The sequence below is a fragment of the Bos indicus x Bos taurus genome, chromosome 3 (genome assembly GCF_003369695.1).
Source record: "Bos indicus x Bos taurus breed Angus x Brahman F1 hybrid chromosome 3, Bos_hybrid_MaternalHap_v2.0, whole genome shotgun sequence".
Taxonomy (NCBI): Eukaryota; Metazoa; Chordata; class Mammalia; order Artiodactyla; family Bovidae; genus Bos; species Bos indicus x Bos taurus.
In genome coordinates, this window is record NC_040078.1 from 65,802,061 (window position 1) to 66,090,418 (window position 288,358).

Sequence of the window (288,358 nt, forward strand, 5' to 3'; positions counted from 1 at the left end):
GGAAGCCTAGTGTGCTGCAGTCCATGGGGTCACAAAGAATTGGACATGACTGAACAATTGAACTGAACTGAACTGAACTGAGGTTCTGAGTCAATAGTGATTCCAAGGACTATGTTTCAAGTATCAGAATGGCATTGTCCTTAACTTAAATTTGGAAGTAAACACAGCTTTTAGATATTTTGAGGGAGGAGGCAAAGAAGAGGGGAAGTTTAATTTTTGAAAACTGCTTTAGGCATTCAAGTAAATAGTTTTAGGTGCTGCTAGGGGTGTGGTTTAAATGTGGCAAGTGTAAACAACCAAGACATGAGTCTGGTCAGACTTCATCATATTCATTATTACTTCTCCAAGGCCATGTATAATGCATTGCACTTAAGTGCAATATTAACAAATATTCAAGACATGCAGGGACAAGTGTTTTAGTATAAACATCTCAAATTTTGCCATCAATTTTCCTTTATGGGAGTTATGCTGCAGGAGTTCTTGAGAACAGGGTCAGCAGTTGCCTCAGAATGAAGAGCCAGATCTATTTGTTTCTGACCTCTATCATTCAAGCAACTTGCTTCCTATAACATGTTTGATTTTGAACAGTGTTATCCACATAAGTTGACTAGGACATTAGTCAGAAAATAGACTTCCAGATAAGTGAACGAGTTAAAGTGAACACAACTTAGTTTTATCTATTAGAATACCAAGTCATTTTGTGTAAAACAATAACTGTGAATTTTCCATAATCGATAGTCAAATGTTTTTCTGATAATAATTGGCCAAAGTATTTGGCTACTTCCTGTAGCCACTTCTGGAAAGAGGAAGTTTGTTTTCCTGTTGCTCTGACAGGAAAAGGTGGGTCTACTTCATCAAGCTGCAGAACCAAATTGTTAGGAAACAAGCAAAAAAGAAGGAGTGCATTAGTATTAATATATGTTATTCTTTGAAGTTACATATCTATTTAAAGTTATGAGTGTGTTTATATGTGTGTGTCCACATGCTGAGTTTGCAATGGTATAAACAAACCTCTTATTATGAATTACAGGTAAACCAATTTTAAAACACTGATGTGACAGGTGAAACCATGAACCATGAGATGGGATCCTGATACTAATACTCACCAGTCGATTTAATGTTTAGTTATTTTGGTCGTGTCTGAATCTTTGCGACCCCATGGACTGTAGCTCATCAGGCTCCTCTCTCAATGGGATTTTCCAGGCAAGAATATTGCTGTGGGTTGCCATTTCCTCCTTCAGGGGATGTTCCCAACCCAGGGATCAAATCTGCAACTCCTGTGTCCCCTGCACAGCAAGCAGATTCTTTACTCTCTGAGTCACTGGGGATGACATTGGACACATTTTATTCTTCCTAAGCCTGAGATCTTAATTTGTAAAACAGTATTTAGTTCATGGAGTTATCTCAAATATACATGAACTTTTATCTACCAATGCTTTAAAGTGACTGGAGCATAACAAACAGATACTAGACAGTAGGTATTAGTTTTTACTGTTAATATTACTGTGTATGCTATTTTGTAGATTACATAAAAATTTTAGAAATTTTCTTTCTGTTCTTTACTTAGACTTATGTTGATCTTCCATTTCACTGAATAGTCTTTATAAGTAACATTTGAAATAGCATTTGTCATACTTATTGTATTCAGTTTTCCCAGTATTCAGCATTGTCTTTAAGAATCAGTACACTGGTATCTTTTGTTAGCATTATGTCATTAGGTTTGGCATTTAAAAAATCTAAGATCTGTATCATTACTTTATATAAATGAAGATCACAATTATACAATTAATGAGAAAAGACAAATCAGTTCAGTTCAGTTGAGTTCAGTCGCTCAGTCGTGTCCGACTCTTTGTGACCCCATGAATCGCAGCACGCCAGGCCTCCCTGTCCATCACCAACTCCTGGAGTTCACTCAGACTCACGTCCATCGAGTAGGTGATGCCATCCAGCCATCTCATCCTCTGTCATTCCCTTTTCCTCCTGCCCCCAATCCCTCCCAGCATCAGAGTTTTTTCCAATGAGTCAACTCTTTGCATGAGGTGGCCAAAGTGCTGGAGTTTCAGCTTTAGCATCATTCCTTCCAAAGAAATCCCAGGGCTGATATCCTTCAGTATGGACTGGTTGGATCTCCTTGTAGTCCAAGGGACTCTCAAGAGTCTTCTCCAACACCACAGTTCAAAAGCATCAGTTCTTCGGCGTTCAGCCTTCTTCACAGTCCAACTCTCACATCCATACATGACCTCTGGAAGAACTATAGCCTTGACTAGACGGACCTTTGCTGGCAAAGTAATGTCTCTGCTTTTCAATATGTTATCTAGGTTGGTCATAACTTTCCTTCCAAGGAGTAAGCGTCTTTTAATTTCATGGCTGCAATCACCATCTGCAGTGATTTTGGAGCCCCCAAAAATCTTGCCAGTTCTGTGACAGTGAATCTAAGTAGGCAAATGCATTATAACATTGCAAATCTTTTTCAGTAACAATCCTTACTCTACTTCAAAGAGATTCCAAATAAATTAAATATGAACATAACAGTATTGCAAGTATAGTTATTTGGTAAGTCTACACCAACACTTTCATTTATCCACGATAAAATAAAAGAAAAGGACAAACCAGGAAACTATTCTTTGTAACAAAACCAAAATATATAGTTTACAATCGATATAAAAAGATGAAACAAATGAACTTATTTAAAAACAGAAAGAGACTCAAAGACATGGAAAACAAAATTGCTGTTACCAAAGGGGAAAGGTCGGGGGAGGGGATAAATTAGGAGTTTGGGATTAACATATACACACTACTATATATAAAATAGGTAATCAACATGGACGAACTGTAGAGTACAAGCAACTCTTTTATAATAACCTATTTGAAAAAAAGAACCTGAAAAAGAATGAATATATATATATGAAAGTGAAAGTCACTCAGTCACGTCCGACACTTTGTGACCCATGGAATATACAGTCCGTGGATTTCTCCAGGCCAGAATACTGGAGTAGGTACCTGTTCTCTTTTCCAGGGGATCTTCCCAACCCAGTGATCAAACTCAGGTCTCCCACATTGCAGACAGATTCTTTACCAGCTGAGCCACCAGAGAAGTATATGTACAACTGGATCACTTTGCTATATACCTGAAACTAATACAACACTGTAAGTCAACTATATCCCAATATAAAATAAAAAATAAATAAAAAGTTTACAAGTGAAAGTGAAGTTACTCAGTCATGTCCAACTCTTTGAGACTCCATGGACTGTAGCCCACCAGGCTTCTCCATCCATGGGGTTTTCCAGGCAAGAATACTGAAGTGGGTTGCCATTTCCTTCTCCAGGGGATCTTTTCCACATAGGTCTCCTGCATTGCAGGCAGTGATTTTGGAGCCCCCAAAAATAAAGTCTGACACTGTTTCCACTGTTTCCCCATCTATTTCCCATGAAGTGATGGGACCAGATGCCATGATCTTCGTTTTCTGAATGTTGAGCTTTAAGCCAACTTTTTCACTCTCCATTTTCACTTTCATCAAGAGGCTTTTTAGTTCCTCTTCACTTTCTGCCATAAATGTGGTATCATCTGATCATGCAAAATAAATGTTGATATTTAGAAAAGTATTTAGGATACTTGATAAAAACTGTAAAATGACTACTTATCAGGGATCTAAATTTTATCCTTTTTGACACTAGGATGAAAATTCTCCAATATCTGCAAATGAATATTATCTAATAATTGCACTTGAGAGGAAAACCATAGCCAACAACTGTATTAACAAAGTTATTAATTCTAAACATGGCACTTAAGATGTCAACGACTTAGAAACCAAGAAACTTTCTCAATAAACCACAATACTTCACTCCCAAAGCCCTGGATTGTGTTACAGAAACACCATGTGATATAAATTAATTAAAATTCCCATTATCAATACAGCACACTGGGATGCTTTTTTCATGTTACTCTGATAAATATGATCTTATTTTTTAATGACTGTCTTCATAATCTATTAAAGGCATTTTGTCAACTCTCTAGAAATGTTTCAGTAACCCTTTGGTTGAACAAAATCCTTATGGATTTCTTTGAAATCCTGAAGGTCTGTCATTATTTTTAATGGAATAAGCAAAATGCTCAGATGTTGGAGACATGAGCAGTTAAATTACTTGGATTTGAGTTTGCCACACACACTGAGGTGCTTTCATGTCACATTCATATTTTAATCAGGGATGATCTCTTTAATTTAATTTACAACTTAAGGATCTTTTATTATAAGCTGTTTATGCTCAAAGAATAGGGATAAAGAGAGATTTAACATTAACTATATTATCTCACAATAAATATTGAAAAAACATTTATTTCATCCTAATTTTGTTTTAATCCCTGGACTCAATAAATAAGTTTAAAAAAAAAGGAATATGAAAATAAAGATTCTAATTTTGGATATTTTTGTTGTACTGATATATAAAAAGCAGTCATCTTTTAAGTAGTTACTATATTTGTATCTATGTGGAAATTTATATACAGATGAATATACACTAAATACATATATATTTATACACATGACATATTTATGACTCTCAAGAGTCAGTTTTCTTTTTGGTCCAACTCTCACATCCATATGTATAAATACACATATGCATATATTCTTAGGTGTATGTATGTGTATATATAATTCCCTAAACTGAAGTTCAGGTCCATGTGGTAGCCATGACTTATCTTAATGTTCTTTAGTTCAGTACAGTCACTCAGTCGTGTCTGACTCTTTGTGACCCCATGGACTGCAGCATGCCAGGCTTCCCTGTCCATCACCAACTCCCAGAGTCTGCTCAAACTCATGTCCATCGAGTTGGTGATGCCATCCATCCATCTCATCCTGTGTTGTCCCTTTCTCCTGCCTTCAGTCTTTCCCAACATCAGGGTCTTTTCCAATGAGTCAGTTCTTCACATCACATGGCCAAAGTATTGAAGTTTCAGCATCAGTCCTTCCAATGAATATTCAGGATTGATTTCCTTTAGGATTGACTGGTTTGATCTCCTTGCAGTCCAAGGGACTCTCAAGAGTCAGTTTTCTTTATGGTCCAACTCTCACATCCATACATGACTACTGGAAAAATCATAGCTTTGACTAGACAGACCTTTTTTGGCAAGGTAATGTCTCTACTTTTTAATATGCTATCTAGGTTGGTCACAGTTTTCTACCAGGGACCAAGTGTCTTTGGTTTCATGGTTGCAGTCACCATCTGCAGTGATTTTGGAGCCCAGAAAATAAAGTCTGTCACTGTTTCCATTGTTTCCCCATCTAATTGCCATGAAGTGATGGGACTGGACACCATGATCTTAGTTTTTAGAACTTTGAGTTTTAAGCCAGCTTTTTAACTCTCTTTCACTTTTATCAGAAGCTCTTTAGTTTCTCTTTGCTTTCTGCCACAAGGGTGGTGTCATCTGCCTATTTGAGGTTATTGACATTTCTCCTGGCAATCTTGATTCCAGCTTGTGCTATATTCAGCCTGGCATTTCACATGATGTATGCTGCATATAAGGTAAATTAGCAGGGTGACAATATACAGCCTTGACGTACTCCTTTCCCAGTTTGGAACCAGTCCATTATTCCATGTCCAATTATAACTGTTGCTTCTTGATCTGCATACAGGTTTCTCAGGAGGCAGGTAAAGTGGTCTGTTATTCCCATCTCGAAGAATTTTCCACAGTTTGTTGTGAGCCACATAGTTTGTTGTGTTCCACTTTGGTATAATCAATAAAACAGAAGTAGATGTTTTTTCTGGAACTCTGTTGCTTTTACTATGATCCAACAGATGTTGGCAATTTGATCTCAGTCCTCTGCCTTTTCTCAATCCAGCTTACTTCCTGCCTAAGCCTCAGTTTCCTTCACTGACAGTCTCTCATCATTACCTTATGGGAGTCAAGAGCAAATTAGGTGGAGGCCTGGCATTATGTTGGTACAAAGTATAGTTGCAGACTGCCATGGTAGCCATGCCTTTGTCCTGGTATGTCAATCACACCTTTGTCCTCATATCCAGCTGTCTCAAATCTAAATCATTGCTAGTTCAGAAAACATCAGCTGGGATTAGGTTTACCTAGGCTTGAGAGTAAATTCCAATATAACAATGGATCAAGCAAGATAGCAGGTTATTATCCTTACATTAAAGAAGACAAGGGCAGCTAATGCTGCCAGTTCTAAGAGGCAGCACTGTATCCACTGTCCTTAAGGATGGAACTACTTTATCACTGCACCAGGAGAGGCTGCAGCTCTTTCTCCCAGTCTAAGATAATGGCTAGAGTTGTGATTTTTACAACTGTGTCAAAAGCATCAGAAAGGAAGAAGCAGTGAGAAAAATTAGTCTATTTAGAGAAGGTTTCTAGAAGTGAAATCCAAAGCTTGTGCTTATACCTCAGTGGCCAGTACTCAGTTTCAGCACTCCTAGCTGCAAAGTAGACTAGAAAAGAATAGGCCAAATTCATAGCTTCAAACACTGGGAGCATTATCAGGAAAGACAGAAAAAGATAATTGTTGAGAAAACCACCAGCAATCCCTTCCACACCCTTATGATAGACTATGTTCTTATACCTTTATTGACTATTATTTCTTAGTATGAATTTATTTTTTGATTTATCCTTGCTTAACTTCACCTTTAATGAAGTCAGGAACGTGTTATATGATATATAAGGTTATATGGTATAGGAATAGGACTATCCAAGGATTCATCCTGGGTTGCCTATCAAGATAGCTTTGATTAGGATTTATCTTTTTTCCATTAGGAGGCAGTTTTCTCTCCATGTCTAGTTCTAACTGTTGCTTCTTGATCTGCATACAGGTTTCTCAGGAGGCAGGTCCCAGCCACTCATAGGAGGAGGTATATCTCCCAAAGGTTATATAGTCCTTGATGTTAGGCAGCTGGTCCATAAAGTCAGATTTCTTGGTTCCCAGGAATCTGCTACCCTCTGAAAAAGCCATTTTCTTATAAAAAGGTAGAACAGAAGGCCAAGTCCCCTTCACTGGACTTCAAACATAACAAGTTGTGCAACAAAGAAGCTATCCAGGGAAATTTACAAGCCTAAGGTCAGATATAGAAAAGAAAGTTCAAGTCCTGCAGTCTTCCCACCATCCCCATGGGACAGTTAACTGGTCAAAGCTTTTCTGTTGTACATTAAGTACTGATGTACTTTCTATTGGAGAGGGCTTTGCTTTTCCTTTGGATGGGATCAATAGGAGATCAATTTGTCAGTTGCATAGAAAAGATCTGTTGGTCAATTCGGGTGCCTAGAAGTCTGACTTTCGATATGAGATGTTGATAAGAGAGATGTCTGGGAAACTGCCTGGGCACCTTGGGATCCCATGGGAAGCCAAGTTTGGCACAGACTAGTAAATAAAGAAGAAGGGCATCTCCAGACCCAGGTCAGGAAACCCAGAATGAGCCCCGAAGGTCATCTTGGGGTATTTCTGATTTTTACACTATAATCTTGACTCTCCAGAATATCACACAGAATTTGCAATTCAGTAGACACTCAGTCATGTTGGCTGGAAAAGGAATGAATTTATAGAGGATATCTGATGCTAAACTTGAAAGCAACACTGAGAAATACACTAATACTTGAATTATTTGTTCTTTCTTTAAATGAAAAAAATAATAAAATCATCTTTATTTTCTAACCAATTCTCATGAAAGATCAAACCTTTCTACGAATCTATCAAGGGAAATACAGAGTGAGCCTGACTGGAGTAATGCTGCTGCTGCTGCTGCTGCTGCTGCTGCTGCTGAGTCGCTTCAGTCGTGTCCGACTCTGTGCGACCCCATAGAGGGCAGCCCAGCAGGCTCCCCCGTCCCTGGGATTCTCCAGGCAAGAACACTGGAGTGGGTTGCCATTGCCTTCTCCAATGCTTGAAAGTGAAAAGTGAAAGTGAAGTTGCTCAGCCATGTCTGACTCTTAGCGACCCCATGGACTGAAGCCCACCGGGCTCCTCCATCCATGGGATTTTCCAGGCAAGAGTACTGGAGTAGGGTGCCATTGCCTTCTCCAGGAGTAATGCTAAGAGGCTTTATCTTGGATATTGTTCATCAGAATGTTCTTTTGATTCCAGTCACCTAATTGAATGGTTCCTTCAATCATAAAAGAAAAAAGTACTCATTAAAAAACAATTTCTCACTGAGAACTGGAGGGATAAATAGACCACTTCCACTGATTTGAAGGCACATGAAGGAACAGGAAGGCATGGCCAGGACTGAGTTTTCTGTTCAAATAGTTATCAGGCCATGTTGGATGGCATCACTGGCTCAATGGACATGAGTTTGAGCAAACTCTGGGAGTTGGTGATGGACAGGGAAGCCTGGCGTACTGCAGGCCATGGGGTCACAAAGAGCTGGGCATGACTGAGCAACTGAACTGAACTGAACTGATCAGGACAGGTAGCTAAAGGAACACCTTTGGCTTTGGAAGATAAAGAAGTTTGATAACTCTTGGGTATATGTTGTCATTGGAAGCCAATGAGAGCGTGGTCTTAGCAGGGACAAATATGATCAGGGGCACAATTCTCCAGATAAAGCAGGGCAGTTCACAGATAGTGTATATTCTATTGTTTCTAGTGGCTTAGTTAATTACCAGACACACTAGATTGACTATTTCTTCTATTGGGTAATGATATTTGGAGATGACTCAGTGTTAGAGACTTTTGGTATCTAAGTACAGATTATTAGGTTCGGTCTTATACAATATACATTAAAAGTTGCATCTGGAAAAGTTATTTTACCATATACATATATCTTCAGTGCTCCGTAGCATCTAACATGAACCAGGATATTTACATTTAAAGTATCTGATAAGAATAGAATACGTTGAAATATTATCTTTCAGTAAACTTTTGCACAGTGAAAGTATGAGATACAATTCAAGGATAACTCTGTTATTATCGAACAATTTATGGTGACAGAAGCACAAAATTAATCCGTTTTTGTTGACAGCCTTATAAGTTCTTTAAAAGAAAAAAATAAAAGATGAGAAAAATGAGATTTAGCCATTCTATTGACAAGGATAGTAGAGAAATGGAACAAAATTAGTATATTTACAGGACAACCTATAAGACCATAATTATGTGGTTCCTCTCAAATGCTATAGTAATGGACCACAGGACATTGTAAATATGACACATCACTTAAAAAAGTGTATACATAAACCTTAATCTTAGCACTGAAAGTATAAACAATACATAATGTTAATTTCAGGCTTCAAAAAGAAGACAGTAATAGGCACTGTTTAAAAGTTTTTAAAAGTACTTTCTTGCAAGTATAAATAAAATCTTCAGTTCTCACAAATATGAGGGCAATGATGAACATTTAGGAAGTGACTACATTAAATTACCTGCTTACATAGAAAGCTTATTTTTATTTTCTGATTTAAAGAGGCAAAGTGAAAAAACACCTTGAAGTAGGATATCAACCTTATGATTAAAGGGTCAATTATGTACATAATAATTTAACTGAAACTTCTTTTGCAGTGAGACAACTTCACACCTAAAAATTTTATTACAATTTTAGTTTAGAATTCTTTTAATTTTAAACCTGTGTTTATATTAGATTTATATTGGATTCCCTGGTGGCTCAGATGGTAAAGCATCTGCCTGCAATGCAGGAGACCCGGGTTCAATCCCTGGGTCAGGAAGATCCCCTGGAGAAGGAAATGGCAACCCACTCCAGTACTCTTGCCTGGAAAATTCCATGGATGGAGGAGCCTGTTGGGCTACAGTCCATGGGGTCGCAAAGAGTCGGACACGACTGAGTGACTTCACTTTCACTTATATGAGAAAAGTTACCTATAAATACTTGGATACCCATTAATGAAAAACAAAAATAAAACCTCTTGATCACTCAGTGTTCTAGACTCAGCAATCATATTTATCACAAAAATAAAATAATGTGAGAATTTTTTTCACGTCATTACTCTTCACATGATAAATAATCTTGTTTACACTTCACAAGCAAGTTTCAACTTCCAAAAGACATCATTTTGAGTATGTTTTCCCTTTGTGGAAGTCCATTCATAGAGAGAAATGTTTCTGAAATTATCACTAACTGATCATCATTTTAGGTTTCCATCACTTTCTTGTAAGTCACTGAATAAAAATAAATGATGTTTATATAATTTCATATGACAAAAGAGTCTGTTTTACTCAAACATTTAAAGTTTTTCATTGAAAAAATATTAATACTTAGTATAATTAAAATTTGAAAAACATCAATAACATTTCAGAATATGGGAAGAGAAATTGTGAATAATTTTTAAGACATAAATGAGAAATAAACTCTGTTATCTTAGCCCTTGTTTAACAATATTAATATACAAGTTATGTGTCAATGATGCCTTTATGCTACTATAATTTTGAGTAAATGTTCCGTTTAAACCTGTCTAATTATTTCTGTGTAAGCACAATTATTTTCACAGTTGGTTGACTAGAGATAGTACATTTATATTTGTGATTGCAGATAGAGATAAGAGGAAAATACATGGTATGATGCCTATCTTTAACAATTTTTTTTTAAATGAGATCAATCACAAATGATTATAAGCTAATGTATCTTATTTAGACTTCCAGGTAGGTTTTTAATTTTTAAGCCAATCCCTTCTCACAGAAGGATATTAATAAAATAGATTACAATAAGAAAATTAAATATTGTCTGAGATTAAAGATTTGTGACAAAGTAGGAAGTAAAGAGCAAGAATAAAAAGAATTCTTAAAGTGGTAGGACTTTAATAATGATGTCCCCTGGAGATTTGAATCAGTAGCTTGTATCCTCAATATACATGTTAAAAATAATAGATGACAGTGAATAACAAGAAGTTGAAATATGCTGATAGTATGTAATTACAATACTTATTTTGGTAAAACATTGAGGGAAATGGAGAATTGTAAGAAAGTATAATAAACTGGTGATTAAAGAACACAAAGGTAAATGAAATATAATAAAAAGCACAAAGTATTACATACCTTAAGAAATAATTTAAATTACTTGCATATCCTGATGGACTATGCAACCTTTCAGGATATTATTTTGGACAATTCAATGAAAAAGAGCAATCAACTACAAATAAATCAATGCTACAACATGTTAAAAGCATAGCTAAAAAGTATAACAACATTAAATAGATGATGATTGTAGCATGGTTTCTATTTTAGAAGTATTGCCATTTTTAAAAGGTGAGGTCAGTTTCATATTCTTGTAACATGGAAAAGGTTCAAACAAAGGAAAATACATTAATAAGATAATGTAGAAGTCAGTTACAATACAACCAGCATAATGCACATCTATTTTTCTGGCTAATGCCTGGCTTAAAAATATCAGTTCCTAAAGTGTGGGTGCTAATCTATAAATCTTTATAAACCATAGAACAGAAAAACACATATAAAGCAGAGACATTTGCAAATGTTAAACAGAATAATGGAACGACTTAGTGAGTTTTCTGAAGGCCACAAAACAATCGAACAACCAGACTGGGAAGGAACTCGGATCTCCTCCCTTCCAGCCAAGGTTGAAAATTACCAGCTGTTTTTTGCACCCTCTTTGCAGCACAAAAGCTAGTGAAGTGTTTCTGTTTCTAGTTTTTGAAACTCAATTAAAAAAAATTTTTTTAAACTAACTTGAGTATTATAATTAGAAAATTAAGTTGTTAAAAGTGCTTTGTGGAAATGTGTACTAAAACATTAAAATTTATATTTGATTCAAAATAGACATTTGATTGGAGAAAGCAATGGCAACCCAGTCCAGTACTCTTGCCTGGAAAATCCCATGGATGGAGGAGCCTGGTGGGCTGCAGTCCATGGGGTCTCGAAGAGTCAGACATGACTGAGCGACTTCCCTTTCACTTTTCACTTTCACGCGTTGGAGAAGGAAATGGCAACCCACTCCAGTGTTCTTGCCTGGAGAGTCCCAGGGACGGGGGAGCCTGGTGCGCTGCAGTCTCTGGGGTCGCACAGAGTCGGACACGACTGACTGAAGCGACTTAGCAGTAGCAGCAGACATTTGATAGACTCAATATAGATTAAATAGTCACAAATATCCAGGTAACTAGTTTCAGAAGTTGTAGCATCTCTACTCTGACTATTTAAGATCATTAGTTTAACAGAAGAATTGATGCTTTTGAACTGTGGTGTTGGAGAAGACTCTTGAGAGTCCCTTGGACTGCAAGGAGATCCAACTAATCCATTCTAAAGGCGATCAGCCCTGGGTATTCATTGGAAGGACTGATGTTAAAGCTGAAACTCCAATACTTTGGCCACCTCATGCAAAGAGTTGACTCATTGGAAAAGACTCTGATGCTGGGAGGGATTGAGGGCAGGAGGAAAAGGGGACAACAGAGGATGAGATGGCTGGATGGCATCATTGACTCAATGGACATGAGTCTGAGTGAACTCCGGGAGTTGGTGACGTACAGGGAGGCCTGGCGTGCTGCGATTCATGGTGTCACAAAGAGTTGGACACGACTGAGCGACAGAACTGAACTGAGACCAAAAAATATTCCTCACAGTTTGGGAAATATAGATTACAATTAACTAAGGGTTTTCCTGACTTTTTCTTTAAATTTAAATGCAAGTGATAGAGATTGGCTATATCCCCATGAAATTGGGCTTTCCTGGTGGCTCATAAGTTAAAGAATCTGCCTACAATGCAAGAAAGAGATCCAGGTTCAGTCCCCTGGCTGGGGAGACCCCGTGGAAAAGGGAATGGCTATTCACTCCAGTATTCTTGCCTGGAGAATCCCATGGACAGAGGAGCCTGGCTACAGTCGATGGGGTTGCAAAGACTTAGATATGACTGAGCAACTAACACAACAACAACAACAATGGTAACATGAAATGCAACTGGAAACCTAAAAGACATTTAAGACAAACAAACTACAAAGTAAAAGATTTTTGTTTCTAATAGACTTGACTACACACCATTCTAGGTATTTATTGATTTATTTATTCATCCAATCATCACTTTTACAATTATGTATCTTTTTCCTCAAGCTATTGTGTAAGGTGTCATAGAGGAAAAATTAATTAGATTTCTTACTGTCAGTTCTAAGAAAGCAGGTTAAGAATCATTAATAGACAGGTTCACATTGTGGAAATTCAATCCTTATCCACTTGTGGATGTTTTCTTACAATGAGGAATTAATGTTCCACTTTGGTAAAGTTTTCTTGGTTTAAGCATTGAGTATATTGCCATCTGATTACTCTTTCTGACCTTACACATAACTCAATTTTCCTTTTTTCTTTTAAACTTTTTACAGTATTTTTCCAATTGCACATTGCTAATTCTAGATTTGAAAAAAAAATTGACTTGTGGTAGAAAAACATATCTGGTAAATTGTAATCCTACTGAGGGTCCTATGGGAATACAGATAATAAGAAATGAGGAAACACTTAAATTAACAATTGTTGACAAAGTTTCCATAGTTGAGAAAATTCAATGATGTAAGTAATGGTGATATTCTAAGGAATAGTCACAGAGCTGGCCAAACACTTAGAATTCAGTCACACTATCAACACCCAGGTGAGGAATCAGTATCCCAGGGGTCTCATGAAGGGGGACCAGAAGCTGGATGTATTTCTTGTATTAGTCTCTGTGGGTACCATAAATACATTTATGGGAAAGGACTTCATTTCAGTTGTGTAATATTTTCCTATATTTGATGCTTTAAATATTAAAGGTATCAAATACCCAATAGTTCTGAAATGTATTTTAATGATTTTAGCAACCCACTATGATCTATTAAAGCAAGCATTGTTATTTACATGTAACAGTGGGTAAACTAGTCCCCAAATAGGTTAAACAATCTACTCATGATAAAAGTTAGAGCTAAACCCAGGTCTTTCACACTAAATACTATCCACAGCAAGCTTCAACCTGACCAAGAACCTTTCAAGGAAATCCTGTTTAATTTGGCACCTTACAGACAGACCAAGATAGAACTAATCATGGATTTGATAAGATCTCACATTGTAGGATGAATGTTTGTACTAGTGTATTAAAACCACAATCAGGTAGGCAGCTTAAAATGCTTTTACTTCCATGTGTTATATTTAGGCCAAAATCAAGCTCTAAGGGATTGTTAAATTTTCAAAAAACTAGACATGTCTCAGTGGTACCCAAATAAAGAGTGCTGATAAAAGTTTAAGCTTGAGGTCCTATATTTCTTTGAGAATACTTCTTTAAATATGATTTTCTCTCACAATTAAAATATTTGGATTGAAAATTCTAAATATTTTTCATTAAAATAAAGACAACAGATCCAAAATTATTCAGTTATCATATTTATTTCTTATGGATATAGACTTTTTCAAGTATTAAATTTTAATTTGATTAAAAAGAATAATCTTAAAACTCTGAGCATCATTAAATACTTCATGCTTACGTTTTGTTCTCCTGTATTTTCTTGATAAAAAGTAAATAAATAAGCTTTTTTTAAAAATAAAAACACATGTAAAGGAAAAGTTTGGAGAATATTTTAATTGCATTTTAGCTATTTTTTGTTAATTGTTAAGCAAAACATAGAGAAAAATAATATTTTTTTAAATCAATGCCTTTTATTATCTTTAGTATAAAAATTAAGAGTAAGCATGTGCAGATGATCTATGGAGCAAACTAATTTATGATAGCAATTTTAAAAGCAAGTACTGTGTTTCAGTATGTAACTTGTCTCTGGAAATAATATATTTATACATTTACATCTTTGAAATGATGAGTACACTCAATGACTGCAAATGATAAGTATGACGCAACGACTTTGGAAAAACTAGCTTTCCACCAATGGATTGGGTCATTGGAATAGCTCAAATTTTATCTTATAAAACCAGGTTTGTTACTTTTTCCCCTTCAAAGCCACTCTTCATCCCATCTTTCTTCTTTTTGTGAATTTCAGCTGTGCTTTCTGTTTCTGTTCAGACATCTAGAAGACATTCATACTCTCTGTCTTAAACCTATCCCTCAGCCTTAGCAAGTCCACCAGATGTCAAATTCCTGTAATTCTTTCTCCAATCTGTCCCTATCTCCCCAACCTGAATATTCCTACCCTGGTTAAGGCAGTTGTAGTTTTTTTCCTGGACTACTCTGGCTTCTCAGCCTTTGATGTCTCCATAACATCCCTCATTCAGACTGCTGCCAGAGTTTTATTCACTGAATCACTGTCTAGCTTTAAAAAGGAAAACAAAACAAAAAAAAAAAGGAATCTTCAAAGAAAATGAATCAACAGCAGAATAAAGTCCAAAAGTCATTTTTCATGGTATTTAGGGCATTTAGAACACCTTTCCAGTCTCCCTGAGTAACAGTAACTGATGACTACTCATTTTTGCAGTAGCCACTATATAAAGAATATGGCAGGGTGACTGAGAGCAGTGGTTCAGAAACAAAAGAGCCTGGGATTGACTCTAACCAGTCACTTAAGACGCTGTGTGTGATTTGAAACAAATCATGCAACACTTCTGTTCCTCATTCATTCTGGGACCATAATCAAGAAAGTTTTGCAGGAATAGAATTAAGCTAGAAAAGGGTTCAGGAAAAGAATTGAAAGTCAAGGAAATATGTCTATATATAGTATAGTAGTATATAGTTCCGTCGCTCTGTTGTGTCCGACTCTTTGCTACTCCATGGACTGCAGCACAACAGGCCTCCCAATCCATCACCAACTCCAGGAGTTTACTCAAACTCTTGTCCATTGGGTCGGTGATGCCATCCAACCATCTTATCCTCTGTTGTCCCCTTCTCCTCCAGCATCAGGGTCTTTTCAAATGAGTCAGCTCTTTGCATCAGGTGGCCAAGTATTAGAGTTTCAGCTTCAACATCAGTGCTTCTAATGAACATTCAGGATTGATATTTAGGATGGACTGGTTGGATCTCCCTGCAGTCCAAGGGACTCTCAAGAGTCTTCACCAACACCACAGTTCAAAGCATCAATTCTTCAGCGATCAGCTTTCTTTATAGTCCAACTCCCACATCCATACATGACTACTGGAAAAACTGTAGCCTTGACTACACAACCTTTGTTGGCAAAATAATGTTGCTGCTTTTTAATATGCTGTCTAGGTTGGTCATAGAATTTCTTCCAAGAAGTAAGAGTCTTTTAATTTCATGGCTGCGGTGACCATCTGCAGTGATTTTGGAGCCCAAAAAAATAAAGTCTGCCACTGTTCCCACTGTTTCTCCATCTATTTGCCATGAAGTGATGGGACCAGATGCCATGATCTTCGTTTTCTGAATGTTGAGCTTTAAGCCAACTTTTTTCACGTTCCTCTTTCACTTTCATCAAGGGGCTCTTTAGTTCTTCTTCACTTCTGTCATAAGGGTGGTGTCATCTGCATATTTGTGATTATTGATACACTCCCAGCAATCTTGATTCCAGCTTGTGCTTCCTCCAGCCCAGCGTTTCCCATGATGTACTCTGCAAATTAGTTAAATAAAGAGAATGACAATATACAGCCTTGACGTACTCCTTTTCCTATTTGGAACCAGTCTGTTGTTCCATGTCCAGTTGACCCGCATACAGATTTCTCAGGAGGCAGGTCAGGTGGTCTGGTATTCCCATCTCTTTCAGAATTTTCCACATTTTATTGTGATACATACAGAAGGTAATGGCACCCCACTCCAGTACTCTTACCTGGAAAATCCCATGGACGGAGGAGCCTGTTAGGCTGCAATCCATGGGGTCACTAAGAGTCGGACACGACTGAGCGACTTTACTTTCACTTTTCACTTTCATGCATTGGAGCAGGAAATGGCAACAACTCCAGTGTTCTTGCCTGGAGAATCCCAGGGACGGGGGAGCCTGGTGGGCTGCCGTCTATGGGGTCGCACAGAGTTGGACACGACTGAAATGACTTAGCATAGCATAGCATAACATAGCATACAGTCAAAGGCTTTGGCATAGTCAATAAAACAGAAATAGATGATTTTCTGGAACTCTCTTGCTTTTTCAATGATCCAGCGGACGTTGGCAATTTGATCTCTGGTTCCTCTGCCTTTTCTAAAACCAGCTTGAATGTCTGGAAGTTCACAGTTCACGTATTGTTGAATTCTGGCTTGGAGAATTTTGAGCTTTACTTTTCTAGCATGTGAGATGAGTGCAATTATGTGGTAGTTTGAGCATTCTTTGGCATTGCCTTTCTTTGGGATTGGAATGAAAACTGATCTTTTCCAGTCCTATGGCCACTGCTGAGTTTTCCAAATTTGCTGGCATTTTGAGTGCAAATTTGGCCTTGGAGTACAGAATGAAGCAGGGCCAAGGCTAATAGACTTCTGCCAAGAGAATGCACTGGTCATAGCAAACACCCTCTTCCAACAACGCAAGAGAAGACTCTACACATGGACATCACCCGACAGTCAACACCAAAATCAGATTGATTATATTCTTTGCAGCCAGAGATGGAGAAGCTCTCTACAGTCAGAAAAAACAAAACTGGGAGCTGACTGTGGCTCAGATCATGATCTACTTATTGCCAAATACAGACTTAAATTGAAGAAAGCAGGAAAAACCACTAGACCATTCAGGTATGACCTAAATCAAAACCCTTACGATTATACAGTGGAAGTGAGAAATAGACTTAAGGGACTGATAGAGTACCTGGTGAACTATGGACCGAGGTTCGTGACATTGTACAGGAAATAGGGAGCAAGGCCATCCCCAAGAAAAATAAATGCAAAAAAGCAACATGGCTGCCTGAGGAGGCCTTACAAATAGCTGTGAAAAGAAGGGAAGCAAAAAGCAAAGGAGAAAAGAAAAGATATACCCAATTGACTGCAGAGTTTCAAAGAATAGCAAGGAGAAATAGGAAGCCTTCCTCAATGATCAGTGCAAAGAAATAGAGGAAAACAATAGAATGGGAAAGACTAGGTATCTCTCCATGAAAATTAGAAATACCAAGGGAACATTTCATGCAAAGATGGACACACTAAAGGACAGAAATGGTATGGACCTAACAGAAGCAGAATATATTAAGAAGAGGTGGCAAGAATACACAGAAGAACTGTACAAAAAAGATCTTTACAACCCAGATAATCATGATGGTGTGATCACTCACCTAGAGCCAGACATCCTAGAATGTGAAGGCAAGTGGGCCTTAGGAAGTAGCACTACGAACAAAACTAGTGGAGGTGATGGAATTCCAGTTGAGCTATTTCAAATCCTAAAAGATGATGTTGTGAAAGTGCTGCCCTCAATATGTCTATATATAAGTACATAAATTATTGTGATTTGTGTCATTGTGATTAGTTTTGGGTGTTGCTCCACTAGTTTATTGGGCTTCCATAGTGGCTCAGACGGTAATGAATCTGCCTGCTATGCAGGTGCCTTGGGTTTGATTCCTGGGTCAGGAAGATCACCTGGAGAAGGGAATGGCAACCCATTCCAATATTCGTGCCTGGAGATTTCCTAGGACAGAGGAGCTTGGCGGGCTACAGTCCATGGGATCACAAAGAATCGGACAGGACTGAGTGACTAACACTCCACTAGTTTATTTTGATCTTTTTGGAGTCCAAGGGCCACAGCTTGTTCATCTTTGTGAATACAAAGTAGATTCTTAACATGTTTGTTCAATTAAACAGAACGCATATGAAATATGACAAAGGTGTGGCCAACTGTTAAAAGGTGAAATGACTGGTGTCTGAGACACAAAGATCGGTCAGTTCTTTATATTACTTTAGCGAGGTGTAATTTACATGTGATAAAATGCACAAATTTTAAGAGATGACTTCTGACAAACCCATGCATTTAGGTAACCACCATACCAATCAAAATGCAGAATATTCCCATTATCTCACATTTCCCTCTGTGCCTCCCTGCAGTCAATCCCACACTCCACTCCAACCTCGAGGAACTACTTATCTGCTTTCTGTTTTACAGATCAGCCTCATCTGATAGTTATGTTTAACTTTTACACGAAAACTGTTTCCTTGTTTCAACCTAAATGATCTGAATCTATGTAATCAACTCATATATAATAACATGAAAGGAAAGCTATATATGATGCACCAGGGGTTCAGGAGAGGTGACTGGTGAGCAGAGGGGTAAATTTTAGCTGAAAGTTGAAAAGATGATTTTGTACTTCGTAGACATTTAATTCTTGACACTTGTGTTTTGGGTTTGCTTGGTTTTTACTCATTTTAGACACAAGCCTAACCTGTAGGCAAGATAGAGTACTTTTTATTCTTCACTATGGAACCCTGAGTTCCCCCAAGGTGCAGACTGAAAGCTGGAAATCCAGGCCCTGTCGTTTGGAGCCAAGTTTCCAGTCCACTTCTAGACCCACAGTTCTTTAGGGAAAAGTTTTAGTGAAGGGAGGGGAAAAAAAAAAGGCGTGTCCTGGGAATTGAGGTTGTAGGAAGGCGCCCCTGAGATCTAGGCAGTTCTGGAAGTTCTTTTGGGGGTACGCTCCGCAGATATCTGGGGCGCATTGACTTTGAGGTCTACACCCTGGACTCTGCGCCCGGGGACGGGGCAAAATCCCTCCGCAGACTCCGCGGAGCGCACGGGGTTGGCAGCCCCGCGGCCGGCAGGAGGTCAGGGTAGCGTAGAGGCCAGGTCCGGACATGGCCTGCAGACTCAGCGCTGGACACACGCACTTACACAAAAGAGGCCGGAAAGTGGCGGGAGGAAACGTCCGCGTCACGCGGGCCGTAGCCAGGAGTTTGGCGCGCCCGCCCCGCCGCGTCCCAGGTACTCGGCCCGCCGGTCTCATCGCTCCGCCCGCGCCTCCGACACCGCCACCGCCACCACCGCGGCGCTGCCAATGAGACTCCTCCCGCTTCTAGGTAAGTGCCGGTGCCCAGCGGCCAGGGCTGCCCGGACCAGCACCTGTAGGGAGTATGGTATTTCTAAGATGGTACTCACGGGCCAAGTGCATTTCTCCAAGACTCCTGGGAGAACTGAGAAAGCCCTTCCCAGGATGTTTTTCTCCTTGGCCTTTCAACGCTGGGGTTCGATATTCAGTACCCAGGGCCTAAGTCATCTCTTTGTTCCTGCTGACCAAGTCCCCAAAGTCCCAGACTTTGACCTTTCTTCGGATTGTCCCTCAAAAAATCTGAGAACTTCAAACCATTAACACTTGTGAGAGGTTTCCTGGCCTTGTTTCAAGGGGGACTGCTGGCCCAGACTTTGAGTTTCTTTAAAATCAACATTTTGATGTTACTGTGCAGAAAAATAATAAATCACATCTTTGAAGCCAAATTAATTCTGGTTTAGACACTATATACAGCCCTATGTGAAGCTGGGATTTATAATTGAATGTTTAAGAATCTCTTGTTACCAGATAAGGCCAATTTATCTCGGATGACAGTTTTCAGAATAATGACTTGCATGATTCATAACTGCTCATCTCAAGCAGGCTTGTCTTGAGAAGGACTAGGACAACAATAAAAAAGGAACGTCCTACGCTTTTCCTTATCTTTTCCTAACAGCCCACAAAATACCATTGCCAACTTTGTTTACAAGAACTCTGAAATAAAGGCTTGTACTCTCTTTATGCTGCATGTTGGTGGTGGTGTTTGAATGGCGTCCCGTTTCTGGAAGCTCAGTCTTTGACAAGTACATTGAGTTGGGTTTTTTCCCCCACTAATGGGAGAAAATATAAAATAAACTTTATTATGAAAAAGGCAGAATTTTGAAAGATCTTTAGAACACAGGAAAAAGAAAAAAAAAAAACATTAATTGCATTTGTCCTCCTGGATGATATGATACATTGCTTTTCATTTTAAAATAACACAGATCTGACTTTGAAAAGACCCAGATACTCAGTTCACCTTGATTTCTTTCTGCACAGTCATTCCCAGGGTACGGATATTGTTTTACAGTCATGCAACTACCTTTAAAAGTATCTCACCTCTGGGTGAAAGGTCCAATGATGTTAGAATACTGTTTTCTTTATAAAGCCAGGTTGATTATTATGTTTCAACTTGGTTGAGGTTTACTTGATAAACGTTGAGAATGAAGAAAAGTGTTAATTCCTGCTTGTGTCCTGTTATCTACCTAAATTCTCCTTTAGGAAATTCTCATAAAGTATTTATCTAGATGGGAAAAAAACGAAGCATATTAATGTATATATTGTCAAATTCAACAATGGAAGAAGGTTTTTCTTTTTGAAAAGGTGTATTCTCTACTTTCCTTAGTGGGTTTTTCCACTTTGCTGAATTGTTGCTGCACTCAAAACTGTACCAAGACGCCTTGTCATCCAAATGCAAAATGTGAAATTCGGAATGGACGTGAAGGCTGCTATTGCAACACTGGATATTCAGGAAATGGTGTCACAATTTGTGAAGGTAAACAATGTTTATTACCTCTTCTGTTGTGTATTTTAATATTAAGTTCTGATACGACTGCTTTTTTTCTAATCTAGAAATTAAGTTGTCTTTATACTGCTTGATTTCATGCTATTGGTAAAAAAAAAAAAAAAGAAAAAAAAGCTTAATTAACTAAACAATAAATTTGAACTTCACAGATCAAAATTTATACTTGATTATGGATTTTTGGTGTTTCCATGCATATCTTATTGGATTGGTTAGAAAGTAGTTCCATAAAATGGCATAGAAAAATCTGAATGAACTCTTGGCCAATCCAATAGTTTGGGTAGATTGCCCTTGAACTTAAGCTGGAAAACTAGATTGCAGAGAGTAAAGTCAATACTTTTAGGGAAAAAAGCACAGAGAATTCATGAAGACCAGGCTATATCCATATGTGATACATTTAGAAACCTTCTTAGTACTTGAGTATCTAAATTTGAGAATACCATAAAGAGATTCAAATTTTTTCTCCTGTGTCCTCTAGACATATACCCTGGAGAGAGAGAAAGAGAAAATTTTGAAATATATTCTGTTCTGAAATAGTAGATCTCATTTATGGAACTTTAGGCTAGAGCCCGGAGAAAGAACTCCAGGAAAGTTCCTTTGAGGTTATAATTTAGCCTGTTGGCTTAATGAACAGAACACCACCTGATAATCAAATTTAAGTGATTTCTTATCTGTGGTCTCCATCATTATCATGCCTCTTCTTTCCTCAGTCTTTACTCAATCTTTATTCTCTCTTTCATTTTTAGTAGAATCTAGTTTAACTAGGTCAATAGGGCAAAATTCTCTGTAGAAGAAAGCAAGAAAAAAAAAAGTTCCAACTTAGATAAATTAGTTTTAAAATATAATTAAATAGCAAGTTCAGATTAGAACTTTGTGGTATTATACTCCTTAATGTATTTAAGATAAAATGAACGTCTTCTAATTAAGCCAGCATATTGTACATTGTTAATATTGTGTGTGTTTGCATATAGCATAAACTAGTTGCATCTTATGATTCAATTTGATAGGCTTTTAAAAAGATTAAATGTGCAGTATATAGTAAGGCCAGACCTCATCATAATTAGTTTAATGTTTAAAAAATGTGCAGCAAAGCTACAGTTGCTTAATGGTACATTAGATCAGGCATTTCTACTTGTATATACAGCCAGGATTTGTAATTTACTATTATATAAGCACTACAAAACTCTTTCTGTAAATAATCTTGAATTTTTACTGTGTATTTAATTGAATGGCATTATGGCAAGTTGATAGTTGAGTGACCTTCAAAATATGGCATCAGACATATTAGTGTGTTTTTCCACTAATCATTGCGAATTGTACCAGAGTACTTTATAAGCAGTGTTGCCTTTTTGTTGTTTAGATACTTTTCAACTATCATGATTACCATCATTAACATCAGTAATTTTTCACAATTTGGACCCTCATCAGTCAACCAGTTCATAATCATGTTTTTAATGATTTCTTTTGAAAACACGTCTTCCATTATCCAATGCAGTTGTTTTTTCCTCCTGCAGTTAAGTCAATAGCCAGCTGAAGGGGAGAAAATATTTTCCATTGAAAAATAAAAATATATCAAGACCTTTGGCACTGCACTTCATTTTTAAACAGAACACAGTTTTTAATGGGGATTTTTTCCTTTTAAAATTCTTAAATTCCCTTTTTATTTAAAGAATGGTACATATTCACTTGTGTTGATATTCACTATTTGAGGTTTATAATATCCTCTTAAATTGTTCAATCAGTGATTTTAATCTTTTTCACCTTTTATTAATTCATTGACAGATTTCACACTTTTTTTCAGTAAATACATTTACTCTGATTTTTGGAATTAAAACATTTTTAACTTCTGAATCGTCTAGGTTATATTTTGGGCATGAATAATCTTGTTGCCTTTTTCTCATCTCTAAAGAGTTTCTCATTTTTCCTTATTTTTCTCTAAGATTGTTAGTAGACCACTATGAAATCACTGGACAGAATTTTTGTTACAGAGGATGCCTACATTTTGAGCAATTAAAATTGTTGTTTCTTGGCATTATAAATATCATCTTCATTCCCTGATAGCTCAGTTGGTAAAGACTACGCCTGCAAAGCAGGAGACCCCAGTTTGATTCCTGGGTTGGGAAGATCCACTGGAGAAGGGATAGTCTACCCACTCCAGTATTCTTGGGCTTCCCTTGTGGCTCAGCTGGTAAAGAATCCGCCTGCAATGCTGGAGACCTGGGTTGGGTCCCTGGGTTGGAAAGATCCCCTGGAGAAGGGAAAGGCTACCCACTCCAGTTTTCTGGCCTGGAGAATTCCATGGATTGTATACTCCATGAGATCACAAAGAATCGGACACAACTGATTTTCACTTTCATTATCTTTATAAAATTTGTCTCCCTCAAAGACCTCCCAAATAAATATCATGATAATAACCCAACCTTACTCAATGTATTCTGTTCCAAGAGCTAGTTTTGAGTAAGTTATTTAGACTTTGGATTACACAGTCCCATAGAAACTAGTCTTAATAGTAGTGATTTTGCCTCATTAATTATCTTTTTATTAAATAAGTACTTATTATATTCATCATTATCATTATCACCATCATCATTAGGATAGTTAATATCTACTGTGCACTTAGTACACGATATTAATTAGCATAACACCTTCATCCATTATTATTCCCATTTTATCTACAAGGAAATAGAGTCTTAAGAAATTTAAGTGAAAATCTCAAGTGACACAACAAGTAAGTAGAAGAGCCAAGATTTGAACCCAAGGCTGTCTCATCCCAGTGCCTGTAATATTATTCACTGTGTTTGACCATAAGGCCTCTGCTTATCAGATACTGCTCTGCCCTTGGGTTAAAATTATAAATAGGAAATTGATCTTGATTTCTAGTATATCTGAGGTCAGTCACAGAAGTATATTAATAATTTGACACAATGTTATAAAAGGTATTAGAAGAGGTAAATTTGAAATGTATAATCAACTACAAGGAACTCTGCGAGTGGAGGTGACATTTACACTCAGAATTGAGAATAAATTTGTTTTATTAAGATCAACTTAATAAAGACAGACTTATTAAGGTGAGCTTCCCTGGTGGCTCAGTGATAAAGAATCTGCCTGCAATGTAGGAGACCCAGGTTCGATCCCTGGGTCGGGATGATCTCCCGGAGAAGGATATGGCAACCCATTCCAGTATTCTTGCCTGGAGAATTCCATGGACAGAGGAGCCTGATCGGCTACAGTCCATAGGGTCACAAGGAGTAGAACATGACTGAGCAACTAACACACACATTAAGATCAACAAAGTGACAAAGAGAAGTCAGGCAAAAGGAATCAGCGGTACCAAAGGCCTAGAAGTTGAACATGTGTTTTGTTTGCTTGTTTGTTTGTTTTAAGGACCTCCAGTTATTTCATGCTGACTATATATCACAATATATATTAGTTGAGGGATCAGTGGAAATTAAGTCAAGATGTCAAAGGTATGGACTTTGTTCTGTTAACCAAAAAAGAACCACTGGTAGATATTAAGTAGCTGAATTACAATAATAAGACTGTTGATATTAGAAAGATGACTCCCTTAGGTAAAGTAAGAATGGATTAGTGAGGGTCAACCCACAAAAGGCCATTTACCCAACCTGTAAAACCAATAATACTTTATTTGTACAGTTCATTGTAGTTTATACTGCTTCTACCCAGTTTATCTTTAATTCTTATATCAAGCTTTTGAAATATAAACTACAGATGCTGTCTTTACTGACAAACACCAATATAACTGGTTATAGCTATTAATAGCTTCTGTTGAGCTCCATGCTACAGCCTTTACATATGCGAGAAGTAGGACTCTGAAAGCTTAAGTGAGTTTTCCAGGATCCCAAGGCTAATGTGGTAAACCTAGAACTCAAACCCTGAAATCTCAGCCTTCTCTAGATTACCAGAAATGTCAGTGTATTACCAGTCACCTGACATAATCCAGGCAGTACAGATTTTTAAATCAAATTGTTAGAACAGTATAATTTTAACCAGAGTTTATTTATTACCACTTTATTGAAGTATTAATGATAATTTATTTACACACGTATCTTTATGCTGACATGTAAGTACATTTTAAGATAGGAGGTGAAAAAGATTGTGTAGAAATTTTGGGGTATGTTTAAAGGCTATTGAAATTTTTGATATTTAACTCTAAAATGTAGGTGATTTTAATTCTCTAAATATATATTATTATTACTCTTCCTTATGGTTCTCAGTACATTTTTGGTTACCTTCTAGTGCACAGTAGTTTACAAATATAGGAAGTTAAAGATCCCTCCTATCCCAGGTAGTGATGCTATAAAAGGGAAGAAGGTAGGGAATGGCTGAAATAATCTTTGGGTACACCTAAAACACTATTGCTTGAGTTGGAATAAACTGAGTTGTGAGAAGGAAGAAGCAGGAGCAAGGTGGAGGATGCAGTTCAGTGCATGTTTGGGTGAGAGGATGGGGTTGGGGTAAGAAAATAGTCTCTACTCTCGTATCAGCTTACTAAGTGGGGCAATATTTTTGGAAGTTTCGTGTAGTCAGAATGGGTAGGAGGAAAACACTTGCCCCAGCTAGGAAGAGGAAGGGTCAGGAAGGATGTAATTGACTGCTTGTATGCATGTATAAAACTTTTTCACAGCTCGAGACATGCTATTATGAACCACATCACAGGCACTTTACAGAAAATAATGAAGTCTTGGTGCCCCACTCAAGGAGACACACTGTATGATTAAAAAGTAGTTTTTCATTATTATCTAATAACCATATGTATGCTTGTAAAATTCAACTGGAAGAATATCATAATAAACTAGAGAGCAGTATCAGGCTGGTAAAGGTAGAGAGAGCAGTGTGACAATAGCTATCTAAGAGCAGAATGTGGGAGAAATATTAATTAAAATAGTCCACTAACATGAATCTGCCCAGGATAAAATAGAAGTGCTGAGAACATATAATTGCTTCCATAACAATTTTTTTTTTCAGTAATAAAGAGGAAACTCATCAAAATAGGCAAAGCAACAGTCATCAAAACAGATACAAAGCATGCAAAATGTATGTCGTGCACATGCACATCGGTTAACACAATTAGGTATACTCTAAACTATGTCCTACAAATAATAACAGTAGTTATAAATATTTAATGAAGTAATAATGTGTGTAATAGAAATGTGACTAGAAAAATAACTCTTCTTTGCTCACATCTCAATGATATTTCATATTTAATAATGATACATGCACATAGTCGTGGCTCTATGATGTGTATATATATATACATATATATCTTTTGTCTTTTATGAGGTATAATTATATTCTGCATGTAAGCAATTTTTAAGAACAAATATGCTGAACAAGCTAATGGGTGTCATTCATTTCTCACCCAAGTAAATATCATTGTAAGATGGTTCATTTATGAAAATGATGCTATCGGTGCTCAAAACTGTTCTCGGACTTCTATTTATAATTTATATGTATGACGTCAATTGAATTTAAATTATTCAATTATATATTTATTTTTTTCCTATCCTCAATGGCAGTGAGATTTTGAGAGGGAATGAGATTTTTGAGAGGGATTTTGAGGCAGTGAGATTTTGTTTAATTTCCAGAAACAGCTAAGAGAAACTTTAGCCAAATCTGATGGGTAAAGTAAAAGATTAGTTGCCAAAATGGTGTTAAGAAAATGGTGTGTGGTTATAAATTAATATGAGGTGAAATATTTTTCATGAGTAGCATGGAATGAAGACTTTCTTAATTTTGAAATATTTTGATATTGCATGTAATAATTGCAAGATCACTGTGAATAAATATACTGACATTCAAGTTTTAATTTTCATTAGGATGCTTATGTTCTGTTATTTGTTTAAATATAGATATATAATATTCATGCATTCAATTCATAAACATTATCTGTTCTTCACGAATATAATTCCAAAGGGCATTGTTAATATCTCTAGTTCTAAATGTAACAAAGATAAGCCTAATACATTGATGAACCAGATTCTGTATCAACTTATTTAAAAATGTTTTCACTGATACAAATACTTTATAAAATAAACATTACAATGTAGGACAAAATGTTATAAAATGTGTCAGTGCATTTTTGGGGAAACAGAGCAAGCATTTTCATATATGATAAAGCATCATTATTACCTTTAAAATGACTGAGAAAAAGAAAAATGATTTACTCATTCCAGCAGTTAGAATATTCATTTTGTCCCTGTCATTTTTGAAACTTGTTATGGTTTTGAATGTTTAAAAATCACTACCCTTAATAATTTAATATACCAACATTCTATTTCTCTTACCAAAAAAGATGGTCTGTCAGTTTAGTTTTGCCATGATGAGGCAAATTAAAAAGTCTGGCTACCTAAGTGAGTATTTATTAAGTCAGTTTGGAACAAAAACAAAGAAAATTAATCTTTAAAATATACCCATATTTGCCTTCTGTGGAGATACAAACCCAGAAGGTACAGTGGATCAAAACTGCCTGGATTAGTTTCCACGAGAGAAGTGATTTTTCACAGCAGATTCTGAATCTTGTCTTTTTTGTCTTAAGGCTGCAAATGGGTATCTTTTGAATATTTGATTTTCATTTCTCATCTGGCATAATCAGCACTTCTGGTAGTTCATCTGCAACTTTTCTTATCCTTTTATTTTTATTACTTGGTAGCTCAGTCGGTAAAGAATCTGGCCTGCAGTGCAGGTGACCCGTGTTCAATTCCTGGGTCAGGAAGATCCCCTGGAGATGGAAATGGCAGGCTACATACAGTCCATGGGGTCACCAGGGTCAGACACTACTTAGTGACAAAACCACCACCACCATCACCTTTTGTGATATTAGAGCTTCAGTTCAGTTCAGTTCAGTCGCTCAGTCGTGTCCGACTCTTTGCGACCCCATGAATCGCAGCACACCAGGCCTCCCTGTCCATCACCAACTCCCGGAGTTCACTCAGACTCACGTCCATTGAGTCAGTGATGCCATCCAGCCATCTCATCCTCTGTTGTCCCCTTCTCCTCCTGCGCCCAATCCCTCCCAGCATCAGAGTCTTTTCCAATGAGTCAACTCTGCATAAGGTGGCCAAAGTACTGGAGTTTCAGCCTTAGCATCATTCCTTCCAAAGAAATCCCAGGGCTGATCTCCTTCAGAATGGACTGGTTGTATCTCCTTGCAGTCCAAGGGACTCTCAAGAGTCTTCTCCAACACCACAGTTCAAAAGCATCAATTCTTTGGCACTCAGCTTTCTTCACAGTCCAACTCTCACATCCATACATGACCACAGGAAAAACCATAGCCTTGACTAGACGGACCTTTGTTGGCAAAGTAATGTCTCTGCTTTTGAATATGCTATCTAGGTTGGTCATAACTTTTCTTCCAAGGAGTAAGTGTCTTTTAATTTCATGGCTGCAGTCACCATCTACAGTGATTTTGGAGCCCAAAATAATAAAGTCTGACACTGTTTCCACTGTTTCCCCATCTATTTCCCATGAAGTGATGGGACCAGATGCCATGATCTTCGTTTTCTGAATGTTGAGTTTTAAGCCAACTTTTCACTCTCCTCTTTCACCTTCATCAAGAGGCTTTTTAGTTTAGGAGTAGAGAATTTAGTAGCAGCCAGTGCCAGCATTTTCTTTCATTTTTTCCTTTATCTTTCTCTGTTTTTCCCCTCTTTGTCCCCCTTCTCTACTTTCCTTCTTTCCTTTTCTCCAGTCTTTGGAAGGAGGTGCCTTATGATTTTTGTCATTGTTCAGTCACCCAGTCATGTCCAACTCTTTGTGATCCCTTGGACTGCAGTACGCCAGGCCTCCCTGTCCCTCACCATTTCCCAAAGTTTGCACAAGGTCATGTCCATTGCTTTGGTGAGGCCATGTCATCCTTCGGCGCCCTCTTCTCCTTCTACCCTCAATCTTTCCAAGCATCAGGCACTTTTCCAGTGAGTCAGCTGTTCATATCAGATGACCAAAATACTGGAGTTTCAGCTTCAGCATCAGTCATTCCACTGAGTATTCAGAGTTGATCTCCCTTAAGATTGACTGGTTTAATCTCCTTGCTGTACAAGGGACTCTCAGGAGTCTTCTCCAGCACCACAGTTCGAAGGTATCAATTCTTTGGTGCTCCATCTTCTTTATGGTCCAGTTCACACACCTGTACGTGACCATTAGGAAGACCATAACCTTGACTATACAAACCTTTGTCAGCAGAAGAACGTCTCTGCTTTTCAACACACTGTCTAGGTTTGTCATTGCTTTCTAGAGAAGAAGCAAACGTCTTCTTATTTCATGGCTGCAGTCACCATCTGCAGTGATTTTAGAGACCAAAGAAGAGGAAATCTGTTACTGCTTCCACCTTTGCTCCTTCTATTTGCCATGCAGTAATGGGGCCGGGTGCCATGATCTTCAGTTTTTTAATATTCACTTTTAAGCCAGTTTTTTGACTGTCCTCCTTCACACTCATCAAAAGGCTCTTTAGTTTCTCTGCTTCCTACCATTAGAGTGGTATCATCTGCATATCTGAGGTTGTTGATGTTTCTCCCGCCTATCTTGATTCCAGCCTGTAACTCATCTAGTCTGGCATTTCTCATGATGCACTCAGTGTATAGATTAAACAAACAGGGTGACAGCAGACAGCCCTGAAGTACTCCTTTCTTGATCTTGAACTAGTCATTTGTTCCATACACAGTTCCAACTGTTGCTTCTTGACCTGCATACAGGTTTCTCAGAAGAAAGGTAAGATGGTCTGGTATTCCCATCTCTTTAAGAGCTTTCCACAGTTTATTATGATCCACACAGTCAAAGGCTTCGGCATAATCGATGAAACAGGTAGATGTTTTTTTGGAATTCCCTAGCTCAATATGATCCACTAAATGCTGGCAGTTTGATCTCTGGTATGGCTTTTAAGTAATATTTAAAGAATATTTGAAGATTTAGAAATCTATGTCTCAATAATGTTACATCCACATTTTCTTTCATATGTAAAATACTACTAAAAATTTTTGAGGAAGTAAATTTTTTGTAAAACAAATGTATTTTTATACACTCCAAAGGAATTTCTTAGGAAATGAATAATAATGCAAAATTGAAAATGTATGAACTCTAATGTGCTTCTAGATAGCTGTGTAACAAGTTTTTTTTTAAATGTGCCTATTTCCTTGTGACTTCTTGTACTAAATGGAAAATGTAGCCTATTAAAAAATGATGGTCTAAATTAACCCAAGGCTTAAATTTCAGGATGCATGCTTTCTGTGAACTTCATCCAAATAAACAAAACACCTTTGCCAATTTCAGAAATTCTTTTCCTTGTAACTAGAAGTATGACCTCTTTCATCTGTTGTCAAGTAAGGTTACACAATACAGAAAACAACTCGAGCACAATAATTAGGTAGAATGTCCTCAAAACATCCAGTCTATAAGATTACAAATTCTTTTACCATGTAAAAAGAGAAAAATAAAGGAATAAACCACTATAAAAACTTTAAGCTAATATTTTATTTTTAAAAAGAGAAGGAAAAAAGGACTTGTGTCATTTGAGTTTTGCTGATCAACTCCACAGTTTTAAATCTGAAAAGTTCTCTAGTCTAATTTGACAGTGTCATTTTTCAGGAATCATTTTTCTAAGTCATCCTGTTTTCATGTTTATCTCATAGGACAATTATAAGAATGAATGAGATACAAACTAAGAAGTAATCTGAGACCTTGAAGAAGAGTTTAACATAGATATCTGATTTTGGATTTTCCCAACCAATTTATAATGAAATATGAAAATGTTTCTTCATATAGAAGACTCATTTGTTTTTAATTACTTTTTAATCAGTATTAGCTAGATGGATTCATTGCATATTTAGAATCAGAAAAGTAATATCAGATAACTAATGGCAAGAGAATTAAACAGAAATAGTAAAAATCAACATAGAACTTCTGAGTTTGAATATTAGTAATCAAAAAGACTTATTCAAATTTCTATGTTGAATCAATCCTAGATAATACTTACTGAGTTAACATTATAAAAGTATTGACTTTTTTTCCCAAGTGAAGACTATCATTTTCTTTTTTCTTACTGCAGGTCAAAATGTTGATTCTTCATATATATATATATATATATATATATATATATATATATATACATATATATATACACACACACACACACACACACACACACACACACACACTGACTTACTGACTTCCTAGGTGGCTCAGCCATAATATGTCCACGTTCCAATTCAGGAGACACAGGAGACTGAGTTCAGTCCCTGGGTTGAGAAGATCCTCTGGAGGAGTAAATGGCAACGCACTCCAGTATTCTTGCCTGGAGAATCCCATGGACAGAGGAGCATGGCAGGCTACATTTCATAGGGTCATAAAGAGTCAGATACTCGGTGAGCAACTGAGCATGTGCACACATGCACACACACATACACACACATGCTCTTATAATATGTGCTACTGATGATAAAGCATCAACAGCAATAAAATTAGATCAGTTGTCATTTTTTGCATGCTAAGTGAACAAGGCAGTTCTACCATCTTATAGTTTCTGTTCAGTTATATCTTTAGGAAATGCTAGGAAATTTAAGGTGGCTCAGACAATGAAGAATCCACATGCAACGAAGGAGACCTGGGTTTGATACCTGGGTTAAGAAGATATCTTTGAGAAGGGCACAGTAACCCACTCCAGTATTCTTGCCTCCATGGACAGAGGAGCCTGATGGGCCATAGTCCATGGGGTCACAAAGAGTCAGACACAACTGAGTGACTGAGCACCGCAGAAGAAATTTAAAGGGCTTTGCAGGTGGTGCTAGTGGTAAAGAAACTGTCTGCCAGTGCAGGAGACATAAGAGATAGGAGTTTGATACCTGGTTTGGGAAGATCCCCTGGAGGGGGAAACAGCAACCCACTCCGGAATTCTTGCCTGGAGAATCCCATGGACATAGGAGCCTGGCAGACTACTGTCCATAGGGTCACAAAGAGTTGGACATGACTGGAGCAACTTAGTACACATACACACAGGAAATTTAAATTAAGTGAAAATTGTACTCTAGATGTGGGATTTTCATATATTGCAAACCTTTTTTGCTTTTCAAGAAAATATTAGTATAAAAAACAAAGAAATTTGGAGTTAGCACCTTTAACATCACAAAGTGACTCACTGAGTCTCAATTTTTTTGTTTTGTTTGTTATAGTTCCCTATTTGTCAGTATTTTTAAATTGCCAATTTCATTTTGCAAAATTGATAATATTTCTTTTGTTCTTGGAATGCCAATTTTCTACAGTCCCAGTTTTAATAAGGCACCAGCATACATTATAGCCAAATCCCAGTCATTTGGAAGCAAATTAACCAGATTATCCATTTTCCCATTATTTCTCTTCTTCCTTATTTGGTCTCTTTAGTGCTTAAATAAGTAACTTCAGATTTACAGCTTATTCACAAAAAGCGTAATAATACTGATGTTAATTTGAGTGCTTTCTCTGAGCTACCTTCTATTCTAAGCACTTTACATGAATTTATAAATTTAATCTTCATAACAACTCTGAAATAAAAGCTCATATTATCCTCAATTTATAGATTAAGTAATTTTCCCAGAGGAAACACATTCAAACAGTCGCCTCTTATGGTCCTCAAACTACTATGTGAGGTAAATCTGCAAATAATGAAATTGAATCTCATTAATAAAAAATGAATTATTGTGGTTCTTCCCCTCCCACCTTGATTCTGCTTTTTTTTTTTCCACTACATTATCAAAACAACTGATAATTAAAAAAAAAAATGTGTGGGGTATATATTTATGACACTTTAGGAATAAGTGCAGAGAAGTTAAAACTATTTACAGGCTTTAATGCTGCTGCTGCCGCTCCTGCCAAGTCGCTTCAGTCATGTCCGATTCCGTGTGACTCCATAGACAGTAGCCCACCAGACTCCCCCGTCCCTGCGATTCTCCAGGCAAGAACACTGGAGTGGGTTGCCATTTCCTTCTCCAATGCATGCAAGTGAAAAGTGAAAGTGAAGTCGCTCAGTCGTGTCCAACCCCTCAGGACCCCATGGACTGCAGCCCACCAGGCTCCTCCGTCCATGGGATTTTCCAAGCAAGAGTACTAATATTTTGATGAAATTCATAGACCAGGAACAGTTATTTTACTCCGGTTTATCTATGTCTAAGCCCAGTGAATTGACAATAAAATCAGTGAAATCAGAGAGGATTCATGAGAAGTCTACAAATTAAGAGCAAACTTTCTCAAAGCAGAATCTTGTGCTACAAGTGGGACAGTTCACTGTACACAGAGCAGGCTTCAGTGAAGATGGTGTCTTTTCCCTGTGGTGGTCATATTCTTTCTCTTGCTCAGAAAGGGAGTAGAAACTTGTTGACATTGTTTTCCTTAAGGCTATGCAGATTGATCTCTTTCCCACTCGTGTTTGCTCCCAAATGAAGCCAAGAAAATACTCTCAAAGAAAACTTTGTCATCTGCCTGCCATCACTGAGGCTGAAAATTAATGCAATCTTTCTGCCCATTCCCCACCTGTGCTAACTGGAATAATGCTGGAAACGTCCTATGGCACACCCACATATACAGGAAACTCAGAACTCTTGTGCTAAAGAATTTGTAATTGTCTGGCAGACAAAATGTAGGCCAAAATACCTGTGATAATCAACATTGTTCTTTAGTTATAAACATGACGGTCATTTAAGGATAACCAATCATTGGAGAAAAGCCAAAAATACAAACACAAAGATGAATAAACAGAACATCTGGCCTAAGAAAGATACTTTCTAAGAGAGGAATGAGGTTGAAGAAAAAATTCCAGTTGATACCCTCAAAGAGATTCTTAGAAAGTTTACATCCAAACAAACCAAATAAGATATGCTTCTGTGTATGAAAAAGCTATCATACCACACAATATATTTTCTTCCTTAGTGTATTCTGTAACCTTTGTGCTACTCAGTTCCTTGTGCTTTGTTTTTTCCTTTTATTCATCTCCTTTTGTAGCAATCCCTCAAGACAATAAGCTGGTAAAATTGTCAGTAATGCAAGCAATTCTGAAAAACAGAAGATTGAGACTAAAGTCTCTATTCTTGGGTTTTCTTTCCTATAGAAATGATCACACATAGAACAGGGAAGCTACAAATTTCAAATTTGCTTACACATCAGTGGAGGATACCTGTGGACTGCGTAAGTCAAAATATTCTTAAATTCATCAGCTCAATATAATCTGCCTTTTTATAATAACCCACTTTCATCCCCTTGCTACATCTCTCCCGAATCCCTTCCCTGCTTTATCTTAAAGGTGAAACAGGGTAGTCAGTACGTTCTCTGACCCAAATTCCATGACCTACTGGTGAATTCTAACATTGTGATATCACTAGTATTGGGATAGAGCCCATACTTGGTACCTAAGAAAAGTGCTGCTGCTGCTGCCAAGTCACTTCAGTGATGTCCGACTCTGTGAGACCCCATAGACGGCAGCCCACCGGGCTCCTCCGTCCCTGGCAAGAATACTGGAGTGGGTTGCCATTTCCTCCTCCAAGCATTGTTGTTGAAAAGCCCCTGCTCCGTTTAATTAAACTCAAGATTTATTTTTGATTCACTTATAACTTCTGTGGTTATAATACTGCAATTATATGCAGTTGCCAACCCATGTTGTTTGTTTTCCTGGAGTGATTTCCTGAATTCACTGGCTAATATACTTGATCAGTTCAGTTCAGTTGCTCAGTCATGTCCGATTCTTTGCGACCCCATGAATCGCAGCACCCCAGGCCTCCCTGTCCATCACCAACTCCCAGAGTTCACCAGACTCACGTCCATCAAGTCAGGGATGCCATCTAGCCATCTCATCCTCTGTCGTCCCCTTCTCCTCCTGCCCCAATCCCTTCCAGCATCAGAGTCTTTTCCAATGAGTCAACTCTTCACATGAGGTGGCCAAAGTACTGGAGTTTCAGCTTCAGCATCATTCCCTCCAAAGAAATCTCAGGGCTAAACTCCTTCAGAATGGACTGGTTGGATCTCCTTGCAGTTCAAGGGACTCTCAAGAGTCTTCTCCAACACCACAGTTCAAAAGCATCAATTCTTCGGCGCTCAGCCTTCTTCACAGTCCAACTCTCGCATCCATACGTGACCACAGGAAAAACCATAGCCTTGACTAGACGGACCTTTGTTGGCAAAGTAATGTCTCTGCTTTTCAATATGCTGTCTAGGTTGGTCATGACTTTCCTTCCAAGGAGTAAGCGTCTTTTAATTTCATGGCTGCAGTCACCATCTGCAGTGATTTTGGAGCCCCCCAAAATAAAGTCTGACACTGTTTCCACTGTTTCCCCATCTATTTGCCATGAAGTGATGGGACTGGATGCCATGATCTTAGTTTTCTAAATGTTGAGCTTTAAGCCAACTTTTTCACTCTCCTCTTTCACTTTCATCATAGTTACTACCAAAAAAATCTATTTTTCTGCTCCAATGAAATATATTTATCTTCTGATCTATATTATTCCCAGATTAAGGCAATAATATACAATAGAGAGGAGCAGAAAAATAATACTCAGAGACTGAAAAACTAAAAGGCAAAGATGGAAATTATGAGAACAAAACTGAGAAACCAAACAGAGAACCTAGTACCCCTCCAATCAAAGTCTTATTGAAGAGGGGTCAGGCAAGATTTAGCAAAAGAAATCACAAAAGATACAAGACAATTTCCCAAAGCTTAAGAAACACAGGAGTCTTCATTTAAAGAATCTTCCAATATTCACCTGTCTTTTACATAATATGTTTGTGCCTTACATTTCAGCTTTTGTTTAAGGAATACCTCTACGGATATCTTGCTATAAAAGAGGAATATAGTTTACTTTATGATGTGTCATTTTTTTTTATTTTATTTTTAAACTTTACATAATACGTTCAAGATGTTCATTACCTTTATGCACCTAAATAATAGAATATGTAGGCTCCTTCATTCATATAGCATAGTTGAAAACCTGCTCAAATTATAGTGACAAAACGTGCTTTTCAAAAAAACATTTGAGTGACTCTTACATTCGGGAGAGTGAGTAGAGGCCAAGCCGCCAAGATTCATCCATGACCATTACAAGAAGATTCTCTGTCAGTCCTTTAGGCCGCCATTTCTATATTCATCTACTTTCACTTAACTTCTACTTCATTTAAGCCCTTTTCAGATACTAATTATAGCTTAAGAGAGGAAGGGTATGTTTTAGAAATCCTGCAGTATTACCCTGTCATCTTAAAAATAAAATAATTGCTACTCCGAAGTTTTCTCTTCCAGATTTCCATTATTCAGTTCAGTTCAGTTCAGTCACTCAGTCGTGTCTGACTCTTTGTGACCCCATGGACTGCAGCACGCCAGGCCTCCCTGTCCATCACCAACTCCTGGAGTTTACTCAAACTCATGTCCATCGAGTCGGTGACGCCATCTAACCATCTCATCCTCTGCTGTCCCTTTCTCCTCCCGCCTTCAATCTTTCCCAGCATCAGAGTCTTTTCAAATGAGTCAGTTCTTCACATCAGGTGGCCAAAGTATTCCATTAGATCCTTTTTTATATCCTTATTACTAACTAAGACCCAGCCTCATAACTTGACCCCTCCTAGTATGTCATGCCCTAGTAACTAGATTCTTTGATAATATATTCTCATATAACTATGCCAAGATATCTAAGGTCTCTCTTATTATTTAAATGGACTAGTATATAGAATCTGCCTGCAGTGTAAGAGACCTGGGTTCTATCCCTGGGTTGGGAATGTCCTCTGGAGAAGGGGAATGGCCACCCACTCCAGTATTCTTGCCTGGAGAATTCTATGGACAGAGGAGCCTTACAGGCCCCAGTCCATGGAGTCGGAAAGAGTCAGAGATGACGAAGCAACTTTCACTTCACACATGAGCGCGCACGCATGTGCATGCACGCATGTGCGTGCATACACACACACACACACACACATAGACACACACACACACACACGTCCTGTTCAACTGAGACTCTTATGATAATGGTTGTTAATGTCTCAGCTTTAAAATTCTGATTCTGTTATGAGACTTTTATTTGAACTTCAGTCAATTTAAATTTCATCTTTTTTAGTAACTAATGGATTTTCAGCTCAATTTAGAACATGAAAGCAAAACAGATACGGGTTTTTGTCTCTTGTCTCTAAACTCAGTGCTCTTTCCACTGTACCACACTGCTTTTCACCCTGATCTCTGGAGCTGGCATGACCAGTGCAGGCGAGGCTTTTGTCTACTGCTTGTGCTCACTTCTCCCTACTCATGACCATAACACCATGATGATATATATATTTTTTCCCTACCGAACCAAGATGTGACCTCAGAGTTCTTCAGACATATATTACACATCTATAGAGGTCACCAAATAAACAAAACATATTTTCCATTCTGTTTTCTCAGTGACTTTCTCCTGTGAAAAAAATTCTGGGCCAATCTTCAGTGAACCCCTTGTATTACAGTGCTAAAAAGTAAGGTATTAAATATTATATAGTATGATCAGCAAGAGAAATGCTGTATCAGAGTCACTTGAATCATTCAGAAGAAACAAGAAGGCTGTAAATGTTGATTTTTATATTTGCTCCCTTCCGGGAAAGGTTTAGTCACTGTTGTATGTGGTTGAGATAAACTTTTGAATAAAGTAGTGCATGTATTCATTTTGTGGAGAGGAGGGTCATGATTCATGTGAATTTATAAGTACCATTTAATGAACAGTCTGGAACAAAATGCTACAAAATGGAACTTGTCCTTGTGTTGCAACTTCAAAGGAACATTGATGATTGTTTATTTATAAGTGTAATGAGCCAGGGAGTTGAGAGTGGACTTGATCAGTGGGGCAGTCTTCTCAGCTGGAAACCTGTATCTAAATTTCTCCATTCTGAGGATTTCATGTATTTCCAGGCATCAAAATACTTTGTGTCAGACAATAAATGGGATGGGATAAACAATTGTGTGGGTGCTCAGGAGAGAAATAAGGCACTCTAAATGTTGGGAATATTATAAGCTTTGACTTAATATCTAAGACCCAATTCATATGTCAGTTTGCAAGGCCTTTCTTATTCCTGTATGTTCAGAATGATTGTTTGCTTTTTCATCTTCTCATAATTCCTTTTTATTTTTGCATTAATTCATTAATTTTGGAATAAGTGTTGATGGAGTCTGCCTGCTTTTTAATGGTACCTGGGGAATCCCAACAGTGACTGCTGTTTGAAAATGGTGACTAATTCTTATTTTTTACTACATCCTTGGAAACTATCAAAATTCCTTGGATACAGTCTGTCAAATACATGGATTGGTTTTTGAGTGGTTATTCTGATTGGTTGGTGCCCCATTCTTAGTATTCCATGTCTGTGCTGAATTTACTAAGATATTATATATGATATTCCTGCTTGCATGGATCCACACTCAGATTTGCTTGAATACTCTGCATTGTAACAAGACCCATACAGCAAGATTACCGTATGCATAATCCCATCCCAAGTATTTTGCTATAAATAAAGACTATCCATTATAACCAGATGGAAAATGTGTACGAATGATCAGTTCGCTTAATAAACTTTACATTGGTTTTCTCCAAATTGGCTCTCCCTGTTTCATTTTGAGTGATCAACTATGCAAGACTGAATTTCCATTAACTTATCTGTTGCTCTTTTGAACATTTTCACGAGTTAAGAAGCAGTATGTCCTAAGGCAGGGTTGTTTCCCATATTGGCACTAATGCTTGTGATGACCTCCTGTTTTTGAAGCACTCTGGCCCTAATCTTCAGAGTCCCACTTGTCACATTAACTGTGGTATTTTTTTTCTGCATCTTATGTGTAAAATATGCTGTTTTCATAGAAATCCTAGGAATTGTGAAATTATTGGCCCTTAGAAAAATTATATTTTCACTTCTAATCATAATAATTGTTCTTTAATTTCAGAAAATAATTTTTCTGTCATTGAAAATATCCGTCTCACATTTATCACTTTTTACAATGAACTAATCTTTTTAAATACAGCATTACACAAAGCTGTATTTATTCTTCAGTTACCTACTTAGGGTGAACTTTTGTCCTTTTTGCATTAATATGTACAAAGTAAGACTGTTATTAAAACAAATTTTACTTTGTTTTTTTTATCAAGCTCTAAATTTGATTAAAATTGAATAGATTATAACATGAATGAAGTGGGAAGAAATACTCTCTGTATATTACTTTATTGTATTAGTTTTGCCAAATATCTAAATGAATTCGCCACAGGTATACATGTATTCCCCATCCTGAACCCTCCTCCCTCCTCCCTAAAATTTTAATACTTGTAATATATAAAGATTATGAAGAAAATATTGTCTTCATCCACAAAAATGTTGTGTTTAATTTTTGTAAATGTGTTTTAACCCTCCCTCAGAGTTATTCACCTTCTTGCTTTAGAAAACATTCTTTTCATTCTGTCTAGCAGTGCTGAAATCAGCTAAAAGAGTATATGTTTAGGAGTGTGTGCAAAAAATGCTTTGAAAAGCTTTAATGTATTATCTCAGATAATTTTTTCTTCCGTCTTCTTGAGATATGATTTTATATCCCATATTTTATCAACTACCAAACTGGTCTCAAGAATCTGAATTTACAGTAAATAAACTTTTATAATTTGTTACTGGCTGTGTGAGATGATACCACTAGGTAGTGTTCATTACGCAGCGTTTGTATAAAGGTATCATGATCATGCATTTTGAATGTTAAAGAACAGAACACATAATTTTTGTCTACCATGAAAATTGTGATTTTATGACTATTAAAACGTTAAGGCAATATTATTGATATATTTCAGCTTCTTTAACTGTTTGGTCCATTGGCATTGAGAGAAAAGGTACAAGGACTTACATTATTGTCGTCACATGTGGAGTTGTGAGTAGGATGAGAATCAGTTATTAGGAGAAAAAACATTTTATTTAAAGAAATTAGAATATAGATAAAGACCTTCAATATAATACATGATGGTATTTTACATTCAAGTCAATGAATTTTCATTAAAAATGTGATTATCTTGAGTGTCATTGGTCTGAAAAGTTCAATTCCTGCTAAGTCCTTTTACACGAAATTTACTGCATGGTTATGCTATTTTCCATGTTAACTTGATTTTTCCCGCAATTTTATGTTCATATAGTTTATATTACCAAGAAATCCAGATTAGTATACAGTTTCAGAGATTCTCTTTATAATTGTTTAAAAGTTCCCAAACAAATTGCTAGAAGATAGAATCCCAGATGTGTTCAAACCTCGTACTTAGTTTAAGGAGGAAATTAACACTTTGGTCCTTTATTTGCCATGGAAAAAGATAATGACATTCTCTAGGAAGATTAGAATCTAACCAAACATTGTAGGCTATATATAGCATACAAAGCCTTGTGCCATTTGTGAAAACGTTATCAGGGAGAAAACCCAATGACTGATTTTTTGAACTGTATTTTTTAGGGACACAGATTTAATTTAGAGATTATGGTTTGAAAATAAAATTTACTGTATGAGTGTTTTTAGCTGATAAGAAATTGATTTTGTGACCTTGCTACACATTAATTGAAACATCTGCCAATACATCTTGAAGTAGTTTAAGGAACTGTAGACACTTGGAATCGTATCATTTCTTCATGTTAAACTTACTAGTTAATCACTTTGTTACCATTAAAAGAAAGAAACTAATTTTCATGTGAGATCTGAATAATCTCTCTCTCTGGCATAATAAGTGGGGTTTATGTAATTGACATTATATTTAGTTGTTTTATGATATTGAAGGTGGAGTCCTTTAATAGTGTTATTCTTACTGAGCAGTATGGTATTTTGTATTCTCTATTATCTTAAAGGTTATATTTATAAAACAAAAAATATTAAAGTGTGCATACATTAGCACACTTAGACATAAAGATTATTATTTAAATTATTCAGTAAATTTTAAAATGTAGTTTTTAAAAAGTTACAGTAGAATGAAGGTAGTTATCAGTGTTCTGCTTGTCTAAAATCTTAGCTTATTTAGCAGATATTAGGATGTGTTTACAGAGGAAAACCTGAATTGGAGAGGAGAGTTAAAACAAATTGTGAAATTTGTAGTCTTCCCAAAGAACACCAAAATGTTTTGAGATTATTTGGGTTGACTAATCAAATCAGTTATATATGCAATAATTATCCAGAAAAGTGAGCATCTCCACTTTATTTCTCTTTTGTGGATAAAACCTCAGAACTAAAATTTAGGTCATGGTTCTTTAGTGACATCATGCTGAGATGGCCCTCTGCTGATGAAAAACACATTCTGAGTATTAATTTATTATTAAAAATGTGATTAGAGTTATAGTTAACATTTAGAACTCAAGAAAGGAACCTGCTATTTATTTGTGTATTTTTGATAATTAAAGTTGACACGTGCAGACGACTAAATCAATTTGAACAAGGGTGAACAGAAGTTGAGGTGGTTCTAACACTTACTTGGTAGCTTTGTGTTTCTAGAAAAATATTGATATTTTGAAATGAGACAATTCTATATCCTTTGTGTAGGAAAGGTTCTTATGCTGGGTTTCCTGGTGCCATATGGAGGATATGTTCTAAAGATCATTTCTGGACCTTTATAAACACAGTAACCTATTGAGAATACTAAAAAAGTGCAGCAAATCTCTGTTGTATATACAATGCAGGAAAGCAAGCAGATGCTTGATTATAGTGCTATGTTTGTTCAACAAATGTAATATTCACTGCAGCAGTTTCATAATGGAACACCATGTGGAGAGGAATGTTTTTAAATGTGTTTTTGACTTTGATTTCAGTTTATTAGTAAATAAATATATCAGAAAACTTTCAATAGAGGCATTAATTGGTTTGTAGTCAATAATCTCATTCTACTTATCCTTTTAAACAATCTGATGGCCAATTTAATAAAGAAGTGTGAAGTTAATCTGAATTTAAGCAAAATTTTAGATTATAACTCATAATACCCTTCCTTAGTCTGTTCAGAAAACTTAAGTTTTCTCAATTATTGGAGCTACAATTTTTAAAAAAGAATCCATCAATTCATAAATTGTGATCAAAGGACTTTCTACTAAATGATACCTTAATATTTGGAGATCAGTTCCTTTATAATTGAAAAGAAATTGCCCTTATGACAGTATTAAAACTGAATGACCCAAGTAGAAATATGGAATGCTTAGAGAATAGAATTTAAATTAAAATTTGACATGTGGTAAGTATTCAAATCTAGAATACTGAATACAAATAATAAATACAGAAGGGAAAAATGGGTATTGTTTGTTTCAAAGTAGATTTCAGCACAGGAAGCGTTTTAATCGAGACTCACTTTGAAAATCTGTACCTCAGAGTTTTAGATTCAGATAGAATTAACAGTTTTGACCAAGATTGATCAAATGTGAATTACAGCTTATTTGGGGAAGCAGGGCTATAGAAGAAGCAGAGACGCTGAGGAAGCCTCACTTGGGAGCAAATCCTGGTTCTGTCATTTATTAGCTGTCATATTTGGACCAGTTTCTATGTCTTTAGTTGATAAATAGTCTTATCAACTTCAAAATATCTTATGCAGATACAAGAAGATAATAAAAGTATAGCTCTTAATTATGATACTGGCCATATTGAAAGGCCTCGCTAACTATTACTATTACTATTGAACTAATACTAATGTAAATCTGTCAGTCACTTTCTGCCAAATTTTCTTTTGGTAGGTTCATTCTTTGTCTACTTTCCCAACCATCCAGAAAATCAGATTAAGATCATGTAGGCAGCTAGATTAGAACAACGAAGTGCTCTTCAGCTTTTACCAAATTCCATTAACAGCAACACATATGAGCACTTAGTCATATACCTAGAATAAAGGTATATTACTCCTCACTTGTTAATAGTTTATTAATCCTTAACTGACATTTTAGGCTTCCTGTGTCTGAAGGAAAAAAAAATTAATTACTCACTTACTACTAATCTTTCTTTGAAGACTGATTTTCATTTAATTACCTTTGTACCAATCACCTGATTAGCTTGGTGGAAGCTGAATTTAAAGAAGCATATTTAAAAAGAATATTTAGGAACTAACTGCTTCCAGATTTTATACACACACATATATATATGCCAGTGAGTTATTATTTTGTTTTTAATCTTTAGCATCAAAGATGTGGTACCTAGTGGAGGATGTAGAGTACAATAGGAAACATTTAAAGAATGTAAATTCTCAGAAAACAGTTTATTCCACTTACTATGAATGTTTATTATAATTGATTAACAAATATATTAATATTGCTTGAAAACACAGGATTTACAAGAAGTCTTGGAAAAAATCTACCTATTGTGAAATTCTAATAATGTTCTTTGGCATAGCAAATGTCCTATTAAAATTAGCTATTTAAAAGTATGCAAAGATTATACATCAACTATATCTCAATAAAAATTAACAAAACAAAATGAAGATTGATAGATACACAAAAAAGCATATATATTTCTGTATGTTTTTTAAATTATTATTATACAATTTTTTAAAAAAAGACTTGCAACATACTTTGGCATAAACTTAGAACAGAGAAACATATATATACACACATATATATGTGTTTGTGTGTATATAAATAATAAGATCATCATATATAATAAGATCACCATATAAATGCTTCTGTGTGTGTGTGCTGTCACTCAGTCATGTCTGACTCTTTGCAGCCCTGTGGATTGTAGCCACCTGGCTCCTCTGTCCATCGAATTTTTCAGACAAGAATGCTGGAGTGGGTTGCCATTTTCTTCTCCAATGGATCTTTCCCACCCAGGGATTGAACCTGCGTATCTTGTGTCTCTAAGCAGGTGGATTCTTTACCACTGTAGCTCCTGGGAAACCCATATATGCTTATATATGATGATGCAATTCATTTGCCATTGAATGAGACCATTCTGAGAAACATATAAATACAGTAATTTTGCATAGTGACAAGAGTATTTGGTACAACTTTGTTTCAAGGACGAGAATTTCAATATAATCTCTAGAAAGTGAAAGTGAAGTCGCTCAGTCGTGTCCGACTCTTTGTGACCCCACGGATAGTAGCCTACCAGGCTCCACCGTCCATGGGATTTTCCAGGCAAGAATACTGGAGTGGGCTGCCATTTCCTTCTCCAGGGTACCTTCCCAACCCAGGAATCAAACCCGGGTCTTCTGCATTGCAGACAGATGCTTTACCATCCTAGCCACCGATCACAGGTCCATAGAATAACCTCCTGGAAAGCACCTATCAGGATTTTCAGTGCCTTGGAGAAATAATATATGTTCATTGACAAGAACTGGTTGAGAGTAATGATTGGAATTACTCTGTCATGATTCTGCTCTTCTGAGGCTGTTCAAGCATTCATCAATGTAATAGTACATTCTTAATAAGGATAGATTTGAGTGGAAATATATCAAGACACCTTTGCTCAGTTCAGCAACATTTCTGAGTTATGGTTTAAGTTACGTCACTCCAAGACGATCAAATATTTATTCACTGTATTTGAACAATCTGTACTCCTTGGAAACCTTTCTGGTAAATAAAAAGAAAGATAAACATAAATTCATTTGATGAAGAATAAAAAATCATTGTTTTGAAACTAAATCTCAACTAAACATTTTTTAAAGTCAAAACAAACTTCTCAGCACCACGCCAGTAGTGAAAATCCATATCAGACTCTAAATTTACTCCTCTCTATTCTTTTTAACTTTTCATTTCAAAATTCAGTTCATTTCAGTTCAGTCGCTCAGTCATGTCCGACTCTTTGCGACCCCATGAATCGCAGCACGCCAGGCCTCCCTGTCCATCACCAACTCCTGGAGTTCACTCAGACTCACGTCCATCGAGTCGGTGATGCCATCCAGCCATCTCATCCTCTGTCATTCCCTTCTCCTCCTGCCCCCAATCCCTCCCAGCATCAGGGTCTTTTCCAATGAGTCAACTCTTCGTATGAGGTGGCCAAAGTATTGGAGTTTCAGCTTTAGCATCATTCCTTCCAAAGAAATCCCAGGGCTGATCTCCTTCAGAATGGACTGGTTGGATCTCCTTGCAGTCCAAGGGACTCTCAAGAGTCTTCTCCAACACCACAGTTCAAAAGCATCAATTCTTCGGCACTCAGCCTTCTTCACAGTCCAACTCTCACATTCATACATGACCACAGGAAAAACCATAGCCTTGACTAGACAGACCTTTGTTGGCAAAGTAATGTCTCTGCTTTTGAATATGCTATCTAGGTTGGTCATAACTTTCCTTCCAAGGAGTAAGCGTCTTTTAATTTCATGGCTGCAGTCACCATCTGCAATGATTTTGGAGCCCCAAAAAATAAAGTCTGACACTGTTTCCACTGTTTCCCCATCTATTTCCCATGAAGTGATGGGACTGGATGCCATGATCTTCGTTTTCTGAATGTTGAGCTTTAAGCCCACTTTTTGACTCTCCTCTTTCACATTCGTCAAGAGGCTTTTTATTCCTCTTCACTTTCTACCGTAAGGGTGGTGTCATCTGCATATCTGAGGTTGTTGATATTTCTACTGGAAATCTTGATTCCAGCTTGTATTTCTTCCAGCCCAGTGTTTCTCATGATGTACTCTGCATATAAGTTACATAAGCAGGGTGACAATATACAGCCTTGACGTGCTTCTTTTCCTATTTGGAACCAGTCTGTTGTTCCATGTCCAGTTGTAACTGTTGCTTCCTGACTTGCATACAGATTTCTCAAGAGGCAGATCAGGTGGTCTGGTATTCCCATCTCTTTCAGAATTTTCCACAGTTTATTGTGATCCACACAGTCAAAGGCTTTGGCATAGTCAATAAAGCAGAAATAGATGTTTTTCTGGAACTCTCTTGCTTTTTCCATGATCCAGCAGATGTTGGCAATTTGATCTCTGGTTCCTCTGCCTTTTCTAAAACCAGCTTGAACATCAGGAAGTTCATGGTTCACATATTGCTGAAGCCTGGATTGGAGAATTTTAAGCATCACTTTACTAGCATGTGATGAGTGCAATTGTGTGGTAGTTTGAGCATTCTTTGGCATTGCCAAGGAAATGATAATCCATTTAACTATTTAAAAAGTGTAATAAAGTATTTAAACCCTTAGTATAATAGCATTTGCTTTTTGATCACCTTTATTTTATAACTGGGCAAGAAAATACTAGGTTATGTCTTATATTTCTTCAGTTTTAGAATTTTATTTATTATTTTTAATTGGAGTATAATTACTTTAAAATGTTTTGTTAATTTCTGATATATGGCAACATGAATTAGCTATATGTAAAGTTTTAAATTTTAAATTCTAACATATTTTACAACTTTCATTCTTATTTTTCAATATTCCTAAATTCGGAGAAGGCAATGGCACCCCACACAGAGACACAAAAATAAGCTGCTATTGAAAATATTTTAAATAATACAAGAAGTAATATCTTATAATACACTTAAAAATCCATTCTGTGATTAGTATAGATTATTTTTTAACAATAGAGCAATAATGTTGAATCAAATCAGGGGCTCTTCTGCATAATTTATCATTTATTTTAATTCATGTATCCATTCACTCAAAAACTTGTTGAGCACCTATGTTGTGATAAGGTTCTACTTTGTAGAGTTAAATATAAAGTAGTGGATAAGTATATGTGGCTGTTGTGGATTCTAGAAGGATAAAGAAACATTTAAATCACAATTACACAAATGAGTAATCATTTGAGCGGCCCAGGTAATCATGGAAACTTCATAAGGAGACAGTGTTTAAAGTGATGGTTGAGCTGGAAATTTGCTTAATGAAGCATATGCTTGAGTATAGATATGGCAGGTAGGAATGATCATCATATGTACTTATGAAAGCACTAATGAATGAGAAAGAAATACAAATTCTAACAACCAAAATAAGTTGCTGAAGTGAAATGCTGCAATTGTAGAACATGTGTCTAAAACATAGGTCAGTAGCCATATTATGTAAAGTCCTGATGTTATCCATAGGAAAAAAAAATTCTGCTTTCAAAAATTCACTTTTTCTTCTATATAAAGTAAATAAATTGAAGGCCAACAAAGTATGGATACAGGTTCATCAAGTGGATGCTGTCTCATGAGTCATGGGAGTGAATATTGACTTAGTCAAGATTAGTGACCAAAAAGATGGAAGAAATTAGAAGGGAATGACATATAATACGTAGAGATCTATAAGTCTTAATCATGATTGGATGATGTTACAAGTAAGAGACAGGAAGATGTGAAGGATATCTCTTAGATCTGTAGTGTGAACAAATAGGTGGATACTGGTGCAATTGATGGAAAAAAGGAAATATAGATGGAGAAATCATTAGCTCTGTTTTGGGTATGGTATCATTGTCATGCCATTCATATATATAAGTGGAGATAACACTACATGTTGGTCTGGAACTTAGAGAAGTCTTGAATAGAAAGAAAAATTTTTGAGTCATCAGCAGAATATTGGTGTTAATGGAAACCATGGAAGCAGACTTGTTTACCTATAGCGACTACATAAAAGAGATCATAGGATAAAAATGAAGAACTAAGCTCAAATCTTCAGAGAAAGGAAAATTGACATAAAGGATTTAGAAATGTGGCCTTAAAGGAAGGGAAAACTTGTGTGTTATCATTAAAGCTAAGGGAATGCGTTTTTCAAGAAGAGTTCACAGTTTCAAATGCTACTGAAAGGCCCAGTGAAAATCAAAAAACAATCAATAGTTGTTTTAATATAGAGATCAGTGGTGGTATTGGCAAGAACTACTTTGGTGAAATTTTGGTGACTAAATCCAATCTAGAATGGGTTGAGTAGAGCCTGAAAAGTAAAGAAATTGTTTTAAGTAGTAGAGCTATGAAAGTAAACAAAAGGTCAGTATGGAAATTGACCAAATATAAAGGTTATAGAAGGAATCGAGTAGAAAATGAGAGAAAAGTTTAGAAGAAAGTATTACTCAGCCATTAAAAAGAATTCATTTGAGTCAGTTGTAATGAGGTGGATGAAACTGGAGCCTATTATACAGAGTGAAGTAAGCCAGAAGGAAAAACACCAATACAGTATACTAACGCATATATATGGAATTTAGAAAGATGATAACAATAACCCTGTGTACGAGACAGCAAAAGAGACACTGATGTATGGAACAGTCTTATGGACTCTGTGGGAGAGGGAGAGGGTGGGAAGATTTGGGAGAATGGCATTGAAACATGTAAAATATCATGTATGAAACGAGATGCCTGTCCAGGTTCGATGCACGATACTGGATGCTTGGGGCTGGTGCACTGGGACAACCCAGAAGGATGGTATGGGGAGGGAGGAGGAGGGTTCAGGATGGGGAGCACATGTATACCTGTGATGGATTCATTTTGATATTTGGCAAAACTAATACAATTATGTAAAGTTTAAAAATAAAATTTAAAAAAGAAAAGAAAAAAGTGAAATAGGGGTACAGGTGTAGATGAAGCCAAGTTTGGATATTCTTTCACATTGATCCCCCCCAAAAAAAGAAAGTATAGATTCAATGAAGGCAAAAATGGATAGGATTCTAAACACAGGAAAAGTGAGGCTAAGTAAAGGTTTAGAACAGGGAATTCTAGTTTACCTGTTCACACAGGCACAGGTTTATTATCTAGAGCATCTCCATACGCCATTTCAAATCCTTGAGTGGTGGGGGACACAACAGGGAATAAATGTGGCTTGTCTAGGAAAATGACAGGAGTCTTGAAATATTGGAAAAGATAGAAACAAATAAATCATCCAGATAAAATAAATAAGCAGTATTGTTTGCCAGACCTGGAACAAGATGCCAGATTACTGTTCCAACAATGTCATGTTTTCTGTCTTCTCCCATATATAAGCATCATGATTTCTGTCTTAATCAATTCTGGTGCTGTAACAAATACCATAGACTGAGTGACTTAAACATCAAACATTTATGTCACACAGTTCTGGAGGCTGGAAAATTCAACATCAGTACTCAGCAGAATAGATGGCTGAAGAGAACACTCTTCCTGGTTTACTGGTGGCCATTTTCTCTTGGTACACTTACAGGATAGACAGAGAACACTCTTGTCCCTTCATCCACTTAAAAAGGCACTAATCCCATTCATGAGAGCTCCACCCTCATGAACCTAATTATCTCCCCAAAAATTGGGATTGGAGCTTCAATATATAGATTTTGGGGGAGATATAAATATTCAAACCACAGCAGTATCCCTTACCAACATTGATTGAATTCGCCTTGGAATTTTCTCAGAATAGTGTACTGATAACTACTAGATAATTAGAATTGACATAGAAATTGATCCTATTCTAACTAATGATGGAAATTGCTGTTTTTTGGGTTCTGTTTTCATGCTATAAATTAGAGTTTTTCAGACTGCACATCCAATATATGTACATTTATTTATACATTTTATTTATAGCCTTCTACATTACAATCAATAACTACTGAAATGCAGAAAGGAAAAAATATAAATAAAGAATGAAATGTTAACACTTTTCCTGTATATCAGTGGATTATTTTGCACATGCTTTGGGATACATTTCCCCCACTGTAATTTGGAAACAGCTGGTACTGATGAGGTCCTCTTTGACAAATACACCATGATCACCTATTTTATATATGCTGTTTAACTCTGTGAAGTCAGCCATGGAAATTGTTAATTATTGTGATTTCTGTTAGATATTGATTTAGATATTGAGATTTGAAGCTACTTTTAACTAATGTTTTAGGTAATAAAAAATTCATCTGAGATTGAAAATTTTCTATTAAAAGTAGCACTGACACCTCCTTCCAAAATATCTCTTTTAAATGATACCATCATGCCATGATTTATCTAATTTTGCTCTGTGACCCATGCATTGAGATTAAATTGTCCTCAAAGCATCTTATTGCTACAGAACACCTCCTTTATGGTCAAATACATTTTTAGACTTTCTATCCAATCTATTTTGCAAAATACATTTTTTTTTTCTGTTTTGATAATCTTTTCAGGCACTAACTTAAATTGTTTATAATCATTTTGAAAAGGACTCCAGCTACTTTTAGTTACGATGAGTCAACAACTTGGAAAATACTTGAATTTGAGTAGAAATCTAGTTTGCATTTGGATTTCAAATGTATTTTATTAGCTGCAAATATTGTGTCATATAACATCTTTTCAAAGTTTGAATAATAGAAGAAAAAAAGATGACTATCGCTTTTAAAAATTGATAGCTTTGTTGCAGACCTCATTGCCAAAAAAGTCACTTTTATTTTTTTTTAATTTAATTTTATTTTTAAACTTTACATAATTGTATTAGTTTTGCCAAATATCAAAATGAATCCATCACAAATATACATGTGCTCCCCATCCTGAACCCTCATCGCAGCACTGTTTATAATAGCCAGGACATGGAAACAACCTAGATATCCATCAGCAGATGAATGGATAAAAAGTCACTTTTAGTCATATTTCTGTCATATAAAAACTTAAATATCTATCATATTTTTTACATAATGCTTAAGCTTTGCCACTCGTGTTTTCTGCTATCTAAGAGGATTTTATTATATGCAATTTTTGTTTTTCATCTTTGTTTACATGGGAAATGAAACATTATGTATGATAGCTGTCAACCTTCTGAAATTACCATGGGAGGAAGCATATTATGTTAGTTGTGCAAAACAATTGAACGCAGAGGGATGGTATGGGGAGGGAGGAGGGTTCAGAATGGGGAACATGTGTATACCTGTGGCAGATTCATGTTGATACATGGCAAAACCAATACAATATTGTAAAGTTAAAAAATAAAATAAAAAATATATATATAAAAAAAGAAAAATAAAAAACAAGATACTGTTGTTAAATTTATCAAATCAGAAAAAAGCTCTAATATTTTGTTTGTGAATATTATTTTGTTTTATAAAAGTGATATATATATATACTCATTATAAAAATTTCAAGCCATTTAAAAAGTACAGAGGAGAAAGCAAAACATCAGTAAAGTTCCCAGCCCCCCAAGCCATCTTTTAGATATTTAATGAACACTATTCTGGAGATCTTTCTATAGATACCTATAAAAGGACATGATAGATAAGGGAAATAATTGACAAGTGATAGATAGACAAATAATGATAGCAGGTGTGTTATTATTTTACTGAAAGATGCTCAGTCTCATTTTACTAGATTTAACAGAAGAAAAATAATATACTCTTATAACTGAAAGTATATAATATACTAATATGGAAAGATACTGACTTTCATTACTAGAATTTACAGGAGAAAATGAAAGTGAAAGAATTGCTAATTGCAGATTTCTTTGTTTAACACAAGAGAAATTTCAAATTAACTGTAAAGATAAGAACAAATATAAATAGATTCAGAATGCTGAGATAAATTTTTTAACCACTCATTTTAATTTCAAACAATGCTGGTTTGCCTGTTGCTATAAAAGACTAATTGACTATCATAGTAACACTTCTCCCTTCCTTTCCTTTTTTACCTGGCTTTTGTTGCTTATTCTATTTTCTAATTTATCAAGGCTTATTCTATTGATAATTCTGTTCTACTGTGATTCCCATAGAAGTTTAGTTTTAGTTCTATGTTTAAAAGCATTTAGTGCTTTCCTTGAGTAATTCTCACTACTGATGCTCCATTTCTGGAAATTAAAAAATGTCTTATCTGATTAGCTGAATTTCATTATTGAATGTTTTTTTTTTTTCAAGGAGTGTTTCTGACCACTGTGTCTGATATGTTCCACTATCCTTAAAAATGTCTAATAGATTCTTTCATAGTTAAAAATCTTGTCTGGACATATTGTCTTTAGGCCAGATTGTCTTTTCTTTAGAACTTTGTATACTGCTTTTTATATCTTCTGGCATTGACTGCTCTCATGCCAAACATTCAAGCTAGCATAACGTTTAGCCTCTCATAGATGACATGCTTTATCTGTTTAGATGCATATATTCAGAATTTGTCCAAATTCTGTGCTGAAAGACATGTTCCGTTTCTCTGTATTTTCGTTTAGTAGTATCCTTAATCTTTAGCTTGCATGATTAACAAAACCAGCCAAATATAATCATTCAGTTCAGTTCAGTTCAGTCGCTCAGTCATGTCCAACTCTTTGCGACCCCATGAACCACAGCACGCCAGGCCTCCCTGTCCATCACCAACTCCTGGAGTCCACCCAAACCCAGGTCCATTGAGTCGGTGATGACATCCAACCATCTCATCCTCCATTGTCCCCTTCTCCTCCTGCCCTCAATCTTTCCCAACATCAGGGTCTTTTCAAATGAGTCAGCTCTTCGCACCAGGTAGCCAAAATATTGGAGTTTCAGCTTCAGCATCAGTCCTTCCAATGAACACCCAGGACTGATCTCCTTTAGGATGGACTGGTTGGATCTAATTGCAGTCCAAGGGACTCTCAAAAGTCTTCTCCAACACCACATTTCAAAAGCATCAATTCTTCTGTGCTCAGCTTTCTTTATAGTCCAACTCTCACATCCATACATGACCACTGGTAAAACCATAGCCTTGACTAGACAGACCTTTGTTGGCAAAGTAATTTCTCTGCTTTTTAATATGCTGTCTAGGTTGGTCATAACTTTGCTTCTAAGGAGTAAGTATCTTTTAATTTCATGGCTGCAATCACCATCTGCAGTGATTTTGGAGGCCAGAAAAATAAAGTCTGACACTGTTTCCACTGTTTCCCCATCTATTTCCCATGAAGTGATGGGACCAGATGCCATGATCTTTGTTTTCTGAATGTTGAGCTTTAAGCCAACTTTTTCACTCTCCACTTTCACTTTCATCAAGAGGCTCCTTAGTTGTTCTTCACTTTCTGCCATAGGGTGGTGTCATCTGCATATCTGAGGTTGTTGATATTTCTCCCAGCAATCTTGATTTCAGCTTGTGCTTCCTCCAGCCCAGAGTATCTCATGTTATACTCTGTATATAAGTTAAATAAGCAGGGTGACAATATATGCCTTGTCGTACTCCTTTTCCTATTTGGAAGCAGTCTGTTGTTCCATGTCTAGTTCTGTTGCTTCCTGACCTGCATACAGATTTCTCAGGAGGCAGGTCAGGTGGTCTGGTATTCTCATCTCTTTCAGAATTTTCCACAATTTATTGCGATCCACACAGTCAAAGGCTTTGGCATAGTCAATAAAGCAGAAATAGATGTTTTTCTGGAACTCTCTTGCTTTTTCCGTGATCCAGCAGATATTGGCAATTTGATCTCTGGTTCCTCTGCCTTTCCTAAAACCAGCTTGAACATCTGGAAGTTCACGGTTCACATATTGCTGAAGCCTGGCTTGGAGAATTTGAAGCATTACTTTACTAGCATGTGAGATGAGTGCAATTGTGCAGTAGTTTGAGCATTCTTTGGCATTGCCTTTCTTTGGGATTGGAATGAAAAGTGACCTTTTCTAGTCCTGTGGCCACTGCTGAGTTTTCCAAACTTGCTGGCATATTGAGTGCAGCACTTTCATAACATCATGTTTCAGGATTTGAAATAGCTCAACTGAATTCCATCACCTTCACTAGCTTTATTCATAGTGATACTTCCTAAGGCCCACTTGACTTCATATTCCAGGATGTCTGGCTCTAGGTGAGTGATAACACCATCATGATTATCTGGGTTGTGAAGATCTTTTTTGTACAGTTCTGTGTATTCTTGCCACCTCTTCTTAATATCTTCTGCTTCTGTTAGGTCCCCACCATTAATGTCCACATATATTTCAAATTACGTCTTTAATATTTAATAGTTCTCACTCATTTTTATCTGAATTATTATTATAGTCCTGTGTTTTAGTTTGGCTTTTTGATCTCTTAAATTACGCAGTATTATTTTAAAATAATAGAGGTCATAATAATAGAAATAAAAAGAGCTATAAATTGCTTACTTTGTTCCTGGAAGTCTTCTAGAATATTAGCTTATATTAACTCATATGATCCTCATAATACCTCTTTCAGATGTGGAAGCTAATAATGTTCCCAAGGATCACCCAGTTCTTAATGACTGAATGAAGTTCAGAACACAGGTAGGGCAGCTTCAGAAATGTCCTGAACCACTGCTCTACTGTCTGTTTGAGTGTATTAATTATACAGTAAAGTAGTTTTAGTTTTACCTGGTTATTTATCCATTTCTTTCTCACCATTTTGTCATGTTTACCATTTCTTCTTTCTGAGTTCAATATTATCTGCCCTAAAGTTCACCACTGAGAGCAAATTTTACAGTATTTTGTTTATTTGAAAATGTCTGTATTTTTCTTGTACTTTAATGTAACATTCTGAGTTAATAGGTCATTTTCTCTAAGAACTTTGAAGGTATATGATATAGTATCTGCTTCTTGTCACTGTTTAAAATGCTGTCATTTATCTTTATAGGTCATCTGTCTTTTCTCTCTACTTGTATATATGAGTCAACTCAGGCTGCCACAACAAATACATACACTAGGTAGTTTGAACAACAGAAATTTGTTTCCTCACATTTCTGGAGGCTGCAGAGATCAGGGTGCCAGCATGGTAAGGTTCTGATGAAAGCTCTGTTCCTGTCTTGCCAATGATCACCTTCTTGCTCTGTCCTCACATCCACATTATTGAAAGAGAGAGCGAGAGAGACTGATGCCTCTTCACGTAGAAGTCTAATGCCAGTGGACCAGGGTCCCATTGTCATGACCTCATCCAACCCTAATTAGCTTCCAAAGACCTATCTCCAGTTATCATCACATTAGGGGTCAGGACCTCAATATATGAATTTTGGGGGATACAAACATTCAATTTATAATATTGTTAATAAGAACACCTGCATATAAGATTATCTCTTGTCTTTCACAATGATATGTCTGGGTTTAGATTTCTTTCCTTTATCAGGCTTAGAATTTTATTTCCAGTGTTTAAATATTTATATTAAATTCTGTAGCATTTGTTGTTGTTGTTCAGTTGCTAAGTCATATCTGATTCTTTTCAACCCCATGGACTGTAGTCTACCAGGCTCCTCTGTCCTTGGAATTCTCTAGGCAAGACTACTGGAGTGAGTTGCTGTTCCTTTCTCCAGAGGATCTTCCCGACTCAAGCATCAAACGTGGGTCTCCTGCATTGAAGGTGATTTATTTACCATCTAAGCCACCTGGGAAGCCCACTATCTCCCAGAAAGTGAAAATGAAAGTCTCTCAGTCCTGTCCAACTCTTTGCGACCCCATGGACTGTAGCCGGCCAGGCTCCTCTGTCCCTGGGGATTTTCCAGGCAAAAATACCGGAGTGGGTAGCTGTTCCCTTCTCCAGGGGATCTTCCCAGGAATCAAACTCGGGTCTCCTGTGAATCCACTCAGGTGGATTCTTTACCAAATGAGGTACCAGGGAAGCCCACCGTTTCCCAGTTGGCTCAAATTCATGTCCATTGAGTTGGTAATGCTATTTAACCATCTTTTCCTCTGCTGCCCCCTTCTCCTTTTGCTTTCAATCTTTTCCAGCTTAAGATTCTTTTCCCTTTCAGACAAAGTATTGGAATTTCAGCAACAATACTTCCAATGAATATTTGGGATTGATTTCCAGATCAACTGGTTTGATCTCCTTGCAGTCCAAAGAACTCTCAAGAGTCTTCTCCAACACCACTCACTATGAAAATAATGATGCTTCTTCATTTAACCTCACTGAGATTCCAGTCAAATGTTCTCTTTATAAGCTTTTTTTTTTATTACTCATCTCTTTGTTTATATATGCTTCTAAGCTGTGTGTGCTTATTTGCTCGGTTGTGTTTGACTCTTTGTGACCCCATGGACTGTAACCCACCAGGCTCCTCTGTCCATGGGGATTCTCCAGGCAAGAATACTGTAGCGGGTTGTCATGCCCTCCTCTAGGGAGTTTTCCCAATGCAGGGATCAAACCCAAGTCTCTGACATTGCAGGTGGATTCTTTAGTATCTGAGCCACCAGGGAACCCAGAGCCATATATGTTAGGTAATTTCATCAGAGCTAGCTGTTTGTCAACAATTTTTACAGCTATCGTTAGTCTCTTTTGTAACAGTCTGCTAAATTATTAACTGCAACTATTAGTTTTTAATTATAGAACTTCTACTTGATTCTTTAAAATTCTTGAGTCCATAACAGAAACATTTTATTTGCTTTCACATACTATAAATGTCACAACTTAAATATTTGAAACATAGTTATTGTATATAGGTATTCAATAATTTCATTTGTAAAAGATCCTAAATTTCTTACTTGTTGTTTCTGCTGATCCTCAAAAATGGTGTGTGTGTGTGTGTTCAGTTTTAGTTGTAGAATTTATTTTAGCCAGTCACTATATGGGCGATCATGTGATGCCTGTATCAAAGATCTTTCTAAGGAGGAAGAATATTCATTTGCTTCTTGCAGCTACCATGCCTGTTTAACTACCTCAAAGTCACTTTCCACTAATTTGTCAGGTTACCATTACAGCAGCCACAGGTGTGTAGCTACAGATTCTGAAATGCCTTTTGACCCCGGTATATTACCTAGGCCAAGAGAGATAATCTTTGTGGCACCTCTTTTCCCTGGTGGAGACCTTTGTACGTCCATCCGATCACCGTGTGTGCAGTCCTTTGATGGTCCTGACTTTAAGCAGTGGTTTTAGTCCTGGCTTACCTTGCGCATGTTCAGTCCTTTCCTCCTAGAGAAGCCATTGAAAATTATCACACCTAAAAAGTCTTTTGAGGCTTATTTTCATACCCTAATTTTATCTTTATTTTTGTCTTCGAAGATATCTTGTACTTTTTAGTTTGCTCAGTTTTACCTTTAAGAGTACATTTATTTTGTCTTATTTTATCTAGTATTTCTGTTGTTGGAGAAAGATATTAAGATTATCTAGTCTTTATGTATTTAGAATAAAAATTCAGAATTCTCTATAAGTCATCTTATGACTGTGAAGGAAGCTAGCCTGAGGGGGAAAAGCATTAATACTGTGGATGACAGAGCAGACAGAGGAAATAACCTTGATGGCATGGCTGTGCTGGTAAATTAATCAACCCTGTAGTCACTCTACTGCTGCACTTTCCCTTTTGTGAGATAATTAATTACCTTATGGTTTAAGTCACTTTGAAATGGGTTTTCAGTTACTTATAGTCAGAAGCACCTTACGTGATCTATGATCGGTTTGTTTGCTTTGATTTCTCAACCCTCCTCACCTGTGCCTTGATTGTAAAGCCGTACTGGTGTGAGCTATTGCCTTACCTTTCGCTGAAGAATGTTAAAGCAAAGGGTTTTCTGGCTCTAACAGAAATGGCACACATATTTTGAAAGACACACATATTTTGATATGTTGCTTGCAAATATGGGAAATATAAGTGAGATTTTCACAGTAAACCACTCTCAAGCTTATATGTAGGATTGCAAAACAAATCATAAAAATATTCAAAACATAAAATTTAATTGAAATATGTGAATGCAAACTTTATATAAAGCTTAAAGAAGAAAATTATACCATAGTTTTCTTAGAAGATCCAGAACTCAAGAGAAAGCAAAATAGACAGGTGAGGCAGATTGCAAAGAAGACTGAAAACAGGTAAAATCTGAGAGTCCAAAATGAATTATAATATATATGGAATACAAAGTGAAAATAGTGAAATTTTCTGTAATTACATTAAGGACATTCAGTTCAGTTCAATCGCTCAGTCATGTCCGACTCTTTGCGACCCCCTGAATCGCTGCACACCAGGCCTCCCTGTCCATCACCAACTCCTGGAGTTCACCCAAACTCATGTGCATCAAGTCGGTGATGCCATCCAGCCATCTCATCCTCTGTCGTCCCCTTCTTCTCCTGCCCCCAATCCCTCCCAGCATCAGGGTCTTTTCCAATGAGTCAGCTCTTCACATGAGGTGGCCTAAGTATTAAGGACAATAAGGGACATAAAAGGTTTATGCAATGGTTTAAATAATTAAATTTCATTAACTTTTGTTTTACATTCATTATTATATAGACATAATTCATAACACAAGAGAGAGATTTTAATAATTCTCGTAGCCACATTTATAAAACCAAGGAAACCCAGACTTTTATTTATTTCTCTAAGACAATATCCCTAGATATTTTTAAAGATATGTTTAGAGAGTAAAAGATAATAGTACTGTGAATATTATTAATAATAACTACTAACAGTTACTGAGCACTTAATACAATAACTTTCATTTCACTTATATCATCAATATCAGTAGGCTTTCTTATTGTAACAATTTTATGGGTGAAAAAATATTTATTATTTAACTTTTATACTTGAATCAGTAGTGGAATTAATTGACACAAAATAATTTGAGACATCATGAAGTGAATGGGCATGATATCATCATGTCTTCATTGTAAATGATCTTTGTCTGTATTAGTTGCTTCATATTCACCTATTTTGCTTTCAATAAACATTTTTTTTCTGTCTTCTTAGAAGTTTGCATGATAATGTGATGACCCTTGGATGAAGGGCTTGTTGAGGGGCAGGAGTGAAAATTACAAGGCTGTCATAGAGACAGGACAACACCTTCCACAAGAATTCTGAGAGGTGTCACAAAGACCAATAGTTTTGGAATATGACTGTTCAGCCAGAGACAAGAGAAGTCACTGGGGCTCCAGTAGTAGGCTACAGTGTACAAGCTGTTTACATGGAGGAGACTGATTGCTATTCTCAGCTTAAATAGTGATGGTGCAAGAGGAAAGGGATTTAAACTCTAGCAATAGAAATTTAGGTTACATTTAGGGAGAGATTGTTAAAGTGAGAGGTGTTATGTACTAGAATGAGTACAAAGAGAGGTTGTCATATCTACTTTTCTGGAGGTATTTACAAATAGTATAGCTCCTCATTTCTCTGAGATGATTTAAACATGAGAGATGAACTAAGCAACCCTTCTGGTTCATTCCAGCCTTGTAAATTCTGTGAAGAAATGAAATGTTTCTTTGGAACCAGTCATAAATTCTGTTAGGCTGACGTTAGTACTCTCGGTGGTAAACTAGTTACTAAAGATTTTGTCTAAACTTTCTGACTTTACTATGTAAAGAAAACTTTAACTCCTCTGTGGCTATAAAATTTTCTGTTTCAAGAAACTCTTTTAATTGTAGAAGTAAGAACTCTATTTCAGTGGAACACTCAAATGGGCTTGATTTATATGTCTCTGCTGGAGACCGTGTTATATTTGGGAGAAGCAGTGTTTTTTAAACTAAATATTTATTGTGTCTGTTCTCATCTGATAAAGTTGAAAAGAAACAAAGACGTCTCTACTCTTACAGAAGAAAGGCTAAGTGAAAAAGTCTACAGTAAATATAAAAGATTGAAGTACACTATTAATGAGGAGAGACATAGTAGAAGGGAATGCCTTCCAACTGGGAAGTGTATAGATGAGAAATTAGCAAGGCTGCAGGAGAAAAATGAAATCTGATCTGTGTATAAAACTTTAGTATTTTATGTTAAAGTGAGGTTAATAATGGGTAATACATCAGAAGTAATATGGCTCTGAAAATGAGAGACATAAATTGTTTGAAAACCTTCAAGCATTTTCTAGATCGGAAATGTTAGCTGCAAGGGTGGGATGAAGAGAGATATAGCTATTGCTGAATTGTGAAGGAACATCAGTAACAAACTTTGGGGACTGGACTTAAATATCAAGCTATGGACTGTGAAGTTAATTTTGAAAGTGAAAGTTTTTTAAGTAGTGAAAGGCCATGATGACACTTATGTTTGGGTATATAGCTCTCACAACCATGTGAACGATGTTTATTTTTGAGGGTTAGGTTAACCATTTATAAATTATCGTAAAAGTTTTGTTTCTCCTTTATTAAGAAGGTCAGCCAGATTTGGGAGATAATTAGAAGAGCTATGGATAAGAATATGGTGTTTCCATGGTTTAAGTTAGGTACATTTGGACATGCCTGTTCGTTAAATTTTACCCATAACTGATTCTAAAAACAGCTGCTTCTGCTGTTAGTAGTAAATAATAAGTATTAACAGTCCAAAAATTATATTTAAGTATTCAAATATTACATATTTTAAAATAAATATTAATTTATTGGTTTAATGATATGAATATTAAAATGTAGAGCATCAGCATTAGACTACCGATCTAAATATAGAGGAGAATGGAATGGAATAGAAAATGTTAGGATAGAGATGGAAAAAAGAATGAAATCTTTGACTTTAGACCAATTTCTGTTTTAGTTTTAACTCCCAAGTTTTCAGGTTTGTAAACTTTGAAAAGTCAACTTCTTTGATTCAAGTTTTCCAGCAGGTAAAATAGAGCTAATAAAATCTAATGCACAGGAATTTTTGTGAAGATCAATTGAAACAACGCATGTAAAGCACTTGGAGATTCAGCACCTGGAAAGTACTTGATAAATGTTAGTCTTCTCTTGTGCATATTTGTAAAATTATACAGCTTCTTAAGGAATCCTTCTCAAAGGGAAGTATATATATATTATATATGTTGAAGAGTAAAGTTATGAGAAAAAGATGATAATAAAAACAGAAATATCTGGCAAGAGTGGCTTGAAGAACTGCATGCGAAAGGAATTGAACCATTGATCATTGCAGGCAGTTTTTACCTTGGAAATTGTAGCTGTTTGTCTTCCGTGTTCTTGTGACAAAGATAGTGCCTTTCACTTTCACAGTGTCAACTGTAGTTAAGGCAATACATTTTTAAAACAAAAATAGTTGTGTAGGTAACAGAACCAATGATGTCAGAAGATGATCTGCACTGACCTTTGTAGAGGGCAAGAAAATTCCCCAGAGTAAAATACTAAAGTTTTGTACACAGATCAGATTTCTGGCTCCAGTAATCTAGAACCTAATAATAGGCACAGAGATTAGAGTGACAAATATAGATCCCATTGACTACTTTTATTCTTGAAGAGAACTGGAATGCCGATGATTTGATATATGATTTTAGGATCCAAGAGCCCAGTGAAAGTCTTACTATTCTGGATGCCAAAGAAGCTGGTCTCAAACCTTTTTCACACGGCCATTGTAATAGAGAGTGTAGAGTAGAGTGGGGATTTATTATGGAAATTTATAATGTTGCAAAATTTGGTGAGGTTAATACTATTTCTTATTTGTTAGTTTAGGAATGCTCAAACTATCACACAATTGCACTCATCTCACACACTAGTAAAGTAATGCTCAAAATTCTCCAAGCCAGACTTCAGCAATATGTGAACTGTGAACTTCCTGATGTTCAAGCTGGTTTTAGAAAAGGCAGAGGAACCAGAGATCAAATTGCCAACATCCGCTGGATCATGGAAAAAGCCAGAGAGTTCCAGAAAAATATCTATTTCTGCTTTATTGACTATGCCAAAGCCTTTGACTGTGTGGATCACAATAAACTGTGGAAAATTCTGAAAGAGATGGGAAACCAGACCACCTGATCTGCCTCTTGAGAAATCTGTATGCAGGTCAGGAAGCAACAGTTAGAACTGGACATGGAACAACAGACTGGTTCCAAATAGGAAAAGGAGTTCGTCAAGGCTGTATATTGTCACCCTGTTTATTTAACATATATGCGGAGTACATCATGAGAAACGCTGGACTGGAAGAAACACAAGCTGGAATCAAGATTGCCGGGAGAAATATCAATAACCTCAGATATGCAGATGAAACCACCCTTATGGCAGAAAATGCAGAGGAACTAAAGAGCCTCTTGATGAAAGTGAAAGTGGAGAGTGAAAAAGTTGGCTTAAAGCTCAACATTCAGAAAACGAAGATCATGGCATCCGGTCTCATCACTTCATGGGAAATAGATGGGAAAACAGTGGAAACAGTGTCAGACTTTATTTTTCTGGGTTCCAAAATCACTACAGATGGTGACTGCAGCCATGATATTAAAAGACACTCCTTGGAAGAAAAGTTATGACCAACCTAGATAGCATATTGAAAAGCAGAGACATTACTTTGCCAACAAAGGTCCATCTAGTCAAGGCTATGGTTTTTCCTGTGGTCATATATGGATGTGAGAGTTGGACTGTGAAGAAGGCTGAGTGCCGAAGAATTGATGCTTTTGCACTGTGGTGTTGGAGAAGACTCGAGAGTCCCTTGGACTGCAAGGAAGTCCAACCAGTCCATTCTGAAGGAGATCAGCCCTGGGATTTCTTTGGAAGGACTGATGCTAAAGCTGAAACTCCAGTACTTTGGCCACCTCATGTGAAGAGTTGACTCATTGGAAAAGACTCTGATGCTGGGAGGGATTGGGGGCAGGAGGAGAAGGGGACGACAGAGGATGAGATGGCTGGATGGCATCACTGACTCGATGGACGTGAGTCTGAGTGAACTCCGGGAGTTGGTGATGGACAGGGAGGCCTGGCGTGCTGCGATTCATGGAGTCACAAAGAGTCGGACAGGACTGAGCAACTGATCTGATCTGATTTATTAAATGTTTCTCTTCTGGTCCAGTGGGTTGTATTTCTTTGCTAATATTTTCTACCACAAATCATGAAAAGAGTGACTGTCCACTATTTTTATTTTGTTACACTTTGCTAATTAATTCCAAGTAAAGATTATACCTGTGTTGTAAAATGTAATCTATAGTGTAAATAGTGTATAACTATGTTCTACTAAGACCACCTGAAAAATGGGACTTCTATATAGGCTGGTTTTTTGTGACTTGAATTGTAAAAGCTCAAAACAATAATAAGTGGAAAAAAATAATATTGCAACTAACAGACACTTCAGCAAAGATGGGCATTGCCAAGAAGCATATAAAAAGATGCTCAACATCATTAGTAACCTGGAGGAATGCAAATTAAAACCACAATGAGCTATCATTACCCACCTAATAGAAAAGTTACATTAAAATGATGGACCAATAGCAAATGTTGATGAAGATGTGAAACAACTGGATCTCTCACACATTAGCTACAGGAAAGTAAAATGGTCCAATTATTTTGGAAAACATCTTGTCAGTTTCTTATAAACATATACTTACCAAGTGTCTGTTAGTTGTAATATTATTGTGTTTTTTTTTTAGTTATTATTGTATTTTGAGTTTTTAAATATATTATGGGTTAATATTGTCTTTTCTAAGATACATTCTTTGGAAATATTTTCTCCTATTCTGTGACTTTATCTTAACAGTGTATTTCAAAGAGCAGATGTTTAAATTTTTGATGAACTTTATCAATTTGATCATTTATTGATTTTGCTCTTTGTGCTGTATCTAAAAATTTTTTTTATAATTCAAGCCACAAAGATTCAGCCTATATTTTACATTGTGGTCTGTTTTGAGATACTTTTTATATGTGGTGTGAGGTAAGGATTAAAGTTCTTTTTTTTTTTTTTAACATATCAATATCCAACTATTCTGTCGCATTTGCTAAAAAGACTATCCTCTTCAAAAAGTTGTTCTGTTCAGTTGCCCTCTCATGTGACTCTGTAACCACAGGGACTGCAGCATGCTAGGCTTTCCTGTCCCTCACCATCTCCCAAAGATTGCCCAAGTTCATGTCCACCGCATCTGTATCCATTGCATCCAGCCATTAATTCATGTCCATTACATCTGGCCATCTCATCCTACACTCCTTCTTCTCCTTCTGCCCTCAGTCTTTCCCAGAATCAGGGACTTGTCCAGTGAGTCAACTGTTCGTATCAGTTGACCAAAATACTGGAGCTTCAGCTTCCAATGAATATTCAGGGTTGATTTTCCTAAGATTGACTTGTTTGATCTCCTTCCTGTGCAAGGGACTTTCAGGAGCCTTTTCCAGCACCACAGTTTGAAGGCATCAGTTCTTTGGCATTCTGTCTTCTTTACAGTCCAATTCTCAGCCATATGTGACCACTGGGAAGACTGTTGCCTTGACTACATGGACCTTTGTCAGCAGAGTAATGTCTCTGCTTTTCAACAGGCTGTCTAGATTTGTCATCACTTTCCTGCCAAGAAACAATTGTATTCTGATTTCATGGCTGCAGTCACCATCTGCAGTGATTTTAGAGCCCAAGAAGAGGAAATATGTCACTACTTCCACCTTCTCTCCTTCTCTTTGCCATGAAGTAATGGGGAGCTAGTAGAATTCACCTACAATGCAGGAGACCCTGGTTCGATTCCTGGGTTAGCACAATACCCTAGAGAAAGAATAGGCTACCCACTGCAGTATTCTTGGGCTACCCTGGTGGCTCAGACAGTAAACAGTCTGCCTGCAATGTGGGAGATGTAGGTTATATCCCTGGGTTGGGAAGATCCCCTGCAGGGGGGCATGACAACCCACTCCAGTATTCTTGCCTGGAAAATCCCCATGGACAGAACAGCCAGGCTGGTTATGGTGCATGGGGTTGTAAAGAGTCATACATGACTGAGCGACTAAGCACAATGTAGCCAGTTACCATGATCTTAGTTTTTTTAATGTTTAGTTTTAAGCTGGAACTTTCACTCTTCTGCTTCACCATCATTGAGTGGGTCTTTAGTTCCTCTTTGTTTTCTGCCATTAGAGTGGTATCAGTCTGCATGTCTTAGCTTGTTGATGTTTCTCCAGCTTATCTTGATTCCAGTTTGTAACTCATCCAGCCCAGCATTTCTCATGATGTGCTCAGCGTATAGGTTAAACAGGATGACAGCAGACAGCCCTGTCATACTCCTTTCTCATCTTGAACCAATTAGTTGTTCCATACAGGGTTCTAACTGTTGCTTCTTGACCCGCATACAGGTTTCTCAGGAGACAGGTAAATTGGTCCGGTATTCTCATTGCTTTAAGAGCTATCCACAGTCTTTTATGATCCATATAGTCAAAGGCTTTGGTGTCATCAATAAAAAGGTGGATATTCTGGAATTCCCTTGCTTTCTCTATGATCCAGTGAATGTTGGGAATTTGATCTCTGGTTCCTCTTCCTCTTCTAAATGCAGCTTGGACATTTGGAAGTTCATGGTTTGCATAATGCTGAAGCTTAAGATGCAAGATTTTAAGCATGGCCTTACTAGCATGGGTTGTTGGTCAGTCACTCAGTTGTGTCTGACTCTTTGTGACCCCATGGGCTGCAGCACCCAGGGTTCCTTGTCCTTCACCATCTCCTGGAGTTTGCTCAAACTCATGTCCATTGAGTCGATGATGCCATCCAACCATCTCATCCTCTGTTGTCCCCTTTTCAGCATGTCTTCAATCTTTCCCAATATTAGAGTCTTTTCCAATGAGTCAGCTCTTTGCATCAGGTGGCTTAAGTATTTGGAACTTCAGCTTCAGCATCAGTCCTTCCAGTGAATATTCAGGGTTGATTTTCTTTAGGATTGACTGGTTTGAACTCCTTATAGTCCAATGGACTCTCAAGAGTCTTCTTTAACACCACAGTTCGAAGACATCAATTCTTTAGCACTCAGCCTTTTTTATTGTCTAGCTCTCCCATCCATACATGACTACTGGAAAAACCAGTTTTGACTTTACAGACCTTTGTTGGCTTTGTCTTTGCTTTTTAATATGCATCAGGGTTTGTCATTGCTTTTCTTCCAAGGAGCAAGCATTTTTCAATTTCAAGGCTGCAGTCACCGTCCACAGTGATTTTGGAGCCCATGAAAATGAAGTCTGTCATTGTTTCCATTGTTTCCCCATGTATTTGCCATGAAGTGATGGGACCAGATGCCGTGATCTTCATTTTTTGAATGTTGAGTTTTCAGCCAGCTCTTTCACTCTCCTTCATCAAGAGGCTCTTTAGTTCCTCTTCACTTTCTGCCATAAGGGTGATGTCATCTGCATATCTGAGGTTATTGATATTTCTCCAAGAAATCTTGATTCCACCTTGTGCTTCATCCAGCTCGGCATTTTGCATGATGTACTCTGCATATAAGTTAAATAGCAGGATGACAATATACAGCCTTGATATACTCCTTTCCCAATTTTGAACCAGTCCATTGTTCCATATCTGGTTCTAACTGTTGCTTCTTGACCTGCATACAGGTTTTGCATGGGAGATGAGTACAATTGTCTGATAGTTAGCACATTCTTTAGTACTACCATTCTTGGGAACTGGGATGAGGATTGACCTTTTTCAGTCCTGTGGCTACTGCCGGGTCTTCCATATTTGCTGACATATTGAATGCAACACCTTGATGGCATCATCCTTTAGGGTTTTGAAATAGCTCTACTGGAATTCCATCACATCCACTATCTTTATTAACAGAGTGTTTCCTAAGGCCTACTTGACTTTGCATTCCAGAATGTCTGGCTCTGGGTGAATGACCACACCATTGTAGTAATCTGGTTCATTAAGATCTTTTGTGTACAGTTCTTCCACGCGTTCTTTCCATCTCTTCTTTATCTCTTCAGTGTCTACTAAATCTCTGTGGCTTCTGTTGTTTATTGTGCCTATCTTTGAGTGAAAAGAGTCCCTTGATATTTCCAATTTCCAATTTCAAAAAGACTACCCTGCAATTAAAAAGTATGACTCCTTCCCTTATTTTACTTCCTTTCACTTCTTTTTATTCCCAACCTAAGTGCCCATTTTTTTTTAATCTTTTCTGCCTTATTGTACTGGCTAAAAGCTGTAATTTAATATTGAATAAAAGTCATGACAGCAGATATCCTTATTTTCCTATTCACCTTAAAGAAAAGCATTCAGTTTTTCACCATTAACTATAATTTTAAATCTTTTGGTAAACTTCTTTATGAGACTGAGGAAGCTTTCTTCAATTTCCAGTTTGCCAAAGGCTAGCTTATCAGGAATAGGTTTTGAATTTTGTCAAATGCTTTATCTGCATTCATAGAGATAATCAGATTCTTTTTTTTCTTTTTTAGTTGGTTAATATAGTGAATTATATTGTTTTTCAAAAATTAGGCAATGTTTTCATTGCTGGGATAAATTCCACTGTCATGATGTATTGTGCTTTGTATGTATTAGAATTAAATTTTCTATAATGGTGTTTAGAATTTTTACATCTGTTTTTATGAGGTATGTTGGTATGTAGTTTTCTTGTAATGCCTTTATATGATTTTTGTATCTAGGTAGTGGTGACCTAGGATAAATTGGAAAAGATTCCCTTTACTTGGATTTTCTATAGTATTTTCTATAGATTTTGTATAGTATTGATATTTATTTCTTACATTTTTGGAAAAATTTACCACTGAAGCCATTTAGGCCTGGAGTTGGCTTTCTGAGAAAACTTCTAATTATAAACTCGAATTCAACAGTAGATATAAAACTAGTCAGATTATCTTCTTAGTGAGTTTTCCATTTTACCTAGGTCAAGATTTGATAAACCTTTTTATAACGACCAGAAAGTAAATATTTTAAATTACACAGGATAAAATGAAGGCTTTTATGTATGAATAGTACTTATATAATTATTTAACATGTGCCCACTTTAGATTATAAAACTGTCTTTGACTCATGGGCAGTACAAAGAAAACTAAACTAAATTAAAATGAAAACAAACATGAAGTGTATTTTTCACTTCAGATATTGAAGATTTTGAGAATTTTCAAGATATTGTATATCTATACCTAATTTTTGAACATATGGGAGGAACTTTTGAAGCCCAACACTTTTGAGCATTCTAGCTAATTAATGTGCTATTTTCCATCTGGCTTCCAACATTTGCATCAGAACTGTTGCATGGGAGCAAGGAGTACTGTTCCCTCATTCTTTGAGATGATTCTTTCTTCACATGCAGCCGTTTTTCAGTACTTTGCTAAATCCTCAACAGGAACTTTGCCGTTCTTTAGGATTCTTTCTCTGCAGCTTTCTTCTTTTTTTTTTTCTGTTCAGCAAACTCGAGCCACCTTGATCTTCTGGCCCTATTAGCCTATCTGCTCAATTCAGAAAATTCATCAGCCTGCCTTTGGGTCATGGCCAAGAAATTTTCAAGGCAATAATTTACTTTGTTTTGTTTTGCTCACCTCACAGGGATTAATATCTTTTGATATCCGTTGTCCAGTGTCTTGAAAACCATTTTTTCATATATATTTTCTCTTTTGTTGTCGTGTTGTTAATGTTGAATATTTCTGGTAGGGGAATAATACAATCTCTGATATTCATCTCCAGCCCTTTGTGTTTTTCTGTATTGTATTTTCTGTATTGCTGTGTTTTTCTGTTTTTCTGTGTTGAAAAAAACACCATAACTAGTTCTACAAAAACTGATTTAGATGGGTCAGAATTTTGTTTCAGGATTTAGTGATTCTAAATATTCCTAGAAATGAGTATTTTGGTAATGTTGGGGTAACCAATCCATTGATATGGTATATGCCAGCCATATAATAATTTATCCATAGTGATTAATATTTGTAGTAGATTTGCAACTTTTTTAGATTTATTTCTAGGCATCTGTTCAGTTCAGTCACTCAGTCACGTCCGACTCTTTGCGACCTCGTGGACATCTGTTACTTGTATGTATTTTAAATGATATTTTGACCTTACTATGAATATTCATTGGAAGGACTGATGCTGAAGCTAAAGCTCCAATACTTTGGCCCCTTGATTCAAAGATCTGACTCACTGGAAAAGATCCTGATGCTGGGAAAGACTGAAGGCAAAAGGAGAAGAGGATGGTGGAGGATGAGAGTATCACCGACTCAATCGACATGAATGTGAGCAAATTCCAGGAGAGAGTGAAGGACAAAGGTACCTGGTGTGCTGCAGTCCATGGGGTTGCAAAGAGCATACATGACTTAACAACTGAATGACAACAGCAACAACATAAATATTAAAAGGGAAACATAAAATAGTAGATGATTTTATAAGTTATCAGAAATATAGATAAATACAGCAAGTTCAGTATAAAATATCAAGATAAAAAATCTTTGTATTTCTTTTCTATACAAATACATGCTATGCTAAGTTACTTCAGTCGTGTCCAACTCTGTGCGACCCCATAGATGGCAGCCCACTCCAGTGTTCTTGCCTTGAGAACCCAGGGACGGGGGAGCCTGATGGGCTGCCGTCTGTGGGGTCGAACAGAGTCGGACACGACTGAAGTGACTTAGCAGCAGCAATGTCAAATGTTAGTGAAATATTTGGACAGTGGAAACCTTCATCACTGCTGGTATGAAATTAAATGGATATAACCACCTTGAAAAACAGTTTGGCATTATCTAGTACACTTGAAGAAGGAAATGGCAACCCACTCCAGTGTTCTTACCTGGAGAACCCCAGGGACGGGGGAGCCTGGTGGGCTGCCGTCTATGGGGTCGCACAGAGTTGGACACAACTGAAGCGACTTAGCAGCAGCAGCAGTACACTTGAAAATAAGCATACCCTGTAACCCAGCAATTCTACTACTTATGCACCAAAAGGCATAAAAATATTCATAGCAGCAATATTTCTAATATTTAAAACTGCAGACAATCCAATTTACCAATATCAATAGAGTGTATAACTCAGTTGAGGAATATTCATATAATAAAATGTTTCACTATCATCATTTCTATAATTTTCATATCATTAATTTATCAGGAGATATGTATTCTAAGCATCATTTGTGTTTCCTTCATCATAGTTACAAGTCAGAAACCATTTTGGTCCTATTCATAAGAGATTTCCAGACATATAATAGTTAAGAATTAGGATTGCTTTATAATCTCATAAAAGAACTCTCAATTTCAGTTTTGTGCTAGAGAGAAAAGTTGATCTATTTATTCATTTTTTTTTCTCTCCATGATTGTATTTTTATAATGGGACCTGAAAAACAAATGTAGCCCTCTGCAGTCTATTTGCTAGTCTTGTTGGTATTTCTTCAACGTATTGAATAGGTGACTGTGGTTAGAATGATGGTCTGCTAAGGTATCTATGCCCTTATCCTTGAAACCTGTTCAGTTCAGTCGCTCAGGTGTGTCCGACTCTTTGTGGCCCCATGAACTGCAGCATGCCAGGCTTCCCTATACATCACCAACTCCTGGAGCTTGCTCAAATTCACGTCCATCAAGTCGGTGATACCCTCCAACCATCTCATCCTTTGTTGTCCTCTGAAACCTGTAAATATGTTATATTACACGGGAAGAAGAAAGTAAGGTTGGAATGTGAAATTAAGGTTGCTAATCCTGTGATCTTAAAGTAGGATAATTATCCTATATTATCTAAGTGGGCCCAGTATAAGCTCACAAGTGCTCCAAAATGTGTAAGAGAAAGGCAGAAGGGTCAGTGTCATAATGGTAAGATGAGAGACAGACTCAACTAGCCATTTCTGGCTTTGACAGTGGATGTGGGCCATGAGCTAAGGAGTGCTGGTGGCCTCCAGAAGTCAGAAAAGGCAAGAAGGTAGATTCTCGGCTAGAGCTTTCTAAGGAGGACTCAGCCCCAGCAACATATTTTAGCCCAGGAGAGATCCATTTTAGACTCCCACTGAAACTGTAAGATAATAAATTCATGTTGTTTACAGCCACCAAGCATGAGGTAACTTGTTCTAGCAGCAATAGGAAATTAATACAGTAACTGAGTATGTTTCCTTGAGTATAATATTGTATACAAGTGACAAGCATGAATACATTTTTTTTCTTTTTTTTAACCTCACAGGATTTTGGAGTCATATTTTTAAAAGAGACGCTATCAAAGAATTTTTAAAACCAAATGGCACAATTGGGTTGCCAAGAAATACCTGGAAAAGTAGAAAATAGATCACCCCACCAAAATACTAAAATTCTCCTGTATCCACAGGGGGACATAACACAGGGTGGTGATTTTTAGCCCCTATCTTGTAGGTAATTATTAAATACTAATTTAAATCAGAGTACTTACCTCAAAAGTATGTGTGAGTATGTTTTCCATGTACTGATCAAAGAAAAGAGGGTGTATTTTTCTCTAAAAATTGTTGTCAATATATTTTGATGATTAAATAAAAAATCAAAGGTAAAGCTCATGGATAACTACTTAAAAGATTTTTTCAGTTGTCCTAATCAATAACCTCAGATATGCAGATGACACCACCCTTATGGCAGAAAGTGAAGAGGAACTCAAAAGCCTCTTGATGAAAGTGAAAGTGGAGAGTGAAAAAGTTGGCTTACAGCTCAGATCATGGCATCAGGTCCCACCACTTCATGGGAAATAGATGGGGAAACAGTGGAAACAGTGTCAGACTTTATTTTTCTGGGCTCCAAAATCACTACAGATGGTGACTGCAGCCATGAAATTAAAAGACGCTTACTCCTTGGAAGGAAAGTTATGACCAACCTAGATAGCATATTGAAAAGCAGAGACATTACTTTGCCAACAAAGGTTCGTCTAGTCAAGGCTATTGTTTTTCCTGTGGTCATGTATGAATGTGAGAGTTGGACCGCGAAGAAGGCTGAGCGCCAAAGAATTGATGCTTTTGAACTGTGGTGTTGGAGAAGACTCTTGAGAGTCCCTTGGACTGCAAGGAGATCCAACCAGTCCATTCTGAAGGAGATCAGCCCTGGGATTTCTTTGGAAGCAATGATGCTAAAGCTGAAAGTCCAGTACTTTGGCCACCTCATGCGAAGAGTTGACTCATTGGAAAAGATTCTGATGCTGGGAGGGATTGGGGGCAGGAGGAGAAGGGGACGACAGAGGATGAGATGGCTGGATGGCATCACTGACTCTATGGACGTGAGTTTGAGTGAACTCCGGGAGTTGGTGATGGACAGGGAGGCCTGGCGTGCTGTGATTCATGGGGTCGCAAAGAGTCGGACATGACTGAGTGACTGATCTGATCTGATCTAAACCTTAATTTTTATGCAAATTAGTTGGAAGTCTTCTTGCAGTTGTTGAAAAGGAGAACTGTAAAATATGAATGTACATGAGGAAAACAACATAAAACAAAAAGCCTTTAGAAATAATGGATATTTTTGCACATTTTACAAGTGGAAAAGAATAGCAAACAGGTCAATTTATCATAAAGATTTTAGATGGCAAAATTTGTTGAAAAATGTGTTAACATTATATAAATAGACTTCCTTCTTTAACTATTTCTATTTGACATTTAACTGTTTTTTATCTCACATCACTTAGGAGAAATTGATATATGTTACATTTTATTCAAATTGTATTTTCAGTATGTTATACTTGCTTATAAAATATCCCTTATTTGAAACTTCAAATGTAGTCATAAGAATACCTTTTAAAGCTGTGTATGTTTGCATGATAGGTTTTAAAATATTTTTAATTACAAGCAGAACAGTGACTCCGAGTCTTTCATTTCTTTAGAAATGTAGGCTGTCTCTCTCTGTATATAGCTGATATATAATACCTACACATATATTAAAGGAGTTACTAGACATTTGCTCTGTTACATGGAGCAGAAATACACTCATTTTTAAAAAGGTGTGTAAATTAGGTGGTAAAAAGAGTTCTTGGTTTAACTCTAAGATCTGAACCAAAATTAAAGAAGCTGTTTTTTAAAATGCTTTGAAACCAGCTCATAAGGAGGGAAAAGAAGAGTAAATCTGGAAGTCAAAGGAATAAAGTGGAACAAACTGGATATCTGAAGATGCAAATGCTAACAGGCTAAGGATGCATGCGACCTGTCTGGATTCCTTTAAAACCACAGAAATATGTGCTTTGCAGATGAATTCAGTCTGACATTCAAAGCTGAGAGGCCCGCACCTGGTGGGAGCAGAGTCCACTGGTAATCTTACTCCTCAGCCAGACTTCCCACACTTTTGGTGTAGCAGGAGTGAAGCAGCAACAACAGATGGAGTGTCGCTGTGGAACAAAAAACATTTGGGGGAAAACATGTGCAGATGTATGCTGGCCATGAAACTATGTGAAAGGTCTTGCAATTTGAGAAATGAATCAGAAAACAGAACCGTTTCAGAGAATTTGAGAAAGATTTGGCAATAAGACTACATTTGTGAAACCAAATAGCCAACACCATCCTCCTCGTCTTCAAGTAATAAATTTTATTTCCCAACGTGTTCCCTTTCTAATTCAGCAAACTCCTGTCAGTGTGCTGGTTGTGAATATATTTAGTCCTTACATGTTAAAGTTTGCTATAGGAATGAAACTATTTTTTATGCAGGTTCCTTATGTTTTGGATTTTATTCTTTTTAACATATTTGCAATCTCCATTTGTTCTAAATATGCTGCATTAGAAAGCTTATGAGTCAATAAAGTTTACAAAGAAACTTACTGATTCTCATCTTAGAATTGCACGGTAATGTGTTTCTGTTTACTCTCTTAATGACGATTTGACCATAGCATTCGACCTTAGCATTCATATTGATATATAAAATCCAGTCAGATTTCTCATCCTGTTGATACAGTATATACAGTATGGTAATAAAAACAAGCTTTACAGAAGGAGAGATAGGATTCTATAACCTAAGTGGTGGGCTAAAAGTAATTATTTACTTTCCTACATGTTTACTCAGAAGTTAGTATGCTTTGTTATGCATAGTATTTGTACAGCACCTTCAAAGTACCAAGTACTCCCTGAGGGCATTGGCTGTTTTATTTTAAAAGTCTTCATATTTAAAGCAGTTTTAGATTCATAGCAAATTAAGAGAAAGATACAGAGATGTTCTCTATACCCCCTAAGCCAGCACTACCATAGCTGTCTTCATTACTGACACCCCCACCAACATGGGACGTTTGTTATAATTGGTGAATCTGCATTGACACATCACCATCATCCAGAGTCCATGACTTTATGCTAGGGTTTACTCTTGGTGTTGTGCATTCTATGAGTTTGAAAACATAAATGATGAAATGTCTCTACCACTACATTATCATACAGACTCTTTTCACTGCCCTAAAAATCCTCTGTGCTTGGCCTATCCATCCCTCCTTCCAACTGCAATGAATGTTCAATGTTTACAGTAACCCTTTCAGTGGACATTAGCAATTCCATTTTGCTGATGGAGAAATTACAATACAGGCATGTCACATAGAAATCAAACTTAGGTCTACCTAAGTCTTCAGTCTGTGTTTTTTCTCAGTCTTATGATGGCTCTTTTCAGCCAAGATTCCAGATACAGTAACAGCTTCATTTTAGCTCTGGGCTTTTATCACTTCTGGGGCTTCCTCGGGGGCTCAGTGGTCAAGAATCCGCTTGCCAATGCAGGAGATGCAGGAGACAGAGGATTGAATTGTTGCATCAGGAAGATCACTGGAGGAGAAAATGGCATCTCACACCAGTATTCTTGCCTGGAAAATCCCATGGACAGAGGAGCCTGATAGGCTACAGTCCATGGGGTTGCAGAGTCATACTTGAGTTATAAATGAGCATGCATACATCATCACTTTTAAACTGAAATAAAATTTACTTTCTAATTGGAGAATAATTCTTTTGGTTTCATGTTGATAATATAAACCTTGCTAATATTTTAGAATGTCAGCTCAACTATCAGATTTAAAACCCAGCTCTGACACTACAGTGTGGTCTCCTTCAGCCTGCTTCTTACCCTCTCTGTGCTTTCAGAATTTGCATCTATAAAATGGGGATAGTACTTTTCAAAGGGGTGTTTTAATATTTAAATGGCACAGTTACTGTAATTGCTTAGCACATAGTAAGTGCTTCAGTTGAGTTCAGTTCAGTCGCTCAGTCGTGTCCGACTCTTTGAAATCCCATGGACTTGAGCACACCAGACCTCCCTGTCCATCACCAACTCCCAGAATTTACCCAAACTTATCTCCATTGAGTTGGTGATGTCAGCCAACCATCTCATCCTCTGTTGTCTGCTTCTCCTCCTGCCTTCAATCTTTCCCAGCACCAGGGTCTTTTCAGATCAATCAGCTCTTCTCATCAGGTGGCCAAAGTATTGGAGTTACAGCTTCAACATCAGTCCTTCCAATGAATACTCAGGACTGATCTCCTTTAGGATGGACTGGTTGAATCTCCTTGCCGTTCAAGGGACTCTCAAGAGTCTTCTCCAACACCACACTTCAAAAGCATCAATTTTTTGATGCTCAGCTTTCTTTATAGTCCAACTCTCACATCCATACATGACTACTGGAAAAACTATAGCTTTGACTAGATGGACCTTTGTTGGCAAAGTAATGTCTAAGCTTTTTAATATGCTGTCTAGGTTTGTCATAACTTTCCTTCCAAGGAGTAAGCGTCTTTTAATTTTATGGCTGCAATCACCATCCACGGTGATTTTGGAGCCCAAAAAAATAAAGTCAGCCACTGTTTCCACAGTCTCCCCATCTATTTTCCATGACGTGGTGAGACTGGATGCCATGATCTTAGTTTTCTGAATGTTGAGCTTTAAGCCAACTTTTTCAGTCTCCTCTTTCACTTTCATCAAGAGGCTCTTTAGTTCTTCTTCACTTTCTGCCGTAAGGGTGGTGTCATCTGCATATCTGAGGTTATTGATATTTCTCCTGGCAATCTTGATTCCAGCTTGTGCTTCATCCAGCCCAGATTATCTCATGTTATACTCTGCATATAAGTTAAATAAGCAGGGTGACAACGTACAGCCTTGACATACTCCTTTTCCTATTTGGAACCAGTCTGTTGTTCCATGTCCAGTTCTAACTGTTGCTTCCTGACCTGCATATAGGTTTCACAAGAGGCAGGTCAGGTGGTCTGGTATTCCCATCTCTTTCAGAATTTTTCACAGTGTATTGCAATCCACAGAGTCAAAGGCTTTGGCATAGTCAATAAAGCAGAAATAGATGTTTTTCTGGAACTCGCTTGTTTTTTCGATGATCCAGCATATGTTGGCAATTTGATCTCTGGTTCCTCTGCCTTTTCTAAAACCAGCTTGAACATCTGAAAGTTCACGGTTCACGTATTGCTGAAGCCTGGCTTGGAGAATTTTGAGCATTACTTTACTAGCATGTGAGATGAGTGCAGTTGTGCAGTAGTTTAAGCATTCTTTGGCATTGCCTTTCTTAGGGATTAGAATGAAAATTGACCTTTTCCAGTAAGTGCTTAATCATTATTATAATGTCATTATTAGAATATAACCACCATATATATCATTGTGTAGTCCTTCTTTGATTCAGTGGTAAGGAATCTACTTGCCAATTTAGGAGACTCAGGAGACATGGGTTCAATCCCTGGGTGGGAAAGATCCCCTTTACGAGGAAATGGTAACCCACTCCAGTATTCTTGCTTGGACATTCCCACAGACAGAGAAGCCTGAAGGGCTGCAATCCATGGGGTCTCAAAGAGTTCTAGCAGTTTAGCACACACACACACTGTCGTTATTAGAAGAGAGTGGTGGAAATGGGTACAGTAAGTTTAATGCTTACAAACTTTTGTTCTTTCCAGCTATTGGTTTTTAAAGAGGGTTATTTTAAAAGAAATTCTGGTTATAATTTTTATTGGGAATCATTTTTTTGTTTTCTGCAAAAATGTTGGGTTTTTGAGATAAGGGAGTGGTCCATTTTTTCCTTAAATGAACAATTTATTTTTGGGTTTCTCGAAGAATACTATAAAAACTGAAATGTTAGCATGTTTTTCTATATTATTTATTTTTATGTTAGCCAGCAAGTTTTGCCAGCTATGAACAAGAAAGTACAAGGAGTTAGTCTCCAAATATCTCCTTTACTAGCATAGTTAAAATTAAATCATCAGTTAATATTTCAGTTACATTTTATTCTTATATCAAAGCATTATTCAGATTATAGGGTTTGTAAGTCATATTTAAGAGTGATTATTTTAGAAATTTAAAAATTTTGCTCTTACATTAAAAAGGAATGTCTAAAAATATATATTTAAATTGAATTGAAACTCTGGACTATACTGTTATAAGCATCAGTTAGGTTTCTGTATTATGACTTAAGTGAATTTCTGTTTTCAAAGATTAAAATGCTTGGAGTCAAATAGCTTCACAGTTTAACTTATTCAAGTCCCATTACAGTAACTCTCCCGTTTATTGCTGAAAATATTCTACAGAAATTTTAAAAGGATCAATATTAATATCACTAGCTTGCATGCGAGAAAACGGATACACAAAACAGAACTAAATGACCTGACTGAAATAAACAACTGGTTGTAAATAAGGTCTATCTTCCTGAAAAGTCTTCATACTTTTTAACATCAACAAACAGTTTTGCATTCTGATGACATGTCTTTTGTCTTCCAAAATATCTAGCAGGAGTCATTTAGCCAGAACTGAGAAGTCCACATTTTCAACGTCTATACAACGAAGGCATTAGGCATAACTAACTGCTATCACAGCTATCTTTAAGTGGGCTTTGAAAGAGACAATTTTGATACTGTTACATAAAATATCACAGATGCAGAAAGCAGTATTTTATTTGATGAGCTTAACAATATCTCAACTAATAAATTGGCTGTCATCCTTTCCCCAGGTTGAGATAAGGGGGATGAGAACATGTAGATCCTTTTTTCGCATGCCAATTTGCAACTACCCCATGATAGAGCACAGTTGTACTATGATTGATGAAATATTTTAGAAAGAAAAGAAAGGACTTAAATGGAAGATTTATTAGCTTTTGAAATGGCATTGCTAACCGTAGTGGAGGAGAAAAATAAACATGAAAACAAACATTTTAAGTAGATAGTAAGGACACAACCTAATCCCAACAGCCTAGAACGTCCTTGCCGTTTTCACTTACTCTTGCATCATATAAGGGGATGTAAACAACTTAATTCTAAGGTTATTGTTGCAACCTTTTCTGCTTTATAATTTAATCAGAAATAGTGTCTAAAATAAAAACAAGATACCTCTAAGACTTCAGTGGCTTGTCATAAAAAGATGTTATTAAACATAAAAAAATTCAGTAACTGCATACTCTGAGCTAGAAAGGCACTAGAGTGATAAAGTAATGTACATTATATAATAATATCAGGATCGCTCTGATCTTGAACATTTATTTCCAAGTTGAACAAAGTTTTTGAATCAGTCTCCTTTGCTCTCAAGTATTCGTATCTCAAGTTATAGAATCAGTTTTACCATCCCATGTTGGGTCAGATCACTGGTTTGGAAAATAAGGCATCACATCTTTTCCTAGGGTCTGCGCTATTAGCTAAATCATCTGCACACAGCTCAGTGTACCTAAACAGTGGTATTCAGGCTGCAAAACTGATGGTGGGAAGCAATTTCTAACTGACCCTTAAGGCATTTATGTTAAGGCTGGAAGTGTGATGTTTGATTACACCCAGTATCATTTCAACTCAAATAGCTATAAATTACTCTCACCTTTTTTTGAATAGCAACAATTTCTTAAATCAATGAACTCTTTTAAGAATTGAAGAAAGGTCCATATGTTTATCATATGCACCATAAAACAGTGTTTCTTTAGATGCTCTAATTATTTCTTTGGGCCTTGATTTTATCATGTGTAAATTTATTTTTATCTTTTTTACTAAGAAATCCTGTAAAACAATCATGTGACTGATGATTTGAGACCAGCCAGAAAAGATAACCATTTTGTAGCATGCTTCAGGATAAAGGCAGATTTGTCTTAAAATACAAACAAATGTCATATTTAATCCTGCTAAAATGAAGACTTAGGAGTGCAAGGTTCATTTTCCACAATCCCAAAGTAGACCTCAAATACCCAAATTCAGTTAGAGGTTTCCATTTCACTAAAGAGACTTCAAAAGGCAGAGGAAGATAATCTTGGCAGCAGCACCCTGGGAGTGAGAATACTCCTAACTAGGCAGGGTCCTTAGCTTTCTTCTGACTCTTAGGATTTGGAGATCAGATAGGAAAGGCAGACAGAGGTATACAAAGGAGCAGAGAGGGGTTGGAGCAAAACTCATGCATCAAGAGTTGCCTAGCAAGCAACACCTCTCTGTTTCAGTGTGAACACTGGTATGATTCATACCTCTTACAAACCACATACTAAGTTTTCAACAGTTTGCCAATAAAAGGTGCATGACATACTCTGATTTGGGAGCAAGCAAGAAGACTCAATATTGTGATCTCCTTATTGAGCAAACATTTAACGTGTGTCTACTATATGCCGGATATGTACACTTGACTAAAAATATAAGTATCAAAAACATGGTCTCTTTCCTTGAGAATCTTACAGTTTAAAGCAGGCAACATATTTGTAGGTGGTTCATCAATGTACAATAATAAAATACAGAAACCATATTTTAATAATAATGAAATATGAAAACAAGCTTTTATGTAAGCCATGTTCTGCATATCAAGTTTTGTTTAGAAAAGGTAAGCTTACATGGGCATTTTTCCCATGAAAAATATATTGGCATCATATTTTGTATTATTTAAAATTTGTTATTTGATTTGTTCTATTGGCCATAGATTTATAATGTCCTCACCATTATTGTACTTTATTTGGTATGTAGTGAGTTATCTGTCAGATTTGAAAGGATATGTTACCAGAAAGATGAAAATATTATTAAAATTAAATTTCTGTATTCTTTCTTTCAGAAAATAAAAACTATGTATGTATACATACATATATATATGTTTTAAATATATATATAAATGACATATTTTTGAAGAATATTCAATATGATTTATGGAAATATTTAAATAAAAAATGTCATCTTGACATTATCATGACAAAAAAGTTGATGTTTGGATGGAGAATATAGGGGATAGAAAAGAATCAAAATTGTCTTCAACATAGGTCTGCAGGAGCACTCCTGAAAGGGTAGTGCGTATTACAAGAACTTGAGGGAGGTAGAATGGTTGTCATTTTGAAAAAGGAGATAATAAATGAAAATATTCCATATTTACTGTAGGGAAATGCTGAGGAGATGTGGGACTATTTAGTAGCTATTGAATTAAAATTCAGAGAATGATCAAAGATGTAGGAGAAAAAAAAATGTAAGCATGTTACAGGGAGTGAATGTGATTTCAAGGGAGAAAGACAAAGGCTGCTTGCTGACTGAGGCACTTTAGGGATGCTGATTGCAATGTTGTCTAAAGTCCTGCCCATGTTCTGCTATCCAGGCCGTGTTCAAGATGCAGGGCTGCCTTCATACAGAAAGTGGATGCTTTTTACACGTTGCTGCAAAAGGTTCGGATACTCACCTACTCCCACGCCTACAAAGATGTGTCTGTCTGGGGAGGGCACATCTTTCTAATACGTACAATGGCACCATATCAAGGGCGTATATACAGTGGTGCCATATAAAGGCTATATCTGCAGCCCCAGCCTGGCTCCAGGGTTGTTGTGACTGCCAGTAAAAAACATTGCTTGGCCTTTGGCATACAGTCATCAGTACATGGTGTCATGAAATGTGGAACTTACACTAAACAGAATCAAGTGACTTGAGCCATCTGTGCTTATCAGACTGTAGTTTATGTAGTTAAAGGGCCACAAAATCAATAGAGTGGATCATGACCAGCTTTGTAAAACATACTGAAATAATACAGAATTGAAAATATCAAATCACAGTAAATGAGAAGGGTAAATTGTTTTTTAATTAAAAGTTGTTTTGCTATGTTTATAAATGTATCTAGTCATGGATAGGTGACTGTAAAAAAAGAAAAAAAGTTGCAAAACTTAAGAAGAATATAATAAGTAGAAGAGTTATGACAATCTCAAAATTTAACTCTGCACCCCATTCATAGTTGGCTTTTCAATCTGTATGGTCTGGGATAGAGGCAAATATGTTAGATCACTCAATAAGGATGTCAGGGCAATAATTGATGTTTCAGTAGCAAGGTATCATTGTCAGATTTATGGTCTGTTCCAAAGGTTTATGGTTTCCAGGAACCTGATTTAAATATTTATTATGGCATTTGTGTGATAATTTTAAACTCTAGATATTATTTACAACATATAATATGTAAAATCATAAAGTGCTCATGGGCACAGGTATAGTTTTAAAAAAATCTGAATAACTTGTAAAGTTTTGGAAAAAATCATGGTACAAGCAGATACTTTAAAAAAAAAAGCCACATCTTTATTTCAGTGAAATAATTCATATAAGGATATGCCTCCAGGTAAGCATCTTTCTTAAAAAATATCAGAGATATTTCAACTTATTAGTAAGCAAAGTTAGGATTCATCATTGTGTTTTTCAGGATGGTTCACTTACTAAACTATGAATGTTATCTAAAGGTAGCCAGTATTCTTCAAACACTATTTTGAATGGTTGTAAATTATCAGATAATTCAAAAGATTTGTGATGGGTATTTTGTTGTTGTTGTTGTTGCTGTTTAGTTGCTAAGTTGTAGCTGGCTCTTTTATGACCCCATGGACTATAGCCTGCGAGGCTTCTCTGTCCGTGGGATTTCCCAGGCAAGAATACTGAAATGGGGTGCCATTTCCTTCTCCAGGGAATTTTCCCGACCCAGGGATTGAACTCATGTCTCCTGCATTGACATTTAGGTGCTTGCTTATTCTTACCATTATATGTCTTCAGTGAACATTCTTGAACTAACTTTAGCCGTATCTTTGAACCTTTGAATAAACACCTACAAAAAAAAAAATACTTGGGGCAAAAATTTGGCCATTCTTCAGGCTCTTGATTTATCACTGAATATATTTCCATTAGCAGAATATGTGAGTGCTCCTGTAACACCAGCTCTGGTTCAGCATTCTCGTAAATTCCTCTATTTTCTCATTTACAGTTATGGGAAATTTAAAAGTTGAAGTATTCAAGTAATGCAAAATGACTTCAGACCAATAAGATCAAAGGAAGTACAAGTTGAATTCCATTACTTCAGTAAATTGTGATTTAAAAAAAAGTCGTGATACCAGATTGCCAACCAATCCAAAGACTGTTCTGACATTTTCCCCAAGATAAAAATGTATCCTAAAGTGCGAGTGGAGGCAGGATTGGAGTACGATGTCATGGAAGATGTTCATGTGTCTTTGCTTTTTCCGCCCTATGCCCCAGTCCTGGTTACAAAACTTTATTAGTAACAGATAAGGAATATAGTTTGGGATAATGTCATAACCAATGACTAAGGACTGTTTATTGATCACAAAATAACAAATCTTTAAGTTTAATAAAAAAGGTAACAATTTTTTTAGATATCTTGCACATTTTATAGATGATAATTGACCTTGCATTTGCTATTTTGAGTTTCTTTATATATTGGTATGGATAAATATTTATTTGCAATCATATATTTCAAGTTTCTTTTGTGAATTATGTACTAATTTCCACTATGAAAAAGCTACAAAATTTTTCTTAAACTTTCTGATTTCTTCTGTCTTATGGATTATTTATGTTTTTGGTTTTTATTTGTTTTGTTTTCTAAAACTTTGGATAATTTTAATTAAAAAATTTTGTTAGCATTTAATGCTGTTGATAACTAATTTAATTCACTGTTGTCAGCAATACTATTTTATATTATATATTATGAAAAATAATAATAAGGAAACCTAATTTCGCATGAAAGAATTGAAAAATAAGGAAAAAGTATATTAGATTGAGAATTTTGAAAAATGAGCCTTCGCCCAAATTAAAAGGTAAGATAGACTTGAAATTTAGACAAATACTATTTTTCATTGTTAATTTGACATCAAGATGAACTAGTTGATAGGGAAATAAATTTCAAGTCTGTTGCCATTTCTTGCTCAGATAGTAACAGTCATATCTTTAGCAATCAATAGTAAAATAAACAAGGCTTGGGAAAGCTAATATAACCAACACGGGGATCAGGAACAAATATTTCTCAGGCATTTGGTCTCATGTCAGAGACCAAAGCTGAGTGCTGAGAAGTTATGTAATTTTCAGTGCTATTCAATGCACTGAAACAAGAAACAAAAAAAAAACCTACTTTAGCTAAAAAGAAAAAGCAGACAGACCTCTTGACAGCTTTTGTATCTTAATAACTTCTGCCACATGTTAATGCAGTAAATACAGAGATCAAGTTTATGATCACAAGCTAAGGAAAGCATCACATTATCATAACATATGTACTGTTGGATTCCAAAGGTAACTACAAATTATATTAGAATATAATGTTAAAAAGGATTAGAGCCAATTTTATGACAGAGGTCTGTGTATCTGTGTGATAAATGAACTCTGAACTTTCAGTAAGTGTATATCAGATATAATTTTTCCCCAAAATATTTTATTACATCAATGAAGTGTTATAAAATGTATGATGTCTTAAAATTAAGGAAACAAGTTTCATTAAGAATTAAATTAGACTGTTAGTAATGTGGGTATTTTGCGTATTAAAAGTACCATCCCTGTTTTCCTCCGATTTAAGTTTGCTTTAAACTGTGTGTTTGTTATTAGCAGAGTAGACCTGGATTTCATCTGGAAACTAACAAGCTGTATCTTTTAATGGGGAAATATTAGTCTTTTCCACTTAGCATAACAGTTGATGTTTTTGATTGATATTTTTATGTCATCAAAATTATTTCTATTAGCTATTTTTACTTATAGTTTCATTCATTCTTTTAATTTTTATTTAATCAGTTTACTTTTTCTTTTTTGAAAATTCAGTTGTAAGTTTTCAGTCCATTTCCTGTTCTTACTCACAATCAAACTCACATTTTTGCACTTTACCAAAATCAGGTAACAAAACTTCCTTTTTACAGGGTGTTTTACTTGCTATTGTACTGTCCTCAATCTGACAAAAGTAATATGTACTCTATGAACCCACTATATCCAGGCTATTTATTAGGTTTTCTTTCAGTAAATTTTTATAAGAATCCTTATTATCTTTTATATTACACATTCATAATCATAATAATCATTCATTTGAATTTATATATTGCAGAATTTATTGTCTACAACATTGTTACACCTCCATCTCATTTTCCCTTGTTGACATCTGTCTTCTAAATTCATTATTATTTGATTCAGGAGGTATCTTGAATGCTTTCTTCACAGAATGTGTGGGTGACCTACTCTTTGAATCCATGTTTTTACAAATGTTTTCAGATTTATTTGTCTGGTTAGAGAATTACAGAACTGGTCTCACAGTCATTTTATCTCAGTGACTTACACATAGTACTTTACAGTCTCTCAATTATGTTAGCAAGATTCTGATACTATTCTAATTGTTTTTCTTTGTAAACTGGTAAATTCTTTAGCAACCAAGAGCTTGTTACTGAACCAAACTTAGATCTGCTTACCTAAAGTGCAGCAAAGCCAATCTACTGACTTACGGTGAAAGAAAGTACAGCATTTATTGAAGGGCACCAACCAAGGAGAGCAGGGATGCGTGCTCAGCTCATGAACCTTCTTCTGGTTGGTTGGTGGTGAGGCAGCAGGGTGATGTTTCAGAAATCTTAATCACCAGCCGTTTGGTCAGAACCAGTCTGGGTCTGTGTTCTGTGGTCAGCAGGAAATCACCATCTTCTGATGGGTAGAAGGTCTTAGTTTCTGCAGAACCACTCAAAGATAGGATTCAGGTTATTATCTATGTCCGTTCTGGAGGAACTAAGTCCTATGACTTATTGTTGCATCAGTAAGTACTTGAATCTGCTCCTTAGAACTTGGGGAAGAACTAGGAGACTAAAACCTTTTCTCTACAAAAAGAAACAGGGATACTGAGGGCTACTGTACCTAAAAAGGCCCCTGCACAGTCCTTCTTGGTTCACATTCCCTCTTTTCTTTTATACTTGTCAATCCTAAGGAGAACAGGAGCAGAACAAGACAGTGTTATAGAGAAGGGGGATAGAGAGATTTATTACAAACTCTGCAGGGAAACTCAGTTTTCAGGGGACTCAGTTTCAAGTTTGCATGATTTTTCTGTCATGGATTTGATTTTCCCCTTGAATATATATTATTTAATGATTAGAAACAAAAATCAATAAAGCTGTTTTCTTTAAAAGTGTTTCATAACCATCACAACAGCACCAGAAGGACTATATGTGAGTATCATTCATTTTTACTATTAGAATTGATAGAGTGAAATGAAAAAACTTCAGAATAATTGATTTATAATTTAAAATACATGTATGAGGATTTTCATCCCACCATTTGTATCAAATGAACAAGAGAAGTGGTTTCCAGTGTCTAGAGAAATAAAATGGTTTGTTTTTCTCCTATTTGCATATTTTTATTATACTCGGTTTTGCTTGTTTGTTCTAAAATGTGTGTTTTAACAATTCTGAGAAAGAGGGGACAGAAAAGATGACAGTAGTATAAAATTAGAATATTTTCTTAAGTTCTTTCCCTCAGAAAATAAGTAAATGCAAAAAAGAGCGACAGAGACCCTCCTACATATCTTTCTTTTCTGGTTTATATAGCATTTGCAAAATCTGATCCATAGTCAAAGGCACACTTTTCCTTTCAGAAAATTTTCAAACGATACTTCTTGCTTCAAACAATTTAACAAACACATTTCTACTAAAAATTTGTTTTTAATATTAAATACCCATCATGAACCCTTTATTTTTGTGTAATTCTTCTGTCTTTACCATGATAAATTCTCATATTTTGCATTTGATGTATCTCACTTTTATTTTACTAAATCAGACTAACTAACTCTATGGCTATGGGAAATGTACATTTTATACTGTGTGTTTTATAGTCAACAGTGGTAATGTAGGAAGTAATGTACTGAAGTATATCTTCAGTATTGAATTTATTTTTTTTCTCTGTCTTCTTAATTATTCTGCAAATGTCAGTATGTTTATGTGGAGGGGTGGTTTATGTGTATATCATATGTGTAGTCTGGGCTGCACTTAAAGATTCAGGCACAGAAGAAATTCCCAGAGGGGAAAAAAGGTATAATTCCACATCTCTCCTTTGATACCTTTCCTTGTCTTGTAGAACGGTTGGTAATGACAGTTCCAGTGTGAAAACAATAGCTCCGTTACTTTTCTTGACTGACTGAACTCATTCTAGTTTCATTGCAGCTCTGCTTTTTTTTCTTTCTCTTCTGCTGACCTTTTCCTCCCCCTTACCTCATAACTATATGTTTACCTTCATATTCCCCAGAAAAAGATAAACTGTAGGAAGTCTGTAATTGAGGGGACTCGTAAGGAAGATTTTTCTAAGTTCATTAGAGAGTGCTAGATATGAGAAGAGAATTACCAGTGTTACTGAAAACAAATGAGCCCAGTAGGCTGCCTTGGGGAGAAATAGGGCGGGGCGGGGGGGGGGGCGGGGGAAGCTTCTGCATTGCTCCACCTTTGACTTAGAGGGCCTGTTTCACAAGAAATCACATAATGGTTATAGTCAATTTAGTGTTCAAATTTACGGAGCAATCCTGGCAATCGTGTCCAGAGGGAAAATGTGTGTAAGAGGGATGCTGCTGTTAAAAGTTCTCTGGCTTTCAAGTTGTTATAATCAATTTGAGCCCAGCCAATAATATTTCAAGTGCTAGAAAAAGAAAGGGGAATATTTTCTCTTTCTAAATTACCGCACCTATGGTCAGTTGATTGAAAAATGGAATATAAACTAAAATCTTGTTCACATTCTGGAATGCCAGTGACTTACAAAACCAGTAAAATTCTACTTTATTATACAGAAGTAATATAATTATATGGTTGTTGCCCAAAATGTGTCATTCCTAAATGTATCACTCTTGAATTTAGAGAATTAGATACCCACTACTATGACTTGTTTAGAAGAACACTTTACAAAATACACCTCACCCTACAATACAAAGATATAGCTTGGTTTTTAGAGTCAGGCAATCTTAAATATTAATATAAAAACCATGTACAGCAGATTCTCTAAACTACCATGATTTAACCCATCTCAGCTTTAATTTTCTAGTAAGTAAAATGAGGATCATATCAATCGTGTTATTATAATGATTAAATAAACTTAAATGAGCCATCTAGCAGAATACTTGAAAAATATTTTCTCTCTTCTTTCAGATTATGAGGTACAAATCATGCTGACCTAGTTTTTAATATAAGTCCACAATAAACAAGTAACTAGCCATCAACCATAGGTTAGTTGAGTGCTAAGTAAGCTTCCCAAAAACATATTGAGAGGAGATATTTCTGGCATATGTTTTTGGGAAGCTTAGTTAGCACTCAACTAACCTGTGGTTGATGGTTATGCATTATGTTAAAGCCCTGGTAGTTTTCTGATAGGCTGGACTGAATCATGTGGAACCCCAGGGAATTTTCTGGTCAACCTTGAGACCAAACACAGTTTAAGGGACTCCTTTGGTCCTTTTTACCTACTCTCACATCCTAAGGAAGCAAACACAAGTAAGTAGAATCATACAAAAACACAGCAACAACAACAACAACAAAAAACAACGGAAGAAAGAAAAAAGGAAAACAAGGGAGTGTGATAATGCCAAGGCAGAATTCGTTCAAACTGCTGAGATCAAAGCAGGAGTCAGGAGAAAGGATCCATCTAGAGATGAGAGCAAAGGAGACAGCAAGCTTGCTCCCTGCACTGCTGCTGCTGCTGCTGCTGCTAAGTCGCTTCAGTCGTGTCAGACTCTGTGCGACCCCACAGACGGCAGCCCACCAGGCTCCCCCGTCCCTGGGTTTCTCAGGGAAGAACACTGGAGTGGGTTGCCATTTCCCTCTCCAATACATGAAACTGAAAAGTGAAAGTGAAGTTGCTCAGTCGTGTCCAACTCTTAGCGACCCCATGGACTGCAGCCTACCAGGCTCCTCTATCTGTGGGATTTACCAGACAAGAGTACTGGAGCCTAATAATTGCCAGGCTCCTGGTTCTGACCCATCCTTTGGAAGAGAAGTAGGGAGTCTTGAGCTCCAGCTTGTGATTAAACAAGTCTCCCCGTCCAAAAATGAACTCGCTCTTAGCCACAAAGCTTCTCCTCCTATGCTTCTCTCTGTCCTCGTGAATCAATATACCCAGCAAATCCCTCCAAATCAGAACCCGTGGATCATCCTTGCTTCCTCTGTCCAACTAACTCATATCCAGTTAGTCTCCAAGCCACACTAATAATTTAAAATTATTTTACTGTGAAAAATTTTGAAGTCACATAAGTAAAAAAAAGAATATGAAGATCAGATGGTAGTCATCCAGATGACAGTTTCCAGTTTATGCCTAATCTAGTTGAATCCTACCCACTTTCCTTTCCATCCCCAGATGACTGACTTTTAACACTTAAACATATCTGATCTAACCACTTTACTAATTTCTTCTTGACTATGTTTAGTTTTTCATGTCTTACAGTGTTTTAGCAGATTTACCTGGGTCTTACCTCATTTTCCTTATGTTTCAAAAATTGTTTTGAGATCAAATCAGATTTTTCTACATAAAATCTGCTGATGCTCATCCTTTACCCACTGAATTTAGTCCAAAATGTTTAGCAAGCATTTTCCCACTTTAGACCATACATATCTGCATAGAATCTTGCCCTACAGTCTCTACCATCCTACCCAGTGTTCCACAATATGTTGTTTATTCGCTATTCAACCCTTTTGCAACCCCATGGATTGTAGCCTGCCAGGCTCCTCTGTCCATGGGATTTCCTAGGCAAAAATACAGGAGTGGGTTGCCATTTCCTTCTCCAGGGAATCTTCCCAAACCAGGGATTGAACCCACGTTTCTTGATTCTCTTGAATTGGTAAATAGATTTTTAAACACTGAGCCACCTGGGCAGCCTAATAGTTGTTCTCTTCCTGCAGGCTTCAGGCATTTGGGTGAGTTCTTCCCTTGTGCTGAATGGATTGTTGGAGCCCATTTCATTTGTGTTAATTCTTATACTTCAATGCTTGGCTTAATCATCTCTTCCTTTTCTAAACCTCCTCTGAGAATAACCTTCCCCCTTTTATCCTAAAAACTTGCTAAGGAAACCATTGCTTCTCTGAGTTACCAGTATATGGCTAAATACCTTGTTTATTTGTTATATACAACACATGCTAATAATTTGAGGTTTTGTCTGTCTTCTCCAGCAGCCATGGATCCTGTTGTTATATGTTAGGTGTGTGTCTTTGTTCTTGTAGTGCTCAGCTTGCTGTGTTAAACGGGAGCCAGTAAGAATTTCTGCTGAAAGAATGCCAAATATTTCTCCTTATTAACATTTTTTAATCATTTTTAAATAATGTGTCTTCTCTTTAATGGTATTAAAATGAATTTTTCAAGTGAAATCCTAAATATTTATTCTATAATCCTACAAGGAATTAAATATAACATCACAGAGAGTGACTAAACTGATATATTGATATAAACAATGGAGATAAGAGCACAAAAGAAACAGTCATATATTTTCTTATACTCATTCAAATAAATTTTCTCCTTGAAACTTAATTTTTGTTATGTTAGACACTGGAAGTTTAAAGCTATTTAAATAATTCAAATTTATATAGTACTTCACAAAGATAATTTTTTGCCCATCTCCACTCTCTTGGGGGAAGAGAAGAGGTTACTTTCAGATAAGTGGTATTTCAAGGAACAAGATTGGAATCAGACCATTTAGGGAATTCGCCTATATCATATATCCAGCCCAGAAGATTGGGAGATAGATTAGAAAATGTTTTTATTTCCAAATTCTTGATAAGAAAGCTAAGAGGTCAAGTGCTCAAGACTACATAGTAGGGAGAAACACAAAAGTCAGTGTGAATCTTTGTTTTTTATTTTGTTTGGTTTTTTTCTTCTGGTTAATGTGTTACCCAAAACTTGAAAATAAATTGAAATCAAATGATATATTGGTACACTAATTTGTTTTCAGAAACAATCAGGTGGTATAAAATGGCTGGTTTTCTTGGACTCTGACCAATAACTCAGATCTAGTGAATTCTTTTCCTCTGTATTTTTGCATATCATTTTTGCAGCTATAGACCACAAGGGATGCAATCTTCATCATTTTCTATATTACCAATAACTGATCCGAGAGCACAATTCCTTTTAAAGTTAATATAAACTTCTCCCAGTATGCTGTGAAAGGAGTCAAATTTTGAGATAAAAATTGAAACTTTTAATAAGAACTCAATTACATGCTTCTGTGTTAACTTGCTTTAGAATGTGAACTCTGACAGCAGGGCACAGATCCTGACTTTTTGATTAATTTTTACTTATTTCCCAATGTGGACATATTCACATTTGGGAACTGGGAAGTTCCATAAATATTTGAGTAACTGAATGATTGAGTCAAATCCAATGTGTATGAAGTAGTTTTCTTCATCTTGATTTAGATACTTCTGTGTCAATTTGTGACATGCTCTCAGGTAATTTTAATAAACTAGTCTAATTTATTTTGAATGAATATATAGACATAAATGTTTGCTTTCTGAGTATATGTGTGCATATAGTCATCTAAAGTTATACAGTACATCTGTATACAGAATAGACAAATTAATAATTAATACATGTTAATAAAGTATGAACTCTTCAACATTTTATATGATGGCCTTTCTATTTCTCTTACTTTATTATCATATTTTCAGCAAATTTACTTAACTCCCTCAACGTTTATATGCTTTAATTTAGGGGTGACAAATGCCTAGCCAAATGCTAAATCTGAAAAAAATTTTAAATATGATTTTCAAATTTTTGAAATTTTAAATCCTTTAGATTTGTGTGCTTCCCTGTATCATAAGCCACACTTCCTTCTATTGTCTGGCTCCTGGTGGAGTCAGACTTAAGTCACCCACCTGCCTGGCCTAACAAAGCTTCTGAGAACTCAATCTTTGTATTTACACGTCTCCAAGTTGTTGGCCTGTAAAGAAAGAAAGAAAGAGAAGTCAGTCAGTCGTGTCCAACTCTCTGTGACCCCTGTAGCCTACCAGCTTCCTTCGTCCATGGGATTTTCCAGGCAAGAGTACTGAAGTGGGTTGCCATTTCTTTCTCCAAAGGATCTTCCCAAACCAGGGATCAAACCCAGGTCTCCTGCATTGGAGGCAGATGCTTTATCGTCTGAGACACCAGGGAAGCTTCTAAGGGGAGCTCAAAAGTCTTCTCTTGGTACTCGAGCTTTTTACTCACTTTAGAGTAAATCAGACCACATACTGAAAATTAGAACTTTTGAGGAAACAATGGAATTGAACCCAAAATGTCAGAGAGGTGCCTATGGAGAAATGAAAAGAGGCCTGAAGTCTTAACGTGAAGAAGATACCAGGTGTGAGGCCTGGCCTAGCTTTGCTCTAGGCTTTGGAGAGAATGATCTTGCTTCTCATAGACTGATGAGTTTTTCTTACTAACTGGTTATACACAAATGAAATGGTCCTGTGAGGAAAGTAGATTCAGGCCTATGTTTGGAGCAAAGAGCCTTCCACTTTTGTTGTAGGGACAGGCCTGCCTCAGGCCTAGGAAATGAATTTGACACAGGGTCCTACAGTTCACTGTGAGATAGGCCTGAATTGAAGGTTATTCTGGGAGCAATAAAGGTGTTTCACTTGTTGAGCTTGGAACCTCATGGGTAACAGTCAAGGTCAGGTCTCAAATATTTGAAAGTCTATTTCAGAGATATATTATAAGTAAATTGTATTTTTTTCCTATGTCAAAATGAAATGATACCATTTGATTGATGTTTTGAATGACTTTTAAGAACATGGAATATTTTTTAGCAAAATAAAGTTAATATTAAAACTTTAAAATAAAGTACTATATAAAGCCATATACAAAAGAAGTGGAGAGTCTACATAATCTGAATTACCTTTAAAATGGAATGAGTGGTTATCTTCATGTAATAAAATTACAAATAGGTTTTATTTTTTTTTCCCAGTGGCTTTTCAATAAATTATCATGAACTGTATTATTGGAATTTGTAAAAATGTCATAAGGAAACAAATTTTGATGTTTATTCTTTGTATTTAGTGTGGATATATTCTATCCATATACTAATGGAATTTGTACTTTTTGAGATCTTTGTTATAGATATTTTAAGAATACATTTGTTATTATACATATCTAAGGATAAGCAACTTAAACTTATTTCCAGACTTTGGAAGCTCACTTCTTCATGAGAAGGGATAAGTCTCGGTCACTTATGAAGGACTTATTTTACATATTAAAGGCCAAGTAGCTGTTAAGAATTTTAAGTGGAGTGTAACTGGATCATATTTCTAGTAACTTAAATAATAATAACAGTATACAGAAAATAATATACCTGTATATTGCATACTAATGCTAAGCACCACTGTAAGCATTGTCTGCTCATGAACCCCTTGTAATCTCTTAACAACCTTTTGAGGTGGTCACAGTGTATTTCCATTTTATGGTAATCTTCCTATCACAGTGTCTAGCATACAACAAACACTCAATAAATAATAGCTATTATGAACTCTTTTTATAGCATAGTACTTAAGAAGAGTGAGATCTCTTTGACAGTCAGAATACCTAAGGCTGTAGTCAAAATTTGCCACTTATCTGTGTGCCATTGATCACATTAATCTAGCTTTTTATACTTTAGGTTTTTTTATTTGAAAATAGCAATAATGCCTGCCTCATAGGCATGTTGTATATGTATATGAGCCCTCCTCCAGGGGATCTTCCTGACCCAGGGATGGAACCCACATCTCCTGTGGCTCCTGCACTGCAGACGGATTCTTCACCGCTGAGCCTCTAGGGAGGCACCGGGCTACAGTCCATAGGGTCGCAGGGACACGACTGAAGCAACCAAGCACATACTTGTGAAAGAATAAGTATGGCAGAGAACTTTAGCTGTTCAAAATGTCTTCTTTCTTATTCCTGGCACACAGCTGGCCTACACCCATCAGCTTCCCTGTGGTTAGATGTGGACATTTGAATGAATTCTGGTAAATAGAATGTGGATAAAAGTGATGGGTGCCATTTATAGTTGTGGCTTATTACTCTCTTATGCTCTATTTGAACCCAGCTCCCCACCAGGATAAATACAGACAATGTGGAGGCCCGATGGGGGTGGTGGAGCCATTAGATGAAGCAAGTCTGGGTCCTTGAACCATTATGCAAGAAGCTACACCATCAACCTGAATACTAACTTTGGCTTCTGACTAGAGCAGCAAAGAATCTTTTATTGTGTTGAATCATTACATGTTTGAATATATTTGTAGCAGTTGGCCTATTAATATACTAAGTCAAAGTGATAAAACATATAGATAATAAAATAAAATTGTGTAATAGAGCCTCATAGGTTGAATATCTTAAAAAAAAATAGGATTTCCAAATCTTACCTGCCGTGACCATAGTAGTAATTTTTGAAAACGAAAAAAAAGAGGACTTCACATTTAGTTGTCTGTCATATGGTAACTTCTGTACTTATATCTGTAATGTTTGAAAATGACTAAATGGAAATAAAATTTAAGTGAGAGACAGACTACAAATAAAGTTTCTATTTTTCTTCTGAAATCTCTACCTCAGTATCTTTTCCTCTCTCAAAACAGACCCATAATCCATCAGATACATTCTTACCTTATATATTTGCTTTGTAAAATTATCCTTGCAGAGGTGGCAGGATGCAACAGCAAAGAGAACAGGCATTGGACCAAACTACTAGGCTCTAACTAAATAGCTATGTGACCTTGACAAGTTACATTTCTTCTCTATGGCTTATTTTCCTCATCAGTTAAAGAGAGTAATAATGGCACCTGCTTCTTAGAATGTATGTAAACAACAAGTGAAGTAATATTTATGAAATATTTAGGAAAACCTCCAACTCTTAGTTATCAATATATGTGTTCAATAACCTGTGTATAAATTAAATGTTATATAAATAAATCTTTAAAAATAACCTTGTGCTGTGCTTAGTCAAATCTGACTCTTTGCAACCCCATGGACTGTAACTGCCAGGCTCCTCTGTCCACGGGGATTCTCCAGGCAAGAATACTGGAGTGGGCTGCCATGTCCTCCTCCAGGGGATCTTCCCACCCTAGGGATCGAACTCAGGTCTCCTGCATTGTGAGCAGATTCTTTACCGTCTGAGCCACCAGGGAAGCCCAAAAATATTGGTGTGGGTAGCCTATCCCTTCTCCAGGGGATCTTCCCGACCCAGGAATTGAACTGGGGTCTCCTGCATTGCAGGTGGATTCTTTACCAGCTGAGTTACCCGGAATCCCCCAGATTAACCTTGGTTTGATTAAAATGGAGAATAAAAATTCAAGACATTCTCCAAACTCAATTCAAACAACTGTTCCCCTATGACTTCTCCCTGGGCCCGCTGATTAGGCTTCCCTCAGCCTTCAGAAACATCTCAGTCACCCTTATGTTTGAATATTTGCCCCAGATTTTACCTTCCTTTTAATTACTTTGCTTCTCTCTGTCTAATCAGTATTTATCTGTCTTGGAGATTAGCCAGTTTGGGTCTATTAGTACCCTAGGGTTGCAGTAAGAAATTAGCACAAACTCCGTGACTTGAAACAACACAGGTTTGTTCTCTCGCAGTTCTAGAAGGAAGTCTGAAATCCTGGAGTTGGAAGGTCCACACTCTCTGTAGGGCCTAGAGAAGAATCTTTGCTTATGTCTTTCTAGCTTCTAGTTAGCTGTCCTTGGGACTCCTTGGCTTGCATCAACATTACTTTCAGTCTCTGCCACTGTTTTCACATAGCCTTGTCTTCCGTGGCTCCATTTCTGAATTTTCTAAGGACACCATTATATTATGTAATAATGTATTATAAGGACACCACTCTTGGGCCCCTCCTAATTTAGTATGCCCTCATCTTAACTTTCTCATGATGTACTCTGTATATAAGTTAAATAAGTGAGTCTGAGTGAACTCTGGGAGTTGGTGATGGACAGGGAGGCCTGGTGTGCTGCAGTTCATGGGGTCGCAAAGACACGACTGAGCGACTCAACTGAACTGAACATCTTAATTATATCTGCAAAAGCCCTATTTCCCAGTAAGGTCACACTCACAGACACTAGAGATTAGGACTTGAGTATATCTTTTTGGGACGCACATTTCAGCACACGAAGGGATCTAATGTCTCCTCCAACCAATCGTAATTACTTCTGAGAACCATTTATTTTTTATTTCATTCATTAGACAGGTAATATGAATCTGCTTTCTAATTTTTAAAAAAGATTTATGAACCTATGTATCTTCTTTGATAAATTACATTATAAGAGTATAAGGATAAGGATTGTGGATCATGATATTTTTTTCTGTTTGTATACTCTTTCATATATCACACAATGCATATGATAACAAATAGATATATTAACAAATGAAGGGATACAAACCTGATAACACAAAATTCTTCTGGAGAGTAAGTGACAAAAATAAATGATAAATGATTAAAAAATCAATTTCTAATCTCTGATTTTTCATTTTTATCTTACGGTATGCTTTTGACTGATTATTGTGAGTATTATTGTGACTGATTATTGACTGAGTATTGTAAGTTCACCAATAAGATATTTATTAACATTGTGATATTTAAATTATATGTAAACATTTGAAAAATAATCCAATAAAATTCAATAGCTCTGTTTAGTGCTTTTGCAGTAAGAGTTTCTACCTTGCTTTGTAACTGCAAAGGTTTTACATTTAAACAAGAATAATCAAGTATGTAACATGAATTCTTACCAGTTTTTCTTAGAAATAATATCACATACCTTATACTATTTAACAGGGAAAATTCCCCAAAACTGATGGAAAATATTAGGAATCCATCTCAATTCTACAAGAATAATGTTTTAAATTGATATGTCCACAGATGATAATGAGTGTGGAAATTTAACGCAGTCCTGTGGTGAAAATGCTAACTGTACGAACACACAGGGAAGTTATTACTGTATGTGTGCACCTGGTTTCAGATCCAGCAACAACCAGGACAAGTTTATTACTAATGATGGAACCATCTGCGTAGGTAAGTTCAGCTACCTATCTTAAAATTTATACCTATCTTTTATTGCTTATACCTCCACAGATTAGATAATATCCAAATCAAATTCTGTCAGTCGATTGTACCCCCGTTGTTAATACTTTCAGAATCTTCATTAATTCTTTTAATTCTCCAATATGATATCAGTTACTATGGCATATTTATCCAAGAATATAAGACGAAGAATATCAGTTTACAAAAAAAAAAAAAATTGTGATGTTATGAGATCTAGCAAGGTGGCAAATAACGGAATAAATACTTACACTTTAAAGTGATATATTCACTCCAGAAAATTATATTAGTATCACCAGATAGTAATAGTTTTATAAATATGCACTCTGAGAGGGGCCCCATGTTTTCCTGGAAAGCGTTCAGATAGTCATTGCTTGTGAACACTAGTGATGTTCACTCTAGACAGCACTGCTGCTGCCCACCGAAAGTTTGTCACATTTAAGATCTGCATTCAGTTTTTTTGAACCCCGACCTATTTAGAAGTAACTACAGTGTCTTCTGGAGGGATAAAAGTAATTGAAGTAATTGCAGTCCAGGTTCGATGCACGATACTGGATGCTTGGGGCTGGTGCACTGGGACGACCCAGAGGGATGGTATGGGGAGGGAGGAGGGAGGAGGGTTCAGGATGGGGAACACATGTATACCTGTGGTGGATTCATTTTGATGTTTGGCAAAACTAATACAATTATGTAAAGTTTAAAAATAAAATAAAATTAAAACCAAAAAAAAAAAAAGTAATTGCAGTTCAATTCCTAAGTAAAATATTGTGAGAGAGTATCTAGATTTTTTAATGTCATTCTATTGTATTTTGGTCACACATTTGATTTATCAGATACTATAGTCTGAGAAAAAAATTGTAGAAAACTGTAGAAAAGATGAACAGTTTTCAGAGACAGATTCTCTGGAACCAAAGACTTTAACTTTGAAAACAAATTATGAATCATCTTAATCATGGTTTCTAAAAATTGCCTAGTTTACCAGTAGCTAGTATGATTATAATTGACAATTATGTATAAAATTAGTGGATGAACTGAGGCCCTGAGAGTTTGATCACATAGCCAGGACTAGATATGAGATAAGCTCAGGACTGAACATGCACCATGGGCAGGGGTAAGGTACTGCTTCTACCTTTCATAGTTAAATGAGAGACATCCAATCACACTAAAGCTTTAAATCAGCCCCAGTAAAGTTCTCATCAGTGAGCTAAGGAGAAGTCTGGCAATGTTATTATTATGCTATGCTATTCTATGCTAAGTCGCTTCAGTCGTGTCCGACTCTGTGCGACCCCATAGACAGCAGCCCACCAGGCTCCGCTGTCCCTGGGATTCTCCAGGCAAGAACACTGGAGTGGGTTGCCATTTTCTTTTCCAATGCATGAAAGTGAAAAGTGAAAGTCAAGTCGCCCAGTCGTGTCCGACTCTTAGCGACCCCATGGACTGCAGCTTACCAGGCTCCTCCGTCCATGGGATTTTCCAGACAAACACACATGATAAGTCAGGAGATAATGTTCAAAGAGAATTTCTCATTGAAATGTCTGTATCAAAGAAATTATCCTGTCTTGTGTACTTTGAGTTCACAGCGTTTTCTCTTTCACCTAAATAAGGAAGATTATATTCTCCTATTATAGCCAAGGGAAGTGAAGAGTCACACATTTAGGATAAAGGGAAGGTTAAAACCACAGTCTTCTACCTAGAATGCCACTGATATTTCCACAGGAATCTCAAATGGGTGACCATTTAAATCTCACACATGAATCTGGATCATGCAAATATAGTGAATCAAACTTTCCAAGGCCATACATGATGTAAAATATGAGGAAATAAATCTCTTTCTGTTGAATTATGATTTTATCTGGATTGTTTGCAGCAAAAATTTTTATTGGATTACATCATTACAGTATATTTGAGAAATTAAAGCCTTCCCAGAAAATGTATAGTACCATGCTCTTTGTTCTTCTCAAACCTAAACTCATGTTTCTAGTCTTAGAATGTTAAATAATGTCTACATATCTTTACCTTTAGTAAAGTTCTAACTTTGTAGCTATATAACTAGAAAATTTTCAGTTAATGAAAAAATCTAACTTGAAACACCTTAATTACTGAAATTTAATGCAATTTTAACTATACTTTCCATTCCCTCTTGTCTCTACAAGGCATTTGTCTTTTCATCTGATTATGTTTATTTTTGATACACCTCAGTCCACAGAGGGATATATAGTTCTCTGTCTGTATATCTTAAATGTAAAGAATTCTTATTTAGAGAAAAATTAATCATAAGCACAGAGAAAACACATACAAAGATGACCAAAAGCCAACATTTTATGGAAGGGTAATACATTTGTGATCTACACAGTCAAAGGCTTTGGTGTAGTCAGTAAAGCAAAAGTAGATGTTTTTCTGAAACTCTCTTGCTTTTTTGATGATCCAGTGGATGTTGGCGATTTGATCTCTGGTTCCTCTGCCTTTTCTAAAACCAGCTTGAACATCTGGAAGTTCATGGTTCATGTACTGTTGAAGCCTGGCTTGGTGAATTTTGAGCATTACTTTGCTAGCCTGTGAGATGAGTCCAACTGTGCAGTACTTTGAACATTCTTTGGCGTTGCCTTTCTTTGGGATTGGAATGAAAACTGACCTTTTCCAGTCCTGTGGCTGCTGCTCAGTTTACCAAATTTGCTGGCATATTGAGTGCAGCAAATTCATGGCATCTTCTTTTAGGATTTGAAATAGCTGAACTGGAATTCCATCACCTCCATGAGCTTTGTTTGTAGTGATGCTTCCTAAGACCCTGAGAAATCTGTGTGCAGGTCAAGAACTGCAACAGTTAGAACTGAACATGGAACAACAGACTGGTTCCAAATCAGGAAATAGTACGTCAAGTCTGCATATTTTCACCCTGCTTATTTAACTTATATGCAAAGTACATCATGCGAACTGCCAGGCTGGATGAAGCACAAGCTGGAATCAAGATCGCTGGGAGAAATACCAATAAACCCAGATACACAGATGAAATCACCCTTATGGTAGAAAGTGAAGAAGAACTAAAGAGGCTCTTGATGAAAGTGAAAGAGGAGAGTGAAAAAGTTAAAATTCAGCATTCAGAAAGCTAAGATCATGGCATTCGGTCCCATCACTTCATTGGCAAATAGATGGAGAAACAATGGAAACAGTGAGAGACTTTATTTTGGGGGGCTCCAAAATCACTGCAGCTGGTGACTACAGCCATGAAGTTAAAGGACACTTGCTCCTTGGAAGAAAAGTTATGACCAACCTAGACAGCATTTTAAAAAGCAGAGACATTACTTTACCAACAAAGGTCCATATAGTCAAAGCTATGATTTTTCCAGCAGTCATGTATGGATGTGAGAGTTGGACTGTGAAGAAAGCTGAGCACCAAAGAATTGATGCTTTTGAACTGTGTTGTTGGAGAAGACTCTTGAGAGTCTCTTGGACTGCAAGGAGATCCAACCAGTCCATCCTAAAGGAAATCAGTCCTGAATATTCATTGGAAGGACTGATATTGAAGCTGAAACTCTAATGCTTTGGCCACCTGATGAAAAGAATTGACTCATTGGAAAAGACCCTGATGCTGGGAAAGTTTGAAGGCAGGAGAAGGGGATAACAGAGGATGAGAGGTTGGATGACATCACCGACTCAATGGACATGAGTTGGGGTAAACTCCGGGAGTTGGTAATGGACAGGGAAGCCTGCATGTGGCAGTCCACGGGGTTCCAAAAGAGTTGGACACGACTGAGCGACTAAACTGAATACATTTGTAATTTAAGACTTTCTCCCAATATTCAGTTATTATTGAGATACTGTGGAAGAGCCCTACATTTTTGCTAATTCCCCTTTTAGCTCTTTTAAGAGCTCAGTAAACACAATAACTTAGATTAAAACCCAATATCCAATATCCTGTGAGCTACAGTTCATGGGGTCGCAGAGTCGGACACAATTAAAGCAACTTACCATGCATACCATCCAATATTGAGTTCTGCAGTTTCCACCTGTTTTGTTTGATGGATCATTCAATGAAAAAATCTTTCTCTGGAAAATTGTTATTCTCATGAGTTTTGTTGTCCTCAAAGATTAAGCTTTTCTCAGAAGCAGAGTAACTGTTTCTTTTCTGTTTTTTTTTTTTTTTCTTTCCAGTCCTGTAGTAATTTTCATTGTTAACTATGATAATCTTCAGGAAATTTGAACAGAGAAGCATAATTCTATTTTATTTTTACCTTAGTGTTTTACCTTGTAGTGTATTGCTTATGATTTGAAAGTTTAGCTAATCCTTGAATTTGACATATCTGGTAATTATAGTGATTGCATGTGTGCTAAGTCACTTCAGTTGTGTCCAGCTCTTAGCCCACCAGGCTCCTCTGTCCATGTGGATTCTCCAGTCAAGAATACTGGAGTGGGTTGCTATGCCAACTCCAGGGGACCTTCCCGACCCAGGGATTGCATCTCCTGCATTGGTAGGTGAGTTCTTTACCACTAGTGCCACCTGGGAAGCCCAATTATAGGCATTAAGAACATCTATAAATATATAAGGAAAACTCCAGCACATGACAAGAAATTACCCAAGCAAAATTCTTTATCTTTAGTCTTTTGAAATACTTTTTTAAACAGATGAAATAATCCTTTGGAGAAGTCTTTGAGTGAGATTGAGCATCATTCCTATTTTTCTTCTCCTTTGAATCACAGTAAAATAGAACTTCTGGTGCCCAGGTCCCAAGAGATATTGTTCACAAGTGGGGAAACTGAAGCATTCAGTCATATGACTTTCCAAAACCAAATGAGTAGAACCCAAGGATTTCACATTTTCTGTGTTCATAAGAGCAGTGTTTACTACTTGTCATTTTTTTGTCTTGTTGTCTTAGATACTCTGATAGTTTTTTTCTGGCTTTGAATAATGTTAAAATTCAATTTTGTCTTTGCAGATTACTTCCAGTAATTGAACATTTTATCTTTTTATTTTTTTTTGCAGTCTGTGAGTTACACAACATTAGAAAATTCAGGTATTGATGAAAATTATGAAAATTAAAGCAATCATATAATCATGCTTTGAAAGAAGATTATGATAAAATGCTGCTGGTTTGGCTCATTGTAGACATGAAAAACAAGCATAATTGTGTTAATGAAAAAGCAAATGAATTTATTTGCAGAACAAGGAGGTGCATATTAGGACATACTTACATTTAGTGAAATCAAGTTATTGGTATTAAGCTGAGTGTTAGTTTGGTAATGGAAAAAGTGGATCACTTATTAAATACAGCTTATCAGTTCTAGCCTAGTTGAGATAATTATATGGCAGCAATTTATCTTTCATTAAAATGGGGGAAAGGGTGCTTTTTCTCTTTTACAGCTCTAGGGAGTACCAAAACATGGCAATTTAACAAGACACTCATTATCATTGTGTTTTCTCTAAACCTACATACTCACAGGGCTTATGCTATTAAGAGAACACACAATCTGAATAGAATCATTGAACCTGATTCTCAGTTACAATATCAGGCACTTACTGTATCTTAGGCACCCCTCCAAACACCTTTACATACATTTCCTCATTTGTTATGAAAAAGAACCCTTTTTTTAAATTTTATTTTATTTTTAAACTTTACAATATTGTATTAGTTTTGCCAAATATCGAAATGAATCCGCCACAGGTATACCTGTGTTCCCCATCCTGAACCTTCCTCCCTCCCCATACCATCCCTCTGGGTCATCCCAGTGCACCAGCCCCAAGCATCCAGTATTGTGCATCAAACCTGGACTGGCAACTCGTTTCATACATGATATTATACATGTTTCAATGCCATTCTCCCAAATCTTCCCACCCTCTCCCTCTCCCACAGAGTCCATAAGACTGTTCTATACATCAGTGTCTCTTTTGCTGTCTCATATGCAGGGTTATTGTTACCATCTTTCTAAATTCCATATATATGCATTAGTATACTGTATTGGTGTTTTTCTTTCTGGCTTACTTCACTCTGTGTAATAGGCTCCAGTTTCATCCACCTCATTAGAACTGATTCAAATGAATTCTTTTTAATGGCTGAGTAATACTCCATTGTGTATATGTACCACTGCTTTCTTATCCATTCATCTGCTGATGAACATCTAGGTTGCTTCCATGTCCTGGCTATTATAAACAGTGCTGCGATGAACACTGGGGTACACGTGTCTCTTTCCCTTCTGGTTTCCTCAGTGTGTATGCCCAGCAGCGGGATTGCTGGATCATAAGGCAGTTCTATTTCCAGTTTTTTAAGGAATCTCCACACTGTTCTCCATAGTGGCTGTACTAGTTTGCATTCCCACCAACAGTGTAAGAGGGTTCCCTTTTCTCCACACCCTCTCCAGCATTTATTGCTTGTGGACTTTTGGATCGCAGCCATTCTGACTGGTGTGAAATGGTACTTCATAGTGGTTTTGATTTGCATTTCTCTGATAATGAGTAATGTTGAGCATCTTTTCATGTGAGCCATAAGGGTATTTTATGGTATTGCCCGGGGTCATAGAGCTAATGAAAATTAGAATCAGGATTTGAAGTAAGGTCTTCCACAGGACTTTTACCTGTAGGAAGGAGGATAGATACTGGTTTTGTCAGGTCCTAGGTCCTGCAAGAAATTGCAAGAGATATTATTGTGGACAGTGATGTAAAATGGCAGTCACACTTATTTTGGCTAAGCCAGTTTTATCCTATTTGAGCATGAGATACTTTTTCAGTACTTTATGAATCTTTTCATACTACTAGGTAGCAAGGAGGTATAGAGTAATATTCTAAGGATAGTGGAAGCTCCTTGACTATCCTGGCACACAGCCAGTTGTGGTGGTCACACACTCCATCACTACGTTAAACTCAGTAGGTTCTACTACTGAGGCCCAGAGTGAGAAGGATAGCAAACTTAATATCTACATTTTAGTAAAAAGCTAGGGGAACAATAATGTAAACAAGGAAAGTATATAATTCAGAAAACATGTCTTTGATGGGGTAACAAAAGTTTAAAAAACATATCTTTGGTAAGGTGATTAATATTCTTCTAGAATATTTGGAGTCAGAATATAAAATCTGCATAATCCTAATTTCAAACATTCATCTCCAAGGGTATGACCCTTAAAAATCATTATTTTTAAGATTAACATTCTGTCACTTGGTGAATTCAGAAGTTGAAATGCCTTAGTTGGTTCAAGGCTGACATGCTGGGATAGCAAACAGCTGAGTGGGTGCTGGTAGAGCTGAAACCATAGCAGAGAACCCAAAATAAGGACCACAGGGTGTATAGAATACACAGGGGAAAGCTGAAACTGTCAAGAGCAATGATACTGTCTGAGCCACCAGGGAACCCCAAGACTGTGTAAACTTACGTCCAAAGGCATGAGGGAGGATTAAAATGGCATTTGCAAAGTTAAAATCAGTATGTTTTTCAGAGATTGGATTTGGATAAAGTTCCCAAGAAAAGTTGCACCTTTCTAAATGATTTTGAAATTGAGAGAAATCAACACTTCGTTTCCAATTAACCGTAGAAGGCATCTGAAAATGTGAAATAAGGGTATTTGGAGAACATAGCTTTCTTCCCCATGAAATGAATTTTTCTGTTTATGATACTTCATGGATCTCTTCACACCTTCATTGGGATACTATCCTCATTTGGGTGCTACACAAATAATTTATTCAACACTGCTCCAAAAAAGACTAGTCTTTTGCTTTCTTTTATTTTTTCTCACTTCTGGATTTCATGAAAAATATTAATTCTAGTCTGCTGTCCACTAGCAGCTTTACTTCAGCCCAAACTGGAAAGTTTTCCCTAATGATTCTCAAGAGCCAACAGCTGTCACCCCCTCCTTTATTTCTGTCGTGTGTGTGTGTGTGTGTGTGTGTGTGTGTGTGAAGTGACAGTTTATGATTACATGTGTATAGAAATTCAGGAAGAGATAGAAGGTGCTAGGGCAGCATTTATTCCTTTAAAAGTAGAGGACTGGATATCTGGGTAATACAGATCATGACTGGGGGCTTTTCAGATGGCACAGTGGTAAAGAATCTGCCTGCCAAAGCAGGAGATGCAGGAGATGTGGGTTCAATCCCTGGGTCTGGACGATCCCCTGGAGGAGGGAATGGCAACCCACTCCAGTATTCTTGTCTGGAATATTCCATGGACAGAAAAGCTTGGTGGGATACAGTCCATGTGGCTGCCAAAAGTAAGACATGACTGACTGAATGAGCACACACAGACAGATCATGACCAAATAGCCTTGGCAGAAGAATGAGGCGTTTTCTACTGCTTTTCCAGGCCCGCTAATCATCTTCTTAAATCCAGTACCATCACCTATTTAGCAAATGGAAATTTCTTTAAGAACAGATGAGACTTACTACCTGGTGGTATGAGGTTTAATGGGGGTTGAGGAGGGTGTTTATACCATTTTTGCATTTTTAAAATGAGAAATTTGGATCAGCTACATTTTGTATATCTAATGAGATGACATTTTAATTGTATCTTGATTACTCTCCCTTTATAAAAAGGCAAACAGTATCGTGCTACTCTATTCGTTTTTAAAAAATCAAATTATATATTCAGAATTACAGACTTATTCTCTAACATGGAGAGCTAGACTTAGGAGCACAGAAATTTCTGCATTAATTTAAGGTAATTATCTGGACTATTCAGTCCCTTGGAGTCATTCCATATTGGATCTTTGCCTACTGGCAGAGTATTTATACTGTCTTTGTAATTTTAAGATATATTTCACTTTTCATTATAGTATGTAAAATTTTAAATTAAGAATATAAATTATGTGAGTTTATAACCTATCACTTTTATTGTAGCTTTGATATATACTGAAAATCTAAGACTTAATTCTGTACAATTTGTTACTTTATCTATGATGACTATGTATCAAGAATGATGGCAAAATATACCCTGAACAAAAGTTGTAAGTTTTAATAAGATTTTAAGGACACTGAATCACACATTCTGCTACATCTTAATTTTTTCAGTTAACTTATACAGAAAAATGAGGGGCGTCCCAGATGATGCTAGTGGTAAAGAAGCCTCCTTGCCAATGCAGGAGGCATAAGAGATATGGGTTCAGCCCCTAAGTTGGGAAGATCTCCTGGAGTATGAAATGGCAACCCACTCCAGCATTCTTGCCTGAAGAATCCCATGGACCAAGGAGCCTGGAGGGCTACAGTCCATAGAGTTGGAAAGAGTTGGACACATATCCCTTATGACTATACAGTGGAAGTGAAAATAGATTTAAGGGACTAGATCTGATAGACAGAGTGCATGATGAACTATGGATGGAAGTCCATGACACTACAGGAGACAGGAATCAAGACCATCCCCAAGAAAAAGAAATGCAAAAAATCAAAATGGCTGTCTGAGGAGGCCTTACAAATATCTGTGAAAAGAAGCGAAAAACAAAGGAGAAAAGGAAAGATATACCCATTTGAATACAGAGTTTCAAAGAATAGCAAGGAGAGATAAGAAAGCCTTCCTCAGTGATCAATGCAAAGAAATAGAGGAAAATAATAGAATAAGAAAGACTAGGGATCTCTTCAAGAAAATTAGAGATACCAAGGCAACATTTCATGCAAAGATGGGCTCAATAAAGGACAGAAATGGTAGGGACTTAACAGAAGCAGAAGATATTAAGAAGAGGTGGCAAGAATACACAGAAGAACTGTACAAAAAAGAGCTTCACGACCCAGATAATCACGATGGTGTGATCACTCACCTAGAGCCAGACATCCTGTAATGTGAAGTCAAGGGGGCCTTAGGAAGCATCACTATGAACAAAGCTAGTGGAGGTGATGGAATTCCAGTTGAGCTATTTCAAATCCTGAAAGATGATGCTGTGAAAGTGCTGCACTCAATATGCCAGCAAATTTGGAAAGCTAAACAGTGGCCACAGGACTGGAAAAGGTCAGTTTAATTCCAATCCCAAAGAAAGGCAATGCCAAAGAATGCTCAAACTACCTCACAATTGCACTCATCTCACATGCTAGTAAAGTAATGCTTAAAATTCTCCAAGCCAGGCTTCAGCAATATGTGAACTGTGAACTTCCAGATGTTCAAGCTGGTTTTAGAAAAGGCAGAGGAACCGAGATCAAATTGCCAACATCCACTGGATCATTGAAAAAGCAAGAGAGTTCAAGAAAACCATCTATATCTGCTTTACTGACTATGCCAAAGCCTTTGACTGTGTGGATCACAATAAACTGTGGAAAATTCTGAAGAGATGGGAATACCAGACCACCTGACTTGCCTCTTGAGAAACCTGTATGCAAGTCAGGAAGCACCAGTTAGAACTGGACATGGAACAACAGACTGGTTCCAAATAGGAAAAGGAGTATGTCAAGGCTGTATATTATCACCCTGCTTATTTAACTTATATGCAGTATACATCATGAGAAACGCTGGGCTGGATGAAGCACAAGCTGGAATCAAGATTGCTGGGAGAAATATCAATAATCTCATATGTGCATGATGACACCACCCTTATGGTAGAAAGTGAAGAGGAACTAAAGAGCCCCTTGATGAAAGTGAAAGAGGAGAGTAAAAAAGTTGGCTTAAAGTTCAACATTCAGAAAACTAAGATCATGGCATCTGGTCCCATCACTTCATGGCAAACAGATGGGGAAACAGTGGGAAACAGTGGTTGACTTTATTTTTCTGGGCTCCAAAATCACTGCAGATGGTGACTGCAGCCATGAAATTAAAAGACGCTTACTCCTTGGAAGGAAAGTTATGACCAACGTAGACAGCATATTAAAAAACCACATTACTTTGCCAACAAAGGTCCATCTAGTCAAGGCTATGTTTTTTCCAGTGGTCATGCATGGATGTGAGAGTTGGACTATAAAGAAAGCTGAGCACTGAAGACTTGATGCTTTTGAACTGTGGTGTTGGAGAAGACTCTTTGAGAGTCCCTTGGACTGCAAGGAGATCCAGCCAGTCCATCCTAAAGGAGATCAATCCTGGGTGTTCATTGGAAGGACTGATGTTGAAGCTGAAACTCCAATACTTTGGCCACCTGATGCAAAGAGCTGACTCACTGGAAAAGACCCTGATACTGCGAAAGATTGAGGGCAGGAGGAGAAGGGGACGACAGAGTATGAGATGGTTGAACGGCATCACCAACTCGATGGACAGGGTTTAGGTGGACTCCGGGATTTGATGACGGACAGGGAGGCCTCGCATGCTACGGTTCATGGGGTCGCAAAGAGTTGGACACAACTGAGCAACTGAACTGAACTGAAACAACTTAGCATGCACATATGGAAAAATGAAGCTTTGGAAAGAAAATGGGCTACTCTTTTTTTTTTTTTTTGCCCTCCAGGTTATTCTAAACTGAGTTGTTCAATCAGTTTAATACTAGAAAACAGAGAATGTTTGTTTCTAAATGTGTTTTTGAAATTAGATTATTATTTAATTAGGAATAAACATTGCATCATCAATGATGGAAATTATGACTTAATAATTTTGCTGATGAATCCTGCTGTTCAGAAAGCAATTCAAGTGTTGGTCTATGAATAACATTTTCAATATACTGTCCAAATGGATTGACCAAAAGAAAGTTGAAAATATATGCAGCTAAGTTTGCCCTGTCCTTTTCCAGATGATGGCACTTGTCTTGCTTTCTTATGTAATTTGATATGAAATTACTAACAGTATGTAATACTATTATCAACAAAGTAGCAACTATATGAGCACTAGATTAAAATCTTTATTTTTCAAATATTTCCAGATATTGATGAGGACAGTGAATCATTTGCCTGTGGTGAAAATGAACTGTGTAAAAAAATTAATGGTGGCTATAACTGTTCCTGCAGGGAAGGTTATCAGACATCCACAGGAAATCACTGTTTATACCTATTGATAGCATTTATTGCCAAAATAAATATACTATTTAATTTTATATGTTATCAAAGCACTATGGGGACTTCTCTGGTGGTCCAGTGGTTAAGACTTCACCTTCCAATACAGGGGGGTGCAAGTTCAATCCCTGGTTGAGAAACTAAGATCCCACATGCCTCACAGCCAAAAAAGTGAAAGTCACTCAGTCATGTCCGACTCTTTGCAACCCCATGGACTATATAGTCTATGGAATTCTCCAGGCCAGAATACTGAAGTGGGTAGCCTTTCACTTCTCCAGGCGATCTTCCCAACTCAGGGATCAAACCCAGGTCTCCCGCATTGTAGGTGGATTCTTTACCAGCTGAGCCACTAGTAACAAATTCAATAAAGACTTTAAAAATGGTCCACATCAAAAAACAAAATCTTAAAGCACTATATAAAATATGACTGCATAGTTTTGAAGTATCAAAGAGCTACATCTTCCAAGAAACGTGCCAGTAGTCCTTTATCTACAAAATGAAATAATGGAAGATGTTTTATTTAATGGCAAATGTAGATCACATGTTTTATGTAATTGTTGTTTAGTCACTAAGTCATGTCCAACTCTTGTGACTCCATGCACTGTAGACTGCCAGGCTCCTTCTGTCCATGGGGTTTCCCAGGCAAAAACACTGGAGTGAGTTGTCATTTCTTTCTCCAGGGGCTCTTCCCAACCCAGGGATCAGACCCCATCTCCTGCACTGGTAGGCGGGTTCTTTACCACTGACCCCATATACCCTATTTCCTTTCAGTAACTATAATTTTCTATTTTCCATAAAATAGTTTGCATTTTAACAAATAAAAATAAGTGAATTTTTATGAGGAGTAAAACTTAAATAATAATAAAAAATGTTTTAAATAAATGAACTTTCATGAATAAATAAAAATAAAACTCAAATGTTAAGAATGTGTCTTAATATCTAAATAAGTGAGCAAAATCATTGGAATCAATATAATTATCTTAGGGAAAATATTTTTTGAAACTTAATACATAACTATTTTTTTCTACAGAAATTGTGAATCCAGACTGCCATTTAGATAATGCCTGTGTTGCTGAAAATATTAATAAAACTTTAACAAAAGTGAGTAAAAGAGTTGAATTAAATTTTATTCTGTTTTGACATTTTAGTTTCAGTTATAATCTTTCCAAAGGCACATTTTTTTTAAGAGTAACAAACTGTTGATCTTCATGTAGAGTTGAAAATATTTACATATAAAGATCCAAGTATTTTGTTTGGGTGTCAGATAAAATTAATTTGAAAATCCCCAAAATACTGAAGAAGACATATATTTAATATAAGTTACTTTTTCACTATTCTGTACACTGGCAAGTTATTACAACGTGTTAAGAAATTTGGTGGGTAAAATAGTAAAAACACATTTTGATCACAGGCCATATCCACATTCTAAGGAGACATAGTTGTATGCAATTAGATTTTGTGCACCAAAGCAATATTATTCCAAAGAGTAAGACGTCCATGAAATTATTGTCCTATGATTAGAAGTGAGTTTCAACATGACTCATTAGCAATCAGGTAAAGCAAATTGCCATTTTATCATGTAAAAAAATTTCTGGTTTACTAAAACCTAATTCAAATTAAGTCATAATTTATTATACATTTTAAAAGCTAGTTTAAAATGATAAATTCAAATGTACATTGCCTTTCTGAAGTAACTTCTGTGCTTTTTAAGCTATTTGCTAATCCTTTATAAATACTTTCAGGTTTCATTGCTTCATGTTGGGATTTAGTTGTAGTCTGATAGCTTATGTGTAGGAGTGAAAAAAACATATTTAACATGTAACCTGTATTCTTGTAAAGACCCAATAGTGCTTTAAGCTGGTTTTCTTTTTCTGAACTCATATTTGTTCAGATTAGACACATAGAAGAACCTGTGGCTTTGCTACGAGAAGTCTATAGAAATTCTTTGAAAGATCTTTCACCGATGGATATAATTGCATATACAGAAGTATTAGCTGAATCATCCCCATTATTGGGTTATATGAACAGCTCGAATTCAGCCAAGGACACCTCTTCTAATTCAACTCTTACTGTAAGTATGTTGAGCTTTAACTCAATATAAGTTTAAAAGTTTCCTTACATCTGTGATTAATGTAAGATTCCAACATTTTTAAAAGGTACACTTTTTTTCAACAGGAATTTGTAAAAACTCTGAATAATTTTGTTCAAAAGGATACATTTACAGTTTGGGACAAGTTATCTACAAATCAGAGAATAACTCATCTCACAAAACTGATACATACTGCTGAGCAGGCTACCTTAAGGATATCTCAGAACTTTCAAAAGACCACTCAGTTTGATACTAATTCAAGTGATATAGGTAAGAAGTCAAGGTCAATTTCAAGGCAATAGTGTTTTCCAAAGAAGCCATTCTCAAAAGAGATGAAAAGTATCTACACTGCCGTTAATTAAATTGGCAGTACAGACATAAATGATGAAGCATATCACAAGAGTGGGTATGAATGAAGTTTGAATAAAAAGGATGAATGCATGAGATTTGTCTCCTACTTGCAACTTTCACCTTTTCCTATTTCTGAACTGTTTATCATTTAAATGCTCAGAGAACCTTACTTCCTTGTTATCTTGACTTGTATTCATGACTTGGCAGGATCTGTCTTGACCGGTGATAGTATAAATAGATTTTCTGGATGTAATATATTTAAAGTCAAACTTTTATTGAATTATAACCCATATAAAGACAAATGTACTTATCAAATGAATATAAGTTGATGAATTTTCACAAAATGAACACATCTGTATAATAACACCTCAGAAGACCCCTCATCCCCCTTGCCAACCACTCCTGACCCCTAAAGGTAATGCCATCCTGACTTCTAACACCAGTTCACAAGCATAATTTTTATTGTTTCTGCAATAATCTGATTCTTATTTTTAACATTGAAATCCTTTGGACATATATCTTTGTCATGAATGTAGTATATTTTAATTTCTCATTAGGAATCATTTGCCTTTCAGTAATATAAAGCAATTAACATAACAAATTAGAATATTTCCTGCTTTATGAAATCTCATGCTTGACACTTTTAAGAATCTGGATCAAACTGAGCTTGCCTGTAAAGTTGCTCTGAGGCAACAAGGTACACTTTCTGAAATAATCATCGCATACACCTCTATTATATTTTCTGGATACTATCCTGCTGTACAGTAGTAGATATACAAAAATCTTTATGTCATCAGGACTCACCAGTTACTCAAAATTAAGATAACAAGCATTGTGACTCACAAATTTCTGTATCCGTTCATGAAAAAGGTGACTATGCACAGGTAAGGAAATTATCACTCAAGAATTTAATTCAGTCACTCTGTATATAATAAATTATGTTGTAGATATAATCCTCTAATACATTATAATTTCTTGTCTGCTTTAGTAATTATGATTTATAGCTTCTTTGTGTACATATTTTCTTTTATTAATAGAGATAGAATTAAATGATGAATGCTGTAGTGTAATAAAAAAACTATGAACTTGAATTAAATTTTTAAATACACATTATAATGTCTAGACATCATGTTCAGAATACATTCATTCTACCTGATGTAATTAAGAGTTGAAATATGATAATGATGGATCAAGTTCTTTCTAACTAAATATATTAATTAAACTAACGTCAGAGAATTTATTATTTTCATATTTTTGTTTCAGCTCTCAAAGCTTTCTTTTTTGATTCACATCACATAAAATATATTCATCCCCATATGAATATGGATGGAGATAATATAAAGATATTTCCAAAGAGAAAAACTGCATATGATTCAAATGGTAGGACTTTGACAAACTTATAAACAATATTTCAATGTTTTGCAATAAATACCATAGATTTGCTTGTATCATATGTGCTTATAACATGTGTGGTTTTCTATAGAAAAATATGTTTATACGTAGAAATTCTATATTTGTATTTGATATTTTTATTATGATAAAAATACCTGGGGAGAATTTTAGCTCATATCTAGATTCTTCTTGTCCTTGACCCTCCAAATCTGTAATTGTCTAACACTGTTAGGATCCCAGTGGAAATATACAAAGGAACTGTCGTTTTATTCCTCATTTTGCAGCAGTCAGTGGATGCCATAATTTTAATAAAGTCCTTTTAATAGTTCTTCTTCAGAAATCCTTCATATTCCCCATTGTGAGCCTGAATTTGGGATTGTGTGAGGAAGACAAATAGAAATAGTTTTCAAAAAAGGTAGAAAGTTATTGTTTAAGCTTGAATTTCTCTTCTGTTCATTTCTTAGTCTTTGTACAGTAACTCTTCAACTACACTAAAGGCAGGGTTTCTTAAGAAATGTGACCCAAGAGTGCTAGTACTAGCAGATGACTTTATAATTATCTAACTAACATCCTCATTTTATGGACAATAAAACTAAAGCACGAGAAGTTAATGGATTTATCTCTATATATGTAACAGATAATACAGAACTAAAACTTGAAGGGAAGGAGTTAACATAGAAATCAGCCCTGAACAGGTTTTCCTTGTCACCTAACCACAGACAAGCTAGCAGCTGCTATTCTAGTTTAACCATTTATCTGTCCTCAGTGCAATGCACTTAGGAAAAAAAAAAAAGTAACAACCCTGCTGATAATAGAAATATTGTTGTTTTCATATAGGTCAAAATATATTACCTAAAGAAAGCATGATTATAATATTTTCTCAAAGCAAGTATAGGTGATCATACATAAAATGGAAAATATATGTAATAATACACATATGTCACTTTATAGACATCATTTTATTTAAAAAAATACATTGTCTTTATTGTTAAAAAGCAGTTTGTGCTTTCATTCTCAGAAAAAATATCTTTTTAAAAAAATTTTTACAGCACTAATGGGAAATGTGTTTCTAATCCATTGATATTATCCTCTCAATTTTTTTCTTGTCATTTTTTATTCAAAAGTAGGGAACAGATGGCCATAAAAAAGCAAAAATAACTAAGCCATACTGCCATTGGACCCATGGTTCTTACCCCATTATATCATATTCTAATTAACCAAGCACACACATAATATTTAGGAGCAAATCCAAAGAATGTGTTAAACTGTTGTATTTTCAAAGACAATTTGAGTAGGATTTAGAAACTGAGAATAAAGACATTGAGAATACTTATCATAGTGACAGATGATAAAATTGTCATGGAATTAATATCTCAAAGAGATCCTGTCTGAGTGTACAGTAGGTTTGTTATATTTCATAATCATGCATGCAAACTCTGACATTTGAAAGGAACAGTAATACTGGCTCTCAAGAATGCAGAAGAAGAAAATTTGTTTTCCTCAAGGTTGAATCTTTAAAAGAAGGACAAGTGTAACAAACTGATCAAACCCATTCAATGATGTCTACATGCAATTATTCGTTTATTGACAAAATCTGTTAATGAAAACACGTATTAGTTAAAAGCTGCATAATGTCATCAGTAGGAAAATACAGGAGGCACAGATGGATTTTTAATATTTTTTATGTACTGAATTTTGGTGTCATTAATGAATGAACTAGTTTACAAAAATAGATACTGAACTGATACGAAAATTAAAAGCCAGATCAGGCCTAGAATTAGTGAGAAATTTAAAATAGGTTCCAAATGATAAAAATGAACAAATATTGAAACTATATTCAGAAAAAAATTAAAAAGGTATTTTGAACCATTCCATGTGGTATGCATCTTCTTTTACTCAAAATTGATGTTAAAAAATAGTTTCCTTTAAAAAAGATAGGAGTGATTCATAGTTTTAAATCCATGTTATCTTTATGCTGCTTCATTTGATTTTGAACCATCCCCTCCTACGACCTCTGAGAAGTTGCTTTTGTATGAATTTGTTCATCAACTGGACTAAGTCAGGTTCACCTAAGAGGTTTCCAGGTTCTGCTTCTGACCCAGGTCTGTCCATAGCAAATGCTGGGTTAGCTGCCAATCTCCTAGAGCCATCATAATTTCACTAGATCAAACATGGTATACTAATATTTCTCTGAGCTGACAGTTTAGGAAAATATGTAACGTATCTGAATATCAGCAAGACTCTTAGCGGTGTCTTTGGTACCTTTCTAGACTGAGATAGAAAGCATATTGATATATTTTTGCAACTTCTAGCTCACATAATGATATCCAAAGAATACTATTTACTAATAAATGTATTAAATTGTGATGTGGAGAGTTCCAGCTTTGTATCACAATCCTTTGTTTTTGATGACATTGTCACATTTGTATTAATGATTGTGATTATTTTGTGCTTTTCAGATTATTTACTGGTGTCACAAATTTGAGGAAACAAATGAATATGGTAGAGTTATTCCTAAGTTGTTCAAGCATCGAAGCAAGCATATAATGTTTCCAGTTATTAAGTATAGCAATAATCATCTTAATATAGCATCTTAAATTTTACAGACAGCTCTCTCATATAGTGACAGTACATGGTCTCCACCTTATCCAAGTAGATAGCCAGGGGGAGTATCACTATTCACTCATGATGTTTTACATGAGAATGTTCATGTTTACCCAGGGACAGACAAGTGTAAGCAATGACTAAAACCAGAACTTCTAATTCTAAATAAATAAATTCTGAATATAAATTCCTCAATTTACTATTATTCTATACAGCAGAGAAGTTACATGACGTAAGTGAAGATGGGAATTTTAAAAGACAATAGATGCTGATGTTGAGTTGTTCACACAATTAATATCAGTGATAATGAACTTCTACAAAAACAGAGGCAATTTGAGATCCACTAAAGTAGGTGCAGAGTCCAGGCTAAGGAAAAAATAGTCATGAGATAGTATGGACTGATCTGGTAACATTCCTAGTATTGGGTTATGTGCTACATCTGGGGAGTCTGAGGGTGCAGATAAATGGCTGCCTTGAAAGCCAATAAATTCCCTACCCTGAGACTGCGTATGTCATCAATTTAAATAGGAAACATTTCAGTGGGCATGAGGCTGAACTCAGTGGCATCTCACAACTCTTCAGTTATAAACTTTCGTAACACTATAAAGAAATATGTATTTTTGTTATACAATAATTTTTTACCAGTATCTTTCTAATTCATACACTTGTCCAGCAATGTAGTAAGTCAAGATTTTATTTTTCAAGTAAGTATACCTAACACCTTGCTTCTTACTCAGCACTTAGATGTAAATTTATCTAGGACAGAATTTCTCCTAACTATAGTTTGTGCCAAGGAGATGCTACAATCCATGATCAGAGTCATAGAGGTCAGAGAACCTGTTTTAATATTGTTTGATGATGTGAGCATAGATATAATAAGACCCACATTTCAGTATCTGGGAATGTGTATAACTGCCTCTTCTATGTTTATTTTAAGAATTTTTCTGAATGCCTTTATTTGATTGACAGGCAGTGTTGCAGTTGCATTTTTATATTATAAGAGCATTGGTCCTCTGTTTTCATCATCTGACAACTTATTGGAACCTCAAAGTTATGATAAAGCTGAAGAAGAGGGAAGAGTCATCTCTTCAGTAATTTCACTCTCAATTAGCTCAAACCCACCCACATTATACGAACTTGAAAAAGTAACATTTACATTAAGTCACATAAAGGTAAGTTGAAATTCCAGTGACTATTGATTATTATTGTGAAACATTCAAAGAAATGAGTTTTTTTGTTGTGTCACTTTAATTATATGTGAATTCTTGAGTTTAAACCTACAAATTCAAAATCAAAGAGTAAAAGGCGAAAGATTTATACGATCTGAAGAGAAACCAGATTCATTTTGATATTTGGCAAAACTAATACAATTATGTAAAGTTTAAAAATAAAATAAAATTAAAAAAAAAAAACAAAGTCAAAGAGTAAAGTGATTTCAGCTAATTTTTCTATAAAATATTTTGGGGGCTTCCCCAGTGGCTCGGAATTTGCCTGCCAATACAGGAGACAAGGGTTCAATCCCTGGTCTGGGAAGACCCTGCATGCCACAGAGCACCTAAGCACATGCACCTCAACTATTGAGGCTGTGCTCTAGAGCCCAGGAACCGCAACTGTTGAGCCCACATGCTCCGAACTACTGAAGCCCACATCCTAGAGCGCATGCTCTGCAACTAGAGAAGCCACTGCAAAGAGAAGCCCACACAAGGCAGCTAAAGCATAGCCCCTGCTTGCTGAAAGTAGAGAAAGCCCACACAGCACTGAAGATCCATCACAGCCAAAAATATTAAAACAAATAAAATGAGCTAAATCAAAAAAATGTGTAGCTAAAAATAAATAGCTTGGTACTTTCAGTGCTTTTTATACTTTCTAATGAATACCAAAGAATTTTAGGTATTTGATCTCTGAAATTAAACTACATTTTAGTTTTAAAAGTACATTTTTCATTTTGGAAATCTCTGTACCTTTAAGGAATAAGTTATAAAAACATATCAAAGAGACAAATATTACTTTTGTAATGAGGGAAATGTTTGGTTAATAATTGTCATATAAAACAATATTTCGAGGGATTTGGGTGCTGATTACAGTGAAATCATAGAGAAGTTTATAATGTTTTTTCCTAAAGAAAGTATCTGAGACCACTTTACTCTTTTTTTTTTCACTTTACTATTTTATTGTTATTCTAAATCTTTTTTCAAATCCATATATAATTAAAACCATATAATGAAAAAAATATGATTAGAAATAACCAAGCATTTAGGTTTTCTATAGACCTAAAAGTGAACGGGAAAACAGGAAATCATATGGTTTGCTGCATACCGTTGATGGTTTCTTGGGCTTTCAATTGAATTTCAGTCCCAGTACATGATTAAAGTGCCTCAGAAGCTCCATTTAGAGAACCTTGAAGCTGGGCAAGGTTGTCATGCAAATTGAAAATTGTATTTGCATGTTTATGAGAAACAGGGGACTCAAAGAACATATAGTCAACCTTCCATATCCACAGGTTCCACATCCATGAATTCAACCAAACACAGATGGAAAATATTTGAGGGGAAAAAATTCCAGAAAGTTCCAAAAAGCAAAACTTGAATTTATTGCAGGCCATCAATTATTTACATAGCATTTACATTTTATTGTATATTATAAGTAATCTAGAGATGATTTAAAATATCTGAGAAGATGTGCATAAATTAGATGCAAACCCTATTTTCTGGAAGTCACTCAAGCATCTGTGGTTTTCAGGATGCACAGGAGTCCTGGAATCAATCACCTGTGACTATCAAGGGATCACTATATATGCTTACATACAATCCAGATTTGTCACTGTAAAGAAAGATGCCTGATGTAGAGAGAAACTAAAGTGTATGGAAAATCCAAATAACTAGTAGCTCAGACCTAAACATTGATAGGCATTCTGCTGAGGGAAAAAGAAGGAGTGAAATGTTTTAAGAATGGAAAATAAGTTTAGATATTTTCAGATACTAAATGCAAATGACCTTTTGATCCTAGAAAAAAATACATTGTTCTTTTACGTGGTCTCATGGTTTTTCTATGTTATTTTAATTGGGGTGTAATTGCTTTACAATATTGTATTAGTTTCTTCTGTATAATAAAGAGAATCAGCTATATATGTATAAATTTCCCTCCCTCTTGAACCTCCCTTCCACCCCACCCCCCATCCTACCCATCTAGGCCATCCAAAGCCTTCAGCTGAGCTCCCTGTGCTGTACAGCAGTTTCCCACTAGCTGTTTTACATATTTGTTGTTATTCTTCAGTTACTCAGTCATGTCTGACTCTTTGCAACCCCATGGACTGCATCATGACAGGCTTCCCAGTCCTTCACTGTCTCCCAGAGCTTGCTCAAACTTATATCCATTGAGTCGGTGATGCCATCTCATCCTCTGTCGTCCCCTTCTTCGCCTGCCTTCAATCTTTCCCAGCGTGAGGGTCTTTTCTAATAGGTCAGTTCTTCACATCAGGTGGCCAAAGTACTGGCGCTTCAGTTTCAGTATCAGTCCTTTCAATGAATATTCAGAGTTTATTTCTTTTAGGAGTGACTGGTTTGATCTCCTTGCTGTCCAAGAGACCCTCAAGAGTCTTCTCCAACACCACAGTTCAAAAGCATCAATTCTTTGGCACTGAGCTTTCTTTATAGTCCAGCTCTCACATCCATACATGACTACTGGAAAAACCATAGCTTTGTCGGCAAAGTAATGTCTCTGCTTTTTAATACGCTGTCTAGGTTGGTCATAGCTTTTCTTCTAAGGGGCAAGCGTCTTTTAATTTCATGGCTGCAAAAACCATCTGCAGTGATTTTGGAGCCAAAAAAAATAAAATCTCTCACTATTTCCATTGTTTCCCCATCTATTTGTCATGAAGTGATGGGACTAGATATCTTGATCTTAGTTTTCTGAATGTTGAGTTTTAAGCCAGCTCTTTTACTCTCCTCTTTCACCTTCATCATGAGGCTCTTTAATTGTTCTTCATTTTCTGCCATAAGGGTGGTGTCATCTGCATATTGGAGGTTATTGATATTTCTCCAAGAAATCTTAATTCCAGCTTGTGCTTTGTCCAGCCCAGCATTTCATATGATGTACTCTGCATATAAGTTAAATAAGCAGAGTGACAGTATACGAGCTTTGACATACTCCATTCCCAATTTGGAACCAGTCTATTGTTCCATGTCTGATTCCAGCTGTTGCTTCTTAACCTGCAAACAGGTTTTGCAGGAGGCAAGTAAGGTGGTCTGATATTCCCACCACTTTAAGAATTTTCCACAGCCTTAGGAAGCATCACTATGAACAAAGCTAGTGGAGGTGATGGAATTCCAGTTGAGCTATTTCAAATCCGGAAAGATGATGTTGTGAAAATACTACACTGAATATGCCAGCAAATTTGGAAAACTCAGCAGTGGCCACAGGACTGGAAATGGTCAGTTTTCATTCCAGTTCCAAAGAAAGGCAATACCAAAGAATGCTCAAACTGTCGCACAGTTGCACTCATCTCACACGCTAATAAAGTGATGCTTAAAATTCTCCAAGCCAGGCTTCAGCAATATGTGAACCGTGAACTTCCCAACATTCAAGCTGGTTTTAGAAAAGGCAGAGGAACCAGAGATCAAATTGCCAATATCTGCTGGATCGTCAAAAAAACAAGAGAATTCCAGAAAAACATCTATTTCTGCTTTATTGACTATGCCAAAGCCTTGACAGTGTGGATCACAATAAACTGTGGAAAATTCTGAAAGAGATGGAAATACCAGACCACCTGATCTGCCTCCTGAGATATCTGTATGCAGGTCAGGAAGCAACAGTTAGAACTGGACATGGAACAACAGACTGGTTCCAAATAGGAAAAGGAGTACGTCAAGGCTGTATATTATCACCCAGCTTATTTAACTTATATGCAGAGTATATCATGAGAAATGCTGGGCTGGAGGAAGCACAAACTAGAATCAAGATTGCCAGGAGAAATATCAATTATCTCAGATATGCAGATGATACCACCCTTATGGCAGAAAGTGAAGAAGAACTAAAGAGCCTCTTGATGAAAGTGAAAGAGGAGAGTGAAAAAGTTGGCTTAAAGCTCAGCATTCAGAAAACTAAGATCATGGCATCCGGTCTCATCACTTCATGGCAAATAGATGGGGAAACAGTGGAAATAGTGGCTGACTTTATTTTTCTGGGCTCCAAAATCACTGCAGATGGTGACTGCAGCCATGAAATTAAAAGATGCTTACTCCTTGGAAGGAAAGTTATGACCAACCTAGATAGCATATTAAAAAGTAGAGACATGACTTTGCCAACAAAGGTCCATCTAGTCAAGGCTATGGTTTTTCCAGTGGTCATGTATGGATGTGAGAGTTGGACTATAAAGAAAGCTGAGTGCCAAAGAATTGATGCTTTTGAACTGTGGTATTGAAGAAGACTCTTGAGAGTCCCTTGGACTGCAAGGAGATCCAACCAGTCCATCCTAAAGGAGATCAGTCTTGGGTATTCATTGGAAGGACTGATGTTGAAGCTGAAACTCCAATACTTTGGCCACCTGGTGCAGAGAGCTGACTCATTTGAAAAGACCCTGATGCTGGCAAAGATTGACGGCAGGAGGAGAAAGGGACAACAGAGGATGAGATGGTTGGATGGCATCACCAACTCAATGGACATGGGTTTGGGTGGACTCTGGGAGTTGGTGATGGACAGGGAGGCCTGACGTGCTGCGGTTCATGGGGTCACAAAGAGTCAGACATGACTGATCAACTGAAGTGAACTGAACTGAACTGAATTGAACAGTTTGTTGTGATCCACAAAGTCAAACCTTTAGTCAATGAATCAGAAGTAGATGTTTTTTCTGGAATTCTCTTGCTTTTTATGTGACCTAACAGATGTTGACAATTTGATCTCTGGTTTCTCTGCCTTGCCTATGTGTTGGTAGTTTGGTTTAGTCACTAAATTGTGTCCAACTCATGACCCTGACTGTAGCTGGCCAGGCTCCTCCCTCTGTGGGATTTCTCAGGCAAGAATACTGAGGGGTTGCCATTTCCTTCCCCAGGGGTTCTTCCTGACCCAGGGATCAAACCTGGGTCTCCTGCATTGCAGGCATATTCCTTACTGATTGAGCCACCAGAGAAGCCAATATAATTTTATGCAAGGTAGTGTACATATGGGCTTCCCTACTGACTCAGTAAAGAATCTGCCTGTGATGGGGAGACCTGGATTTGATCCCTGGGTCAGGAAGATCCTCTGGAGAAAGGAATGGCCACCCACTCCAGTGTTCTTGCCTGGAGAATCCCAAGGACAAAGGAGCCTGGTGGGATTCAGTCTATGGGATCGCAAGATTTGGACGCGGAATAGTGACTAAACCACCAGCAATATTTTCTTTAATAAATATTTAATCTGAAGATTTATGTTTGATTCTGCTTTACTCCACTTATCAATGATTTGTTATTGTTGTTTAGTCACTGAGTCGTGTCCAACTCTTTTGCAACCCCATGGACTATAGTCTGCCAAGCTCCTCTGTCCATGGGATTTCCCAGGCAAGTATACTGCAGTAGGTTGCCCTTTCCTTCTGCAGGGGATCTTCCAAACTCAGAAATTGAACCCACATCTCCTGCTTGGCAGGTGGATTCTTTACCCCCGAGCCACCAGGTCTTAAATACAGTTTTGACATATCTTAGTCTCTTAATACAATACCCTCTTCACAAGGCTCTTTGGAGGATCAGATTAAACAAAGTGGGTGAGAAAGCACGTGGTTAACTGTAAATTGTTATATAATTGTAAATAGTTTTATTTCTAAAAGATAAACTAGCATAGATATATAGCATTTTATGAATAACTTATTAAAACTTAAAGTGCATTAGGTATTGTATTGTGATTAGTTAATATATGATAAGGAGAACTCTGCTACGTATTGAACAATCATCCTGTAATCTATTTGATCAGCCCCTGTGATCTATGATCTTACACTCACCACACTTTACCTCATTCATTACTGGAACTGCATTGGCTTCTAGATATATCTGGAAAACGTTCGTTGAGTCTCACTTCAGAGCTTTTCTGTTTTCCATTCCAGCTGTCAGAACCCTCTGTTCCCAAGTCTTTAGGGCTCACAGTGTCACTTAATTGAAGTATTTTCTTAAACATCTTTTCCTGTGAGAAGCCTCCTCAAGATTAATCCTGCTCTCATTTCCCTGGCGTTTTTAATAATTTCTCATCTTCTCATTAGAATATAAAGTCAGCAATACAAACACTTTTTCTGTTTTGTTCAGTGTTTTATTTTTAGCACCTGGATCAATGACTAACAGCTAGTGCATACTCAATAAATATTTGTTGAAGATAATAAAGATATGTCATGCCCCATTCTAGATAAGATACATGATAGTGCTCAGTCGTGTCTGACTCTTGGCCACCCCATGGCCTCTAGCCCTTCGGGCTCCTCAGTCCATCGAACTTTCCAGGCAAGAACACTGGAATAGGTTGCCATTTCCTCCTCCCGGGGATCTTCCTGACTCGGGAGTCCAACCCTGGTCTCCTGCATTTCCTGCATTAGCAAGCAGATTCTTTATCACTGAGCCCCCTGGGAAGCCCCTACGTGATCTCAGTTGATAATAATTCTCACAACTACATGAAACAGAAGTGATCAAATATAGCATGGTCGTAGGAAAAACTTCAGTTCTTTCACACAACAGCAGCACTCTCTTATTAGTGTTGATTTTATGCTTTACCTTTTAGGCGTGGTTTTAATTATATTGTTATGCAAAATAGTATTTTAAATATAACTGAAATGATATCATATGTGTGACTCTTTTCTCATCAGTGAAATGTCTCTTTTTCAGACCACAGAGAAATGGAAGAGTCAGTGTGCATTCTGGAACTACTTACCTGACACCATGAATGGCAGCTGGTCTTCAGAGGGCTGTGAGCTGACACACTCGAATGATACCCACACCTCGTGCCACTGTAACCATCTGACACATTTTGCAATTTTGATGTCTTCTGGTTCTTCTATTGTAAGGCAATTTCCCACTTCATATTTCTAAATCTGGCTTTGCTTTTTTTCTTGTTTTTCACGTTGTTCAAGACAATAATTAATTATTATATGTTCTTTGGATGTAAATAGCATATTTAATTTATTGATATGATCTCAACATTACCTTTTTTAGTCTCTCTTTTCTTACCTGCGTTCTATGACATATAGTTTAAATCTTTGATTGTTTTTAGTGTAAGACTTACCAGTTTATAATAGCTAGTAGGTTATATATCAGATTTCTATTCAGACTTTAGTTTTTAATGCTGCTTTTAGGAACCATTTGTACATTTTAAAGGATCATGAACTTTAAGGGCTTTTCCCTTTGTATTGAAAGTTTATTTTTACTGATGACAGATTCATTTAAATCTCTGATACCTGGTCAGTAAGTGTTATTAGCATATCTGTAACAAATACAATTTTTTAATAATGTAGAATGCCACAGAATTTTAGACATGAAAAATCTCACTAAAGTAAAAAGCTTCAGATTATGTATTTTACATCATAATATCTTGCTTTTACATTGTATAATTTTTTTATTTTGTAATCTTTAGATTGCAGTCTCATTTCTATACAAAACTTAGAATTCATCAAATTCTTATTGTGACTAAATAAATCTGCCTAACCGTAATGTCAGTGATAAAATTTTTTTTTTTTTCTGAATGAAAGGTGATTTTTTTCTGAATGTTAAATAAACTAAGGTGCCTCTGTTATGTATATAAAACCATCTGGTTAGAGTGAAACCAAACTTTCCCATTTCAAAGTCTCTCACCTATACTATTTTGTTATTCTATTTTTGCAGCATTTATGATACCTTCATTTAATGTGTTTAAATGAATTACTGCATAGAAATAAGACTTATTCTTGTCACTGATAAATCTGCTTTAATTAACCATTTTCACATTACAATAATGAATTGCCTTGCTAATATCAAGAAACCGATGGTGATAACATTGTTAAACCATATACTAATATACACTATGCTTAGAAAAAAAATCACTAATTATAGAACTGTTAAAGTGCTATGTGATTTATATCAGATTTCTGTGAATATTAAGCATATTCAGAAGTACAAAGTTTTCTCATCTAAATGCACATTTGTATTTTTACATTTTAGGAACAGTTTGATTAATGTTTCACCGAAAAAGAAAGTTCATTATATGTTGCAGTTCCTTTGACAAGCTACTGAGTTAAGTCTCTTAACAGCTGTATTATTATTTTCCCTTAGGGTATTAAAGATTATAATATTCTTACAAGGATCACTCAGCTAGGAATAATTATTTCACTGATTTGCCTTGCCCTATGCATTTTTACCTTCTGGTTCTTCAGTGAAATTCAAAGCACGAGGACAACAATTCACAAAAATCTCTGCTGTAGCCTGTTCCTTGCTGAACTTGTTTTTCTTGTTGGGATAAATACAAATACCAATAAGGTATGTAGATCTCTCTTACTCTCTGCTTTCTAAATTTTTACTTTCCTAAATATATATGTAATAGAAACATGAATTGGAATTAAGGGCTTGGTGGAGCAAACACACTATATACTTTGTTCTTAAAGCTTTTCTAAGTTTGAAATGCTAACATATATTAGCAACTTGTTGATTTAGTTCCATTAACCACGGTGGCCCTCATGATGAACTGTAAAAAGAAATAACCTTGTTTTGTTTTGGTTTGGTTTGTTTCTACATGGCCATTAAACAAAAGTAGAGGGGAGAAAGATACTAGAAAACAAATGTTTATCGTATGACAGGGACAGAACACAAAAGAGGTTAGAATTCATAGGTTGAAATTTGATAAATTAGCTCAGCCTAGTAACTGCACTTTTGTAATAACCATTTTCCACCATTAGTGATCTAGAGCCTTGTCAAATATCTCCCATATTGATTTAGACTGACCTGAGGTGAGATAAAACAAGCAATAACTTTATTAGGTGAAATGACTCTGAGAGCAGATGGGAAGATAAAGACATGGAGAGCCATCAGGCCGAGATGCAGGTCTGAGCCTGAGTGAAGAAGGAAAGAAGGAAGAAAGGACTAGTGGTAGAAGTAGAAGCACCTTGGGCTTCCCAGGTGGTGCTAGTGGTAAAGAACCCACCTGACAATGCAGGAGATGTGAGAGATGCAAGGTCCATCCCTGGGTCAGAAAGATCCCCTGGAGGAGATGGTGTGGAAACCCACTCCAGTATTCTTGCCTGGAGAATCCCTCACAGAGGAATCTGATGGATTACAATCCATGAGGTCGCAAATAGTTGGACACAACTGAAGTGATTTGCCATGCACAGAAACACTTTAGAAAGCAGGGCAGTTGAGGAAAGCTCAGCTTGCCTGTGAAGTAGTCCTTTCAGAAGACCCTCAACCAAAGTCACATGGCAAGTCTCTCAAGAAGAGTAATGTCTTGCTGTGCTCAGTTAATGGCTATCAGCGGTCAGTCCTAAAGGAAATCAACCCTGAATATTCATTGAAAGGACCGATGCAGAAGGTGAAGCCCCAATACTTGGGCCACCTGATGGGAAGAGCCAACTCATTGTAAGAGACTCTGATGCTGGGAAAGATTGAAGGCAAAAGGAGAAGGGGGCAGCAGAGGATGAGATGCTTGGATGGCATCACCAACTCAATGGATATGGATTTGAGCAAACTCTGGGAGATAATAAAGGAAAGGGAAGCCTGACATGCTGCAGTCCTTGGGGGTCTCACCAAGTCTGACATGACTTAGCGAGTGAATAACAACAACAGCCATCAGAAATCCTGGGCACATCAGTGGCTTTCCTGTGCAGCTGCTGCAGCCCACTCTGCAGCTGGAGACCAGAGAAATACATCAACATGACCACAGAACCTTCAGTTGCCTCCATATTTCCATTCTTTTTAGTGATCTTCCAAGTAGTGAGGGTAACCATCAGTTATCAATGTTCTCTTCTGAAGTAGATGCCACAAAGCACCTATTTAATATAATATATGCTAAATTGTAAACTCCATATCTGTTTTTGTTTTTCAATGGTATTTATAACATCATTCATTTTTGTGTATCCCCACTATCCTCCAATGCATAATTCCCCTGTCTTCATCCCATCATTATCCTCATCACAAAACTATTTTTTTCAGTCTTTCTTTTCAATTCTATGTTTCACCTGTCAAATTCTCCCCATTTTCGAGCCATATTTCAAATTTCACTTCTTCACTAAAGTGGTTCCCAGATTTTAATCATCACCTCCAACCTTATATAGTGCTCTAAAATATATTTTAGTAGGTAATCTCTTTATGGTTGACTTATACTCTATTAAGTGTAGTAAGTATTTAAATATTATTATGTTATCTCACCGGTAATTGGGTTGTGTGTGTGTGTGTTAGTCACTCAGTCATGTGAGACTCTTTGTGAGCCCATAAACTGTAGCCCACCAGGCTCCTCTGTTCATGGAATACTCCAGGCAAGAATACTGGAGTGGGTTGCCATTTACTTCTCCAAGGGATCTTCCTGACCCAGGCATCAAACCTGGGTCTTCCACATTATGGGCAGATTCTTTACCATCAGAGCCACCAGGGAAGCCCAACTGTGTTAGTTCTGTTAATACAGAAATGTATAACTGCTTCATTTGTTATTTCTTATTTCTTCATTTCTAACTCTAGTTCTAAGTATGAAGTCAGTACTAATAGATAACATTTTACTGAAATCCATCTCAAACGTACCTGTTAATCTTGTAACTTAAAGTGAATATATAATGGGTATTTTTGTAAAATATATCATCATTTATTCATTTGTTTTATAAATTCAGTACTCTCTCTTATTTATTATATTTTGTTTAACATTGTGTTAGCATTAATTTTCATTCTTTGAGCACAATTAAAATAAAGACATCTCCAAAACAGAAATCAGCTCAAATCACAGCATAGTCACTGAGATAATCATGGTTGCATGTGACCAATCCACAGTTTATCACATAAGTGTATAAAACATATAAATCTCTAGACAAGACTAGCAACTTAATTCTGTTACAGGACTGATGAGTGTTGCACTTTGGTGAAGCACAGTTCTTTTAAATCAGGTGGAAGTGGTACAATTAAAAAGCTTGACATCTGATAAGGATATTTTACTGTGATCAAGCATTATATAAAATAGTATAATTTATAGAGAAAGTCAACATTTTATGTTACAATAATGTTAAAATAAGCATTGCTTATGGTTTCATTCTTTCTGTGTTGTCTAGCTCTTCTGTTCCATCGTTGCCGGGCTGCTGCACTACTTCTTTTTAGCTGCCTTTGCATGGATGTGCATTGAAGGCATCCACCTCTATCTCATTGTTGTAGGAGTCATCTATAACAAAGGATTTTTGCACAAGAATTTTTATATTTTTGGCTATCTCAGCCCAGCTGTGGTAGTTGGATTTTCAGCATCATTAGGATACAGATATTATGGCACCACCAAAGTGTAAGTTAAGATGTTCTCATAAATATTTGATATGCAATTCTGAATAAGCTGTGTATATCACTGAAACTCTTGCTTTGTCGAAGTACATACAAACATAAGTATAGATTTTATCTATTATTTACTTTTCAGATGTTGGCTTAGCACAGAAAACAACTTTATCTGGAGTTTTATAGGACCAGCCTGTCTAATCATTCTTGTAAGTATATTTTAAAATTGCGGTTAGAATTCGGAAAAGTGTTGATTTAAAAGTGCTTAAAATTCTCAGCAATCAGTCTTTACTTTGAGAGGAAAATTTATTTTGCGCACTTTACTATAAATCATTTATTAACACTATAAACATTGCTTCACTAATAAGAAAAAATATACATCTTAAACTCAAAGCTATTACAGTTCACTTGCACCTCTTGGGAGGATGTATTTTTGCATTACTTGTAAGAAAAGCATTTTTCACTTATCAGTAGTATCTCAGCATACTTCAGTACTGAGAGTGTGCCAACCAGCTGATAATCTGGCATTTCAGATGTTTACGTTATTTAATCTTTTATCAATGATCAGTGATCTTTGAAGATTAGACTGTCATCTTTATAGTTTTATCATCCTTATGTACCCTGTCATCACGAAAGTGATTTCAAACTAAATTGCAACATCAGAGACAAGAACCCACTATTTCCCATGAGCAGACAAGTCATATATTGATAGCCCTATTTCAGTTGGGAAGAGGGCCTTTTAATTCTTATTGGAAGTGGTTTCAAACCTACAAATTTGGCAGCTGTTATATGTTCCATTCTAAATAAAGACATTTTTATATGTCTCCAGAGCATGTCTAAGTGCCGTAAGTTTTCAAAGCCATTCTGAATATAATAGTCTGTCAGGGAATCTGGGAGGTCTGACTGCTCTACAGTAGAATGAATTGTTAATGGAGGAGTTGTGACAATATTTTGGACAACTTTGTCCCATATGTTTTGACCATAAGTCAGATATCTTTTTGAATTTTTTTCCTCTCAGTCTTTCCCCATGTGCTTTTATGGTTGTGAGGAAGCTGCTAAATGGAAAAAGACTTGAAATGCAAAGCAGAGGATTTTTATCAAGGTTTATTGTTTAATGGCATGAGTGAAAGTGCATTTAGAGACTATATTTCCTAAAGATTGCAGAAAAATTGTTTATAATTCTGACAATGAGGCTAGCAATAGAAAAAGAAAACACTTGAAAGATTTCAGCTAAAACAGCTTCAGAGTTAATTTAGAATTGAAAAATTTTCAACTATGTGAGAATATAGGTTGAATATGTCCCATCCATGAATTTTCATGTGTTTCCCTGATACGGGCATTCTGTGTATAGGTCCTATCTCTATATTGTTATTGTACTTATTCCTTCTCTCCAGAGTGGACCATCTCTGATACTGTTTTGTACAAGTGAAAGTTCTGTGGATCAGTGATCCTTAGAGTTTAGAGGAACGTATGAGCTAGGAATTATCTGAAAACAGGAAAAAATAACAAACATACTTCTCTAAAGTAAGAAATGGAAAGTGTTCCCTGAAATTATTTTTTTACTCTTGCTGCTATAACGGGAGAGATAACTGGATTCTCTTATGGTAAGATGGATGGACTTTAGAAAGGATATCCAAAAATGAGTCCTGTAAACTTTCCTAGAAACCTAAATGAACAGGGTCACACTGTCCTAGTCTGAAATCAATGAACCAATGTGTCTTCCATACAGTTTCTGTATATTAATCATTCCATTTAACTAGAGGGTCATACAGGCCCCTTAGTTTTACTCTAAAACTGAATACCGTTTATCTTTTATAAATATTTAAAACAGAAGAAATTCTTTAAATAATTATTGAATGAAAGTGAATTCCTTTACTCTAGTTATCTCACTTTCTGTGCTAATTCTGGCATATTATTAACTGACTTAGCAGCAGCAGCTCACTTTCTGTGTTAATGCTGGCATATTATTATTAAGCAGTATGATACATTAAGTAAAACTTTTCCTGAAGAGTATTGAGTTGTCCCAGAATAGTATTGAGTTCAATGAGTAAAAGAAATTTTGAGCACCAGATATTTTAAAAAGAGCCCCAATAATTTGGACCTGACACTTTCCAGGGGTCTTACAAAGAGACAGTAGGACCAGCTATAACCCAGTAAGGAGATTTGAGGAGTGGTGGGGGCGAGAGAGTCATGACTTGGAATTAGGAGTCCTTGGCCTGTAAGGGAGTACATTGTTCTTTGTGTAAAGATTTTCCTTACCTTACCAGTGGAAAAAAATAAGTGCTCCCCCCAGTTCTCCTTGAAGACGAGTTGTAGAGGAGTACTGTAAAATGTCTGTAGACAATGGAATTGGAAATGGTAAAATAGTAAAAACTCTCATCCTGATCCAAGGTTGAATGCCAGGGGAATTTTAATGTCTCCTTGATATACAAGAGTAGAGTATGAACAGTTTTTATGACACCTTGACATATTCCCCTGACTTTGGGTCAAGGGTGAACATAGAACATAGAGTTGCTTTTAGTTCCCTGCAGATTGCATGCTTATTGTCCATTCCCTTGACAGCAGGGAGGAAAAGGATTATTATAGAGTGTGCTTGGAAATAAATTGATGGGGGTAGCACACAAAGGTTTCAGCTATCTTGTAGGTACAGAAAATTTAGACGAGGGAAAGTTGTAGGGATGCACAGAATGTTGTCAGGTCAAGTGAAGTTACACACAACAAGAGAATAGGTTGAGGACAGGAATGTTGAATGGTAGCATGGCTAGCGCTCTCTGAAATAGAAGGGGTTAAGATGAAATAAAATACTATAAACACTAAGATCGAACTTACCATCTAAGTGGAGGCCAACACATGAACAAAGATTGTTGGTGTTGAATCGCTAAGTCATGTCCAATTCTTCTGCGACTCCATGGACTGTAGCCCCTCAGGCTCCTCTGTCCATGGTATTTCCCAGGCAAGAATACTGGAGTGGATTGCCATTTCCTCCTCCAGAGGATCTTCCTGACCCAGGGATTGAACCCATGTCTCCTGCATTAGCAGACAGATTCTTTATCCCTGAGCCACAGGGGAAGCACATCAAGACTACCAACAGTAATAAGAACCAGACTAAACCAGAGTGATGTCATGAAGCTCTCTCCATCACCAAGAGCTGATCAAACCCTTCTAGCCCCATGCAGCAGAGGAGCTGAGCTTTAGGAATGGAGGAACACATCCTAGAACCATCCATGCCACTCTAACAGTCATCTACACAGAATTACTGAATTGAAAATTATCATCCTTTGTTAGGGGATATTCTGGTAGGAAAGGATGCCAAGCCATATTATTAAGTTCACTATCTTAAGTGAGTGATCTGGGCATGATGGGAAAACAAAAGAAATATAAGAATTATGCTCTGTCCACTCTAGTATCAGTGAGGAGAAAGCAAGTTGAAACAAATGCAAAGCATAACATATAATTAAATATAAGTGATAACTGGTGAGATCTGAAAGACATCAACATGGGCTGGACCACACCAGTGAGATGAGAAACTCATTTGTGGATGGGTGAGAAACAGAGTCTACTCTACATACATTGGATTCTTAGTGTGAACTTAAGTGTCTCCTAAGCAACCCTGTAAGCTTGCCAGATTCCTTCTGAAGGAAAACAAAGGACACAGACAAAAAAGTTGCTATTGTAAATAAGGAATCCCAGAAATCACAAAATTACCATGTTACTGAAAATATTCAATAATCATATTTTCATAGATACATCACTTCTTAAGTCTGTGTCATTAATTATCAAATTTCCCACCTTGAATTTATCCATTTCTTCTCTACTTTCATAATCAGACATTTGTTATCCTATTGAGTCACTGCTGCTCTTAAGATTATAGTATTAATAACAATAATAGGAATTTTAAATTTACAATTTATTGAGCAGCTACTAATTTTAAAAAGATAAGTAATATTTCAGTATTCAGTCTCCTTAAATCATCCATCCACATTGTTATTGTCCCATTTTATAGTTAGTGAAAAGTAGAATTTGATTCAAAATGCTAAGTGATTGGCCCCAAGACACTACAAATAAATGAGGCTACAACTTGAAACTAGTTCTGGATTAATTTTAACTTACCACTTGTGCAGTTGCCTTCTAATCTGACATTCTGATGCCATTCTTTCCCATTTCATTTTAATCTATTCATAATCAACTGGCCCAAACTCAGCTCACATAGTGGGAACTATTAATAAGAAAAATAAGAACATTAATATTAAGCTCATTTATTCCTGGCAATAAGTGTGTTAGTGTATTTAATCTAATCCTTTAACAACTCAAAAATGTATGTGTGTGATGTATTTTATTTTCAAGTTGGAAAGATTGAAGTATTGAGTGGTTACACAATTGGCCAAATAGCCACAAAGTACATAAAGTAGGAACTCAGGTTCATAAATTTGAATCCATGCCCTACTTTCTTCATCTCAGTCCCAATAGTTTCCCTTGACCTATAGTTCGGAGCCTAGTGGGCTGCTGTCTATGGGGTCACACAGAGTCAGACACACTAAAGCAACTTAGCAGCAGCAGCAGCATAGTTCAAATAGGGCTTCCCTGTGGCTCAGCAGTAAAGAATCTGCCAGCAATGCAGGAGACATGAGTTTGATCCCTGGGTTGGAAAGATCTGCTGGAGAAGGAAGTGGCAACCCACTGCAGTATTCTTGCTTGAGAAATTCAATGGACAGAGGAGCCTGGTGGGCTACAGTCCATGGGGTTGCAAAAGAGTTGGACACGACTTTAGCAACTAAACCACCACCACATGTTTCAAATACCATAGACTGGTATATAAAGTTATCAGTAGTTTAGCTGAGCCCTGTCTATTTTCAGTCCTTTTTCACACTGCATGTCTCCACTAAACAACTCTTATAAAAACATTATCCTCTTTAGAATATTTACTGTTCCTTGGCTATTTCTTTGATTCTTTTCAGTCAATAATCCTACCACCTTGTGATGCCTGAAATCAGTTTGATCCTTTCTTCAACATGATCCCACAGAACTTTGACTCAAACCCTGAAGAGTACTTTTAATGCTTTGTTTGGTTTCACATGGTAACTTTCTCTGTGCATTACACTTCTTATCTCCAATGTACAAACACCCAAACAAAGAGCTGTGAGTCTCTTGGTTCACTAACCATAACTTGTTCAATAATCAGTGCCACTGGTTGCCTGACCTTAGGGACCACAGCCCAATGAGTTGCAAATGAATTCTCTACAGAGCAACATTCACAATACATTCTGTGCATGATTGGACTCTACACTGTAAAACTATCAGCCCTCTCTTTGGTTACTCCAGAACACAGAAGGTAGGAAGTCCTTAATAATTATCTATTTTAGTTGATTCATAATTGAAGACCATGATAATAAAAGAGGCAGGAAGAAGCACCCTGTGAGCTTTCTTAAGAAATCTTTCTTAAGACATGTGTTCTGGATTCCTAACACGTAAAATGAAGATAATGATGGCCAGTCCAACACAAAAGATACAGTAAATACCAAACAATTTTTTAGGAAAAAAAAAATCTGTTCTTTAAAAATTAAAACAGTAAAACACACAATAATTTGGAGGACAATCTTGGCTTTCTTAGCTTTACCTTTTGTATTAAAAATTAAATTAAAACCCTGATTTTAAAACCATCATTTGCACAACAAAAATCTGTATGCCACAGAATGTATGTTTGGCCAATATAGTGTGTGTGTGTATACATATACATAAGCATGTGAAAGTGAAAGTGTTGTGTCTGACTCTTTGCAACCCCATGGACTATAGCCCACCAGGCTCCTCTGTCCATGGAATTCTCCAGGCAAGAATACTGAAGTGGGTTGCCATGCCCTTCTCCAAGGGATCTTCCTGACCTGGAGATCGAACTCAGCTTTCCTGCATTTCAGGCAAATTCTATACTGTCTGAGCCATCAGGGAAGCCCATAGATAAGCGTAATTCACCACTAATTTTTAAATAGTGGTGAAGATATGACATCATTTGACTATAGCAAGGTGTTATATTGTAATAAATGTATTTGTTATATGGACTTGGTTAAAATTCTTTAGTACACTCTACTGGAAAACATAACTGAAATGAAATAAAATGTGAAATATCTTAAAGAAAAGCAGTAGAAATTTAATAGGATAAATAGTATATTTTTTCCAGAACAAAGATAAAATACAAGGAAGTCTTCAAATTTAAATAGAAAATTTGTGGTGACTTTGCTGTGCGTGCCTTTAAATGGGAGATAAGATTGCTTTCACAGCTTTCTCTGAACAAATCTGGGAAGACTTGCACTTGTAAACAACATTTTAATAGAACAATTCACAATGACTATAATTCTTACATGGAATGCTTTTATTTCTTCTGAAGACTAAGAACTAGTTCCCAGTAAATGATATTTGCTTATTTTTATGAATGGAGCCCTGGGGCATGTCTGGTTTGGGGTTATAATAATAATACCTTTAAGACAATATGTAAATAGGTATAGTTCCGGTGCTGGTGGATTTTTCTACTCCTTGATATATTGTTTTTTAACTACTTAGGTATTTGAGGAGCAACATTTCTGCATTGATCAAATGAATGTAATTCCTCAGGTGTTGACTCATTATTATTAAGGATCTCTTAGAATTCTGAAGTATGAACTGCTGACCCCATGATTCTATCTATGAATTGCTACCTTTACAATGTTAAGGTTATAAGTAGACATGAAAAGGCCTAGCCATGCTTTTGAAAGACTGAGCTGTACAAGAAAGAGATTTCTAAATCTTTGTAAAGCAAGCTGCAAACTGAAGATAATTTCATAATTTATTTTCTTTCTTCAGTATTTTTAATCTCTCATGCTGAATTCTTTTAACTAAAACTGTGCAAATGATTAGATTCAAGTACACAAATATAAAAAAAAGTTTGTAAAAATAATTTAACTTTTAAGTAGAAATTGAAGTTTCCTATATTCAGTATAAAAGAATTTAATTTGCTTGATTGAGGCAAATGCTAATTAAGCTGTGTCCAATTAAGGCATTTTCTTTTTTAAAAAAATGAGAGCTTTCATTTGAATTTAAATCACAACTCTTATAACTGAGTGTTTTTACATTGCTACTTTACCCATTTCTCTTTAGGTTGCCCAGAGTTCCACTCAGTTTTTTGTGGAGGTCTCCTCTAATTGTTCCAAATTGTCTTTTAATTCCCTTTCACCAGGAAATACTAATTAAAACCTACTCAAAAATGAATTCCTCACATAGCCCTTACAAACAGATCATCTCTATGTGTACTTATTATTATGTGATATATTCTTATTGCATTTTTAAAAATTTCACAAATCTCCCACACTTGAAAGAAATGTAAATATTAAACTTTCTAAAGTAAAAAGTGAACATTTCAAAACATGCTCCATGACTGACTCTTTTTCTTAATATTTACTTTGTATCCTCCCTGACTTTTGCTATGCGTACATGCACACATAAATATATATATACACATATATGTGCACATCAGATCAGATCAGTCACTCAGTCGTGTCCAACTCTTTGCGACCCCATGAATTGCAGCACGCCAGGCCTCCCTGTCCATCACCAAGTCCCGGAGTTCACTGAGAGTCACGTCCATCGAGTCAGTGATGCCATCCAGCCATCTCATCCTCTGTCATCCCCTTCTCCTCTTGCCCCCAATCCCTCCCAGCACCAGAGTCTTTTCCAATGAGTCAGTTCTTTGCATGAGGTGGCCAAAGTACTGGAGTTTCAGCTTTAGCATCATTCCTTCTAAGGAACACCCAGGGCTGATCTTTTTTAGAATGGACTGGTTGGATCTCCTTGCAGTCCAAGGGACTGTCAAGAGTCTTCTTCAACACCACAGTTCAAAAGCATCAATTCTTTGGCGCTCAGCCTTCTTCACAGTCCAACTCTCACATCCATACATGACCACAGGAAAAACCATAGCCTTGACTAGACGAACCTTTGTTGGCAAAGTAATGTCTCTGCTTTTGAATATGCTATCTAGGTTGGTCATAACTTTCCTTCCAAGGAGTAAGTGTCTTTTAATTTCATGGCTGCAGTCACCATCTGCAGTGATTTTGGAGCCCAGAAAAATAAAGTCTGCCACTGTTTCCACTGTTTCCCCATCTATTTCCCATGAAGTGATGGGACCGGATGCCATGATCTTTGTTTTCTGAATGTTGAGCTTTAAGCCCACTTTTTCACTCTCCACTTTCACCTTCATCAAGAGGCTTTTTAGTTCCTCTTCACTTTCTGCCATAAGGGTGGTGTCATCTGCATATCTGAGGTTATTGATATTTCTCCCAGCAATCTTGATTCCAGCTTGTGTTTCTTCCAGTCCAGTGTTTCTCATGATGTACTCTGCATATAAGTTAAATACACAGGGTGACAATACACAGCCTTAACGAACTCCTTTTCCTATTTGGAACCAGTCTGTTGTTCCATGTCCAGTTCTAACTGTTGCTTCCTGATCTGCATACAAATTTCTCAAGAGGCAGATCAGGTGGTCTGGTATTCCCATACATATGTATAAATGTAAGCAATGAATTTGATTATAAATATGATTATAAATATATGAATTATAAATTCATATAACCTGTAATATATCGTATTCATTGTTCCTTGTTAGAATATACAATTCTACCATTTTTTATCATTGCATATTATGAGTATCCTCTTTTATTTAACTTCCTTATTGAACACTTGTTCATGTAAGAGAATGGCTATTTCAATACAATTACATATATCCATTACATAAATTTGTTAGGACATGCTTCTTAGAAGTAAAATGTGCAACACAGGAATATAGTCAATTATATTACAATAACTCTGTATGGTACTTAAGATACAAAATTATCAAATTGCTGTGTTGTACACCTGAAACTGTTATTGAGTCCAAGCTCACTCTGCTTGCCATGTGACAGATCAGTAAGTCGACATACAAAATGTTAAGGCAAGGAATATGACTTTAGTCGGAAAACCAGCTGAATGACACTATGGGAGACTAATGTCTCAAAATAACTATTTTATCAGTGCTGGATGTCAGGTTCTTTTATAGAACAGAGGTAGGGGGTAGGAGGTGAGGAAGAAAAGTAAAAGGATCATTAATCTTGCAGATATCTCCTGGAATGGCCAATTTCTGGGAAGGGATGTGTTAATTTCTTCCTTCCTGTAGCCATCCACAGGTAGACAAGGTCCCATACAAAGGCATTTTGGTTTAACATTCAGGTAGAGGGGCAGGGTTCCCCAAGACAGGCCATTATGTATGGACAGTATCCTTTTAGTGAACAAAAGCAGCCAGAAGTCAAGATTAAAGTAAAAGAAACAGATCCAACTTGGAGTCAGTTCTTTCCTGTAACAATGTATCATTGTAATTCAGCTAAACTTCAAGTTAAAAAGAAAAGTACAAAGTCAAGTAGAAGAAGATTTTTAAAGTTACGAATTGCCTCCAAAACATTACTTCAATTGATATTCCACTTTCATTGACAAATTATAAGAATAGCCATTTTCTGACATTTTGCCAATATTAGATAGTTTTATCTACTGTGGTTATTTTATGGCTATATTGGAATATATAAACTGAAAGGACGAATTGTAATGGACCAGGATTCTGTAACAGTGGCATTGTTGACACTTAGGACCAGATGTTTGTTATGGAGCCTTTGCTTTCTAGAAGTTTAGTATCATCTCTGACTTCTACTCACCAGATGCCAGTAGCACCAGCTCACACACCAGCCAGGTATGACAAACAAAACGGTCTCCAAAAATAACAAAATGTCCTTTGAGGGCCATATTCCTCATTCTCTTGATTGGGAGCTACTATCCTACATTGGATTATAAGTTTCTTTTATAGGAGTGCATTTGCAGCTTTCTTTAATTGGCATAAATATAAGAAAAGGAATTGAAATCATAGCTTGGGCAATGTCCTTTAGATGACCCCATCGAAGCTATATTAGAAACACTATTCATTGTAAATTTTAAATGGTGGGGATAACATTTTAATTACATGTTTTAATTTAACGGCATCATATTTGTTAACTGCATCTTTTAGTGACCTCTGTGGTTCAGTATTCTATCATTTTCTCCATATTATGTGTTATTAAGAACTTCAGAGCCTATAACATTTAGCTTTTTTTTTAATATTATTCTGACCTTCTTATAACAGGTAGCTAGAATTTTTAAAAAGAAAATGCGGAGCTAAAAGAATAACATAAATAATACATTTGTAATTTTCAGTGTATTCCTGTTCATGGGGATTATATTCTTAATGGAAATACCTTTTGTAGATAATCTACTAGGTACTTGTTCTAGAAAATTTCATAAAAATTGAATAACTTTATAAAAATTGGAGATCAAAAATAATATTGAAAGAGAAATCCTTTGAATCTCTCAAACCCAATTAGAAATTACCAGCCAAGTTGAAGTTTATCACTGTTGCTTTTGTGTAAGTGCAGCTTTACATTGAAGGATATTACATAATGAAATGCTGAAAGGAAAACAGTAAGAATGCTGGTACAGCAAGATAGTCATTAGAATTATTATTTACTTTACATTCGTTTAATCTCTTAATCTTTACACAACCCTTTTAGCATTTCAGTTAATCCTCCCAAAAGCTTCAGTAATATATCAAAATTAAGATAGTAATAGCATGTAATAAGAGATAATGTATTACTAGATTTTTGCTAGATCTAGTAACTATAATCTTGACTTATCTATTTGTAAATACCTATGGGGATTCTGCTATTTATAGCTTTTTAAAGAAGTATACTAATTCCTTGAGAAGAACTGATTACATGAAAGCAAATTATGTACATTCTTATGTATCTAACAGATGAAATCTTCAAGCTTCTACTCACTAGAATACATAAAAATCCTTAAATTTAGCCAAGAGCACACTACATATTCTGATCATTCTTCTACCTCTGCTCATCCTCTGAGTGTAACACAGAGTCCTTACCCAAGCTGGCTTGCAAAAGAGTCAGCCCTTCTTTGAATCAGTCTTTGTTAGCATTTGCTGAGCTCTTGTTCTACACATATGAAAATGTTTAGTCTTCCCTATAAGTATTTATCATGTTCCTCTGTCTCCTTCAGTACTCCCTGCAAAATATAAAATATTCTGAGAGAATGGACTCTCTGTGTGGCTGTCCTGATTTCTGTTTCTCACATAAAAATGTTGTGTCTAGTTTCAGGGTTTCCCAAGAAAGGAACATTTACAATTCCTTCTGATGAAAAAAACATGCCTCCTGATGGTATCTGTTCAAAAAGAGAGCCCAAGTCTGTCAGTGTTAGGGCACAGCATTTTTTCATTAGAGTTTCATTCACACTTTGAGTAAGAGCCACCATTTTGTGTATATTTTAAATAAGTGGAATCTTAAGAGAGTTTAAGCAACTTATTTAGGATCACCCAGCTACTGAGGGAGAAGGCAATGGCAACCCACTCCAGTACTCTTGCCTGGAAAATCCCATGGACAGCGGAGCCTGGTAGGGTGCTGTCTATGGGGGTCACATGGAGTCGGACATGACTGAGCGACTTCACTTTCACTTCTCACTTTCATGCATTGGAGAAGGAAATGGCAACCCACTCCAGTGTTCTTGCCTGGAGAATCCCAGGGAGGGCGGAGCCTGGTGGGCTGCAGTCTGTGGGGTTGCACAGAGTCAGACACGACTGAAGCGACTTAGCAGCAGCAGCAGCTACTAAGTGGTACTAAGTGGTAGAGGCAAACTCAAGATTCCAAATTTACATTCTGTGCTGTTTCCCTATCACACATTCTTTCATCTTTCCTTGCCCAAGAGGTTGAAGGGAGTAGATCTTTGTTAGATCCATGAAAACCTTGTTCCCGTCTCCCAGATTCCACAAATCGTTTCAGGGTGAGTTGTCAAGAGACCCAGCAATTGCAAACCTTCTAAAAATTATTCATAAGCTTTCAATTCTTACAGGGAAGATATCAAAATAAAGTCCTTTTCCTCTCATCAAATGTCTCTTCCCTCATTTTACATTACTTTTTCTAAATACTTGCCAAGCATATCTAGCAACTAATCGAAATATCCTACCAGAAATCCTGACTATATCAGACTATAGATCAGTTTATGGACTGTAGTTTGGATATTTACTTTTCTTTTAATTGATACTCATCAGTAAGCAATTTTCAGTACCCTGTATGACATCTGATTAACTCAAATTCCTTTCTCATTTTCTTGCATTTCAAAAAAGCTGAAAGGTAAGTTTAGTCTTTCAGCCTAATTTATTGTCCTTAATTCCATACTTCTTTTTTTTTTTTTTTTCTTTTTAATGTTTTTTTTTTTTTGGTCATGTTGGGCCTTAGTTGCAGCATGGGGGATCTTTTCCATTGTGGCACATGGGCTTTCCCTAGTGTTGGAGTGAGGGCTCTAAACCACACAGGGACTCAGTAGCCCCATGGCATGTGGGATCTTAGTTTCCCAACCAGAGATCAAACCCATGCCCCCTGCATTGGAAGGTGGGTTCTTAACCACTGAATCATCAGGTAAGTCCCAATTCCATACTTCTGATTAGAAGATTTATTTTCTTTAGAAAAAATAATTTGTTCTTTTGAATTCTTTGAAGAATCTATATGATTTTTTTAAACTATCAATATAGGTAGTATTAAATCTAAATAAAAGTGCAAGGAGTATTGGAAGAAAAAAATAACCTGGGGAAAAAATAGATACAATATTTAGACTATTTCAGAATAAGGCAAAACTTTATCAAGTATTAAAGCCCCAGCTAAGGTGTGCTAAGAACTGAGAATGTGTAAATAGAAAGACCTTGCTCCCGAAACAGTGTATCAGGTGGACGTGTACACATGAACAACTCAAAGACAACACATCTGTAAGCTTGAGGTAGCATCATGGTACCTCACACAGTAAAGAATCTGCCTGCAATTCCAAAAGACCTGGGTTCGATCCCTGGGTCAGGAAGATCCCCTGGAAAAGGAAATGGCAAACCATTCCAGTATTCTTGCCTGTGAAATCCCATGGACAGAGGAGCCTGGCAGGCGACAGTCCTTGGGGTCACAGAGTTTGACACAGCTAAGTGACTAGACCACCACCACAAAATCATGGAAAAGCAAATCAGAACATTTCTTCACCCCCTGTTTACATCTTTTTGGCTTCATCTTGTTCTTGGGGTCAAGTCTAAAACCTTAAGGAAAGCCAATGATAAGGTTATTTGTAGTCAAAGTAAGGACCCTTTTGAAGTGAAAAGTAGGTAATAAAAATATTTCAGAAAAGTTCACTGTATTGGTGGACCTATAAAACAGCTCTATTCAAAAGTAGTTGTTTTTTTTTTTTTCTACAGAGTATCTACATGTATTTGGAATAGAGCACCATGCACTTGATAGACATTTTGTATGATAATAATAGATTCACAATGATAAATGTTTTGAATCCTTCTTCCACTACCCCTGATTTATGAAGGGAGTGGCTGTCCCTAGCCACTTGTGCCTGAGCCTATTTGAGTGAAAGGTGATGCTTATGTCGTATCTAGATGGGGTCTGGAAAGAGAGGCAGGATGTTGCTGGTTATCTTCCATATTTAGGCACATTTGAAATTAGAAGAGTCACTACACACAGGACTCACATGGTACCCAGGAGCCATGGCAGAAGCTGGAGCTTTCCAGACCTGTGTGAGCCTATCTCAATAGGATGTAAACAAATAAAGTACTCTTGCCTGGAAAATCCCATGGACTAAGGAGCCTGGTAGGCTGCAGTCCATGAGGTTGCTAAGAGTCGGACACGACTGAGCGACTCCACTTTCACTTTTCACTTTCATGCATTGGAGAAGGAAATAGCAACCCACTCCAGTGTTCTTGCTTGGAGAATCCCAGGGATGGGGAAGCGTGGTGGGCTGACATCTCTGGGGTCGCACAGAGTCAGACAGGACTGAAACAAAAGACTCAAGTAAATTCTACATTGAGCAGAACACTTGGTAACAGAAGTAACAAATACTGGGTCCCAGCAAATAAGAATAAAGTGGACACTTTCCCTGGGAGGCACTGCATGTTCTGGCCTCCAGCTGCCTATTAGCCTCATCTCTCCCACGGGCTTTTGTGTTTTAATAACACTGACAGCTTTACAGTTTCTCAGTAGTTCTTTGAACCTGTCCTTCTCAGTACCTCTACACTAAAACACTCTTCATAGCTTTCCTCACTGTTCTTCATCCTGTGAGTTCCTTTCAGATACCAATTCAAGCAACACTTTCTGAGGAAAGCTGTCCTTGACTCATTGGCCTTTTTAAATCTTTTTGTTATATGCCTACATAGAAGCCTTTTTTTTTTATGTTTGAAGACTTTCCTCTGTTTATAGTTACAAAGATGTTAGTTTGAATGACATATTCATAACTGATTCAGATCTGTCTCTTCCAGGAGACTGTAAGCCCTTTGAAAGTGAAACATTATGGACTTTCACTATATCCTTGAGGTTTTCCAAGAAGGCTATAATCCATAGGGTTGAAAGAGTCGGACACAACTGAGCAACTGAGCACACACACACTCAAGTAATGCAATTGGATGAATAAATAATGCACCAAGTACAGTAGTTAGTCAAAAATGTTCATTCTTTTCCCCAAAGGCAATTTAAAGAAAGAAATCATCATCATGGAAATGAGTTATTTTGGAAAGAATGTCTCAGAAGAGATAACATGTGAAGCATTCATTATATCACTTTTTTAATTGAAATATAGTTGATTTACATGCCGTGTTAGTTTCAGGTGTACAGCACAGTGATTCAGTTACACACACACACACACACACACATATGTATATATTCAGATTCTTTTCCCTTCTAGGTTGTCACAAAATAATAGCTCCCTGCCCTATATAGTAGGCCTTGTTGATTATCTGTCTTATATATAGTAGTGTGTATATGTTAAACCTCCTAATTTATCTCTCCTCTATCCATAAATTTGTTTTCAATGTGTATCTTTTGCTGTTTGTAAATAAGTTCATTTGTATCTTTTTTAGATTCCACATCACATAATTTCTATCATATATTTGTCTGTCTGGTTTACTTTGCTTAGTATATTGCTGCAAATAGCATCATTTCATTCTTTTTTACTTTCTTTTCACCTTAGGCAAATTGCTATATCTATCTATCTACCATCATTGGCGTTTTCAGTTTAACTGAATAAAATGAGTTCCTAGCCAAATAATGTCAGAGTTTTTCAAAGCAGGATGATTAGTAAAAAGCACATATTTGGTGTCCTCTTTATGCCCAGGATTTCTAATATGTACATGAGGATGATGAGGCCAACTCTATAGACAGAGTTACTGTAAAAAGAAAGAAAGGATATTAAAATGATAAAAAAAATTCTTTAAAGTTTTGGAAAAGTATCAATAATTTGGGGGACAATCTTATGTCCTTCTTCTCCTTTTACCTTTTATATTGGTGATAACCTTAGCAATATCTTTTAATTTAATTGTTCAAGTTGTATCTTAGACGCTAATTAACAGTTGAATGATTATATGTTTGTATAATTTTTTAACTGTTAATAACCTCTATCCTCATTTTGAACAGCAAATATATACAAAGAACATTTTTCCTTGCTTATATCTTAACAAAAGAAATTTCATTACTCAGTTTTCATTGTCACATTAAATCGAATAATTGTTGTAAATACTCTTCACATATAGTTTTCCTCCTTCACCTTTGTTCCCTTCCTGGCATCTTTCTATGGCTTATAAACATCTACAGTTGAAACCAACCATAAAAATAAGCTCTTGAAATTCACTTACACCCACAGAGATCACTTTATCATTCATGTTTATAAATTTCTAGCTCTCTTCACCTTTTAATTCTGTTTGGAGACTAGTAAATTATTCTTTTAAACATTGAAAAAATCTAGCTATTAAAATATTCCTAGTGGAAATGTTAAAAATATGAAGTGCAAATATTTTTTAATTTATGATTATATATTGCTGTGGGATTTTAGCCATAATAAAATAGAGCAATTATTTAACTATTACCTCAGGGGATGTGGGAAGATGTTTTCCTAATGAGGCAGTATTCTGCCCACTTGTTGATTCAAACTTTTGTGTGGCCTGCTTGTGTGCCCAGGTCTGATTAATGAATACATATCATAAAGTCCAAGAGTCTGTGGTTTCTATTAGATGCAAAATGTTGCATATATCCTGAGGCATCCATTCATAAAACAAAGGAGGTGCAACTTCATTCTTTAGGGTTTTTTTTTTTTTTCAAAATTATTCCTAGAGGGTCATTTCATTTTGCTAACTATTTCAGTTTCCATTGGTATATCTACCTACAGACAATAGATTTATAATGATATTGTTTTGTCAAAATTGCCAGAATGTGAGATGAAACAAAATTTAGATTTAAAAATGTTTAGTCAATTTTATCGAAGAAGGTGATGGCACCCCACTCCAGTACTCCTGCCTGGAAAATCCCATGGATGGAGGAGCCCGGTAGGCTGCAGTCCATGGGGTCGCTGGGAGTCGGACATGACTGAGCGACTGCGCTTTCACTTTTCACCTTCATGCATTGGAGAAGGAAATGGCAACCCACTCCAGTGTTCTTGCCTGGAGAATCCCAGGGATGGGGGAGCCTGGTGGGCTGTCGTCTATGGGATCGAACAGAGTCGGACATGACTGAAGCGACTTAGCAGCAGCAGCAGTCAATTTAATAATTGAATGTTCCTTTACATAAACCATTAAAGGTACCTGAGATTGGGGTATACCACCCTTCATCCTCTTAGTTATGCAACAAATGCTTGTTGAGCATCTTTTATTAATATATGTCACACTTTGTACTATCCCTTGGGAATACATCAGTGAATAAAATATTAAAAAGTCTTTACCTTTATGGATCTTATTCTAAACCACTGCTTAGTTTCTCAGTCATGTTCGACTCTTTCTGACCCCATGGACTGTAGCCCAGCAGACTCCTTCGTCCATGGGGATTCTCCAGGCAAGAATACTACAGTGGGTCACCATGCCCTTCTCCAGGGGATCTTCCCAACCTAGGGATGGAACCCAGGTCTTCCGATATTCAGGCGGATTCTTTACCGTCTGAGCCACCAGGGAAGCCCACAATAGTCACAGCCTGTTTTAATAAATAAACATTTTTTGCAGTATAGACACATTCATTTGTTTGCATGTTGTCTAAGGCTGTTTTAATGGTATGAAGAATTTATTTGTGATAGAGACCATCACAGTTGTGATAGAGTCCTCAAAGTTTAAATTATTTACTGTCTGGCCTTTGATAGAAAAAGTTTGCTTATCCCTCTTCTGTGTTAGAGCAATGTAAGAAAAGATAACTATCCTCTCCCATAAAATATCCCAGAATATCATACTAGATTTATTAAGAATATTCTTCTTATATTAATGTATCTAATAATTATTTTTATTTATTGCTCTTTGAAATACATACTCTCCTTTTCTATAAAAATTTTAAAGATAATCAGATTTTTGACCCTGAAATTTCAATTCTACCCTAAAGAAGTTTTCATAAAAATGAGAAATTGTTTAGATGAACAATAAAGAATTAACTTATTGTTGAATTAAACCTATTCAAGTATTTATTTTGCTGATATTATTTTAGAGGAAAATCCTGACAGTGGAAAAAAGGATCTATATTTTACATTGAAGAGATATTGCCTAAAATAAAGACCGACAGATATAAGTTCTGAAATTTTAAGGTGCTATTTACAGGTCCAGTGAGTCTATGACACAAAATAATGTCTATCCAATTGTTAATAAATATACACTCTATTTATTGTTAGACACTTCAAATATTTGAGACAATTTGAAAGAACATCTTGCCATATGATTTAATAACTATTAGTGATGATTGATGTTTGTTTGGAACGTTTATATTGAACTAATTATTCCAAGTACTTTATTATGTAACTTAATACATGCAAAAACCCTGTGAAATAAGTACTAATATTATCCATATTTTACAGACAAGGAAAGTACAACACAAGAAATTAAATAAATAAAAGCGAGAACTAGAATTTGAATCTATTTGTGGATTTTAACTTGATCGATTTATAAGGACTTACAACTTGTCTGGCAGATAACTCAGTGTAGGAGTAGGAAGAAAAGTCAGTTGTGTCACTTTCTTCTTCGTGTATACTTACCAGTATTAATTTTAATCCAAAGTACACTTGGAGACTTTAGGTCTTACTTTTTCATGTTATTGCTGTACTCAGTCGTGTTGGCCTCCTTGCAACCCCATGGAAGTTACCCTGCCAGACTTTCCTATCCAGGAAATTTTCCAGGCAAGAACACTGGAGCAGGTTGCTATTTCCTTCTCCAGGGTACCTTCCCAACCCAGGAATCAAATCCACATCTCTTGGGTCTCCTGCATTGGCAGGCAGATTCTTTACCACTGAGCCACTTGGCAGGGCTACTTTATTAAACTATGTGATATGATCTGGAAATCCGCTTGGCAGGCTCATGTACTATACCCTGCAGGAGGTTCAAAGATAACAAAGGGTTGGGGGAGGAGGGGAGGACTTCTCTATCTCTAGTAACAGTCACTTGTCTCTCCAAATGGCTTGTATATATATATTTTTAAATTTTTTTCCAAACGGCTTTTATTTGATGTATGAATAAGTGATGTAGAAAAGCGATGGCATCAGTGTCCTCTATATTTTAAGTAGTAAATTTTAATTTTTCCTTGGAAAAATATCAGTAAGAACTCTAATGTGTTCTTCCTATGTAGTAATAGATTATTTTTATATTCCGCATAAGACCACTGACATGAACCCAGTAACCACACTTGAACTCTAAAGGATATAGAGCTCTATTGTTCATCAGCACAGGAAAAACTTGACCACAGAGATCAAGAATGCATGTGTCTCCATTAGGGTTCATTGGCATAAAACACTATATCGTTTTCAGTGTCACTGGTGACTTACTAAGTTCAATGAATACTAATGTCAAATAGCTAACCAAATCGCTACTCATTAATGTTTTCCACTTTAACCATTTCTAAAATAAAGTTACTGTTAGCAGCCAAAAATAAACATCTGAACAGTTAAATCCTTGAACTTTTAGATGTCAATTTAACTTCTCTTTATCCTTGATCTATAGTTTGGTAGTTTTCCAGAGTTCTCAAGAGCATTAACTGTAGAATTTGTCTACTAGGTATGAATCTTGACTCTGCTACATCCTGTTTCACTTTGAGCCAGTCATTTAACTTCCCTATGCCTCTGTTGACATAAACGTGAAATACATGTAATGATACAGATCTTATTCAACTTACAGTGGGGTTATGGCTCGACTAAAGCCCATGTATTAGATGCATGTAGAAATGCTAACTTTACGAACATCATAGCTAAGCCTGCTGCTAAGTTGCTTCAGTCGTGTCTAACTCTGTGCGACCCCATAGACGGCAGCCCACCAGGCTCCCCCATCCCTGGGATTCTCCAGGCAAGAACACTGAAGTGGGTTGCCATTTCCTTCTCCAACGCATGAAAGTGAAAAGTGAAAGCAAAGTCGTTCAGTCGTGTCCAACTGTTCGCGACCCCATGGACTGCAGCCTACCAGGCTCCTCCATCCATGGGATTTTCCAGGCAAGAGTACTGGAGTGGGGCGCCATTGCCTTCTCTGATAGCTAAGCCTAGCCTACCTTAAACATGCTCAGAACTACTATGTAAGCCTAAAGTTGGGCAAATCTTTCAACACAAAGCCTGTTGTGTAAGAAAGGATTGAGTATCTCGTGTAATTTTTTGAATACTGAAAGAGAAAAACAGAGTGGTTGTATGGGTACAGATATTTGTCAGTGTCCTGGTTGTTTATCCTTGTGACCCTGGGGCTGACTGGGAGTTGAGGCTCGCTGCCCCCCGACCCCGCATCAAGAGAGTACCATACCACATATAACAAGACTGGCAAAAATCAAAATTCAAAATTTGACATACAGTTTCTACTGAATGCATATCACTTTCCCACCACTGTAAAGTTGAGAAATCCTAAATCAAAAATGAAGGACTCTCTGTAATAATAATATTAAGAGGAGTAAATACTTATCCTATAAAGTTCATGTGAGGGTTAAATAAATGAATAAATAAAGAAGGCTGAGAATAGTGTGTCTGGCACATAGAAAACACTCAATAAATATTAGTATTTTTTAATGATTTGAGTCTCTGTTTTAGATATTGAGTATATGAAAAATGGTAGAATAACTATTCATCCAGTTGTATACCCAAGAAGTAAAGGCCTGTTGGGAGAGAATTGCTGTGTTTTAAAGCGTAAACCTTACGAGATTAGTCAAGTATCAGGAATATTGTTAATGTTGTTCAGTTGCTAAGTCATGTCCGACTCTTTGCAACCCTGTGAACTTCAGCAGGTCTGGCTGGCTTCCCTGTCCTCCACTATCTCCTGGAGTTTGCTCAAGTTCATGTCCATTAATATACTGTTAATATCCCAGAATAATCTATGAGGGATACTCTCCTCTTCAGATATTTAAAACCTACTTAAATCTATTGTATTTTCAGATTCTTGCAAATGTTTCAGTATATTTCAGATTACTGAATATTCTTTTCCTATACTTATAAACTACACTCCCATTTCTCCATAGTCTACTCTCTCATGTGCCAGGCATAGCCTCAGGAGAGGACATTCTAGATATTCCCAAACCTGCTCAATACTGAGCCTAGGGAATATTTTAAAAAGATGAGGCTTGTGATGTTGGGAAAGAAATGCCTCCTAGCAGTGTCATGAGGCTATATGTAGGGGAAAAGTTAGTCCACTCCACAGTTCTAATAAAAGATCAACAAACTCAGTGGCATCACAATTTCTGTGTTTCCTCTAAGTTTATACTAATGCAATTTCCCATCTAAACTTTGAAAATTTCGTTTCTAACTATTACTGACCAGGGTTCTTGGCCTCCTTAATCAGTAGAAATTGATCACAGATCAGACAAGAAATTCAGACAAAGCTTTATTGGAGACCCTGCTGCAGCAGGGGGTGGGGGGGTGGGGTGCGGGTAGGAGGGGTGGGGGGGTGGGGTGCGGGTAGGAGGGGTGGGGGGGTGGGGTGCAGGTAGGAGGGGTGGGGGTCGAGAACAAACAACAGGTCCCCTTGCTTGCCTGCTCCCTGAGGGGATGAACTTGTTCCATATATGGGGTGAGGGTAGGGATGTGTTCAGGGTTCGGGCCACAAGGATGGCTTAGGTGGCTTGCCTACCACTTAGGTGGTGGTGTGTGCAGGGGGCATGTGCAGTACCCTGCTTTTGCTCCTGAGCCCTGCTTTTGCTCCAGGTTCTTCAAAAGTGATAGTTCAGTTTATTGGTCTCTCTGTATCTTTTGTCCAGAATCGGCCACACTTAATTTTAGTCCCACATAGTTTCTTTGTATTTTGTTGCTTGAGGAGAGGTGTGTTCAGGTGTATACATTGCTGCACTGCACTAAGGGTTGCAGGGTTCAGCTTGTCTTATAACTATCACTTTATTAGCAAAAGGGTTTTAACAGGTGCTAGCCCAATCAATTGCTTCCTGGCACAGCTTCATCACGCAGATCTTGGGGTCTCCAGGGGGAGTTCTGCCAAGCCTGGGTGTATTCTTTACTGGGCTCAAACCTTTTAAATGTGCTTTCAGCCACTATATGCCTTCAGGGTATTTTATCAGTCTCAGTACATTCACACATGTTCAGGTTCCACAATGGTTTGCAATATCTGAAAATTCACCCCCTCTTCGTTTGAGATCTCTTTTCAAACAATTATAGATCAGCCTTCATTGAGACGATAAGGTCCTTGGGGTTTTCTACTATGAAGTCAGTGTCCTCAGATTATAAAAAAGATCAGACGAGAGAATAATTTGGAAGCTATGAAATGAGAATTGTCATACAAATCACAGAATGCTTGTGTGCTTTGACTTTCAGATAAACAACAAATTATTTTTTAAGTATGTTCTCAATGTTGTATGGAATACACTTAACACTAAAAAATTACATTGTCATTTTTCTGAAATTCAAATTTAACTGGCATCCTATATTTTTATTTACTAATCTGGCAACACTGTGAGAAAGACCTATAAAGGTAGGTATTAATGTTATAATGAAGAAAATGTGACAAGTATTTGAAAGTATAGACTGCATTTACGATTTGCTGAAAAGGAAGTCATTTACAAGTTATAACTTGGCTTGATCTTTTTACTTTAGGAAACACAGAAACAGATTTCACAAATAATAAATGTTTTCATATAATTGACTACCCACAAAATATCTAGAACATCAATAATAAATATGAGTTATTGATACATTAGCATTTGTTTTAAGCTGGATTTAAAATGTTTATTTTAAAAATAAGAAATACTGTAACTATGTGGGGTTTGATATCGATACCAAGGTAATCAGTGATAGTAAAGTAACACAGGGTGCTTTACTACTGCTGTAATAACAAATTATGACAAACTTATTGGCCACAAATCCGTGAGTTCATAGTAGGGGAGGTCAGAGGTCTGCATACAGCAAGGCTCAACTGACTCCTCTGCTCAGAGACTCACTGGGCTAAAAACAATGAAAAAGCCATTCTGGAAACTTTGGGGGAGAATTTATTTCTGTGCTTATGCAGATTTTTTGCCAAATTCAGTTTCCTGCGATTTGATTTCTTTGCTGACTTTTGGACAGATGTCAGACTTCATTTTGGAGAAGGCAATGGCAACCCACTCCAGTCTTGCCTGTAAAATCCCATGGATAGAGGAGCCTGGAAGGCTGCAGTTCATGGGGTCGCACAGAGTCGGACACGACTGAAGTGACAGCAGCAGCGGCAGACTCCATTTGTGGAGGCTCCGTCATTTCCTGCCTCATGGCCCACTTGGTCTTCTCTGCTTCTGACCTTCACTTCTGCCCCATCTCTCCTGCCTTCTGCAGCATCTCTCTGCTGAATCTCTTTTGCCTTCCTCTTTGGTTAAGGGCTCACATATTGACATTGAGCCCTTTTTGATCCAGGATAACTTTCTTATCCTAAAGTCTATATCCTTAATTCTATCTATAAAATCCCTTTTGCTCTACTCATAGGGTTCCAGATGTTAGGGTGTAGACATTTTTTTTGGAGGGGCATATTATTCCACTTAAAATATAACTCAGTACTATGTGAATATCCTGTAACTAAGGCATGTAAACTAAGGCATGTAATTAAGGCATGAGCTTCCCTCATAGCTCAGTCAGTGAAGAATCTACCTGCAATACCAGAGACCTGGATTTGATTCCTGGGTCAGGAAGATATACCCTATAGAAGGAAATGGCAACCGACTCCAGTATTCTTGCCTAGAGAATCCCATGGACAGAGGAGCCTGCCAGGCTACAGTCCATGGGGTCACAAGATTCGGACATGAATTAGCAACTAAACCACCCCACTGCCAGGCATGTAAAAGAGCAATTCCAAATATTGTTTTTAAAGAAAATCAGACAGAAGGTCAAACTCTCAGCACTTAATTCCAATCTAGCTAATAGATTTTTTTAATTAATAGATTATCTTTTCATTTTAAAGCTTAAATTAAGAACTACTCAGCCATCTCTGCAGTGGCCTAAGGATTGAGAATGGGTCTTCTTTTTTTATAGCCTCTTGGTAAGCCAGTAAAAACCACCTTTTGTCCATGGCACAAGTAGTTTTGTTCTAGGCCAGTTAATTTAAAGGTAATAAAACTATTTGAAAGGATATTATGGTTGTGATCATGACACATTCTTAAATGAACCAAATCACATTTGATATATGTGAAAAATTAAAGCATGGGTCTAAAAGTGCTGTAAGAAAAATTTTCTCATTTTTTCTGGTGAGATCTGACATCATCATATAGATGGCTTCATCAATTATTGAGAAAAAGACTAAGAAAGGGAAAAAATGACTGATTGGGATGCTTCATTTTGAAGTCTGAGTTTGAAGCTCTTGGATTGAATGTACCCTGTTAGCCTTAATCTTTAAGAATTAGCAGCTGCTCTCTCACCAACCCATCTATTTAAATTTCTAGTTAAAAAAAAAACCTAACCCACTTAAAAAATTATAATGCTCTCTGTCAAACATCAGAGTGTGTGTGCCAAACTTTAAAGTAATTGCATGTATCAATAAAGTGAAGAAACAGATACCCGTATAGATAAATATCACTTAAGATGAAGCAAAGGAAATTATTTTGAAAGATTTTTTTTCCACAGCTATTTTTATTCTCTTCTGTACTCTGTATTCTAAAGTACAGCAGTGAATTTCAGAGATCTTATATTTACCAAGTACTGTCCTTGTTTTGTTTATCCTAGAAAAGTATTGTGGACTCCTGGTTGATAAATTAAAACTGTATTTTAAAAATTGAGACAGAAATGATAATGAATGACTGTTAACTTGAAAGTCATTAATTAGGCCCTTTGCTTTTGTGATGCTGTCATTAGAGATAAATAATAAAGGAACAACAGCTCTTAAAATCAGCACACATAGGTAAACAGTAATGAGCAAAAGTGTGAATCATTGTAAAGGGTCTATTTCCCTAATTAAGGTTAATAGTAATTATTTCCATTATATTTTAAAGACTTGCCTGGTGGCTCAGATGGTAAAGAATCTGCCTGCAATGCAGGAGACCTGGGTTCCATCCCTGAGTTGAAAGATCCCCTGGAGGAGGGCATGGCAACCCACTCCAGTATCCTTGCCTGGAGAATCCCCATGGACAGAGGAGCCTGGTAGGCTATAATCCATGGGGTCGCAAAGAGTCAGACACCACTGAGTGACTAAGAACAACACATTATATTTTAAAGCTTTACTGAAGCATTCAAGTTTGTTATTATTGACAGTGTTAATAGTATCTTTCCAATTATTTAATCTAAAATATAGATATTTATAAATTTTCAAAATAATTACTTCTGGAATAATTGCAAACTATTTCTTGTTATTAGAAATGTTTTTTTTAATTCTATATAATCTTGTTCTGAGTTTTGTTTTTATCATATCTCACACTGTTCATGCTTATTTAACAAAATATTCCCTCCCTGAATATACTTTCTAGACCATGTAAAGTGCAAAGAGTTTCAACTTAATTTCCACCTCTTAGTAAATGAAGTCATGCGCCTTTCAGTTCAGTTCAGTCACTCAGTTGTGTCCAACTCTTTGCAACCCCATGAATCGCAGCATGCCAGGCCTCCCTGTCCATCACCAACTCCCAGAGTTCACTCAAACCCACGTCCATCGAGTCAGTGATGCCATCCAGCCATCTCATCCTCTGTCATCCCCTTCTCCTCCTGCCCCCAATCCCTCCCAGCATCAGAGTCTTTTCCAATGAGTCAACTCTTCGCATGAGGTGGCCAAAGTACTGGAGTTTCAGCTTTAGCATCATTCCTTCCAAAGAACACCCAGGGCTGATCTCCTTCAGAATGGACTGGTTGGATCTCCTTGCAGTCCAAGGGACTCTCAAGAGTCTTCTCCAACACCACAGTTCAAAAGCATGAGTTCTTCAGCACTCAGCCTTCTTCACAGTCCAACTCTCACATCCATACAGGACTACTGGAAAAACCATAGCATGTGCCTTTAGGTGATACTAACTCTTAACTCTATTAGAAAAAGAATGTAAAGTAGTTTATGTATTTATGAATAAAGAGAGAATGAGGCAGTGTAAAAGGAGTAAATGTAGGTTTTTCCAGTTACCCAAAATTTGCTGAAAATTATAATATGACCTTGGATTTGGCTTTGAGTTTTGTCAAGGAAAAAGATATTCTGACACTTGTTAAAATGGTAAGTAAGACTTCATTCAAGACTATTGTGATACGTGTCAAAACTATCAAAATAGAAGGGATTAAGAACAACTCTGAATACTCTAAGAACAACCGGGGATTTATAGCCTAAGAACAGGTTATGTGTGGGGGTTGTGAATGGAAAATTACCAAGACATCAAGTGTAGGGAGAATTCTTGCTAAACTTATTTTAAGAGCTTTCTTGCTGGATGGCAGGCCAGGGTGATCAGATATCAATGATGGGAGATGAAAAATTTGATTAAATGTTGAAAGTGATCACATATCAAGGGGGGGTGGGGGAATCCTCTGTAAGCTGACTCACCAGAATTCCTGCTAAAACTAGACATTGCAGAAATGGCATTGAAGCCCAGGGCCAAGGCCTGAATGAGAAGAGGGCTCAGAGAAACTTGACTATAGTTTAGTTAAGGAAAGTTTTTGTCAGTTTTCTACTGATGAAAGCCAGGGAAGAACATGTCGACATACAGAATTTGCACTGTCCAAAACAGTAAAAAATACCATCATGCTCTGCATTTCCATGCAGTTGAACTCAGATTTGATTTTATCATTTGGGTTTCAGTTTTTCACAAAGCTACCCTGGGAGTCTGTAGGTAGGTAAGCAGCGTTAAACAGAGGTGGTGAGGTAATGAGCTAACGGGATATCTAAGGGTCCTGCAAGGACAGTGACCTGAAGGCATGCTTTGTGTGCTGGAGGAAGAACAGAGAACCCAGTGTGAGTGGAGTGAACTGATCAAAGCAGAGAGAAGTAGAATTTGAAGGAAGAAATATATCATTTCAGACCTTGTTGGGAGATTTTCAGGTTTAACTCAAATAGGAAGCTATGGGAAGGTTCAGACTAAAGAAATGATCTGACTTACATTTTAAAAGGTCAACCTTTCTGCTGTAACGAGAAAAGACTGTAGGAAGGCAAGGACGCAAGCAGAGAGACTAATTAGGAAGCTTTAGCCCAGGAGAGGCATGACAGTGTCCTCGTCCAGGAAGGAAATGTAAAGACGTTATGTGGTGGTCATATTCCAAATATGTTTTGAAGGTAAAGATGAAAGGTTTGTTGATGAATAAACTTGATTACTGCTAGAAAACAAGATATAAGTTGGTAAAGTTTACAGCAAAAATAGATTCTTTAGGAGAACAGTAGTTTAATTTTTGACATTTTAATTAATTATGTCCATTGGATTTCCAAGTGAAAAAGTCAGATAGAGCCTAAGGATCTTATTTGAATCCACTGAGTCTGAGCAAGTAAGTATATGTAGATAGGTCCAGTGACTGAGATCCAGACAAATCACTTATTTTCTCTGTGTTGTACTCCTTTGGTCACTCAAGACTGGCCTAGAAATCATACATTAGAGTGTCATCCCTGTGTCCTTCTCTACTCTGCAGACAACTGCATGGCACTTCCTGAATAGAAGTGTACATGCCTGTTGACTGGCCATCTCCCCCATTATACTGCAAGTTTCTTTTGGAAAGGGACTATAGTGCATAAGTGATTCTTGAGTGCAAGAATAAAAAAACTTTGCATTCAAGATAAAATCTAAGTACTCTTCATCTCTTTCTATCTTGCCTCCTGCTACTCTTCCCTTTGTTTTCCTTAAAGACATACCACATTCTTGACTCTTTTAAGTCTCATGGCTTTTTAAAAATGCCATTTTCCATCATGAAATGCCTTTCTCCCTCATTTCTGATCAAGTTCTGGTTTAAATGCTTAATGTAGCCAGCCCTCACCACTATACCAGACACTTAGTGGACCCTTTATAAGATGTTTCAAATACATGCAAATAAAATGCTCCATATACTTGCATTGTTGATTAGTCGCTAAGTTGTGTTCTACTCTTTTGAGACCCCATGGACTATAGCCCGCCAGGATCTTCTGTCCATGGGATTTCCCAGACAAGAACACTGGAGTGGGTTGTCATTTCCTCCTGCAGGGAGTCTTTCCAACTCAGGGATTGACGCTACATCTCCAGTTTCTCCTATATTAGCAGGCAGATTTTTTACCACTGAGCAACTGGTAGTGTCATCAAATGTGAATAATACAATGTATTTCTGATTGTTTTCATTGCATAAAACCATAACACTTTTTTGATAAAAAGGCTTTAAGCTGTTTTATCTTACAATTGGGAAAATATGTTTATGGACTAAGAATCAGTCTCCTGTTTCTATAGCAGCACCTATTTTATGTGTAAACATTTTCCCTTTTATGTAGAAAACATGTACTTTGCAGACCTAGATCACCCATAGAGAATGTTCCATTTTATTCTTCATTATTTTAGCATATGATGTAAAAGCATATCCAAAATGCATATGCATTTCTGAGAAACCATAAGAGCAACTGTGTTTCAAACATGTTTTATCCAAATTAGAATTTTAAAAAACTCTAATAAAGATTATAAATGTTAACCACTAACTTGGAAAATTTATGCATTAGTGAACAATCATTTTAAAATTTAATGTTATTTTATCTTACAACTCTTCTTTTGTTGAGATAAGTTCAATATAAACACCACATAAAATTCTCTGAAGATTTTCAAACCAGTAATATTTTGAGTATATTATTTATACTAACCAAATTTTAATACAGTTTCTTATTTTAAAAATATTTATAAAATTAAATACAACTGTTCCCAAATTTATTTAAAGAAGCTGTAGCTATAGAAACCTAGAAAATACTAAACATCTCTCTTTCATAAGTAGCAAAGACTATTTATGAAATCAAATATTATTAAACTGTCATTCAATTTAGTTGTTTGAGTATGTAACAGAGTGAAACTTGTCAACTGAATCAATTTAAATATATTTTATCTCTCCTCTACAATTGCTGAATTCTTTTATTTGTATGGGCTCCTTACTTAATAAGAGTTTATTAATCATATAATTTGAAGCAGTAAATATTTGGAAGCAGGAGAAGGGACTAGATCCATATTCCTCTTAAGAGTTTCTCTCAAGAACCTCTCCATGGAGACATGACAATATGAAATTAGCTGATCTATTATTTTATACTGCTTTTGTAACAGTAACTAATAAATACCATTTTCAGTGCTGTGTGTGTGTGCTCAGTTGCTCAGTTTTGTCCTACTCTTTCTGACCCTTCGGACTGTACCCTACCACCTCCTCTGTCCATGAGATTTTCCAGACAAGAATGCTGGAGTGGGTTGCCATTTCCTCCTCCAGGAGATCTTCCTGTGGCTCCTGCATTGCAGGTGGATTCTTTACAGCTGAGCCTTCGAGGAAACCCCTACGATTTTCAAAAGCTATGTAAAATTTTCTGGAAGAGATGGGAATACCAGACCACCTGACCTGCGTCTTGAGAAATCTGTATGCAGGTCAGGAAGCAACAGTTAGAACTGGACATGGAACAACAGACTGGTTCCAAATAGGAAAAGGAGTACGTCAAGGCTGTATATTATCACCCTGCTTATTTAACTTATATGCACAGTACGTCATGAGAAACGCTGGACTAGAAGAAACACAAGCTGGAATTAAGATTGCCGGGAGAAATATCAATAACCTCATATATGCAGATGACACCACCCTTATGGCAGAAAGTGAAGAGGAACTAAAAAGCCTCTTAAGGAAAGTGAAAGTGGGGAGTGAAAAAGTTGGCTTAAAGCTCAACATTCAGAAAACAAAGATCATGGCATCCGGTCCCATCACTTCATGGGAAATAGATGGGGAAACAGTGGAAACAGTGTCAGACTTTATTTTTGGGGGCTCCAAAATCACTGCAGATGGTGACTGCAGCCATGAAATTAAAAGACGCTTACTCCTTGGAAGGAAAGTTATGACCAACCTAGATAGCATATTCAAAAGCACAGACATTGCTTTGCCAACAAATGTCCATCTAGTCAAGGCTGTGGTTTTTCCTGTGGTCGTGTATGGATGTGAGAGTTGGACTGTGAAGAAGGCTGAGCGCCAAAGAATTGATGCTTTTGAACTGTGGTGTTGGAGAAGACTCTTGAGAGTCCCTTGGACTGCAAGGAGATCTAACCAGTCCATTCTGAAGGAGATCAGCCCTGGGATTTCTTTGGAAGAAATGATGCTAAAGCTGAAACTCCAGTACTTTGGCCACCTCATGCGAAGAGTTGACTCATTGGAAAAGACTCTGATGCTGGGAGGGATTGGGGGCAAGAGGAGAAGGGGACAACAGAGGATGAGATGGCTGGATGGCATCACTGACTCAATGGACGTAGGTCTGGGTGAACTCCGGGAGTTGGTGATGGACAGGGAGGCCTGGCGTGCTGGGATTCATGGGGTTGCAAAGAGTCGGACACAACTGAGCGACTGAACTGAACTGAACTGGCCTGATGTAAAATTTTTAGAATATGGAAGAAAAAACATAATTTTTCTCTAAGTTTCTGAAATACTAGTATAAGAATTAGCCAAAAATTAAAATACTGCACTTTGCTACTGCTGTTATAAAATGCTTTTGAAAAATCTGTTTGGGTTAATAAAATATATTCAATAGAAGATTAATCTACAAAATATTTTTATAATTTTAATATTTCACATTATTAATATGCTTTTGTTAAAATAAATGTACATTTAAAATATATCCCTCAATTAATCCTCTGACACTATAAATATGTCTTATAAATCTCCAAGAATACAAGAAAAGGAAAAAAAAGAAATGGAAGTTTTTCATAATAAAGTCATTTTAGAAGGGGTAAAAATTCTGTGCATTCTTTATAACCCATACTTGGGAATATATATTATAGAATATAAATATTTATCCATAAAATGTACATGTCTTCAAACAAACATATTTCACTGAAACATTCATTTTTGAAAGTTTATGAGGTTAAATTCAGGAAAATTAAATCTCAGCATAGTATTAAGAGAGATAGCTAGAGGAACCATACAAAACAAAATTTATTCAAACTTTTTATAGTGATAGAACTTGAGAGTGTTTTTTTCTAATTTCCTTTCAAATTTCTCTTTTCTAGTTAAAATTTTCAAAGGATTGACAGAATTATCACTAAAACTTCTTTTCAAAGAAATAGCAATTTAATGAACAAAAATTTGATTTCTCTGATATTCATTAAGTTTTTCAAACCAAAATTTATCTTAATATGTATATTACCCCTATTATTGGCAGAAGATGATATTCATCAATCTGTAGACATGATCGTAACATCTGAAGAAATCCTTGAACAGGTGCTTAATACAGTCTGGCGAATTGTACTACTATGACTCGTACTGACAATTTTCAGTGGTATTGTAAAGATCAACCACATCTTTGTTTGCATACGTCTACCAGAGGATTTGTACTTCTTAATATACATAAAAATGCCATGGTTTGCTGGTTTCTATTTATTTTATATCTTTGCCATGTGTTTATTTCATATATGTATCTAGTTTGTTATGAAAATTATCTCTTGAAATTATTTTCTCAGGTTAATCTCTTGGCATTTGGAGTTATCATATACAAAGTTTTTCGTCACACTGCGGGGTTGAAACCAGAAGTTAGTTGCTATGAGAACATAAGGTAAGCATTTCTTCGATTGTATTTTCTTTAGCAATTCAAAGCTTTAGTAACTTAAAGTGCAGATAATTTTTGGAAGGCAGTTTTTAAATTATTTTTTCACATTTTCTCCCATCATATTTAAAATATTTACTGCTTAATAGCACTTAATATGTTTAATAAGCCTGTAATCACCACAGATCAAATGATAAGTAATCTTTTTTGAACATACTCCCCTTTGCAGGGGGGCAGAATAATGACTACATTTTAAGACAAAAGCCAGCCTTAAGATCTTCTTCTCAAAGCAGTTCTCAGAGCTTAGTAGCTGTGTTTCTTTCTTGTGATTCCTAGTTTGCATGCTGCCATGATTTTTCCTCACCTCCTGCCCTTTAAAACTGATTTATTGAGATCCTGTAAGCGGTTTGTTCAGGAAAAACTGAAGTGTACTGTAGGGAACATTAGAAACAACTGATGTTTGGGTCACTTGGGAACACTTCTGTAGTTTCAATATCTTGCACAAGATTTATAGTTAGAATTTAGCAAATGTTTTATTACTTTCTTTTACTCCTCACCATTCATAGTAACATGTAAGTTGCTGGTTTTAATAAAGTTGAAAATGACTCATTTTCTGTGGTACACTGCAAAAATATCTTCTGCAGTAAAGAATGATTGCAGTAAGAATGAATGAGAAAATAAGCATCAGTTGCCTCATTTTCAAGGCAGTGTCCTCAGTGAGCTGGATTGAATGTTTTACCAAAACTCAGAGGCGGTAAGTTGAAAATATGTAAGAGAGTATGTTCCTGTGTGTGTGTGTGTGTGTGTGTGTTTAAGAAATCAGCATTCTAACATGAATTTACTTTGAAGTAACTGTATTGGAAACCCCCCCAAAAAAAAATGTTTTATATCTTACATGTTCTTCTCTACTGAGCCTAAAAGGAAAGCAGACGCTTCCTTTGATGTCCTGCCTATGTGCTGACCTAAATCCACATGGTATATTTTTCAAGGTTTCTTAGGGAGAATGCTTCCTAACAGCTATATGTCTTAGCTCCAGGAGTTCCTGCAACATTAATTTTGAAATCAAAGCATACATACTGTAGTATACCAGATGAGCATATCTTAAGATTAAGGAAATTTCTCAAAACTACCAGATTTTAATAATGCTGCCGTGAATTTGGACACATGTCTCAGCCACAGTGCACTTACGCTAGCCTGTCCCATGTAACTATGGCACAGTTTATCAGTTTCAGAATTCTCGTTGGGCTTTACCAAAGATTTCTGGGTTATTCCAACTTCCTACAAAATTTAAGGGATTTGAGGACGTGTTAAGTCTTCATAGCTTTCTCAGCTGGAACATTGCAAATTTCTTCCAGGTCTTGTGCCCGAGGAGCTCTTGCCCTCCTTTTCCTCCTTGGTACCACCTGGATCTTTGGCGTTCTCCATGTTGTACACGCATCGGTGGTGACAGCTTATCTCTTCACCGTCAGCAATGCTTTTCAGGGGATGTTCATCTTCTTATTCTTGTGTATCTTATCTAGAAAGGTAAAGAATTTGCTATTCTTGTCAACGTTCTAGTATATGTATGTAGCATGAGTGAACAAATTGATAAAAATTCTCATTTTCATAAATTTATAACTTGTGCCTTTATTGCCTAAATGCAGTACATCTTAACATTGAAATAATCAGAACACCTGTTGTTCATAGCAAAATGTGCTTTTAAAAACTTGCTAGTAGGAATATAGATAATACAGCTTACATTCAGTTGAGTGTATTCTGACATATAATCAGAAAGCAACAATAATTTATAAAACCAAATATAAGTTTAATGTGATTTGAAAATAATTTGATGTGATTGTTGCAATTATGTTTCACATTTCTTATTTTATTTTTTTTTATATTTTTTAGATCCAAGAAGAATATTATAGATTATTCAAAAATGTCCCTTGTTGTTTCGGATGTTTGAGGTAAACATGATGGTTATTGTTATGCAGAAATAAAAATGCCCAGCTGTGGATGGCCAGTGTATAAATGTGTAGGAACTGTAGATAATACAAGATACAAGATACAATTATGTACCATATAGCTATAGTAAGCTTTTCTACATGACTTACTTAGCTGTGTCAAAAATAGTAATGCAGATATTTGGAAAGTAATTAGTTTTTCAGAATGATATCACTGCACCCAAGGAAAGATTTTCTTTCTAACACATAAAAATGTATGACTGTCCTGAAGGAAACCCACTGGCTTGATATTATTGTGACTCGTGTTGCCTTTGAAACTAGTCCTCTATCACCTTGGTAATGAGCTCTGTTACAGAAAGTAGAGCATAAGAAAATGAAGGGGTAGAATATGAAACAGTAAACAGAGAGTGAATGTTATAACAATGAGATGTATTTTGAGCAGACTTTGTAAAATAGATGAGAGTTGAATAAACACATCTTACAATTCCATGAGTTGTTCTGAACTTAAAGTTTTACTGAAACAACTTAGACTTGTACTTGTTGCATCAATTTTCTATTCTAATAGAAAACACAAAACTTCACAAAAAAAACTAAACATTTCTGTTCTGTTTTTATGTTAATATTAGAATGAAATATATGCTCTTTCTATACTTATTTCACAGATTGTGACTTCAAATGCTTATTCAGTAGTACATAAATGTGTCAGAATATAATATTGTTCATGCCTGTAAATGTAAAAATCATGTATATAAACCTGAAGTGCTCTATTCCATAACCTTTCAGTGCAGTGAAAAATACTGTATCTCATTAGACTCATATATCTGAGTTTTTTATTTCTTTTAATTTTAGAAATATTAGTTCACATTGCAATATTCCCTTTTAACTTACTATTTTTAAAAGGGCACTGTAAATATGAAAGTATTCATAAAGTGAATTGCTATTTTTTTCTGTTCAGAAAAGTACATATTAAAAATGTTATTTATAACAAAGAGATCACTGAGAACTGACTGTATAAACTTCCACAGAGAATATATTTTCTGACAGTTTTCCACTAGTAAAACATATCTCCTAAAATGTAAGTCTTCTACCTTCCAATCTTCAAATTAAAATATAGAAGCAAGGATTTTATTTCAAAATATATGTAATTGTTCTGCACTTACCTGTAAAAGTATGCCAATACACCAAATGTTGTGATTTTAACTTAATTTCTACAGCTGTTAAAATGAAGTCTGTCAAATCTTGCTCTAACAAATAAAATGTTACCTAAATGAATCCTTCTGCTGCTTGGCTGAGTCATTTCTCAAGAAAGATAAGCTACCTGCCAATGTCTTAAACATTTTTAGAAGATCTGTGATAATAACTTTTTATTTGATCTTTTGATCTCTTATATAGTTAGCCTATAACCTGTTATTATCATTATAATTATTGCTGTAGGACAGTGCTATTGGAATAGGATACTGAAAAAGTAATCAGTTCAGTCAGTGTATACAAATTATGTGTTGTGGGCAGAATAATGGTCCTCCCAAAATGCTCACATCCTAATCTTTAGAATACATGAATATGTTAGGTTACCTGGAGAGAAGAATTAACCAGCTAACAGCTATCAGCTAACCTTGGTGTGAGGAAATTATCCTGGATTATCCAAGTGGGCCCCATGTAATTACAAGGTTCCTTATAAATGAAAGATGGAGGCAGAAGCAATGCAACATGAGACATACTCACCTGCCCATTGCTGGTTTTGGAAATGGAAGCAGTCCAGGAGCCACAATATGCAGGCAGGCAGCCTATAAACTGAAAAAGGCAAGAACATGGACTCTCCCCTAGACCTTGTAGAAGGAAGTCAGCCCTGGTGAACCTTCATTTTAGCCTGGAGAAACTCAATTCCAAGTTCTAATCTCCAGAACTGTAAAATAATAAATGCCACTCAATAACATCCAAATGCTTGGTTTACTGAGGACATTATCATCAATGAAAAGCAGATATAATTCAGAGAGGCTATGAAACAGGAAAACAAAAGTGAAGGTCTACATTAGGTTTCTTTTGGTTTATATCCTAGGATAAATGTGCTGCTCGTGAATCAAATAAAAAGAAAATAATAAATGTATATTATTTTAAGCCACCAAGTTTGTTGATAATTTGTCACAAGTTTGTTGATAATTTTCATAATTTTTCAAAGCAACTATAGGGAGCTAATATTATGGAAATATGTATGTGATGACATCTTTAGAGCTAAGCAAATATTTATATCATTAGAAAAACCTTAAATTCTGTATCTTGTTTTCATCACCCCTCTCATAGACATCACTGGATGAAGCCTCTGTTCTTTAGGATGAGATTTCATATCCGCTTACTTACCTTTTTATCAGATAAGTAAGGATCTCTCCTTGGGCTGCAAGGAGATCCAACCAGTCCATTCTAGAGGAGATCAGTCCTGGGTGTTCTTTAGAAGGAATGATGCTAAAGCTGAAACTCCAGTACTTTGGCCACCTCATGCGAAGAGTTGACTCATCGGAAAAAACTCTGATGCTGGGAGGGATTAGGGGCAGGAGGAGAAGGGGATGACAGAGGATGAGATGTCTGGATGGCATCGCCGACTCGATGGACGTGACTTTGAGTGAACTCCGGGAGTTGGTGATGGACAGGGAGGCCTGGCGTGGTGCAATTCATGGGGTCACAAAGAGTCCGACATGACGGAGCGACTGAATTGAACTGAACTGAACTGAACTGAAGGATCTCTCTTTTTTTGTTAAATGGGTGTGTGCACATGTATACATGTATGTTTATTGCATTAAATGCCTCATAGCATTTGCCCCATTTTTATAATCCAAAATAAAAATGATTCAAAAAGTTTTTCACTATGCTCAGTTTTCAAAAATACAAACATGAACGTTACGATGACAGGAATGTGTTAAGATGCTGAATTCAAAAGGACAATACAAAGGACATACAAAAGTACATACAACTGCTGGCAACACACTTTGGACTTGCAGCGAAGCCCTGTCCCCTGAGGCCCAGTAGCTCAGCCCCAGCAGGACCCAGGGTGACCCGCTGTCAGAGGGCTCACCCGCATCCCAGAGCGACACTGTCCCATGTAGTGGACATCACCCACACCTCCAGATTCCCACACACCACACACTTAATTAACATAAAAAAACTTTAAAACCACTCAAAGTCTGTGAGATAAAGACACCCTGCATCCCTGGTTTTCACATTTGCCCTATGAGTTTCTTCAGTTTTTCCCAAGACTTTCTATCAGTTCAGTTCAGTCGCTCAGTCGTGTCCGACTCTTTGCAACCCCATGAATCGCAGCATGCCAGGCCTCCCTGTCCATCACCATCTCCTGGAGTTCACTCAAACCATAGTTTACCAAATCCCAAATTTCTGGAGCTTCCTCCTTGTTGTCATCATTATTCTGGCAAACATCTGCTTACCTCTTATGTGGCTTTCTCTATGAGGCCTTCCTGGGTTCACACAGGAATTTATCACTTCCACCTTTGTCACATCACTCCATCTACCACTTACCTATTTTAACATCTATCACATTGTACTGCAGTTGTTTAGCCTAGCCCAAGCTCAAGATATTCATTATACCAAGTTTTGTTCTTCCTTCTCTTTTTTGCTTCATGAAGCAATGGTACAGCTTTCTTGTTTTGTGACCACGTGGTTGATGGGACAAGAGAGTCTGAACCCTCCAAACCATCTGGCTTTGGCTGTTTCGCTTTAGCTATCCCATTTTGGAAGCCCATTGGATGAGCCAGCTTTCTCAGGTAAAGCCCTCCATGCCTATCTCTAAATGTCATTAGGTGAAAAACAATGGCCCAGCAATCTGAAATTGCTGTGAAGTGGAACAGGCAGAGGAATTAGGCTACCAATGTAGCCTTGAGTTCACAATGCAGCTTCAACTGTTTTCCCAGGGAAGATCTTTGGGAATTTCTAAGAAGCTTGACAAATGACTAAGTAATGCTTCGTTTTCCATTTGGCAATTATTCCTCCTGTATCAATTCTTTGGGCTCCCTGGTGGCTCAGTGGGTAAAGAATCTGCCTGGGATCCACCCAGGGATCCCAATGCAGGTTTGATCCCTGGGTCTAGAAGATCTCCTGAGGAGGAAATGACAAGCTACTCCAGTATTGCCTGAAAAATCCCATGGACAGAGGGGCCTGGCAGGCTACAGTCCAAAGGGTTGCAAAAAGTCAGATACAACTGAGCAGCTAAAGACACACACACACACAAACAACTTTTTCACTTGATGGTGAGAGGAATAAATACCAGGATTTGAGATTTCAATCTCTTCAACCTCTGAAATACATCACAAATTCATTAATAAATATTAATTTGCAAACTCTTCATAAGCAAATGGAGATAGAATGTTTATAGTATTTCAGGGGATTCAATCAAAGAAATTAATACTTTAAGATGTGCTTCAATCAAGGAGATGAATGGACACCAAAGAAGTATAAGATAAAATCCCTGACTGAGTAAAAACTTACTATTAACCAGAGACACTGCTGCTGCTGCTGCTGCTGCTAAGTCGCATCAGTCGTGTCCGACTCTGTGTGACCCCATAGATGGCAGCCACCAGGTTCCCCCATCCCTGGGATTCTCCAGGCAAGAACACTGGAGTGGGTTTCCATTTCCTTCTCCAATGCATGAAAGTGAAAAGTGAAAGTGAAGTCGTGTCCAACTCTTAGCGACCCCATGGACTGTAACCTACCAGGCTCCTCCATCCATGGGATTTTCCAGGCAAGAGTACTGGAGTGGGGTGCCATTGCCTTCTCCACCAGGTCCCCTAATAAAAAAATCTGTTGATTGATTACACTGTGATCAGGAAAAATACACTTACACACAGCATAACAAAAAATCTATGAGAAAGTCTATAAGCAAATACTCTACAATCTTCATGCTAGGCATAACCAACAAACTATATATACTCATTTGATCATGGCATCATTTTTTCAGTCCTTTTTAATTCAGTGCCCCCCAAGTTAAACATTAACCCTGTACTTCTTAATTTTCCATATACTTAAAGTTATTATATCCATCTTTAATGATATAAAACATGAGCTTTTTCTATGTATCAAGATTATTCTCTAATTTTTCCAGCATAAAATCTTTGAGGAATGTATGCATTATTGATTCAGTATTGATCCAGAAAGAGTACCTGTTGTTCAGATTTTTCTGCTACCTAGAATGTCTTCTCCCATGCAAATTCTACCTATCATTCAAGACCCCTAGTATGAAGCCTCTCAGATTAATTAATTTAGATCTTATTAATTTCCCAAGTCACTACAACTATAGCACTTGCAAGGTGTACAGAATAACATAACACTTAATGGGGGTTGTTAAAATATCACTGTGTTCAAACTTAGAGCGTTCAAGTTTTAGACTACAGATATAAGAGAATTAACTCAGAAATGGCATAGAAAGGAGAAGAAAGGACTTTTTCCTGAAATTTGATTTCAGTTTGTTAAATTGCACATCTCATTTAATTCTTACAGTAACATGTGCAATTTTTTCATCATTTTTCAATGTGAAAAATGCTCAGTCACACAGCTAGGAAATTGCAAATTTAGCGTTTAGACTGAGAGTCATGGCTCCTGCTTCCCCATGGAAACTGAGGAACTTGTTCAGATGCTCTCAGATAGGAAGTCAAAGTGATTGGAGTCATACCCAAGTTTCTGCCTCTCAGTCTAGAGCATATTCCACTGTTTCATAGCTGTAGACTCATATAGTGCAAGGATGATATCCTATTTACAATTATGTTCTTTTGGGTATGGAGGAGTGTGATGTGATTTTTAAACATGTATTTTCTACATACATATGCAATCAGAAGTGTGTATTTGATATGTTTTAAGGTGAAGTGGTTTCTTCTTTTCTCTTCTCTCTGCTGCCCTTTCTCTGTGCATTTATTCCTATCCTCCCATCCCCACTTACACTCTCAACCAGGCCATTATTTAACTACCTGGTATGTGTTCTTCCATTTTCTCCTTCCTGTTCATAGCATCATATTCAAATGGTTGTATGAAATCACATTTTTAAAATACCTCTTATCATGTGGAGAACTAATGTATATATTTCATTCATTCCTTTTAAATGATGAATAATATTTCATATTAGGGATGGACCATAAATTTCACAGCTGGTATGTAATCTGGATTAATGCAGTAATACTTAGGAAGACTTCAGTATCTTTCAGGAGTAATGGTCTCCATGCTATGTGGCTTGGCTTTATTGTTAAAAATAGCAAATGTCAAGTTATTTTTTGATGGATGTGGACCCATGTTGATAAGCCAAAGCACTATAACTGTTTCATTGATACAGAGGTTGTTTATTTCTTGCAACTATTCAGTGACAATCATGCCATGTGTTTGAGATCCACAAAGCTCCTTGAGCATTTTCATTTAAGTGAAAAGGGTTTGAATTACTTACCCTAGATAGAAGGCTTGAGCAAGCATTACGATCAGTAGGCAATCTGAAAGTACAGAATAGTTTGCTTATTATTCCATTCAAACCTTATACATCCTAGGTTTGTATGGTAGTTATGATTAATATAAAATGAGAGGGTTGGTTTAGTTGCAATGGATCTCTTTCGGTGCCAGTGTACCATGATTCTAATATCAACCCCACCACCACTTTGAGGCATTGTAAATAATAAAATCTAAAAAGTATATTACAATTTTATACACTCAAAAATAAGGGGAAAAATAATAGGTTTCTTGCAAAATTGTTTTTCAGGAATATGGTTTCATTTCCTATTGGGCTGCAATTTGCCATGTATCAGCATCCAAGGGCCAGGCTGCTCAACCTGAAAATGATTATTTTCTTTCTTTTCCTTAATGTATCGGAAGTGGATCTAAAAGAACCTGCACTATACAGGGGGGTTAATTATCCTGGCAGTCAGTTAAGCTTTGTAAGTTTTAGGTGATAAGAACAGAGCCCTAAAAAAGACTCCCCACTACTGCTGCCTGCTGTGAAGAAAGAGCATTGTGCTGCCACCTCTGCAAATATTGTTCAAATTACCCTAAAATTCCCCCTGGTTTTCTGTGCATCAGGCTCCTGGAGAGCGACACTGCTCCAGTGAGGTCATTTATTCTGTCACTTCAGCCCACTCAGTAATCATGACAACTACATCTTTCACTCAATCTAGTGCAGGAGGCTTTCCTGCAAGACCTATGACCTGAGTGAGGAAAGTAATTATTCAAAACAACATCGCTTCTTGTTTCTCAAGTTCCAGCGACTCCTCTGCAGAATAACCTAAATGCTCCCCAATTTGATCTTCCTTCTCAGATCAATCTCTCAGGTTCTCCTAAAGGAACATGTAAATAAACAGCCACCTCTCATATCTTAGAACTTTACTTTCAGAGAGGCAGCGCAGTTTGGTGGGTCACTCTACAGTCAGAAATTTCTTTTCTACCTACAGTGAGAAATGCGGTCTCAGGCCAGTTATTCCCTGTAACTCAGTTTCTTGTGTCGGAAAAGAAGATAACAAAACCTACTTCATCACATTTCTGTCACAATTCAATCAGCTAGTATATGAAAGATAGTTACTATAGTACTTAGCATACAGCAAGTGATATCAATGGTGATAGATTAGCTATGATTATTTCCATGTGGGTGAATAGCTATTGACTATGCACCTTAAGTATCAGGAACTGTTATAGGTATGTGGTGGAATTCACTAATGAAAACCAAAATAATAATTTTAAAAAGACATGCGTTTATTGTATAAAGTGAGGACTTCCATGTTATTGATTTATCAGCACCTTATGTCTGAAACGCTGAGGAAACAGTAAAAATAAAAATCAGTGATCATGAAGTCAAATTGTAGGTTCACTTTCTTTATTTTCTACCACTGACCTCCCAACCTATACTCCATCTCTACCCTGCCTCATTCAAAACATCAAATTTCACTGCCTTCCATTGTAAAACTAGTAGAATGTCAGAGAGAATGTTAAATGTTCAACATTGCTGACACACCCTTTGGAGCAGGGGTGCAGCCAAGGCCCCATCACTGCTCCGAACAAATAAAATCCCTGCCCCTGTAAGGCTAAATGTCCTACAATTTAATTAAAATTGTTTACCTACACAAAGGTGCATTGATATACTTTTATTTAAATATACATACTGTGAGCATTACCCCTGGAGAAAGAAATGGGAACCCACTCCAATATTCTTGCCAGGAGAACCCCATGGACAGAGAAGCCTGGCGGGCTACAGTCTATGGGGTTGTAAAGAGTTGGACATGATGTAGCAGTTGAACAACAACTATGAGCACTTACATGAACTTGAAAAATATAATCTCTTCTTTAAACACTACTTAGAAGATAATTTGGTTTTCTCAACTTTCCATATATTGCTTAAAAAGACAAGAAATTCATACTGGCATCATTTGGGTATTTCATCTCCTTTGTGCAGGACAATTTGCAGTACTTTCATATGCCCTTACCTAATGTAAAACCATGGATGTGAAAATTGGACTATAAAGAAAGCTGAGCACCAAAGAATTGATGCTTTTGAACTGTAGTATTGGAGAAGACTCTTGAGAGTCCCTTGGACCACAAGGAGATCCAATCAATCCATCCTAAAGGAAATCAGTCCTGAATATTCACTGGCAGGACTGATGCTGAAGCGGAAACTCCAGTACTTTGGCCACCTGAAGCACATAACTGACTCATTGGAAAAGAACCTGATGCTGGGAAAGATTGAAGCCGGGAGGAGAAGGGGATGACAGAGGATGAGATGGTTGGATGGCCTCACCGACTCGATGGACATGAGTTTGAGCAAGCTCTGGGAGTTGGTGATGGACAGGGAAGCCTGGTGTGCTGCAGTCCATGGGGTTGCAGAGTCGGACATGACTGAGCGACTGAACTGAACTGAACTGAATGTAAAACCATAGAAACCATGCTCTTTTAAAACACACTCTTGATTTGTTTAAAGGCAAAAGCAAATGAGCTATTTTAATACTTGAGAAAAAAAATAGAAAGGAATCTTCAGTAGAAAGGAAGAAGTATTCTTTAATAAAGACTTGCTTATATGTAAAATGCATTTGTTTTTACCTATTTTTGTCCTATTTAAATTTCCAGCATTGTTTCCTGAACAATAAGATGTCTTTGTTACTATATATGGGCAGTTTCTATTTTCCATATTTAGTAAGCTAGATATTGCAAATTTTTGAGATAAATGAACCAGAAATTCTATTAGTTACTAATTTAAGAATTCATACATTTTGTTTTATCTGTCACCTTCACCTGCATACCTCATCATTCTGATGAATAATGCCTCAGAGGTCAGAAACATAGTGCTTTATTCTTTTATGTGCTAAAGTATGACATGTTTAGCATTGTGTGATCTTTTTTCTCAAGTAGATTTGCATGCATAGCTTGGAAGCTGAATAACTACATAAGCAAACATTTTTTTTTTACTTGTTAGGACAAGTAGAGTAAGAGACTTGCTCTTGCTCATCAAATCTCTATTTTCTTGAGAAGCAAGAATATAATGTTATTTCTTAGTATCCTTCTGTTTTCTTTACAAATCTCAGAAAAGGTAATTGGATTAATATGTACTCTTGCACTTGGACATAATATGATTTTATACATGAAGCATTATGTACATTCACCTTTCTTACAAAATAAATATACCAACTAGACATTAGTAATGCAAAACACATACAAGAATTGAGTCAAGTAGAAATAAGGGTACAGCCATAAAATGGAGTTAAAACTCCAGTGCTTTATTCATCCAGGTTCTGGCCTGTTACCTGTTGCTTATGTGACCACATCATTCCAAAACCTGGTGCCTTAGAAAAATAATTTATTATTGTTTCTCACATTTTTGCTGGTTAATTGGGCTTCAGAGGGTACCTTTCACCCAGGGTTTCTCATGAAAATACAGTCAGATATTCACTGGTGCTACAGCCATCTGACATGGCTACCCACTACAATCTCCACAAGGGCTGCCAGCCAAGCATCATTCATGGTCTCTCCATGTTACTTGGGCTTTTCACATAGCATGGACTCTGGTGTCCTTGTGGCAGCATCTCCAAAGCAAACATTCCAACAGTCCCTGGTAGAGACTGAAAGGCTTCTTACCACCTGGCCTCTGAAGGTATAAAGTTTACTTCTACCAAAGTGGTCCACTCAGATTTAAGGGGTTGCAGAAATAGATCCATCTTTTAATTGAGTGACAAAGTCACATGCATAAAAGCATATGGAATAGGGAAATATTATTGAGGTCATTTTGGGAAACTATAATCTGCCATGACTTTTATGCTCTTGCTAACATCTATGTGTTGAGTTTCCCTGGTAGTTCAGCTGGAAAAGAATTCTCCTGCAATGCAGGAGACTCCAGTTCAATTCCTGGGTCAGGAAGATCCATAGGAGAAGGGATAAGCTAACCACTCCAGTTTTCTTGGGCTTCCGTGGGTGCCTCAGCTGATAAAGAATCCACCTGGAATGCATGAGACCTGGGTTCAATTCCTGGGTTGGGAAGATCCCCAGGTTGGGAAGATTCCCTGAAGAAGGGAATGGCTACTCACTCCAGTATTCTGGCCTGGAGAATTCCATGGACTGTTTAGTCAATGGGATCACAAAGAGTTGGACATGACTGAGAGACTTTCACTTTAATGTGTTACGATAATATCTTTTCATTAGACAAAGCAATGAATTCAATAGGATTGCTTCCTGAAATATCCCTGAGTATAATCTGATGAAGTCACACCAAACAACAATTCATTAAGAGCAATAAAAGCCATAAAAGTACCAAATGACATGACTCAGATAACTATATTTTGTTCTTATATCTTGAATCCAGATATTATACTTGAGCCATGAAATTCCAGATGTGCAAACTGGATTTAGAAAAGGCAGAGGAACCAGAGATCAAATTGCCAATATTCATTGGATCATTGAAAAAGCAAGAGAGTTCCAGAAAAACATCCACTTCTCCTTTATTGATTATGCCAAAACCTTTGACTGTGTGGATCACAATAAACTGTGGAAAATTCTGAAAGAGATGGGAATACCATACCACCTTACCTGCTTCCTGAGAAATCTGTATGTAGGTCAAGAAGCAACAGTTAGAACTGGACATGTAACAAAAGACTGGTTCCATGTCAGGAAAGGAGTGTATCAAGATTGTATATTGTCACCCTGCTTATGTAACTTTTATGCAGAGTACATGATGCAAAATGCTGGGCTGGATGAAACACTCTCTGGAATCAAGATTGCAGGGAGAAAAATCAATAACCTCAAACAACTGAGGATGAGATGGTTGGATGGCATCACTGACTCAATGGACTTGAGTTTGAGTAAGCTCTGGGAGTTGGTGATGGACAGGGAAGCATGGTGTGCTGCAGTCCATGGGATCTCAAATAGTCAGACACAACTGAACAACTGAATAGAACTGAACTGAAACCAGAAAGTGAAAAGTGAAAGTGAAGTCACGCAGTCGTGTCCAACTCTTCGCAACCCCATGGACTGTAGCCTATCAGGTTCCTCAGTTCATGGAATTTTCCAGGCAAGAGTACTGGAGTGGGTTGCCATTTCCTTCTCCACGGGATCTTCCCGACCCAGGGATCGAACCCAGGTCTCCCACATTGCGGGCAGACAGTTTACCATCTGAGCCACCAGGGAAGTACAATGAGTATTCTGATTAAAGTTAATAGGATCCTATTTTAAAAAATAAAATAATATAGGTATTCCATAAGTAAAACATTTTGTAAAAGCCTCCATGGTTCACCTATAACCACTAGCCAGCTCTACCACTGACTGAGTCAGCCTGTCAATTCTTTTTAAATACATGAATTACTGCTGTTTAAAAAAACACACACACACAAACAAAAATGTTGATTTATGCTTAACACAGTTTCCCATACCTTTTTTTAAAAATTAGGGTATTCAGAGTTGTTTAGGGTTTTCCAATGAACCAGCTCTTTGCATCAGGAGGCCAGAGTATTGAAGTTTCAGCCTCAGTCCTTCCAATGAATATTCAGGCTTGATTTCCTCTAGGACTAACTGGTTTGACTTCCTTGAAGTCCAAGGGACTCTCAAGAGTCTTCTCCTGCACCACAATCAAAAGCATTAATTCTTGAGCACTCAGTCTTCTTTATGGTCCAACTCTCACATCCATACATGACTACTGTAAAAACCATAACTTTGACTATAGGAACTTTGTCTGCAAGGTGATGTCTCTGCTTTTTAATATACTGTCCAAGTTGGTCATAGCTTTCCTTCCAAGGAGTAAGCATCTTTTAATTTCATGGCAGCAGTCACTGTCTGAAGTGATTTGGGAGCCCAAAAATATAAAATCTGTCAGTTCTTCACACTTCCCCTTCTATTTGCCATGAAGTGATGGGACTGTGGTTTTTCCAGTGGTCATGTATGGATGTGAGAGTTAGACTGCAAAGAAAGCTGAGTGCCGAAGAATTGATGCTTTTGAACTGTGGTGTTGGAGAAGACTCTTGAGAGTCCCCTGGACTGCAAGGAGATCCAACCAATCTATTCTAAAAGAGATCAGCCCTGGGTGTTCCTTAGAAGGAATGATGTTAAAGCTGAAACTCCAGTACTTTGGCTACCTTATGCGAAGAGTTGACTCATTGGAAAAGACTCTGATGCTGGGAGGGATTGGAGGCAGGAGGAGAAGGGGACGACAGAGGATAAGATGGCTGGATGGCATCACCGACTTGATGGACGTGAGTCTCAGTGAACTCCGGGAGTTGGTGATGGACAGGGAGGCCTGGCGTGCTGCAATTCATGGTGTCACAGAGTCGGACATGACTGAGAGACTGAACTGAACTGAACTGATGGGACTGTATGCCATAGTTTTGTGGGGGTTTTTTTTCCCAAATGTTGAGGGGTTTTTTTTATGTCTTTTTAAAATAAATTTATTTATTTTAATTGGAGGCTAATTACTTTACAATATTGTATTAGTTTTGTCATACATTGACATGAATCCACCCCGGGTGTACATGTGCTCCCCATCTTGAACCCTCCTCCCACCTCCCTCCTCATACCATCCCTCTGGGTCATCCCAGTGCACCAGCCCCAAGCATCTTGTATCCTGCATCGAACCTGAACTGGCAATTCGTTTCACATATGATAATATACATGTCTCAATGCCATTCTCCCAAATCATCCCACCCTCGCCCTCTCCCACAGAGTCCAAAAGACTGTTCTATACATCTGTGTCTCTTTTGCTGTCTTGCATACAGGGTTATCGTTACCATCTTTCTAAATTCCATATATATGTGTTAGTATACTGTATTGGTGTTTTTCTTTCTGGCTTACTTCACTCTGTGTAATAGGCTCCAGTTTCATCCACCTCATTAGAACTGATTCAAATGTATTCTTTTTAATGGCTGAGTAATACTCCATTGTATATATGTACCACTGCTTTCTTATCCATTCATCTGCTGATGGACATCTAGGTTGCTTCCATGTCCTGGCTATTATAAACAGTGCTGCGATGAACATTGGGGTACACGTGTCTCTTTCAATTCTGGTTTCCTTGGTGTGTATGCCCAGAAGTGGGATTGCTGGGTCAAATGCCAGTTCTATTTCCAATTTTTAAAGGAATCTCCACACTGTCATCCATAATGGCTAAGCCAGCATTTTCAGTCATGCAGGAGATGCAAGAGATGTGGGTTTGGTCCCTAGCTCAGGAAGATCCCCTGGAGGAGGAAATGACAAACCACTCCAGTATTCTTTCCTTGAAAACTCCATGGACAGAGGAGCCTGAAGACATGACAAGGTGACTGACCATAAACACATGTTTTTCTGTGAACGCAATAACAAAAGAAGACTCAGTAGCTTTATTAAGTAACATACCAAGGGCATATATTACTTATGCAATGTTACAAATGATTGGGAAATTGAGAGCCCAGACAGCTCCCTACCTGTGGTGTAGTGAGAATTAAAGTTCTCCCTGGCCAATATACAGACAAATATCAAGCTAAATGAACTTTACAAATACATTGATCTTAATACTAAATTTCAAGGTTATAAGTGTAAAATCCAAAGTCAGTGTGAAACCTACACATATTTTTCTTTCACTCAATAATTTTCATAGCAGTTTCAAGTTTAGAACATACTTAAAAATATTTAGTTCTCAAAAAAAAATCTTAAAAATTAGATGAATATTTTTTTTTTGCAAGACGGCACATAAGTTATTTTTTATTAGTCACAATTATCATTCTAAATTTAATCATTGTGGAACTAGTTACAATGTACTGTTTTCTAAACTAATGTGAATTAACTAATATTTAGTAAGTAAATGAATGCATATTCAAGTATTTTTTATTAAAGTATAGTTGATTTAAAATGTTGTATTAATTTCTGCTGTACAGGAAAGTGATTCAGCTATACATATATGTATTTTTTCTTGCATTATTTTCTGTTATGGTTTATCATAAGATATTGAATATAGTTCCCAGTGCTATTCAGTAGGACCTTGTTGTTTACCCAATATTCAGTATTTTTAAGGTTATATAATCATATCCAGTTCTGGCTCTGTTTTAGGCAGTTGATGCTATTTACAGAATAATATTTCTACATAGTTCTCTGACTAGAAAGAAGACAAATATTTAATATGAGAAAAACTGGCAAGTTTACATATACAAGGAATCTATTTCAAAAGTTTGATATATTTACTGAGACCAAACTTAACCTATGTCCTATTTTCTCTTTCCATGACAACCTGAGTCAAAAGATATGACCTGAAACAGATTGTACACTAAGATTGCATTTCATCTCACCCAGATCAAGTTGTGGAACTTTTTCAAAATGACAGATTCAAAAATAAAATGGGTGCTACCCAAGACATTAAAGAACTTTTGAGTCTCTGATTCACTATGATAGTTTACAAAAGAGAAGGAGAAGTAATGAAGCTGGGTTTAAGTAAAAATGAATTTATGAATTAGAAAGGAAATTAAAGACATTTTTAAAGAAAAGTAATTTGCAAGGGTACCTCCCTAGAAGCTACACAAAATTCAAAAGGCATCTACCGAATCTGAAAACAGCATTCAATGATATCTTCCCTGTCTACCCTTTTAATGGGTGGTTTGTATGCAATATTTCCAAGTGCAATGAGAGTATTACTGACTACTGAATCAGACATAATCACCCGATAAACCAAGAAGGGGAAGCTGAAGATAATAGGGAAAGGGTGAAAAATCTGATGTTCAAAAAGTGTTTTTCTCTGAAACCAGTCAAGCAACACAGCCCATGAACACTGCACGCATCATTACGAGGCCTTTGCCACAACGAACATCTCTCATTTTTAAAGAGAAAAGTACAACCACCAAAAAATTAGCCTGTTTCCTTTAGCACTCTGCCTCTAATAAGCTAAATCTCAAAGTGAGCAATAATTGCCTTCTGGTTGCACTACAGATACTAGCATGTTTGAAATGAAGAAAGCTATTTTGGCTTTGGTTAAACTCATTTTTAAGAGGTGACATTCTAAAAGTATTGTATGCTAATGGAAACCAAAGAAAAGATCTGTAGACAGTAACCTGATCACTGAAAAACAGACACACAAAAAATATTGATTTATAAGCAAGGGATGATAGTTAAATTTAACAGAATTGCCTCCTTATTGAAAGAATGCGTCCCTGAGGGAAGAACATGTAAAACATTCTTGTTCCTACAGTGTTAAAGACAGACAACATCCTATAAAGATTAACGTATAATAATACAGAAAACTGCAACAATTAAGTTATCTAAGTATAAAAATTGACCACTTTTAATATTTTCTTTATTAAAATGTTGGCTTTAAAATACTTAAACATATTGTAATTTACAACCTTCTTTTTGATAGGAAAGGAAAGACCTCAAGTTCTTCAAAAATCTGGTAAATATTGTCACTACCATGTATATTTAAATTCTGTTTTATCTTTAAAATCCATATAATTTTATGTCCTGTGTGACGGGTAATGGAGAATTAGCCTTACCCAAAGAGAGGTCTGAATTTTGCTCTCAGCTCCTGGAAGATGGTCTCAAGGTCCCTGGGATGTGTGACCCAATGGGAGTGTCTTTGCTGGCCTAGGGGCTATGACCTTCACCATGTGATTTATTGTGGGATATTTGGGCCACAGCACATTAGCTGTGACCTCCGAAGGAACTGGAGGCTAAAGTGTTAGTTCAGTCTTGGAGGGAGGCTAGAGATTAAAGGTCAGCTGTGCAGGAAATACATAATCAAGCCAATAAAAACTCTGAACACCAAAGGCTCTGGTGAGCTTCTGTCCCTGGAATTTTCCAGGCAAGAATATTGGGATGGGCTGCCATTCCCTTCTCCAGGGATCTTCCTGACCCAGAGATCAAACCCTGGTCTCCTGCATTGCAGTCAAATTCCTTACCATCTGAGCCACCAGGAAATCCCATAGACACATAAATATAGCAACTGATTTTTGACAAAAACACAAGACAATGCAATGGAGAAAAAGCAATAATTTCAACAGAAATGTGTCCATGTTAAAAAATATGAAGAGGATAGAGACTAAAGGTCTTATACATACATTAAAAAAACTAAAATAGATCATAGACATAAATATAAATTGCTAAATTATAGCCCTTTGGCAAGAAAACATAGGAAAAAAATCTATACAACCTAGAGTTTAGATATATTAAAAGTAAAATTTATGAAAGAAAAATTGATAACTTCCACTTTTTTTTAAATTAAGAACTCTTCTGCAATGACACTGTCAAGAGAATATAATGACAAGCCACACGCTGGGGAAAATATTTGCAAATTACATATCTGTTAAAGCATTTATACTCAAAATATACAAGAAGTCTAAAAGTCAACAGTAAAAACCAAACAATGAAATTTAAAAATGGGCAAAAGATCTGGACGCTTCACGAAAGCAGATATACATATGGCAAATAAGTGTATGAAAACATATTCAACACCCTTTGTCATTAGAGAAATGCAAATTAAATCAACGAAATAGCACCACAGGCTGATCAGCAGGACTGAAATATAAACAACAACAACAACAATAAAATGACAATATCCATTGCTGACAAGAATGTAGTGCAACAGAAACTCATTCACTGCCAGTAGGAATGCAATGCCACCACTCCAGAAGACAGCTTGGCAGTTTCTCACAAACTAAACACAGTCTTGTCATTTGATGCAGTAATCATGCTCCTAGATATTTACCCAACTGACTTGGAAATTAATGTCTACATCAGATCAGATCAGATCAGGTCAGTCACTCAGTCGTGTCCGACTCTTTGCGACCCCATGAATCCCAGCACTTCAGGCCTCCCTGTCCATCACCAACTCCCGGAGTTCACTCAGACCCACGTCCATCGAGTCAGTGATGCCATCCAGCCATCTCATCCTCTGTCGTCCCCTTCTCCTCTTGCCTACAATCCCTCCCAGCATCAGAGTCTTTTCCAATGAGTCAACTCTTCTCATGAGGTGGCCAAAGCACTGGAGTTTCAGCTTCAGCATCATTCCTTCCAAAAAAATCCCAGGGCTGATCTCCTTCAGAATGGACTGGTTGGATCTCCTTGCAGTCCAAGGGACTCTCAAGAGTCTTCTCCAACACCACAGTTCAAAAGCATCAATTCTTCAGTGCTCAGCCTTCTTCACAGTTCAACTCTCACATCCATACATGACCACAGGAAAAACCATAGCCTTGACTAGACGAACCTTTATTGGCGAAGTAACGTGTCTGCTTTTGAATATGCTATCTAGGTTGGTCATAACTTTCCTTCCAAGGAGTAAGTGTCTTCTAATTTCATGGCTGCAATCACCATCTGCAGTGATTTTGGAGCCCAGAAAAATAAAGTCTGACACTGTTTCCACTGTTTCCCCATCTATTTCCCATGAAGTGATGGGACCAGATGCCATGATCTTCGTTTTCTGAATGTTGAGCTTTAAGCCAACTTTTTCACTCTCCACTTTCAAAACCTGTACATATTATAGAAGCTTTATTCATAAAAAATAAAAATGTTAACAACCAAGATGTCCTTCAATAGGTGAATTAATAAACAAATAGTGGGATATCCATGAAATGAAATGCCATTTGGTGATTAAAAGTAATGCACTATAAAACCTGAAAATACATGGATGAAGTTTAAATGCATATTACTAAATGAAAGAAGGCAGTAGGAAAAAACTGTACATTGAATAATTTCATGTATATGACATTCTCAAAAAGTCAATATTTTAAAGAAAATAAACAGATCAGTGGTTGCTGGGAGAGGCAAGGAAGTAGATCTATACATGGGGAAAAATAACAATAGATTTTTTAGTGCAGTGAAACTATACTGTAATAGTGGATACATGATATTGCACATTTGTCAGAAAATATAGAAAGATACAGCAAAAAAGTAAATCCTAAAGTATGCAGATTTTAAAAAATCACTTAGAAAGTTGAGGGATTCCAGAATGTAATGTGAAATGTGGCAAAAGAATATAACTCTACAGCAAACGTAAGATACATCCTCACTGAAAGAAGGTGGGGTGAAGAATGCTAAGTGAAGTGACTTTGGAAATGAGTAGTCTATAGGACTAAAGGAGAAAAAAAGAAATGTACATCTGCACTCTATTCTAATTGATAAAATTGTTTCTTATGAGTGTATGGGTTAACAATTCTGAAATCACTATACATGTATACTGGAATTGAACAATTAAGTAAAAGTAAGGTGGAAGCTGACAGCCAAATGTCTCACTTTTGGAGTGAAAATTTTCAGTTAAACAAGCAGGAGTAGTTAAAATGATATATAAGGCAATGCATTAAAATTGGTGATATCAGTATGAACTTTTAATATAGGTACAGATGATCACATATTGAAATGTGTGTATATGTGTTCACGGGCTGTGCACGTTTATATACAGGGGTTGTATCTATTTAGATTGCTCTATCTATTTAATTGCTCTATCATTTGAGAGAGTTTAAAATGATAACCTGATAAACAATGAGCACATCTAACACTCAAATCTTGATTTTGAATATTATTCTCCAGTAAAAGGAACTGGGCTTCTTGAAGGAATGACTATTCTAGGAATGGGGCAAGAGATATACAAGATGAGCCTGGGCTACTTGTAGTGCCAGAAAGTAAAGAAGTGCTCAATTTTTTTTTTAAGTGATGGAAATATATCAAAGGGTTAATGGAAAGAAACTCCCAATAGTCAAACCTAGAACACTAATCTTTGACAAAGAGATTGGGCTTCCCTAGTAACTCAGATGGTAAAGAATCTGCCTGCAATGCAGGAGACCCAGGTTCAGTCCCTAGGTTGAGAAGATCCCCTGGAGAAAGGAATGCAACCCACTCCATATCCTTGCCTGGAGAATTCCATGAACAGAGAGCCTGGCAGGCTACAGTCCACGCGGTCACAAAAAGTTGGACACAACTGAGCGACTAACGCATACACTAGGGCTATACACTGCAGGAAAATTAGTCTTTTCAAAAAAATGGTACTGGAACAACTCTATATCCACATGCAAAAAAAAAAAAGAATCCACACGCAGACCTTTACCCCTCACAAAAATTCAAACTAGAGCTATGTAAATGTAAAGTGTTAAACCATGAAAGTCCTAGAAAACAACAAAGGAGAAACGTGAGTTGACCTTTGGTTTACCAGTGGCTTTTTAGGTAATACCAAAGTCATGATTCATGAAAGAAATAATTGGTAAGCTAGACTTTATTAAAATTTTAAAATTTCTGCTCTGAAAAAGGCAGTAGTAAGAGACTATGTACAGACTTGGGGAAAATATTTGCAAGACACATCTGATAAAAGACTTTTCTAAAGAATATAAAGAACTCTTAAAACTCAACAATAAGAAAATGAACAATTTGATTGAAGATACAGAAAAGACCTAGCAGATTCATCATCAAAAGATATGCATATGACAAAAAGCATATGAAAAAAGCGCAATACCATAGGGCATTGCTGCTGCTGCTGCTGCTGCTAAGTCACTTCAGTCGTGTCCGACTCTGTGCGACCCCATAGACAGCAGCCCACCAGGCTCCCCCGTCCCTGGGATTCTCCAGGCAAGAACACTGGAGTGGGTTGCCATTGCCTTCTCCGCCATAGGGCATTAGGGAAATGCAAATTAAAATAATAAGATACCACTATGAAAACTGCGCACATCCAGAAGACTGACAACACAAAATGCTGGTGAGAATATGGAGGGCCTTCATTCTTTGCTGGTCAGAATGTAAAATAGCACATCCACTTTGGATGACAGTTTGGTAGTTTTTTACAAAGCTAAACATATTCTTACCATACAATACTACAATCACACTGCTTAGTATTTACCTAATGAAGTGGAAGCTTATGTCTACACAAAACAGTTGCACACAGGTATTTATACCATTTTTATCCATAATTGCTAAAACTTGGAAACAACCAAGATATCCTTCAGTAGGTGGTTGGATAACTAAACTGTGGTACATACAGACAGTGAAGTATTATTCAGTACTAAAGAGAAATGAGCTATCTGGTCATGAAAATACATGAAAGAAATTTAAATGTTTATTACTAAATGAAAGAAGCCTATCTGATCAGGCTACATACAGTTTGATTCCAACTACAGGACATTCTGGAAAAGGCAAAACTATGGAGGCGGTGAGAAGATCAGTGGTTGCCAGGGGTTAGCAGGAAGAAGGGATGAATATGCAGAACAGAGAGAATTTTTAGGACAGTAATACTATTCTTATGGTGCCATAATGGTGGAGATATTTTGTAATACATTTGTAAAAACTCAAAAAAATGGGGACTTTCCTGGTGGTCCCAGTGGTTAGGACTCTATGCTTCTACTACAGGGGGCTCAAGTTTAATCCCTGGACAGGGAACTAGGATCCTGCACTCCATGTGGTGAGGCCAATAAATAAATAAAGCATTTTTAAAAAACCTAAAGAATGTACAGCACCCAAAGTGAACCATGATGTAAAGAATGGACTTTGAGAGATAACCATGTACAAGTGTAGGTTCATTGTAACACATGTATCTCTCTGGGGTGTGATGTTGGTCATGGGAAAGATGTGCATATGTCAGAGCAGAGGGTATGTGGGAGCTCTGCATTTTCCATTAAACTTTATGGTGAACCTGAAACTTTCTTTTGAAATGAACTTTATTAAATCAATACTTAAAGTATTGAGTTATGGCCCAAAGTACAAAATAAATATCCATGGGTCAAGATGGATATAAATAAATAAATAAGTGGGGGAGAGTAAGCCAATCTTCCACAAAATAACAATGCATGTAATATCATCACTTAAGAATGTGGGCTTTAATTCCCCTACTTAATTATAGATGGTAGCAATGTGACCACCTTCCAAAGAGTACACTATAGAAAAGAGGAAAAAGTGAGTAAGTCTGGAGAAAACTGACAAGCACTGCCTCAGTCAGATGATCTAGATCAACATCTGAAGTGATAAGTCACCCTGCCAGATGTGGCTTATGTCTTGATAGAATAAGAATGTAAATTTTGTTCTGTGATCCTCCTTCCCAAAGTCCATGAAAAAGTGAAAGTGAAAGTCGCTCTATTGTGTCCAACTCTTTATGACCCCATGGACTAGATGGTCCATGGCATTCTTCAGGCCAGAGTACTGGAGTGGGTAGCCTTTCCCTTCTCCAGGAGATCTTCCCAACCCAGGGAACGAACTCAGGTCTTCCTCACTGAAGGTGGATCTTTTCCAGCTGAGCCACAGGGGAGCCCATAATCCCAGTCTAATAATGAGGAAAACATAGAACGTAGTCACATGCCAAGTGAAAAACATTCCACAGAAATTCCTCAAAATTGTCAAAGTCATCAAAAACATGGAAAATCTGATCCATTGACATAGTCACTGGAGCTAAGAAGACCATAAATAAATAGAATTATGGTGCTCTCAATGGAATTTTGGAATAGAAAAAGGATATTAAATAAAAACTAAGGAAATCTGAATTACAAACTGTATATAATAAATTTGCATCAGTGTTTGTTCACTGATTGTGACAAATGTATTGGCTTTGGGTATTTAGGAACTCTGTACTATCTTCACAATTTTTCTGTAAATCAAAAAATTTTCTTTGAAAATAGAAAATATTCTTTTAAACATTTAATATGTTTAAAAATTCACCTTGAAATATAATTAAATTCTCATATCAGAAATTGAAAATATATTTGCAAATGGAAAAGATATGCTTTGCATTTTTTAATTTACATGCTGTACCCACAATGAAATGTTTACTTTCAAATACACAGCATTACTTGGTGCTGATAAAGTTCTGTACCATCACTCAAATAACTTCTGAGAACAGAAGATAACCTCCATGTTTGACCTGAAATAAAACTGACCACATTAACATCTACCTAACAGAATATGTAATTGCCCTGTCTGACCAATCTCTTTAAGGTTTTGACCCTGACAACCAACACTAAATTAAAATGCTAGAATAGAGCAAGAGTGGCTTGTGGCTCTGGGGCATGGAATCAAAAGATGCTGGATGTTTTCTAAGGTCAGAAAAAAATGAAGATCCAAGCTAATAGAACGAACAATCAAAGAAGATGGGCAAGGTGGTAGAACAATTTCTGAGGCAACAGGATTTCAAAAGGGAAATGGCAAATTATAGGAGGGGCTTTTGCGAGTCCAGATACAAAATAAGGGCTCTATATTGTGGGTGCTTTTAGTGTCACCTGCCCTCGTATTTGGAGAGCACTATCAACGATAATGAGTCTGATCCAGCTAGGACAACAGTTCCTATATTCCTTAGCTTTCAAAATCTAGCTTGAGATATGAATATAGCAATTTTGAGAACTGAAGGAATGAAGAGGATGCAGTCCTTATTAAGTAATCCTATGTGAGAATCCCTCATTAAGCCCTTGTGGAAGAAGCCCCACATTAAGAGAACCACCAACAGAGAAAACTGATTATACCAATGTCTCTGTCCCTACTACGGATACCCTTTGATATTTTTCTGACTTCCTGGACTATTTAAACATGTTTCTCTGATTCATCTCATTGATTTCTCATTTCTCACGTTCAGACTCACCTCCACACCCATTTCTGGCTCCTTGCCCTATAGTATGAGTCTATTCTGACCCAATATGCAATTGTGTTCCCCAGTCTTCAGTCTGGGCTGAACTATTCCTTTTGTAGCCCTATATAGAATCCAAGAGCTTCCCAAGTGATGCTATGGTAAAGAATTCATCTTCCAATGTAGGAAATGCAAGAGACCCAGGGTTCAATTCTTAGGTTGGGAAGATCCCCTGAAGTCGAAAATGCAACTCCACTCCAGAATTTTTCCCTGGAAAATTCAATGGACAGGAGATCCTGGGTGGGTTACAGTCCATAGGGCCACAAAGAGTAGGACACGACTGAGAAACTGAGCACATTACACATTGCACACAGAATCCAAGACACCAGCACAGAGCATAAATACTTCTCAGGGGCTTTACCCTATAACATACTCCTTTGCTACGATTTTAACATTCTAGCCTACTCTAGTTTCATTTCAAGAATGTGTATACAATTTGATAGTGTACAAAAACATTTGCACACATATTTATTCATCTGATTCTTTCACAGACTCAATGTAATAGTCAAATAATAGTTCTCCAATGTTAGAAGTAAGTTCTAGAAATGTTTAGTTCAGTTCAGTCACTCAGTCGTGTCCGACTTTGCGACCCATGAATTGCAGCACACTAGGCCTCCCTGTCCATCACCAATTCCCGGAGTTCACTCAGACGTCCATCGAGTCAGTGATGCCATCCAGCCATCTCATCCTCTGTCGTCCCCTTCTCCTCCTGCCCCCAATCCCTCCCAGCATCAGAGTCTTTTCCAATGAGTCAACTCTTCGCATGAGGTGGCCAAAGTACTGGAGTTTCAGCTTTAGCATCATTCCTTCCAAAGAAATGTTACTTGCTCTAAATCCCAGTTACTGACTGAGATTTTGAGTATTAAACCAAAAGTACACACAGCAGGTACAACATGTTCTGTTGGTCTAGTTTAAGACCTATGATTGACAAGACTAGTGTGAAAAATCTAAGATCACAAATATGCCACATGAAAACAAATTTTTTCCACTGTTATTCTTGAAAACTATATCACTATACTAATGAGTAACACTTGAAAATCTCTCAAAATAAGCTTCTTTTCTCCACTGTCCCTCACTAAAAACTATAGTCATTTTTTGGAATTATTTGGATTAGTCATTTATAGGAAGCAAGGATTTATACTTAATCCCCAATTATAATTGGTCATACAATTATGCTATTTATTTTCCACCATTTCTACATGCTTTTCACGTTTTCTGCCAGACTCTCTGGTCACGGCATCATGGGATTGTTACTCATGCCTTCATCTAAAACATGATCATGACAACAAATTTACCATTTGGGGTATAAAATTTTCAAATAGAATACATTTTAACACCCTCTTATTAGTCTTTATCTAAATCTAAACTTTGCAGACCATTCAAGACCCCAATAAATTATCCTGCTTTGAAATTCATTTTGAACTCCCTCCTATATATTCCAATCGTCAATTTCTTGTTATCCCAAGTAGGTGCTGATCACTAAACTGTCTATCCCTGGATTTTATTTTATACTTCTCTCCCTTAATTAATATCTTTCATCAACTTTAAGATCTCAAAATGCACCTCTTTTAAATAATGTATTTGATTGTCTTTACACTATCAGTCAAATCCCTCTCTAAAAATCTTATTTTCAGAATACATTTTTCATCTGGAGTGATCATGTTTCAGATGTCAGGGGAAAATATGTTCTGTCCTCTTCCAAAACCCATGTTGAGCACTGAGAGCATGGATTATGCTCTAATTGTTTATCGCTTCATTACAAGCCAACCAAAGTTCATAGTGGTCATAACACCTGATTTTTTTTTTATTGTGCCATCTAATTTGGGGAGTCAGAAATTCTACCAGGACATAGTGGTGCGGCTTGTCTTTTCTCCTGTATGTCTAGAGCCTCTTCTGTGAGTGATACAAATGGCTGGGAACTGAAACAGCTGGAGCTGTAGCATATACTTCCAAGACAGTTCATTTACTCACATGTCTGGTTCCTGGGCTGGGATGACTGAAAGGCTAAGCTTAGCTAGAACTGCTGATAAGAACTTCTACACACAGCCAAACCAGTGTGTCTCCTGGGCTTTAAGAGGGATCATCCCAAGCGCAGCATTCCAGGAGACCATGGCAGAAACACAATACTGCTTTTAACCTGGCTTCAGAAGCCCTGCAGCATCACTTTTGCCATTTTTTGTTAGTTATAATCCAGATTTAGGGGCAGACAGAGGAGTTAGGCCTCACCTCTTGATCAGAAAGTGGTTAAGATACTACTGAAGAAAACATGTGAGGTAGATTTGTTGCAACCATCTTTGTAGGTTAAAGTATTAAAAATTATCACAAGGCAAAAATAAATTTTGTTCAGATGGCATTCCATGTCAGGATATATACTGCTTACCTCATTGTTTCCAATAATCTCCACTGTTAGGTCATAATTGTAGTCATATATTGAATGTCCAACATCACTTTCCATCTGAGAATTCTTCCTTCAATACCTGTATTCTTGCAGTGCTATTACACGGGGTGCCAAACACACCTAGGCCACTGAAGGTGAGGGAGTCAGAGAGGAAAGGGACATTATCTTCCAGGCTAATCAAAAAACCAAGCTAATCATAAAACCCAACTTTGCAAATCATTCCTGAGAACTACATGTCTTGCTGGACCAGTCAGTGTTTTCTGAGGACAAACATTAGAGAGATAATATCTATGGGGCTTCCCTGGTGACTCTGCATGCAATATGGGAGATGTGGGTTCAATCCTTGGGTCGAGGAGATCTTCTGGCATAGGAAATGGCAACCCACTCCAGTATTCTTGCCTGGAGAATTCCATGGACAGAGGAGCATGGTGGGTTCCATTGGGTCATAGAGTCAGAAAAGACTGGGTGACTAACACTTTCACTTTCAGTTACCTCCTCTAGTGCTATTATACTGGAAACAGGGATAACTGGTCCCTCCAGAAGCCTCCTTAAAAACCACATGTGAAAAGCTCATCATGAGTAGAAAAAAATTAAAATGACACACAGCAAGAAGCAGAGTTGAGGGACGAAGATAAAGGCCTGATAACCTTACTAGAGCCCTGGATTTTAATGTGTGTGAATCTAGATCTACCCCTGATTTCCAGGTTACCCAGACCAGTGAGTTACTTTTTTTACGGTATTTAAATTGAATTTCCAGTACCTGTGCTGACAAAACCCTTCTGATTTGAATAATATTCACCTACTATGTAACCTATGTATAAGAATGTGTGTGTGTGTCCATGTGTGTCTATATGCACTTAATCACTCAGTTGTGTCTGAAACTTTTGCAAACCCATGGACTATAGTCTCCCAGGCTACTCCATCCACAGAATTTTCCAGGCAAGAATATTGTAGTCCATTGCCATTTCTTTCTCCAAGGGATCTTCTCACCCAGGAATTGAACCCAAGTCTCTTGTGTCTCCTGCATTGGCAGGTAGATTCTTTACCACTGTGCCACCAAGGAAGCCCAATGTATAAGAATACTTGAAAGAAAATCTTTAACAAGGAATAGCATTCAATAGAAAATGTTAATGTGAAATGAAACACTTAGAGTAAAAGAAATTCTGATATAGATGACCAAGGCACAAATTAACAAAACAATTTTGAATGCAACAACATGAATTACAATGTCAATTTGTCCACTCAGAAACTGGTAAGAAATCTTGGCAAGGAAAGTCAAAAGAAAAATTTTGACTTTCCTTGCCAACTGGAGAAAAGGGAACCCTCTTACACTGTTGGTGGGAATGCAAACTAGTACAGCCACTATGGAGAACAGTGTGGAGATTCCTTAAAAAACTGGAAATAGAACTGCCTTATGATCCAGCAATCCTACTGCGGGGCATACACACCAAAGAAACCAGAATTGAAAGAGACACATGTACCCCAGTGTTCATCGCAGCACTGTTGATAATAGCCAGGACATGGAAGCAACCTAGATGTCCATCAGCAGATGGATGGATAAGAAAGCTGTGGTACATATACACAATGGAATATTACTCAGCCATTAAAAAGAATACATGTGAATCAGTTCTAATGAGGTGGATGAAACTGGAGCCTATTATACAGACTGAAGTAAGCCAGAAAGGAAAACACCAATACAGTATACTAATGCATGCATATGGAATTTAGAAAGATGGTAACGAAAACCCTGTATGCGAGACAGCAAAAGAGACACAGATGTATAGAACAGTCTTTTGGACTCTGTGGGAGAGGGAGGGTGGGATGATTTTGGAGAATGGCATTGAAACATGTATAGTATCATATAAGAAACGAATCTCCAGTCCAGGTTCGATGCAGGATACAGGATGCTTGGGGCTGGTGCACTGGGATGACCCAGAGGGATAGTACAGGGAGGGAGAAGGGAGAGGGGTTCAGGATGGGGATCACATGTACACCTGTGGCAGATTCATGTTGATATATGGCAAAACCAATACAATATTGTAAAGTAAAAAATAATAATAATAATATGTTCCATATACCCATCTCTGTAGATATTTTAGTATTTTGTACTTAAGATTTTGTGAACATTGTTGTATCTGTTCCCAAAAGCCAATAAAATTTTAAATTGAGGGAAAAAATTTTTTTTGAATTAATTAAACCTAGGTTACTTTTTATTTACTCATGTCACAGGTCTATTGTTCAATTTTCCTATACCAGGTAGAAATTTCACTCCATAGCATTTGGTACTAGAAGAACCAATATTTGCTTTACTGTCCTCATTACTGAGACTTTTTAATTGCTTGCTCTCAAATGATCAGATTACTTTCTTTACTAGGCAATGTGGCTGTAATACTGAACAATATGTACACATTCCTTTATATTTTTATGGATGTTTTACATTCAGTCAGGATGCTCTATAGCATATTTTATCTTCATTTTTCAACACTTCTTCATTCTAACCTGAGTGATCTTTCAACAAATGTTTAGTGAGTACATACCATATGCCAGCTACTGTGTTAAACACAGAAGTGACAAAGTTGTGCAGAATAAATTCCATGTCATCCAGTCTGCAGGTTGGAGTGATGGGCATGGATGTTACTTCTGCTTCAGTAAAACTGAACTCCAGATCACATTATAAATGTCTTCATTCCCATGCTTTGGTTTAAGCCATGTTCTATGTCCTAATACCTTTTTTTCCCTATTTCTTTTCTCAACCTCATTCAAAGAACTTTTTAGTTTCTAGACTTGAATAAGATCAAGATTTCTTTTTGAGGTTCATTGGTGAAGAAATATTTTTAAAATCCTTTCTTTAGTTAAAGGGCTTCCCAGGTGGTACTAGTGGTAAAGAACCCATCTGTCAATGCTGGAGACATAAGAGACACAGGTTCGATCCTTGGGTTGGACAGATTCCCTGGAGAAGGGAATGGCAACTCACTCCAGTATTCTTGCCTAGAAAATCCCATAGACAGAGGAGCCAGATGGGTTACAGTCCATGGGGTCACAAAGAGTCAGACACAACTGAAGCAACATAAAGAATCACTAATCAATGGCAGAAAACAAAGAAGAAGTAAAGAGCCTCTTGATGAAACTAAAAGAGGAGAGTGAAAAAGCTGGCTTAAAACTCAACATTCAGAAAACTAAGATCATGACATCTAGTCCCACCACTTCACTGCAAATAGATGGGGAAACTGTGGAAACAGTGACAGACTTTATTTGGGGGGGCTCCAAAATCACTGCAGATGGTGACTGCAGCCATAAAATTAAAAGACATTTGCTCCTTGGAAGAAAAGTTTTGACCAACCTACACAACATATTAAAAATCAGAGACATTACTTTGCTGACAAAGGTCCATCTAGTCAAAGCTATGGTTTTTCCAGTAGCCATGTATGGATGTGAGATTTGGGCTATAAAGAAAGCTGAGCACTGAGGAATTGATGCTTTTGAACTGTGGTGTTGGATAAGACTTTTGAGAGTCCCCTGGACTGCAAGGAGTTTCAACCAGGCAATCCTAAAGGAAATCAGCCCTGAATATTCATTAGAAGGGCTGATGCTGAAGCTGAAACTCCAACACTTTGGCCACCTGGTGTGAAAAAGTGACTCATTGGAAAAGACCCTGATGCTGGGAAATATTGAAGGCAGGAGGCGAAGTGGTCGACAGAGGATGAGATGGTTGGATGGGATCATCAACTCAATGGACATGAGTTTGAGTAAACTGGGAGTTGGTGATGGACAGGGAGGCCTGGCGTGCTGCAGTCCATGGGGTCACAAAGAGTCGGACATGACTGAGTGACTGAACTGAACTGAATCAATGATTAATTCATGAAAAACAGGTTTCCTGTTGACCAAATCCGTGATATTTTCTGAGTAAAATTACTAATCATCACTCCTGTAGGAATCATTTAGGGAACTTCCTGTTTAACAGTTGCCTATTCTGTTTTACTGTGAAGAAGGCTGAGTGCTGAAGAATTGATGCTTTTGAACTATGGTGTTGGAGAAGACTCTTGAGAGTCCCTTGGACTGCAAGGAGATCCAACCAGTCCATTCTGAAGGAGATCAGCCCTGAGATTTCTTTGGAAGGAATGATGCTAAAGCTGAAACTCCAGTACTTTGGCCACCTCAAGAGAAGAGTTGACTCATTGGAAAAGACTCTGATGTTTGGAGGGATTGGGGGCAGGAGGAGAAGGGGACGACAGAGGATGAGATGGTTGGATGGTATCATCGACGTGATAGATGTGAGTCTGAGTGAACTCCACGAGTTGGTGATGGACAGGGAGGCCTGGTGTGCTGCGATTCATGGGGTCGCAAAGAGTCGGACACGACTGAGCGACTGAACTGAACTGAACTGATTCTGTTTTACATTGTCTACATAATGGTCATTTGAGCACTGTTTAGGTGTCTAGAACTGGATTGGGCACTATGTCACACAACCACAGTAGTATATGCCCCTATTAAGCAGAAGGACAGTACTAAGCAATACAACATAGAGACACCAATTAGAAAACAAATTATTGTGTAAAAAACACATGAAATAAAGAAACTGAATAAGAAATCATAAATAATAGGACATAATATTTATAATGTTCAAGAAGATAACAAAAACAGAGGATCAACATAGGACAAAATCCTCAGAATAAAGGTGATAGAACCTGATCCTTGTAGAATGAGTGCTGGGGGTGGTGGTTTAGTTGATAAGTCATCTCCAACTCTTTGCCATCCCATGGACTGTAACCTGCCAGGCTCCTCTGTCCATGGGATTTCCCACGCAAGAATACTGGAGTGGATAGCCATGCCCTCCACCAGGGGATCTTCCCAATCCAGGGATCGAACCTGTGTCTCCTATGTCTCCTGATAGGAAGAAGGATTCTTCACCACTAAGCCACCTGGGAAGCCTGTAGAACAAGTGTGCTGTGCTGTGCCTAGTTGCTCAGTCATGTCCGACTCTTTGCACCCCACAGACTGAAGCCCACCAGGCTCCTCTGTCCATGGGATTCTCCAGGCAAGAATACTGGAGTGGGTTGTCATGCCCTCCTCCAGAGATCTTCCCAACCCAGGGGTCAAACCCAGGTCTCCTGCACTGCAAGCGGATTCTTTACCATCTGAGCCACCAGGGAAAGGTGTAAATAGAGGAAATGAATGAGGTGCATGGCTTTTGTGGAATAAGCATTTTGGACTAGGGTGTCAAGATGGGACCACGCACAGTCCCACCTTGGCAGTGAGCACTGGCCTCCCTAGGGCAGTTAGCACACATTAGAGTAGTCAACAATAAAGTTGAAAAGTTAGGGAAGCATCCTGTTATCAGGGAAATTGAAATCCAGAGAAAGTTTAAACATTTTTATGGTCATAGCAGAGAATCACTTTAGGTTCTTGAACAGGAAAGTTACAGGTACCCTCAGCCAGAGGCGCTGGTTCAGGAAGAAAAGATAGACAATTCTTGGCACTGAACTGATAACTAACTGGGTCAGAGTGGGTACCCAGCCCAGGGATAAAGACTACCCAGTGTGAATAATGATGATTATTATAAGTTAAAGCAATCAGATCGATTGCATAAGGGACAGTTCAATGGAAAGGAAGAGTTAAAAAGAGGAAATCTGTAGCCAAATCACATTATGAAATCATAGTCCTAAGAGTGGACAAGAGTCTCCTTGTATGTAAGGCAATCAGAGCAAAACTCCATTCTTTGGCTCTGGAAGCCTAATTAACACAATGGCATCATGAAAGTGATACTTGAGGAATGTTTATCAGGCAGCACTGCTGAATTTTGCCCCAGGTAACAGAAAAGCAAAGAGAAACACTAGGAATATATTACAAAATGTAAGCAAGATAGACTGGGGAGCAGGAGAGCTCGAGACTAAAGTAATAGAGGTGAGAATAAAGAAATATGAATGTGATGAACTGACTAGCATCAGAGCCAGTTCTCTAATTGATCCATAGATAATTAGATAAACATTTGTGGGGGGATAATAAGTAAGGCTTATGTTCCAATTTTTAACAAGTGAGAGTCAGTTTTCTTTAGTTTCCTCTTTTGATTCCCTTCCTCCCTCCCTCCCTTCCTTCTTTTTTTCCTTTCTTTCCTTTCTGTAATATAAAGAACGTATTAGTTGAACCAGTAGCCTTCAATCAGGCAATCAAACTAACTTGGATAACTTCGCCTATTTGACCCGAGGAAAACAAGAGTCAGCTTATCAGCAATCAAAGAAAGACTTTCTCATAAGCTTAAGAGTTTTTCAAAATAATTAACTCACAATGGACAAAAAAAAAAAAAGTGTTATCACCCACAGTAATACTCAGGTTCTAAACACAACCTCAACAATGGCTTAAAATCTGAAGAGTAGCTTGGGGGCCTGTGCTCTTCTATTTTCAGTGCTGAATTTTCAGATCTGTGTACCGTTTGGCAGAGTGACTACCATGTAAATTCCCCTGTGACTCCAATGAGCTATAAACCTGCTCATTGCAGCTGGCTTTATGCTTAGCACTGTTACCAGGGAGCTTTGAGGCGGGGGATATATATATATATACAGACACACACTGCCTGTATTCCCTGACACAAAAACTCTCTCCACCCCTTACCACATATTCACATGGTCCACACCCTCACGTTCATGGCTTCATTTGGAACTTGCAACTGCCTACCTTGAGAGCATTCCTCATCTCCTTTTTCCCTGCTGTACTTGTCTCTCATTTCTCACCTTCAAACATAGTAAAAATTTTTGCTTGTATAGCTTACTTTCATATTATAAAATTTACATTTATATTATAGTAGATTTCCTTTTAAGAACCAAATTAGGTAATTACTATGAGCAGAGCATACCACAATGTAAATGCTCAATAAATGTCAGCTAATTGCCAGGTTTCCCAGGTGGCTCAGTGCTAAAGAATCCACCTGCCAAGCAGGAGATGAAGGCCTGGTTTCTGGGTGGAGAAGATCCCCTGGAGAGGCAAATGACAACCCACTCCAGTATTCTTGCTTGGGAAATCCCACGGACAGAGGAACCCAGCAGGCTACAATCCACAGAATTGCCAGAACAGCAGCAGCAGTTTCTGCCTCCTCTGTAGCAGTCAAGACAGACTAGGTTTGCTGCAGTAACAAATAAAACTTAAGCATCCAAGGACCAGGCTGAAAGAGAAATCACCTTCTCAAATAGTGCAAGTCACAATGATAAGAAGAAAAGCTAGAGCTCTGGGGCGGGGTGGGGGGCGGCAGGGGTCATACATTGGTGATTAAATATTTGGGCAAGAAATTACACACTTCACTTCCATGCAGAACTTATTGTCTCAAATTAACCACATGATCCCACCCAACTACAGAAAGACAGAAAGGGCACTTAATGCATCTGGAAAGAGAAAGGAATGGAATTTTTTAACAAATAGTACTAATAACAGGGCTTACCTGGTGGCTCAGATGGTAAAGAATCTGCCTGTAGTGCGGCAGACCTGGGTAGGGAAGATCCCCTGGAGGAGGGCATGGCAACCCACTCCAATATTTTTGCCTGGAGAACCCCCATGGACAGAGGAGCCTGGTGGGCTACAGTCCATGGGGGTCACAAAGAGTTGGACACGACTGAGGGACTAAACACAGCACACTAATAATAACCACATCTCCAAATTCAACCTATTTGAGTCCTTTTTAGTCTACTTTTTATGCTACTTTTATATCCCATTTTCCCTGAACCACCGTTTCTAGAGCTATGCTTTAGCTGATAGTTTGCTTGGACTGTGGCAATAATCTAACTGGTTTTACCAGCGTGGTTTCACTCCCACTCTCTCACATCATATGTCAAAGTGATGGTATGGTCCTAATAGTGTCACTTCCACCTCCAAAAGCTTTTGACAAAAGTCAGCTTAATATAGTAGTTAATAGTCTTGGCTTTGGAGTCATATCAAGATTCAGACAGATATGCTATCAGCCAGATAGGTGACTTTGGGAATATTACTTCAATTTTCTTCTAAGTCTCAGTGAGGTTTTGAGGATTAAGTAAGATAATGTTTGTAAATTGTATATTTACCCACTATTAAACTTGAGAACCATAGTTCAATAAATGTTAACTCTCATTTTCTCCACTGCCTAAGGAATAAAACACAAAATCCTTACTGCGATATTCAAGCCTTTTGTAGCCTGACATCACCTTCATTTCCAGGCTTGTTTCCTCTGTGTCACATTCCCCGTGTACTTTGTTACAACCCTACCATCCCCCATTCCATCAGTACAGCATAAACTCTTTACTATTATGTCTTTTGACAGACTGACTCTACACCCATACATGCATATTCCCTCTTTATCCTATAGGAAACACCCCCATAGTCCAAAGCCTATCTCAAGCTCTAGACTCCATGAAGCCTTCAGTGATTATCTAGTCAAAGAGAATTGCTTTCTTCCCTCCTTCTTTATACATTTATTATATCACTTATCTCCTATTCCTTCTATTGATGGTCTCAGGTTTACATCCAGTCAGGTTCTAAGGCCCTTGATTCAATTCATTACATATGGACTGAAGTGCTACTTTGTACCCAGAATGGGGCAAAGAACCATGGACGTATTAATTAATACAACAGACGTGGATCTCTTTGGACTGTGCTTTCCCTCTGGGGTTCCTTGCCCAGGAATGTTTGTCGAATTGCTTTCTTTCCTTGCACAAGGCAGACTGGAGAGTCTTTACATTATTCTGGACTTCCTCCTTGGGATTCTCTCCAGGTTCCACATATCTGCTTAAATTGTTTTGGTCAGCTCTAAACAGGAGGCTCCGAAAAAAGCTTTATAAATGCTGAGGATTGTGAGAGGATTAACTCATGTTTGCTATAGTTACACTCCTGTTTATATGTCCCAGAATCAAACTTTGCTTCATGAACAGCAGGACTATATGGTGGCTGTTTTGCTATATGCTAAAATATGTGTTGGGGAAGGACCAGATTCTCAGCCTGTATAGCTATAAACATTTTCTCCAAATTGCCTACAATGTGATCCACCCAACAAAGAATATATACCAAAAACAAAGCTTTGAAGTGAGGTATTTTCCCAACTTGAAATAGAATAAAATATAAACTACCTAGCAACAGTCCAACACTTTTTTTTTAAATTAACTAATGAAATGTGCCAAGAAAATATATTTCACAGTCCCAAGGGAAGCCTTCTCTATGAAGTCTTACCTGTTTATCATTATCAGTGTTCCTGGAAGAAAATTTGCCTTGATCATGAGTATTCTGAAGAGAGAGAAATAGCAAGACAGGGAGAAAGACCTCAGCATAAAAAGTCTGATAATCCTGAGTTCAAATGTGTGTGTGTGTGTGTCTGTGTGTCTGTGTGTGTCTGTGTGTCTGTGTGTGTGTGTCTGTGGTGTGTTAGCTACTCAGTCATGTCCAATTCTTTGCCACCCCATGGACTATAGCCCACCAGGCTCCTCTGTCCGTGGGATTCTCCAGGCAAGAATACTGGAGTGGGGTGCCACTTCCTTCTCCAGGGGATCTTCCCCACCCAGCGATCGATTGAACCTGGGTCTCCTGCATTGTCAGGTGGATCCTTTATCACTGCACCGCCTGGGAAGTCTGGGTTCAAATGATGTCACTTAATAAGGTACACTTTAAGTCTGTGAGTCTCTTTCTGTTTTGCAAGTTCATTTGTATCATTTCTTTTTAGATTCCACATATAAGGAATGCCCTACAATATTTTGCCTTCTCTGTCTGACTTATTTCACTCAGTATGACAAGAGCTTATGATTGCCTGGGGAAGGGACAGTTAGGACGTTTGGGAAGGTCATGTATGTACACACTGTATATTAAAAATGGATAGCCAACAAAGACCTATTGTATAGCACCTGGAACTCTTCTCAATGTTATGTGCCAGCCTGGATGGGAATGGGGTTTGCGGGGAGAATGGATACACATACATTATGGCTGAGTTCCTTCACTGTTCACATGAAACTATCGAAATACTTTTAATCAGCTATACCCCAAGACAAAATTAAAAGTTTAAAGTTTGAAAAAAGAATAAGGTACATTTTGGTCATCTAATATAATCTTTTTGAGCCTTAATCATCTCTTTGGTAAAATTCAGATAATAATATATTTTGTAAAGTGGTTGTGAAGATTAGCAAGAAGATATGTATTCAGTGTCAAGGTTGTATATTGTCACTCTGTTTATTTAACTTATATGCAGAATACATCATGAAAATTGCTGGGCTAGATGAAGCACATGCTGGAATAAAGATTGCAGGGAGAAACATCAGTAACTCAGATGTGCAGATGACACCACCCTGATGGCAAAAAGCAAAAAAGAACTAAAGAGTCTCTTGATGAAAGTGAAAGAAGAGAGTGAAAAATTTGGCTTAAAACTCAACATTCAGAAAACTAAGATCATGGCATCCAGTCCCATCACTTCATGGCAAATAGGTGGGGAAACAATGGAAATAGTGAGAGACTTTTTAGGGGCTCCAAAATCACTGTAGATGATGACTGCAGCAATGAATTAAAAGACACTTGCTCCTTGGAAGAAAAGCTATGACCAATCCAGACAGCACATTAAAAAGCAGAGACATTACTTTACTAACAAAGGTCCATCTAGACAAAGTTATGGTTTTTCCAGTAGTCATATATGGATGTGAGAGTTGAACTGCAAGGAAAGCTGAGTGCTAAAGAATTCATGTTTTTGAACTGTGGTGTTGGAGAAGACTCTTGAGAGTCCCTTGGACTACAAGGAGATCCAATCAGTCAATCCTAAAGGAAATCAGTTCAGTTCAGTTCAGTTCAGTCGCTCAGTCATGTCCAACTCTTGGCGACCCCATGAACTGCAGCACATCGGGCCTCCCTGTCAATCACCAACTCCCGGAGTTCACCCAAACTCATATCCATTGAGTTGGTGATGTCATCCAACCATCTCATCCTCTGTCGTCCCCTTCTCCTCCTGCCCTCAATCTTTCTCAGCATCAGGGTCTTTTCAAATGAGTCAGCTCTTCACATCAGGTGGCCAAAATATTGGAGTTTCAGCTTCAACATCAGTCCTACCAATAAACACCCAGGACTGACTTCCTTTAGGATGGACTGGTTGGATCTCCTGGAAGTCCAAGGGACTCTCAAGAGTCTTCTCAAACACCACAGTTTAAAAGCATCAATTCTTCTGTGCTCAGCTTTCTTTATAGTCCAACTCTCACATCCATAGATGACCACTGGAAAAACCATAGCCTTGACTAGATGGACCTTTGTTGACAAAGTAATGTCTCTGCTTTTTAATATACTGTCTAGGTTGGTCAAAACTTTCCTTCCAAGAAGTAAACATCTTTTAATTTCATGGCTGCAGTCACCATCTGCAGTGATGTTGGAGTCCCAAAAAATAAAGTCAGCCACTGTTTCCACTGTTTCCCCATGTATTTGCCATGAAGTGATGGGACCAGATACCATGATCTTAGTTTTCTGAATGTTGAGCTTTAAGCCAACTTTTTCACTCTCCTCTTTCACTTTCATCAAGAGGCTCTTTAGCTCTTCTTCACTTTCTGCCATAAGGAAATCAGTCCTGAATATTCATTGGAAGGACTGATGCTGAAGCTGAAACTCCAATACTTTGACCATCTGATGCTAAGAACTGACTCATTTGAAAAGACCCTGTTTCTAGGAAAGATTGGAAGCAGAAGGAAAAGGGGACAACAGAGGATGAGATGGTTGGATGGCATCACTGACTTGATGGACATGAGTTTGAGTAAGCTCTGGGAGTTGGTGATGAACAGGGAAGCCTGCCATGCTGCAGTCCATGGGGTCACAGAGTCAGAAATGACTGAGCGAATGAACTGAGCAAGTATGCCATGTTTAGAATCACCTTGTTTATGGCAGTTTTAGCTCCTGTAGTTTCCTTCATATTAGCCTGTCTTGCCAGACCATGAGTGTCTTGAGAACAGTGATAACTCTTAAGAATGGTGAATATCTCGGCCCCTGCCCCAATTGCCTTGCACAGTGCTCAGAAAATAATTGTGTAATAGATAATTTATAAACTCTGGCTATTTACAAGTCATGAAGGCTTTCTTCAACATATGTTACCCACCTGCCATTAAGTCCTCTGTTTTACTGCCTGTCACTTCTCATTGAACAGTGACCCAAAAGTTGAAGCTGGTAAGTAGACTGTTATTTGAATTGGTGTTAGAGGTTTAAGGATTTAAATACAGTAAATGAGATATGAATGGAGGATCCTCTGCTAAAGAAATAATGTTATATTCAACTTGGAAGAACTGACTTCAAATCAAACATTTTTAGCAATGACCTAGGAATGCTCTTTAAAATTAGAGTACATTTATCTCTTGCTTTGAATTTTTCTTTGCATGTGGGTGTGTGTAAATATTCCTCAGCAAGGAATCTGCTAAGGGGTAGCATTTTTTTTTCCTTGTGAATAAATGTGTATGCCCTTTCAGAAAACATGAAAGGGGTGATAGTAAAAGTAATTGCAATATCAGATTGAATTCAAATCTAAAAGGTGCAAGATCTTCATTTTATAGTCAATACTTTTAAAGGGACAAATCCTAGTTTGGGTACATTTGTCTTTTTATCAATAAAATGCCTCTTTCCTCTATTAGGCAGTGTCAGTTGCAGTCAACCATTGTCAACAACCAATTTGCTCTATCAGTGAAGCAAATCATTACCAAACACACGGTACCCATGTTAGAGTTCTCCATCCTGTCCTGAGCAAAAATAGAGAAGAAAAAATATTTCCTTTTACACAGGAATTAAAAAACAACAAGATATAAATGAGGGTGAGTTTTCAAGCTAACATAAAAGACTCATTTTTATCTTTTCCTAAAACCAGAGGTAATTATCTCTCCATAGCATAGACTGTCTCTAATGATTTCTTTTAAAACCCACTCATTAAATACAAAAGGCCAGTAACTTTGTGACAGCTATCACCTTGGCAAATACAGCAAGCAGAGATAGGAATGGTAGACATAGCCCACCTAGAAGGAAAGAAAAGAGAGGATATTTTACTTCAAAGCCAGGTAGTCAGAATCAAGAGGGTTGAAAACATGGAAAAAGAATATTTTCCCCTGTTCCTCATATAATCAGCATAAAATGGTGCTGGCCATATCATCAGTACTCAATAAATTTTGGCTAGTCAACTCATCCAGTGACGGAACCTGAAGTCTCCCGCTACTGGAAGTATATTCTCAAGGACAGAAGGGATTTTAACGAAGGCCAGAAAGCCTCTGGGACCATGGGAGAAAGATAATGCAGCTGGATGGAGACCACACAGATTCTTCAAACGATTGGATTTATTATTAGTCATCGAGGCAGAGTGAAGCTCAGTAAAGCAGAGCTGGGAAAGACAGTTGAGAAAAAGACTGGCTGACTCTCTGCATTCCTGCAAGGAAGGGTTTCTTTCTTGGCACAGGAATCTTCTAGGTCTGTAAGGCAGAAGATCTCCTAGCTGTCAAAACCCTCTCTTCACTCTCCTGGTTCAGTGCCAAACCAGAAGTGTCAGTCAGTAAGAGCTGGTGGCGGCAAAGCAGCTGACATTCCTCTGCTCCCTGTGCCTGGAACATTCTGGAGAGAACCTACTTCTACAGGGTCACTGGGGACCAGCACAAATCCAGGTGCTGTTCTGAAGAGCCTGGGAGTCACAGGTGCAAGAGAGACTGAGCATCCCTGCTGGGTGAGGCAGAAGGAGCTGCAGAGATAAGCACTGGGAATGAGAAGAAAGCTTCGCTGTTTTTCATGTGTTCACACTGGCATGGAAAGGAAGCTATTTCTTCTTGGAAGCCAGACCCAGGAGCAACCTCTGCTACTATGGGAACAGCTGTGGTAGCTCTTTGGGAATGGCTGAGTTCCAGACTTGGGGTTGGCAATCCGAGAAACCTCTCTAGTTTTTGGCTCTGACTTGATCACTGCACTAAAACTGAATGTTTAACTGGAATAAATAACATTTCAAAGTCTGTTATTTCAGGTGCAGCTTATCCCTACTAAGTTTAAAGATATAAGACCAACTTCCACACTTCGAGTTTCTTCATAACTGAAAGCTATACAAATACAGAATTTAAAATCCTTTTGGAGATTTTCATCTCAATGCACTGGGACTTGGGGATTTACACATATAATTCCCATTAATACTAATAGGTGTTAGAGTATGCACACCGATTCCCTTGTGTTGAAATGAGAACATAACCATATGGATACTAATAAATACATTTTTAATTCTGATTTTATGCAGATTTAACATAATATTTTATACAACACTTAGCAACTCTTTGGAGACAAAAACTGTCTCAATTAATTCTCCCCAGCAGAGACAAACACTTTCATACACACTCCTATCATTTCTGAAAGAATATTGATTTCTTTTGTACAGATGAGGAGAAGGTTTGGCTAAATTATTGGTAATAGCTTAAATGTATGCAATGTTAAGACTTTTCAAATGCAAAATGTACTTTGTTTGCAACCATACCTTTTTTATATGTACCAACTTCATGACCCATCAGAAGTTTTTTTTTCAGGCGATAGTTTAAAACTGGGAGCTGTGATTCTATCTTTTTACAGTGTTTTAGTGCCACCTGCTGGATAAAATTTTAAAAGCAAGAGATTCAGACATTGAATGAACCTACATTTTCCAAGCCAAGAAATGATTAGCTGAGAGAGTCTACTAATAGTCACAAAGGAAAATAAAAGATTCTTTTTAATGAAGATGAATAAGAAAAGAGAACTGGTCGAAGAAAATAAAGGGAGTGCCGGGGCTTGTATGGGCCTGCAGAACACAACGAGGATCAACTTTCCACCTGTACTTTGCTGCTGTGAAACACGCCCCTGCGTTTGTGAGTCACAGATTTCACGTAGTGCTAGGCAGACAGTGAAGGTTCTAACGCTGGAATAATCAGCAAAATTCTGTCAACTGGGATTATTTTAAACAGAACTAATTGCTGGAATGTATCCTCAATAACCATTCTTAAAGATACAAATGGAACACCTGGTTGGCTACTATGTAACTAAAATAGTTTACACTCAGAACATGGAGTAAATATGTACTTCCCATATTGAAAGATGCAAAAATAGTTTAAAAAAAAAGAAGAAAAGAAAGGTTTTTTGTTTGTTGTTTGTAAGGATAAAGAGAGAACAAAATTGCAAGGAATCAATCATAGGAAGAACGAATAGATGTAAGTCTCATGCAAATGTGGTTTTTGTTTTTGTTGTTACATTTTAACATATTTTAATGGCCACGTTTTTTTTTTTTACAAAATCTCCCCCAAACTCCAGTTTATGGTACATACATAAGAATGAAATATGTATTCATATTTGTACCTTACAAATCACAGAAATATAAATGGCCAAGGTCATTCATTTAGGATTTACTAAAGAGTTCCAATATAAGTAACCTGGAGTTGTAAAATTCAAATAGATTTTAAATAATAATAGGGCTGACTTTTTAGAAACACAATTCTCTCACAGAAACACAATCAAAAGAGCACATATGGTGTTTGAGAAAGAAAATTAAATTTTAAAAATTTAATTACCTTGAACTTGATATAGAGCAAAATGCAAAGACACAGTCCTCAGGAGAAGCAAGTGTTGATTTATCTAAATTTAACAATACAGCTACTAACAAAGTGCATGGAGAATCTAAAGACAATTGCTAAAAGGTCATGCCTCTCAGGTGAGTATTATAAACTATCTGATAAGCTGTTCAGACTCTAGACATTGTGGTTTATAAGGCCTCCCAGCCCAGCATCCCCACCCACCACCTCCTAAGACAAAAAAGAAGGGAAAAGACTCTTCTTTATTTAGAGATCTCACCTAAGGAAACAGTCCACAGGAATGCAGTTCTACTTCAAACAAGAAGTGCTTATTGAATTTGAACCTTAGGATCTGGGACAGTCGATTTAAAAAATGTAATGGAGGCCAGTAAGCCTCATCACGTGAAGCTTAATAATAATTGTGGAAAGATAATTACAACTTTTTAAATTTCCCCATTTTAATCAATCACAGGCTTATTAGGATATTTTTTAATAAAGTATTTTTATCTTCCTATGACTGGAAAGAGGAAATTTAAGAAGAAAGGCTGGAAGCACGCAGTGTTTTAAATTTTTTAAGCTAACAACCTTGAAAAGACAGTCTCTTTGAGCAAATCAACATTTAGAAAATGAAACATTTCTTATTTGAATTAGACCATTCATTGTCTTACTTCCATATCATAATGTGTATAGAATCATTCCACACATATATGCACACATATATGCACAGAAACACACAAAAGAATCTTTTAATTCTGTCCTCAATTTAAAGGAAATTTTTAGGTAGGCCCTGTCGACTGCCTTCCAGATTCCAGCCAGATGATTATTTGTACTTCAATGGTACATGGAACAATTGTGGGCTAAGGGTTTATAGATTATACTGCATCATATTGAAATGACTTATTTTTTCCACCGTTAGGAAAGCTGTTGGAGAAGAATAAAAGCTGTTTCTATAAATACCACCAAAGAAGACAGTTAAAGTGAATACATTCTTTTCCTTAAACCAGGATTTCAATCATTTTTATGTCTATTGCACAAAAAAGCCCTAATATTATATAGCTCTTTCCACATTCTCAGGCACTATAATATTATCTTCCTGATGCACATGCCCAGCTCCTATTAAATACTAATGGTGGCTCCACATACACATCCTGAGGACACAGTAGCCCTGAGCAGCTTTTACACCACACATAGGAACAGGGGATATGATTTTCTTGATGTGCTTTAGCCGTGCATTAAAATGCATTATATTTTCACTAATGCACTTCATGAAAACAGATTGGTCTGTCTTCAGAGTTTATGGATGAAGAACAAGGAGATGGCCTTCAAGCCATCACCAATTCAAATTGGTTTAACAGAAGGTAAGAAACAGTAGTTTAACACCTAACGGATGTGTCTACATTATACATCTCTATCATTAAACAACATACATTGTCTTTCGTGTGTATGAGCCTAGCCTTATGATCCAATGGATATGAACAAAACCACTTTAACAGATAAAGCCTAAATTATTATGTTTGAACTCCATCTCTATTCCTCTTCCATGTCATCTAGCTGTAGCATACCTTTCCAGTTCTCCCATAGTCATTTCTGAAATTGACTGGAAATATGAAGATCCTAAGTAGATCCTCATATTTGTCTTTACATCACCTTGTAAGCAAAGCCCCAAGAGGATATTATTATACTGAGTTAAATGAATGATTGATTTCTACTCTTCTGCTCTGTATCACAAGAGCTTTCTACCTGTTTATGTCTTGACATAAAAAAAAAAAAAAAAAAAAACCTCTTCCAAAATGTGTTGGGTTTTATTTGTACTTAAGTTATATTTTGCACCTTTTCTAAGGTGTATGAAAGACAATTAAATACTAAAGGATGGAATAGTCAGCATTTTTGACACTGTTACTGTTTCTTGACTTAGTTTCTGGAGCACCATTACTCTTTTTCTCGCTTCTCACACTGACAACTCCCTAGTTTTCTTTTTGCTGGATCCCTCTTTTCATCAAGATTCCAGATTGATTCCCTGCTTGAGAAGCCAGGACACTGTGCGAGAGCTCAGTCTTTGAGCCTTTTCTCGATTAACATTCACTTATAGGTAATTTCATAAAATGACTCCCAAATTAATATATCCATTGACACTTTCTTCTTTAATTGCCCAAATCATCTATCAAATTGCCTACCTAACATCTCCATTTTGATGTTAAATAGGTACTTCCAAAAAATTACCACCACTACAAACAATGACAATAACCACAAAATAATGACAATAGCCTCAGCCTCTCTTCTCTGTCTCAGGAAATGTCAATGCCATCCATGAATATTTTTTAGGGCAAATCTTTGAGTTAGCATTGACTCTTTCTTTTGGAAGATAAGTGTACAATGAAGCTGAAAAGGAGATATTGGATATACACACAAGATAACTGTAGACCACTTAAAACATTTTTAATTAAAGTAAGAGAAAGCCGTTGTTGTAGAGTGAGTTAACATAATCGGGTTTATGGAAACTATGCTAAGTGGGACAGTTGCGAGCTAGAAGAAGGGCGGGAGGAGGTTATGACACCAGAATAATATTCCCGGACAGAAACGTTGGTATCCTAGATTTGTGGAAACTGAAATTGATAGGATTTGATTATGTACAAGACTTGGAGCATTTCTAATGCATACAACTAAACAGAGGGGTTGGGTCACTGGAAGAGGACCTGTGTTACGCATATTTTTGGTTGTTTTTCTGGGGAGATAGGTAGAAGTCATTTGTTTACATTCAGCCATATTTCTTTTAATGTGCTTTTACTATATCTGAAAGACACTATTAACTAGCATCTGCATATACTTGTAAGCAACTATGTGTGGGGACCCAGGAATGAAAGAACAGATAAAACTAAGGAGGGTCTTGGAATGCAGGAACGGAAAATCCAGACCCTTATTGCCCTTCCCTCCCCCATGTTGTAACTATTAATGGAATGGTATAACCTGTCTCCCCTCCTACCCCCATAAGGAGAAGGTGTTTGCCCTACTCTTCCCCCACCTAGTATACGTGCCTCATCCAATCACAAATGACCCACAAGACCCTATCCCACTCCTTCACCCTGGGTATAAAAGTGGACTAAGGACCCCTGTTCAATGTCAGTTCTCCCTTGAGCTGGCCCACTATTCTAACAGCATCTCCCATTCTAATAAACTTTATTTCCCTCTCATTCTGTCTCATGTCTGGAAAATCTTTTCCAACCCGTAACTGGACCATGACACTGTGGGAGGTAGCTAAATCTAAAGACATGTATTTCAGGATTATTCATATATTGAGAAAAATTTAATCCATTGTTTTTAATAATATAGGCTTTGATGTATAGTGTAATATTAGCGGAGTTTACTTAATACTGACCCTGGCAGTGTCGGTGTTCCTTGGGTAAGTAGAGAAGAATGAATCTCCTAAAAGAAACAGGATGCGTGACCTGAGAAGAATGAAGTAAAGCACATTATGACATGGAAGCAAAAAAAAAAAAAAAAGAGAGAGAGAGAGTTATTTCAGGAAGGGTGAGTCCTAATGAAGTTCAAGTAAATTACTGATAATTGCCTAAAAATTTTAGAAAGATTGGGATATTTATAGACTTAACATGTATTGTTTGGGGGGAGGGATGAGGTGAAAATGCTGACAGGACTAAATAAGTGAGTAAATTAGAGGGAAGGAAATGGGAAAATTTAGGCAATTATGTTGCTGCTGCTAAGTCGCTTCAGTCGTGTCCGACTCTGTGTGACCCCATAGACGGCAGCCGACTAGGCTCCCCCATCCCTGGGATTCTCCAGGCAAGAACACTGGAGTGGGTTGCCATTGTCTTCTCCAATGCATGAAAGTTAAAAGTGAAAGTGAAGTCGCTCAGTCATGCCCGACTCTTAGCGACCCCATGGACTGCAGCCTACCAGGCTCCCCCGTCCATGGGATTTTCCAGGCAAGAGTACTGGAGTGGGGTGCCATTGCCTTCTCCGAATTATGTTGAGAAATTTAGATAATAAACTTTTAGGATGGTAAGTGGGAGAGGGCATGAAGCTCGAAGCAGGTAATGGCTAATGTGGTGAGAACAGGAAAAATTTAGACTGTCAAGCTGATATGAATTGGGGACATTTCCAGGTAAATGCGATAAGGATAAAACATAAAAAGAAGTTTAAGATGTTGTTGAAATGATGGATCATAAAATTTAAACTGGATGACAGGTATGAAACGTATCTGACAAAGAAAGTAATGAATGGGTAAGAATGAATAAGTGATATAGACAGTGTACTGAATAGCGAGAAAGAACTGTGAAATAAGTAAGCTGAACATATATGAGCACATGAGCTCTGAGGTGGCGCAGTGGTAAAGAATCCACCTGCCAAAGCAGGAGATGCAAGAGACGGCAATTATCCCCTGGAATAGGAAATGGCAACCCAATCCAGTATTCATGCCTGGAAAATTCCACAGACAGAGGAGCCTGGCAGGCTGCAGTCCATGAGGTCACAAAGAGTTGGGCACGACTGGGTGACTGAGCACACACACATAAAATGACATAACAAAAAATGCAAGGTTTAGATTACTTATTTTAGAGGAAAAGATATCAGAGATGATGGCATGATCATCACAGGGGCAATCACAGGAGTAGATTGTTAAAGTGAAGTACAAGAAAAAGTCACTGGAGTTAAAAAGATCAAAGCACTGAGAAGCCAGGACACTGAAGGGTTCATCTTGTGAGCAGTGAAAAATATACAAAGTGACAACCATAAATTGGGCAACAGCTTTCAATCATTGACTTGAGGAAAAAGAATTTATTACAAGAGACTAGCAGAGTAATGGGCAGGAGGTAATAATGGAGATCAAAAGGGACATCAAAGCCTAATTCTTGGTCATGAATTACTTTGGAGGATGAAGAGTAAACAGCAAAGGGCAGAAGTGATGTCTGCAGGGAGGCAGTTCTCTGTTAAGATATGCCATTGGAGTGAACATCAAGATATCCATTGAGGATACAGTGCTTGCATACCTACATGTCACTTCAGTCATGTCCAACTCTTTGTGACCCTATGGACTGTAGGCGCTAGTGGTAAAGAATCCATCTGCCAATGCAGGAGACATACGAAATGCAGGTTTGATACCTGGGTCAGGAAGATCCTCTGGAGGAGGGCATGGCAACCCACTCTATTATTCTTGCTCAGATAATCCCATGGACAGAGGAGGATACAATAGAGTTTGCCAATTATGGGAGAGAACTCCAGAGGATGTGGATGGTTTAGAAGGTACAAAACCACAGCCCAAAGGCAAAGTAGTGTAGAGTATTACAAAGAACATGGAATATCAGAGAACAAATTGACCAGAGAAACAGTGGGCTGGGATGTTTACCTGATGAAAACAGAGATCAGAAATGTGCAGTTAGATACAGCAATCTTGTTGAAGAAAAATAATGTTATTTTATCATCTGCCTTAGCTAATAGGAAAACATCAATTCTTCTTTGGTGCTTTCAAACTGTGGTTCTGGAAAAGACTCTTGAGAGCCCCTTGGAAAGCAGAGAGATCAAACCAGTCAATCCTAAAGGAAAACAACTCTGAGGACTCTTTGGAAGGACTGATGCTGAAGCTAAAGCTCCAATACTTTGGCCACCTGATGTGAACAGCTGACTCATTGGAAAAGACCTTGATGCTTGGAAAGATTGGAGGCAGAAGGAGAAGAGGGGAACAAAGGATGAGATGGATAGATGGCATTACTGATTCAATGGACATGAACTTGGGCAGACTCCAGGAGATGGTGAGGGACAGAGAAGCCCGGCATGCTGCAGTCCATGGAATGGTGAAGAGTTGGACAAAACTTGGCATCTGAGCAACAACAACAACTGGCTAATAAGAGTCTCAGATGCCTGGAATACTGCATATCATGTGGTTTGACTGTTAGAAAACGCTATGACTGTCAACTCTACACAATGTATAGACCCACAGACAGTCAATTCAGTCTCTATGCTTTCAGAATGATAGTTAATTCAAATATTTGGCAGATTCATGTGGTTATTGGTAGATGTATTTGCCTGTGTGTGTGTGTGTGTATTAGTCACTCAGCCATGTCCGACTCTTTGTGACCCCATGGATTGTAGCCCAACAGGCTCCTCTCTCCATGGGATTCTCCAGCAAGAATACTGGAGTGGGTTGCTATGCCCTTCTTCAGGGGTGTATTTGCCTAGGCTTCTAGATTAGAGAAGAAAGGTGATGTGGACATTTAAGAGAATGATAAATTATGAAATCATGTTCAGCTTTTGACACGCTTAATGACTTTTCAAAATGGAGATACAGATATAGAGAACAGGCTCATGGACAGAGTGAGGGAAGGAGAGGGTGGGATGAATTGGGAGAATAGCATGGAAATGTATACATTACCATATGTAAAATAGACAGCAAGTGGGAATTTGCCCTGTGAAACAGAAGGCTCAACCCAGTGCTCTGTGACAACCCAGAAGGGTGAGATGGGATGGGAGATGGGAGGGAGATTCAGGAAGGAGGGGCCATATGTACACCTGTGACTGATTCATGCTGATGTATGGCAGAAACTAGCACAATATTATAATGTAATTATCTTTCAATCAAAACAAAAACAAAATATGAAGTTGAATTTCTTAGCATTTGAACTTAGTCTTCAGATTTGAAACTTTTGGCTTACCCCTCATATGTAGCAAAATCCTGCTCCAAGGCAGACATGACAATGTTTAGCTAAAAATGAAAGGGGTGTTTCTTATTCTGACCCTCTTCCAGGAAAAAGCAAATCTTAGAAAGTTCAGATCATATCAGATCAGATCAATCGCTCAGTCGTGTCCGACTCTTTGTGACCCCATGAATCGCAGCATGCCAGGCCTCCCTGTCCATCACCAACTCCCGAAGTTCACTCAGACTCACGTCCATAGAGTCAGTGATGCCATCCACCATCTCATCCTCTGTCGTCCCCTTCTCCTGCCCCCAATCCCTCCCAGCATCGGAGTCTTTTCCAATGAGTCAACTCTTTGCATGAGGTGGCCAAAGTACTGGAGTTTCAGCTTTAGCATCATTCCTTCCAAAGAAATCCCAGGGCTGATCTCCTTCAGAATGGACTGGTTGGATCTCCTTGCAGTCCAAGGGACTCTCAAGAGTCTTCTCCAACACCACAGTTCAAAAGCATCAATTCTTCGGTGCTCAGCCTTCTTCACAGTCCAACTCTCACATCCATACATGACCACAGGAAAAACCATAGCCTTGACTAGATGAACCTTTGTTGGCAAAGTATTGTCTCTGCTTTTGAATATGCTATCTAGGTTGGTCATAACTTTCCTTCCAAGGAGTAAGTGTCTTTTAATTTCATGGCTGCAATATCAATTCAAATCCCATGGACCAAACCTGAGTCACATTCTCTTGGTCTTGCTGTAGGGATGCTTCTAAGAATGGTTTGGGGAACATTTCCGCCTCTATGGTGGGAACTTGACTACACTGGCATAGAGGAAATGAGAAGGAAGGAAGACGACTAATGGATGGGCCGCTAGTGACATGTGCCTTAAGAAGGTCAGGTGTCCTCTTACCAAACTGTAAGTGATGTGTGTGTGCATGTGTGTGCGTGCGTGTGTGTGTGTGTGTGTGTGTGTAAATAGAGCTCTAAATACAGTAAAATTGTTTTGTAGATGTTTCCAGTTTGTCAAAAGTCTCTTAGTTTTGTTTTGGGGACTTACTGCTCCTTATAAAAGTTTTGTTTTGTAGGTCAACCATGTCCTGTATGGTTTCTGGCTTTATGGCATGCATAGAAAAGTTGTCCCTTATCAAAGATTCTGAAATAGTCACTTCTATTTTCTTCAACTGTTGTCAAAATTTTACTTTTTAATATTACACGCATTGCTCTATCTGAAATTGATTTCAGTGAGGTATGGATTTTCATTACATTTTCCCCCCAAAGGCTAACTAGTTTTCTCAGCATCATTTGTTGAATAGGCCAATCTACTATCCATGAATTTGAAATACTACATTAACAAAATGCTAAAAATCCATAAAACTCATACAGGTTCCAAATTCTTATTTTTTGTCATTCACCTATTTAATTAATGTTGCTTTAGTCTTGAATTTTAAAATAAGAATGGAAAGCAGAGAAAAGGTAGAAATAATAAACCTGCCAAGTCCAAACTACACCTGAAGGAATATGGGTTGCACGCACTTTTTAAGATGAACCAAAACAACCTCATGAATAGACAGGAAACATCTATGGAAGTGAGAATACCTGAAAATGTCTGTCCCTGACTTTGTCAGCCCGTTCAGCCACAGGCTCTAAAGATACTCTTCCTGTACATTTTTGCCCCCTTCTGCTGAGCAGCCAGGATATTTTTCATCCATAACAAATAGTAATTGATCTCCTACTGTATGCCATGCACTGTTCTAGGAACAGAAAAATATAGTGTCTGAGTCTATGTCGCCAATACACAAAGAAGCAAGTGCACAGTGCAATTTTACACACTGATAAGTACAATGAAGAAAATAGGTGAGGAGATGAAAAGTGGCTAGAATCTGCTGGGGACTTTCAAATCAGTGGTCAGAGAATGCTGACCTGAGTGACGCACTGAAGCAGGCATGAGAGCCTAGGTGCTGAGCACTTTAGGCAGAAGTGATTTCAAATACAAAAGTTGTGGGCTGGAATGAGTTGAGAATGTGGGATATTTGAGGAAAAGAGAAGGTAAGAGTGTGGTGAGGGGTGAGGATGGAGGGAACGGGAAATGAGATTGAAGACCAAGGCAGGCCAGCAGATCAAATAAGAAATCATGGGTCTTGGTAAGACTGCATTTCAAACCCACCAACTGGAGAGCTTTAAATGCGCTTGCAACCCTAAACTCAGAATCTCATATATTTAGATAATTCTACAGGAACTTCCTGCTTTAACTTAACTGCTGCCATCACATTCCTTACTCTAGCCTTTTCCTGCACCTGGCCACACTGTAACCATTGGTAATGAGGATCAATTTTAAAAAATACTCTTTTAATAATGCTTATACAGAAAAAGGGAGAAGGAAATGGCACCCCACTCCAGTACTCTTGCCTGGAAAATCCCATGGAAGGAGGGCCTGGTAGGCTGCAGTCCATGGGGTCGCTAAGAGTCGGACACAACTGAGCGACTTCACTTTCACTTTTCACTTTCATGCATTGGAGAAGGAAATGGAAACCCACTCCAGTGTTCTTGCCTGGAGAATCCCAGGGACGGGGGAGCCTGGTAGGCTGCAGTCCATGGGGTTGCACAGAGTCAGATATAACTGAGCGACTTCACTTTCACTTTTCACTTTCATGCATTGGAGAAGGAAATGGCAACCCACTCCGGTGTTCTTGCCTGGAGAATCCCAGGGACGGGGGAGCCTGGTGGGCTGCCGTCTCTGGGGTCGCACAGAGTCGGACACGACTGACGCGACTTAGCAGCAGCAGCAGCAGCAGCATACAGAAAAAGAAATCTGAATTCCTCATGCTCTTATTCTTTCTGTGGAATTTTTCCTGATCCTGTTTTATTTTTTCCTGGTATTTGTTGCACTCTTATTATATTAGTGACAGGGCTTGCCCATGTCTTAGTACATTTAGTCTTCATAGTGATGCTGTGGATGCTGTCATTGTTCCCACTTACAGATATGGACTTGGAGCACAGACTCTGCCCTCAGTCACACAGCTAGTAAGTAGAGGAGCTGGGATCTGAATGTAGGAATATGTCTCCAGAGCCTGAATGTCAAGCCATTATGCTTTTCTGCATCCCCAAAGCACTTTCTTGTCAGTGACACTGTGTATTTGATTGATACTGAGGTTTTTGGAGAACCAGCAAGAATTATTTGAGAAATGCAACTTCTGAAAAACAGGAGCCCACAGTGCGCCTATCTGTTAGGCTTTGTTCACGTGTTTCTTTATTTAATACTCGCAATGATCCTATAATACAGGCATTTCTTCTGTCTGACACCATATCCAATTTCTAATTTCTCTGCTGCTGTTTCTGCTAAGTCGCTTCAGTCGTGTCCGACTCTTTGCGACCCCATAGACAGCAGCCCACCAGGCTACTTGCGTCTCAATATCTAGCAATGCCCTAAGCATACTCAGGATCATCCTTAGACCAGATAACTGCATGTTTTTACCTTGATGGATAAATATTCAGGCAGGCCAGAGGTCTGGTGGCAATTGTTCTGATTAATGGAAGACCATAGATATCCAGTGCCCCTCTTTGCTTGGCTCACTCATCGGTAGAGCTTATTGCCTGAGGGCCACAATTAAGCAATTATCTGATCCACAGGAGGTGTTCAGTCATGTTCACTGAGGAGATGCACAGTGCCCATGAAATGCTAACAAATTCAGCATGGCACACTGCTATTCTTAGAAACATAAATATAACTCTCCTTGTTCTCTTCCATTTCCTTGCTTGACTCTTATCTAACCGCACATACACCGTGCGGGCCAGGCACTGTGTGTTAAACGCATAAGAAATAATGTGGGACCCTGAAACTCAAAACAATCTAAAGAGGGCTATTGCCATTGCCGTGTGTGCTCTCAGGCATATCTGACTTATTTGCAACCCCATGGACAGTAGCCCATCAGACTCCTCTGTCCATGGAATTTTCCAGGCAAGAATACTTGAGCGGGTTGCCGTTCCCTTCTCCAGGGATCTTCCTGACCCAGGGATCAAACCCGAGTCTCTTGCACGTCCTGCATTTTTGGCAGGTGGATTCATTTACCACTGCCCCACCTGGGAAGCCCCCTAATGAGGAAGGCACTACGTTTGGCAGAAAAGAAAAGTGAGGTATAAAGAGGTTAATTTACATTTCCAAACTAACAAAGACAAAACTAGTATGTAACACAGACAGGATCAAAACACAATGAGCCTGTTTCCAACTTCTGAGCTCTTAACCACCTTGGCCCTGCCTTAGTATGGCTACTCTGTCACTGAGAACCTCCTCACGTCTCACTGACCCAATGGCAAAAGTAAGAGGCTATGTATAGTTACACTTAGCTTATATTATATTGAAGTCACTATCCCTTCATTTGTGATAATTTCCATTTCCCCAGAATTCACTCTCCATATAAATATTTACACAAATCCTCAGAGCTGCTTACACTCTGTGCATAAATAAGCCCTTTTCAGAACTCCCCTGTTGCCAAATGTCATCACTCAAGGCTGAACTCCACAATTGATGGCAACCTCCCCTCCCCCAGGTGGTTCAATTTCCTCCAGACTGATAGCCTGCTGTTGATACCCCCAGGGACTGTCGTAGCTAACAGTAGAACCAGATATTTAGAATCTTTTCTAGCCCATCTAAAAGTGCCAGCAATTCTCCCAGAAGTAAAATCTGCTGTCTCGAAGGACTCATAGATCAAAGAGAAAGATGTGCTCTCCTCACTTATGTCCAATCAGAGACTAACCACAGCAAAGCTACCTGGACCTGAAATTACACTCTTTAGTGGGCTTCCCTGGTGGTTCAGATGCTAAAGAATCTGCCTGCAATGCGGGAGACCTAGGTTTGATCCCTGGGTTGGGAAGATCCCCCGGAGAAAGAAATGGCAACCCATTCCAGTTATTCTTGCCTGGGAAATCCCGTGAACAGAGGAGTATGGTGGGCTACAGTCTATGGGGTCAGACCAAGAAAATCTTAAAGCAAAATGTAATAGTGAACTATACTAGATAGGCAAGGCCAAGGCCATAGGTCCATTAGTAGATGATTTTAGGCAATAGCCTTCTTTGAATAGCTTGCATGGTAAAATTGAGAAGCAGTTTCCACTGCATAGAGTGGAATACTCTTGATCAAGAGTCAGAATAGACTGAGGTTTGCATGTACTAGATTCTAAATTAACTCTGAAATTAGTTCTCTTTAGGCTATGTGTGTGTGTGTGTGTGTGTGTGTGCCTAGTTGCTAGGTTGTGCCTGACAACCCCCTGGACTGTAGCTTACCAGGATTCTCTGTCCATGGGATTTTTCAAGCAAGAATACTGGAGTCGGGTGACATTTCCTCCTGCAGGGGATCTTCCCGACCCAGAGATCGAACCCATGTCTATTAGGTTTCCTCCATTGGCAGGCAGTTTTAGTGCCACCTGGTTGGCTAAACCCCAATACAAAATAAGAAGTCAAAAATAAATAAATGTAAATTAAAAATAAAGAATTTAAATCTTCAGACAAATACATTTCTATCTGAGAGCAACTTATTCTTTTGCTGCCCACATCAACAATACTTTGAAAGTGTTTGGCTCTTTGAACAACTGCTTTGTCAATCAAGCTAAATGTCCTATAATTGGTATTTGTTTAAATAATCCTCTAAATGTTGATTTTTTTTTTCAAAACAAGAAGAAACTAGAAATAGTTAACTTATTCAACAAATGGACTTCCTTCCAAATTTCATATCTGAAGTTTTAGCAAATTGAAATTATTGACAGCTTGCAAACAAGAACACATTGAAAGATTCATCACTTTCAAATTAGCCATATAATGCAAATTTGAAGGCTATTTGAAAAAAATTTAATGAAACTAATAAACTCATGTTATAATATATACTTAAGGAGGTACCAGTGACATAGTATTAGAGATAATTATGACTAAGCCACAACTAAAGTATGCAAAGATGTACCAAGAATAATTTTTCAGGTTATGTTAATAATTTTTAAGTAAGATATTTAGTGTTTAAATGTTACTTTAACACTGATTGTTTGGGGAGAAAAAATGTCTTTGAAATAATTCTTAAATATGATTATCTTATGTCTACAAATAAAATTAATTCAATTTGCCCATTCATAAGCAAGTATTTTAAAATATTACCTTAATGGGTTTTAATGTCCTCTTTTACTCCTCAAAGTGTTCTGGTTTCCAAGATAAACATATTTGCCTTACTTACAAACTTTTTAAGACTTTGACTTTTACCCTGATGGGAATAAAAAAACATGTAGAGCTAAGGAGTAATGTGATGCAGTTTAAAGATTATGTGTAGAGAATATATTAATACATTTTCTCCTATATTCTAAGATCACTTTATCAGCTATAGTGATCCATTTTAGAGGATGAGATTTGCTAAGAGAGATGAAAAGATTCTAAGCCCAGTTTGGGACTTTAAAGTCGACATGCCTATTAAACACCTTAGTGATACTGACAAGAAAGTAGCTGAATATATATATTTTAAGCTTAGAAGAGAACTCACTTGGATATGTAACTTTGAAAATCTTTAGATATTTAGACAGCACTTAAACTCAGAATATTGGATTAGATTACCCAGGAATGAGTTAAAAAAAAAAAAAAAAAACTTTGAGAAGCTAAATCTCAAGGCCTCTACCATTTATAGATACTACTACTACTACTACTACTAAGTCACTTCAGTCATGTCCGACTCTGTGTGACACCTAGATGGCAGCCCACCAGGCTCCCCCGTCCCTGGGATTCTCCAGGCAAGAACACTGGAGTGGGTTGCCATTTCCTTCTCCAATGCATGAAAGTGAAAAGTGAAAGGGAAGTTGCTCAGTCAGTCATGTCCAACTATTCGCGAACCCATGGACTGCAGCCTACCAGGCTCCTCCATCCATGGGATTTTCCAGGCAAGAGTACTGGAGTGGCAGAGACCAGCAAATGAAACTGAAGAGTGTTCAGGGTAATAGGAGAGAAACCAAAGCAGCAGGATACACTGGAAGGCAAGTGAAAGAAATGTCTCATTGAGGCAGGTGATTATGAAATGGTGCTGATGAGCCAAATATGAGAGGAAGTTAGAACTGACCATTGGACTTAGCCATGTAGAGGTCATAGTTGACTTTGACAATAGCTGACATGATTAAGTACGGAAGCAAAAGATTGACTGTTGCTGTTGTTCAGTCACTCAGTCATGTCCAACTGTTTGTAACCCCATGGACTGCAGCATGCCAGGCTTCCCTGTCCTACACTATCTCCCAGAGTTTGCTCAAACTCATATCCTTTGAGTTGGTGATGCCATCCACCATCTCATCCTCTGTTGCCCCCTTCTCCTCATGCCCTCAATCTTTCCCATTATCAGAATCTTTTCTAATTAGTCAGCTCTTCACATCAAGTGACCAAAGTACTGGAGCTTCAGCTTCAGTATCAATCCTTTCAATAAGATTCAGGGTTTTGTTTCCATTAGGATTAACTGGTTTGATCTCCTTGCTGTCCAAGGGACTCTCAAGAGTCTTCTCCAGCACCACAGTTCAAAATCATCAATTTGTTGGTGCTCAGCCTTCTTCATGGTCCAACTCTCATATCCATTCATGACTACTGGATAAACCATAGCTTTGACTATAGGGATCTTTGTCAACAAAGAGATGTCTCTGCTTTTTAGTATACTAAGTTTGTCATAGTTTTTCTTCCAAGGAGCAAGCATCTTTTAATTTCATGGCTGCTGTCACTGTCTATAGTGATTTTGGAGGCCAAGAAAATGAAATCTGATGCTGTTTCCAAATTTTTCCCACCTATTTGTCATGAAGTGATAGGATTGGATGCATGACCTTAGTTTTCTGAATGTTGAGTTTTAAGCCAGCTTTTTCACTCTCCTCTTTTACCTTCATCAAGAGGCTCTTTAGTTCCTCTTTGCTTTCTGCTATTAAAGTGCTGATATTTCTCCTGGCAATCTTGATTACAGCTTGTAATTCATCCAGCTCAGTATTTTGCATGATGTTCTCTGCATATAAGTAAGCAGGATGACAATATACAGCCTTGACGTACTCCTTTCCCAATTCTGAACCAGTCCATCATTCCATGTCCAGTTCTAATTGTTGCTTCTTGTCTTGCATACAGGTTTCTCAAGAGGCAGGTAATGTGGTCTGGTATTCTCATCTCATTAATAATATTCCAGTTTGTTGTGATCCACGCAGTCAAAGGCTAAGAAAAATAATATGGTGTCTGAAATTTTTATGTACTTTAGCTTAGAAAGAAAGGGAATGGGGGAGAGAGAAAAAGAAAGAAAGGGTGGAAGAAGAAAAACAAGTAGATAAAGATAGTAAGATAAATAATTGTTAAATCTTAGAATATAGAATTTCATTATCCTATTCTCTCTATATTTGTATATGTTTGAATTTTTAACATAAAAACCTAAAAAGAGGAGAATAAAAACAGAGACTCAGAGAAGCAACTGTATACAACTTTTCTGAGTGTTAAGTCAGAAGAGGGAGATAAGAAATGGAGTGCTAAATGGGTGCTAGCTGAAGAGGAAGTGGAATCTGGAGAAATTTCTTTCTAAAACTTATTACTTGTGTGTATAATGATAGTAATGGTCCAATAGAAAGGGGAAACGTGCATAGATAGAAAAAGGGAGAAATGCTTGAATATAATCAAGCAGATGAGATGGGAGGGAACCCCATAGAGGGTTTAGCTTTAGATAGGAGTGCAGTATAGTTATAGGAGGGAAGAAGGCTCTCTGGACACTGTTTAAGTTCACTGGGTACTGGGAAGGAGGAAAGATGTGGCATCTTTATTCCAACTGTTTCTCTTTTCTTAGTGAAATAAGCAGGGCTATAGGCTGAAAGTGAAGATGGATAAGAGAGTTTTAAATTTAAGAAGCAGCAGGAAATAGTTACCTTGGAGAGCAAAAGAAGGAAAGGACTCTGAGTTCTAATAAGTGAAGCATCATTGCTGTGGGATTTTTTTTCTCCACTGTGTTAGGAGTCCCAGTGTAAATGCTGAGTACAAAGAAAATTGAATTCATTTAGGGTTCAGATTTTTCAGATCTGTACTCTAAAGGGCAAGACAATGAAGGCTATAGGAAAGGCATAAGGAGGAGACACAGTAAGGATTCTATAGTTTGAACAGACTGTAAATCTCCCTAGGATGTGGAGAGTAAAAGAGATGAGAAGGGGTGATGTGTTCACCTATATGTTGATTGCATTAAAATGTAAAGTTATTTTCATTAAAAAAAAATCACAAAAGTGGGAAAAGAGCCCGAAAATTGGAAAAAACCTTTATTTATTTTTATATTCATGTAAACTTATGAACGGGCTTCCTGGTGGCTCAGACAATTAACAATCTGCTTGAAATGCAAGAGACCTGGGTTCGATCCCTGGGTCAGGAAGAGCCCCTGGTGAAGAGAATAGCTACCTATTCCAATATTCTTGCTTAAAGAATTCCATGGACAGAGGAGCCTGGTGGGCTACAGCTCTTGAGGTCAAAAGAGATGGACAATTTCACTTTTTCATACTTATGTACAATATACAGTACATACGTTTAAAAACATATTTTTAAACTTTTAACAACAGTAAAACAACAAAAACACTGCATTAACAGTTCACAAAGAGAGGTCAATAAGCAGAGGAAATGATGCTTCACATAACTAACAAAAAATAGAAAAAATAGGATCGCAGTGAAATGCCACTTCATAAAAATCAAATTGGCAAAAATCTTTTAAACTGCTATATTAAGCTGTCATATTTCAAAGAGTAGAAAAGTAGGGAAGCATCAGGAATGTTCACACACTGCTGTGGAATTGGGGATTGGTGCCATCACTTGGGATAATGTGTAAAATAGCACCATGAAAGAAGGAAAGAAGAAAGGAAGGAAACAGGGATGGAGGGAGGGAAGAAGGCAGTGATGGAGGAAAGGAAGGAAAGAAGGAAGAAAGGCAGGAAAGAAAGAAAGCAAAACCATTTAAATGTCTATAGCAGGGGAATAGGTAAATAGATGGTATTTTCATACCATAGGGGAGGGAATGCATATGGATAAATCTTACAAACAGTGCTGAATAGAAAAAAAAAAAATGAAGCTGCATATTGAAACCAATTAAGATTTAAGTATTCAAAACAACAGTATGTATTACTTAGGGTTACATACATATTTAGAAAACCACAAAGAAATTTGTTATAGTGCTAAATAACAACGTTAGGATAATGAGGACTTCTAGAGGAGAGATAGGTTGTGTAGAGGAAAAATTTGTTAAAGAGATTTAACAGTACTGGCAAGTCTTTTCTTGAACAGGGCGGTAAGTACAAGGGGGCATGCTCAGTTGCTCAGTCATGTCCAACTCTTTGCAACCCCAGGGACTGCAGCATACCAGGCTCCTCTGTCCATGGAATTTTCCAGGCAAGGATAATGGAGTGGGTTACCATTTCCTACCCCATGGGATCTTCCCAACCCAAGAATCAAATCTGCATCTTCTGCATCTCCTGCATTGACAGGTGGATTCTTGATTCTTTTGAGCCACCTGGGAAGCCCAAATATGTATCTGATATATAATCCTATTATTTTGTATGTATTAAATGTTAAAATTTAAACCTACAATTCAGTGATATATGATCTAGCAACCTCAGAACTACTACTATTAGAGAGTTTCCTGGTGGTCCAGTGTCTGGGAGTCTAAACCCCCAGTGCAGGTGGTATGAGTTGGGCCCCTGATCAGGGAACTGGATCCCACATGCCATAAGTAGGAATTCACATACTGCAAGGAAGATCAAAGATCCTGCATGCCTGCCCTAAATTTTTAAAAGGATCACACTGAGGAACTTGTATATATGGATAGGTAATTTCCTTGATTTTAAGCGCTGAAAAGGGTAAAAATATTAGAGCAATTATTCTCCTTTGAATTCATCTATTTCCATGAAATCTCATTAGGTAAACCCAATAGCCCTTATATTCCCTGAAGCAATCAAAAAACTCCTACCTTAAATCATATATGAAGTTTGACAGGCCAATCTCCCAAAAGTTCAAGGTTTTCTATTAAGATTTCTTTTCAGGTGTTTTTTGTTTGTTTCTAGGTGAGAAACTGTGCCACTCTAGCTCACACATATTTGTCATATGGATCTTAAGCTTTCTCTTTCTAATCTCAGCTTCCAAATTATGAGCCAGTTCTTGGGATCCATTTCACTCACTTCTCTGACGAACTGCTAGTAATTTTAGCAACCATAATGGACAATAACACCTAGTTTCTACAGATGTAATTTTCTCCTCTACTTTCCCTTTACTTAAAATCATCTGTAGGGATTTCTCTTCTCAGATCAAGTTCATGAATGAATTTGCAGTTGTCATTTTGATTGGCAGCAGAGCCAGTGTTAAGTTGTAAATGACTCAGAATAAAATAGATCTTAAATCTGAAGAACTCAGTTTATCACAAACCCATGGAAATTTGTATAACTCATGCAATACATTTGCTTAGTACTACTTTCTACACCTTTGTTGAAATTTAAAATGAAGAGTAATCATGCTGCTGCTGCTGCTAAGTCACTTCAGTCGTGTCCGACTCTGTGTGACCCCATAGAGGGCAGCCCACCAGGCTCTCCCATCCCTGGGATTCTCCAGGCAAGAACACTGGAGTGGGGTGCCATTGCCTTCTCCGGAAGAGTAATCATTATTAACCTACTAATAAATATATATTTCTTTGTCCATTTAATCGAAGTAAGATATCAGTATTGCATCTGTGTAATGTCTAGACATAAGCTTAAATGAGTCAACAAGTGAATATTTAGCAAAAGAAGGTGATGAAGTTAAAATTGATACTAGTTTAAGTCAAGGAAATAGAAATGTTTATTGAGAATGTGCATTTTTTTCATGAAATAACAAAATAAGATAAGGGCATGAAATCTATGCACAATATTCAGCTACAAAGCAATTTTAAACTTGATGCAGGTGTTTTCCTGCACTGTGCATCCTGAGCGATAACGTTTTAGAATAATGGTAATAAATGCTCATGGCGGAGACATAAAGTTTCAAAAATTTTTCAGTTTAAAAGTCTCTCAATACAGTATACTAACGCATATATATGGAATTTAGAAAGATGGTAAAAATAACCCTGTATACGAGACAGCAAAAGAGACACTGATGTATAGAACGGTCTTTTGGACTCTGTGGGAGAGGGAGAGGGTGGGATGATTTGGGAGAATGGCATTGAAATATGTATAATATCATATATGAAACGAGTCGCCAGTCCAGGTTCGATGCACAATACTGGATGCTTGGGGCTGGTGCACTGGGACGACCCAGAGGGATGGTATGGGGAGGGAGGAGGGAGGAGGGTTCAGGATGGGGAACACGTGTATACCTGTGGCAGATTCATTTCGATATATGGCAAAACCAATACAATATTGTAAAGTTAAAAAATAAAATAAAATTTAAAAAAATAAATAAATAAAAGTCTCTCAATAAAATGGAATGACCAAAGGGCTATAAATCCAGGTGTTAATTTTTAATTCATTTGATTATTTACTAATTCATTTACACTAATTGCATATCTACCATGTGCCAGGAACTTACTAGGCACTGGGGTGATCAAGATAAATAAGACACAGTTGTTGCCTAGATATTGCTTTCATTCAAGTTCAATAAATAAGGCTCTATGACTTTGCCCAAATCAATGGGCAATGGTCTTCTTTCAATGTCTTCTTTTATAAAACAAGGAAAATTCAGGCCATGAACTATCCAATCTCCTTGATGTGAGGATCCAACATGAATCTGAAAGTTCTGCTTAAATTGTTAACCACAGAAATTTCCTGGAAAGGATGCTATGACTTTTTGAATGACTCCAATCTGGACAATGCCTTCTTTTTTTAAAAAAAAAAACAACCATGATTTTATTCAGGTATCTTTCCATCTCCAGTTCTGGAAGGTCTGGAAGTTCAGTTCAGTTCAGTCACTCAGTCATTTCCGACTCTTTGCCACCCCATGGACTGCAGCACACCAGGCCTCCCTGTCCATCACTAATTCCCGGAGTTTACCCAAACTCATGTCCATTGAGTCAGTGATGCCATCCAACCATCTCATCCTCTGTTGTCCCCTTCTCCTGACTTCAGTCTTTCCCAGCATCAGGTCTTTTCCAATGAGTCAGTTCTTTGAATCATGTGACCAAAGTATTAGAGCTTCAGCTTCAGCATCAGTCCTTCCAATGAATACTCAGGACTGATTTCCTTAACCATTGACAGGTTTGAGCTCCTTGCAGTCCAAGGGACTCTCAAGAGTCTTCTCCAACACCACAGTTCAAAACCATCATCAGTTCTTCAGTGCTCAGCTTTCTCTATGGTCCAACTCTCACATCCATATATGACTACTGGAAAAACCATAGCTTTGACTAGATGGGCCTTTGTCAGCAAAGTAATATCTCTGCTTTTTAATATGTTGTTTAGGTTGGTCATAGCTTCTCTTCCAAGGAGAAAGAGTCTTTTAATTTCATGGATGTCCAAAATCACTGTAGATGGAGACTGGACAATGCCTTCTAAGCAAAGCAGTTTTGTGCTGCTTAAGGAACAGGCCTAACTTAACACCTTGAGAAGAGTTACATGTATATATAATACATTGTTATTATTACTTTGAATAAATTTTTTACCTTTTAGATCAACTAAGGATAAGAAAAACAGTAGATTTTTTCTTATTTATGCCTACTCCTTTGCCTTTCCTCTCTTTATATTGTTGTAAATTTCTAACCTATATCATTTTCCTTCTTTGTAAATAATTTCTGCTGCTGCTGCTGCTAAGTTGCTTCAGTCATGTCAAACTCTGTGCAACCCCATAGAGAGCAGCCCACCAGGCTCCCCTATCCCTGGGATTCTCCAGGCAAGAACACTGGAGTGGGTTGCCATTTTCTTCTCCAATGCGTGAAAGTGAAGTCACTCAGTCCAACTCTTAGCGACCCCGTGGACTGCAGCCTACCAGGCTCCTCCATCCATGGGATTTTCCAGGCAAGAATATTGGAGTGGGTTGCCATTGCCTTCTCCGAAATAACTTCTAGCATTTCTTATAATGTATACTAGCAAAAAATTTCCTCAATTTTTATTTGAGAAAGTCTTTTCTCCTTCACTTTTGAAGGATAATTTCACAGAATATGGAATTCTTGGTTCGTTTGTTGCTTTTATTTTCTCTCAACACTTTTTTTTTTCTTTTTTCTTTTTTTTAAATTTTATTTTATTTTTAAACTTTACAAATTGTATTAGTTTTGCCAAATATCACAATGAATCTGCCACAGGTATACATGTGTTCCCCATCCTGAGCCCTCCTCCCTCCTCCCTCCCCATACCATCCCTCTGGGTTGTCCCAGTGCACCAGCCCCAAGCATCCAGTATCGTGCATCGAACCTGGACTGGCAACTCGTTTCATACATGATATTATACATGTTTCAATGCCATTCTCCCAAATCTTCCCACCCTCTCCATCTGCAACAGAGTCCATAAGACTGTTCTATACATCAGTGTCTCTTTTGCTGTCTCGTACACAGGGTTATTGTTAGCATCTTTCTAAATTCCATATATATACATTAGTATACTGTATTGGTGTTTTTCTTTCTGGCTTACTTCACTCTGTATAATAGGCTCCAGTTTCATCCACCTCATTAGAACTGATTCAAATGTATTCCCCTCCTTTTTTATTTGCATCATTTCCGAGAAAAAGTCAGATGTAATTCTTATTTTCACCCTTTCAACTTTTCAACTTATTTCAACTTTTCTATAGGGAAGGTTTTCCCCTCTGACTTCTTTCCGGAGCTTTTAAAAAAAATTTTTTTTTAATTTATTTATTTTAATTAGAGGCTAATTACTTTACAATATTGTATTGGTTTTGCCATACATCAACATGAATCCACCACGGGTGTACACGTGTTCCCAATCCTGAACCCCCTTCCCACCTCCCTCCCCATACCATCCCTCTGGGTCATCCCAGTGTACCAGCCCCAAGCATCCTGTATCCTACATCAAATCTGGACTGGCGATTCGTTTCTTATATGATACTATACATGTTTCAATGCCATTCTCCCAAATCATCCCCCCACTCCCTTTCCCACAGAGTCCAAAAGACTGTTCTATACATCTGTGTCTCTTTTGCTGTCTCAGATACAGGGTTATTGTTACCATCTTTCTAAATTCCATATATATATGCGTTAGTATACTGTATTGGTGTTTTTCCTTCTGGCTTACTTCACTCTGTATAATAGGCTCCAGTTTCATCCACCTCATTAGAACTGACTCAAATGCATTCTTTTTAATGGCTGAGTAATACTCCATTGTGTATATGTACCACAGCTTTCTTATCCATTCATCTACTGATGGACATCTAGGTTGCTTCCATGCCCTGGCTATTATAAACTGCTGCGATGAACATTGGGGTACACATGTCTCTTTCCCTTCTGGTTTCCTCAGTGTGTATGTCCAGCAGTGGGATTGCTGGATCATAAGGCAGTTCTATTTCCAGTTTTTTAAGGAATCTCCGCACTGTTCTCCATAGAGGCTGTACTAGTTTGCATTCCCACCAACAGCGTAAGAGGGTTCCCTTTTCTCCACACCCTATCCAGCATTTATTGCTTGTAGACTTTTGGATTGCAGCCATTCTGACTGGTGTGAAATGGTACCTCATAGTGGTTTTGATTTGCATTTCTCTGATAATGAGTGATGTTGAGCATCTTTTCATATATTTGTTATCCATCTGTATGTCTTCTTTGGAGAAATGTCTATTTAGTTCTTTGGCCCATTTTTTGATTGGGTCATTTATTTTTCTGGAATTGAGCTGTAGGAGTTGCTTGTATATTTTTGAGATTAGTTGTTTGTCAGTTGCTTCATTTACTATTATTTTCTCCTATTCTGAAGTCTGTCTTTTCACCTTGCTTATAGTTTCCTTTGTTGTGCAGAAGCTTTTAAGGTTAATTAGGTCCCATTTGTTTATTTTTGCTTTTATTTCCAATATTCTGGGAGGTGGGTCATAGAGGATCCTGCTGTGATGTATGTCGGAGAGTGTTTTGCCTATGTTCTCCTCTAGGAGTTTTATAGTTTCTGGTCTTACGTTTAGATCTTTAATCCATTTTGAGTTTATTTTTGTGTATGGCGTTAGAAAGTGTTCTAGTTTCATTCTTTTGCAAGTGGTTGACCAGTTTTCCCAACACCACTTGTTAAAGAGATTGTCTTTAATCCATTGTATATTCCTGCCTCTTTTGTCAAAGATAAGGTGTCCATATGTGAGTGGATTTATCTCTGGGCTTTCTATTTTGTTCCACTGATCTATATTTCTGTTTTTGTGCCAGTACCATACTGTCCTGATGACTGTGGCCTTGTAGTAGAGCCTGAAGTCAGGCAGGTTGATTCCTCCAGTTCCATTTTTCTTTCTCAAGATTGCTTTGGCTATTCGAGGTTTTTTGTATTTCCATACAAACTGTGAAATTATTTGTTCTAGCTCTGTGAAGAATACTGTTGGTAGCTTGATAGGGATTGCATTGAATCTATAAATTGCTTTGGGTAGTATACTTATTTTCACTATATTGATTCTTCCAATCCATGAACATGGTATATTTCTCCATCTATTAGTGTCCTCTTTGATTTCTTTCACCAGTGTTTTATAGTTTTCTGTATATAGGCCTTTAGTTTCTTTAGGTAGATATATTCCTAAATATTTTATTCTTTTTGTTGCAATGGTGAATGGAATTCTTTCCTTAATTTCTCTATTTTCTCATTATTAGTGTATAGGAATGCAAGGGATTTCTGTGTGTTGATTTTATATCCTGCAACTTTACTATATTCATTGACTAGTTCTAGTAATTTTCTGGTGGAGTCTTTAGGGTTTTCTATATAGAGGATCATGTCATCTGCAAACAGTGAGAGTTTTACTTTTCTTTTCCAATTTGGATTCCTTTTATTTCTTTTTCTGCTCTGATTGCTGTGGCCAAAACTTTCAAAACTATGTTGAATGGGCCTAAGAATAATGTACCATTTCCTACATGCTATAGCATTTTTTTAAATTTTTGTTGAAATATAGTTGATTTATAATGTTGTGCACTATATCATTTGTTTTCAAGATCTGTATACCTGATTATGCATTGCTTTTAGGAACATCCCCTAGCTTTTGATTGCTTAATGCATACTGCTTTGGTTGTAGCAAACTATTCTTATTTAATCTGCTGTTTAACTTTCTTACTTCATTACAAGCTCAGGCACTCATTTAAACATAAGCATGCTAAAATTTACCCAGGATCAAATTATAGCAAATAAAAAAGGGTTTTGTTTGTATAATATCCAATCAATCAGGAAGCTGGAAGCAGAAGTCTCTAAATAAATGTGGCTCCCTCTCAGATTCTTTGATTTTAAATGATTTAGGGGAAAACAATCTAAGACCTGAAGCCAAAATTAGGTATGATTAGAATATAAAACTGAATATTTTCCAAATTTGGCACATAACTCAACATGCTTTATTTTTATTCTACTTTTTGATCTCATATCCTCAGCCTTAATTGAGGCATGCAATTTGCTAAATTGTTATTCTAATATAATCTAATTTCAAAGGTCACTAGAATAAAAAAGCCCAAATAAGTTAATTTGGGCTTTTTAAATGTTATTTCTTCTGAGGCTTAGTAATTAGAAATTGCTTCCAATCTTTACTTTTTTTGCAACCTCCCTTTGCATTTATAAAATTATATAGAAAAACTGAAATTACATGATATATATATATATATATATATATATACACTACCAAATACTGTTTTTGATAATAGATAATTTATAAAATATATACTTTATAAAATAGTCTACAAATCAATAACCAGGAAGGACAATAATTCTGCAAAGATTTTAAATCTTAAGGAAAAGCATTATATAAATCTAAATATAAGAATTAAACCTGAGTAGGAACTATATTCATAAATCTATAAAATTGAGTTTTCTGCTTCCAATCTTTAAATGATTAATAGTCATCAAAATATTATTTAGGTTATCATATATGCACACATGTGTGTGTATATATATATATAATTTCAACGTGATTTGAAACAATAGAAAATTAACCACTTGTCTTAGTTCAAATGATGCTAAATAAGATTCTGTCTACAAAATCACCAATGATAATGAAAAACAGGTTAAGAGTCTCTGTACAATCACTTTCATTTTCTGAAAAAATATTTAGACTTACTCTTGAAATAAGCTCATTCAACTTAAAAACCCTGAATGTGTAGTAAATCTGACAATGACTAGAACACTGTGTTGGGGGCTTTAATGGATTTATTTTGCAGTTAATAGTGCCCTTCTTCTACAACTGTACATAAATAAGTTCTCATGGATCCAAAGAGAAATTCTGTCCTCACTCTAACTCAACATGGATAAAAGCAGAAACAAATTTCTCTGCCATGTAGACAGCTGAGGTCATTGAAATCATTGCTCCATTGAATGATGCTTAAAATAAAAATGTGAACAAAATTGAACAAAAATAGCAAAATAAACACTTCATGTTACATGAGCCAAAGAATACTTCAAACTATATGGAGTAATCAGTGATTGGCATTTTTATAATTATCAGATTAAAGAATGCTTTCACTTCTAAAGACATTTCACTTTCAGATGATTAGTTGATTTTGCATTTTTTAGAGTAAAAGCAAGCTCTCTATTTAAGTCAGAACAAAGAGGTCTGATTGAACACAAAGCATCCTCTGGATGCTAAATTGCTTATCTTGTCTCTCTCTCACCTAGTGTCATCCTGACCATGTGTCACAGTGACCTGCAGATGACAAAAATGAGCATCGCATTCCACTCATGTCAAATCTAATGGCATATTCAACTGCTGACATCAATTGTCCTTAGTCCAAGATGTTATTATGTTTTACAAAATATCAATTCTAGAAAGATACCATTCAAAAAGGTAAATTTTTGTGACTTTTTTTTCAGAAAAAAATTTATTATTTCTCTTTAAAATGTACTTCCACCGAAAAAGTAATATTTTATTATTTAATGAAAATAAAGCTAATATGATAATTGTAATTAAATGTTAAGAAAGTAGCATTGATTTCTTTGCTGTTGTTGTTCAGTAGCTAAGTCACATCCACCTCTTTGCAACCCCATGAATGCAGCACACCAGGCTTCCCTGTCCTTCACTATCTCCTGGAGTTTGCTCAAATTCATTTCCATTGAGTCAGTGATACCATCCAACTATTTCATCCTCTGTCACCACCTTCTCCTCTTATCTTCATTAATTTCATTACATCAATAAAACTTCTAAGAAAACTTTCTTTAAAATCACATGGTAAGTCATACAAAATTTTATGGTACAATTTTTATTTTGTACCTATGGTATAATTTTTGTTTTGTTTTGTCTCATTCCTTGTTATAAGATTATAACTTCTGAGAACTAAATAAATCTTATTAGTGATCTTATCCAACCCCTTCCTAGTATAAATAGGAAAGCATAATGTATAAATTATGTATAAACGTCTGGAGGGGTTAATATGATTTGATCAAGGTAACAAACTTACAAAGTGACAGTCAAAATTGACATTCAAAAACCTTGCTTCCGTATGTCAAAATTTTAATGCAAAATTACTGGAAAAGAAATAAAGTTTCACATAGTTCATATTTCTATAATAGAAAGGGAATTGTACAGTATTATAATATTGCAAGAAAAATTTCTGTAGAATATGAGTATGGTTTGTCTAAGCCATGTTTTGGTTTTTTGACATTAAAACCTGGCCAAAAGATAAAATTATTTTTATTGTGAAATTTGAAACACTAGTATTCAGCAGAGTCCTCTAAAAGAAGCAACCCAGACAACTGTCTGAGTTGATGAACTTCACGTCAGATTGCAATCAGGAACATTCATTGTAGACCAGGCATGTATTTTAAAATACAAATTCCATACCAGTTGATTACTGTTACAGTTTGGGTTCTAACATGATGATTATCAATACACTTTTCCTAACAATATTTTCTTTTAAGTTAAATGGATAAAATATATGCATGCAATTAGTGTCATATTTTAAATGAAATTGAACTGGACTTCCTTGTGATCATGTAATTATTTCTTTACAGCGTTAGCTGTCACTTTTAACTACAATTTCTGTTGGTGAATGATTTGGGAGATTTGAAAAAAATGGAATCTGCAGAGAATGTGCAAAATTAAATATAGAGATTAAAATTATATGTCACCTTGGACAAGGGAATGACAACCCACTATTCTTGCCTGGAGAATTCCATGGACAAAGGAGCCTGCTGCTGCTGCTGCTGCTGCTGCTGCTGCTAAGTCGCTTCAGTCATGTCCTACTCTGTGCGACCCCATAGACGGCAGCCCACCAGGCTCCCCGATCCCTGGGATTCTCCAGGCAAGAACACTGCAGTGGGTTGCCATTTTCGTCTCCAATGCATGAAAGTGAAAAGTGAAAGTGAAGTCACTCAGTCGTGTCCGACTCTTCGCAACCCCATGGACTGCAGCCTACCAGGCTCCTCCGTCCATGGGATTTTCCAGGCAAGAGTACTGGAGTGGGGTGCCATGGCCTTCTCCGACAAAGGAGTCTGGCAGGCTACAATCCATGGGGTCGCAAAAGAGTCTGACATAACTGAATAACTAACACTTTTAACCCTACACAATGACAATTAAAACTAGCCAACAGTTTTTGACTGTGTATCAATGTTACCAGATACCAAAATTAAAAATGGAGACTCTAAAACGTACTGATTTTTTTAAACTGTAGTATACTGGCACAGGTATACTCATTTTAAGAAACATATCTCAGCAGTAGAACATAAATTTAGGGGTATGGCATTAAGTCATTTTCATTCAAATAATGTATTCAGAAGTCAAAGTAAATGTCATTTACCATAGCTGCCTACTTGATTGTTCTGGTGAAAATTTACAATCCTGGCTTTGAGCAATTTTCCTAATCCCATTTTTTGGCCCTAAACATATGATATCACTAAATCATAACTCAGCATCATGAATACAGTGAAAAGAGTACCCAGGAATATCTGCTGAATTTTAATAGTCATTAATGTAACTCTCTTACCTGAAGAGAATGTTTTTAACAAATAACCCAAGCATGAAAGCAGTATTTCTAAAGTGATAATTAAAATGTATTTCCATTTCCTACCGAGGGGATTTTGCAAGTCAAAGCATACTGCATTCATTCTTCCACATTTATGCTCTCTGCACTCTTATTTTTACTTCAACCAACCCTGCCAAGTACCAGATGCACATTAAATGTATTAAAGTGGGTGAGTCACAAATGTCTTCCTTATCACTAAGAAGGATCATATTTTCCCTCACAAGTGTTAAAATAACATCTTAACCTCTAAACATCACTCTTCAAGATCTCCTGACTTTTACATAACGTTAGCCTTCCTATCTTTGTGAGTTTCCTATTAAGGAATAACCCATCAAGGGTAAATTAGTTGATAACCTCATTCTTGTTTTCATTTTGGGGTATCAAGAAAATCCCTAGAGAAAGAAATGGCAACCTATTTCAGTATTCTTGCCTGGGAAATCCCATGGACTGAGGAGCCAGGCAGGCTACAGTCTATGGGGTCACATAAGAGTCAGTCACAATTCAGTAGCTAAACAATAACAAATCATGTATTGAAAAAAAAAAAAAGAAAAATATTTACAAAGGCCTATCTAGTTTTTAGAGTTTGAGGAAGGTGGAAGAAGCAGAGAATATAGTTTCAAAGAAAAAAAAGAAACATTTCATTTGCAGTCTAGACTTTTATGCTAACCCATATCAACATAAATCATTTGCTGGCTTTTCAAAACTGCAGCAAAGTGCTGGATCAGATAGGTCCTAATTAGTCTTAAAGTCATTTACATAATGTTGCATGTACTACTTAATCAAAATGTTTTTAAATCAGCTCCCTGTAATCATTCCTGAGGTTTTATAAAATTGGAGAAGTGAACAAGTCATTGTTTTTCCTGGAAATAAAAATAAGATGTGGCTCTGGACTTGAAGTCTCCTGTAGCCCATTAATAAATAAGAAGTGTGATATTTGTTGCATGAAAATCATGAGTTGCTGAATATATTTTAGAAATATACAGTCACCTCATTAAGTCAGATAAACAAGGCAAGACTGCAGTTTTCCAAGTGAATCCAATATTGCTGTGCCTTTCTGCCCAGCTTCATGTCTTGCTGCCATATTTTGGCTCAGGATTGGTAAGGACTAAACATGTTCAAAACCTAAAATCTGACATAAGTATCTTGCCTCCAAAATTGAGAATATATTCAACTCCACTAGAACTTAAACTGTAAAAGGAAAATATGAGGTGGCTCAAGGTCATGCTCAGTTTCTCAGTCATGTATGACTCTTGCAACCCCATGGACTGTAGTCTGCCAGGCAATTCTGTTTGTGGGATCCTCCAAGCAAGAAAAATAGAGTGGGTTGCCATTTCCTCCACCAGGATATCTCCACAACCCAAGGTTCAAATCCTCCTCTCCTGTGGCAAATGTTGTTTGTTGTTCAGTTGCCCAGTCATGTCCAACTCTATGAGACTCCATGGACTGCAGCACACCAGACTTCCCTTTCCTTCACCATCTCCCAGAGCTTGCTCAAACTCACGTCCATTGAGTCAGTGATGCCATCCAACTATTTCATCCTCTATTGTCCCCTTCTCCTCCTGCCTTCAAACTTTCCCAGCATCAGGCTCTTTTCCAATGAGTAGGCTCTTCACATCAGGTGGCCACAGTTTGGAAGTTTCAGCTTCAACATCAGTCCTTCCAATGAAGATTCTCAAGAGTCTTCTCCAACACCACAGTTCAAAAGCATCAATTCTTTGACGTTCAGCTTTCTTTATGGTCCAACTTTCATATCCATACATGACTACTGGAAAAACCATAGCTTTGACTATATGAACCTTTACAGAACAGTCATGTTTCTGCTTTTTAATATGCTGTCTATGTTTGTCATAGCTTTTCTTCCAAGGAGCAAGTGTCTTTTAATTTCATGGCTGCAGTCACCTTCCACAGTGATTTTGGAGACCAAGAAAATAAAGTCGCTCAAGGTTTTCATTGTTTTCCCATTTATTTGCCATGAATTGATAGGACCAGATGCCAGGATCTTAGTTTTTTGAATGTTGAGTTTCAAGCCAGCTCTCTTGTTTCGCCTTCATCAAGAGGCTCTTTAGTTCCTCTTTGCTTTCTGCCATAAGGGTGGTGTCATCAGCATATCTGAGGTATTGATATTTCTCCCAGCAATCTTGATTCTAGCTTGTACTTCATCCAGCCCAGAATTTTACATGATGTACTCTGTATATAATTTCAACAAGCAGGGTGACAGTATACAGCCTTGACATACTCCTTTCCCAATGTGGAACCAGTCCATTGTTCCATGTACAGTTCTAACTGTTGCTTCTTAACCTGCATAAAAGTTTCTCAGGAGGCAGGTAAGGTGGTCTGGTATTCCCATCTCTTTAAGAATTGTTCATAGTTTGCTGTGACCCAAAGATTCAGGGATTAGATCTGATAGACAGTGCCTGAAGAACTATGGACAGAGGTTTATAAAATTGTACAGAAGGCAGTGATCAAAACCATCCCCAACAACAAAACAAGATGAATGCAAAAAGGCAAAATGATTGTCTGAAGAAGCTTTATAAATAGCTGAGAAAAGAAGCGAAGCTAAAGGCAAAAGAGAAAAGGAAAGATATATCCATTTGAATGCAGAGTTCCAAAGAATAGCAAGGAGAGATAAGAAAGCCTTCCTCAGTGATCAGTGCAAAGAAATAGAGGAAAACAATAGAATAGGAAAGACTAAGGATCTCTTCATGAAAGTTAGAGAAACCAAGGGAACATTTCATGCAAAGATGGGCTCGATAAAGGACCTAACAGAAGCAGAAGATATTAAGAAGAGGTGGCAAGAATACACAGACAAACTGTACAAAAAGGATCTTAATGACCTGGAAAACCACCATGGTGTGATCACTCACCTAGAGCCAGACACGTTGGAGTTCAGTATCAAGAGGGCCTTAGGAAGCATTGCTGCAATCAAAGCTAGTGGAGGTGATGGAATTCCAGCTGAGCTATTTCAAATCCTAAAAAATGATGCTGTTAAAGTGATGCATTCATTAGGCCAGCAGATTTGGAAAAACTCAGCATTGGCCACTTGACTGGTAAAGGTTGATTTTCTTTCCAATCTCAGAGAAGGGCAATGCAAAAGAATGTTCAAACTACTGTACACTTGCACTCATTTCACACGCTAGCAAGTTCATGCTCAAAATCCTCCAAGCTAGACCTCAACAGTACCTAAACCAAGAATTCCAGATGTATAAGCAGGATTTAAAAGAGGCAGAGAAGCCAGAGATCAAATTGCCAACATCCTTTGGATTATAGAAAGAGCAAGAGAATCCCAGAAAAATATCTACTTCTGCTTCACTGACTATGCTAAAGCTTTGACTGTGTGAATCATACAACAAACTGTGGAAAAATTTTTAAAAGCGTCAAAGTAGTCAAAAGGCAAATCCTGGAAGTTGTTGTAAGCCACAGGATTATGGACTGAATGTGTCCCCACAGAAATTCGTACGTTACAATCCTAATGAAGATGTGGTCTTTGAGAGGTGATGAAGTCATGAGGGTTGGAGATTTCATGAATGAACTGTGTGTGTGCAGTTGCTCAGTCATGTCCAGCTCTTCGTGACCATGTGGACTGCAGTTCACCAGGCTTCTCTGTCCATGGAATTTTCCAGGGAATAATGCTGAAGTGGATTGCTATTTCCTACCTCTGGGGATCGAATCCATGTCTCTTATGTCTCCTGCATTGGCAGGCATGTTCTTTACCACTGCACCATCTAAGCCTCTGATTGAAATTAATGCCCTTATCAAATATTTCATTGAACTTTCATTTCTTTTGCCACCAGGAAACCAAGCAAGAAGACTCTGAACCAGGAAGTGGGCCCTAAACAGACATTGTTGATTTGCCAGCATCTTAATCTTGGACTTCTCAGCCTCCAAAACCTAAGAAATAATTCCTGTTATTTATATGCTATGCTATGCTAAGTCACTTCAGTCATGTCTGACTCTGTGTGACCCCATAGACAGCAGCCCACAAGGCTTCCCCCTCCCTGGGATTCTCCAGGCAAGAACACTGGAGTGGGCTGCCATTTCCTTCTCCAATGCATGAAAGTGAAAAGTGAAAGTGAAGTCGCTCAGTCATGCCTGACTCTTAGCGACCCCATGGACTGCAGCCTACCAGGCTCCTCCATCCATGGGATTTTCCAGGCAAGAGTACTGGAGTGGGGCGCCATTGCCTTCTCCGTTGTTTATAAGCCACCCAGTTTATGATATTCTGTTATAGCAACCTGCATTGTCTAAGACATGGTAAAATGTTTCACTTTATCCATCAGTTGAAAACGTTTAACTGGGGAAACAATACTGGGTTTGCATTTAGAAAACCTACTTTACTTTCAAGTAAGACAGAGATTTGCAGGAGGCAAGAACATTGGCAGGGAGATAAATGAAGCAAAGGCATTTATAGGTAAGAGAAGTGATGTTTGTATAGAAGGTTAATGAATATTGTCAAGTGGTTAAGCAGCTCCTGACTAGCAGTTGGTAGCAGCTGCTAGGCTGGCTTGCTACATTTCCATATGTTCAGTCAGCAAAAAAAACAAAGAACCTAAATGAATTTAGACAGTTTATTACTTACACAAAGTAAAGCAGAAGCAAGATTAGCATGGTTTCAGCTACCTGTGACCCTAATCCCACAGAATGTCATGGGGCTTAGTGGCCAGATGACAGCACCATTAGTATATTACTCAGCTATGAAGGAGCCATCTTTAGAGTGCAGTTAACCGGTGGTTTTATAGGCTACGCTGAGGAAGGGTGGTGGGGTGGGAGGTCCCATGTCTCACCACAAGCAGGGAGAAGAATGAGACACTGCCTTTCTGTAGCCCTTCCCCCTCCCAACAGACAAGAAATTCCCTGCAAGGAAGATAGGTGGATGAGAAATAGTCTTGGACAGTACTTCACAAGACTGTCCGGCTATATTATGGAGAGGATAAAAGAGCATTCACTAAGACTTGGATGAGACTAAAAATGAAAAAAAAAAAAAAAAAAAAAACCCAACTGGAAATGTGCAAAAAGCATGATAGATATTTTATGGAAGAGGACATACAGATGGCAAATAAACATATGAGAAGATGGTCAACATCATTAGTCGTAGGAAAAAAAAAAATTAAAGGCACAACATGACATGACTACATACCTACCAGAATTGTTAAAATGTTTTAAAAAGCTATTTATTAGAACTGCATAACAATTATAAATGTGTGTCCACCTAGTAATGATTTTAAAACAGATAAAGCAGAATCTTAAAAAATTAAAGAAGTGAAAAAAAGTCATAATTACAGTTGAAAATTTTAATACACTAGCCTCTTTAGTAATTGACAGGATACAAAAGGCTATACATACATATCTATATCTATATACATATATGTGTAACAAACCTATAGAATATATGAACAATTCTTACTCAAATTTTTCTTTTGGCTAGCCCAGGCAGAGGAACCAGATCAAATTGCAAAATCTGCTGGATCATTGAAAAAGCAAGAGAGTTCCAGAAAAACATCTATTTCTATTGTATTGATTATGCCAAAGCCTTTGACTGTGTGGATCACAATAAACTATGGAAAATTCTGAAAGAGATGGGAATACCAGACCACACGACCTGCCTCTTGAGAAACCTGTATGCAGGTCAGGAAGCAACAGTTAGAAGTGGACATGGAACAACAGACTGGTTCCAAATATGAAAGGGAGTGTGTCAAGGCTGTATGTTGTCACCCTGCTTATTTAATTTATATGCAGACTACATCATGAGAAACGCTGGGCTGGAGGAAGCACACACTGGAATCAAGATAGCCGGGAGAAATATCAGTAACCTAAGATACGCAGATGACACCACCCTTATGACAGAAACTGAAGAACTAAAGAGCCTTTTGATGAAACTGAAAGAGGAGAGTGAAGAAGTTTGCTTAATGCTCGACATTCAGAAAACTAAGATCATGACATCTGGTCCCATCGCTTCATAGCAAATAGAAGAGGAAACAGTGTCAGACTTTATTTTTCTGGGCTCCAAAATCACTGCAGATGGTGACTGCAGCCATGAAATTAAAAGACGCTTACTCCTTGGAAGGAAAGTTATGACCAACCTAGACAGCATATTAAAAAGCAGAGACATTACTTTGCCAACAAAGGTCCATCTAGTCAAGGCTATGGTTTTCCCAGTGGTCATGTATGGATGTGAGAGTTGGACTATAAAGAAAGCTGAGCGCTGAAGAATTGATGCTTTTGAACTGTGGTGTTGGAGAAGACTCTTGAGAGCCCCCTGAACTGCAAGGAGATCCAATCAGTCCATTGTAAAGGAGATCAGGCCTGAGTGTTCATTGGAGGGACTGATATTGAAGCTGAAGTTCCAATATTTTGGCCACCTGATGTGAAGAACTGACTCATCCAAAAAGAGCCTGATACTGGGAAAGATTGAAAGTTGGAGGATAAAGGGACAACAGAGGATAAAGTGGTTAGATGGCATCACTGACTCAATGGAAATCAGTTCAGTTCATTTCAGTCGCTCAGTCGCGTCCAACTCTTTGCGACCCCATGAATCCCAGCACGCCAGGCCTCCCTGCCCATCACCAACTTCCGGAGTTCACTCAGACTCATGTCCATTGAGTCAGTGATGCCATCCAGCCATCTCATCCTCTGTCATCCCCTTCTCCTCCTGCCCCCAGTCCCTCCCAGCATCAGAGTCTTTACCAATGAGTCAACTCTTTGCATGAGGTGGCCAAAGTACTGGAGTTTCAGCTTTAGCATCATTGCTTCCAAAGAAATCACAGGGCTGATCTCCTTTAGAATGGACTGGCTGGATCTCCTAGAAGTCCAAGGGACTCTCAAGAGTCTTCTCCAACACCACAGTTCAAAAGCATCAATTCTTCGGCGCTCAGCTTTCTTCACAGTCCAACTCTCACATCCATACGTGACTACTGGAAAAACCATAGCCTTGGCTAGATGGACTTTTGTTATCCAAGTAATGTCTCTGCTTTTGAATATGCTATCTAGGTTGGTCATAACTTTCCTTCCAAGGAGTAAGCATCTTCTAATTTCATGGCTGCGATCACCATCTGCAGTGATTTGGGAGCCCCCAAAAATAAAGTCTGACACTGTTTCCACTGTTTCCCCATCTATTTTCCATGAAGTGATGGGACCAGATGCCATGAACTTAGTTTTTTGAATGTTGAGCTTTAAGTCAATTTTTTCACTCTCCTCTTTCACTTTCATCAAGAGGCTTTTTAGTTCCTCCTCACTTTTTGTCAGAAAAGTGGTGTCATCTGCATATCTGAGGTGATTAGTATTTCTCCCAGCAATCTTGATTCCAGCTTGTGCTTCTTCCAGTCCAGCGTTTCTCATGATGTCTCTGCATATAAGTTAAATAAGCAGGTTGACAATATACAGCCTTGACATACTCTTTTTCCTATTTGGAACCAGTCTGTTGTTCCATGTCCAGTTCTAACTGTTGCTTCGTGACCTGCATATAGGTTTCTCAAGAGGCAGGTCAGGTGGTCTGGTATTCCCATCTCTTTCAGAATTTTCCACAGTTTATTGTGATCCACGCAGTCAACAGCTTTGGCAAAGTCAATGGGTTTGGGTAAATTCCGGGAGTTGGTGATGGACAGGGAGGCCTGGTGTGCTTCAGTCTATAGGGTCACAAAGGGTCAGACATGACTGAGCGACTGAACTGAACTGAAGAGATGCAAATTCAATCCCTGGGTCAGAAGATCCTCTAGAGAAGGAAATGGCAATGCACTCCAGTGTTCTGCCTAGAATATCCCATGGACAGAGGAGTTTTGCAAGCTAAAGTCAACAAAGAGTAGGACATGATGGGGTCGCGAAGAGTAGGACATGACTGAACATGCATGCACCCATGCAACCAGAAACAGATGGAAGAGAATTTCGGAAAATGTTGTTGAGCTGAACCAAGATGACACATTACACCATAATTACCGAGACGGCACTAAAACAGCAATCAGTCTTGGGTAATATTCACCTGGAAGCTATATAAAGTTCATCTCAGGTCAGAATATCTTTGGGAAGAAAAGAATTAACTTGCTGGTTCCTCCATTTTAAGCCTCCAAAATAGCTGATGAGGCTCCATTTTGTGAGAATATGGTGATCTTGATTCTTCCCAGTGAATGGAGATATAAGTTTAATAGGTCAGAATTCCTTCCTAGGTAGAAACCAACTATTTTGGGGGAAGCTTTAATATTCAGAGGGTTAGTGAAACACACTGCAAGACTATTACCATTGATCTTGAGATCTTAACTGAGTCACTGTCTCCCTCCTCCCACTCTTTCAGCCAAGCTGGTCTTGGATTCATGCCTAGTAGGATGACACAGACCTTTACACCAGAAGGATAACTAAAAGGCCCTTAGTGATATTGTCTTTGATGGGTTATCATTGCTTTAAGTGCCCAGTTGCCACTATCATTGGGAATGAAAGCACCAAGAAATTTGTGAATCCATACACACCAATCCTAATCCCCCACTGTGTGGCAGCATCCCGATATTGTCATGTTGATCAGACTTGATTACTTTCACTAGCATTTATTTTCTGCCCTTTGCACTGTTGATATGAAGAGCTCAAGGTAGTTAAGTAGTAGCTGTCATTTCAAGTTCTATGGACATAGTGACCTTTGTTTGTATCTGGAAGAAATATTTCCTTCTTGGAAACAAGGATCTCTAATGTGACAGATTAGTAAATACAAATTCCATAAGTGAAATATTTAAAGTCATTGTGTGTGGGGGGGTGCAATCATATTTCTAGTTCTAGATTTCCAGACCTGTACATTTCACCTATTGAAACACTACCACATCGTGGCCATTGTTATGCACCTGGACCACATCCTAAAGGACATCCTCACATGATGTTGACCCCAAAGTGGAATATTAGTTAGAGTTTCAATAGCAATTCACCTTTTCTAGAGGACAACTGTTCCTGGGTTTGTTGTTGTTGTTGTTGTATAATAGGGCCTTTGAAGTACTCTCACTTCTTGTTTATTAGTTCCATATAATATGATGACATTAATGGAGAATATTCAGGGAAATTTTCCAGAAAAATAAAAGCAATTCAAACCTCTGACAGCTATACTATGGTAGAGAGTAAGACTGTTCACATGATCCTAGGGGCAAGACAGAAGTATGTATGGTTATCTCTGCCATATAAAAGTGAATTGTCTAGTAATTAGAAAGAATCAGTCAGTTCAGTTCAGTTCAGTCGCTCAGTCGTGTCCAACTCTTTGCGACCCCATGAATCCCAGCACGCCAGGCCTCCCTGCCCATCACCAACTCCCAGAGTTCACTCAGACTCACGTCCATCGAGTCAGTGATGCCATCCAGCCATCTCATCCTCTGTCGTCCCCTTCTCCTCCTGCCCTCAATCCCTCCCAGCATCAGAGTCTTTTCCAATGAGTCAACTCTTTGCATCAGGTGGCCAAAGTATTGGAGTTTCAGCTTTAGCATCATTGCTTCCAAAGAAATCCCAGGGCTGATCTCCTTCGGAATGGACTGGTTGGATCTCCTTGCAGTCCAAGGGATTCTCAAGAGTCTTCTCCAACACCACAGTTCAAAAGCATCAATTCTTCGGTGCTCAGCCTTGTTCACAGTCCAACTCTCACATCCATACATGACCACAGGAAAAACCATAGCCTTGACTAGATGGACCTTTGTTGGCAAAGTAATGTCTCTGCTTTTGAATATGCTATCCAGGTTGGTCATAACTTTCCTTCCAAGGAAAGTTTAATTTCTTTTAATTTCATGGCTGCAGTCACCATCTGCAGTGATTTTGGAGCCAAAAAAATAAAGTCTGACACTGTTTCTACTGTTTCCCCATCTATTTCCTATGAAGTGATGGGACCAGATGTCATAATCTTCGTTTTCTGAATGTTGAGCTTTAAGCCCACTTTTTCACTCTCCACTTTCACTTTCATCAAGAGGCTTTTTAGTTCCTCTTCACTTTCTGCCATAAGGGTGGTGTCATCTGCATATCTGAGGTGATTGATATTTCTCCCGCCAATCTTGATTCCAGCTTGTGTTTCTCCCAGCCCAGCGTTTCTCATGATGTACTCTGCATAGAAGTTAAATAAGCAGGGTGACAATATACAGCCTTGACGTACTCCTTTTCCTATTTGGAACCAGTCTGTTGTTCCATGTCCAGTTCTAACTGTTGCTTCCTGACCTACATACAGATTTCTCAAGAGGCAGGTCAGGTGGTCTGGTATTCCCATCTCTTTCAGAATTTTCCACAGTTTATTGTGATCCACACAGTCAAAGGCTTTGGCATAGTCAATAAAGCAGAAATAGATGTTTTTCTGGAACTCTCTTGCTTTTTTGATGATCCACGGGATGTTGGCAATTTGATCTCTGGTTCCTCTGCCTTTTCTAAAACCAGCTTGAACATCAGGAAGTTCACGGTTCACGTATTGCTGAAGTCTGGCTTGGAGTATTTTGAGCATTACTTTACTAGCCTGTGAGATGAGTGCAATTGTGCAATTCTTTGGCATTGCCTTTCTTTTGCATTGGAATGAAAACTGACCTTTTCCAGTCCTGTGGCCACTGCTGAGTTTTCCAAATTTGCTGACATATTGAGTGCAGCACTTTCACAGCATCATCTTTCAGGATTTGGAATAGCTCAACTGGAATTCCATCACCTCCACTAGCTTTGTTCTTAGTGATGCTTTCTAAGGCCCACTTGACTTCACATTCCAGGATGTCTGATTCTGGGTGAGTGATTACACCATCATGATTATCTGGGTGGTGAAGATCTTTTTTGTACAGTTCTTCTGTGTATTCTTGCCATCTCTTCTTAATATCTTCTGCTTCTGTTAGGTCTATACCATTTCTGTCCTTTATCGAGGCCATCTTTGCATGAAATGTTCCCTTGGTATCTCTAATTTTCTTGAAGAGATCTCTAGTCTTTCCCATTCTGTTGTTTTCCTCTATCTCTTTGCATTGATTGCTGAGGAAGGCTTTCTTATCTCTCTTTGCTATTCTTTGGAACTCTGCATTCAGATGCTTATATCGTTCCTTTTCTCCTTTGCTTTTCACTTCTCTTCTTTTCACAGCTATTTGTAAGGCCTGCCCAGACAGCCATTTTGCTTTTTTGCATTTCTTTTCCATGGGGATGATCTTGATCCCTGTCTCCTGTACAATGTCACGAACCTCATTCCATAGTTCATCAGGCACTCTATCTACTTAAATCTATTTCTCACTTCCACTGTATAATTATAAGGGATTTGATTTAGGTCATACTTGAATGGTCTAGTGGTTTTCCCTACTTTCTTCAATTTAAGTCTGAATTTGGCAATAAGGAGTTCATGGTCTGAGCCACAGTCAGATCCTGGTCTTGTTTTTGCTGACTGTATAGAGCTTCTCCATCTTTGGCTGCAAAGAATATAATCAATCTGATTTCGGTGTTGACCATCTGGTGATGTCCATGTATAGAGTCTTCTCTTGTGTTGTTGGAAGAGGGTGTTTGTTATGACCAGTGCATTTTCTTGGCAAAACTCTATTAGTCTTTGCCCTGCTTCATTCCGTATTCCAAGGCCAAATTTGCCTGTTACTCCAGGTGTTTCTTGACTTCCTACTTTTGCGTTCCAGTCCCCTATAATGAAAATGACATATTTTTTTTGGTGTTAGTTCTAAAAGGTCTTATAGGTCTTCATAGAACCGTTCAACTTCAGCTTCTTCAGCATTACTGGTTGGGGCATAGACTTGGATTACTGTGATATTGAATGGTTTGCCTTGGAACGAACAGAGATCATTCTGTCTTTTTTGAGATTGCATCCAAGTACTGCATTTCGGACTCTTTTGTTGACCATGATGGCTGCTCCATTTCTTCTGAGGGATTCCTGTCCGCAGTAGTAGATATAATGGTCATCTGAGTTAAATTCACCCATTCCAGTCCATTTGAGTTCGCTGATTCCTAGAATGTCGACATTCACTCTTGCCATCTCTTGTTTGACCACTTCCAATTTGCCTTGATTCATGGACCTGACATTCCAGGTTCCTATGCAATATTGCTCTTGACAGCATCGGACCTTGCTTCTATCACCAGAAACATCCACAGCTGGGTATTGTTTTTGCTTTGACTCCATCCCTTCATTCTTTCTGGAGTTATTTCTCCACTGGTCTCCAGTAGCATATTGGGCACCTACTGACCTGGGGAGTTCCTCTTTCAGTATCCTATCATTTTGCCTTTTCATACTGTTCATGGGGTTCTCAAGGCAAGAATACTGAAGTGGTTTGCCATTCCCTTCTCCAGTGGACCACTTTCTGTCAGATCTCTCCACCATGACCCGCCCGTCTTGGGTTGCGCCACAGGCTTGGCTTAGTTTCATTGAGTTAGACAAGGCTGTGGTCCTAGTGTGATTAGATTGACTAGTTTTCTGTGAGTATGATTTCAATGTGTCTGCCCTCTGATGCTCTCTTGCAACACCTACCGTCTTACTTGGGTTTCTCTTACTTTGGGCTTGGGGTATCTCTTCACGGTTGCTCCAGCAAAGCGCAGCCACTGCTCCTTACCTTGGACGAAGGGTATCTCCTCACCACCACCCTTCCTGACCTTCAACGTGGGATAGCTTCTCTAGGCCCTCCTGTGCCCGCGCAGCCACCGCTCCTTGGACGTGGGGTTGGCACATATATTAGAAAGAATATATGTTAATATATATCGGATCAGTAATTGCATACTAAGTGTATAAATATATTCCAGTTAAGATATTGGAAAATACCTTGAAATATTAATAGCAGCTATAAGCGAGATTACTGCATGGCTAACTATATTAATCCACTATTATTACCATAATTAATTTAGTTTTGTGACGGCCATACAGGTGAGATGAATTGGATTAGGAATTAGTGATTGATGATAGCAATAATCTCTGAAGTCCCTTCCAGTATGTGATATTTCTTCTGATTCACCATCTTGGTTGGGTAAGGGAGGAATGGAAATGGCTAAATCCTTTTTTCCACAATACTTTCTTACTCCATAGATCAGAAACTAATATGAGAGTTCTGCCAGTTCCTGAGTACTCCCTAATTAGCAGTATTATATCTTAGTAAAGAATCCGTCTGCAATGCAGGAGACCCCTGTTCGATTTCTGGGTGGGGAAGTTCCCCTGGAGAAGGGATAGGCTACCCACTCCAATAAAAGAAAGGAGTTTCCAGGATGGCTCAGCGGTAAAGAACTCACCTGCAATGCAGGAGACACAGGTTAAATCCCTAGGTTGGGAAGGTTTTTTGGAGGAGGAAGTGGCAAGCCAGTCCAGCATTCTTGCCTGGAAAATCCCATGGATAGAGGAACCTATAAGGCTACAGTCCACGGGGTCCCAAAGAGTTGGACATGACTAAGCACACATGCACATATCTTACTTCTAGAAACACTATGAGAAATAGTCACTGCCACATATTCTCACTGTAGACTTATTGTCCATTTTGGAAATTAAAATGACCTTAATTCTGACAGTTAAGTGCCACCATCTGGTACCTCTACTATTCCAGAATCATCATCCCCATTGATACCAGGAAGCTCTGTTCCATGGCAGCACTTCAAACAAATTATTATTGGGCTTTCCATCGATGTTACAATGTTACAGTGCATTTTTTATTGCCTTTATGAGCAGGCAGGTTGTGGGTTTCAGGTATTTTTAGCTATAAAGCTCAACATTCAGAAAACGAAGATCATGGCATCTGGTCCCACCACTTCATGGGACATAGATGGGGAAACAGTGGAAACAGTGTCAGACTTTATTTTGGGGGGCTCCAAAATCACTACAGATGGTGACTGCAGCCATGAAATTAAAAGACGCTTACTCCTTGGAAGGAAAGTTATGACCAACCTACATAGCATATTCAAAAGCAGAGACATTACTTTGCCAACAAAGGTTCGTCTAGTCAAGGCTATGGTTTTTCCTGTGGTCATGTATGGATGTGAGAGTTGGACTGTGAAGAAGGCTGAGTGCCGAAGAATTGATGCTTTTGAACTGTGGTGTTGGAGAAGACTCTTGAGAGTCCCTTGGACTGCAAGGAGATCCAACCAGTCCATTCTGAAGGAGATCAGCCCTGGGATTTCTTTGGAAGAAATGATGCTAAAGCTGAAACTCCAGTACTTTGGCCACCTCGTGCAAGGAGTTGACTCATTGGAAAAGACTCTGATGCTGGGAGGGATTGAGGGCAGGAGGAAAAGGGGACGACAGAGGATGAGATGGCTGGATGGCATCACTGACTCGATGGACGTGAGTCTGAGTGAACTCTGGGAGTTGGTGATGGACAGGGAGGCCTGGCGTGCTGCGATTCATGGGGTCGCAAAGAGTCGGACACGACTGAGCGACTGATCTGATCTGATCTGATCTGATTCTTATATTTCCTTCTCCTTGAACTTGCAGAGCCCTTCCTTAATAATACGCCAAGGAAATCCTGATGTCGTCTCCTGATTGACTGTAGGCCATCATCATGCTTCAAGAAGCCATAATAACAGGTGGAACAAAACAGCAGAATATATGTTGAAGTCAAGATTGAAATAACTGAGATTTCTTAAGCTATTGGCAGTATTATATAATTTAAAAGCATGTAATTTGTAAAAGTTGTCACTTTTAATTTCAAGTTATTTTGAATTCTGTGATTTTGTGGTATACTTTATTTTTATTAATTTTTTTATGGTATACATTAGAGTCTTCAAGAATAGTTGGTTTTGAATTAGAAGCTGTCGACTTTAAAAAATGCACAATGTGAAAGTTGCAAGTTAAGTTTAATAGGGGCAAAATGAGGACCATAACCCAGAAGACAACATCTCAGATAGTCTGAGAAACTGCTCCAAGGAGGCAGGGGGAAGGTCTGTATATATGTGATTATGGTGAAGGGGGACTTCATGCAATCAAACAATTTTTTGCAGAAGGTTTCTGCTAGTCCCGTGAAGGTTACTGCTAGTCATGAGAAATAGACATCACCATGAAGATTTTAGTGCTTTTCTAGATATGAGGAGATACAAGAATTGGGCTCATAAAATCAGCTCCTGAAAATAACTATCTGAAGACTTGTTTTGCCAGTTTTTCCCAAAGCACAGAGTACCTCATTTCTGCTTTCCACCTTGAACTCCTTTCAGGGGTTTTTGAAAATCAGCACCTGCAGCAGCACGTGATTTAATCCAAGTAGCGGTAAATGGCAAGTGCCAATTTGTAGTTGAAAAAACAAAGTGGAGTTTCAATTATGTCTCGACATTTTATTGGCTATTTGACTTTATCCTTTCAAATCCATGTTTACATTTGTTCATCTAAAATGAAGAGTAATTGCACCTTCTTTATGGATTTTTTAAGATTTTTAAATGAGATATGCAAAGCACTTACATTTATGTGTAAAGTCATAAGAAATACTTCCTAAAGGATAGTTTTTAATTTAATGGAAGAAGCAAATTTTGATTTACAATTACAATAAATTTTCATGTGTACTCACAGAGAGTGGAGCCACATGTTACCTTAATTTATGTCACTCTTAATTGCAACTTCCTATAAAGTATAAATGTAATTTATAAAAATATCAAAAAATACCATTTATTTTAAGACCAAAATTGTGTCGTGTAATGGAAATTGTATAAAGTTTGGAGTTGGAGACCTCAGTCCTTGTGTTTGAACTAATGCCAACTTGCTGAGAGAATTTGCCCATGCAACTTCTATTGCATTTCAGTTTCTTCATCTTTCAAGTGGAAACAGTGATCAGGCTTTTCATATTTATTGCTTTGTCATTTATTAACTAAATAACCTTAATCATACAGATTCATTTCTGTGTGGCTCAGTCTCAACATCTATGAAGGGAGGATAATAACTGTAAACGTAACCATGTTGTTGAAGAGACAAAAGAAAGGTGAATACTTGGCAAAGTGCCTGGAAGGAAACCAGTGCTGAATACTTGCTATTGTGTCTGTTTATTATGTATTACACCCTCAGGATTTCTGGGAGAAGCTAATGTAGTTTGTAGGTTAGAAAGCACCTAAATAAATTTTGTTACTATTTCAATGACATCTATCTTTCAATAATCTTTTGCTAGATTAGTAAATAATCTATGTTGAAAACACTTTTAGAAAAAAATATAATTTCCTCATTTTTTATAAATAGTAAATATTTTAGTTTCTAATGCATACTAATAATCACATCAGAGGATTGTGACTGGAAATTTAACAATGCAAATATTAAAGATATACTTAATATTCAAAAAAATGGAGATAATTTGGCTAACACAGAAAGACATCTGCTTTTCTTATAACTATAAATCTATATTGCCTCTTAAAAATGCATATTTATTACAGTTAAGTTCCAAAATGATTATCTGACTAAGTATTTCTATTTAAATTGAACTTGGAGTATTCACAGTAAACTTCACATTAAAATGAGGTAGTCTGTTTTCTCTTTTCTTTTTCTTCTCTTGGGCTTCTGCGTAAATGTAAATTTGTTATAATCAATTTCCTGAGAAGTACATGATAGATAACACATTAGGCAGACTATTGGCTTTTGAAACATTTGTAAACATAAAAGCTTCAGCATCTTATATGAAAAACTAATAGATTTTAAGGAAATGCTTCATAGTATTAATAATAATGAAATAAGAAACTATTCTGAAGTGCTTCTTAAAATGAAGAGTATCAATTAATGGAAGACAGAATTGATAAAATGGATGTATTACAAAAAACAAATGGTATTGCAATGTAAAGAAGAGTAATTCTTTTTAATCTTACTTATTTCCAATATTTTCTACTTTTCAGAGGTGTTCTCAGAACCAAAAATTGTATTAGAGTAAGTACTGTTTTATCTCAATTAATTATTGCATCTCATTATATTAGTCTATATAATATATAGTTTTTCATAATTAAATATAAAGTATGTAGGCATTTTAATGTAAGTATAGCTTTCACATTTGCCATATTTTTGTTTCAGGAAAACAAAAGCACATCCATTATTTAAATATATTCCTTATATTTCATTAAATAGAATTGAACATGCTTGTAAAGTTGGAGTTGTATTTTATTTTTCAGAACTTAACTTCCATAAGGGGATGACTTATAGTTCTAAATATGGGAAGATATTTCTATTGGATCACCACAACAGTACCTGGAAAAGATGGGATGTAGACAAATAATAAAGTAGAAATCAGTGGCACAGATCTAAAATCCAGTCTTATTAAGATAAGAAAATATATTCAATTTGAAGATTGGAATTGTTTTTCTTTACAACTTTAGTTTTGGAGAAATGATTACGTTTCATTACATGTTTTGCCTATTCACACAGAATGTAACTAAGACTGTTAGTTTTATTATTTTTATTTTTTTATGCAGTAGCCTAAATTCTATTTCACACTTTTGCCAGGTAATTCTCAGCTCAAGTCGACCATGGGTTTGAGGAATTTCTTCTGCTTTGTGCTCAGGGAGACAACAGAACATAATTTTGAATGCATAGCAGTTCATCACAAGATCAATTGTATCAAGCCATATAACCTCAGATTATTTAGTCAAGTCATTTCTTAAGCAGAAAACAGATGAATACAAAAGCAAATAGTTTAGTACTATTTGATATTTAACAAAATTAATATAGTTTTCTGGATTTGAATTTCAAGGTCTTACTACATATATATTCAACGAAGAAAAATGATATCCCTATTGCCTGTTTATGTTTCCTATCTTGCATTAAAATATGTATTCATTCAAAACTCTGTACTGCAGAGAAATATATGAAAATAATCCCCTCAGTTTTTTTTTTTTATCATAAAAGCATTACTTGACTTGGGTAAATATGGAGGATCACAGAGTAATCATGCTTTATGAAAAGGATGTTTCATAACTCTATCTGCACCTATATCTCTATACAGATATTTATTTACAAGAAGAAATCCTTCAGTAAACCTTTAAAATAAGTGTCCAGAGATAAGGGTTCAATATTTCTGCATCACCCATAAAGTTCTGCACATGAATCAGGTTGCAGCTCCAACCTAGACTGAGATATCTTTCGAGATCGCCTCTGGAGTAATCTATTTAAAAATCTCTTTAGAGATCACCTCTACAACAAAAGGGCCTCTTATTGAAAGTGAAAGTTTTTATCTTATTAAAAAGCCTCAAATGACCATTGAATGATACTGACAAGACCACATCTGCCTTTCTCACAGAAGGAAGAAAGGCATCCTAATTGTTGGAGCCAATTGCTTGTAGTGGATTAACAACCTATATTCCACCTCTTAGAGAAAGAACTGAAACCTACGAGAACACCTTCACCGTGAAGGAATGTGACGTCTGCCCCTCCGAGCTCTACGGGGAGGTCCCTGCAACGCTGTCCACACACAAGCAACCACGACAGAAAGTTGCTTCCACTGCAGACACAGCCTCTGGTGGTAAAGCATCCCAGGGTCTGTACCAAGCCAAGAGCGCCTCCTTTCCACCCACCACCAAAACCTCCTGTGAACAAATGTGGTTTGTAGCTTCAAGGAACTCCATCCATGCATTAAAGCACCAGAACTATCCCCCCCTCCAAAATTAAACAGCAACCAGGTATGAAAAATAATATTGTCAACATCGTACGATTTTTGTTTCTGTTAACCATGCACTAAAGATTAAAATAGCCTCTGTAAAAGATATATATAATATATATGGCATCTCTGAGAACTCTTATGTACAAGGGTACCAAATACTCCTCTACCTTTTGTACACGCTAGCCTCTTGCATTTCTGTGCTTCCACTGCAAGTCCTTTCAGACTCTTGCCGCTCCACGTGGAGGTGAGAACTATGTGCAAATCAGTGATGCCGGAAGCCAGGCTCCCTCGCGGCCTCACCCACCTCTCTTCTGCAGACGCCATGAGAGCCGAGGTAGACAAAGCCTAGCTTTTCGGTGCAAACAGCAGTGGTGTGCTCCGTCTCCCGGGGGACTGTCCTGTCAGGGGGGTGGACTCGGAACCAGAGTCACAGGCTTGGGGGATGTGTCCGTTGAAAAGAAGCAAGTGCTGACCTTCACCAGGCACGTCAGGGGAGCCCGAGGCAGCGTCCGCGAGCTCAGGCTTGCCTGCAGTTAACACAGATGAAGGCTGGAGGTCTAAGGAGTCCGGCTCACACAGCCGTGCTAGAGTCCAAGAGGATGCCCCTTTGCCATCGAGAGGCGCCGCGGGCCTCTTCAGGGCGGCCTGCGTTCTGTCGTGGTTACTGGGGTAGAGGCTTTTTAATAAGATAGAGGCTGCTGATGGTGTTGGTACCTGTGGATTTTTCAACAGTGATGTTGTAGTTCTGCCAATATAATTAATATTACATTGGCCTTAGGGGAGGAAAAAACCCGAGTCCTCTCTTTTCAGGGCTCATATGTCTCCACTGAGAATCCAGAGCAGGCCTGGCCATGTCCTTCCCTCGCCCAGATGGCCCTGGGCTTGGACTCTCAGAGATCAGCCCCTTGTCCTGGGTTTTGGGTATTTTTGCACTTTTTTTGAGACCTGTTGCTAACCATCTTGTGAGTGCCAATGTGTATTTCAGGAAAAATTACATTGAAACAAGGTCCTTAAAAAAGCTCAGAAAGCCAAGCTCCTTTAGCCAAAAAGCTGAAGGGGGACATACTGATGGAATGGTTACTTACCTATGTTAAATTTCACTGTCAGGTGTCACCACTGCTCCAAAAGGTAAGCACATCTAGAATTCTGTTCTCAACAGTTAACTGATTGTTACTTCCACAAAATATGTGAATTTGCTGCTTCTGAGAGGCAATGTGAAAGAGGAAGTATTACTTTTATGTACAAAGTTATTTATTTATAGAAATTTTGGTACAATGTACATTGAAAAACATGTAAAATATTGAAGTGTCTAACAAATGGCATTGAAGTGTCTTTAATAAAGGTTCATTTAAAAAAAAAAAAAAGTGAAAGTTTTAAGCCAAGTGAAAAACTTGGCTTAAAACTCAACATTCACAAAACTCAGATCATGGCATCCGGTCCCATCACTTCACCCCATCAATAGATGGGGTAACAGTAGTAACAAGCTTTATTTTCTTCGGTTTCAAAATCACTACAGATGGTGACTGCAGCCATGAAATTAAAAGATGCTTGCTCCTTGGAAGAAAAGCTATGACCAACCTCGACAGCACATTAAAAAGCAGAGACATTACTTTGCCAACAAAGGTCCTTCTAGTCTAGGTTAGGTTTTTCTAGTAGTCAAGTATGGATGTGAGAGTTGGACCATAAAGAAAGCTGACCACCAAAGAACTGATGCTTTTGAACTGTGGTGTTGGAGAAGACTCTTGAGAGTCCCTTGTACTGCAAGGAGATCCAACCAGTCAATCCTAAAGGAAATAAGTCCTGAACATTCATTGGAAGGACTGATGCTGAAGCAGAAATTCCAATACTTTGGCCACCTGATGCGAAGAACTGACTCCTTGGAAAAGACCCTGATGCTGGGAAAGATTGTAGGTGGAAGGAAAAGGGGACAACAGAGGATGAGATGGTTGGATGGCATCACTGACTCATTGGGCATGAGTTTGAGCACGTTCTGCAAGTTGGTGATGGACAGGGAAGACAGGCATGCTGCAGTCCATGGGTCACAAAGAGTCAGACACAATTGAGTGACTAAACTGAACTGGAGTCAATATTCTCTTTCTTTTGAGTTGTTTTTTCTCCTTTGTCTCTTACATCATCACTATAAAATGGACTGAAATTGTTTAATAAGCTCATAAACAAACTACTGAGCTTGAACCTTGATAAATGGAATATTCCCTGTCAATCAGTAAACAAAGGGTGTCACAGTCATCAGCAATCACAAACATCATGGGCCATGACCTGGTAAGTCCTGAGGAAATTAAGGAAGGAAAGAAAACCTGCCATCCAGCAGCCATCAGGCTGCAACAACTCCCCACGGTTAGCCCTGAGGAACCCCAGGACATGGAAAACCAAGATAGTGGCCCAGATACTTGAGGTGTCAGTTCAGTACAGTTCAGTCGCTCAGTCGTGTCTGATTCTTTGCAACCCCATTGGACTGCAGCATGCCTGGCTTCCCTGTCCACCACCAACTCCCAGAGCATGCTCAAACTCATGTCCATCAAGTCAGTGATGCCATCCAACCATCTCATCCTCTGTTGTCCCCTTTTCCTTCAACCTACAATCTTTCCCAGCATCAGGGTCTTTTCCAAGGAGTCAGTTCTTCGCATCAGGTGGCCAAAGTATTGGAGTTTCAGCTTCAGCATCAGTCCTTCCAATGAATAGTCAAGGACTTATTTCCTTTAGGATTGACTGGTTGGATTTCCTTGCAATCCAAGGGACTCTCAAGAGTCTTCTACAACACCAAAGTAGATGTAAGGAAGTGGTTGAATATTTGAATCATTTTGAACAAATGATAGGATTTTCTGATGGGCTAGTTTTAGGACCTGAGAGAAAGAAATGTTAGGTAGGTAGAATAGGGAAAAGGAGTCCAAAATGGTGGTGGCTAAAAGACAAAGAATGTCAAAGGAAGGTCCGAGGACCAGAGTGAAGACTTCAGGCAGAACAAACAGCACTCCTGGCTAAGCACTCCAATTTGCATAGGGCAGGCCCAGGTGGAGGAAAAAACATATAAAAGCAGGAATCAAAGCGCTTTCTCATGGACTCTCTCTCCCGCGTGCGTGCGCTCTTTTCTCTCTCTCTCTCTCTCTCTCCCGCTATCTTCTAAATAAAATAGAGCTGTAACACGGATTTGCCTAAGAGCTGTAGCACGGTTTGTCCAAGACCAGAGAGCTGTGACACACTGAGAGCTTTAATGTCCGTTGCTCCAAATCTTTGTTGTGACGAGACAAAGAACCGAGGAACATACACTCGCGTGACATCTATGGTGCTGTGACTCGGATATAACCTGGCTGAAACAACCTCTGCGTGGAAGAGGCCAAGCACAACAGGAGCCCAACTCGGTGAAGCTCCCGCGCTAGAAGCGGAAGGTGAAGAAACCCAGCGCAGGGGAAGGCCCTTCGTGCTGGAAACCTGGACAGAGAAAAACGAACTCAGCAGAGAGCTCACGTGACCCAGTCTCAGATTCCAGAAGACCTCTGGTTAAGGTAAGAGGTCCTCCCTCCTATGGCTGGAGGGACCTTTACAATCTCTTGTTTCTTGTTTCCTCAAACCTCCCTTGAACAGGCGGGCAGTAGGGGCACAACTGAGGGTCTCTGGAGAGGCTACTGCTCAACATGTCCCAAAGGTGCTATCTGCTGAGCCCCAGTAGCTGTTACCCAAGCTGATGGGGGTTCTTCTGTCCTTTCTCTTCTCTGTGCCAAGGATCAGACCAATGAAACTGTGAGCACCAATCAGATATTTAGCAAATTTTCTGGCAGGCTATGAAGGGGATTCCTTGGCATGTTTTTCCCACTGCTTTTTCCTCCTGTCCTTCAGCTCTCTCCCGGGACTCAAGCCCGGCCAAAACTAATGAAACTCAGGCTCTGATGTCTCATTGCAAAAATTCATTGAGAGACAAAGCATAAGAGGTAGATTTGTTAGGATCCAGAGAGAAGCCTCTCTTCAGGGTGTGAACCATTGCTGAGGGCAAGGGCTGTGGCCATGGTATTAGGCCTGAATAGGTTTTGTGAGGGGGTGGAATTCATATGCTAATGAGTGAGAGGATCATCCCAGCCATTGGGGAACCACCCACTCCTCCCTCTTTTGACCTTGTGCCTTGGAGCTGTCCTGCCACCTCTGGGTGTGTCTGTTGGCTTATACATTGGGGATTAAGGTTTACTTGAATTTGACTTGTCATCTTGGACCCAATTGACTTTAATTGGTTTACATTATACCCTTGTGCTATGTCATTCTTTCAAAGGTTGTGCTCTGCCCCCTTCCCTCCTGTTTCATGCTCTTTTCCTGAGCCCCATCCAGACCCACAAGGTTGCCTCTACAATCTTCTGGAAAGACAACCAGAAAATAGCTGGCATTGGAAGGGAAATACTCAACCCCCTAATCCTACCTAATACTGGTCACACTGGAGATCTTGGGGACGCCCAAACTCCAGTCCAGGGGATCCCAGGAGGTCATCACACCTTGATCTGCCTAGGGATCGGTCTTCAAAAGGTTGTCACGCCTCAACCTGTTTGGGGATCCTCTAGTCTCAGGGGTCCCAGGAGGCCGTCATGCCTCGACCTGCCCGGGGATTCAATCTCTAGGAGGCTGTCACGCCTCAGCCTGCCTGGAGATCTTCACCCTGATCCGGGGATGCTTGGCTCTCAGGTTGCAACAGTACTAGGTAAGATGAGCTTACATATCTATTCCCGTCCATGGTGAGCAAACTAGCAATGAGTTACAAACCCCTTAATTCTACCCAGCACTGGTGACACTGGAGATCTTGGGGACGCCCAAACTCCAGTCTGGGGGAGTCCCAGGAGGTCATCACGCCTTGACCTGCCTAGGGATCGGTCTTCGAGAGGTTGTCACGCCTCAACCTGCTCGGAGATCCTCTAGTCCTAGGTGTCCCAGGAGGTCATCACGCCTCGACCTGCCCAGGGACCCAATCCTCGGGAGGCCGTCATGCCTCAACCTGCCCGGGGATTCAATCTTTAGGAACCTGTCACGCTCAGCTTGCCTGGGGATCTGCACCCTGACCCGGGGATGCCTGGCTCTGAGGTTGCAACAGTTCTGGGTAGGATAAGCTTCAGAAAGACTCACCCCTAAGGAAGTCTACCTATGGAAACAAAGAGAAGCCTATTACTTGTGGGACTGTGCCCAGTCTCAGCAACAACTCAGGAGCCCAATGAGAACCCCATTGCCTTTCTGGAAAGGCTAAAAGAGGCACTCCAAAAGTTTACCAACCTGGACTTAGACTCTTACGAGGGATGGGTGATTTTAAAGGACAAATTCCTGTCCCAATGTGCATCAGATATCAGAATTAAGTTACAGCAGATACAACAGCAGGACCCTGCTGCCTCTTTAGATGAGATGGTCCAGACAGCCACCAAAACCTTTTATAACAGAGAACAGGAGAAGGAGGCCAAGGCCCAGGAGGAGAGAAAGAAAAAGACAAGCCAAGCCCAGATGCTGGCCGTCCTCCAGAAAAGCCCTGTGGCAAACCCCGAGTCCTTGAGGGACAAGGCGCAAGACAGACGCCTGATCTGTAGACAGGCAGAGCATTGGGCCAAAGAGTGTCCAAACCGTGACAAGTCTCCTAGAACGGCTTGCCACAAATGCCATCAACTGGGACATTGGGCCGCACTCTGCCCTCGAGACCCAAGAGCCTCAAGGTCAAGCGCCAAGCCTACCTTCACGATGGTTCAAGAGGACTGAAGCGGCCCGCTCCAGCCAGCCCGCCTGTCACAGATAACCATCACAGGGCTGGAGCCAAGGATGCAACTGGATGTGGCAGGTAGGTCCGAGAATTTCTTGGTTGACACGGGGGCTACCTACTCTGTCTTTATCTCCTACTCCGGAGCCTTCTCCTCCCAAACCTGTACCATTTTGGGTGCTACAGGAAAAGCAACTACTAAAAGATTCACCCGAGCACTTCTTTGTTGCTGGGATGGACAAATATTTTCCCACCAGTTTCTGGTGGTCCCTGAGTGTCCTACCCCCTTATTGGGAAGAGATATACTCACTAAACTGGGGACCACCCTTGTGATGGGAAGTTTTTCAGCTCCTAGAGCTCTACAGCTCCTGGTTACTACTGAAGAACCCATTACACCTTCAATAGAGAGGGACCAAAAACTATGGGAAGACAAAATTAACCCCCAGGTGTGGGACCAGGGGATTCCTGGACGAGCCCACCAAGCTGAACCGGTCATCATTGTCCTCCGAGATACCACTCGGTTTCCTAATCAGAAACAATATCTGCCGGGGTCCAGCCCCGGTGGATCCAGGGAATTCAAAGCGGGGATGGCGTCGGCAAGATCAGGAAACAACTGCTTAATTAAACGTTAATTAAGGATATAAAGAGTGGTTAAATAAGGATAGCTCAGTGAGGAAATTCAGTGGAGAAAAGAGGCTGAATAATTCAGCCAGAAGATGAGAGAAAGAACGACATGGGGAGACCAAGTTTTGGTGAACAAGGCCCGCACTTTATTTTCCAAAGTAGTTTTTATACCTTAAGTTATGCATAGAGGATAATGGGGGAAGGGGTAGAGTCATGCAGTAAGCCAGTCTTTCTTCTTGCAAACTTATCATATGCAAAAGTTTAGGTGATTTGCATCATCTTCTGGCCAGGAGGCCTGTTAACATTTCAAGACTCTTTCTTCAGAAAACTTATTTTTCTCTAAAGGTGATTGGTCAGGAGCCACCCTCTAAAAGCATTAGATAAAGTTGCATTCCTATAGGGCAAAGGTGTGGTGGGCTATAACAAGTAAAAGAATTAATTCAAGGGTCCAAGGTTACAAACACTGCCAGGGACACAGCAGGTAAGGGATATGGAGACTTAGCAGCAAACATTGGCCCAACAAGTGAAAAACCCTTCACCAATACAATTTCTAATCAATCTTTTAACTGCTCAAAGGAATCTGTATTTAGACAGTTTAGAACATCTCATGCCTCTCACAGTTGGGAGGCTCTGAGCAATCACATGTGGCTGGAAAAACCTATTCAGGCAGGCTAGAGGACTTCCAAAGGAGTTTGTAGGTTGAAACACTATCTGACCCAGGAACTTTATTAACTGGAGGTGTAAATTAACTCTTTTTTAGAGAGAGGTAGTGGGGGACAGCCCCCTGTAAAGTCAGAGGTGTAGGTGAGAGCACAAAGCAGAAAGTAGGCAGACTCTGGTTTTGGGGGTAGATGCTCGAGAATTTCCAGGGGGACTCCCGAGGCTCGATCTCGCCTTTGCGTGTGCCGAGCCTCCTTCCTCATGACCTTTGCCAGGGGCGGAGCTCCTGCTCCCGGCAAATATCCTCTCAAAAGAGAGGCTCGGGAGGGACTACAGCCTTTAATAAATAAATTCCTTGCTTGTGGGCTATTGGTCCCCACCAGTTCGCCATGTAATACCCCAATCCTCTCAGTAAAGAAAAAAGACGGAACCTGGCGACTGGTTCAAGATCTCCGGATCATAAATGAAGCTGTAGTCCCCCTCCATCCCACAGTACCCAATCCTTATGTAATCTTGGGAGAAATCCCACCCAGTTCCAAGTGGTTTACAGTCTTGGATCTCAAAGATGCATTTTTTTGCATACCGCTGGCTAAAGAATCCCAATACCTTTTTGCCTTTGAGTGGGAAGCCCCAGGAGAAAAACACCAACAGACGTTTTGGACAGTACTACCTCAAGGGTTCAGAGATAGCCCCCACCTGTTCAGACAGGCCCTTAGCCAGGACCTCCTAGATCTGGACCTGGGACCTAATGGGAAAATATTACAATACATAGATGACCTACTAATCTGCTCTCCAGATGAGAAAAGTGCCCAACAACATGCAATTCAGGTTCTAAATTTCTTGGCAGAAAGGGGATATAAAGGATATAAAGTCTCCCGTGCTAAGGCACAGATGGTCAAGACAAAGGTCACTTACCTGGGAGTTCAGATTACACATGGGTCCAGGAGGCTGTCCTCTGATTGGGTACAAGGAATCCTCCAGTTGCCCTCCCCCACGACTCGAAAACAATTGCGAGCTTTCCTGAGGCTAACTGGTTATTATAGAATCTGGATACCCAATTATGGTCTAATTGCCCAGCCTTTATATGAAAGCTTAAAGGGACGAGATGATTCAATCCCACTGATGTGGGGAACTCCTCAAAAGAAGGCAGAGGCTACACTAAAACAGGCCTTAACTCAGGCACCACTCTTGAGGTTGCCAGACCCAGAAAAAGCATTCCAACTTTATGTCCATGAAAGAGAGGGAATATCCTTAGGAGTGTTAACTCAAAGATTGGGATCTGAGCCCCAGCCTGTAGCTTACTTATCCAAGAGGCTCGATCCAACCACCCGAAGCTGGCCCCTCTGCCTTCGAAATCTTACAGCTATTGCAATCATGATAGAAGGTGCTTTAAAACTCTCCTTGGGGGCAAACTAACTATTTTTACCAGCCACCAAGTAAAACAACTCCTAAATGGGAAAGGCCATTTATGGATGTCTGATCAAAGAATCCTCAGATATCAAGTAATGCTGATGGAAAATCCAGGCCTCACTATATCCCCTTGTGAGGTTCTTAACCCAGCCACCCTCCTGCCTACCCCTCTTTCACTCTTGTCTAGAAACCTTGGACCACTGGACAAAACCCCGAGAGGGATTGTCAGAAGATCCTCTGACCAATCCTGAGGAAATCTGGTACACTGATGGAAGCAGCTTTGTCTTGGATGGAAAAAGAAGAGCTGGGCATGCAGTAGTCTCCAATTTTGAGACCATAGAGGCTAAGCCTCTGCCACCAGGTACTTCAGCCCAATTAGCTGAGCTCATAGCCCTGACTCGAGCTTTAGAGCTGGGAAAAGGAAAAAGAATAGCCATTTACACTGACTCCAAGTATGCCTTTCTGGTGCTACATGCACATGCGGCTATTTGGAAAGAAAGGGGCCACTTGACCACCCAAGGGTCCCCAATCAAATATGGTGATCAGATTCTTCGACTCTTGGAGGCAGTCCATCTGCCCACTGAGGTTTTAGTCTCCCACTGTAAAGGACACCAAAAAGGGAACATGGAAGTGGCACGAGGGAACCAAGCAGCTGATCAGGCAGCTAGGAGAGCAGCATTACAGAACCATGACCTAATAGCCACCTTAGTTCCAGAGACTAATTTGCCAGAAACTCCTTCATATACTGAGGGTGAGACTCTTAAAGCTAAGAGCGAGGGCTTTCAAGAAGATCATATGGGGTGGTTCCAAAAGGAGGGACTCCTTTTTCTGCCTGGGAACCTCCAGTGGAAGTTGGTTAACTCCTTACATGCCACCACTCATTTAGGGGAAAAGTCCCTCCAAAGATTACTAGAAAGGTCCTTCAGAGGAACAGGCCTCCAAACAACTATAAGACAGGTGGTCTCCTCTTGTCCCACTTGCCAGTTAAACAACCCCCAAGGAGCTCGAAGACCCCAGCTGGCCCAGCCCATCCAACGACGTGGGCCTACCCATGAGAGGACTGGCAGATGGACTTCACCCAGATGCCAGTTTCTCAAGGCTATAAATACCTATTAGTTATGATAGATATATTCACAGGATGAATTGAAGGCTTTCCCACCCGGACTGAGAAGGCTGAGGAGGTAATAAAAAAACTGCTCCATGAAATCATTCCAAGATGATTGGTCATTCCAAATGACCAAGATTTGGTCTGCCCAGGTCATTACAAAGTGACAATGGGACATCATTAACTTCTAAGGTCACCCAAGGGGTCTCGAAAGCATTGGGCATTACTTATTATCTCCTTTGTGCCTGGAGGCCTCAGTCTTCAGGAAAAGTAGGAAGAGCCAATCAATTCTTAAAATCAGCGATAAAAAAGATAACCCAAGAGACCTCCCTGGGATGGAAGGGGACTTTACCAATAGCTCTCCTCCGCACCTGCATTTCCCCTAAGGAACAGGTTGGTCTTAGTCCTTATGAGATGCTGTATGGGAGACCTTTTGTTTATGTCAATGACCTCTTCCTAGATCCAGAGGTTCAGACCCTCCAGTCTTATACCATAGTCATTAGGCAATTCCAACAGGATATACACTTGTGAGGTATGAAACAGGACCCAAAAGATTCTAAAGAGTCACCACTATATGCTCCAGGGACTCAAGTCCTAATTAAAGTCTGGAAAGATGGGTCCCCAAAGGCTCAACTCCAGCCCATATGGAAGGGCCCCTACCCTGTAATACTTTCTACCCCCACAGCAGTCAAGGTACCAGGACACGACTCCTGGATTCACTACTCATGAGTCAAGCCGTGGAAGAAAAGAGAAGAGGACACTCGATACACCTGTGAGCCCCTGGGAGATCTCAGATACCTATTCAGAACTACCAATGAGTGCCATTCTAATGAACACCCCCAAAGTCTGGTTTCTGGGGATAAGATTTCTCAGGATAACTCTAAAGAGCTAACACAGCTTGACAGAGACTGTACTACAAAACAGACAGGAGATAGATCTTCTGATCCCTGAACAAGGAGGGACTTGAGCCGTCCTGGCGATGTGAATTTAAAATTGACCAATGTCCCTACTAGTCCTTGTTATGCTATATTGATGATGCCTATGATTATTCCATGTACTGTCAATTGTCTAACCTGTTTTGTCTCTGCCCAGGTCAACTAGCTACAACATGCAGTGCCAGTTCAACAAAGATATAAAACTACAGCTGACCACAGAAAATATCACACACCCTTGGACACCGCTATAAGGACTCTGAGGATTAAGACTAGCAAGAGGGGGAGGCCTAATACCCCTCACCGTCCCGTTCAGCAGGAAGTAGCCAGAAAGACCTCGAAGCCCCTATTCCCAAAGAATTGGGCCTCCCATCTCTTAAGGGGGGAATGTTAGATGGGTAGAATAGGGAAAAGAGTCCAAAATGACGGTGGCTAAAAGACAAGGAATGTCAAAGGAAGGTCCAAGGACCAGAGTGAAGACTTCAGGCAGAACAAACAGCACTCCTGGCTAAGCCCAATTTACATAGGGCAGGCCCAGGTGGAGGAAAAAACATATAAAAGCAGGAGCCAAAGCGCTTTCTCACGGACTCTCTCTCCCGCGTGCGTGCACTCTTCTCTCTCTCTCTCTCTCTCTCTCTCTCTCTCTCTCTCTCTCTCTCTCTCTCTCCTGCTATCTTCTAAATAAAATAGAGCTGTAACACTGATTTGCCTAAGAGCTGTAGCACGGTTTGTCCAAGACCAGAGAGCTGTGACACGCCGAGGGCTTTAATGTCCGTTGCTCCAAATCTTTGTTGTGACGAGACAAAGAACCGAGGAACATACACTCGCGTGACAGAAGGAACCCCCAAAATTCAAAGACTTTAATCTTAGCAACTAGAAGAATGTGTCTTTCACCAAAATAAAGAGCAGTTGATTTTAGGGAAAAAAAAATCAAATACTGGAAATATCCAACCAAATAACAAAATCAAATTTGGAAAAATTCTAATTTTTCAGCATTATCTAGACATCCCAATAAATAAATATAAATCTGTCTCCAAGAAGTAAACATGGGAATCATGAATACAGAGACGACATTTACTGTAAGAGACTGGATAAAACTGATAACATTATGTGTAAAAAGGGAAGGTAAGAGAACTAAATCTTGGAACAAAGATATACGGGGGCAAAGACTAAGAAAAATAAAACCCAGCAAAGGACAAAATGTCAGAAGACTGGATTAAGAGAATAATCAATAGATTTTGAGAAGCTACATTTAAAAAGTGTTTCAAGAGAGAAAGGATGATGAATTTTATCAAATGATGTTTAGAAAGCAAGTTAGAAATGACCAATGAATTGGGCAGCAAGGAAGTCATTACTGGGTTTGACAAAAATATTGTTATGGCAAGACTTCATTACAGAATGGAAAAAGTAGAAATATAGACAGTAAAGCAAGATTACTCTTTCATGGGATTCTCATCAAGATTGACAAGTTCAAAAGGGAACAGAAAAAGGGAAAACTGGAGAATGATAAAAGGAAGATTGGTCTTGGTGTAGGAGAAAGTGAAAATTTTCCTATGCGTTTTTCTATACTCTTTTTAAAATAAAAAGTAAGTATTTTTGGCTGAGACTAAAGAGGCGATCCAACCAGTCCATCCTAAAGGAGATCAGTCCTGGGTGTTCATTGGAGGAACTGATGCTAAGGCCAAGACTCCAATACTTTTTGGCCACCTGATGTGGAGAGCTGACTCATTTGAAAAGACCCTGATGCTGGGAAAGATTGAGAGCAGGAGGAGAAGGGGACAACAGAGGATGAGACGGTTGGATGGCATCACCGACACAATGGACATGGGTTTGGGTGGACTCCAGCAGTTGGTAATGGACGGGGAGGCCTGGCGTGCTGTGATTCATGGGTCGCAAGGAGTCGGACACGACTGAACCGGAACTGGAAAGAGGGGAAGGAAGGTTGAAGCTTTGCAGACACAGAAGAATGTATTTAGTAGCCATCTTGAACAGAGGTCAGCAAATTTTTGTCTCAAAGAACCAGATATCAAATATTTTCGTCTTTGTGAAAAATATAGTCTCTGTCACAGCTACTCAACTTCAGTGTCATAGTGTAAACAAATAATCATGACTTGTGTCAATAAAATTTTAGTTATAAAAGCAGGCAGAGGTGTATTTGGCTCACAGAAGATAGCTTACTGATTCTCGATTTAGGAGAGTGAAAAAAATGGACAAGAGAAATGCAGTAGAGTTTCCAGAAAGCTCTCAAGTCTGGTTTGAGAGTATAATCGTAAAGTGGAACCAGCCAGGATGGAGTGGTTTTGCTTGAACCATGTTGTTGATACTTGGAGGCAGATGTAAACATGCTAAAGAAAATGTTGAAAAACACACACATGTTTTATCTTTAGTTTCTGCCAGAATGTGAAAAGCTCTATTCACTTAATCTCCCCTCTCTTACAATTTTGTGCTTCTTTTTGCATGGTTGGGTATCATTCTCCATTTAGCAGCCTTAGTGATTTTCTTAATTCCTTTATTAGACAAGTAGTTTCCTGCGCTTTCCCCTTCAATGTCTCCCACTGCATTAATGTGCCATATTCCAACCATGACTCCCTACATCTTGCAGAAGCTGACCCCACCCTCCTCTGCTGCATCATCTCACATCTCTTGATTCTCTTATTATTACACTCCACACATTCTGATCCTGTTTCTGTTTCTCGAATATACCAAATCTTATTACTCTGTCCTCAGGCTCTTTCCTCTGCTTGTAATGCTCTTCTTCTGAACATTATCTAAATTTCCATTCATTTCTTAATCTCTGTTTAAACACCTTATAATGCTTTTTCCTCTTGGAAGCGCTTCTTCAAACTTAATACTCTCTTCTCCCTCTGCATACCTCCTTCTTCCCACACAGCAACCCACTAATTTTTCCTCTAGGACTCTGCCCTTCCCCTTCACTGGATTCAACATAATGATCATTTATAGCTGATGTCATTTGTTTAATGTCTGTATGGCCACTAACATATACATCTCACGAGGGCAGGGTACACACACAATCTGTTTCACCAATACACATCCTGAAATAGCCCTTGATTTAGCAGATTTGTAATCAATATTTACTGATGAATGAATTAAGGAATTCTCTCAGATTTCATGCATTTAATGGTTGAATGCTGCTTTCTGATTGTTATTCCCTGCATTACTCTGCTGAGGTTGCCATTAAAGATGACCACACACTGGGTGACTTAAGCAACTGGAAATCATTTTCTCATGATTCTGAGGAGGTAGAAGTCAAAGATGAAGGTGACATCAGAGTTGGCTTCTGGTAAGGAATCTCCCCTTGGTAGGTAGAGATCTTGCTGTGATTTCACATGGTTTTCTCTCTTTACACATTCACATGGAAGGAGAGCTCTATGTCTCTCGCACTTATTGTTAGGACACTGGTCCTATGTATTAGGGCCCCAACCACATGACCTCATTTTATCTTACCTCCTTAAAAGCTCTATCTCCAAATATTGTCAAGTTGGGGATTAGGATTTCAACATAGGAATGCAGGGAACACAATTCCATCCTAAGACTCCTACACTCAGTCAGGTTCTCTCTTATTTGCTCTCATAATGCCCTGTTACACACTGTTGACCCTGCATCTTACGTGACTGGCTCCATGTCCCTCTTTCCTATTTGACACAACTTCAGAAGAGCTCAAGTTGGATCAGTTTTGTTCAACATTCGATCCCAGTTATGCATAGGAAACACCCCAAACTACTTGTTGAGTAAATGAGTGAGTTTTTTTTCTGTATTTAGAGTTTTATTTTACAGAGAAATCCTAATATTTTTGTGCTCCAACTAATTACACTGTCTTATGGGAAACACAATCCTTTGAAGATTTTTCACTTGCTTTCTACAGAAAGAGTCAATTTGAAGATGGAAAAAAATTAAAAATTAAAATACAAAGTAGGGAGAGATTATAGTTTATGAGTGTTAACACACAGGTACAAATGTGAAACATGCTTTGATGTTGATTTTAACAAAACCACAAAATGACAGTTTGGAGACAATCAGAAAAATCCAACACACACTGGATACTAAATAAAATAAATGACTGATTTTGTTAGGTTCATGAAAATGGCATTATGATTTTTTTAATTCATTACTTATTAGTGATAAGTTTGCTGTTGCTGTTGTTTAGTGGCTCAGCTGTGTCTGACTCTTTTGCAACCCCATGACTGCAGACTATCAGGCTGCCCTATAGATGGGATTTTTCCAGCAAGAATACTGGTGTGGGCTGCCATTTCCTTCTCCAGGCAATCTTCCTGACCCAAGTATTGAACCTACATCTCCTGCATGGAAGGTGGATTCTTTACCATGAAACCCCCAGAGACGAGGTACTGAATAATGTATTTGTAAAATGATTTGAGGCATAATATCTGAGATTTTTAAAAATATTCCAGGAAATAAAAGTAAAGGTGACAGATAAAATGAGATTGTAAAGTAGAAATATTTGTTGAAGCTGGATGATGGAACATAGGGATTCATTTATACTATTGCCTCTTCTTTTTATCCTTAAAATTTCCATAATGAAATTTTTAAAAATACACAAAATGGAAAAAACTGCTATGCACGAAGTTATTGACTTCCTAAAAAACTTCCATGCAAATCAAAGCTATTAATATAATCCATTGGGGGATTAATTCAGTTATACTGATGGAGTATAATGGCAACTGGCCAAAAAATTACTTTGTTCTTTCACTTACTCTCACCAAGTCATTGGCAAAAAAACCTGTCATCCCTGTCAATTTTCAGTATCCTGGAAGCCAAAACAGAAGAATTTATGTCCCATATTAAAAATCATAAGTATACTGAATACATAGAACAGCAACTTGGAAATTTTTAAAAATACCATCAAGAGCAAATACATACAGTTTCAAAAATTATGATATTTCATATCAATTGTTGAAATTATATGAATGGTAGTAAAATCACCCCATTCACTCCTAAAGAGCAATCTGTCTTGAAATCTGTCATGAAATAAGAGACTTGTGGAATGTAGAAATTAATTTTTCAAATGACTGAAGTAATTGCAGCACACATGTTGAGGTAAAAAAGTCTCCTCCTCATGACATCATATTAAACCATTTAATAATTTGCATTTTGTAAATGTGATGTAGAAATGTTCAGAAATACACTTGCTACCAGAATTTCTTTCATTGTTCTTAGATTCCCTTGTGGCTCAGATGGTAAAGAATTTGCCTGCAATATAGGAGACCTGGGTTCGATCCCTGGGTTTGGAAGAGTCCCTGGAGAAGGGAACAGCTACCCATTCCAGCATTCTGGCCTGGAGAATTCCATGGCCTATACAGTCCATGGGGTCACAAAGAGTTGGACATGACTGAGCAACTTCCACTCTTCACTTTCAAGGATGATTATTAAAATATAAACTAGTTTATGTGGCAACCTGGATAGGAGTGGAGTTTGAGGGGGAATGGATACATATATATGTATGGCTGAGTCTCTTTGCTGTCCACCTGAAACTATCACAACGTAGTTAATTGACTATACTCCTATATAAAATTAAAAGTTTTTAAAATTTTTTGATTAAAAAATTTTTATAAACCAGTAACTTGAAAGATGGAGTAAAGGGCAAATAACTTTCATGAAGTGACCACTTTTTTATATTACCTAATCAAGGGTAATATTTATTCTTTCATTTAATATACAAATAATTATTTGCATTATGATCTATCAAGTAGAAATTTCCTATAGATAAATTGATAACTAAAGTGTTTTAGGAAATTTTTAAAAGAAGGTTTCTGATTAAAGCCCAGATGTAAATGACTCCAAACCTGTTTGCTTAACCACTGGTGTACATTACTTTACCACATTTTTGAAATATCCATTGAGCCCTGAAAGAGTGATATATGCCCTGGTAAAGTTGCAGCTTGAAGTTTTAAAAGCAGAAAGTTTATCTAGGAACACTGGTTTTTTGTGTGTAGGCAAAATGTTTCAGTCCTTTGGGGTATTGCAATAAAAATATCACAGACTAGTGACTTAAACAGTAAACATTTATTTCTCACAGTTTTGGAGGCTGAGAAGCCGAGGATCAGATTTAGTGTCTGGTGAGGACCTGTTTTCCGATTTGCAGATGGCTGCCTTCTCCGTGTCCTCACATGGCAGAAGGGGTGAGAGAGTTCTCTGGGGCCGACTGAAAGGGGAGGGAGGTGTTCTCTTTTATAAGTGCATTCGTCCCATTCATGAAGGCTCCACCCTCATGGTCTAATCCTCTTCCAAATGCCCATCTCCTAATACTGTCACACTACTCATTAGGATTTCATCATGAATTTCGGAAAAACACAAACATTCCGTCCATAACATAGAGTCAGTCTTCATGATTCAGGGTCTGGTCCTTCATTGGAAGTTTCATGAAACTGTCTGGTCCACCAGATGTGACTGACTGCTTCACAAGCACAGATTCAGTAACAATTGGTCCTAAGTTAGGAATTAAATAAAAGGTTTCTGCCACACAACATTCCCCAACTCTAGTTTACATAGCTTTAAATAGTAGGAGCATGGACTCAAGACACAGCCAAATAGTAATTGCTTCAGCTTCTCTTATAGCATGTACACCACAATTTCCACACCTTCCCCTCCCTCCAATCCATGACCACCACCATGCAGACTGTGCTCCACGCAAGAGATGTCAAAGTGGGTGAGGTTTATTTCAGTATAGAAAAAAATATGCCCCTCTGGTCCCTGTTTAGCATTACCCTAATTGTCACAAGATCCCTTTGAGAGACCTGGTATCTTTAATGAAAGAATATCTAACTATTTAGAAGAAAGATGGTACCACAAGCTATGGATTGTTTCCGAGGTCATGTTTATATTGATCTTCATCTTTTCAGAATGTTAAAAACACTTTTCAGCTTTTGGTATAATTTTATAATACATAATGCACATTTTTCTAAAATTTTGGATATCATGTGAATAAAGAAATACATATATGAAGGTGTACTTGTTATACATATATATATATACACACACATATATATGTATACATATACATATATATTACATGTATAATATATGTATATTATATGTATATATATAATATGTATATATGTTGGAAAATTTTTTCCTTCTGTAATATAAATTATTGACCTTGGTTGATAATCATATATCAATGTAGGTTCACTGACTATAACAAATGTACCACTGTGGTGTGGGACGTTCATAGTGTGGAAGGTTGTACATGTGTAGAAACAGAAAATGCATGGAATTATGTCTGCTTTCCACACAATGAACTTTGCTGTGAACTTAAAATTATTCTAAAAAATAAAACTCATTAATTTAAAAGTTTGTCAAAGGATTTTACCCTTCAAACACAATTAATTGTTTACTTCATTAATAATTTTCCTTTTCCCCTCTATATAATGAGCTATTTGTGTATAGATCTGGTCATAATAAATTAAAATGGAGTTTAAGGCCTTACCAAATATTTCTCATCTTTTATAAAGTTAAACTCAAGATTCATTTCTGTTAAGGTAAACTACTGCTAAGCTAAGTTACTTCAGTCATGTCCGACTCTGTGCGACCCCATAGACAGCAGCCCACCAGGCTCCACCGTCCCTGGGATTCTCCAGGCAAGAACACAGGAGTGGGTTGCCATTTCCTTCTCCAATGCATGAAAGTGAAAAGTGAAAGTCAAGTCGCTCAGTCGTGTCCAACTCTTAGCGACCCCATGGACTGCAGCCCACCAGGCTCCTCCGTCCATGGGGATTTTCCAGGCAAGAGTACTGGAGTGGGGCGTCATTGCCTTCTCCAAGGTAAACTAACCTATATGTAAATCATGCATCTTTCTCATAAGAAAATACTAATCTCTCATCTGTTGGTGACTTTTGGGTTCAGAGATAAATACAAATTTATTTTTCTTTACAACAGAAATAAAACACTAAAGGAAATATTTTCATAATATTTTCAGCTTTCCTGTTGTCCCATAGATTCTATCCAGATGAACTCTGTAATTCAGAGCAAACCAATTATTTCAGCCTTTTCATATGCTTATACTTTAGAATCAGATCAGTGAACTGAACTGATTAATGGGTAAGTTCAAAAAAAGATCAAAGTTTTTAATAGATTTTTCCAATGAAGAAAATTTCCAGTAGGGTAGACAAAAAGACGAAATTGAATCTAATTCTAGGAAGAAAATCAAATACAACTGCAGTTTAAACAATAGCATATCTATTAAACTGTAATGCACAGGATTCAGTTCTATTTTAGACTCCTTGAGGTTTATTTATAGAAATTAAAATCTTATTTAAACCATTTAGTGCTCAAAAGCACAATGCTTAAAAGAAATATGAACATTCAATTTAGTTCAGTTCAGTCGCTCAGGCATGTTTGACTCTGCAACCCCATGGACGGTAGCACGCCAGGCCTCCCTGTCCATCGCAACTCCTGGAGTCTACTCAAACTCATGTCCATTGAGTTGTTGATGCCATCCAAACATCTCTACCCTGTCATGCCCTTCTCCTCCAACCTTCAGTGTTTCCCAGCATCAGGCTCTTTTTGAATGAGTCAGTTCTTCACATCAGGTGGCCAAAGTATGGGAGTTTACCCTTCAGCATCAGTCACTCCAGTGAATATTCAGGACTGATTTCCTTTAGGACGAACTGGTTGGATCTCCTTGCAGTCCAGGGGACTCTCAAGAGTCTTCTCCAACACCACAGTTAAAAGCATCAATTCTTCGGTGCTCAGCTTTCTTTATAGTCCAACTCTCACATCCATAGATGACCACTGGAAAAACCATAGCCTTGACTATACAGAACTTTGTTGGCAAAGTACTGTCTCTGCTTTTTAACCTGCTGTCTAGGTTGGTCATAGCTTTTCTTCCAAGGAGCAAATGTCTTTTAGTTTCATGGCTGCAATCACCATCTGCAGTGATTTTTGAGCCCAGAAAAATAAAGTCTGCCACTGTTTCCATTGTTTCCCCATCTATTTGCCATGAAGTGATGGGACCAGATACCATGATCTTAGTTTTCTGAATAGTGAGTTTTAAGCCAACTTTTCACTCTCCTCTTTCACTTTCATCAAGAGGCTCTTTAGTTCTTCTTCGCTTTCTGCCATAAGCATGGGATCATCCGCATATCTGAAGTTATTGATATTTCTCCCAGCAATCTTCATTCAAGTTTGTGCTTCATCCAGCCCTGCATTTCTCATGATGTACTCTGCATATAACTTAAATAAGCAGGGTGACAATATACAGCCTTGACGTAATCCTTTCCCGATTTGGAACCAGTCTGTTGTTCCATATACAGTTCTCACTGTTGCTTCTTGACCTGCATACAGATTTCTCAGGAGGCAGGTCAGGTGGTCTGGTATCCACATCTCTTGAAGAATTTTTCAGTTTGTTGTGATCCACACATCAAAGGTTTTGGCATAGTCAGTAAAGCAGAAGTAGATATTATTCTGGAACTTTCTCGCTTTTTCAATGATCCAACGGATGTTTGCAATTTGATCTCTGGTTCCTCTGTCATTTTTTTTAAATCCAGCTTGGACATCTGGAAGTTCGTGGTTCATGTACTGTTGAAGCCTGGCTTGGAGAATTTTGAGCATTACTTTGCTAGCGTGTGAGATGAGTACAATTGTGCGATAGTCTGAGCATTGTTTGGCATTGCCTTTCTTTGGGATTGGAATGAAAACTGACCTTTTCCAGTCCTGTGGCCACTGCTGAGTTTTCCAAATTTGCTGGCATATTGAGTGCCGCACTTTTACCGCATCATCTTTTAGGATTTGAAATAGCTCAACTGGAATTCCATCACCTCCACTAGCTTTGTTCCTAGTGATGTTTCCTAAGGCCCACTTAATCTCATATTCCAGGATGTCTGGCTCTAGGTGAGTGATCACACCTTCATGATTATCTGGGTTGTGAAGATTTTTTTTTATAGTTCTTCAGTGTATTTGTGCCGCCTCTTCTTAATATCTTCTGCTTCTGTTAGGTTCATACCATTTCTGTCCTTTATTATGTCCATCTTTGCATGAAATGTTCCTTTGGTATCTCTAATTTTCTTGAAGAGATCTCTAGTCTTTCCCAATTGTTTTCCACTATTTCTTTGCATTGATCACTGAGGAAGGCTTTCTTATCTCCCCTTGCTGTTCTTTGGAACTCAAAGCATTCAAATGGGTATATGTTTCCTTTTCTCCTTTGCCTTTCATTTCTCTTCTTTTCACAGCTGTTTGCAATGCCCTTTTGCAATAACCATTTTGCCCTTTCCATTTTTTTCTTGAAGATGGTCTTGATCACTGCCTCCTGTACATTGTCATGAACCTCTGTCCACAATTCTTCAGGCACTCTTGTCTATCAGATCTAACCCCTTGAATATATTTGTCACTTCCACTGTATTCCACTGTATTCCACTGTAAGGGATTTGATTTATGCCATACCTGAATGGTCTAGTGGTTTTTCCTACTTTCTTCAATTTCAGTCTGAATTTGGCAAAAAGGAGTTCATGATCTGAGCCACAGTCAGCTCCTAGTCTTGTTTTTGCTGACTGTATAGAGCTTCTCCATCTTTGGCTGCAAATAATATAATCAATCTGATTTCAGTATTGACCATCTGGTGATGTCCATGTGTAAAGTCTTCTCTTGTGTTGTTGGAAGAGGGTGTTTGATATGACCAGTGCATTCTCTTGGCAAAACTCCATTAGTCTATGCCCTGCTTCATTTTGTACTCCAAAGCCAAATTTGCCTGTTATTCCAGGTATTTCTTGACTTCCTACTTTGGCATTCTAGTCCCCAGTAATGAAAATGACATCTTTTTTGGGTACTAATTCTAGAAAGGCTTGTAGGTCTTCATAGAATCTTCAGCTTCTTTAGCATAACTGGTCGTGGCATAGATTTGAATTACTGCGATTTTGAACGGTTTGCCTTGGAAACAAACAGAAATCATTCTGTCATTTTTGAGATTGCATCCAAGTACTGCATTTTGGACTCTTTTGTGGACTATGATGGCTACTCCACTTCTTCTAAGGAATTCTTGCCCACAGTAGTAGATATAATGGTCATCTGAGTTAAATTCACCCATTCCAGCCCATTTAGTTCACTGATTCCCAAAACGCCAATGTTCAATCTTGCCATCTCCTGTTTGACCACTTCTAATTTGCCTTAATTCATGGACCTAACATTCCAGGTTCCTATGCAATATTTCTCTTTACAGCATTGGACTTTACTTTCACCACCAATCACATCCACAACTGGGTGTTGTTTTTGCTTTGTATCTGTCTCTTCATTCTTTCTGAGGTTATTTCTCCACCGATCTTCAGTAGCATATTGGGTACCTATCAACCTGGTGAGTTCATCTTTCAGTGGTCTATCTTTTTGCCTTTTCATACTGTTCATGGGGTTCTCAAGGCAAGAATACTGAAGTAGTTTGCCATTCCCTTCTCCAATGAACATTACTGAAACTTTTATGAACATTATATGATTATATATTACATTATATGAACATTATTGAAACTTTTAAAGCATAGAAATTTGAAATGAGTAGACCTAAGAATTGTTCCTCCCCCATTCCAAAATGATTATTTTCAGAAGCATCAGTTTATTTATTTTTCTAAATTAATGAATTAAATATCTCTTTTCCATAACCCCTTACCCTCAGTGGGAATTATTAACCTGAGGGGACAGGGGTGGAGTTGACTGCCAAGAACATATAGAAGTAAAGTACTTGATCAATTCCTCCTCAAGCACTTCCCCCTACTTCCATGGTAGAAGAAGGCAAGAATTGTGACTTCGGTTTCAGTTCAGTTCAGTTCAGTTCAGTTGCCCAGTCATGTCTGACTCTTTGCAACCCCATGAATCACAGCATGCCAGGCCTCCCTGTCCATCACCAACTCCCGAAGTTCACTCAGACTCTTGTCCATCCAGTCGGTGATGCCATCCAGCCATCTCATCCTCTGTCGTCCCCTTCTCCTCCTGCCCCCAATCCCTCCCAGCATCAGAGTCTTTTCCAATGAGTCAACTCTTCACATGAGGTGGCCAAAGTACTGGAGTTTCAGCTTTAGCATCATTCCTTCCCAGCGCTGATCTCCTTCAGAATGGACTGGTTGGATCTCCTTGCAGTCCAAGGGACTCTCAAGAGTCTTCTCCAACACCACAGTTCAAAAGCATCAACTCTCCAGTGCTCAGCTTTCTTCACAGTCCAACTCTCACACCCATACATGACCACTGGAAAAACCATAGCCTTGACTAGACGGACCTTTGTTGGCAAAGTAATGTCTCTGCTTTTGAATATGCTATTTAGGTTGGTCATAACTTTCCTTCCAAGGAGTAAGCGTCTTTTAATTTCATGGCTGCAATCACCATCTGCAGTGATTTTGGAGCCCCCCAAAAATAAACTCTGACACTGTTTCCACTGTTTCCCCATCTATTTCCCATGAAGTGATGAAACCAGATGCCATGATCTTAGTTTTCTGAATGTTGAGCTTTAAGCCAACTTTTTCACTATCCTCTTTCACTTTCATCAAGAGGCTTTTGAGTTCCTCTTCACTGTCTACCATAAGGGTGGTGTCATCTGCATATCTGAGGTTATTGATATTTCTCCGGGCTATCTTGATTCCAGCTTGTGCTTCTTCCAGCCCAGCGTTTCTCATGATGTACTCTGCATATAAGTTAAATAAGCAGGGCGACAATATACAGCCTTGATATACTCCTTTTCCTATTTGGAACCACTGTGTTGTTTCATGTCCAGTTCTAACTGTTGCTTCCTGACCTACATATAGGTTTCTCAAGACGCAGGTCAGGTGGTCTGGTATTCCCATCTCTTTCAGAATTTTCCACAGTGTATTGTGATCCACACAGTCAAAGGCTTTGGCATAGTAGCTTTGTTCGTAGTGATGCTCTCCCTCTTTTTTTTTTTTGTTCTCCATTGCTTTTATTTATTTATTTATTATTTATTTTTACTTTATAATATTGTATTGGTTTTCCCATACATCAACATGCATCCGCCACAGGTGTACATGTGTTCCCCATCCTGAACTCCCCTCCCACCTCCCTCCCCATACCATCCCTCTGGGTCATCCCAGTGCACCAGCCCCAAGCTTCCTGTATCCTGCATCGAACCTGGACTGGCGATTCTTTTCTTATATGATATTATACATGTTTTAATGCCATTCTCCCAAATCATCCCCCCCTTCCCTCTCCCACAGAGTCCAAAAGACTGTTCTATACATCTGTGTCTCTTTTGCTGTCTCGAATACAGGGTTGTCGTTACCATCTTTCTAAATTCCATATATATGCGTTGTTGCTGCTGCTGCTGCTAAGTCGCTTCAGTCATGTCTGACTCTGTGCGACCCCATAGACGGCAGCCCACCAGGCTCCCCCATCCCTGGGATTCTCCAGGCAAGAATTCTGGAGTGGGTTGCCATTTCCTCCTCCAATGCATGAAAGTGAAAAGTGAAAGTGAAGTCACTCAGTCATGTCCGACTCTTAACGACCCCATGGACTTCAGCCTACCAGGCTCCTCCGTCCATGGGATTTTCCAGGCAAGACTACTGGAGTGGGGTGCCATTGCCTTCTCCGATATATGCATTAGTATACTGTATTGGTGTTTTTTCTTTCTGGCTTACTTCACTCTGTATAATAGGCTCCAGTTTCATCCATCTCATTAGAACTGATTCAAATGTATTCTTTTTAATGGCTGAGTAATACTCCATTGTGTGTATGTACAACAGCTTTCTTATCCATTCATCTGCTGATGGACATCTAGGTTGCTTCCATGCCCTGGCTATTGTAAACAGTGCTGCGATGAACACTGGGGTACACGTGTCTCTTTCAGTTCTGGTTTCCTCAGTGTATATTCCCAGCAGTGGGATTGCTGGGTCATAAGGCAGTTCTATTTCCAGTTTTTTAAGTAATCTCCACACTGTTCTCCATAGTGGCTGTACTAGTTTGCATTCCCACCAACAGTGTAAGAGGGTTCCCTTTTCTCCACACCTCCTCCAGCATTTAATGCTTGTAGACTTTTGGATTGCAGCCATTCTGACTGGCGTGAAATGGTACCTCATTGTGGTTTTGATTTGCATTTCTCTGATAATGAGTGATGTTGAGCATCTTTTCATGTGTTTGTTAGCCATCTGTATGTCTTCTTTGGAGAAATGTCTATTTAGTTCTTTGGCCCATTTTTTGATTGGGTCATTTATTTTTCTGTAATTGAGCTGCAGGAGTTGCTTGTATATTTTTGAGATTAGTTGTTTGTCAGTTGCTTCATTTGCTATTATTTTCTCCCATTCTGAAGGCTGTCTTTTCCACTTGCTTATAGTTTCTTTTGTTGTGCAGAAGCTTTTAATTTTAATTAGGTCCCATTTGTTTATTTTTGCTTTTATTTCCAATATTCTGGGAGGTGGGCCATAGAGGATCCTGCTGTGATGTATGTCAGAGAGTGTTTTGCCTATGTTCTCCTCTAATGTTTTTATAGTTTCTGGTCTTATGTTTAGATCTTTAATCCATTTTGAGTTTATTTTTGTGTATGGTGTTAGAAAGTGTTCTAGTTTCATTCTTTTGCAAGTGGTTGACCAGTTTTCCCAGCACCACTTGTTAAAGAGATGTTTTCTAAGGCCCACATGACTTCACTTTCCAGCATGTCTGGCTCTGGGTGAGTGATCACACCATTGTAATTATCTTGGTCGTAAAGCTCTTTTTTGTACAGTTCTGTGTATTCTTGCCACCTCTTCTTAATATTTTCTGCTTCTGTTAGGTCTATACCATTTCTGCCCTTTATTGAGCCCAGATTTGCATGAAATGTTCCCTTGGTATCTGTAATTTTCTTGAAGAGATCTCTAGTCTTTCCCATTCTGTTGTTTTCCTCTATTTCTTTGCACTGATCACTGAGGAAGGCTTTCTTATCTCTCCTTGCTATTCTTTGGAACTCTGCATTCAGATGCTTATATCTTTCCTTTTCTCCTTTGCTTTTCACTTCTCTTTTTTTCACAGATATTTGTAAGGCCTCCCCAGACAGCCATTTTGCTTTTTTGCATTTCTTTTCCATGGGGATGGTCTTGATCCCTATCTCCTGTACAATGCCACAAACCTCTGTCCATAGTTCATCAGGCACTCTATCTATCAGATCTAGTCCCCTAAATCTATATCTCACTTCCACTGTATAATCATAGGGGATTTGATTTAGGTCATACCTGAATGGTCTAGTGGTTTTCCCTACTTTCTGCAATTTCAGTCTGAATTTGGCAATAAGGAGTTCATGATCTGAGCCACAGGCAGCTCCCAGTCTTGTTTTTATTGACTGTATAGAGCTTCTCCATCTTTGGCTGCAAAGAATATAATTAATCTGATTTCGGTGTTGACTATCTGGTGATGTCCATGTGTAGAGTCTTCTCTTGTGTTGTTGGAAGACCTACCATCAAATTTCCTGAACCTGTTTCATAAATTATCATCACGGTCCATTGAACTAGTAGCCTCCTAACTGGTACCTCTGCCTCCATTTGCCTTGCAATTTATTCACCACAATTTATGTAGCATGATATTTTATTAGAACAAATGTATGGAAGCTTTTAAGATTTTCATATTGATCTTATGAAAAATAACAAAAAATTTAATATTACATATATTTTCTACAAACTCATGATAACCAAAGACTAAATTTGTTTGATAATAATTCTCAGAAGATCAAATATTAGCCTGGCCTCACAGATATGTAATAAAAATTCAGTAATACTGACAATTTATGGATTCTCAAAGATTTGCCAGAAATTGTACTAGATGATATATGCATAATCTCTAATTTCATCAGTCGCCAATGAAGAAACAGAAGTTTATGCAGGTTAGTAACTTCCAGACGGTTAAATTCATGTGTGGTGAAGCTGAAATTTAAATTCAGATCTGTATGTCTCCAAAGCCTGTCTGCTGAATTTTAATGATGTTACTGAGAATTGTTCATGGATCTTTGACTGCATGTAGCTGTGTTTTATATGGCTGAGTATGATAATTACATGAGCTGCACTTGCTGGGTCAATACCAACTATTTTCTTAGGATTCTCAGCGATTAGCTCCCAATATATAACACTCGCACGGAAACTCCCCAATATAGGGTTTCCAAGTGTGTCAATTTATGCATTCTTTTTTGTAAATCATCATAATAGAAAAATAATGTTAGGAGCTTTCCAGAAGACAAGTGTCCACATAACTTATTAGAAGACCACAAAAGACTTTCTAAGGTCAAGAAAGGGACTAAAAATAGTACTAAAGGTCAGTTTCTGAGAAAACAAAGGGAAGGGATGCCCTTAAAATATTTTTGAAACCCCAAAGGAAAATGTAGGGCTTCCTGACAGCTCAGATGGTAAAGAATCCATTCATAATGCAGGAGACCTGGGTTTGATCACTGGGTTTGGAAAATCCCCTGAAGAAGAGAATGGCTACCCACTCCAGTATTCTAACCTGGAGAATTCCATGGACAGAGGAGCCTGGCAGGCTACAGTCCATGGGATCACAGAGTCAGACACAAATGATTGACTAACACTTTTCTTAAAATAAAAATGTAGCATTTTTAGATCACAGGTGGTTGTGAGCCTTCTCTTTAATTCCATGAACTCTACAACAGCATTTAATCCCCATTTCAAGGAAGTGAAATAGAAAACAGACCATAAAAACAACAGTAATATCCAATACACATACTAGAAACTTGAGGACATTTGGCAAAGTGTTCTTAAAGAATGCAATCAGCACTGTGCACTAAAGGTATAAAGAATATTTTTCAGGATGTACTGAAGGTAAAAAGCAGTTTTCTAGTAATAACCAAATACATCTCAGTCATTCAGGGTTTGAAGAAGGGCTTATTTCTTTTTCACTTTTATGCTTTAATGTAAATCTTTGTGAAAAGTGAAGTGTAGGAAGGAAGAAGATGGGCTTGAGATAAGTTGCTGCATTTCTTTTTGTGGCCAAAAGAAAGTATTTCAGGAAACATTGGAGTAGAGAGGATACTACCAGCAATATGGTGATTCAGTGGAATCATGTGTTAAACTTGAAGAGAAGCTCAGCATGTGTATAAAATATATTGGTTAACACAATCACACTTTGGCAGACATATAGCCTATAATATAACCTAAAATAGCCTTGCATCTCTACTGGGCCAGAATAGTAAACATTTTAAAGATGAGATCAAAATGATCGACAGATATCTCTTGACATTAAGTTCCTAACTAACTTATTCCTTGTTATAATATATTCAGCTATGTTATTAGAGACTTATTATGATTATTACTAAAAGAACTCTTTAAAGAGTTTTCTGACAAAAAATGAAGAACTATGAAAGATATACTTTTTCAAAAAAGAATGTAAGTGACTATTATATTTTTGCTCAAATGTGAGATTCTAGTCCAAACTCAAGAAACAGTCAGAATTCACCAATCACATTGCACTGTGGAAGTATTTTAGTAATAAAATGTAAATGTCTTACATTTGCACTGAAGACAGTTTCATGAAGCTAGAGACAATTTATATATAAAGTACAAGTGTACTAGTATAAGCAAATATTATTCAACTCAAATAAATCATTCTTTAATTTGTTAAGTTCACTCATTCAGTCATATCCAACTCTTTGCAACCCCATGGACTGCAGCACGCCAGGCTTCCCTGTCCATTACCAACTCCTGGAGCTTACTCAAATTCATGTCCATTGAGTCGGTGAGGCTATCCAACCATCTCATCCTCTGTTGTCCCCATTTCCTCATGCCTTCAATCTTTCCCAGCATTAGGGTCTTTTCTAATGAGTCAGTTCTTCACATCAGGTGGCCAAAGTGTTGGAGTTTCAGCTTCAGCATCAGTCGTTCCAGTGGATATTCAGTACTTATTTCCTTTAGGATGGACTGGTTGGATCTCCTTGCAGTCCAAGGGACTCTCAAGAGTCTTCTTCCAACACCACAGTTCAAAAGCATCAATTCTTCAGTGCTCAGCTTTCTTTAATTTGTAACAAAATGCATATACACACTGTCAAATTTTTTCAACAAAGTTGAAATATATGGTCTGTTATGGACTGAATGTTTGTATCCTTCTAAAATGCATGTGTTGAATCACTAACACCCAATATGACTGTGTTTGGATATGGGGTCTCTAAGGAAATAAATGAAGACATATGGGTGAGACCTTGCTCCCATAGGATTAGTGTCATTATAAGAAGAGATATCAGTGTTCTTTCTCTCTCTGTCTGTCTTCATCTTCCTACTCTCCTTGTGCACCAAGGAATGGCCTTTAATGAGAAGAGAGCTATCTGTAAGCCAGGAGAAGAGTCCTCACCTGAAACCGAATTTGCTGACATCTTGATCTTGGACTTTCCAGTCTCCAGAATGGTGAGAAAATAAATCTCTGTTGTTTAAGCCACCCAGTCTGTGGTATGTTTTTATAGCAGCCCTAACTGACTAATACATGGTCCTCAATTTCAAAATGTTGCAGCATTAGATATGCAAAGGAGGAGTCTTCCTGAAGAAAATCATAAGAAATTGCTTAGCAATGTAGGTCTTTAAAAAGTATTTATTTATTGTTTATATTTAATCAAGGTAATTATAAGTACTTCCTTAAAAGATTTTCAAACAATTGCAATTGAGCATGAAAAATATCACTTCAATTAGATGCCTGCATATGTAGTCTTATCTTTCTAAATGTAATAACCGGAATGCATCATTTCATTGTGTCAACCTGTTTTTCATTGGCAAATATTTTCTCTTCATCATGCATAACTCCCTGATGCTAATGAAGACTAAGGGACTGGCCTAAACAGCTGAAAAATATTTAAGCTATAGATTAAAACCAACCTATTTTTAATAAGAAGACATTGATTTCTAGAAATAGGAAAAATATTGGTAATTGACCATTGCTTATCTACAAATCTGAAACAATACCTTGCAATTATGAAATAGTTTTCCACAAAAATCTCAGAGAACTACACAAAATATATCTAACTTGGATAACAAGAATTTTTATTAAAAGCACTTCTTCATTACTTACAGTAGAGGTATGTTGATTTGAATTAAGTTGAATATCTTTTTTCTCCCTATAAAAATACAAGATATAGTGAGAATGAGATACATCAAATATGGTAATTATGTATTTTTAATTTCATGAAATTTATTTCATGTAATAAATAAACCCTATAAACCAAATATTTAGTTTTTATTCTGAAAACTAGAGAAGGAAATGGCAACCCACTCCTGTATTCTTGCCTTGGGAATCTCATGGACAGATGAGCCTGGTAGGCTACAGTCCGTGAGGTCTCAAAGAGTCAGACATGACTGAGTGACTGAGAACATACACACCCTGAAAACTAAGTCATAGTCACCTTAAAGGTACAGGAGAGACGATGATGAGGACAGAGCTCTATTACAAGTAATCAAATTTACCATTTCCTTCCGTTTCTGCTTTTGCAATGTAAAGCAGCCAGTGTGAGACTGCAAGAATTTCTTATACAAGAATAATCTCAATGTGCTTTTGTGATATTAAATGACAAATCATAAAATACCTATATGTATATCATACAGATATCAAATAAATACATGTCAAAGAATTTATGTAACTGAGGTAACTGGTAACGTATTACAACAAGTCCAGAGGAGAACCAAAGGACTACAAATTTGTATGGAATAAAGACTTGTTGAAATAGACGTGCAAATGACTCGGAATAGGCATTTGCAGAGGGGTACTTGAGTGGTGGGGAGTGAGAGGAACCAATTAAATTGCCCCACAACATAATTTATTTGCATGTTTATTGACAAGAATTCTTTCTCATTGCTAACAGTTATCTACAACTTGCAGAATTCTAAACTAGCTCAAGTGGAAAAAAGAAAAATGCTAGAATTACTAACCCAGAAAGTATGATAGTCTAAGCAAAGCAAAGTTTTCCATTCAACCACCTAGTTATTTTGTTGTTGTTGTTGTTATTATTGTTTATTTCAAATTTCCTAATATGCGTCTTCCTTTGCTATTTAACTGATAGGATTATTTTGGAGACACCACGTATAGACTACCCCCACATGCCAGCAATTACGGGGGTGACTAGAGCAGCTTTGTAGACTAGTCAGTGTTTGATCTGTCAGGATAGTAAATTCAAATCTAGAATTTTCCTTTGGAGTTTCAGCTAAAGTCCATTGTCCTCATATTACTAAATCATCAGAGACATGACTGCTGTTCAGAAAGACAGATTAATCAAACTCACAATGTCTAGACAGGGTAAGAAAAACTTTGTGCTTCAAAGGAAAACAATACATTTTCTGTGAGATGTGCTTCTGGGTTATCTGATTCTGACTGTGGGAACCATTGTACAAGAATAATTCTTGTCTATCAACATGCAAAAAAATTATGTAAAGAGACAAATGTCTCTTGCTATGGAAAAACCAGTTTTGCTTCCAGTTGTCTAGTCAACAATTTCATGATTCTATATAAATTTGTGTTTCTTTGAACAGATTTGTAAAATCTTAGTTTCCTCATGAATGAGTTAAATAAAATCTCTAATAGGTACTCATTCTTACATCTATATAAGAATCATAATTTTCCTTTTCTTTGACAATTATTCTTTAACAACAGTAGTGGCAAAAATGTATAACATGATAGGCAACTGAAAACAATGCCTTAATTATAGTAAACATGTATTGTCTTTATCATTTCTATTCAGTCTGATAAATCAGCACTCTCTTTAAAGACAAGAGAGTTGCGCTGGACACTGTTCAAGGAGGTTGACATAAGTCTTTTCTTAGAAGCCACACAAATATAAGACAAATATACTTCTCAATGATTTTTGAGTCATATAAATTATGTACATCACCAAATGTAATGAAGAAACTAACCCTAACACTATAGACTGGGAGAAATAAGTTTGCATTTGGACTATAACTAAAGAAGAAGAACATATATTAAAAGAAGTTCACTATTTTTGAAACTGGTTTGTAAAAACCCAGAAGGAAAAAATAATGATTCAATAATAAATTAATTATCTTTATGGGGAACACATGTATACCTGTGGCGGATTCATTTTGATATTTGGCAAAACTAATACAATTATGTAAAGTTTAAAAATAAAATAAAGTTAAAAAAAAAAAAAGAAGTTCACTATTTTTGAAACTGGTTTGTAAAAACCCAGAAGGAAAAAATAATGATTCAATAATAAATTAATTATCTTTAACCTCTTGCTAATGCCATTACTTTGCCAAAAAATGTCCATCTATTCAAGGCTATGGTCTTTCCAGTGGCCATTTATGCATGTGAGAGTTGGACTGTGCAGAAAGCTGAGTGCCAAAGAATTGATACTTTTGAACTATGGTGCTGGAGAAGACTCTTGAGAGTCCCTTGGACTGCAAGGAGATCCAACCAGTCCATCCTAAAGGAGATCAGTCCTAGAATTTCTTTGGAAGGAATGATGCTGAAGCTGAAACTCCAATACTTTGGCCACCTCACGCGAACAGTTGACTCATTGGAAAAGACTCTGATGCTGGGAGGGATTGGGGGCAAGAGGAGAAGGGGACGGCAGAGGATGAGATGGCTGGATGGCACCACCGACTCAATGCACATGAGTTTGAGTGAACTCTGGGAGTTGGTGATGGACAGGGAGGCCTGGCGTGCTGAATTCATGGGGTTGCAAAGAATCAGACACGGCTGAGTGACTGAACTGAACTGAATGCCATTATTTAAAATACCAATAATTATATATAATAATTAAGATTTTAAAAATAGGGCACCTGTATCAGTGCAAGTTTTAGGCACAGGTAATGGAATATTGACTGCTTGGTGGGAGTTAAATACTGCTACTTGGTTCCTCAAGTCCAGAGAATTCTTCCACTAATGCCTAAAGCAATATCATCATTTAATTTTTCTCTTTTTAATTAGTTTTGTCCTTGGGGCTTTAAAATATCTATTATTTAACTATAATTCTGAAAAGAATAGCACATCAAATGCTTTACACATCACTATGAATGTATTTGGACTTCCCAAGTGGCTGAGTGGTAAAGAATCTGCCCGCCAATGCAGGAGGCACAAGAGACGTGGGTTCGATCCTTGAGCTCAGAAGATCCACTGGAGGAAGAAATGGCAACCCACTCAAGTAGTCTTGCCTGGAAAATTCAATGAACAGAGAAGCCTGGTGGGTTTTAGTCCATGGGGTCACAAAGAGTCGGACACAACTGAGTGAATGGGCACATGCATGTGTGTGCACGAGCACACACACACACACACACACACACACATACACACACACATACACACACGTGAATGTATTCATCAGGTCGTTTTCCTCCACTACCAATAGATACTAGAATAATGTTGATATTAGACCCCAGTGGTGAAGGTGAGAGATTAAGGTGTCTGAATCAGAAATAAATGTAACTTTAAAAGTTTAGACACATCAATATCAGCTAAATTTGATCAGTTTGTAAGTGGGTATCTATTTTTTGCTTCTTATGTCAAATTAAAGCCCTTTTCTTGATATCATACATATTCACAACATCAAAGAAAATCGAAGCTGGAAAATAGTTAAGATGCAAAACCAGATTTCATTTAAGAACTGTTGCAGTAGAGGAAAAGAAGCCTCAGTATGGAACTGGGCTCAATTCCAAATACAGCATGGAAGAAATGGAAATTTATGGCTCAGGAAGTCAGTGGATGGAAAATTACTAGGAGGAAACTCAAGGATAAGGGGGGATTCTGGCTAAATCTACTTGACAGGATTCTTGTCAAGGTCAGACTAGGGTGACCACATACTATGGATGGGGGATAAGGAATTTAACCAGATATGGAGGGTGATCAGATATCAAGGACAGAAATTGAAGGTGGATGCCTAGAGGGAGGTTAGAGAAGTCTGGTCAAGAAGTTAGGTCAAGAAGACAGTCTATGTCAACAATGATACATCAAATACTCATCTTTAAATGCAACCCAGTGAATGATAATTGGGCGAGGAGAAAGGGGTTTGCATGCATGGAATTTTCTCCAAATTGAACTTCTACATGTTTATAAATGAATAAATTTAAATAAAAAATTCATAGAGTTGATAAATGGAGAGAAGAGTCTAAAAGCATACCAGAAACTTCCTTGATGGTCCAGTGCTTAAGATTCTGTGCTTCTGATACTGGGATGTTGGTTCAATCCCTGATCAGGAGACGAAGATCCCACACGCTCCACAGAGAGGAAAAAAAAAAAAAAATACTACTACTACTAATGATAAGAGCATACCAGACAACCAGGAAGGCCTTTCCATGAAACTTCAACAGAAGACCCACACTAAGATGTAGAAGTCTGTATCTGCAACATAATCTCTCTAGAGAATAGTAGTTCAGATTTTGGAATATGATACTGGCAAATTCTCCTGCCAGTTCTTATGGAACTAGCTATTAATCTAATTCTAAGTGCAATGAGTGCATGTAAAGCCAAATCTCATTCCCAGTTCTATCAGAGCAGAAAAAAAATGAGTTCAAAGAAGATTACCCAATCCTAGAACAAATGTTTCTGAGGTTAGACATGATTTTATTGTACTTCACTTTAAATATTTTAGCAGATATCACTGGATATATCAAACTACCTTGTTTTAGTTTAGTCTCTGACAAAAGACTTGCCATCTGGCCTAGTTTTTTCCAAAAGTTTCACCAGTTTTTCCAAACTGCTAGCAAAGGAGTCTCATTTGTTTCATTTCTTGATCTCCTTTTAATCTCTAGTGATGTCCATTTAACACATCTTATGAGATGTTACTACAGAATGTGAAGGAATACAAATGATCTGGCTGATACACTTGGAAAAAAAAACATTATAATTGCCATGAAATGAACAAGGAGCCTCTAATTAGACACATTAATAGGACAAAGATGAACAGTGTACTGTTTAATGATATCAGTTTTACGGTTGGGATTTCCAGCATTTCTCATATTATGCTGTATGTCATAGTAGGCAATTAGTAAATTGATTCAAACGGCACAGGGTGGTTTTAAAATCCAACTATCCTTGTACTGATGTGCATTACCTTTCCTGTTTATATTTTCTTATGACAGGAAATGCCTTTCAATACTTAGTAAGTTAGGAAGACAGACAGGTATCACTTTCTCACCAGAACTCTATTATTATCTTGGTTTTGATATATTTCTCCTCAAATGGTCCTGGATTTAAAATGTGGGTTAAATCTTTTTGTTGTAATATACAGAAGAACTGTACAAAAAAGATCTTCACGGCCAAGGTAACCATGATGGTGTGATCACTAACCTAGAGCCAGACATCCCGGAATGTGAAGTCAAGTGGGCCTTAGAAAGCATCACTATGAACAAAGCAAGTGGAGGTGATGGAATTCCAGTTGAGCTATTCCAAATCCTGAAAGATGATGCTGTGAAAGTGCTGCCCTCAATATGCCAGCAAATTTGGAAAACTCAGCAGTGCCACAGGACTGGAAAAGGTCAGTTTTCATTCCAATCCCAAAGAAAGGCACTGCTCAAACTACCGCACAATTGCACTCATCTCAGTGTAAAGCAACGCTCAAAATTCTCCAAGCCAGGCTTCAACAGTACGTGAACCATGAACTTCCAGATGTTCAAGCTGGTTTTAGAAAATGCAGAGGAACCAGAGATCAAATTGGCAACATCCCCTGGATCTTGGAAAAAGCAAGAGAGTTCCAGAAAAACATCTATTTCTGCTTTATTGACTATGCCAAAGCCTTTGACTGTGTGGATCACAATAAACTGTGGAAAATTCTGAAAGAGATGGGAATACCAGACCACCTGACCTGCCTCTTGAGAAACCTATATGCAGGTCAGGAAGCAACAGTTAGAACTGGACATGGAACAACACACTGGTTCCAAATAGGAGAAGGAGTACGTCAAGGCTGTATATTGTCACCCTGCTTATTTAACTTATATGCAGAGTACATCATGAGCAATGCTGGGCTGGAAGAAGCCCAAGCTGGAATCAAGATTGCCGGGAGAAATATCAATAACCTCAGATATGCAGATGACACCACCCTTATGGCAGAAAGTGAAGAGGAACTAAAGAGCCTCTTGATGCAAGTGGAAGAGGAGACTGAGAAAGTTGGCTTAAAGCTCAACATTCAGAAAACTAAGACCATGGCATCTGGTCCCATCACTTCATGGCAAATAGATGGGGAAACAGTGGAAACAGTGTCAGACTTTATTTTGGGGGGCTCCAAAATCACTGCAGATGGTGATTGTAGCCATGAAATTAAAAGACGCTTACTCCTTGGAAGGAGAGTTATGACCAACTTAGATAACATATTGAAAAGCAGAGACATTACTTTGCCAACAAAGGTCCATCTAGTCAAGGCTATGGTTTTTCCAGTAGTCATCTATGGATGTGAGAGTTGGACTGTGGAGAAAGCTGAGCACCAAAGAATGATGCTTTTAACTGTGGTGTTGGAGAAGACTCTTGAGAGTCCTTTGAACTGCAAGGACATCCAACCAGTCCATTCTAAAGGAGATCAGTCCTGGGATTTCTTTGGAAGGAATGATGCTGAAGCTGAAACTCCAGTATTTTGGCCACCTCATGTGAAGAGTTGACTCATTGGAAAAGACTCTGATGCTAGGAGGGATTGGGGGTAGGAAGAGAAGGGGATGACAGAGGATGAGATGGCTGGATGGCATCCCAACTCGATGGACATGAGTTTGAGTGAACTCCGGGAGTTGGTGATGGACAGGGAGGCCTGGCGTGTTGCAATTCATGGGGTCGCAAAGAGTCAGACACGATGGAGCAACTGAACTGACTGAACTGACTGAAATAAATAGAGATGCACACTTAACAAAGTATGTTCCTGAAAATGCGTTTAATCATGTGTGACACAGCCCACATAAAAGCAGTAACATCCAAAAAAGAGTAGAAAAAATGTTGTTTAGTTGCTAAGTTGAATCCAGATCTTTATGACCCTATGGACTATCCTGCCAGGGTCCTCTGTCATGGAATTTTCCAGGCATGAATACTGGAGTGGGTTGCCATTTCCTTCTCCAGGAGATCTTTCCGACCCAAGGATCAAACTTGTGTCTCCTGCATTGGCAGGTGGGTTCTTTACCACTGAGCCACCAGGGAAGCCCAGGAAAATTAAATGTAAAGTAAGAAAATGACTTTTGAGCTATTCATACTTCAAGTGAGAGCAATGCAATTCCATTGTTATAACTGAAAAGCAATACCTACAAATAATTTAAAAACTGTATATAGAGTTATTTGGACAGAAAGATTTCTTTGTTGTACTTGATAAATACTTATTTCAAGTGGAATAGAAATTTTTCTAATGTTCAGCATTTTTTATCCCCTTTTAGATACTTTGATTTATAGCATAAGTTACCTTTATATTTTTTTTCAAATAAAATTGTTTGATCTGCATAACCTAGTGATTTTATGACCCTGGAAGCATTTTCTCCAGGTGTAGTTTATAATATAATCTTAGTGTTTCAGATTTTTCTTTTTTTATATAATTTCAAGCATTTGGAGAACCTGAGGGGAATCTCTTAACAGTCAAGAAGGTCATTAGGAGTTGGCAGTAGAGTTTCATAGCTCAGTGATATAAATTATTATTCTTTTCAGACTTTCAAAAGATCATGCCAACCTCCAGTGGACTGCCATTAGAAAGGAGCATCTGTTACTCTTCTGTAAACTGGACATTATGAGCATAGTTTACATGAAAGTGCAGCATTTAAAGCACAGAATTGCTGTGATGACTTTATCATAACTGAAGCCATATTTCACCAGCACTTTCTGAGGTATTGGACTAAGTGCTATGATGGATACAATGCATAAAGGACATACCTTTCACTTAGAAGACTGTATAAGAAAAGTTATTTAATGATGCATGGTGGAAAGGAGAAGAAGACTTGAAACAGATTGGTGCTCTACCATTAGCAATGTGACAGTGACCAAATCTCAATATTGCTGAATCTGAATTTCCCAGGTTAATTACAAAGAGGGATACACACAGGGCTATTATAAACTGGTTCCATATAAGGGAGTGTGTAATCTGGAAATACTTTTTTAGATTTTGTTTGTTTTTAATGCTGATAGTAAAGGGCAAATACAAAGTGGTTGAAGAAACAAGAAAGAAAACAGGAAGAAAGAAAAATCAACATTATGAAAAATCTCAGAAAGGATAGGTTTTAAGAACAAAATTAGGATTAGTCTCAGTCTAAAAGATTGAGGAAAAAAAGATGACTCTAGAAATAGATGTATATATGTTTATAGTAGGATGAGGTGTTAGTAAAGAAAGTTCATGCTTGGTGGTTTATACTCCTCTCTTTGAAATAGAAGTCAAGGTTGCTTCTCAAGTTGCCAAATAACAAAGTAAGCTGCATGACGTACAAACGGAAGAATCAGGATAGTTGTTGAAATAAATCAGAGAACATCTGTTGGATTGTATGATTGCCTCTGGTTATACATGTGTGTAGTGAAGTAGAAGGCAATTTTTAATGTTTTTCATTTGTAAGAGGATTATAAGGGATGACAGAGGTCAGGGAGGCAAAGGAATTGAGGCTGTTAGCCAAAGGACCCTTGAAGTGAACCAAAAGTTTAGAAAAGGAAGAAATGCCTCAAGTAAGCCCAGACACTAGAATAAAGTGTTGGATGTCAAGAGACTGAATGTTTCGGCAAGATCAAAAAACAAGAATATAGGGAGTACTGGCATGATGTCTGAAAAGAAATAATGCTGTAAAAAGAAAGACAATGGAGCCTAAGCTTTTGAAGGTGTTCAGAGTAAGCCTCCCCCAAATGTTTTGAGCTAAAGGCAGTCAACATCCTGTAGGCCTAGGAGAAATGTCTGCTCCTCCCTTAAGTACTTAGACAAATTTAAACTGGGGTCTTTTTGTATGAGAATTATTGTCAGAGATAAATTTTATCTGAGTCATCCATCAGTATGGCAGAACAAACATCTAATCACCAAGTGTCTCATTGTCCTGTGAACAGCTTTAGTCTCCTTGTGGAAGCCCCAGGCCTCTTTACCATTGCTTAGCTCAGGATGGTCTATAAATCTCATTTTACCCTTCTGTCTTTGAACTTCTCATGTATGCAGGAGTTCCTGTGCATGCAAAATTAAATTTGATTTTTCCTGTTAATCTGTCTCAGATGTATTTGATTATTAGACCAGACAAAAGAACTTTTGAAGTGTAAAGGAAAATGCTTTCTTCCCAACACTTTCATATCCTACTGTGTGGAGGCTCCACTTCAGGTGAGAGCAAAACTCAGGACATGGCAATGAATGACTATAAGTTATCAAGGAGAAATGTAAGAGGAGGACGCTAACATAGAGAATATAAGGAGTCATGAAATTTGAGATCATGGCATCTGGATCCCATCACTTCATGGCAAATAGATGGGGAAACAATGGAAACAGTGACAGATTTTATTTTGGGGGTCTCCAAAATCACTTCACTTGGTGACTGCAGCCATGAAATTAAAAGACACTTGCTCCTTGGAAGAAAAGTTATGACCAACCTAGACAGCATATTAAAAAGCAGAGATATTACTTTGCCAACAAGGGTCCGTCTAGTCAAAGCTTTGGTTTTTCCACTCATCATGTATGAATGTGACGGTTGGACTATAAAGAAAGCTGAGTGCCAAAGAATCGATGCTTTTGAACTGTGGTGTTGGAGAAGACTCTTGAGAGTCCCTTGGACTGCAAGGAGATCCAACCAGACTATCCTAAAGGAAATCAGTTCTGAATATTCATTGGGAGGACTGATGCTGAAGCTGAAACTCCAATACTCTGGCTATCTGATGCAAAGAAATGAGTCATTTAAAAAGATCCTGATGCTGGGAAAGATTGAAGGCAGAAGGAGAAGGGGATTACAGAGGATGAGACGGTTGGATGGCATCACGGACTCAATGGACATGAGTTTGATTAAGTTCCGGGAGTTGGTGATGGACAGGGAAGCCTGACATACTGCAGTCCATGGGGTCGCAAAGAGCCGGACATGGCTGAGCGACTGAACTGAACTGAAGTGAGATTTGAGATATTTGGGGCTGATGTGTGGGGTGAAATCACACAGGATAATAGTGAATGGGTGAAGGTGACCATGAAATAGAAGTCACTGTCCTCAATAAATGGCTGAAAATGTGACTTAAAATATACATTTTTATTTATATACACTTATGTAACTTTATATCCCTGGTAGCTCACTCATAAAGAATCTTCCTGCAATGCAAAAGATCCCAGTTTGATTCCTGGGTCAGGAAGATCCCCTGGAGAAGGGATGGGCCACCCACTCCATCTTGGGCTTCCTTGGTGGCTCAGATAGTAAAAAATCCACCTGCAATGCTGGATACCTGGGTTTGAACCCTGGGTTGGGAAGATCCCTGGAGGAGGGCATGACAACCCACTCCAATACTCCTTCCAGGATAATTCCTATGGACAGAGGAGCCTGAGGGGCTGCAGTCCATGGGGTTGCAAAGAGTCATACACGACTGAGTGACTCAGCACAGCACAGCACAGCACATTAGCTTTATATAAACTGAAATGAAAATTTAATGAGGGAAAGAAGAATACAGGCAAGATAGCAAATGGTTCCACTTTCATGTTGAAAGGTCTTTGTCAGTTCCATTCAGTTCAGTATCTCAGACACATCTGACTCTTTGTAACCCCATGGACCTCAGCACGCCAGGCCTCCCTGTCTATCACCAACTCCCAGAGTTTACCCAAACTCATGTCCATTAAGTTGGTGATGCCATCCAGCCATCTCATCCTCTGCCATCCCTTTCTCCTCCTGCCTTCAATCTTTCCCAGCATCGGGGTCCTTTCAAATGAGTTAGCTCTTCACATCAGGTGGCCAAAGTATTGGAGTTTCAGCTTCAATATCAGTCCTTCCAATGAACACCCAGGACTGATCTCCTTTAGGATGGACTGGTTGGATCTCCTTGCAGTCCAAGGGACTCTCTAGAGTCTTCTCCAACACCACAGGTCAAAAGCATCAATTCTTCGGTGCTCAGCTTTCTTTATAGTCCAACTCTCACATCCATACATGACCACTGGAAAAACCATAGCCTTGACTAGCTGGACCTTTGTTGGCAAAGTAATTTCTCTGCGTTTTAATATGCTGTCTAGGTTGGTCATAACTTTCCTTCCAAGGAGTAAGCATCCTTTAATTTCATGTATAAGTTTTAAAATCTTGGGAAGATGACAGTACTCACAGTCTCGAAAAAAGTGAGACACTCCAGGGAATGAGGTTTTCCACTGAACAGATCTACAGAAGAAATGGTGCTTCCTGGGGATACCCAGTTTTCCTTATGGTTCCCAGAAATGATAGTCCTTTAAAAATAACATATAGATCATATGCATAAACTTCTATAATATAACATATTCCATAATATAATATACTATTTTTGGTTCTCAAAATATGGTTTCTAGTCATAGGTAATTAAATATGATAGACCCTGATATAATACTTGTTGACTTAGGAGTCAGTATTGAATCATGCTTAATTATACTAACTAAACGTTAATTGCATTAATTTAATCACATTAACATTTGCCTTTTTTTTACTCCCCTCTCTGTCTAATTGAGACATTTGTTACATGAACTAAATTAGTTTTTGACATAGTATGTTTCTTGACATTAGGCCTTTCTCAGACCACTATGCCTCTGTTGTCCATCACGTTTTTACATTTGAATTTGAAATATACATTAGTGTGATAAAATGTTTTCCCCATCATTGTCCCATGAGCTGCTTCTCATTTAGTTAAATACCTCTTCAGGGGTCTAAGACTCCATTGATTTCAAAGTGGGATCAGCATGCAGATGAGATTTTTAGACTATATTGAATAATGAAAAATTGGACTCCTCATCACTCTTCCCCAAGAGGGAAAGGCTGCATTCAGCAGAGCCAAGGAAAGAGAACACAAATGAAAAAATATAGAAACCAAGGGAACAGCAGGTAGAAGAATTAGTCATGGTTGCTCTGGAGTATAAAACTTTACCTCCAATATACTGCCAAAAATACTGAATGATTCCATACAACATGTTATTTGAGCTTTTACAGAAAGCAGTTTCCTGAGATTTTCTTTCTTTATGCCCTTGTGTTTTCTTGACTTTTTTTACCCAGTTCCAGTTTCCTTAGATATGTTCAGAGGATAACATTTTTAGGACACATTGCCAAAACTACTTACCTGCAGGAGTCCTATTGACCTTGATCAAGGCCACAAGGCAAAATCCCCCTTCCTTAACTTTGAAAATTAGCTTGATATTTCCAGTCATATTTTCATCTGGTTTTGCTATTCCACATATGAGAATTATTTCTCTGAGAGGTTTGATTTACTTCTATTAATTATTATTCAAAAATATATGCTGTAAAACAATTGCAAGCAAATACCAAATGAATGAAAACAGATGGCAGTGTAATCTGGAGAAAGAATTTTGCCCAGAGGTGGGAGGAGG

General features: G+C 37.7%; 1 protein-coding gene across 4 annotated transcripts; it reads left to right on the plus strand.

Moving 5' to 3' along the window:
* Window positions 1-19,359: 19,359 nt before the first annotated feature.
* ADGRL4 (adhesion G protein-coupled receptor L4) lies at window positions 19,360-160,721 on the plus strand. Of its 4 annotated transcripts, none has more exons than XM_027536791.1 (15): window positions 19,364-19,776; window positions 21,130-21,279; window positions 95,438-95,590; window positions 108,514-108,584; window positions 109,375-109,554; window positions 109,659-109,842; window positions 111,187-111,303; window positions 114,889-115,091; window positions 121,749-121,922; window positions 123,168-123,371; window positions 126,137-126,357; window positions 126,487-126,553; window positions 157,424-157,515; window positions 158,862-159,030; window positions 159,394-160,721. In XM_027536791.1, exons 1-15 carry the CDS (start codon window positions 19,755-19,757, stop codon window positions 159,454-159,456), a joined length of 2,070 nt encoding a protein of 689 aa, XP_027392592.1. In that variant the 5' UTR covers window positions 19,364-19,754; the 3' UTR covers window positions 159,457-160,721. The 4 variants fall into 4 exon arrangements, with proteins under 4 accessions (XP_027392594.1, XP_027392593.1, XP_027392592.1 ...); XM_027536794.1 differs by lacking the exon at window positions 19,364-19,776 and adding an exon at window positions 34,391-34,467 and having other exon boundaries at window positions 21,191-21,279; XM_027536793.1 differs by lacking the exon at window positions 158,862-159,030 and having other exon boundaries at window positions 19,360-19,776.
* The last annotated feature ends 127,637 nt before the right edge of the window (window positions 160,722-288,358 follow it).

Coding starts and splice junctions, on each gene's coding strand:
- ADGRL4 (XM_027536791.1), top strand. CDS start 19,755: ATGAGACTCCTCCCGCTTCTAG. Junction 109,555..109,658: donor CTTCTAATTCAACTCTTACT/GTAAGTATGTTG, acceptor TTTTTTCAACAG/GAATTTGTAAAAACTCTGAA. Junction 115,092..121,748: donor TTACATTAAGTCACATAAAG/GTAAGTTGAAAT, acceptor TCTCTTTTTCAG/ACCACAGAGAAATGGAAGAG.